Source organism: Eumetopias jubatus, unplaced genomic scaffold, assembly GCF_037043125.1.
Source record: "Eumetopias jubatus isolate StellerSeaLion01/CBP00866 unplaced genomic scaffold, mEumJub1_p1.0 scaffold_3, whole genome shotgun sequence".
NCBI lineage: Eukaryota > Metazoa > Chordata > Mammalia > Carnivora > Otariidae > Eumetopias > Eumetopias jubatus.
The window spans coordinates 133,249,830-133,479,121 of record NW_028274809.1 but is presented as its reverse complement, the minus strand read 5'-3'; the positions used below and the strand labels follow the sequence as shown (position 1 = coordinate 133,479,121).

General features: G+C 41.5%; 1 protein-coding gene, 1 long non-coding RNA gene, 1 other non-coding gene and 1 pseudogene across 6 annotated transcripts; 2 read left to right on the top strand and 2 right to left on the bottom strand.

Annotated features, from left to right (window-relative positions):
• Positions 1-22,916: 22,916 nt before the first annotated feature.
• On the bottom strand, positions 22,917-23,019 carry LOC114213210 (U6 spliceosomal RNA). The gene has a single exon (XR_003610170.1). It is a non-coding gene; the product is annotated as a U6 spliceosomal RNA (small nuclear RNA).
• A 31,689-nt stretch (positions 23,020-54,708) lies between these two features.
• WDFY2 (WD repeat and FYVE domain containing 2) lies at positions 54,709-219,922 on the top strand. Of its 4 annotated transcripts, none has more exons than XM_028104026.2 (12): positions 54,709-55,061; positions 124,545-124,612; positions 136,602-136,675; positions 171,403-171,457; positions 179,722-179,872; positions 186,327-186,439; positions 199,319-199,445; positions 210,135-210,240; positions 213,932-214,033; positions 214,878-215,008; positions 217,081-217,189; positions 218,242-219,922. In XM_028104026.2, the coding sequence occupies exons 1-12, from the start codon at positions 54,925-54,927 to the stop codon at positions 218,269-218,271; spliced, it is 1,203 nt and encodes a 400-aa protein (XP_027959827.1). In that variant the 5' UTR covers positions 54,709-54,924; the 3' UTR covers positions 218,272-219,922. The 4 variants fall into 4 exon arrangements, 3 of the variants coding, with proteins under 3 accessions (XP_027959827.1, XP_027959822.1, XP_087877936.1); XM_028104021.2 differs by having other exon boundaries at positions 213,902-214,033; XR_015767895.1 differs by lacking the exon at positions 218,242-219,922 and having other exon boundaries at positions 213,902-214,033; positions 214,878-215,409; positions 217,081-217,156.
• LOC148164753 (uncharacterized) lies at positions 90,698-94,124 on the bottom strand. Its single transcript, XR_015767937.1, has 3 exons — positions 93,903-94,124; positions 93,182-93,235; positions 90,698-91,749 (listed from the first exon to the last, which is right to left on the bottom strand). It is a non-coding gene; the product is annotated as an uncharacterized LOC148164753 (long non-coding RNA).
• Positions 190,394-195,180, top strand: LOC114212869 (ubiquitin-conjugating enzyme E2 variant 1 pseudogene; annotated as a pseudogene).
• Positions 219,923-229,292: the final 9,370 nt, after the last annotated feature.

Below are 229,292 nucleotides of genomic sequence, written 5' to 3'. Positions count from 1 at the left end.
CCACTCCTGCATAGGACTCTCTGCTCAGCAGGGAGTCTGCTTTTCCCTCCCACTCTCCCTCTGTACTCTCCCTCGCTCTCTTTCTCTCTCAAATAAATAAATAAAATCTTTTTTTAAAAAATGGAGTGCTTAGTCAATTTAACATAATTTTTTATCTGATTGGATTTTGGTCTACCATTTTGCTATTTGTTTTCTATTTGTCTTATCTGTTTTTGTTCCTCTGTTCCTCTTTTCTTACCTGCTTTGTGTTAATCAATTATTTGTAGCATTGCATTTTAATTCCTGTATTTATTTTTAGTTGTATCTCTTGGTATTATTTCTTTAGTGATTGCCCTAGGGATTACAATCTCTACTTTATCACAATTTACTTAGAGTTAATGTTGAATTAATGGTAAATTTGAAATACAGGAATCCTGTGACAATATGGTTCCACTTCACATTCACTCCTTGTGCTAGTGTTATATATATATATGTTACATCTGTATGTTTTATAAACCAAATAATACCAGATTCCAAGTTTCTGGTCTTTTATGCCTGATTCATGATGAGATTTTGAATTTCAAACAACACTCTCGACAGTTATAACTTGACCCAACAAGGTCAAAACCAATTTCTCATTGCACTAAAAAAATTCTGAAAAACATTTCTTGTCTTAATGCCATTATAAAAGTTAGTGATGGGGAAACCTGAGCAGCTTACTGAGGTTTATTCCTTGCCTCTGAAACAAACATTTGGAATATTTAAATTTCAAAGTTGAAAGAGTATTTAAAATCTTCTTGGCAGCACTCTCATTTTGTACCCAAAGAAGTGGCATCCAGATATGTAAAGGACTGATCTGAGATCACATGCATTCATTCATTTAGTAATTCACTGAAAAACTCACCATTCATTGTAAAAATGTTTATGAAGTGCTTACCATACACCTGTTAATGAAGATACAAAAATGAGTAAGAACTAAAAGGCATTGAATTGTACACTTAAAACTGGTGAGTGTTAAGGTGGGTAAATTATTCCTCAGATAAAGCTGTTAACAAATGAGTAAGATTCAGTCCTTTCCATCAAGGAGATCAGAGTGTAATGGAAGTGTAAGACACACATAGACAATTGTACAATACATATTGTAATTACAATACCACACATATTGTAATTACAATAACATGTGAACATGCTATAACAGACCTGTATGCTTAGCCACTTAACACTGGCACACCCTGGGGCTCAGGCTTGGACCTCTTCTATTTTCTTTCCACAACCACTCCCTTTATGATCTCATTCAGTGTCATGGCTTTAAATATCAGTTGTATGCTGATGACTCCAAAATTTCTATCTCCAGCAGATGTCTCTCCCAAATTCCAGACTCATACATCCGACTGACAAACTGCTATCTCTCCTTTAAAGGCTAATTAGCATCTCAAACTCAACATCCAAAACCAAATTCCTTATCTTCCCCCTCTAAATCTGCTCCTTCCACAACCTTCATCATCCCAATTCATTAACAGCTCCATCTTTCTAGTTGGCTCAGGCCAAAAAAACCTTGAAGTCATTTTTGACTTGTTTCTTTCTGTCATTTAATCCATCATGAAGTCCTGTTGGCTCTACAATCGACATAAATCCAGAATCTGACCACTTCCCACCACCTCCCATGCTGCAATCCTGCTCCAAACCACCATTTTCTCTTGTCTGGAGTATTGTCTTGTCCCCTAACAGTCCATATTCTATAAAACAGAAGAACCCTTAAAAATGTAACTCAAGTCAGTTCTCTGATCAAGTCCTCCAATGGTTTCCCATCTCCCTACTAGTTAAAGCCAAAGTCCTCACAGGGGCCTCAAAGACCCTATAACAATCTGGGCTCCCATCTCCACTCTCTTATCTTTCTTTCTAGTCTCCACTACTGTTCTTTCTGCTCACTTTGTTCCATGCACATGAGCTTCCTTGCTGTTCCTCAAATATTACTGGCAAGCTCTTCCTTCAGAGCCTCTGAACTTGCCATTCCCTCTACCTGGAGCTCTCTTCATCAGATATCCCCATTGCTCACTCCCTCCCCTGCTTCAAGTCTTTGCTCAGATGTCACCTCCTCCCTGAAGTCTCTCCTGATTACCCAATTTCAATTTGTAAACTTCTCACTGGTACCCTGGCACTTCCTACTGTTCTCTGGCTTTATTTTCTCCATAAACACTTATCTCCTTAAATATACCTCATAAACAATTTACTTATTTGGTTCATTTTCTGTTTATCCTCAATAGGCCAAAAGCCCTATGAAGGCTTGTCTGTGTTCATCACTGTTTTGCAGCATCTAGAACAGTGAGGTATTCAAGAAAACGTTTGCATGAGTGTATCAATGTGGCTAGTGCTGTGAGAGAAGGAGATGGATGAGTTTTCTTCTGTGACCAGGCCAGGTTTGTTTGCTTGTTTGTTGGTTGGTTGGTTTGTGGGAGGGCTATGATGGAGGAGAGGTTGCTAAATGTCAGCAGAAAGTTAACTGTGCAAGTGACAGTTGAACTTAGCTGTGAAGGATGATCAGGAATTTTCCAGACAGAGAAGATAGTGAAGGGCATTCCAGGTAGAAGGAGCAGCATGTGCAAGAGCAATATTTTACAAAAGCATGGCATGAGCGTAAAATGCCAATGAGTATGACATGAAGGCAGAGTGGAGCATGGAAAATGAATTGATGGGTCCAGAGAGGAGGCCTGGAGGGCTGATCAGAGCCAGTCATGAAAGAAGGAGCCAGATTAGACCTGGCTCTTTTAACTCCCTCTCCAGTGCCTTGTTCACTGCTTCGGAAAGACTCTTCAGCCTAAAACTTATTTTTCCTTTGGGGATTATAATTTGATACCTTTACCACCCATGTTCACTTTTGTAAATAAATTGTATTCATAACCCCAGAGTGTGAGATTTAAGACAGGTGATTCTAAGAGTATGTACATTTTAAAAAACAAAAAGCTGAAAGTGTTTGTATTTTGAGATAGATTATAGATTTTTTATTATATTCAAATCCAAAAGACTGAAATAATCAAAATTTCCAAAGAAGTGACAGCTGGTACCTGGTGCAAGTCTATTTTCGCCCTCAATTTAGAGTTCAAACTCTGTAGGAAAAAAATGCCAATGATCTAACACACAGAGGACTATGGAAATGGATGTAAAATTGCAGGGGGGAGTGAAAAACGTCCTCCACATTTTTTTGGCAGTTGACAACTGACACTGGTATTATATTAGCTATTATATATTTGAATTATTAAATTAAGCAATGAGGAGTAGGAAATTGTAGGTAGTGAACTGATCCTGGACTATAATATTGTTTTATTTTCAAAAGTGATATTTCTTATACTTCATGTTTTCTTAATTCCACTTGTAAGGCTGAAGATCTTGCACCTTTTTGTTAACTTTGTCAGGGTTAAATATTAAACATTAAAAATAAGCAATCAGCAGAACAATTATATTATTCATTCAACAACTATTTGACAGCCTATATAAAAAAGGAATGTAATTTGGTTTTGGATTCCACGCAACACAAAAGTAAGTTGTTATTTCTCTTTTCTTAGAATAACCATGAGGAATAACATTGATCTATAGTGTAGAGATTAACCGTTCAAATTAACTTGTAAACTTAGACTCTTATGTGGTTTAGATGAAACAGTTGTTGAGAATCCCCTAGAAGTCCTATGGAAAGCATATCATTTTCACTGACTTGTATGCACAACAACTGCCTAAAATTTTGTTAGAAGTCGTATCAGCCTATACTTAGCTCCAAACAGAGATATTTCTAAGATTCCTTACATCCGAGGGAACTCAGCCTGCATCCAGCACTTGAGAGCCTGATACTACCACAAGACCCATTTTCTCTGTATAAACGTATATATTCATAGCATTTTTAAATTGCATTCCTTGCAATATGTAGCAAGAGCCACACAGATGTTGTCACTCTGACCTAGCAATTCTACTCCTGGGAATTTATCCAAAGGAACTAATTCCACAGAAGCAAAAATCTAGATGCACAAAGATTTTTTTATTACAGGGCCATCTATAACAGCCAAAATCGGGAAGCAATCCAAGTTTCTACAAGCAGAAAGTGATGTTAAAAAAGTGTAGTGCATCAACAAGATGTCATATTACCTGATCATTAAAAGTCAGAACCATGAAGAGACTGCAGAAATGACAAAAATATTTTTGATAAACCTTGAATTAAAAGGTAGTATTTTAAAAATGGCATTTGCATTGTGATGATAAAGTGTAAAAAGAGATGAACATGCAGAGGACCAGAAGATAAAATGGACAAAGGAAAATAAGTCTCTCAAGATAGAAGAATTTGGAGTTTGTTTTACTTCTTATAAACATTTTTCAAGTTTTGTTTTACATCAACTTTTCTTTTTTTTTTTTTTTTAAGATTTTCTTTTTAAGTCATCTCTACACCCAAGGTGGGGCTTGAACTCACCACCCCGAGATCCCCTGTCGAGTGCTGTACCGATGACTAAGCCAGCCAGGCGTCCCTGCATCAACTTTTCAACTGGAGATTATGTCATGCAGAATCAACTCACACCATAAGGATATGTCCACATAGAGCATAAATAAAAGCGGGGTGTTTACAGAATTTCTGGACCCACTTGTGCTCTCTGTGAGCCTCCAACTATCGTCATCTCTGTAACTATAGTAATCTCCACCCCCAATGTGACTGTATTGGAGATAAGGCCTTTGAGGAGGTGATTAAGGTGAAATGAGGTCATGAGGGTGGAGCCCTGATCCCATAGAACTGGGTTCTAAGAAGAGGAAGAGGCACCAGAGGTCTCTCTCCCGCCTCCCCCCCCCACCATGTGAAGACATGGTAGGAAGGCAGCCATTTGCAGGCCAGGAAGAGGGCTCTCACTGGAACTGGCTGCGTTGGCACCCTGATCTCAGACTCACAGCCTCCAGAACTGTGAGAAATAAATGTCTGTGCCTGAAGCCACCCGGTCTATGGTATCTTGTTATGGCAGCCCAAGTAGACCAAGACACTAACCTCCAAGAACCATGTGGGTTCTGTGGGCACAGCATTCCAGGCAGACAACGTGGGCCCCAGGAACACAAGGTGCCCCTGCCCTGACTGCCAAATGTCCAGCTTTGGGGACAGGTCCAGAATCAGTAATAGTAATATAAGTTCTGTCAGCTGTGGCAGCTCTTCATACGCAAAGTATACTCAGAAATCAGGTGCTTTCATATGTAAACCTGACAGCACACCCGCATACCAATGGATGCATGCACTCATCCAAGAGCTAGTTCTTGAACACCAGCTGTGTGTCTGTTGAGCACATCAGTGCGGGGGCTATAGCAATAATCAGAACAGGCAAAGTCCCTGTCCTCAGAGAGCTGATCTTCTACTGGGGAACACAGGCGAGCAACGAAATGGGTAAGCAAAATGTATGATACACTAGATGATAAGCTAAGGAGGAAAATAAGGCAGCCAAGAAGGCAACCTTCAATAGAGAGGCTAGGGGAAGTCTCGCAAAGAAGGTGCCAGTGGAATAAAGACCTGGAGGAGGTGAGGGAGGGAGCCATGTGTATATCAGCAAAAGAACCTTCCAGAATGACAGAAAGGCAAAGGGCCTGAGATGTGCTGGAAAATCACCAAGAAGGGCGGTAGGGCAAAGAAGAGAAGACATGAGGGGAGAGAGATGAGGGGTGATAGAGGTCACCATCACGCAGAGCTCCTGGAACATTCTATTGACTTCACCTTCTCCACTTAGCAGAGTCAGGGGCTCTTTACATTGTTACCAAGTCTCTCTGGCTGCTGGGTGGGCAGCATTGCTATGGAGTAACACACTGGATACAGGCTGCAGGGGCTTTCCAGGGCTGCCCTCACCAATCACCACAAACTGGTGGCTTAAAACAAGACAAATGTATTCTTCCATGTTTCTGGAAGCTGGAAGTCTGAAATCAAGGCATCTGCAGGGTTGGTTTCTTCTGGAGCCTCTGAGGGAGAATCTGTCCCATGCTTCTGTCAGCTTCTGGTGGCTGCAGCAATCCTTAGCATTCCTTGACTTGGAGCTACATCATTCTAATCTGCTTCTGGCTTCACGTGGTCTTTTTCCGTGTGTGTGTGTGTGTGTGTGTGTGTGTGTGTGTGTGTGTGTGTGTCTGCCTGTCTGAACCTCTCTCTCCTTTTTCTTATGAAGATGCCAGTTGTTGGATTTAGGGCCCACTTTAATGCAGTATGACCTCATCTTAACTAATTACATCTACAAAGACCCTATTTCCATTGGCAGATGAACATGAATTTGGGGGATAGTATACAACTCACTATGCATACCTATCACTAGAATACCACGTTTAGGCTTATGATCTGAAGAAATGAGGCTTGTTTTTTTAGGTACGTTCCTGCAGTTTATAGGAAGGAAAACACCATGTGAAATGAGAGTTGATCCCTTGGCAAGATGGAATTGGCTGAAAACAAAGTATACATAAGAAGGCTAAAGTTTGGGGTGCCTGGGTGGCTCAGTTGGTTAAGCGTGTGCCTTCAGCTCAGGTCATGATCCTGGGGTCCTGGGATCGAGTCCCGCATCGGGCTCCCTGCCAAGCAGTCTGTTTCTCCCTCTACCTCTGCCCCTCCACTGCTCACTCACTCTCTTTGTCTCTCAAATAAATAAATAAAATTAAAAAAAAAAAGAAGAAGAAGGCCAAAGTCCAGGTCCGAGGGATTAATCTGCCGGGTTGTTTTTTCCCCCCAAAAGTAACAGCAAACTTATCTGAACACATACGTTTGAAAAGAAAACAAAAAGGCCTTTCCACAAAACTGCCTTCGGTAATGATGGTTTTAGCCCTGGCTCTGGGAAGTGAATGGCGAGGTAGTCTGGCAGGTCTGGGCTCGGGATCTCCAGTAGAAAGGCAGGGTAAAGGCTACCAAGCTTTGCCTGGTGACTTTTTTTTAAAAGATTTTAATTAATTAATTTATTTGTCAGAGACAGACGGAGAGAGAGCACAAGCAGGGGGAGCGGCAGGCGGAGGGAGAAGTAGGCTCCCCACTGAGCAGGGAGCCCGACACGGGGCTGGATCGCAAGACCCTGGGATCATGACCTGAGCCGAAGGCAGACGCTTAACCGACTGAGCCACCCAGGCACCCCTGCCTGGTGACTTCTTAAAAGAACTTGTTTGTGCTCTATGAAACAAAACTGTGGACTAATTCAACATCTACAAACAATAATCAAATTCTGAAACCGCCACATCGCTTCTCTAGACTCACCCATTGGCCACTCCTCTCCATGGAGCCCTCTGAGCCTGATTCACCAAAGTCCAGGAAGAAATCCCAGGAGAGAAGGTCAACAAGGACAGCAAGGTGCCCTGGCTTGTTTACCAGCCTGGTTGGCTGCCGCCAGCCACACTCCTCAGGTAGCACTGTCTTTTTTATATGGCTGTGTCCATCTCAGAATAAAGTCATGGACCCATTCTGGAGAAGATATTGAGCATGTGAGGCCACTTCACAACCATGAGCTAGTGATGTTTGGTGATCATAGGGATGCTCTCCACCCTTCTCTGTCTGTCTCCCTTTCTCTGCTCTCTCTCCGTCTCTTACACACACACTCTTTACTGCCTTGCCTCTTCAAAATGCCACCCCTCTACTTCTGGTCTAGCTGTTCTTGTTCTCCAGACCCTCTCCCCACACATACACATTTTACACTCAGGGCCTAGCCTTATGGAGGGCCTGCACCTCCATCCCTTCTACCCAAATGCTGCCCACCTGATATCCAACCATATTCCTGCCCCCTTCCTGTTCACTGTGGCATATAGAGCATTAGCTGGGTCACACAGGAGATCAAATTGTCCACCTACAACATAGCTCTGTGCTCAATCTGAGACATGTTGAGAGAGTGACCCCAGCAAGCCTCCATGAGCAACATCTGTAGAGAACAGTAGTACAGAAATCTTTGCTTCTTCTTTCCATAGACGAACCCTGTTCTCATGTCCATAGTTTTGGCATTCCAACACTAAGGCTAGACTGAGTGCAGAATAAGTGTGAAAGCCCAAATCTAAAGAAAAAAAATTTTGTGTGTAGCATTTCATTATGGTTCAGCCTCTTTTGCCTTTCTTTCTGGTTCCCTGCTTTTTCATTTAAATGATAGCACTTAAAAACACTATTGTATCCAAAAGAAAACAAAAACATTAATTTGAAAGAATACATGCACCCTTATGTTTGTTGCAACATAATTTACAATAGCCAAGGTACGAATGCAACCTAAGTGTCCATCGATAAATAAAAGGATAAGGAAGATGTGGTGTATGCATACAATGGAATATTATACAGCCACAAGAAAGGATGAGATCTTGCCTTTTGCAACAACGTGGGTGGACCTACAAGGCATTATACTAAGTGAAATAAGTCAGACTGAGAAAGACAAATATATGATTTCACTTGTATGTGGAATCTAAAAAAACAAAACAAATGAATAAGCAAACAAAATGCAGAATCAGACCTATAAATACAGAGAACAAACTGATGGTTGCAGAAGGGGAGGCGGGTGGGCATAGACAAAACAGGTGAAGGGGAGTGGGAGATCCAGGCTTCTAGCTATGGAATGAACACGTCATGGGGATAAAAGGTACAGCACACTAAGCACAGAGTCAATGGTATTATAATAGCATTGCATGGTGACAGATGGTAGCCACATTTGCGGCGAGCACAGCATGACAAATACAGAAGTGGAATCCCTCTGTTGTACACCAGAAACTAATGTAACATTGTGTGTCAGTTATACTCAAATAAGAAAAATTTTTTAAGAAGGCCATAAAAAAGAAACACTGTTGTACACCTTGCTCTTTAATCTCTCTTTACTGATGTGTATTTTACGTATCATATAATTCATCCATTTCTCGTGTACAATTCAATAATTTTTTTGGCAAGTTACCAAGTCGTGCAGCCATAACCTTGAATCAGTTTTTGAATGTCTCTATCACCCCAATAAGATCCCTCCTGCCCATTTGCAGTTAACCCTTTCCATCTCCACCCCCAACCCCTGGCAACTAATGATAAAAGAAATCTTGGTATTGTCATCATAGGCTAAATAGACTTGGGCAGTTTTCTTCCCAAGTGAGGAAGCGGCCATTTTCACAGTGACTGCCTTTGTGGTCTAAGCCCAGGGGCAGGTGTAATGGTGAAACTGAAGGTTGGGGGAGGAGAGAAGGAGGCTGTAGTGGCACATTGACCTTGCTGGGATATGTCAGCCTCCTGCCCCCAAACCACAGCATGCTAATAGCCTCCTAAACCAGCTCCGCTGAGAACAACTTTTTTTAAAAACCTAAAAACGAAATTCACAGTAAAAATGACTATGTGCCTCAGTCTTAAATTTACCGTAACTTTTAAAAAGTAAATTATATTTGTAAATCCTGGGTTCTTCTGACCCAAAAAGTTTTTGTAACTAAAAAACGTAAGTTGAGATAAAATAAGACATCACCATGCTCAGGTACACAGGGAGATGCCTGTCACTGACAATTTGGAGGTTTTGTTTTAAAGAAAGAAATATCAGAGTAATCCCAAGAAGCAAAAACCAAAGGGGCATCTGGCAGGCTCAGTCACTAGAGCACTCGTCTCTTGATCTCGGGGTCTTGAGTTCGAGCCCCATGTCAGGGGGAAGGGTAGCGTTTACTTTAAAAAAAATTTTTTTTAAAAACACAAAGAGGCATTTCTGCCTCCACTGTCCTCTGTGTTCCATTAGAGGAAGAACATAATAGATCCTCAATTAATATTTGCTTAAAGAATGAATCAGCAAATGAGGGCTATTATGTTCTAAGCACTATGCTAGAAACTGGGGATCAAAAATGACAAAGGCCTTGATGTCAAGAAATCTAAGTACACTGGAGAGGCAGGTATATAAACAAATAATTTCTCTGTAGTATGATAACCAATACAAGTAATTTCAAAGTATAGGGAGGGATAGCTCAGAATGGGCAGTAAATAGGGGGAAATGATTAGGGAAACTTCGCATATGCTCATATTCTTCAGGGAAGCAATAACAAAGGAGGGTATTCTAGGCAGAGGAAATACGGTATACAAAGGAAAGAAGTAGTTCAGTCCGACTAGAGCATAAAATCTATCAAGATATGTTTTCCCCTGCAGCCATGGGACACAGTGCAAAGATTAACGAAGTCTTGGGTGAGGTTAGATGTGGGAAGCGAGAAAAAGTTTGATGGTCAAGTTCAAGAGGGTTGGTGGGAAGCAAGCACTGAGCACAACGCAAATGGGCACAGTGCAAATGTCTAGAGGACAGACTAGAAGGTGTTAACTGCAGTATGCAGAACAATGGAGCAAATTTCTTGTACCAGTGTACAGTAGGATCTCAATGCTGAGAAGGTAGGAAAGTGGGAATGGTAGAAGTCATAGTTTGTTGTTTGCTTTTAAAGATTTATTTACTTATTTTAGAGAGCGAGTGGGGAGAGAGAGGCAGAGGGGAGAGAGAGACTCCCAAGCAGACTCCCTGCCCAGCACAGAGCCCGAGGTGGGGCTGGATCTCACCACCCTGAGATCATGACCAGAGTCGAAATCAAGAGTCAGATGCTTCACTGACTGAGCCACCCAGGCGCCCCTAGAAGTCATAGTTTTGATGGAATAAGATGGCACATGAAATTGTATGTGAATTCTGCAGTAGGTAGGTAGATGCCCCAGAAAGACGTAAAAGACTGTAAATGCTCTTCAAATAGTCAATATTCTGTGGAGAGGAGAAAGTAGATGGGTAAATGTGGACTTGGATGAATTTAAACAGAGTCCCCCAAACCAGAAGAAAAAAAAATACTTGAATTATAAGTCAGGTGTCTGGACTATTAGGGTGGGCTGGGTCAGGATAAATTAGCATCCTGTCAGATGAACACAGAGTGACCTTCGTGAATAAAGCACACTCCTCTCCCTCTTGAAGAAGTCAACTATAAGGGTAAGAAGAGTAGGAAGCACTGCCTCCTGCCACACCCTGGAAAATCTTTAGCTGACTCTGAATAGGGAGAGAGCGGCTTCTACTCCTAAACTGCTGCACGTTGTTCAGCACTATACAGCAGTCCTTTGGTTAGAAGGGATGTGGTCCGTACACTCCTATACATTTCTCAGTATTGGCCAGGATTCGGTACTATGTACAGTGGTTGAGAACTGCCCAGACCACAGCACCATGAATATGTGAATCATCGCTTTCCACTATCACAAGTCATGCAAAATGCTGGTCATTAAGCCATAACAGAAGGAAATACCTTTCTTGCAAGTGGAGACCAAGTCAGTATGACTTGGGTTAGGGTGCAGAGATTCAGAACTGGATGTGGGAGCATGACCCTTAGCGGTGGGGTACCAGAAAAAGGGAAACAAAAATCTCGGACTCCGGCAATAGTGAACTTGGGGAGAAAGGGATCAGGTTCAAAGTGGTAGATGGAGAGCCAGAACCAGATTAGAATGGAAGTGGAGACCAGGATGAGTCCCTGAGACTATAGAATGCAAAGAAAGGAGCCTGTTATTCAGACCTGTGGGCTGGTCCAAGCACAACTTTGAGACCTATTTAGAATGCCACTGATTGAAGTCCTCACCCCGACTCCTCCAGCAACAATAAAAGCTGGGAGTTTCTCACCACATATTTGAGGCTTGGAAAGCAAACTTTATATATATATATATATATATATATATATATATATATAGAGAGAGAGAGAGAGAGAGAGAGAGAGAGAGAGAGAGAGATTTTATTTATTTATTTGAGAGAGAGCACAAGCAGGGGGAGGGGCAGAGGAACAAGCAGACTCCCCACTGAGCAGGAAGCCCGATGAGATGCGGGGCTCCATCCCAGGACCCTGAGATCATGACCTGAGCTGAAGGCAGATGCTAAACCAACTGAGCCACTCAGATGCCCTCAAAACATTTTTCAAAAACCATTCTAAGAGATCTCACTAGAAAGATATGGAGAATGATATCAGAAACCTTTTAATTTATTTTGGGAAAAAACAGTACAAAACAAATTGTATATTTCTATACAATGTAGTTCTAATTCCAGAGAGTAACTTCATTGTCAACAAATCTTTGTGTGGTCTTTATAAGGTTCCAAGTTAATAAATCCCTCTGGCATGATCATTATCATACAGACCTGGCCAAGATATGTTTGAGTCAAGATCTAAGGTTTCCAGAGTAGTCAAATCAAATAAACAGTCCCCTTGCAAATTCTTTCATAAAGATTTTTAAAATTTATTTTGAAAAGGGTTTTGTTTCGTTTTGCTTTGCTTTTGGAGAGGGCAGATCTGGGTATGCCCCTCTCCATCTACGTAACACCAAAAGAACTTGCAGACAAGATAATTGCTTGGTTCCTTTGACTGTTGAGAGAACTAATCATGAACGGTTCTGCTTTTGTGTGGACATACACCCAAGAAAGGAAACACATCGAGGACCAGGGGGGAAGGCAACTCAATGGGTATATCAATGTCTCACTGAAGAAAAGAGAAGCAGGACTTCACTAGGAGGGTGAGGTACAGTGGTTCCGAGAGATGAAGGTATTTGCCTTATTTCAGCATTGCTAGAGCACACACCAGCAACGGTATTTCATTTCTGAAATTCCACCCGTTCTGGAATTCCAGCAAAGGTTCCCTCTGGATCATTGTGTGCTCCCAGACCCCACAGTGCTGACTGGGGAAGCATGCTGGACCCCAGATACCACCTTTTCTTTGCCTCATAGATTGTTTAGCAAACTATTCACAAAAGTAAAAAATTATAGGGTGCCTGGGTGGCTCAGATGGTTAAGCGTCTGCCTTCGGCTCAGGTCATGATCCCAGGGTCCTGGGATCGAGTCCCGCATCGGGCTCCCTGCTCCTTGGGAGCCTGCTTCTCCCTCTGCTTCTCTCTCTTTCTCTGTCTCTCATGAATAAATAAATAAAATCTTAAAAAAAAGTAAAAAATTATAAAATTCTATGAAAATTATTTTGAGCTCTGACTTAATGTATTCAAATATATACTTTTTTTTTTTTGCCATATATAGTATTCTTAAAAATGAAAACTCAAGGGGAAGCTTCAACTAGTTGATTCTTCGGCATTTTGAGAAGTCATGATTCAGGGGCCCCTAGGTGGCTCGGTTGGTTGAGTGTGTCTGCCTTTGGCTCAGGTCATGATCCCAGGGTCCTGGGATGGAGCCCCAAATTGAGCTCCCTGCTCAGTGGGAAACATGCTTCTCCCTTTCCCTCTGCCCTCCGCCCCCCTTCCTCCCACCCCGGCTCGTGGTCTCCCTCTCTCTCTCTCTCTCTCAAGTAGAGAAATAAAATCTTAAAAAAAGAAAAAAAGAAGTCATGATGCAGACAGAAGAGAAAGGCCCTTGCTCCACACCACTCACCCCAACACAGCCAAGGGCTGATCCCTGGCTGAGGGTTCCCGTGGTCACTCTTTTAGGCTCTAACTGAAGACAAGATGTGCTGCCCCGTGGAAAAGGGGCAACGCCATACTTTGGCACATCTGCCCTTTTAGAATGTTCCCCAAACATTAACAGCTGCAGCTGGGCCTGCCAAGGGAATGCTGTAGAGACACAAAAAGCCTTTCATTACAGTCCTCAATGCTATTCGTGATGTTCAGATTCTTCTGTTGTTACTGTTACTCTTGAAGGTTGCTTTTTGTTTGGAACACTGGTGAAAACTTGGGGCTATCTTTTCCTTAGATCAAAGTTATTCTGTGCACATGGACAGTGGTATATATGTACACTAAACATAGCTTTGGCACATACCGTCTTCCAGATGGATTGAGAATGCCTGAGATATTCAATAGAAACCCACATTTTTAATAAGTGACATACAGTGTCTTATATTTTAGTGTTATATCCTTCTGACTTCAAATCTTCCTCCTACTTTAAATGTGAAGATTTTCCTTAATCCTATTTCTTAATGAAAAAAAGAAACTATTAGGGAGATTAAAAGTTTAGGGTTTTTGAGTGTATGCTTCAGGGATATTGATTTATTCACTTTGGACCCTTTGGTGATATAAATGAAAAGGATATGAAGCCAACTTAGAAGTTAGCAGGGTTTTTTCTCCGTCTTAGGCTTCTGTGCAATTAATTAGGACAACAGGGAAGCCTTTCATGAAAGTAGTATCTTCAGGCTTACCTTCATGTTCTTTTATCTTAACATAACACGTTGGTTTGTAATTTCTTTTTTCCCCTTCAATCATGTAGGTTAGCAGCCAATCAAAAGGCAAAGAGAATTTCTAATATTAAGATTATAATGATTTTCACATGATAAATCACATTCCTAATTTTAAAATATAGCTTTAATTCGGGGGGAAAAATGTCACTATATAAGCTTCCCTCTTCAAACCACAGTTATTATTACAATCAATTTCTCTGAGTTTAATCTATCAATAAATATTATTGAGTCCCTGATGGGGTCTTAGCAGTATGCTACGTGTGATACTTCTTTTGCGCCTGATAGAAATCAGGGATCTGTCAACAAGGGTCTTGTTAACTAGTAGGAGAAATCAAGTGGACATGTGTGAAAGCATCCTTTCCCAAGCTAGCATTCAGGACTGCAGCAGATGCTGTGCTCTGCCCTTCTTCAGCCTTGTGACTCTCATTTCTCCCAAGGCTGGGAGCAATAGTGACCCACAGCCTTCAGCAAAGTCTTTCTCACAGAATTGCCCTCAGCCAAAGAACGCCATCACCGCAAGGTCATGTTCCCTCCCTGAAAGCAGCCTTCAGGGCACCTGGGTGGGTCAGTGTTAAGCGTCTGCCTTCAGCTCAGGTCATGATCCCAGGGTCCTGGGATCGAGCCCCACATCAGACTCCCTGCTCCGCGGGAGGCCTGCTTCTCCCTCTCCCATTCCCCCTGCTTGTGTTCCCTCTCTCTCTGTGTCTCTCTCTGTCAAATAAATAAAATCTTAAAAAAAAAAAAAAGAAAGAAAGCAGCCTTCATCCAAAGACTGGTTGATTAGAGAGAGGGTACTAAAGGCCCCAGGCCCTTGCCTTGAGTGAGGATCACTCAGAAGGACCATCACTACTCCACAACACCCTGTAGGATCACCTGAACGTGTTGCCGTTACATCAGTCCTTTCTCTGGCCAACGCTATGTCCCTCACTCCCCCGTAGGTAGTGGCTCCTGGGGAACTTGCCAGTACATTTCCCAATAGCTTTCCTGCATGCAAATCTGTCTCAGTCTGATTTCTGGGGGGACCAGCCACAAGCAGCATCAAACGCTGATATAACGAAATCAGGAGGCTCGGGTTTTGGTCTTGCTCCCACCACCATGAGGAGTCACCTCTCTGAGCATCCTTTGAAAGGAAGAGTTGCACTAGGTCTCCAAATTAACATATCTCTAAAAGTTTGAGATTACTGTCACAGTAAGCACTCAATCTTGACTGTTCTAAAAATTATAATATCAATTGAAAATACAGAACCAAAAATCAATAGCTAAGAATCACTTTCCTAATTCACTTGCTAATTTGTTTGGCAGTACAAAATAGATTCCCCCACAAGTATCCCCAAGTATCCCCAAGTATCCAGCAGATGATACTCCTACAAATCATTTTTTTAAAGATTTATTTGTTTATCTGAGAGAGAGCATGAGCAGGAGGAGGGGCAGAGGGAGAGGGAGGATCTCAAGCAGACCACACACTGAGCACAGAGCCCGTCACAGGGCTCCATCTCGGGACCTTGAGATCATCACCCAAGCTGAAACCAAGAGTCGGACGTTCAACTGGCTGGGCCACCCAGGCGCCCCTCTTGTCAACCATTTCTATGCTGAGTTTCATTCCACAGTTTTCACCCCTTCTCTTCTCTCTGTCCAGGTTTGCAGGAGCAGAGATAAGTCCACTCAAATATCTCATCTCCTTCTGGAACCAGATCAGTCATTGCAGAGAAGCTTGGTAGAACCCATCTACATCCATCACGTATTTCAGAAGCAAGCAATATTGTGTTAGTATTCTTAAATGGTGAGTTTAAGGAATTTTAAGGAAACGGGGACTCCTTTAAAACAATTTAATAAAGATAATATGGAAAGAATTATAGCCAATTTATTAAATTAAATATACCTACCTAATTAAGATATATGACTTCACTACTTAAAGTCCCAAGTCCTTTGTGTCTTGTTTAATCCTCTCAGATTGCTGTTTTGATGTAGATATTATTCAAGTCATTGCAGTACATGTGCTTCCATTAACTGTCCTTCCTGGTGAGTGCCTTAAGGAGAACTTAAACTCTCTCAAAAAGAGGCACAGCATCAGTTGCTGCCACGAGCTCCAGGACATTCTTGACCTTAGGACAAAGGTTTTTTTTATGAATTCACTTTGGCTCTCTATTTCCCCCTTCCTTTCCTGGCCCTTCCCTCCTGTGTACACTTTGCCCTGCATCTCCTATGATCATGACGGTCTTTGTGCCTGCATTTGACTTCTGTTCCTGTTAATGGCTCCAACTCTCTTCCTGTCTGCTGGCTTCACAGCTTGCCCGACGGCTGCCCCACTCACTCTTCCCTGTGCCCGTCTAGGCATTCAGGCTGCCTCCTCCTGGCGGCGGTGGGGGGGGGGCGGTATGGGGAGGTGTTCTGAGATAAGGCATGGTCTGGTGACTGTGGTGCGTGGGGAGTGGAGGTAAGATGTGGGATGGGGAAGGGTGGGGGGTGTGGGGAGATGTTATGAGATGAGGTGTGGTGGGGAGGTGAGGTAAGACGTGGGATGGGGAGGGATGGGGAGGTGTGAGGAGGTATGCTGAGATGTGGGGACGTGTCATGAGTTGAGGTGTGCTATGGTGAGATATGGGGAGGTATGCTGAGGTGTGGTAGGGTGTAGTGAGCTGTTTCTGTTTTTTTCTAAACTGACTCCATGCACAGTCAGAGGAACGATAACCTGCATGGGAAAATTTATCACTGGTCAAAAAGGCCTAGCTTTCTGGCAATACTGTCTGGTTACGGGTTGACCTTGGAAACCAAACACATTCTGTATGTAATTTGTCTCCCTAACATAGGAAAGTGGCCTGGATCACCTACCACCTGATGTGCGGACCGTCAGTAGCACTTTGCTCTTCTTCACTACTACCCAGGAGGTGTGTGCAGACTTTTCTTAAAAGCTTTTGGAGGGGATCTTTGGAAAAGGTTTTCTACCTCATGATCCCTTGAATAAAACTGCTACATGAAAAGAAAGTAAAGAACCACTTAAAAACTGACATCAAGCTCTACCTATCTCCCCAAGCTTATTTCCACCTCAGGTCTCCTCATTCACAATCACTACCTGCCTTACTCATTTTCTACTGCCCGATCCCCAATCCTACACACCCATATGATTTGTATGTCAAGGGGACAAAATTAGTTTTCAAGATGGTTTTTAATTTTTAAAAATTTTAAAAAGACTTAGTTTTTTTAGAGCAGTTTTAGGTTCACAGGAAAATGGGGGGGGGTACAGAGATTTCCCTTATATCCCCTGTCCCCACACACACCTAGGCTCTCCCATTATCAACATCCCTCACCAGAGTGGTACATTTGCTACAACTGATGAACCTATATTAACACATTATCACCCAAAGTCCATAGTTTACCTGAGGGTTCACTCTCGGTGTTGTATGTTATATATTCTATGGGTTTGGACAAATGTAGCCAACATAATAGTATCATTCAGAGTCTTTTCGCTGGCCTAAAAATCCTCTGTACTCTGCCTATTCATCCTTCCCCTCCCTCCTTCCCCCAGGCCCCAGCAACCACTGATCTCCATAGTTTGGCCTTTTCCACAATGTCAAGTACTTGGAATCATACAGAACGTAACCTTCTCAGATTGGCTTCTTGCACTTAGTGATGCGCACTTAAGATCTCTCCATGTCTTTTCATGACTTCACAGCTCATTTCTTTTTAGTACTGAATAACAGTCATTGTCTAGATGTAACACAGTTTATTTATTCACTCACCTACTGAAGGCCATCTTGGTTGCTTCCAAGCTTGGGCAATTATAAACAAAGCCACTGTAAATAGCCATGTTCAGGTTTTTGCATGGACATAAATCTGCAACTCCTTTTTTTTTTTTAAAGATTTTATTTATTTATTAGAGAGAGAGAAACAGCATGAGAGGGGAGAAGGCCAGAGGGAGAAACAGGCTCCCTGCCGAGCCGGGAGCCCGATGTGGGACTCAATCCCAGGACTCTGGGATCATGACCTGAGCCGAAGGCAGTCGCCTAACCAACTGAGCCACCCAGGCGCCCATCTGCAACTCCTTTGAGTAAGATACCAATAAGGCAGATTGCTGGATTGTATGGTAAGAGTATGTTATTTTTGTAAGAAACTGCCAAACTGTCTTCCAAAGTAATTGTACCTTTTTGTATTCCTGCCTGCGATGAATAAAAGCCCCTATTTCTCCACATCTTTGTCCACATTTGGTGTTAGTATTTTGGACTGTGGCCATTCTAACAGGTGTGTAGTGGTGTCTCACTATTTTACTTTGCATTATATTTAATTTTTAAATTATGTCTTCTTCCAGTTTCTCTATAGATATGTTTTATTTTGCAAAACAAAAATACTTTAAAGAATCTCTAACATGATTGAATAAAAGGTGGTGTTTGATGGTTGAAAGCCTGACTCAACACTGGAACAATAGATATTTATTAACTGTTGAACCATGAAACATCCATCCAGTACTTTGGCATCTGGACCTTAGGCTTTGTCTTCATTCCAGGGCCTGTATTGACCTAGGTAGCCTCCCTCTCAATATAGTTGACCTACAAGCACCTTAGCCTCACAGCTCAGATAAGGTTATCAAGCTAGTCAACTTTATGCTCAAATCTAGCTCTGTTCCTGCTGGGTGTATGACCTTAGGCAATTATCTCCCCTAGAGCCTTTAAAGTCTTATGGCTCCATAAAAAATTAAAATAAAGGAAAAAGCCTTATGGCTCCATTGCCTGAACCAATCCAGTCATAACTCCAGTCTGATCTTTGCCCCCGTGACCAGTCGATTGGCATATACAGTGCAAATTAGCACAACTATAAATTTACGACCTCCAACCACAGACAGATCCTCCACAATGCTGTGCAGTCATCCTACGGGTCTTTAAATCACCCCCTCCACCCTAAATTTCTAAATGATGCTTCCAAGCCTTTACCACTCTCCTCATGACCCCTTTCCACAAACCATCATTAGATGGGAACTCCCTCAATCTTTTACCCTCCCTCCACCCAACTAGAGACTTATTTTCATTTACACTGATCATTTCCTCCTTCCACCTCACTTGAGAGGGTATTCCAATACCTGATCAAGGCTACCCTGGATGCCATCCGTTTTTATTTTCTGGGATGCTTTCGTCTTCTCACTTACACATTCTATATTAGAACCTCAATCCTCTCTCTACTGCTCTCTTCCCTTAGTCTATAAAGCTTTTTTATCTTTAAAGAGAAAAAAAGGCCTCTATCTTCTACACCAACACTTTCTTTTTCATTCACAACCTTCTTCAAAGATTACTCTATGAAGCCATCACTGTTTCTTTACTACCCTCTGCATTCACTACTTTATCCACTTGCAGCTGGCTTCCATTCCCACCCGAATAGTGAAGCTACCTCAGCAGAAGGCCAGGGTGACATCCATATCACCCAACCCCTTATGGAATTCTTAGACTTTGATATACATGCTGTCTGTGTGTCGTTGACCATTGGCCACACCTCTTTCTTAAGTTCCTTCTTCTTTGGCACCTGTGACATCACACTCTGCTGGTTCCCCACCTACCTTTGATGATTTTTTTCTCAGTCTTCCGTCTCTAACTATTATATGCTTATATTCTCTTGGGGTCTGCCCTCACCTTTTCTCTTCATTTCATTCTCACTTTTATTTGGTGATCCCATCTAACTCATAGCTGCAAATTCACCCATAATCCGATGACTTCCTAAAATATTTGCCTAGATATCCCAGACATCCCAGAGCTCTTCTGAGCCCTAGGACAACAGCTCCCTTTTGCACATTTCCACTTGGTGGCCACACAGATGTATCAAATTCAACATGTCCTAATTTAAAGTCTTCATCTTCCCCCCTTCTCCCCCGACCCCATACTTGCCCCTTCTGGGTTCTTGTCTTATTGGGCGATACCACAGAAGCCAGAAATCCGAGTGTTGTTCTTAGCTCCTCATTCAAATCCTCTCTTTTCTTCTATTCTCAATTACTAAAATCCTATTCCAGTTGTTTCCTAAATCTCTTGAGCTTGTCTCTTTCTCTCCAGTCCCTCAACTACTGCTCCATCATCTCTAATCTGGACCCACGTACTTGACTCCTGCCTTATCCTTTCCAATCTATCCTTTGTGAAGCTTCTAGCAACTCCCTTTCCTTGATTTTTTTTTTTAATTAGCATAGTTCCCTTTCCTTGTTAAGGTAACTTTCTAAATAGCATATCAGTCCTCAGTGTAGAGGCTTTAAGTGAGAGGAATATGGCCAGAGGAGAGTAAAGTTATATAAATTAATTTTAATAACTATTTTAATTTATAATTTCTATGTTAAATTTGTAATTTTTAAAAAAGATTTTATTTATCTGACAGAGAGAGACACAGCGAGAGAGGGAACACAAGCAGGGGGAGTGGGAGAGGGAGAAGCAGGCTTCCTGCGGAGCAGGGAGCCCCATGTGGGACTCGATCCCAGGACCCTGGGATCATGACCTGAGCCGAAGGCAGACACTTAACCAATGAGCCACACAAGCACCCCTAAATTTATAATTTTTAAAAATTTTAACATTTTATTTATTTTTTAAGATTTTATTTATTTATTTGACAGAGAGAGAGCACAAGTAGGGAGAGTGGCAGAAGAAGATGACCCTGGGATCATGACCTGAGCCGAAGGCAGATGCTTAACCGACTGAGCCACCCAGGCGCCCCTATTGAAGTATAGTTGATACAATGCTACATTACTTTCAGGTGTATTAAGTTTATAATTGTGAAGTATCAGGACATTTACTAGAGGAATGTGCAGAACTTCCATTCTAGATCCTCTTTCTCAGAATCAGGCAAGGTAACATGGCATTCAAGAACTTGGTTTTTGTGGCTAAAATCAAAACCACAAGAAAGAACATGTGTTGGCAAAGTTGTGGAGAAAAAGGAACCCTTTTGCACTGTTGGTGGAAATGCAAACTGGTGTAGCCACTGTAGAAAACAGTATGGAGTTTCCTCAAAAAGTTAAAAATAGAGCTACCCTATGATCCAGTAATTGCATGACTGGGTATTTACCCAAAAAATACAAAAACACTAATTCAAAAGGATATATGCACCCCTCTGTTTATTGCAGCATTATTTATAATAGTCAAATTATGGAAGCAGCCCAAGTAACCATGGATAGATAAATGGATAAAGAAGATGGGATACACACACACACACACACACACACACACACACACACAATGAAATATGTGTGTGTATAAAAAAAGAATGAAATCTTGTCCTTTGCAATAGCATGGATGGAGCTAGAGAGTCTAATGCTAAGCGAAATAAGTCAGAGGCAGACAAATATTATACGATTTAACTCATATGTAGAATTTAAGAAACAAAACAAACTAGGGGCGCCTGGGTGGCTCAGTTGGTTAAGTGTCTGCCTCCGGCTCAGGTCATGATCCCAGGGTCCTGGGATTGAGTCCTGCATCGGGCTCCCTGCTCGCGGGAAGCCTGCTTCTCCCTCTCCCACTCCCCCTGCTTGTGTTCCCTCTCTCTCTGTGTCTCTCTCTGTCAATCTTTAAAAAAAAAAAGAAACAAAACAAACAAAGGACAAAAGAGAGAGAGAGGGAAACAAACCAAGGAACAGACTCTTAACTCTAGAGAACATATTGATGGTTACCAGAGGGGAGGTGGGTCGGGGGACAGGTGAAATAAGAAATGGGGATTAAGTAGTGTGCTTGGGATGAGCACTGGGTGATGTACGGAATTTACTTTATTGTACACCTGAAACTAATATAACACTATATATTAGCTATACCAGAATTAAAATTAAAAACTTAAAAAGAAAGAACTTGGTTTTTAATAGTTTCCAGTTGCCAGTTTGGTAAAATACACACTATATGAAATTTAGTGCTCAAATCAAATAATAAAAATATGTTTATTTCATTTATACAAAATTTTAAAGTTCTCCCCATATTATGGGGGGAAAAAAGGAATCAGTTTGTCAGTACTTTTCTTAAGATAATATCCAGTTCCCTCTCACTTCTAGATCTGATGTGAGAGAGCTGGCTTTATACTTGGAATGCTAGGAAATAGAGTGGAGGGCAGAGCAGCAGGTTTTATATTTATTTGATTCCTTCTCCCTGTTCCTCCCAATTCTTAGGTCTAGGGAGAGAAGGAAACTGGCAGCAGAAGTACCTATATACATATATATATGTATATATATGTGTATATATATACATATATATACACATATATATCTGCGACATTTTTTTTCTAGGTCCAATAACAATTTTATTCCTTAGGAACAAAGACATGCAGGAAAGAAACTGCAAAAGGACATGAGCACGAACAACAAAATGGCACAGGGGCGGGGCGGGGGGTGCCAGATGGATGGTATGTTCCACGGTGGAGCCTGTCAGGCCCTGGTTTCTCGGATTAACGTCTGCCCCATCCCCAAGCGCCCATTACACAGGTAGAGGGTGGAGGCAAGCTTCCTTACCCTGTTCAAAGGAGATAAACGTAACTGTCTATTCCCAGGGGCCTCTCAGGGCCACCAAAACCTCCCCATCAAGAGTGGAGGTAGTCGGGGCGCCTGGGTGGCTCAGTCGGTTAAGCATCTGCCTTGGGCTCAGGTGATGATCTCGGGGTCCTGGGATGGAGACCCGCATCGGGCTCCCTGCTCCGTGGGGAGCCTGCTTCTCCCTTTCTCTCTGCCACTCCCCCTGCTTGCTCTCTCGCTCTCTCTCTCTCTCTCTCTCTCTCTCTGTCTGCCAAATATATAAATAAAATCTTAAAAAAAAAAAGAATGGAGGTAGATAAGAGTGAGAGGGGCCTGGGGGTCACAGACATACACACACACACACACACACATAAACATATTTAATATAGAACGCTTCACGAATTTGTCACCCTTGCACAGGGGCCACGCTGATCTTCTCTGTATCACTCCAATCTTAGTATATGTGCTGCCAAAGCGAGCGCTATATATATTTCTCTTTTTTTTGATTGAGATATAACTGACATACATTATAGTATTTGTTTCAGATGTACAACATAATGACTCAATATTTGTATATATTAGGAGATGATCACCACAATAAGTCTAGTAAATATCCATCACCACACATAGTTACAAGTATTTTTTCTTGAATAGAGCTTTTAAGATCTACTCTCTTAGCAACTTTCACATATATGATACAGTACCATTAACTATAGTCACCATGCCTCTATTTTTATTCAGTATATTTTTAATACTTTTTGATATCTGATATGACGATTATCTCCTCTTTCCTTTTTTAAAGGCCATATTATCTTTAATTTTAACCCTACTCTTTTTAATTAATTTATTTATTTAGAGACAGTACACGAGCAGGGAGAGGGGCAGAGGGAGAAGGAGAAAGAAAGAGTCTCCAGTAGACTCCGTGCTGAGCTCAGAGCCTGAAACAGGGCTTGATCCCACAATCTCAAGATCATGACCTGAGCCAAAATCAAGAGTCAGACTCAACTGACTGAGCCACCCAGGCGCCCCAATCCCACTCCTGCTTTTCAAAATGTCTATTATTCTCACAAGCTTATGCCAAATAAAATTAAATCTTAGGTCGCTAAAGAGAAAAAGGATCAAGGAGGAGTGGATATTTAGAGTTTCTTTTTATTTCATTTTCCAAAAATAAGACTGAAAGGCATCTTGAAATTTTTGAATGGCTCACTGTAGAGATTAGGACGGACTCTGGAAGCCACAATTTCCTGACTTTGAATTCCAGCTCCACTGCTCACAAGCTGGGTAGGCTTGGATAAGTCTCTTAACCTCTCTGTGTCCTCAGCAGTAACACACTGGGATAATACTGTAATACCTACTACAGGCTTGTTGTGAAGATTGAACAAGTGAATACATAAATCTCTTGGACAGTGCCTGGCAGGTAGGAAGTTCTTAGTAAATGCTGACTCACAGTAATGCCTCCCCTAGCACCACGAGAACAGAAACTTCTGTTTCAGCCACTACCCCATCACCAACATCTAGAAAACAGCAATAAATGTTTGCAATTCAATTCACTGAAGTTCAACAAATATTCATGAATACTTATGACAGGCCTGACAGGTACCAGAGATCCAGGGATGAGTAAGAATTGGGCCCTGGCCTAGAGAAGTGAAGACAGACAGGATAGTGTTCTCTCTCCACTATTTCTTTGCATATGCTATTCCTCTGCCTGGAACAGCACTCCCCCCCCCCCCCCGCCTCCCTCCCCCGCCCCCACACATACCTCTTCCTCTGGGTAATTCTTACATTATTCACATCCTTAAAACTCTCAGCTGAGATACTACATTTCCACAGAAAAGCTTTCTGGACGTCCCAGTATGGGTGGGGCACCTTCCGCCTCCCTCCTCGTCTTAGCAGGTGATAATTTGTCTGTCTCCTCCCATTGACAAGACTGAGCAATCCGAGGTCGGGACAGTGCATCACAGCTCTGGGGCCTTAGCGCCCAGCCCAGTCTCTGCTACGTAGTCTGTGCATAATATGTGGTAAAGAAATGAAAGATGGTGAAAAAACTTGGTAATCTTTACAGGACAAGAGGAGTTTTGGGGTTTTTTTTTGAACAGCTGTGTCGGAGCTTTAAGAAGAAAGACATATACTATACTGCAAATTATTTTTAAGTGGCATAATAAGCCAAGCTTCATAAAAATCTCCTTTTCACCCTTCTTAGGTACTAAATTTTTTTTTCTAATTTTAACTTTTAAAAAATATTTTATTTATTTATTTGACAGAGAGAGACATAGCGAGAGCAGGAACACAAGCAGGGGAAGTGGGAGAGGGAGAAGCAGGGAGCCCGATGCGGGGCTCGATGCGGGGCTCGATCCCAGGACCCTGGGATCATGACCTGAGCCGAAGGCAGACGCTTAACCAACTGAGCCACCCAGGTGCCCTGGTCCTAAATTGTTTTGAAAGTTACATGAAAGGAAATATCTAAGTTAAGTGGTGAGAAGTGAAAATAAAATGTCATGGCTATGTCAGTGAGGTAACCATGCAACCAGTAACACTAGTCCAAGGAGCTGACAGACCACTGCAGGACTCGAGTCATTTGCACACAGCCGCAGTGATTTCCCTCCTTTATAACACTGTGCGGGAGAAAGATTCATCCCCCCAACCCCCTGACGGGTGTCAGAAGTCTTTTATACAATACCTTTTAAATGGTACATTAGAATGGCTCTGGTCGTTATGGAAAAACATTGGTCAAAGTAAGCAAGCGGTTTGGCTAACGTTGAGGGATTAAGTGCTAGGATAATCCCAACTGGGGTTTAGGGTTGCCTGAGACTTGGGTGGGTGGGCTTTCTCTGGACCATGTTACCATATCAACCTTATATTCCTCCAGTATGCAGGGCAGGGAGGCTATGGTACGAATGGGTAAAAATGGTTTTACAGACAGAAAAACTTTCCCATTGTCTTGCTGTGCTTCCTCGCCATCTGGTGATCTTTGGTGGGCTCCTCTGGGGGTGTCTCCCCCTGCAACCCCCTCTCACCCTATAGCCTCATCTCTGAAGGGCCAGGATCCGCTGGCTCTCTCCCCACCCAGTTGGGAAAACCTGTTAGATCTGGAGCCAGGGAGGCCATTACCATCAGAGTGAAAATGGCTCAGGGAGTTTCACATAGGATCCTGAGGAGGGCTGTTAGTATTTTAATAGATGAAATCTTAATCCAAGAAAATGAATTCCTGATTTTCAAAGTCTCAGGCATCCACAAGCAAGCTGTGGGAGGGGTTTTTGGGTCTTGCCCTCGGCAGCTGTCTACTCCACCTACTTAGATGGCTGATGTGTCTTAAATCTTAGTTTCTGTTAAAAAAAAAAAAAGAAAAAGAAAAAAGTTCTCTTCCTTCTTCCATAAAAATTTCCCTAGGGTTGTGGCCCCTAAAAAAAAATTACAATCACATGTGATGTCTTAAGGAAAACCACAAGTATGGAAACCTCGGGGGTAATCTTTCATCCAAATACTTCATACTATCTGGAACTATCAACAAATCAATCCAGTTCTAACCTCCCACTCCCCAAATCAGAGCAGAGGGAGAGGGCTTTTGAATCGCACAGTCTTCCCCCAGCTAAAATCATTCGGGGAGAAAACCAGCATGCAATCGCGTTCAGACAAGACTTCTCGGTGGTTGTTTAAGATTTCTGCATTAGCATCACGTTAGGCTTTCTCACCCCTTTCCAAATGGTTTACAATCACCCCTCCCTCCCCAGGGGTTTAGGAATGAATCATCAACTCTGCTTTTTTCAAGCACACTATTAAATTAGGCTACAGCCTGGAACCAAACATTTGTTCTTACAAACATTTCTTTCATGTCATCACTGTAACGGATACCAGCAGTCCAGTAGGGCCAGTCTTATCTCCCACAAGACAGCAGCAGGGACAGCCGGGCCCACACTTCTGCTGTCACGCACCATTTGGACAAACTTAAAAATCATTTTTTTGGGGGGGGGACGGGGAATTCAGGCTAAAATTAGAAAAGGTCAACTTAAATTTACAGGAAAATTCCTAATTTCTTGTCATTCATACCGAGAAGTTAAAAACAACTTCTTCCTCTGAATCTCCATCTTATGTAAGATGCCTTTAAAGGACAGCCACACGTTAAAATAAACAGTGTTTTTCAGATTCCATCTTCAAGAACTTCAAAATGCTTTCAGTCCATTTTTAATTTCCAGAAACACCCATTGTTGAATAGAAAAATATGTGATTATAATAATGGCTACTATTTAGTGATGTCTTATTATGAAAATCAGATCTTTACTGAAATCTGTAGGTGAGATGACATATATAAAAGCACCTAGCACAGTTCACGAATTCATTCCTTCATCCCACGGAGAGTGCCATCACTATGCTAGGGATTCGGATGCAGCAATAAACAAAACACACAGAAACCCCTGAGGTGGCTCTTATATCGCAGGGAGGGTGGGGTAAGACAGATTACAAACAAAATAAATCAGTAAATATAGAGAGAAATGCTAGAGAGAAATGAGGGCAGGAAAGGAAACTAGACAGCGGTGGGGATGGGGAAGACATTACAGTTTTAAGCAGGAGAGTCAGGGAAGGTGGCATTTGAGGAAGGTCTTAAAGGAGATGTGACTTTGAAGAAGAGGACTCCATGAGGAGGAAACCACAAGTGCAAAGGCCCTGAGGCAGGTGTTCCTGGCATGACTAAGGAACAGCACAGGGTCCTGTGAGGTCTGTGCTGAGTAAGTAAGGGAGAGGAGGTTACATCATAGAGATAGGGTGGGGAAGGGAGTGAGCGGATTATGCAAGGCCTTGTAGGGCATTGCAAAGACTTTGGCTTTTACTTCAAATGAACTGGGAAGCCATGTGAAGATGTTGAACAGAGAAATGACATGATCTAACTTAGTCTTTGAAAAAATGATTTTGGGGGTGCCTGGGTGGCTCAGTCTGTTAAGCACCTGCTCAGGTCATGATTCCAGGGCTCCCTGCTCAGCGGGGAGTCTGCTTCTCCTTCTCCTTCTGCCCCCCCGACTTGTGTGTGTGCTCTCTCTCTCAAATAAATAAAATCTTTAAAAACAATTAAAATTTAAAAAAGAAAAAAGAAAAATGATTTTGGTTGCTGTGTTGCAAATAGATTTAAGAAAGGCAAGACTAGAAGCAAGCAGAATAACTGGATACGTACTGGCTACTTCAGAAATATTTCTTTATTACAAATTGCCTTTTTACATGAAGTTCCCTCTTTTTTTACTTATTCTCCTTTAAAAAATTTTACTTATTTATTCCCTTCTTCTCCATGTTATTTGAGGTTGTACTGTATTCAAATTGGGAAGCAATACAAAGAGATTGCATTTCTTTGAAACATTGAAGGCATTTCAGACTTTTCACGGAATCAAATTGGTCTCATTTGATTTCTTTTCTTTTCCTTCATTCGGGCAAAGAGTTAAAGATGGCTTATTCTCTGTGAGCAGAAACAACTACAAATCAACAGAGGTAGAGGACAGTAGCCTTAATACTAATGGCTAACATTTTTTTGAGTGCTCTGCCTATGCTAGGCATCATGTTCAGGGTCCAACATGAATTAGCTCATATAGTCTTCTCGATGACTTGCTGAACCAAGTACTGTTATTTCCATTTTCCCAGGAGGAAAGAAGTTAAATAACCACGGGAGGTTACACAGCTGGCAAATGGCCAGGCCTGGACTGGAACCGAGGCCATGTGGCCCAGAACCTGTGCAGGTGACCGCCACATTATGTTACTATTATCTCTCAGCCATCCAGAGAAATGCCCACTCTAAGGATTGAGGAGGGAGGGGAGACCACAGGAGACTTTGTCCAGTAACAAACGCTGTGGAGTAACTCTGGTTTTACTGTGATTGATCTGAAGGAATGATGTGTTAAAAGAAGAAACTGGAACAAAAAGACCAAAAAAAAAAAAAAAAGTAGAAACCAAAGGATATTATATATCAGGGTTCACCCAACACTGTGTCAGGGATAGTATTTACTGTATTTACTGGCCAGAGTATCCTGATCCCCAGCAGTAAATACACTCTATTGCAGAATGAACAGCATGTTAGGTTTCTCTGCAGAATGAATAAAACACTCCTCTAATTCCTTTGTGCTGGTTAATGAACAAATGGCATTTCTGTTGATAAATCATCCTTTTGTGAGTTTGGTTTGCTTGAATCAGCTCCTCCCCCTCCCTCATTGCCTCCCATCCTCCTCCCCTTCCCCATTGCCTCCCATCCCCCCACCTCCTCCCCCATTGCCTCCCATCCCCCTACTCCTGGGGTCCACTATTCCTCCTACAACCCCTCCCCTACCCACAGCTTTATCAATCCTGGGGCTGCATTAGGACCACTCTACTCAAGGTGCCCGCCTGCACCAAAGAGCCAGCTCGCCCTCTTTACACACCCCGGTTCCAATGACTGTTCAGTTGTTTACAACACAATACAGATTTATTTGGGGAAAGCCTTTTAAGTTATTTTTGTACCATGATTTTGATTTATTTAAGCTTCTCTCATCTAATTGAAGAAGCTTGGTACATTTTGTGTTTGTCATTTGGTTTGTCATTTTGTACTCTGGATTGGTTGCACCTCAGGAATGCATGGTTTCTATCCTGTTTGCCATCTGAGGTCTGGGAAGCTGAGGTGGTAGACATTTATATCTAATGCCGTTAATGTGGCATGGATTCCAGATTTATCTCTTGCTGTAACTTCGTGAGAAAATGAACTCAGAGTTTAAATAAACTAGTAACTGACAATATTGGAAAAACACCAAAAAGTTTTTTCCGTTTCTTCTTTTTGTGACCAGACTCTTTATCAAGTCTTTGCCTTCTGTCTGACTCCTTAGGATGGCTCAGCTCATTGTTTTCCTCAGGTAAACATTTGATATATTTTGTATATATTACAGATATTTTTGTGTGTGTGTGTGTGTGTGTGTGTGTATTTTTATTTAAAAAATCCTGCTTCCTCCTCTTTAATAGAATATAGTAATTGCTTTCAGGGGGAAGGACATGCTGGCTAGAGAAGAGGGGTAAAAAAGAGATTTTGTTCTTTTGTTCTATGGTATGTAGCATATTCTACCTTTTGAAAACTGAACAGTGTTTGTGAATTATCTATTCAAGTACATGAATCGACTTACTTTTAAAATAAAACTACAGTATTTAAAAGAAATTCATTCTCTTCTATATAGAGTCAAAAACACTTTCATTTATGAAGAAGGCCTTATTTATTTATTTAAATTTTTTCTTTAAATTCAATTTTGTTAACATACAGTATATTTTTAGTTTCAGGGATAGAGTTCAGTGATTCATCAGTTGAATATAATACTCAGTGCTCATTCCTTCAAGTGCCCTCCTTACTGCCCATCACCCACCCCTCCCCTCCTCCCCTCCAGCAACCCTCAGTTTCTTTCCTAGAGTTAAGAGTCTCTTATGGTTTGCTAGGTCTTATATTTTTTTAAATAGAAAAATGAACTCCTCTGGATAAATATTGTTGTAGAAAAATATTCCTCAAAAATGACTGTTAAAGGCACTCCTCTCCAATAATTATAAAGTCATATGCAAGTAGAAATTATAATAATATATTCTTAAGCATAATTTTAAAGAAATCTTATAGCAATGCCATGTTTCCTCAGTTTATACCAGTACAGCAAAATACAGATACAATGGTAGATACCAAAAGGCATTTATTACTGAATAAGGACAAAGTACCATAATTAGTGGTGGCAAAATTCTAAAAACACTCCCATTAATGTGAAGAATAATACAAAGATGATGTGATCACCACCATTTTCTAATATCTGAGAAGACAAAATAATAAGTACATATATTGTCAAAGAGAAGCCAAATTTATCATTCATACATGATATTATCTACTTGAAAAAAATAGAAGAATCCATTAAATCTATTAGAACTAACGTCAGATGGATAGTTACAAAACATTTAAAAATCAGTAGGCTAGGTACTGGGACAACTGGATATCCACATACAAAAGAATGAAGTTGGACCCCTACCTCACACCATACACAAAACTTAACTGAAAATGGCTCATAGATCTAAAAATAGCAGCTAAAAGTACAAAACTCTTAGAAGAAAATGTAGAAGTAAATCTTCGTGTTCTTGGGTCAGGCAATGGTTTCTTAGATATAATACCCAAAGCACAAATAACAAAATAAAAAAATAGATAAATGAGACTTTGTCAAACTTTAAAACTTCTGTGCTTCAAAGGACACCACCAAGAAAGTGAAAAAAAAAAAAACAGAATGGAAGAAAATATCACAAATTATATATCTGATCTATCTGATATATCTGATATTCAGAATATATAAAGAACTCTTGCAAACTCAATGATAAAAAGATAAATAATTCCATTTAAAAATGGGCAAAAGAGTTAAGTAGACTTTTCTCCAAAGACAACATACAATTGGTCGAAAACCACATGAAAAGAAGCTTGTTGTGCTTCAACTACAATTGGATGTACTGCAATTGAATGTGGGCACTAACCACCTGAAGTTAGTGGACACCCCATAAGGTAAAGGGTACAATCCTAGCAAGACTGCCTGTACGACTTTACCTGCACTTTGGAGGTCCCAGGCCTTCCACACTTCTGATCAAGTAGCTATTACTCAGGTGTTTCCATGACTCCCTTAGACTGGATAATTCACTAGAATGACACACAGAACTCAGGAAGTTATACTCATGATACAATTTTATTATAAAAATTAGATTAGAATCAGCTAATGAAGAGACACATAGAGCTGGGAGGAGGGGAAATGGGGAGTGACTGCTGATGGGCATGGGGTTTCTATTCAGGATGACAAACGTTCTAAAGTAGATAGCAGTGATAGTTGCAAAACCCTGTGAAAATACTAAAACCCACTGAAATGTACACAATAGAAGTATGAATTTTATCATATGTGAATAATGTGTCAGTGAAGCTGTAATTTAAAATAAGTCAATAGCTGTGGGAGGGATGGGGTGGCTGGGTGAGGGACACTGGGGAGGGTATGTGCTATGGTGAGCACTGTGAATTGTGTAAGACTGATGAATCACAGACCTGTACCCGTGAAACAAATAATACATTATATGTTAATTTAAAAAAAGGGAAAAAATAAGTCAATAGTCTGGGTAAAAATTAAAATGTACAATGAAAAAAATATCCTATTTAACAATAACAACATTAAGAATGAACTTAACATGAAATATGCTAGGCTAAGAGAATCTACAAATCCTGACTGAGGGTCGCAATCAAAGACCTACATAAATGTAAGGATAAACTCTGTTTCTTGATGTTTTAATACTGTAAAGAGTAATGTCTTCCTGAATTCACATATAAATTTAGTAGTATCTCAATGAAAGCCCCAAAGGATTTGTTGGGGGGGCAGAAAGAGGAAAGGTGCCAAAATTAGTATAAAGAACATATGAAAGAATATACTATATGTAACACAGTATAAAAATATATGAAAGAAATATGTCAATGTAGGTTCATCATTTGCAATAAATGTACCACTGGTGGCGGATGCTGATAACGGGGAGGCTATGCATGGGGAGATGTGGGCAGGACCATACGGGAAATCTCTGTACTTTCCCCTTAATTTTGCTGTGAACCTAAAGCTGCCCTAGAAACTAAAGTTGAAAAAATATATAGAAGAATAAATATGTAAGAATAATGGACATTTTGAAAAAGAAGAGCAGTTAAACATTAAAGATAATATGGTCTTTAAAAAACATAAGGAGATAAGGGTCATATCAGATGTCAAAATACATTATAAAATGATACTGATTGAAAGTATAGTATTGGTATGGGACTCAGAGACAGAAGAACCAATCAGAATAAAAAGTCCGGAAGCAGATTTAAATTTAAGAATTTGTTATATATTAATAACAGCACTTCAATTGAAGAAAGGATGGATTATTTCATAAATGTTAGTATAATTGCCTAAACAATAGGAAAAAATAGTTAGATTCTTACCTCATAGTTGTAATCAAAAGTTTGGTAGGCTAAAGAGTTAAATGTAAACAAGTTTTTAATGAATCTATAAACTGGGAGAAAATAAAGTTTCTCTTGGATTATTTATATAATCTTGGGTACAGAATATTTCTCTTTAGTATTGTAACATAGGCAGAATTATAAATTAAAAAATTGATACATTTGACTACTTTTTAAAAAAAGGTTTTATTTACTTATTTGAGAGTGAGTGAGAGAGAGAGAGAGCACAAGTGGGGGGAGAGAGAGGGAGAAGAAGCAGACTCCCCATTGAGCAGGGAGCCTGAAGACTGGCTCCATCCCAAGACCCTGAGATCGCAATCGGAGCCGAAGGCAGACACTTAACCGAGTGAGCCACCCAGGTGCGCCAGTCTGTTTAACTACTCAAGGAAACCTTTATGCCCAGAAAATTAAATTTAAAATTAGGACAAACTTCAGAAAAACAAGTTGGAATATATGTAATTCTGTATATAGAATAGATGTGTATGTATGATAAATATACAGACAAGGCTCTTTTTAAGCATTTTTTACCTAATTTTATTACACATTTTTAAAATTCTAGTATAATTAACATAGAATGTTACATTAGTTTCGGGTGTACAATATAATGATTCAACAATTGTACATATTCCTCAGTGTGCATTGTGATAAATGTACTCTAAATCCTCTTCACCTATTTCACCCATTGGCCCCCACCTCCCCTCTGGTAAACCATCAGTTTGTTCTTTACATTTAAGAGTCTGTTTTCTGGTCTGCCTCTTTTTTCCTTTGTTTATTTTATTTGTTTCTTAAATTTCACATATGTGTGAAATCATATGATATTTGTCTTTCTCTGATTGACTTATTTCATTTAGCATAATACACTCTAGATCCACCCATGTTGTTGCAAATGGAAAGATTTCATTCTTTTTTATGGCTGAGTAATATTCCATCGTGTGTGTGTGTGTGTGTGTGTGTGTGTGTGTGTGTGTGTGCGCATGTGCACGTGTGTAAAGAAGATGTGTTATATATATATATACACACACATCCACATATATATAACACATCTTTATACATTCATCTATCAGTGGACACTTGGATTGCTTCCATATCTGGGCTATTGTAAATAATGTTGCAATAAACATAGGGGGTGCACATATCTTTTAGCATTAGTGTTTTTGTATTCTTTAGGCAAATACCTAGTAGTCGCACTGGATCACATGGTAGTTCTATTTTTAATTTTTTGAGGAACCTCCTTATTGTTCTCCACAGTGGCTGTATCAGTTTGCATTCCCACCAACAGGGCAAGAGGGTTCCTTTTTCTCCACATCCTCACCAACACTCATTCTTTCTTGTGTTTTTGATTTTAGCCATTCTGATGGCTGTGAGGTGATACCCCTTTGTAGTTTTGACTTTCATTTACCTGATGATGAGTGATGTTGAGCATCTTTTCATGTGTCTGTTGGCCATCTGTATGTCTTCTTTGGAGAAATGTCTGCTCATGTATAGATAGGCTCTTAAAATTCAGTAAGAGAAGTAATAGAACTCAATATTTTGCATTCAGAGGCAGTTCACAAAAGAATCAATTATATGTCCAATAAGTACTTTCAAAACTCAGGCTCACTAGAAATCAAAGAAATGCAACTAAAAACAAGATCCTACTTTTCATCTATCAGATGAAGAAAGATGAAAAAGAATGATATACTCAAGGTGACAAAAGTATAGGGAAAGGATATTTTCAACCACTCTTTGTGGGAAATCGATACATTTTAGCACAAAGTGTTTTCAAAAATTTTTAAAAATAAGCCCACTTCTTGATCCAGAAACCCCACCTCTAAGTATTTGTCCTGAGGAAATAACCAGTTATTTATACAAATATTTATTTACAAGAACGTCCATTGAGTCATTGTTTACAAAAGTTAAAAAACAAGGAAACAATATAAGTGTTTACTAGCAGGGTATAGATTTAAAAACTTACAGTATGCCCAAACTGTAAAATATTATGCATCTATTAAATAATATTTTAATGGGGTATCTATTGACATGGACAGTATTTATTACATATTGGTAAGCGAAAGTATAAAATGGCATGAATGTATCTTGTAAAAATTGTAAATGCTACATACACTATTTTGGCAAAGGTCTGGATGTAAATAAACCACCATGGTTTATCCTGTTGGCAGGAATATGGATAATTTTTCTTTTTCATGTACCCCATTTTCATTTTTCTATAATTACATAATAAAAAGATTTTCAACAGGGAATAACAAAATTCAAACATTGAAAGGGGAATAAATGTAGAAATTATCTTTAAGAAATACAAGTTTGTGGTGCCTGTGTGGCTCAGTCATTAAGCGTCTGCCTTTGGCTCCGGTCATGATCCCAGGGTCCTCGGATCAAGTCCCACATCAGGCTCCCTGCTCAGCGGGGAGTCTGCTGCTTCTTCTCCCTCTGCCTCTCCTTCCCCCACTTCGTGCTCTCTCTCTCTCTCAAATAAATAAATAAAATCTTTAAAAAAGTAAAATAAAATAAAAGAGAATCCTGGGGTGCCTGGGTGGCTCAGTGAATTAAGCATCCCACTCCTGATCTCAGCTCAGGTCTTTTTTTTTTTTAAGATTTTTATTTATTTATTTGACAGAGAGAGACACAGCGAGAGAGGGAACACAAGCAGGGGGAGCGGGAGAGGGAGAAGCAGGCTTCCCGCTGAGCAGGGAGCCCCATGCGGGGCTCAATCCCAGGACCCTGGGATCATGACCTGAGCCGAAGGCAGACGCTTAATGACTGAGCCACCCAGGTGCCCCTCAGCTCAGGTCTTGATCTCAGGGTTGTGAGTTCAAGCCCTGTGTTGGGCTCCACACTGGGCATGAGGCCTACTTAAAAAGAAAATTAATAATAAATAAATAAAAGAGAATCCTGAAGACAAATTTTCTTTGTGACTAAATCCCTGACTATAGATTAGACTACTTTGGTGCCATGTAAAATATCCTCTGAACTTCTCCAAACACTGAGCTATGGTTAACTAAGTGACAAGAGGAGAAAGGAGAGCCTGAATATTCTTTGTGAAATCCTGCCTGCACAGTGCTATTTTAAAAATCTTACTAATGGTCAAAAAGGATCTTGAAAACTGAAGGCTAAATAAATGATGATGACGGAAAATGAATGAGCAGAAAATCTATGGTCTGGGAATTTTTTATGTATGATAAATCAACTCAGCATCTAAGTCCTGTTTTCTAGATGGAGCCACATAACCCCTGCTGGGGAATTCTTAAGGAGTGCTGCCGGACAGACTATTTCGTTTTATTATTTACTCTTCATTTTTTTCCAAGAATACTCGGACTGAAATTTGGCTTCCTGTTGTTCTACTTCTTTAAGAAACAAAAGTAAATTCTAGCATAATGGGATCAAAACTTGGTTCTCTCTTATTGTAATGCATTCCAGAGATCAGTTATAATGAGCAAAGAGACTACTCCCTGTGATAGACAAAACATGTGGTGCCAAACAGACCTAAGGGAGGCTTTTCTCTTCCACAAATGTGGGTATGATATATGCAAAGTGCATAAAGCCAGCCCCAGGCGTGCCCAATAGTGTATTCTGTACCCCACTATGTTTGCCTTTTATGTTGTGCCTTAACCGACACAAAACGTAAGAAATTTGCATGATTTGGTTATTTATTATTATTTGACTATGCTATTAATGAAGCCTATCAGTGTTTTTGATTGGGTCCCCCAGGAAATAGATGCTGAGACTGAGATTATGTGCAGGAGGTATATTGGAGAATAATGCCTGTCAGAGAGTGAGGGAAGCAAGACAGAGGCTCACTGGCCCTTATGGGAAGCTCATGAAGTGGGCATATTGAGGCCAGGGGGCTGGGTCTTTGTATTGTGCCATCCCTCACCTCCCAAGGAGAGGGGACCTAAACTTGAGGGAGGCAGCTTCCTTCAGGCAAGTCCTCGGAAGGACTCAGTGGTAAGCCATCAGCAGCCAATACTTCAGGCACCTAGAGGTATGAGGGTTTCCAAACTGAAAGGGATTCTGGGCTGAGAGCTAGATTGAATATTTGTATGCCCCCCTCACCCCCAAATTCATATGTTAAACCCCTAATCCTGAATATGGAGGTGGGACATTGAGACGTTTGGGAGATAATCAGGGTTAGATTAGGTCATGAGGGTGGAGCCCCCGTGATGGTATTAGTGCCCTTATAAAAGGAGAAAGAGATACACAAGAACTCTCTCTCTCTCTCTCCCTCTCCCTCTCCCTCTCCCTCTCCCTCTCCCTCTCCCTCTCCCTCTCCCTCTCCCTCTCCCTCTCCCTCTCCCTCTCCCTCTCCCTCTCCCTCTCCCTCTCCCTCTCCCTCTCCCTCTCCCTCTCTCTCCCTCCCTCCCTCTCCCCCTCTCCCTTCTCCCCTCTCACCAGAACCTGGCCATGCTGGCAACCCTGATCTCAGACTTTTAACCTCCAGAACCATGAGAAAGAAATGCTTGTGTAAACCACATGGTAATTTACTTTGGCATACATACTGAACTTTCTGAGACATTGGGAGCTACAACAAACAGCTAGTAACTTCTATTAACATTGGGACATAGAGTAGTGTCCTACTCAGGGTAAATGCACAAAAGACAAATTAATAGTTGAAGGTAGAATTCTTAAGAAAGCAGTTCTTCATTTTTACCAAAAAATATTTATTAACTTCTTGAGTGGTAAAGTAGAAAAAATTGTTACTCTCTACCTCCTGCCCCATTATCAGTCCAAGTTATATTGTAAGTTATTCTGTTAATGAAGATGTGAATTTAGTGTCCAAGAGAAAAAGTTTAAATTATATTTGTTTCCCAAATTATATTTGTTTGCACTTTGTTCAGGACACTGAAAAGGCCACTTAGAGTCAGCCACTTATATTTCATCATAAAGAGGGAAAATCTTTGATTCAAACTTCATCTTGAAAAATGAAATGAAAATTGTGAAACAGCATTTATTTTTACTTTATATTTAACAAAATGTAGGCTATCATGATAACTACAGGCTGACTTTGAGCACTAAGAACAAATCCAGCATTGATTCAGAGTTTTTTTAAAGATTTTATTTATTTATATGAGACAGAGAGAATGAGAGAGAGAGAGAGAGCACATGAGAGGGGGGAGGGTCAGAGGGAGAAGCAGACTCCCTGCCGAGCAGGGAGCCCGATGCGGGACTCAATCCAGGGACTCCAGGATCATGACCTGAGCCGAAGGCGGTTGCTTAACCAACTGAGCCACCCAGGCGCCCTGATTCAGAATTTTTAACCTAGTTTTTTTCCAACAAAATTCTGTACTAGCACAAATGACATTCCTTCCTGTATATTTCATTTGTGCAGCACAAAAACAAAGAGCGACATTTGTTTGAGAGTTTCACTGATTTTACCAGGGTCTCTCAGTCCTTTAATTTGAACTCAAGGGAGTTGAACTCATCTTTGGAAAAATCTCTGCCGTCTTCATCCTTCGAGATATTTCTCTTTAGTTGTGGACCTCCGCCTTCAAACATGGTCTCACCAAGTCCAAAATAGAACTCTTGATTCTTTTCTTTTTTTTAAAGATTTTATTTATTTATTTGAGAAAGCGAGACAGAGAGAGAGCACATGAGAGGGGGGAGGGTCAGAGGGAGAAGCAGACTCCCTGCTGAGCAGGGAGCCCGATGCGGGACTCGATCCCGGGACTCCAGGATCATGACCTGAGCCGAAGGCAGTCGCTTAACCAACTGAGGCACCCAGGCGCCCAGAACTCTTGATTCTTGATCTTCCTTGGCGCCCCTCCCCCAACGCCATCTTCTCTCCTCTAGCCACTCAAGACAGCTATCCAGGAATTATCTTTGACTTCTCTTTTCTTCTTTCACATGCTACACCCGATCCCGATCCATTGGCAAGTCCATTAGCTCTATGCCCCCAAACGGACTACTTCTCACCACCTCCTCTGCTACCTTCCAGTGCCCGCTGCCACCAGCCCTTGCCTGGACTACCTCTGTAGCTTGCTAAATGGACCCCAGCTTCCATTCTTCAGTCCCTACAACCACTCTCCACAAAGCAGCCACAGTGATTCTTAAATGCGTATTTCTTTTTATGAGGTATTACATTTACGTGGTTCAAATTCAGCACACTATGAAAGAAGATATGCCCAGAGAAGTCTTGCACCCATTCCTGCATTCCTCAACCCCAACCCTCTATTGATAATCACTTCCATTGGTGTCTTTGTCTTTTTTTTTTTTATCTTTCTTGGGTTTTCAAAGCAAATACAAGCATCTACAAATATATCTCCCATCTTATTACACAAAAGGTAGCCTACCATATACACTGTTATAAATTGTTTTAAATCTTGCTTTCTTTCACTGACCAACATGTCCTAAAACTCTTTCCATATCGGTATATAGAGGCCTTCCTGGTTTGTTTCCACAGCTGCATGTCATGCCATCATTGTCAAACCAGGCCCCTTTTGCTGCACATCACAATTACATCCATTTGTTGCTCTTACAAATAATGCAACAATAAATAACCTCATGCATGTGTCATTTCATACATGTGGCGATGCATCTATGGGATAGAATCACAGAAATACAGTAGCAAGATATATATTTTTTAGACTATTTGCTAGTGTCCAAATGAAATTTTAGAGATAAATCTGATTGTCACTTCTGTTGCTTAAAGGCCTCCAAAAATTCCCCATCCTAATCAAAATAAAAACCACCAAGAACCACAAGTCCCTTCCCAATCTGTCCTTTGCCTACCTCTTCAATATCACGCACATCTTTCATTCTCTTGCCCTATGTGACTAAGTATACTGGACTTCTTTCATTAATCTTGAAAAATCCCATAGCTTTGCAAAATGAGCAATTTCACTTTGTAGATGATTTGCATTGTGTTTGTACTGTATTGTCAAATATGTATAAAAATGCAGTCATCAGCTGGAGACTTGACGAAGGAGTTGATCCTTGGAAGGGGAGAATCAATGCTCATGTTTAATGGAGATTTGAGTGGGTTTTATAAGCAGTCATTAGACAAGTAAACATTTCTAGGTTACAATGACTCTTACTCTCCTGCACACCTTCAAACTTCAGGAATTCAGATAATGAATGTTGAGATAAAGAGGATGCTCTTTCAGTAGCTGTGTGACCATGGATCCCAGACACGTGAAGGGGAAAGCCTAAACTCATAGAGAAATGCAACATGGCTGGGAAAGTTACAAATGCTATGTGTTCTGGTGCAGATTCTGCCATGAAATGAGCTGTGAGGCCATCAGCAAGCCATTCAACCTTTCCCTGTCTCATTTTATTTGTATGAAAAGGAAGAAAATGGAATTCATCATTATTATTCTCAACTCCCCAGGGATTCTTTTTATTAACCCCACCCCCTCATTTTCATAATATATTGAGAAATTTTGTCCACTAAAAATTATTTGTTAGTAATGTATTTATTACCTTATTTATAAAGTCTTACTTTTTAAATTATTTAAACATTTATTTATTTATATGTTACCATGTTCACAGTTCATTATTACCATGTTCATATTCATTATTAATTTATCAAGGATATATACAGCTTCCAATTTTCCTTAGCATTAAGTAATCAACTGACCTTGGTTGAGTTGATATAATACCACCTAAAGCAAAGAAACTTCATATTTTAATTTTCCTGGATGGCTTGACTTTGTTTAATCCCTAAGAATTATGAGGCTGCAGGATGGGAGTCTCTGGTCCCAGCTGACAATAAGTTTCCCTACAAGTCTGGGAGTCAGTAGTATGTATAGGATCGTCTGGTGCAGTGATTTTTTTTAGAAGGCACCTCACAGAGCCCTGGGGCTCAGCAGAGAGGCTCAGAGCAGAAACAAGGGTAGGGAAGGAGAAGGTAAAGCAGGAGGTCTTAGGGCCTCCAAACCTATTTTATCCAGAGTAGCCCCACTTTTTTCTGTTACATGTGGGGTTCTAAGACTTTGTTTGAAGAAAGGGTTTAAACTATTAAAAAATAATTTTGAAAAAAATCTGACAATTGACTGTATTGCATCAATGAGAATAATGAAGCCTAGAAAATGTAGATAAAAGTTGCCCAAGGTCAGAGCTAATTAATGGGCAAAATATTCATTCGGTCAATCCGCAGGTATTTATTGAACACTGTGGAAATAAAAATTATAAATATGAAATTTTGATTCAGTCTTGGTCTCAAAACAACCTGTGGGTCATCACGGTGTTTGATCAGAAGCATCAGAATGAGAGAATCTTATTTTCATAAACTGATGGAGACGTGACATCTCTGTACGTTACAACTACACATGTTATTGCATGTTACTCCTGCTGAGTAAGACAGTAAGACAGGAAGGGGCGGGCAGATCTGTGCATTCTGGCGACTGAAGGAGAGCAGTGAAGAAAGAGCCCTCTTAGGGGCGCCTGGGTGGCTCAGTCAGTTAAGCAACTGCCTTCGGCTCAGGTTATGGTCCCAGGGTCCTGGGATCGAGCCCTGCATTGGGCACTCTGCTCTGCAGGAGCCTACTTCCCCCTCTCCCGCCCCCTCGCTTGTGCTCTCTCTTTCCCTCTCTGTCAAATAAATAAATAAATTCTTAAAAAAAAAAAAAAAAAGCCCTCTTAGGAGACAGGCCAGGTAGGGTAAAGGTCTTATTTCAATTTGTATCTATGGGGGCTCTGTGCCTGATTGTCACGCTATTGCTCTCTTCGGTGTTTATACAGGAGGAGTCAAGAGCCCTGCCCCCGAAAGATTACCTGTAAGGTTTTTGTTTTATTTCCCAGATAAACATGTGATTACCACTAAGCTTGGAAGAAACCTGAGACTATAGAAAATGTGTTAATTTAATCTATAAAACACATTTGTAAAGGTCAGCTGGTTGAATATGTCCGACGTAAACGAATTCACTGGCCTTAGGATAACTTACCTGTGACTGGGTATCGGGTGTGTTCTCTTTTTAGTCCAAAAGCCACAGACGGTCTGGTTCTAGCTTTCTCCTTGCAGACTCTGAAATAAAGGGTGTCTTCAGTAGATTCGAATCCAAACATAACACAAAGCCTCATTCTTAGCACCGATAAAGAGCCAGGCATTCTTCCTGGCATTGAGGATACAGCAATGAACACGTGGGAAAAGTTTCCTGCGTCCTTGGACCAGAACAGGTTCTCTTGATGATTCCAGGTGGTCCAATGCTGTTTCTGCTACACTATGCAAAGTTGAGGATTCATTCTACTGTTTTGCAAATCCTTGTCATAACAGAGTATGCTTAGATCTCCTCCACATTATTTATTCATTTATTTAACAAATATTTATTGAGTGGCTTCTATTACCAGATTCTCTATGCTAAGTGCTGGGCATCCTGATATGAATCAGTTCTTTTTTTTTTTTTTTTTAAGATTCCATTCATTTGTCTGACACACAGAGAGAGAGAGAGAAAGAGAGCACAGACAGGGTGAGCGGGAGAGGGAGAAGCAGGCTCCCTGCTGAGCAGGGAGCTTGATGCTATGTGGGGCTTGATGCCAGGACCCCGGGAACACGACCGGAGCCAAAGGCAGATGCTTAGCCCACTGAGCCACCCAGGCGCCCCTGAATTGGTTCTGAAGGTGGTCACAGACCTATGGGAACTTAGACTCGTAAACAAATTTCAAAGCAGCATAATTAAGTACAACATCGGGAGAGGAACAAGGTACAGATTCACTACAAACAGCAACGGATTAACTCCCTCTGCATGATATCCAAACTTGGATTTGAAAGGTTAATAGAAGCTTCCCAGGCAGACCAAGGATGGCAAGAATGGGAATGGCATAGAGAAAGGTGCAGGGACAAGAGAACAGCATATCCGGAGAACTGTGTGCTGTTTGGAACCGAAGGAGTCTGAAGCACAAAGTAGAAAAGAGGCAGGAAATTGATAGAAACTGTATCTAATGGCCTCTGCCTTCTCTGTGAGTTAAGAGAGGCAGCAAATTTTGAGAATGAAGAAGGCAGAGGCTGGGGAGGGAGTGTGAAAAGAAGTTTAAAAGAGGTGCTGAATTGTTTATAAAATAGAACGGATTGGGGGGAAATCCCCCTCAGGCCCATTAAGAGGGGACTGTCTTGCTAGATCATAGTTCACCCATGTGGTTGGAATACCACGCAGCCAGGGGAAAAAAGGTATGTACTGATATGTACTGATTGGAAAAAATCTGTAAGATAAATCATTTAGTGAATAAAAAGCAAGAGGCAGAACTATGTGTACTAATTTAACTTTCGTGTAAAAAGGCAGTAGGAAACTTAGCAATATGTCCTTATATGCATAAAATATCTCTGGAAGAATGCACAAGAAAGCAATAGCTTTGGTTACCCATGGGGAGAGGATGGATGGGGAGGGTGCAGGGTGGTGGGGGGACACTTTGCACTGTATACTTTTTTATTGTTATGTTAATCACCATACATTACATTATTAGTTTGGATGTAGTGTTCCATGATTCATTGTTTGCGCATAACACCCAATGCTCCATGCAGAATGTGCCCTCTTTAATACCCATCACCAGGCTAACCCATCCCTCCACCCCCCTCCCCTCCAGAACCCTCAGTTTGTTTTTCTGCACTGTATACTTTTGAATTCTGAATCTCAGTAATGGATTATTTACTCAAAAATAAATTAAAAGTGAAATCCTTAAAATCATTTTAGAAAATAAGAAAAATTTCTGAGGGCCATGGAGATAAGACTAAATTTTGGCCTCAGGGCTGTGTCCCTCTGGAAACAGGCTTAGGCCTAACTTGGGGAACTGCAAAGGGAAATAATCATTTTCATTGTGGTTTCTATTCGGGCAAGGTGAGTTGGTTAAGTCATGGGAATCAGCTTGAAAGGATCTACAGAAGACCCTAACCAAGGCTGCTGGCCTGGCCTCTTGTACTCAGGGTCTCTAACCATAGCTCCTTCAGCATACTAGCAACATTGCTTTAATTACATCAAAGTAGCACCTCAAAAGGATTCCAATTCCTTTATTGCACTGGTTAGTGCAAAACCCTATTGGTACAAAGTAAGTTAAAACAGAACTCTGATCTTCAGGAGCTAGAAGTTAAAAGGACACTATTTATTACTTAATACATAAATAATGAACAAGACTGACTTTTGTGTGTGGATTGCCAAATCACGTTATCTTACAGACATACACTTTTTATTTTTTTATTTTTATTTTTAAAAAGATTTTACTTATTTATTTGACAGAGAGAGACACAGCGAGAGAGGGAACACAAGCAGGGGGAGTGGGAGAGGGAGAAGCAGGCTTCCAGCCGAGCAGGGAGTCCGATGCGGGGCTTGATCCCAGGACCCTGGGGTCATGACCTGAGCTGAAGGCAGACGCTTAACGACTGAGCCACCCAGGCGCCCCTGGACATACACTTTTTAAAAAAGATTTATTTATTTGAGAGAGAGAGAGCTAGCACATGAGTGGGGGGAGGGGCAAAGAGAGAGGGAAAAGGATAAGTAGACTCCCTGTTGAGCACGGAGCAACGCGGGGCTCAATCCCAAGATCCCAAGATCATGACCTGAGCTGAAATCAAGAGTCAGACAGTCGACTGATTGAGCCACCCAGACGCCCCTTACAGACATACCCTTTTATCTCTAACCAAATTATAAAGAAAAGTCCTGGTTATTCAGCAATAAGCCTGTGGAGTACTGTTTTCGTGCCAGACGATGTCAGGCAACGGTGATACAAGGATGGCCAAACCATAGTCCTTGGGGTCTGGGACCACACAAGGTAGTGAAGGAGAGAGACATAATGACCACTTTAGAATAAAATGCGGTATGTTCTACCAGAGAGGCCTGAATAGAATTCTGTGGGAGCCCAGAAGAAAGAGTGAGTAACACTGCCCGGAAGGAGTTAGGAAGGCCTTTGTCAAGCATAAAAGAGGCAAATGAGTTGAAGTTGAGGGAGGATGAGAAGGACATTTCAGGTGAAGAGAAAACAGTGTGCTGAGGCGGCAGCACTCAGAACAACACGATGTGCTCTTGGGACACTAAGCAGCATGATCTGAATACGGCGTCCGGTGCTTCTCAGGGAGTGGCAAGCATGAGGGCTGGAAAGGCAGGTTCGAACACGGTTATGAAGTGCCTTATGTGCCGGGCTAACAAGTTTAGACTTTGTCATGTCAGTAAAATACCTTGTTCTGAGTCGACATGCTGAGAGGTTGGTATTTTGCCATTAACATGTAACCCTCTTTCATTCAGGTCATCCTTCCGTTGGCTTCCAGATTCTCATTAGAGGTAGAATAAGAATGTGGAGGACAGGTTTGTGAACTTAGTGTTACCTTCCCCACTCTTCCTTTTTATCCTTTGACAGGATCAAAGTCTGTCACTTATTCTGTCATTTTCTTTGTGTCTTCTTAGGTCAACTATTTGGTAAGTGTTTACCCATGACCAGTACTGGGCTAAGGGCCTTATAGACATTATCTTGTTCAAGCCTCAAAATGGTCCTGTGAGGTCATGTTCTGGGCAGAGTTCCTGAAAGCAAATAGCAGGTAACTTAAACAGAAAACAAAGTAACTGGAAAGGTGTCAGGCAATTCACAGAATCTATAGGTAGAGGACCGGGTTCAGGGGGGAGCCAAGGGAAGAAGCAGAGCACAAAGTTGAGATCCTATTTTCAAGGAGGTGCCCCACCTCTGGATTCTTTTCTTTCCTTTCTTTCTTTCTTTTCTTTTTCTTTCCTTTCTTTCCTTCCTTCCTTCCTTCCTTCCTTCCTTCCTTCCTTCCTTCCTTCCTTTCTTCTTTCCTTCCTTCCTTCCTTCCTTCCTTCCTTCCTTCCTTCCTTCCTTCCTTCCTTCCTTCCTTTCTTTCTTTCTTCCTTTCTTTCTTTCTTTCTTTCTTTCTTTCTTTTTTTCTTTCTTTCTTTCTTTCTTTCTTGGCTCTGTGCCCAAAGTGAGGCTTGAACTCACACCCTGAGATCAAGAATTGCATACTCTACTGACTCAGCCAGCCAGGCACTCCCAGATCTCTGGAGTCTAATCTCAGCACAGAGAGCTCAGAGATCCTCAAACTGGCCACAGGGTCTTTGCATCACTATTCCCCAGTACAGAGAGATGAGTGAGCATCAGCTGGCCCTGCTCAGAGCACATGCTTATGTCCTGGATGCCACGGGGCTGGCAGAAGAACAGCTTCCCCTGTGTGTCTTCCCATTTACACTGAGATTCACTCAAATTAGGAAGGACACTGAAATACCGGACAGCAAAAACAAGTACAAGTGTCCACAGTGCATTTTGTAGATGAGGGAATAGACCTAGAGCAGGTAGGTTAGTTACCCAAGTAACCCAGCTAGTCAGTAAAGCCAGGATCAGAGCCCAGATCAGTTTGTCTGCAAAACCCACGCTGTTATGCAATCTACTGCATTGCCTTCTCTAAACCATTCCAGCTCTATTTCACAGCCCACACACCAGTCCGGGCGCCCATCACTTCGTTTGCATTACTGCCTCCTACCTGGTCTCCCTGATTTGTGTTTTCCCATCTCAGTTCTTCTCAACATAGTTGCTAAGATAATAGTTTTTGAGTACCATCTACATCATGTCAGCCTCTTGTTCAAAAACCTGTGACTCACCCCCTTCAAGAGCCTTTCCTGACTAATATCATTCCACCCCGATCACTCCCTCAGTAATCAGTCAAATAATGTTGCTGCAGTACCATCACAGATGTATAATTTATACTACACTCTCGTATACTTATTACTAGTCTCTGGCTGTTACATTTACATGTGACTTCACCGAGGTCAGAAAGCCGGTCTTCTGCTGCTTTTGTGACTGTACTGACAGACAGATACTAGCATCTAGTACAGTGAATGTCTCATCGTCTTTGAATCCCAGGGTCCTCCAGAATATTTGCATTGCCACCGTCAATGTTATTTTTGGCAGAGCACTTATCATTTGTGAACTAATTATTAGCTTCCCTGAAATTTTCCAGCTGCTTCTTACGTTTCTTGGCCACCCATACTGTGCCCTACCAAGACTGTGTGTTAAAAACAGTTGCTGATAATGATGATCATTTCATTTCCTTTTTTGGGAAATGTTTAATTCTTTACTCCACCCTCAGATACTGTAAGTTGAGGAAAGGTAAAAGGTGGTATTCTTTTTGTAGCGCTGTGAGGTGAAAGGAAAGAGCATCTAGAGCATGCTTTGCCCTTTTTGGTTAGGAATAATAAAAGGATCATAAACATGGAACATAACATGCAGTTAGGGACACTGGTTGACCAAGTTGCCAGCTTGAGGTTCCTATAGGAAAGCTTCTTGCCTGGTACCTGAATTGCCTCCATCATTAGAGGGCACCTTAAGCAACTAATAGTGCCCTGGACCCTCAAAGACCTCTAGATCCCTGTAAATCAGGACCAAGTGGGCCGAGAAAGTGAGTGACTCAGGCATTTCACTTTCTATTTCCTTTGCTCCTGGCTCCGGTTACTTTTTTTGAGGCTCTGTCTCTTTCTTGAGGTTAGACATCAGAGGAGGTCCCACCTTCACACAGAGCACATAACTTGGTGATCAGCAGATGGTGATCAATCTCCAGTAGAATTAACAAAACTCAGAATTTACTTAAAGGATATTCATATATGCTCTGGTCATTTTACAAATGTCAAGAGTAAGGATAAAAAAAGACAGGGTTTCTATACTCAAGGAGTTAACCATCTATCGGGGGAGACAAATCTATCAAGCAAATGATTGATGAACGATGAGTAAGGCAACATATTACGTTTGTACTGGGTATAAGAATGGTACACAGAAGGACCTAATCCACTGTTTGGGATGAGGGATCCTGAAAGACCTTACAGAGGATGAAATGCTTGGCCTGGAGTTGAGAGCAGAGTAAGAGTTTGCCAGATGGATGAAGTGGGGAAAGATCATTCCCGAAAGAGGGCAGAGAGCTAAACCATGGGATGAAAGGCTTAGAGAATTGTAAGTAGTTTGGATTCTGAAGGTGCTTATTCTGCATCCATTCTTTCCTTCCCTCCAAATTTCCCAACCAAGGGTTGAGTATTATTGTCAGCTCCAAGGATGGGTCTTGGTTGGTCTTAGCCATCAGCATAAACCATTCTTTTGTTATAGCTGGCTCTCAGAGGAGCATGACATCCAAGCCTAAGCAAATCAGCCATGGCACTCCTCAGGGATGTTAGCTCAGGGCTGGATATGTCCGATCAGAAAGAAGTCCAAAATTTTGACTTGATGGTTGGGGAAGAGATGCATTCATATGGAAGAAAAAGCATTTAAACCCAAGAGCTGCTGGTTTCTATTTTGTTACCTCAAGGAGAAGGAACCAGAAGATAAAGATGTCACATAGAACTAAGGGAATGGCAGAGAAATGGAGCCAATGACACGACCAAACTCTGACCAGTTAAGTGGATGCTGGTATTCCCTCCATTGTTTAAAAGATCAAGTAGAATTTCATGTTACTTGCAACTAAAACCATTCTACCTGATGCAGTGTTACTGGAGGTGAATTTTGAGGGGGTAGAAAGTGGGAAATGGATCGCAGAGGTAGGCGTGAGCCAGATGAATGAGTGTAGTTTCCAATTCTAGAGACATGGAAAACTCTCGAAGGTTTTAGGCTATGTTAGGGAATAACACGAGTTTTAGATTACTCTGGCAGCAATGAGAAGGATGGCTTGGAGAGAGCAAGGCTGGAGGCAGTGAGACCTGTGAGGAAGCTACACCGTAGTTTCCCTTTACTCAGCATTCTACTCGGGGATGCAGCTTCTAGCTTCTTTGTGCACCAACCTCAAAAGAGAATCAGCTTTTTCAATACACTTAATCTGTGAACATACGATATAGGATATAAATTCTTTAGGATTTCATACCCTGGAGGTAAAAATGTATTTCAGGAGCCCATGAAATTCTTCAGGGTTTTAATGTGGGAGAACAAAGTTTGGATTATACCATTTGGGCTATCATTAATATCTTGGCCTCTTTCTCTCTCTTTTTAGGACTTTGAATGTGCTCTCTACTGCCTCTGAACTCTTTTATTTATTTTATCAATACAGTCTTTTCTTCCTATTGCTTGAGTTTTTTTTGTTTTTGCTCCCTCCCACCTCCCGAAACAGAAAGGCAGTTGAAGAAAAAGACTAATGTTGATTTGGTTGGCACAAAAGCCCTTTTCCCATGGTATCTGTTGCTGTTAAGGAAAATTAAACTGATCCTAACTAATTTTACTCAAGGGGAGGTATCTTTGGTAACAAACACTTGTCCTGATCTCTTTGGCCTCCAGTATTAACTGCCAAGTAAACTGTATTGATAGGAGGACTATGGGTATATGACTCTTCTGTGATCCATTTCACCAGAACCTGTTCTGCAAAGACATTAAGATTCAATTAATCTTTCTACTCACTTGTCATTACTGAGCTCCCTCTTCATGCTTTGTACTGTGCTTGATATCAGGGCTAGTTCAACAGGAGAGGAAAGCTATTTCTGCTTAAAGACGGCTTATGGTTTAGATTCTGAGGATGGGAAATGCTTTTCTTACAACCATGTCAATGAGGCCTAAGCATATACTACAACAGTTGGTTTACATGTAAGATGGCTGCATTGTGTTGATCCTTGAAGCATATAAAACACTTTAAAAGGTGTCATCAGATAGCCAGAGAGTTTCAGATATAATTCTGCCAGGACTCCAGTGGCCACATTAGAAGTTTGGTCATTAACCATGACCTTCAGTCAAGGTCTTTGAGATAAAGATGATCTCATTCTTTGTTTGCAGAATCACTTACTTTCCTCAGGTGTATAATTTTAGGTGGAAAATGGAACCAAAAACAGGTACATGTAGAAAAATGTGGTCTCCCCCAAGAGTTGCCACAAAATGCAAAACATTCATTCCTTAGTAAAGTAATTGTAGTTATGTATGAGACCTAGAGACTGATTCCTTCCAACTGGATTAGTCATTTTGCCTAGATGGCAATATATTTCACCCCTCTTCCCATCTCAATATTTGGTAGGAGCAACACTCATTCCTCATAGGTCCCATTTAGTTCCTTCATACATTCTACTTAACATTATTTGATGCAGAAGATTTAGAGCAGAACTGACCACATCAGCAGAACCTGAGCATAGTCCTGACCTTTATTTTTTAAACCAAAATCTTCTCACACCAACTCCTCTTCACTACTTGCTCACTGTGCCCAGAGCCAGTAGCTGTCTGATGATGAAATCAAGATATAAGCCGCACGGAGCTCTGTCCTTGACTTCACAAAGGTTATATCCAGTACCTAGCTTACTCCCTGGAACACAGCAGGCGCTGATTTGCTGGAAGAAAGAATAAAGATAGTGTCCGTGGAATTGTGAGTAGGTCTGAATTTCCTGAAGCTAAACCAAGGATTCTGATAGATTTAAAACCTCTGACTGGTAAACTGAGGAGTTTAGGTTTTCATTTATGCTTTCAGTCAGCAAACATTTTTTGAGAGCTACCATGTTGGAGGAATGGTGGATTCACTTCTTGACAAAATGCACTTGGGATTCCTTGCTTTGCTTTTGGTTTTCTAAGGAGCAGACCTAATCAGTCACAGTCCTTGCCTCTCACTTGAGCTCAGTTCAGGGCCAGCCTCCGCGGGGCTGCGGTGGGGGGGGGGGGTGCGGGGGGGTGCTGAATATTATTAGTAAAGACAAAGCAAAGAAGGAACAGAAACCAGCTCTCTTCCTCCTTCTCTCTTTTCTTTCACTATGTCAACCTGCAGCTATTTCCCTAAGGCTGGTTTTCACTCCTACTTCATCCTACCCTGCCTTCCTAGATCCTCTGCAGAAAATTCCAGGAGAATTACTTTTCCTCTGAAATACAGATGAGCCTAACTGGTGGGAATGCAAAACAATACAGCCACTTGAGAAGACAGATTGGCAGTTTCTTATAAAAATAAACATACTCTTACCATACAATCCAGCAATTGGGCTCTTTGGTATTTACCCCAAGGAATTAGAAACTTATGCCCACACAAAAACCGGAACATGGATATTTATAGCAGTTTTATCTATAATTGCCAAAACTTGGAAGCATCCAAGATGGCCTTCAGTAGGTGAATGGATAAACAAACTATGATACATACAGACAATGGAATATTACTCAGCACTAAAAACAAATGAGCTATCAAGCCATGAAAAGGCATGGAGGAAACTTAAAAGCATATTGCTAAATGAAAGAAGCCAATCTGAAAAGCCTACATACCAACTATATGTACGAGCCACATTCATTCCTTATAGGCCTCATTTAATTGCTTCATACATTCTATTTAACACTATTTGATGCAGAAGATTTAGAGCAGTGTGATTCCAACTATATGACATTCTGGAAAAGGCAAAACTATGGGGACAATAAGAAGATCAGTGATTGCCAGGGGTTTGGGAATAGGCAGAGCACAGAGGATTTTTAGGGCAGTGAAGTTATTCTATATGCTATTATTATCATGGATACATGTCATTATACATTTGTCCAAAGGCATAGAATGTACACCACCAAGAGTGAACCCAAAGATAAATTGTGGACTTTGGGTGGTAAAGATGTATCAGTGTAGGTTCATTGACTGTAACAAATGTCCCACTCTGATGGGGGATGTAGATATGTGGAAGACTATGCCTACGTGGGGGCAGGGGCTATATGGAACTCTCTGTACTTTCCAATTTTACCGTGAACCTCAAATTGCTCTAAAAATATATTTAAAAATATGTAGATACAGATATATAGAGAAACCTTTTTTATTTTTTAAAGATTTTATTTATTTATTCATGAAAGACAGAGAGAGAGAGAGAGAGAGGCAGAGGGAGAAGCAGGCTCCCAAGGAGCAGGGAGCCCGATGCCGGACTCGATCCCAGGACCCTGGGATCATGACCTGAGCCGAAGGCAGACACCCAACCATCTGAGCCACCCAGGCGCCCTTACTTTGTACCTTTGTATACATGAAAACATATTGTTAACCCAAGCCTGCCCAGGCTAGAGAGAATGGAGAGGAAGATTAAGGGAAAAGTTTTGCAAAAGTCTTGGGCTTGCTTCTGGCACAGGTGAGTAGGGCAAAGAGCCACAGGCTGTGTTCTGTTACTTAATGGACCACACAAAAAAAGACATTGGTCTGATCAGAAACACACGATGTTACCAGTGGTAGAGCAAGCAGCCTGGCTAGTCCCTCATGCTGGGGAAGAAAAAAGGGAAGGGGAGATGGGCTCCATGGTTGGAGGCCCAGCCCTCTGTACCACTCATCACTTTTCCTGCACCCTTCCATTGGATCCCTGGGTCTGGGCTTCCCAGAAAAGACTAGAAACCAAGGGTCACCTGCTTTAGAATCACCTGAAAATTTATAAATATTCATATTCTCAGGCCAACCTCCCAGAAAACCAAATTTGGTCATTCAGGGATAAGGTCCAGGGATCTGCATTTTCAAAAAGTTCCCAAGGCATTCTAATGTGCATCTAGGCTTCAGAGCCACAAAACCTCGCTGCTGAGGGGCCCTTGTGCCTGTTGCCAGGAAGAGAAGGAATAATTGTATACGAGGCCTTTCTCTTGGATACCAATCATTCACCTGTTGGCTTTACCATACTGGTATTATCATCTGCCTGTTGTATATATTCTCCCAAGGATCATCCCATCCCAGAAGTTAGGGCAAGGTCCGGATTCCAGTCTTTCCATTATGCTCTAATGGAAAAAAGAGTTAAATTCCTACCTGCCTCTCCTTTTTTCTAGTCATTCATTTGACAAATACTTACAGCATGCCTCCTAATGTGCCGTCTTCTATTCTAGGGCCTGGGAATACAATGATGAACAGGCAGATAAGGTCCTTTCTCTCCTGGTGCTTCTCTTCTACAAAAGGGGGAACTAAGAAATAAATAAGAAACAAAGATTATTTTGGGCAGAAGAGAGGACTGGAAAACAAAACAGGGTGATGTGACAGTGAGTGTTATGAAAAGGTAGGGTACATGAGGGGTGGTAGGGTAATATTCTCTAAGGAGCTAACAGTGGGGTGAAGACTGAGTGGTGAGTAGAAAACATCTAGAGGTAAACACTGCAAGGGCCACCAGCAGGAAGAAGGTTGGTGTTTCTGAGATTTTTCCAAGTTGGGGCTTAGAGAGTACCGAACAGGAGGAGAGGTGAGGTTGGAGAAGCATTTTCTCTCAAGTGCAATGGCTAAGCCACTGACAAATTTTAAGCAGAGGAGTAACACGATCTGGCTTATATTTTAAAACAAAATCCTCTGGCCACTGTGATAAAAATGGATTGAGTAGGTTGGGGTTGGGCTGAAGGGGGGCAGGGTTCAAGAGAAGAAGCAAGGAAAGCAGGTTACACTGGTAGCAGAGGCCGAGCATATGGTGATTTGGAATGGGACAGAGGTGATATAAGTGGGAAAATTCAAGATCTACTTTGGAGGTAGAGCTGATAGGACTTGTTAATGGTTTGGATAAGAGTTGTGAGGAAAAGAGAAGAATCAAGGATGGCTCTTAGAAACTTAGTTTTGAACCACTGAGTGAATGATGCAGTAGACTTAAAGATACTGTTTGGGAATGTTTGGAACACCTATTAAACAGTTAAGTGACAAAGTAGAGTAGCATTAGATATATGAGTTTAGAGTTCAGTGGTGAGATCAGGGGTAGAGATAAGGAGAGTCAGGAGCCTAAGAATAGTATTTGACACCATTGGGGTAGGCTGAATAATGACCCCCCCAAATATGTCCATGTCCTAATCCCTGGAACCCTAAAGGACCTGTTGTTCATGAAAGCACTTAAAATATGTTTTTTGTAGGTCTCACACCATACCCAAGGTAGGTATTGTTATTTTCCACTTAATAGATGGGGAACCTGAAGCTCAGAGAAGTGGAATGCCTTGTTCCAGGTACCAGAACTGGAAAATACCTGTTTCACTTTCAAGTGCCTTACAGAATTTCTGCAAGGATGGGTAAAGAGTTGCACTGTGTGCTTTGAGACAGGTCCTTTGCAGCATACTGCCTTGGCTGCCAAAAACCTGCCCTAGAAATGCATTTCTATGAGGCCTGTCATTTCTTTGCCCAGCTCTGGCATATTATTTTTCTGACCTCCAGAGCCTTTGCCAGCCCAATCACACCTCATGGCCACTCCTCAGCTAGTTTGTTAGCTCTGGGGGGGCTTAATAGGGTCATCACATAATGAACAACCCCACATGCCAAGCCCTGTGCAAGGCACCTAACTTTCATTCAATAATCACAATAACTCTTTCCATTGTCTTTGGAGCGAGCTAGAAAGGCTGAATTACTGGGGAATGGAAAGAAGACAGGACCAGGAGCAAAGGGAGCCTGGGTTTAAGTTAAGGGTGGTGGGGGTGGGGGATGGGGGTGGCGCATAGCCTTAACTGGGAGCTAAAGTAACCTTGGGCTGGCAATTCAGTCCTTTAAGAAAACCAGAAAGATTACACTACAGATGATTTCGAAACTCCCTCGAAGATACTCGTATGAGAGATTCTCTTCTTTCCCCATCTCTAGGGCTCCACTATTATAGGCAGCAGTCGGAACCAAGGGTGTAGTGGCCGCCTGCCTGTTCAGCCCTGGGCTGCCCCTCAACTCCCTCCTTAGAGGTGAGTCCGGGCCGCGACTCAGCCCATTGCCCGGGACGCTGCCGGGCTCCGAAGTGGGCGATAGGTCATTCCAGGATAAGGAAGAGGAGGCTCTGAAACACTGCAACTCCCAGGAGCCCTTGGGGAGCCACTCGGCAGCCTGGGCATGGTGCATGCTGGGAGCAGTATGTCGCCTCCTGCCGCGGCAGGCTCATTGTTAAGGCCCCTCAGGACAGGTAACCCGTGCGCATGCCCAGTCACGTCCCAACTAGTTCGGCTTTTTTCCTTCCTGCAGGATTCTTCTCTTTCCGGCCTCGCCCAGGCGCGCTTTTCCCCGCCCCACCCCCCGCCCCCTTTTCAAGGATTTTGGAGGGGGCGGGACCTCTGGCAAGCGCGTTCCCAGGGGTGTTTACACGCGCGTTCATGGGAGATTAAAAAGGGAGAGGACCAAACATTGGATGTGGAAGGTGGCGAATCTAGGAGACAGCGGATAATGGAAGGCGCACGCGTTCCAGGGGCGGCGCTGCAAGGCGTCGGGAATCACGGAGGGGCGGGGCGGAAACGTGCCAGTGAGCTGACGCACGCGCATTGGGCCGCCAGCGCCCCGCCTCCTTCTTCAGGTTTCCTCTCCTCCTCCGCCACTCTTCCGGAAGTGCAGCCGCCCTCGCGCCCACCAGCGGCCACCCCCTGCGGCAGGCCCCGCCCCTCCCGGCTCCGCCCCCCAGCTCTCCGCCCCCTCCTCCGGTGGTGGCGCCGGCTTGCAGCCCGGGTCGTGGCGGTTTCGGTGCCCCAAGCCGGGAGCGCGGAGTCGTTCCCGGACCGGCGGCCAGGCTATGATCGCGGGTCCCCGGCGTCCCGCTCCGGTCACCCAGAGTCTCTGTCTCAGCTTGTGCCCATACCCGAGCGGTCTCCTCAGCCCGACCCCGCGGCGCGGTTGTCGGCGGCGCCCCCGGCGCGCCCCCTCCTCCCGATGGCGGCGGAGATCCAGCCCAAGCCGCTGACCCGCAAGCCCATCCTGCTGCAGCGGGTCGAGGGGTCCCAGGAGGTGGTGAATATGGCCGTGATCGTGCCCAAGGAGGAGGGCGTCATCAGCGTCTCGGAGGACAGGTACGGACCGCCGCCCCTCGGCCGCGAGGAGGGGCGGGACGGGCCGGCGGTCCCGGACCCCGCGTCCCGGGCTGTGCCTCCACGTCGGCGCAAGTGTAGACATACTCCCCCAAGTTTTTATTATAATGCGCATTCTGGTGGTGCTGGTGTCCAGCTGAGCTCTGCCGCCACTGCGTGGCTCTGGGAAGCGGAGACCAGACAGCGGCGTGCGCTCTGGCCTTGCCCGGGGCGGGTGGCGCAGACCGGGCCAGGGTGGCCCTAGGACTAACTGTGCGCCGGCCACTGGACCTTGGTCCAGCCCTAAGGACGGGAGGGGAGGAGGGTGGGGCCGGCCCGCCCTGCAGGTGTGTGCGTGGGGAGGATGCTCCGAGAGCCTTTGCTAGATAACTAAGGGTTTTTGAGTACTCTGGTACAGTTCTTAGGGCTCCAGACAGAAAGTAAATGCCACTCCCTTCTCCCAGACAGTCCCACCGAATCCAGATCTCCTGTACATCTTACACTGAACTCAATGAATATTGCAAGTTGTGAAAACAGTATAACTTTGGGCTTCTGCCCGAGAGGAGAGTGGCCTTCTCTTCTTTGCTCTCATTTTCTTATTTCTTCGACCTCAAGGGGAAGCGCCTAGAACTTGCAAGGGACCACTGCTGCAAATAGCTCTCGAGTTCCTTCCCTTTGCTTGCTTCCTTTCTTTTTGCTTAATTTTGCTTAATTTGCAGAAGTGGAGCCAGTTGTTCTGCCTTTAATAATTTCCCTTGTTTTTCAGACAATAGCATTTGCGCTTTAACTTAATTCATTTAATATGCAGAAGTTAAGCCGATGAAGGCGATTTCCATAGGAATGATGCTTGAATATGGTGATTATGGTATTTATCTAGAATTGTTGTTTCGATAATACCAACTAGCGTTCTAAAAAATGTAACACTATAGAGGTATATGACAAGGGGCTTTTACCTTAAAACAGTAGTTAGGTTTTCTTAATGTAAATTCAAATTATGCTGAGGTAGAGAATTTTTTTCTCTGTGACCAGTACAGTTGCAGGCAGGGGCAAAGCAGCAACGTGTTCATTACTGTCTTTATAGTCGTTTCAGCACTCTGTATGCAGTGTGGCCTCAAAAAAATTTGCCTGATAGGTCTATTCATATGATAGGTTCTTCAATATAACTAAGATGAGTATATTAATAATAACTGTTTGTCTACATCATACTCCCTACAAATGGCCAAAAGGTGCTCTATTCATTTCCTAGATCCAGTGGGGAAAATTGTAAACATAGGCCAGTGGCAAGCAGTCTACAGTGAACGGAAGAAATACGCTGCTGAAACGGAGTACATGGATTAAAAACCTTTTGAAATTCACAAAGAAGTTTATAAGTGTTTAGTTTTTTGATAGAGGCAAAATTCTATTAAGGAGATTGCTTCTGGACCTAGAAATTTGTTACAGATTTGTTTCTAAAGGGATATATTGATGTCACTTTCCCAGTCTATAACTGCTGTAAATGAAACTGCTCAACCTAACTGCTGTAGGAAATTCATAAATAAGTTTGTTGAGTCAAGTAAAAGAAGGAGAAAGGTGGTTAAACTTAAGCTCCTTTAATATTAGTTTTGAAACTTTTTGCTTTGGTTGATGGTTCGGGAGTAGAGATTAGTTTTCAGGGTTTTTTTTTGTTGTTGTCTTAAGAGTTCAGAGGGATTTTATTTATTTATTTATTTTTTAAAGATTTTATTTATTTATTTGACACAGAGAGAGACCGCGAGAGAGGGAGCACAAGCAGGGGGAGTGGGAGAGGGAGAAGCAGGCCTTCTGCCGAGCAGGGAGCCCGATGCGGGGCTCGATCCCAGGACCCTGGGATCATGACCTGAGCTGAAGGCAGATGCTTAACGACTGAACCACCCAGGCACCCCAAGAGTTCAGAGGGATTTTACAGGTTATTTGCTCTAACTGCTTCATTTTATGGATGAGAAAAGTTAGGCCAGAGAATTTACCTGCCCAAATTCATGTAGCAGGTGGTGAAGCTAGGCTTAGTTCCTGAGTCTCCTGATTCCCATTTTAGTGTGTTTATCTTGAAGGAAGCAGCTTAAGTTGATGCATTTCAAGGTGTTTGGAGAAGCTGAAGTAGCATATATGAAGGAAACTGAAAGATAAATCTCATTTGATTACAGGACAAAAATGTGATGTTTAGCTATAAAGTAGCTTAATTTTCACTTTTCTAGTTTACAATTTAACTAGAATTATTTTATTAAACTAGGAATTATTTTATTATAGAGTTACTGTTAAATAAATAAGGCCCACTCATAAGTCCAGAATTATTCTTTACGTATATTTTACTAATACTCAGATTGACAAATCTGTGTTTCCATGCTCACAGGTGATAATAACTTTGTTATTTAGAGCTCAGTTTTGATTATGGTTTTCCTTAAAAGAGAATTGATACGTATTCTTTCAAAATCCACTGTCAATGCCATTTGACATAATGCTAAAGATATGAAGATAGAATATTGATTTTCATCAATACGTACAAAGCCATTTCCATTAACTGCTTCAACTAGAAACTAATAGTTTTCATTCCTGAACTCTGAGGTTAAATCACAAATAACATCCTATCCTGTCTGGCAGTGTCCTGGAAGTTCTTTGGAAACCTGGTTTCCCTTTTTGACCTCTGAATCCGGATAGCCTTTATCTAACCTTAGAAAACACTTAACATTTTCTTTTTTAAACAGTATTGTAGATACTTATGGTCCATTCATCTTCTCCATAATTTCCCACGTGTGTCTTATTATTGTAGTATCTTTAGGGCCTAGCAAAGTGCCTGACGCATGGTGGGCCCCCAGACATTTGTTGTGTATCAGTGACTGATATATTTTTGTTGTCATTCCTGAAAGCATCTTAACTATTGTAGGTATTTAGTTGATATTTATTGATTGACTTTTATGACAACCTATTAAAGCCCTGTGTGGACAAATGCGCACTTTTGGGAGGAGTGGACTGGCTGGTCTTCAGGGTGCCTTAAAACATTCATTCCATCAACAAACATTTACGTTTCTGTTGTGTTCTGAGCACTTGAGCATACTACATTGGTGAAATGGCAAGATCCTTTCAAGATACAATTTAGTTGCGGGGGGGAGAGTTTTAGAAGATAATAAGACAAAACCACAACCTCCAAGATTTCGTATTGAAAAGAGAATTTTTGAATGGGGAAGAGTGACCGGATTCCATAGCCCTTATTGTCCCCTACATTTTATCTTCTTCTGGGGGATTCTTTCACTTGGATTACCATTTTCATCCTACTGCTGCTATCAGTAGAGGGTTGATAATATTCTAATCCTCAGGCCAAAGAGTCAATAAAAACCTTCACCCTCAGTTTATCTCAGCACAGTTCGGACAGCCTGGAACTTTGCTGGATACCAAGGAAGGAAATATAAGGGAACATAAGAAATATAAAAACAATCTGTTTTCAAAGTTCAGATTTCTGGTGCTATCATAATACAGAACTTGTTCTGGGAACTCCCTGGCCAGTTCTGAGATTGTCTTTGCTTTGCGTATAGCTAGATTCTGTCTCTAGGGGACATACCCACCTTTGGTACTTTGGGTTCCTCATGTCCTGGCTGCCTTCTGGACTGTCTTTTCTGAGTGGATGCTATCTTAACATTCCTTGCTTAGGAGCTTCATCCGAGACATCTTAGCTCGATTTTGATGAACATTGATATCTAGTCTGCAGCTTCACAGGGCCTCCCTTGTCTTGTGATGGCCTCTTCAGTGATGAAGGCCAGGAGAGACCTCTCTCCAGGTGGGACCCAGCCCCATCTAGATGTTCATGTTTATATATGCTTTATATGCATATTTTAACACGAGTCAACAATCTTGGCATTCATACAGAGAGTTTTAGTAACTGGGTAGTTACTAGGGGGCAGTTAAAGGCAATTGTTCCCTTCACCAGGAGTCTGTACCTTTGCAGTGGGTAAAGGGGGGGGGGGTCCGTTTTTATCTCAGTATAAGGAGATGTGCTGAAGACAGGTACAGACAGCATCCTCTGGGGTTACCGAAGAATCTCTGCTTGTGGTGGTTAGAGAAAAGGAGTGCTCCTACAGCTGGGTCTTGCAGGATGACTAGGAGTTATGTGAAAAAGTGAGGGTAAAGAGCATTGTAGGTAGAGGGGGAAAAGAAAACGCTCATTCATTGAGAAGCGCTGGAATGGACCGGTTAAGAGTATAGATTCAGGAGCCAGTCAGCATGAATTCAGAACTCAGCTCTGAGTGATTTGAAGAATCTGGAAAATCAGTGTCTCCAGAGGAGTGACTTTGAGTGAAACTTTCTAAAACCTCTAGGCACAAGAATTTGAAATTCTTTTCTGGACAAAAAGATCCAAGGCTGTGGTGGTGGGGTGTTGGGGAGGAGGCTCTGATGGGGGGGTGGGGTAGGGGAGGAACTGTTGGGGATGAGTGTAATGGAGAAGGGAGTGTGGGGGACCTACCACCTTATATTCTAATTTAATTCAGGACCAATTTATGCAGCATAGTTAGGGTTTCCTGTAATCCCTATGGGCAGACAGGACCCCACTCCCCCCGTGCCCCACAATGGTAAAAGAGTCAGATTTTTATCTCCAAATGAAGAGATCTGGTCCCTAGTGTCTAACACAAGGCAGTATATATTCATTGAATGAATTATGCAATGGCTGATCAGTCACCAGTTTGGAATGAATTGGGCCTGAGGAGGTGGTGAGTTTCCTGGAGCAATGATAGAGCAAAGATATTTGAGATGAGTCTGAGAGAAACTTAGTAGCTTGCTTTCAACCAGGGTAAAAATACAGCAGGGGATGGGGTTGGGAAGGGATCGGGACAAGAGAAGGGTTGGATTTTTTGTTGTTGTTGTTAATCTCTAAGGTGTTTTTTGTTTTTTCGGTTTTTTGGTTTGTTTTTGTTTTTTTAAATTCTGAACTACTCGATTCTAAGTGGTCATGACTACTTGACTATTTCTTGAAAAGACACGTTAAAATTTCATTTCATTTTCTAAATCCTCATGCTCTTGTTTGATTTACCATTGGTTCTTATCATTGTGAATTGCACTATCTCAGTTCTCTGAGAACCGTTATTTCACTAATATTTAGACCTTGGCTCAGTTCAGCTGAGTTCCTGGTAGTTTTATGCACCATGTATTTTATAACACTTGCATCAAAAAAATATTTTTGAAAACGCAAATCAGGGGTTTCCCACAGTGCAAGCATCATTCTGAAAGTTGAGGAGTTCTTAAGAGTGATGATATGAGGTCGTTAAAGTGGACAAAATTAGAACCCATCTAAACAAATTTTTGAGTGTGTCATGTCTCTATTTAATGGCATAAAATTAATAAACTTTCAACTATGCACTTGAGACTCATCACTTGGTGGTAATAATTGCTGGTTTCAAGGTCCCAAAATGGGAATTTCCCCCTTGTGATTGTTAAAAATTAGACCTTGATGCTGAAATTCAGAGCATGAGGCAGTCTTTATGCCAGCAAATCTGTCTGGAAACAGGCTGCTTCTGTGTCTCTAAAGGTCAGAATACAGATTGACTTTTTAAGAAAAGATCACTATGGGAAAGCTTGTTTAAGGAGGCTTACTGGAGGAGCCTTAGCTCCCAGTGACCCCAGAGCTCCTGATGGTTCTGAATTTCCTACTAATGTATGCACTTAAACCAGATTCTGTCCAGGACCTCAAAGATCTTAATCAGGGTACATTTCATCTGGATATTGCAGGACAATGGAAAATTCTGACCCTCCGAAAATGAGTGATTCTTGAATTGTGAAATCCTGACCAACAATCTTATATCTCACGTGTTAACTAAACTTAGTTTGAAAAGAAAAATAGATAAAAATCATAGGATGCTAGTAGCTGGACTAGGAGGCTTTAGAGGGCTGATCTTTTCCAAGCAAACCAAATCAAAGCTGTTAAAAAAGAAAATGCTACTTTGCCTTGCATAGCATCTTTCCCTGTCTCTGTTTTCATGTTGAATTTGGCTTTGAGAGGGGAAACATTTTCTATTTTTCGTTGAGAATCATTTTGATGTCATTAAATAAAGTTCACAGATTTGGGGAAATTAAAACACTGACGTTTAGAAATCAATAAGTAAATTGTGACTTAAGATTATTTCAAGTAGTGAGCTGTTGGTATCTGTAGCACTAGTCTAGATTATATACAATATATGCTTACCTGAAAGGAAAATGGCCATCAAGCCAAGCTTTTCTTCTTACCTACAGTATCAGAATAGAAGGAATTCAAAAGGAGATAACACTTGTTTATTTTTATTTCAATAGATCTTCCAAGGAGATGCTATAGTTAACCTTAAAAATTTCTTAACACAGAAAAAATAACTTTGCTTGTGCAACTTCAAGCAGTCTCATTACTTTTTTTTTCCTTTCTTTTTTTAAAGGGCGGGGGGCCTCCTCATCCAAATGTTGAATTTAGGCATCAGTAAAAATTAATTCAGGGGCACCCGGGTGGCTCAGTTGGTTAAGCGTTTGACTCTTGATCTCCGCTACGGTCTTGATCTCAGGGTCGTGAGTTCAAGCTCCACTTTAGGCATGGAGCCTACTTAAGAAAAAAAGAATTAAAAAAAAAATTAATTCAGAGGTGTAAGAAACTAGCAAATGAGACCAAAAAAGAAAACAAAGTCATCTGCTGGTTTCTCGGCAGGGTAGGCTGCTTTGTGCTCTCATGTGCCTTTAATTTAAAGATTCTTGGAGGAGAACTGGACCTGGGAGTCTGATCTCAGCTGTCCCCAGCATTGACCTTGGGCATTTCCTTGGGCACTTCATCACTCCAAGCCTCAGTTTCTCCCATCTGGCCAAGGAGCGTGTAGGGTTTCCTAGCTGTGACTCTGGCAGTGTGGCATGCCCACATGGTGACTAGACAGGTGTAAACTGTCTGCAACCGCATCACCCTCAAACCTTGAGCCGAGGGAGGTGTGCAGAGGGGGCAAAGTGGCATGTCTCTGTGAGGCAGCTCCAAATGAACGATGCTTTCCAGAGCCTTTGGAGGGCAGCGCTTATTTCTTCCTGGATGAAATATTAAAGAGGCGTTTGTTTTGTATTGCTGCCTAATACTCAGTTGAACTGGATTCACTACATTCCTACTTCTGGATGAATCCTTTAGTTTCAAATAACTGAACAGTTTAGCTCTGGGTGGTTTGCTGGTCCCTGTGTCAGGGACTGAGTGGTCTAAAGTAATGCTTTTGACACTTTTTAGACCACCTATCATAGTGAGAAATATATTTAGCATTACTGCCCAAGACTGTTAGACTCTCACACATACTCAGGTATATAACTGAAGCCAAAGTTTTGTAGAATGGTAACCTTTAAATGTGACATGCTTGCAACAACAGAAGTTCTATTGTTGTCTGTATGGTTGTGACTCATGCAAGTGATTTTATGAACCAGAGTGGATTGAGAACGGCAGTGGGAAATACAGAGCTTTAGAGAAACTGTCCAAGGTTTGTACCCTCTTTATGTCTGTGAGAGAAAGTTTTGGAACCCTTCCAGCCCGGAGCCAGAGAGAGCTCAGAGAAGACCAGGAGCACAGCAGACTGAGCAGCTGTTTGAGGGGCTGCAGTTTGGCTTCCTGTGATGTGTTCATTTATTACTGACTTTTAGGACTCAGAAATGGTGCTTCTCATCCAAATTATGAATGTCAGCTGCTCACCTTCCTGTGAGAAAAAGCTTTTCTTTTTAGCTGGTCTTTTTCGCTTTTTACCTATAATGTGGAGCTATTTGGGGATTCTATGCTTTTTGCATTTGTTATTTTTCTTTTTAAGTTTTATTTTTTTAAGCAATCTCTAAACCCAACATGGGGCTCAGACTCATCGTCCTGAGATCGAGAGCCGCAGGCTCTACTGACTGAGCCAGCCAGGAGCCCCTGTTAATACATTTTTTATCTTTTCCTCAATTTCTGAGGATCCATTTGTATTTTAAGTCACCGTAACAATCCCTCTGGAGTATGTTTACATTTTAAATAAAGATAATATAACCATAATAAGAAATAATCACTCCTAAACCTCATAACACAATGACTGTTAGTGTTTTATATACATTTCCTTCTGAAAGTTTTGCTAATGCAGCTTTCAAAAATAGGACTGTAATCACTACTTTTATTATTCTTGCCCCCACTTAAAAGTGTACCACAGCTATCTTGTCTTTAGCCATCATTTTTAGTGGCTGTATATTTTTCTTTTACTTCAGTTTGCACTCATATTTATGTAATGCTTGCGCTGTATGTACTTGGCCCTTTATGAGCAAGACATCCTGCTCTCAAGGTACTGATAATCTAAATGTTAGGATGAAAACTGTTAAGCATATAGGTATTTTTTCCCCCCAGATTTTTGGATTATTTCTTTAGGAAAAAGCAGAAGAAGTTTGCCAGATTGCTTTCCAAAATGCTTGCGCCACTTTATAATATTAGTTTATAGTATTAGAATATTAGTTTTACCACATCTGACCAGCCGTGGATATTATTTAAAAAATCTTTATATTTTACATGGTAGTTTCTTCTGCCAGGGTGGCATTACTCTGGCACTTTACTCTGTCAGTGTGCCACATCCCAGACTTGCCCCGTGAAAGCTGGTGGCCAGGAGATGTGTGTGGTTGCTGGCCACGGTGTGCTCCTTTGCAGGCTTCTTCCTCTTTCCGTTTGCCATGTTGTCCTGAAACGGTGTGTCCATTGTCCCCACTGGTCTCTTGGCCCTTGCTTCATTGATGTTTAATTTGTATGTTTTGGTTGGCTTGTGAATATATTTTTTTAAGATTTTATCTATTTATTTGTTTTAGAGAGAGAGTGTGGGAGATGGGCAGAGAGAGAGGGAGAGAGAGAATCTCAAGTGGATTCCGTGCTGAGCGTGGAGCGTGACACGGGGCTTGATCTCACGACTCTGAGATCACGTTCCAAGCTGAAACCAAGAGTCAGACGCCCAATCGACTGAGCCACCTAGGCGCCCCTGAATATTTTTTATTGACTTGTTTACTTATTATCTTTCCTTTTGTGAATTGTTTGTTCCTGTCCTTTGTCTGTTTCTCCACTGATGGCTCCTGGTTCTTCTGTACAATTTCTTGTGCATGTATTCCATAGATATAGTAAGGATATTAACCTTTTGTCTGTTGTATATCCAGATATATGCCTTATCCTCTGTTTATTTTTCACACAGAAAACATTTACTTTTGAATTGAACCATCTGTCCTTTCTTGCTAGTGAAGTTTCTTCTATCATTCCTAATTTGGGCAAGTAATTTTCTTTCCCCAGGGAGTCATTGTATATGCATGTTTTGTTTATCCTGGTTATATAATTTGGTGAAAAAGTAACCTCTTGATTTGTTTGGAATGTGTTTCGTTGGATGGTGTAAATTGAGGAGTGGAAAAGGTTTTTCTGAAATGTGCTGTTATTTCAACATCATTTATTGAATGGTCCTTATGCTTTCTTTTGTATATATTTGTGAAACTGCCTTTATCACAAAATTAAATTCTCATAATCAGCGGGGCCTACTGTGGGCTTCTTTTAATACTGGTTCTACACTTTCAGTTATTGTAACTAATGAGTTGTTCTTGACAGCATCCCATTATTTGTCTCTGATAATAGCCTAAGTCTCTCTGGCCAGGTTGGTGAGTTAATAGGACCGGCGTCATTTGGCTCCAGATGACTGGCTCTTTCCCAAATTTTAGGATTTCAGAGTTTCAGTTTCCACATCTGTAAATTGGGCATAACAAGTCCTCCTGGAGTTGTTGGGAGGTTTTGATGAGCTGACATTCCTGCAGCACTTGGCTCTGTACTGGGAGTGTAGATGGTGTTTGCTGAGTAAAGGGGAGTTGTATTTTTTATGATACCACTCATGCCTCTAAGTAGGTAAGCTTTTCCTGTTGCTAGGGTTCCATTAAGGCTTGACTATTTTAAGAGTCACCTTGGATACACAAAGGCAGGGCTATTGAATTTTTGTTTGTGTGTGTTCATAGAGTTCTGAGCCCTTGTTTCTCTTCTCTAGATATAGAAGGGTAATGTCACTCTGATTTTTTTTTACTGCCACTTCCCAGACTTGGCCCCCGAAAGCCAGTGGTCAGGAGATACATGTGGCCGCTGGCTGCTGTGTTCTCCTTCACAGGCTTCTTCCCCTTTCCATTTGTCATCGTCCTGAAACGGTGTGTCCCTTGTCCCCACTGGTCTCTTGGAGGTCAGGGGCTGTATCTTCCATGTATTCCATAGGGAATATTTTGAGGTAGGGTTGTATGTCTAACTGAGCTACTCTCAACTGGAAGCCTGGGCATTATAAGCCTGTAGCTAGTGGGTAGAGTTCACCGTTAGGCAGATGTTGACCCTATGCAATGTTTCTGTTAGTTTGAATTAGTAGCCGAGTCTTAAAAGTCTGGATTTCACATAAAAGTCCAGATTGCTGGCCTCTCTTGACAGATGGGGAAGATGTGGCTGTGCCAGGCCTCAAGCCCCTTCCTTTGGGCCCTTGCTCGGCCCACTGGCTAAGGTCATTTGGGCAAGGCCATGAGAGGGACACCCCTGCTGCCTACCGGTGGGGAAACTGCAGATGAGATGCAGCTTTCCTGTCTTAATCTGAAAGGCAGCACTTTCTCTTGTGTAGAGCCAGTAGTTCGAGCTTTTTGGGTATTTGGAAGAAGTAGAAGAAATGGAAAGATATCCAGAGAGCCCATATTTCTAAAAAATTAGGTGGGAGTGGAAGGAGGAAGCACATATGTTAAACATTAAGACAGCTTTTATAAGCCAGCCTGACGTTATACACAGTAAATACATAAAATAAAGGCAGGTATTGGTAAATTAGGCAGGGCATTTATCCCCTTAGCCCCTCTCTGGAGGCTTTGTGACAGGGTTGGGACCTGGGGCTCAAGTCAGGGAAAGTTGGGTTTGACACCTGGTGCTGCATCTGCCAGTTGTGTGATGACCTATGCAGCTGTAAAATGGGAATTAAAAAAATACCTACCCTTTGGGATATATTTTGAGTGTTCAGTGATGCTATGCTCCAAAGTGCTGCATCTAGCCATTCCTACAGGAATGTTACGGTTTGCCTCCCTTCCTGAAGGCTGTTTTTCTAATGCTTTTTATTTTTTTAAAGATTTTATTTATGAGAGAGAGAGAGAGAGAGCAGGTGCACAAGTGGGGCGGGGGGAGGGAGGAAGAGGGAGAAGCAGGCTTCCCGCTGAGCAGGGAGCCTGATGCGGGGCTCGATCCCAGGACCCTGGGATCATGACCTGAGCCGAAGGCAGACGCTTAACTGACTGAGCCACCCAGGCGCCCCTGCTTTTCTAATTCTTTAATAACTGTCTTGTCCCTCTAACTCTTCCTTGTCCCTTATTGTCTTTGAATCAGTCCTTCTTTCCCTTTAGTTTTCTCCCCACGCTTTCCTTACATGCCATTGCTTCTGGAAAGAGGACTCAAATATCTGACACTAGTTCTGGAACCCTCTTTGATCCTCTTCTGAGCTGATATTTTTTTTTTTTTTAAGATTTTATTTATTTGTCGGAGAGAGAGAACGCACAATCGGGGTGTGGCAGGCAGAGAGAAGCAGGCTTCCCGCTGAGCCAGGAGCCCGAAGTAGGACTAATCCCATGACCCTGGGATTGTGACCTTTGCTGAAGGAAGATGCTTAAGCAACTGAGCCACTGAGGTGCCCCTGAATTGATTTTTTTCATAGTTTTGCATAATGTATGTGAAAATACTTCATATACTGTCAGGTCCTATACAGATGTTAAGGACTGTGACTCTAAATACAAAACATGAATGTATACTTTTTTTTTTAATCTTAAGATTTTATTTATTTGAGAGAGAGAGAGTGTGTGTGTGTGTGAGCAGGGGAAGGAACAGAGGGAGAGGGAGAGAGAATCCCAACTGGGAGCCCGACACAGGGCTTGCTCTCAGACCCGGAGATCATGATCTGAGCTGTGAAACCAAGAGTCGGATGCTTAACTAATGGAGCCACCTAGGTGCCCCAGATGTATACTTTTTTGAATCTAGAGAGTTTGTGTTTTCTTTATTTTCAATTTAAAAGTAGATAGATGTAATATTTTAAATACATTTAAATTCTAGTGTAAAAAAACTTGTAAAATTATAGTATTGCCTATTATTTTGTAGATCTGGATTAATATTTTTCTGGAGTCAGTTATCCCAGGACCCCGGAATCACGACCTTAGCCAAAGGCAGACGCCCAACCATCTGAGCCACCCAGAAGCCCCTCAGTTATCTTCAGTAGAAGAGAGGCTTCCCATGCTGTTAGAATTATAATAATCTGTTTTAGTGCTCCTTGGCGTTTCTGGCCCTTGGAAAATACTAGTGGTCTGATATGTCAGAGGTTGATTTTGTTTGCGGGAGAAGGGGTGTTGGGAAATCTCTAATTTATTATATTCTGATTTGAATGGCTTAATAAGTTCTCTTTATATCTCAAAGCTTAGATTGTTAAACAGTTTTGAAGAATGCGTAATTTTTCTCCAGAAGGTAAAATTGAATTAGAGAGGCTAGTTATGCTTAAACAGTAGTTAGCTGAATTCGCATGTCATTTGGATGGATTAAATTGGTTTGGAATTTGGTTGCACCGTGGAAAGTCTGTCAGATGTACACAACGTAGATCTTTGAGCTTTATCTGAACAGAGTAGGAAAAAAGCTGAGGAAAAAAGTTAACTCAGTCTGAAAAGGTTCACAGTAGTGCGGGGGGAGGAAGAGTCCCAGGGAAGGAGTCTTGAGGCTCCAGAGAGATGTGTGGGTTGTCTGTAGGTACATATATGTGGGTTGACCTTTTTCTCTGGTATGATCTTTACCCCACCCCTCGGGTTTTACTTTTTGTTTGTTTTCTTTTCAAAAATGCCCTGCCCCCACGCATGTATGGCCTCCTCCATTGTCAACATCACTTACCAGAATGGTACATTTTTACCAGGGATGAACTATACTGACACATCATTATCATCCAAAGTCCAGAGTTTCCCTAGGATTCACTCTTGGTGGTGTATATTCTGTGGACAAATGTATAATGACATCATTGTAATACCAAACAGAGTATTTTCAGGGCCCTAAATACCCTCTGTGCCCTGCTTGTTCCCTATCTCCCCCTTGCCCCCAAGCACTTACTCTTTTTATTGTCCGCGGTTTTGCTTTTTCCAGATTGACTTCTTTCATTTAGTAATATGCATTTAAGTTTCCTCCATGTCTTTTCATGTCTTGATGGCTCATTCTTTTTTAGCACTGAATAATAGTCCATTGTCTAGATGTAGCACAATTTATCCATTCACCTACTAAAGGACATCTTGGTTGCTTCCAAGCTCTGGCAGTTATCAGTACAACTGCTGTAAACATCGCTGTGCAGGTTTTTGTGTGGACACGTTTTCGTCTCCTTTGGGTAAATACCAAGGAGTACAATTGGTGGCGAATCGTATGGCACAGCATGTTTAGGTTTTTTTGTTTTTTTGTGTGTTTTTTTTGGGCTTTTAAAACTTTATTCACTTAAGCATGTTTAGTTTTATGAGAAACTGCCAAACTGTCTTCCAAAGTGGCTGTACCATTTTGCATTCTCCCCCGCCCCCCCGCCCCCCCCCCCCCCCCCCCGCAGTGAATTAGAGTACCTATTGCTCCACAAATCCTTACCAGCATTTGATGGTGTTAGTGTTCTGGATTTTGGCCATTCTGATAGACTTGTAGTGATATCTCATTGTTATTTTCATTTGCATTTCCCTGATAACATGAGGTGGAGTATCTGTTCATATGCTTATTTGCCATCTGTAGATCTTCTTAGGTGAAGTGTCAAGGTCTTTGCCCCGAGTTTTGTTTTGTTTTGTTTTTTTTAACTTGAATGGTTTGTTTTCTTCTTGTTGGGTTTTAAAAAAGTTCTTTGTAGATTTTGGATACAGTCCTTTTTTGATATGTCTTTTGTAAATATTTTCTCCCAGTCTGTGGCTTGTCTTCTAATTTTCTTGATATTGTTGTTCACTGAGCAGAAATTTTAGGTTTAAAGAAGTACAACTTACCAATTCTTTCTCTCTCTCTCTTTTTTAAGATTTTATTTATTTCAGAGAGAGAGAGAGAGCGAGTGCAAGCATGAGCAGGGGAGAGGGCAGAGAGAGAAGCATATCCCCACTGAGCGGGGAGCCCAATGTGGGGCTCGATCCCAGGAACTGATCCACCCAGGCGCCCTTATCAATTATTTCTATCATAGATTGTGTCTTTGGTGTTGTACCTAAAAAGATGATCACCAAGTCCAAGGTCATCAAAAATTTCTTTTATTTCATCTTCTAGGAGTTTGTATTGTAAGTTCCTGACATTTTGTTTGTGGAGGCATTCATTTCAAAAGGCATCCATCTTGAATAAACATGTTGCCAGTTTTATGACACAGCTTCTAGTAAGACAACCAGATAAGGAACTAGGCCATTCCCACACATGAAGGTCCTTGTTTCAAAAAGCTCTGGGTAGAGGGGGAGACGAACCATGAGAGACTATGGACTCTGAGAAACAAACTGAGGGTTCTAGAGGGGAGGGTGGGTGGGGGGATGGGTTAGCTTGGTGATGGGTATTAAAGAGGGCATGTACTGAATGGAGCACTGGGTGTTATACGCAAACAAGGAATCATGGAACACTACATCAAAAACTAATGATGTAATGTATGGTGATTAATATAACATTAAAAAATTTTTAAAAAAGACAATTAGAGATATTTGATTAAGGGCTATCCATTAGATCATAGCATTGTACCAAGGTTAATTTCCTAATTCTGCTAAATTAACTTTTGTTATGGAAGAGATTATCCTTTTTTAAAGGAAATACATCCTTATTTCAGAATAAAAAGGCATCATGTCTCCAATTCATTCTAAATTGGTTCAGAAAAAAAAATGATAGGCACATATATATGGCAAGAACAATGATATATATGTGATAAAATGTAAACATTCAGGGCATCTGAGAGAAGGGTATGTAGAATTATTTATACTATTGTTGCAGTTTTTTTGGTAAGTTTACTTATTTAAAAATAAAAAGAAAAAAAAGCTCTGGGTAACCTAGATAAGTGACTGCTGGAGAGACCCCACTTCTCCCTTTCAGTGCCGTAATTCTTGCTCTCATGTTTCAAGTTAGCCAATAAAGAGTGAACCCATGAAACCCTAGACACAACCCTTGGACCCTAGTAAAGGCAGAGCCCTGGGTCCATTCTCTCTGTCTTTCTCTACCTGTGACCTTGCTCTATGACCCCCAGGAGTGCTGTGTACTATCTAGAACTTGTGAGTAATAGATCTTGTTCCTCAAAGTTCTGTAATGGTTTCTTGATGAAATGCATTTTGCACTTGTACTAAGAACCCAAGAGCTGGTGCAGCCATAAATAGGGGCTGTAGCGGGGGAAGTGTGTGTGTCACTCACTACGAGTGGTATGTGTGTGCAGGCATTCCTAATGGAGGGTGCTACCATCAGTAGGCTCGGGACTGTCAGAACAGAGTTTTACAGTTTTGCATTTTATATTTAGGTCTATGATCCCTTTAGAGTTAACTTTTGTAAAGGGTGTAAGGTCTCTCTAGATTCATTCTTTTGCATGTGGATGCCAGTCTTCTGAGCCCATTTGTTAGAGACTGTCTTTGCTCCATTGTATTACCTTTGCTCCTTTGTCAAAGATCAGTTGTGTCATTTATGGGGGGGAGGGTCTGTGTGTGGGTTCTCCATTCGGTTCCATTCGGTTACATTGATCTTTTGTCTGTTCTTTCATCCATACCACATTGTCTTCTTACTGTAGCTTTGTAGTAAGTCCTGAAGTCTGGTAGCATTAATCCTCTAACTTTGTTCTCGTCTTTCAGTATTATGTTGGCTATTCCGGGTCCTTTGCTTCTCCTTACAAACTTTAGAATCAGTTTGTTAATATCCATAAAATAATTTGCTTGGATTTTGATTGGTCGCATTGAAAATGCACATCACATTGGGAAGAACTGATGACATCTTGACAATATTGAGTCTTCCTATCCATGAAGGTGGACTGTCTCCTCATTTATTTAGTTATTTTTTGATTTCATTCATCAGAATTTTGTAGTTTTCCTCCTATAGATCTTGTAATACATTTTGCTAGATTTATACCTAAGTATTTCATTTTGGGGAGTACTAGTATCAGTGGTACTGTGTTTTTAATTTCAAATTCCTCTTGTCCATTGCTGGTATATAATAAAGCAATTGACTTTTGTATATTAACCTTGGGTCCTCCTACCTTGCTCTACTTCTCTAGTCTTTAATAATTTAAAATTACTAAATGAATCTTTTAGGGTTGCATACATCTGGAGATATATATCAGTATCATTATTGAACCCAGAAGATCCATATACACTCTTAAGTTGTGGATTTGTTGATAAGTGAGCAAAATGTTAATTTATTTTTTAATTTATTTTTTATTTTTTTTTTTTTTAGAGAGAGAGAGAGAGAACGAGTAGGGGGTAGGTAAGGGTAGAGGCAAAGGGAGAGAGAATCTCAAGGAGGCTCCACACCTAGCACGGAGCCCAGTGTGGGGCTCTGTCTCATGACCCTGAGATCATGACATGAGCCGAAATCAAGAGTCAGACACTTACCTATTGAGCCACCCAGGTGCCCCCAAAAGGTTAATTTCTTGAGATTACTCTGAGTAGCTTCCAATGGTCCATTGGAACCAAGATGGTCCTTTTGTATGTTTGACTGTAATTGACATTTTTATATTTTGGCATAGGCCCTTGTTGATACTTTGGCATAGGACCACTAAATAAATACTGGGAAATTCCATTCTTGAGCCTTCAACTGAACTTGAGCTAGCTTGAAAACTTGAAGTATTGGACAGTTTTTACATAGCACGATATTAAGTTTGTCCTTTTGAGTATGTTGTCATAGTATTTTCAGGGCCCAGCGTTGCTTATTTCTACTTTTACAAAACTTGGTAATTTGTCTCTTTATTGCTTTTCTTGCCTAGTAGTCCATTTCCATATTGTGTGGAACAGTGAGGTTAAACTAGTGACAAGTCCTGGATGGATTTGCAGAGAGGTTAAACTGGTAACAAATCCTGGATGGATTTGCAGAGAGATTGGGATCAAAATGGTGAAATATTTAGTTATTTGAAATGTAATTTTGCTGGGAGATTGCCACAATTTGAGAATTAAATAATCATAGTACAAAAGAAACAAGATTTTTTTAAGGTTAAAAAAAAGGTTGCTTATTTGGGTAGTTCATTTCCCATGGGTACTAATTAATCCATACCATAACTGAAGTCCTGAATATTTGAACAAAAAATAGCAGGTAAAAACAGCTAAGTACTAGCAGTTACATTTAAACAATAACCAAACTTGGTTTTTAGGTGATAGTACATGCATGTGTGAAACTCCGAAGGCTCAGGGGCGCCTGGCTGGCTCAGTTGGTTAAGCGGCTGCCTTCAGCTCAGGTCATGATCCCAGGGTCCTGGGATCGAGTCCCGCATCGGGCTCTCCACTCCGCGGGAAGCCTGCTTCTCCCTCTCCCACTCTCCCTGCTTGTGTTCCTGCTCTGGCTATCTCTCTCTCTTTCTGTCAAATAAAGAAAGAAAGAAAGAAAGAAAGAAAAGAAAAGAAACTCAGAAGGCTCTACTGAGAAAAGTTAAGCTCTTTCCCACTTGGGGGTTTTATGATTTTGTGAAAGGAAAACTGATAGGATTTGCACATGCTCTGTCTGATACGTGGCCTGATAGGGATCTCTTTGGGCATTTTTGCTTTCGCAGCCGTAAACTTCACTTGGAGAACTACTCTGGGGATTAACAGTGCTGGCCTGTGGCCTCCGCTCTCCTCCTTGTGATCTCTCGATAGCTGCATTCCCTCAGCACCCTCTTCATGTGTTTATTAAAACACCTCCTTACACGCATTAAAATTATTTATCTGTTTACTTATGTCCTGCTCTGGGATCCTCAGCACTGTGTTTTTTCAAGGCCTCTGGCTCAGAACTTAGAACACAGTAGGCAGAATTGGAGCAATAGAGGTTTGTGTTGTGTGTTAGTTCACAGTGAGGGAGGGAATCTGGAAACCAGTTGTCTTCTAGTGATAGAGAATGGCACAGTCTCTTGGTACAGGGGGCTGAAACCAGCTCTGGAGTTCACTGGCAGAAGGCTCAAGCATCCTGCAGAATCTGACTGAGGACGGGGATGCATTTGGGCTCTAGGAATTAGAGCTAAAGACTGGAACATATGGAGAATCCGGAAGTCCTCCCTCTCTGTTGCTCATGGGTTTTTCTGTGTCTGCTTCATTCTTCTCTCTTGCTCACACTGGCTTTCTCTTTCTTACTTAGTCCACATGGCAGAACATGGCTGCCATCTGCTCCCAAAATGTACGTGTTCTACTGTAGGGAAGCAGGGAGATTGATGTCAGGCTTCCAGCCCTACTTCCAGAGTTCCTTGGGGACGGACTTACTGGTCCAGCCGTGGTCACCTATTCACTTGAGGATTATGACCACAAGTGGGTTGCTGTTGCAGGTTATGGCAATCACTGCTGCAGCCCGTGGAGGGGGAGGGGAAGGGCAAGTATCAGACGAGATGTAAGGTACACAATCGAGCAAGTGCCCATTTCTGGAACAGCGTGGGCATGAGACAACACTGTGCCCTTGTAGCTTGGTGTATTGTTGGTTATTGCTCTAGTAGCAGCAGAATAAGGAACACTGACTTCCTTTTCTCATGATCTTCATTGCCTTGTATTTTTTTCTTTGAAATCTTTTTTTTTCCAAAGATTTTATTTACTTTATTAATGAGAGACAGAGAGAGAGAGAGAGAGAGAGGCAGAGGGAGAAGCAGGCTCCCAAGGAGCACGGAGCCCGATGCAGGACTCAATCCCAGGACCCTGGGATCATGACCTGAGCCGAAGGCAGACGCTTAACCATCTGAGCCACCCAGGCGCCCTTTTCTTTGAAATCTGCTCATATAGCACTTGGAACCATTTTCTCCTCATCACTTCATTTGCTGATGTGACATGCTGACTGCTATTTTCTTGTGGTGAATGAAAGGTGGAGAATGGGTAGGTATTTCAGTACGAATGTTTCCTGAGCAAAAGCCATTATATAATTATATGACAAATTTTAGCACTAGTGAGTAGACCCCATATGGTAACCATATTTTCTAAACTCCAAAACACATGGCTAAAGAAAAGTTGTTTTTTTTTTTCCTGATGGATGAACTTATATATATATATATATTTCATTATATTTTTAACAAACTCAGATTTGAAAAATGACATTAAGCACATATGGGCACAGTATGTATTCCATTTCAGGGAGAAGGCTGGAAAGCCTCAAGAATATTAATAATAGTTAGTGATAGCTAACATTTATTGAGTACATACCATGTGCCAGGCACTGTGTTAAGTCCTTTATGTGCCTTTTCTTATTTAATCCTCAAGATGATTTTATGAAGCTAGTATTTTACTCTCATTTGAAAGATGAGGGAACAAATGCATCCAGGAAGAGGCAGGGTGAGGATGTGCAACCCTGGGTCGTTGGACGCCACAACCCTTCCATCCAGCCTCCCAGTGCCACGCCACCTTTCAGAGGCCTCTGTGGAGCGGGAGAAGGACCAGTCTCCATGGGTATCACAAAAGGCCGAATTCGGTTTTTCAGAGGCAAAGCTAGCAAATAAGCTAACTGGTCAACAAATTATAATGCAAATTAAGTAGAAAGAGAGTAGGCATCCTTTTACATCCTCATGATACCCTTCTTTACCTGCTCCAAGTGTTGGTCTTACAAAATCGTAGATGTGAAATCAATCACCCAATTAAAAAATGGACAAAGGATCAAAAAGAATGAAATCTTGCCATTTGCAATGACATGGATGGAGCTAGAGTGTATTATGCTAAGCGAAATAAGTCAGTCAGAGAAAGACAAGTACCATGTGATTTCACTCATAGGTGGAATTTAAGAAACAAAACAGATGAACCTGTGGGAAAAAAAAAGAGAGAGAGGCAAACCAGGAAACAGACTCAACTATAGAGAACAAACCGAGGGTTCCTGGAGCAGAGGTGGGCAGGGGGATGGTTTAAATGGGTAATGGTTATGGAGGGCACTTGTGATGAGCACGTGGTGTTGTATGTAAGTGATGAATCACTAAATTCTACACCTGAAACCAGTATTAAACTCTATGTTAACTAACTGAATTTAAATAAAAACTTGAAAAAAAATGGGCAAAGGACCTGAATAGACATTTTTCCAAAGAAGATACATGAGTGGCTCACAGATATATGAAAAGTTGCTCAGCATCACTAATCATCAGGGAAATGCAAATCAAAACTGTACTGAGATACTACCTCACACCTGTGAGAATGCCCATCATCAAAAAGACAAGAGATAACAAATGCTGGCAAGGATGTGGAGAAAAGGAAACCCTTACGCACTGTTGGTGGGACTGCAAACTGGTGCAGCCACTATAGAAAACAGTGTGGAGGTTCTTCAAAAAATTAAAAATAGAACTACCATATAATTCAGCCATTACACTCCTGGGAACATATCCAAAGGAAACAAAAATGCTATGTCATAGAGATAATCTGTGCCCCCATGTTCATTGCAATGTTATTTACAATAGCTAAGATATGGAAACAACCAAAGTGTTCACCAATGGATGAACAGATACAGAAGTTGTTTATATGTAATAGAACATTACTCAGCCATAAAAAGAAGGAAGTATGCCATATGCGACAACATGGAGAGGCTTTGGAGGTATCATGCTAAGTGAAATAAGTCAGACAGAGAAAGAAAATACTGTATGATCTCACTTACGTGTGGAATCCAGAAAAAAAAATCGAATTCGTAGAAAAAGGGATCAGGTTTGTGGTTATCAGAGGCAGGGGGTGGGGAGAGGGAGAATTGGAGGAAGGTGGTTATAAGACAAATAAGTCCTAGGGATGTGATGTTCAATGGGATGATGCCATATGGTATATTTGAAAGTAGTTAAGAGAGGAAATCTGAAGAGTTCCCATCACAAGGAAAAAAAAATTTTTTTTGGTGTCTATGTAAGATGATGGATGTTAACTAAACTTACCGTGGTAATCATTTCACTATAAAAAAAAAGATGTATTGACCTAAAATAAAATTATAGGTATGACTTTGAGCTATATCAGAAAGGGCTATGAATTTATTGATGAACAACAGGGACTTTGAATGAAGAAGGCCTTTTAGGCTGCATGGGGCCTTTATCAGTTAGGCTCAACCAAGTACAGGCTTCTGTTTCTCATACAACAAAACATCTGGAGATAGTTGGTCCTTATCTCTTCTTGAGCTGTCATCTCCAGCCGGCTTTCCTCCCTATAGTTCAAGATGGCTCTTTGGCTTTCCTCCCTTACGGTTCAAGATGGCTCTTTGGCTTTCAGCTTTGCATCTGGTCATAACTTTATCGCAAGACCACCTAACTGCAAGGGAGGATGGGGCGTTTGTTTGCAACACTTTAACAAAATTGGATGTTAGGGAGATGAATAACTAGTAAGACTGCTCATCTGAAGCCTTTGGCTAGGGGAACTACCCTATACTATTTTGACCAGTGTTGGCTTTAAGCTTGGGAATCGCTTTGTTTCCAAATGGGTTCCATTTCAATTTCGTAGCCTGTAAGACTGATGTCAGCTCTTCTACCCCCAACTCTCCTTTGTGCCTTTGCCTCTTGGAACGGATTCCCAGATTGGCCTGAGTACTGTAGTCTAAATCCTTATATCTGGGGACCTGTGTTCCTTAGGTTAATGAATGTAGGCCTGAGACTTTGATGATTAATGTGTATGAGCGCTTTGGCCACAGACCATCCTGAAGTTCATCAATTAATCTGGCAAATAGAAATATTAGAAAGCTGGCCAGTTCTTGACAGCCTTTTAGAACCACCTGAAATCATTCATTTGCTGTTCTCATTTAGATGCCAGATATTGAATTGCTGGAAGAATTTGTAAGTGTTCAACCATTGTGTGTTTTCTAAACTTGCAATGTGTTTTCTATTAATATTTATATTCAGAATATCTGGAGCAGAAATACCCTTGCGGAGGGTTTAAATTAGAGGTGTGTGGTAAGGGAGTGGTGCCTTCAGTGCTGCCCAGGTGTGCTTCTGGCTGGGGAAAGCTTTGTGTAGGTACTCATGGTGCCAGAAAAGGTTGGAAAGCCCTTCTCTAGGCACACTCATGGCTTTTATTTGTACTTACAACAACCAAGTCGTCAAACCTGGCCGCATTTTCTCACTGACAGTTTTGAGCAAGATATTGAAGAATCTTTTCTTTTTTTTTTTTTTTAAAGATTTTATTTATTTGAGAGAGAGAGACAGAGATAGCAAGAGAGAGCATGGGCTGGGAGGAGAGGGAGAAGCAAGCTTCCCGCGGAGCGGGGAGTCCGATGCGGGGCTCGATCCCAGGACCCCGGGATCACGACCTGAGCCGAAGGCAGACGCTTAACCGACTGAGCCACCCAGCGCCCCAAGAATGTTTTCTTTATATCGTAATATAAGTAATTTGCCTAAAATTTAAATTGGAGAGTTCTTGGACTGTTGTCAAGCAATGTCCTTGTTAGACATGGTAGAAAGAGCATGAGAGAAGGACTCATAGGGCCTAACTTAAAATCATGGTTCTCTCACTTAATCTTGATTTTTCTGAGGGTCAGCTTCCTAATGTATAAAACAGGGAGAATAACGCCACCTTCTTCATAAGATTGTGGTAAGAATAAAAGAAAATAATGGACATGAAAATACTTTGTAAAGCTCTGTTGGGGGTCAGAAAGTCCCACGGCCATAGGCACAAGGCATGCAACATGAATGAGGGAAGCAGCGTGCTTTGAGAATAATTAGTTGTGAGTAGGTCGGGCCCCCGTGTCAGCGGGACAAGAGGGTGTAGCGGGGGTTGTGGCAAAGTGGAGTGCTAGCCTAGTGAGAGAGGACAGCAGCTGCTCAGATCTAGCACCCATTGCCAGGTGGGAATGCAGGCCCAGTGTCTCCAGATATTTGGATTATCCAAGAAGTACTAGAAACCCAGATATTTATGTGACATCTTTTAAGTTTTAAAGTTAGTGCAGAAACTGTTTTTACAAACTCTACAGACCAAGCAAAATATTAACATGGGCTGGAGTCTGCCCATTGTGTTATAAATACTAACTTGGGGAATGATGCATGCCAATTTATAATACTTATGGACAAAGTTTCCAGTTAGAAAAGCATTTATGTTAGGGTTGCCTCCCTCATTTTGTCATTTTGTGCTCTCAGATATTTCTGCTTCAGATTCTCCGTTGAAAGTTTCTTCCCTGAGTATATTGAGGAACATCACTATAATCCTGCCTCTATCAAACAAAAACTCATGAGGAGAGACTCTCTTAGTAGTTAGGAATCAGGAGAAGTCTTGACTTTTAGTTATGAAACAGAGATACCCCTAAAGTGTAAGGAATGGGGAGTCTATTATGAGCCTACAGGAAACATCCTGGAACCCAAGGAGGGAGGGAATGTGGCCGAGCCTTATGAACATCAAGGTTTGGGAACAGGAGAGACTTGAGGACTCTGGAGCTGTGCTTTCCAATATGGTATCCATGAGCCCCATGTGACCATTTAAATTTAAATTTAAATGAATTAAAATAAAAAAAAAAAACCCGTTAGTGGCATTAGCTGCTTTTCAAATGCTCAGAAAGCACATGTGGCTGCCAGATTAGACAGTGCACATTATTGAATATTTCTGTCATTGCGGAAACTTCTGTGGAGCAGTGTGGACAGAGGAAACGGGCATGAAGTGGGAGGTCTAGTTAAAGGTTAAACTCAATGATGCTCGTGCCTGAACCGAAGCATGGGCAGTTGGGCACATTGAACGATTTCAGGCTTCCTGAGGAAGGTGAGTCCTGCCTGGGAAGGCAGCATTGCGTAGGGGTTAAGAGTGAAGATTGGTGTCAGATTTGAGTCTGCTCTACATTTCTTAGCTGTATGGTCTTAGACAAGTTCCTTAAGGCTCAGTTTTCTAGACTAAAAAAAATGGGGATTATGAAAGCCTTGGGAATGGATGCAATAACCCAGGGAAAGTAGGTAGAATCAGGAGGGGAGAAAGTGAGACGTGTGATCAATGAAAATGCTGGGGAAGCTTGCAATGAGGACTCTTAGTGCTAACCAAGTTTCTAAAGATGAGTAGATTCTGGATTTTTGGGTTGGTCATTGTCCATCCACATAAGGATAGCACACTGGATTGAGCGTATGGGCATTGGAGTCAGACTTGGGTTCAGGTCACCACATCTAGCTCTGATAATAAGCATAATTAACATACAAGCTCTCAATTTACCTGGATCTGTTTTCTTATGTGCCAAATGGGCGTGGTGATAGAATTTAGAATTTATTTCAAAAGGTTGTATTAAGGGATGTATTTCATATAGAGATTTAGTGAAGAGTCTGAAATAGAGTAAACATTCAATAGATGTTAGTTTTTGTTATTTAAGAACTTATCCTTGAAAAGTGAAAGTTCAGTATTGAATAATAGAGAATCACAGTGGATGTGGGTTGTACAAACATGAAGAATTTTCACCAACTATGTATTATTAAAACTAAAGGGCATCCTGTCAGAAATTTAGAATGTGAAGAAAATAATTTTGGTGTAAATGAAAAAGTGTTAACTTTTATGTACCCGGTCATTACTGTGGGACTCGTTACCCAGAGCCTTATTGAGAAATACATTTAATAAAGTTTAGAATACTTGAATGCGTGGATGGTAAATACACACTGGATGATTGAAAAGGGTGCTGTGCGTCTGAGAGCAGACATAAGGTGCTCATTGGGAACTAATAATTACATGCCTTACAGGGACCTGGGAAGAGGGCTTTCTCAGCATTTTATCATGATGAGTTGCTTCCAAGATGATTCTTTTTCCCCCCTGGTTACTCTCTGGGATTGGTCTTCTCTTTCATTCTAGCATAAACCTGTACTAGGCTCTTCTTACTTTAAATCAAAAAGCACAAAGCAAAGACGGCGAAAGGTGGTTTGGGTTGTAAAGAAAGCCAGAGAGACCTATCTGGATTAAATCCCAGCTCCCCCATTTACTAGGTGGGTGACTTCTCTCAGAGAGGATAAAGTCGTTTTTAAATGGGTCATGTTTGTGAGGTTTGAAGGACAGAAGGAGTCGTAGGTAAAGCTGTTGGCACATGGTAGCAGTTTTAGATGTGAGCAAATGCATTCATTCAGTTGATATCTCCAATTCAAAGTTTAGATTTTTTAATTTTAGCTTTTATCTTTTGGAGGGGGGTTGTGTCCCTACTCCTAAGTACAGTGTCAGGCACATTACAAACACAGAATAGCTGTGTGTTAAATTAATAATCCAGTAATTTATGTAACTGTATATATGGAGAAGAAATTGCCTAGGGGTAAACCTGTTCTTTCTGCTGCTTATTTACCGTCAGTGATGCACCCAGATCAGTATTATTATTATTAACTAGTTATTTGGGAAACAAGTACTCTATAAATGGTAGCTCTTATAATAATCCAGAAACTGGATTTTAAAGCAGAAAATTCACCTTTTATTATGGAGCTATTGTTTGGCCTTTTTTTTTTTTTAAACAAAATATATCTTGTCTGTATCAGTGATCCCACTGAACAAGAAGACCACAATAGGCTTATAAATGCAGTAACGTATTGAGAAGTGACTTGAACCTCTTGTTTTTAGAATCATTTTGATTAAAAAACGACGAACGTAATAAATGCTAGAACTCACACTGTGCCACTGTATTTTCAGTTTTTTTTAATAATGTTATCTACTTTATATGATAAAATTAAGAGATATTTGCTGGTGTTGTCACTCTTAATTTATGATTCACAGTACCTACCTGCATGGCAAAATAATAACTTTTCACCATTTAATCCTAGAGGTTGTTAGTTTCTTTCCCATTGAACAGACAAGATAATTTATCTTGCTCTGATACTCTGCGGCAGACAGTATCCCTGCAGCGCCAGCGATCACTTAGTTACAGCGATCAGTTACAGCGATCACATGTAACTGAAAACCGGAAAATAAGCAAGAGGAACCTGTAGCAGCCAAAATGTGGCGTAAAAACTCAGCTCTCTAATTTGTACACTTTCCTCCTAGAAATACCCTTCAGACACCTACTTATATATGGATATTATACTGAAGTATACTTAGTGAAATGTCATATTTCATTGGCTTGAAGTTCCAGTTTTTTTACCTTTAAATATTTCTGATGTCAGGGTTAGAGGCTTTCAGCAACAATCGTAACTTGCCCAGGATTTGATGAGTTGGCGGGGGTGGCTGGTAGATTTGCCTGGACTTGTTCACGTGGCAGAAAGGCTGCATCAAGAGAGCGCGCCAGCCCAAGCACTTTCCCAGCTTCTGTTTGAGTCACATTTGCTAATGTCCCATTAGCCAAAGCAAGTTACAGGGCCTTGCCCAGAGTCAGTACTGGAGAAATACTCTGCCTCTTGTTGAGAGGAGCAGTCAAGTCACATTGTGAAAGTCTAGATGTGCTGGGATGGGAGGGATTTCTGAGGACATTTTGGCAAATGATCTTCCATGATATTAAAATGAGTATCATAATTTAATTAGTGTTTTTTTCTTTCTTAGTCATACATAAAATTGTGTATTTTATGACCAATGCCATCTTAGAGCGGATGAGATACGGCATATGTATTGGGTTACTGGGTTTTTTAATTAAAACAATACATATTCAATGTAAGAATTTAAAATAATACAGAAGACTAAGAGTTAAAGTGCTTCCCAGCCCCATTCCCCCACATCTCAGACCCTGGAAGAATCCTGCACAAGAACAATTTGGCATATACTTGGGGTAGGCTGAATAGAGGCCCCCCAAGCACGGGGACTTCCATGTGAGAGGGCCTTTGCAGATGTGATTAAGTTAAGGATCTTGAGATGGGGAGATTATCCTGGATTGTTGGGGGTGGGCCCAGTGTAACCATAAAGATCTTTAAAAGAGGATGAGAGTCAGAGGAGAAGCAGTGTGAAGATGAAGGCAGAGATTGGCGAGATGGGGTCACAAGACAAGGAATACCAGCAGCCTCTAGAAGCTGGAAGAGGCAGGAATAGATTCTCCCCTGGGGCCTCCAGAAGGAACCAGCTCTGCTGAGACCATGGTTTTAGCTCCTTAACTAAGACTCATTTTGGACTTTCAACCTCCAGAACTGTAAGAGAATACGACTGCATTGTTATAAGCCATTAAGTTTCTAGTCATTTGTTACAGCTATAAATGGAAATAATATATTTGTTTATTTAATTTCTTGCTTTTAAAGAATACATGGATATTGACTAGGAATTCAAGTAGAATCAAAGTATAAAGTAAAATCCCCTATTTTTGATCAGCTCTTCCCATGTTCTCTGGAGTACCACTGTTAACAGTTTCTTATGCATTTCTTCCGAAATAGTCACATTCAGGGCGCCTAGGTGGCTCAGTCGGTTAAGCACCCGCCTTTGGCTCAGGTCATGATCCCCAAGTCCTGGGATCGAGCCCCATGTTGGGCTCCCTGCTCAGCAGGGAGTCTGCTTCTCCCTCTACCTCTCCCCCCTGCTCACGCTCTCTCTCTCTCTCTCTCAAATAAATAAATAAAATCTTTTTTTAAAAAAGAAATTGTCACATCCATTCTCTCATTTTGTACAACTATGATCATATCAGGTATGTGTATTTTGTTCAACAGCTCGCTTATTTAATGAAATGTATTCTTGGATATTTTCTTATCAGAATAAAGTGATTTATTTCATTCAGTACCTTCATTTATTTTACATACCCTTCTAGGGAACATTTAGGTTGTTTTCACATGTTTTTGGATGTTGTTTGCTTCTGTTTCTCTTTCTTTTCCTCTGCTACAAACAATGCTGAATGAAGCAGCTTCTGCAAATGTCATTGGCTATCATCTACAGATATAATTTAAGCAATTGAATTACTACCTTAATGAATGTCAGCATGTGTGTGCGCGCGTGCATGCATGCTGGAGTGAGTGGGGGGAAGCTCTCTCTACCCATTCAACTCTTGGCCTATAATATTTTAACTCTTTTTTAGAGTTCTGTATATGAAATATACAGAAAAGCACACAACCCATAAATGTATAGTTAAGTGCAGTATTGAAAAGAAATCCATGTCAAGACATTTAATACTGTTGGCCCCTCAGAAGACCTTTTGTGTCCTTTGCTGACTACAATCCCCAAGAGGTAAACAGTATTCTGACTTTTCATTTGCCACTATGTAGTTTGGCTAGAACGTTAACAAACTTGATCATCTGGCCCTCAAAATATTAGGACTGTGAAAAGAGCTAATTAGGGTATTCTTAATAATAAATCGAGAATTGACAGTTTACCTTAGAAAAATTACAGGAAGTGGATATAAGAACTAAAAACAAAGTGAGAATTTGGGACATTTAGTGTTAGAAAAAGCAATCTCTGTGCAAGACTGTAGTTCCTGGGATATTTATAATTAAGGCATAAAAAATGTTTTAAGAACATAGGAAAATATTTTAGGAAGAGTATCATAAAGGTGGTGAAAAGAAACAGTGGTATTTGAAAAGACATCTGTCTGTTACCTTGAAAATTCACTCAGGGAGATTGCCTCAGTGTGCTGAGATGTCGAGTACATGCATCCATTCATTATATGGTGCATTAGGTAACCCCATCTTCATTTTTAAAAGCTAAATTGATTCTAAGGGAAGTTGATTTAGAGCAAGCCCTGAAGGTCTAGTTCTTAGTCTCTTCTCTTGCCGACTCCCCAAAGGAGTTCTTTCTGATCAGTGCTGATTAGTCAAAGATGGGACTGAAAACTAGGCACATATCGTTCTTGTCTTTTTTGACTTATACCCAAGCCCAGAGGGTAGCACTAAAAATGGCAAATATGAGTTCCTACTAGATTTGGCCAGGTTCTGTGGTTGGGTAGTGAATACATGAAGATGGATATGTGTAGATAGAAAGGATATCTCTCACCTCAAGCAGGTGATAGCTGTGAATATCTTCTGAGTTGGATTTAGAGTTGTATCATCTTTGCTGTTTTGCCCCCAGACATAATTTGGCTTTCTTTGGCCTAAGAGCCAACTATCTAATTCTTTCCATTGGTAATTTGTATATGGATATAAGGTCTCAGGGGTTTGGGAAGTAAGAAAAAAGCAAAGTTTAGGGAAGAATAATGAGTTTATCATTTGGTTGCCACTTTGTGTGTTGCACACAATAATGGGAGCAGTGCGGGGTTTGGTGGCTTGGTTAACACAAGTAATGCTTTCACACTGCCCTCTATTTGAAAACAGAAATAGGAAATCACGTATCTTTCTCAATAAAAAGAGCAAATTTGGTACAGCCTTGAGTGAATATCTCTAAAGGAGCTAAGTAAAGTGATTCATTAAAAAGCTCTGCTAAATACTCATTTGTTTAGGAAATACACTTTTCCCCCCTCAAATAAATGTGCATAAGTATTATGTATTTATTGTATGAAATTGGTAGAGAAAATTCTTTTAATTAGAACCCAGGTGATGAATATTTGCCTCAGTTTCATTCCCATTTCTAATTTGTATGATTCCTTGATATCATCAAACTCTATTTTTGCAAATATGAAAAATAAGGCAACTAAGCCTTCTTTGAATCCAGTAACATCATTTATCTTGCTTGGTAAGGACTGGTGTGAATTTACTTGTAGGCTTCCTCTATAATGTCAAAAAAATATGAAGTATAATGTAGAAAGTATAAAGTATAAGGTCAGATTTACTGTTAATGGACAACAATCATGGCAAACATGTAGGTTGTTCTCCGGATTCTCAGATTATATTTTGTGTGTATTTGATTGTTTTTAGACTATAGATATTGATGCTATTTTAGCTCTGCCCTTTGCAAGTATCATTGTCATTTTCGGAACTGATAGCTGATGCGTGGCTTTGCTTTTGGGCATCCATCTAGCATTGAGGGGAAAAGCAACAAAGAAGAATCTGGTTAACACATCCTTTCTTCTGTTGGTGAGCACCTGTCCATTTTTTTCCCCCTAGATTCATGGTTTTATTTCTAGGTGGTGTGGGTAAGTAAACAAAAACCAAAGTTATTACGGTTAATTTAAAATTATACCTATTCTGATACCTTGAATTCAGCATATGTTGGTGATTAGGAATGCTGATCTTCCAAAGTAGTTATGCAGTTAAGTGTGGTTATATAAGCGCCAACTAGGCAGGGTTTTTGCATTGTTCACTACAGTATCCTCAGTGCTTAGAGTAGTACTGCATAGTAGATGCTCAGAAAGTATTGAATATAGGATGGGAGAATATATTGGCTGTAAAACCTATTGCTGATGCCTCATATTACCAATCTGCATATATTTGAAAAATGCATATAGTAGTTCAAAACCTCATATTTTATCATTACAATTTGAATGATGGTCATTATAGTTTGCTGTTTTGTGATTTTTTTAAAAAAGAATCTTTTCAGTGAATCTATTTCATCATAAAGATTTTGGGGTACTATTGTTGCCTTAATATACAGCATTCTTGAGTGAATAATGATCTCTTTCACCTGTAAAGCATTTTTATACTTTACAGATTTTTCATGCTTTATCATTTGGTCCTTACTGCAGTACTATGAAAAGTTAAGGGGTTCCTGACACTGCTGATTATTTGCCCAGTTGTCTACTTTATTCTTTCTGGCTCGTTGAACCCCGATTTTGTTCAGGTGTGCACCCCTGCCTCACATAACTTAGGACTAAATCCCAAGTAGTCTAAGCCTGTTACAGTAAGTTCATTCCTTTTGCCAGGCACTAGTTTAGGAATGGGCATGTGACTCCATTCTGGCTAGTGATCTAAGAGGGGATGTCTGCTGGGGGTAACGGTACATGTGGGAAAAGTTCCCTCCCCCTTTGAAAGGGACACACAGGAAAGAAACATCCCTTGCTTTTCTGCCACTTTTGGTCATGACTGGATTTGACCACCTGGAGCTGCTGCGGCAGTCTTGTGACTACAGGGAAAGGTAGCCTAAAATTAAGTTGGATGCTGACTATAGTGGGAGAAAAAGACGGAAAGAACCAGCTACCAAATTAGCCAGCCCTGGAGCTACCGCACTGCTGACTTCTTGTTACCAGAGAATAAGTTTTTCTTATTCTGGCTGAAGGCATGCTAACTGATAATTGGTATCATTATTGCCATTTTACAGGCAAGGAAGTGGAGACTTGGAGCTCTAAAATGGAATGATCGTCACCAGAGGGTGAACTCGCTTTGGAAGCCAGGAGAATTAAAACACATTCTAATTCCTTGCCTGGTGGTCTTCCTGTTCCCCAATGTAGCTTCTCTATAAACAGCCCTGCCTCCCTACTTGGGAGGGAACTGTATTACCAATTTAGATATTTGTGTCTGAAATACATTCTAGACAGTTCCTAATTATTTGGTGATTAATTACCTATAACAAATACTGCTTCAAAATTCTTACTGATACGGTTACCAACTTTTCTTAATTTGGCTGACCTAAATGAGAACTTTATTTACAAATTAACAACTTGAAGAGAAGTTCTTTTACAACTAAAGTAATTTTAAAAATTGTTTTGTGAGTATACATTTCAAAAAGTTTGTTGAACTCTGCCTAGTGTGTGGATGTATATTTCAAGAATTGTGTTAAGTGTTGAGAAGTGGAATGGGTTCATTTATAAAGGAATTAAAATGGCAACTGACCAACATATTGGATTGAATGGGAGAAGGGGCTACATGTCTGACTTCAGAAGCTGTACTGACATTGGCTAATATGAAAGCTTTTGGTTGACCATATACATGATGTTCTTTGCACTGCCATTCTTTGTTGACATTCTGTCTGCTTTCCACCCGCTTTTCTTTTCATCATCCTTCCCCCCTTACAGGTAGAGGGTAAAGAGACTGTGACCAGTAGTATGTGGCACATTGCTTCTTATTACAGAGGCAGATCAGGACAGTGTTTCAATCTGAGTAAGGGAGTTTATTTATAGTTGAAGAATTCAATTAAAAAATATTCAATGCCACATAAAAGATACTTGCTGGGGGAGGGTTAGGTATTTTTTGAAAGACCATTATTCTTGGTGGAGGCAGTGGTGGCTGATAGGAGGGAGCAGCAAAGAGGACTGAGCTAGTGCTCAGTCTCCGAGAGAGGATTGCAGTCTATGGCCCCCACCTCCTGTTTGCCCAGTTGAAGAGACTGCTGCATTCTAGAGAGGAGAGGACTGCTGTGGGGGGGTAGAATCTGTCTTCCCTCAGCCCTTTGCTGCTTCAGGCTGAGAGAGCTGGCTAGCTGAAGCGAGAGGACTAGAAGAGAACGAACGCTTTGAGACTGTTCTTCCTGGTGGCAGAGTGGTTAAATAATTCCTTCAGCTTGTTCTTTTCCTCCCTAATCTAGGGAAATACATGGTGGGGCTTCCACTGGGTACCTACTGGGATATTTTCTTAGTTCTTAATTTCATTTAAAACTAAAAGTGAGCCCAAGTTTTTGGGGATTAATGGCAAAATAAAAATTCAGTCTTGTATAATTATTAAGAATTCCTCCAATGCTGTGATTTTTTTTTTTTTCCTTCAAGATCTCTTTTGTCCCTAAGACTTTACTTCACAACTAAAATGAGCTGTGTGGTGTCCTGATAAGGGTGATTGAACACCAGGATTTGTGCAGGTGACACCATATGTTGCTGATTACTGACTTCTCCTTAGGGTGCACTTGGATTTCTACTTGAAGTGCTTGATGATTTGATTTCTCCTCTGTAAATTAATGATTCTGTGAATGGAGAACTTGCCCTTCAAACCAGCATAACTTTTGTTCAAAGGACCATCTCAAGCCGCGAAAATGGAAAGAACGCTTAAAAATCTGTATGAAGATGTTGGGTGAATCATGACATGGAGTTTAGATATTATATTCTGCTGCAATTAACAAAAGACAGGAAATTACTGTCTCAGACCAGTTAAAGGGTTTTTTTTCCCTCTTGTAATGAGAAATACAGAGGTGGGCGTTCCAGGATTCGTCAGAACCATCAAAGACCCCTTCAGCCCCTTTAGTGATCTTGTCGATTTGAAATCTCAAGATGGCTGCTCTCCAGCCAGCATTGCATCTGCCTCCCAGGCTGGAAGAAAGGGGAGGGCAGATGGCAAAAGGCAGATACCAGCTGCTCCTGTTCTCTTTCAAGGAGCTTCCTGGTAGCTCTGTTCTGTGACTTCCGCTTACATCTCATTAACCAGAACTGTGTCATACTGCCCCCCTTAGCTGTATGCAAGGCTGGGAAACATGGGACGTGTTGTCACTCTGAACACAACTGAAATTCTGACGGAAAGTATTTTGGAAAGAGTGTTGTGTCTGTTTCTAAACTAATGGGACTTGGGAGGAATTATAATAAAGGGATATTTATTGAAAACTTAACAGCATACTGGATGTTGCGCTGGTTGCTTTGGGGGCATTATCTTATTTAAGCCTTAGCATTCAGAGAGACATATCATGTACACATTTAGTGTAAAGAATAAAGTAAGTTCAGGGTGGATTTAAAGAGCCAAAAAAGCAGGATTAATTGTATTCTTTGTGGAAATGTTCTCACAGTCAACCTATTAAGCTTGGAATGAATTTAAAGGACTTTATCTTGAAACCCAGATATTATAATGGGAAATTTTGACAAATTTAAACATATTAATTTAAAAAAATCTGTGTGTTGGTACCCAGCATTCATAAATGAAGACTTGTAGAAAATACTTACAACATAGATTTCAGAGTCTTAATATTTGTAAGAGATAAAAAGCATCTATAAATAAATAATAACATAACTTTATTTAAAAATATGAATAGGCATACATTTCTCTGAAGAAAATATACAGATAGTCAAAAAAAGCTAGAAAAAAATAGTAAGAGCAATATAAGTTAAACACTAAAACACCATTTTTTGTAATTCCCACTTCACAAATATTTTTAAAAATTATATAATCAGTTTTGTAAGATCTAGGGAGAAAAGGCACTTTTCATATATTATTGGTAGTCCTGTTGGATTGATACCATCATTTTTTTTTCTTAAGTAGGCTCCATGCCCGACATGGGGCTTGAACTCATGACCCCAAGATCAAGAGTTGCATGCTCTACCAACTAAGCCGGCCAGGCACCCTGATACCATCATTTTGGAGAGCAGTTTGGCAGTACTGTCAAAATGCAAAATGTCTATACCCTTTGACTCAGCAGGTCCATTTCTTGGGATAAATTTTACAGAAATATTAGCATGATTTTACAAGGATGTTTATTTTAGAATTGCAATTAGGTAAAAATGTGGAATGAGCCAAAATATCAATCAGTTAGGACATGGTTAAATAAATTATGTTGTAGCCGCACAATGGAATTATTAACTGGCAAGCTGTCCATGGACTATTAAGTAGGCAAGTTGCAAAGTAATATGTATATTATTTTTGTGACACCGCTCTTAAAAAAGTGAATCTGTTTATGGACATAAAAGAATTGGGGTAAGAGATGTGATGATTTTTCACTTTTTATACATAGATATTATTTGAATCTCAGGCAGGGGCAAATCGTGTGTGTGTGTGTGTGTGTTTTGCGAGAATGATTTGCCTTTTTTAAAAGTTGCTAACAACTGTTTTAAAGCAGAATTTTAAAAAGTAAAGGGATAAATACATTTTTGATTCTATAAAAAGGCGAAATAAAATGCAGATAGTGATTTTTATGACTTGTTTCCTGGGAGTGGTAGAGGAGGAAATGATGTGTAAGAAGAAAACAATCTACAATCTAAATGACAGACTATTAGGAGAAAATGTTTTTTCAACTACCTCCTGTGAGTCAGGATAGGCTAGATTATAATAACAGCCTCCAAATTTCGGGGGCTTATATCACAAAGATTTATTTGTCACTCCTGGTTCATGACTATTGAGCGTTGTCTGTGAGCTTCCCTAACAGAGCTCGTGGTCTGAGAGGCTCCACCGACTTGAGCATCGCCGCTCACCATGACGAGGAAGGGGCTTAGCGGAGCCTGCACTGGCTTTTAAAGACTCCTTCCCAGAAGTGACACACATCACTTCCACTTATTCTTTATTAATTAAAGCAAGCCCCATGGTCATGCTTGAATTTAAGGAGGCCAGGAAGTGTCATTCTAATGTGCTTGGAAGGAGGAGAATCTGAGTACTTGTGAGCACCTTAATGGCTATCACAGCCCTTCAAAGGGGGACTGTGAGATGAGCTTCTAGAACAGTGCCTGGCACATAGTTCTGGTGTTGCAAGGGTTTTTGTTTTTATAGATAGTTTATACTCAGGTGAATTTCTTAAGAAATATGTATGAACTGGCTTGCATATTGATTGAATCAGGCATTTGTTGAGTTCATGTCATTGTATCAGACCTGTGGAAGTTAAAGAGATTTGTCTGGGGGCGCCTGGGTGGCTCAGTTGGTTGGGCAACTGCCTTTGGCTCAGGTCATGATCCTGGAGTCCCGGGATCGAGTCCCGCATCGGGCTCCCTGCTCGGCGAGGAGTCTGCTTCTCCCTCTGCCCCTCTTCCCTCTCGTGCTATCTCTCATTCTCTCTCTCAAATAAATAAATAAAATCTTTAAAAGATTTGTCTGTATGTAGATATTTTTAAGGTAAGATTTTATGAAAATGTTTCTTAAATATTTGGAAAATTCCCTCCCCCCAAATTGTTTATTCTAACTGTATCTATAAAGAAAGTATTTATTATAAAGGAAATTTCTGTGGGGCTTTTGGTATATTTTTATAAAATTCTAACGTAGTGAGGCCTTAATCTATTTAATAAGAAATTCCTATTTATGGTAGCTATCAGGGATGTATTCTCTTTTATTTATTTTATTTTTATTTTTTATTTAAACAATTTTTTAAAGATACTTGAACTCACGACCCCAAGATCAAGAGTTGCATGCTCTACCAACTAAGCCGGCCAGGCACCCTGATACCATCACTTTGGAGAGCAGTTTGGCAGTACCTGTCAAAATGCAAAATGTCCATACCCTTTGACTCAGCAGGTCCATTTCTTGGGATAAATTTTACAGAAATATTAGCATGATTTTACAAGGATGTTTGAGAGAGAGAGAGAGTGCAAAGTGAGAGAGAGAGAGCACGAGCCAGGGAGAAGGCCAGAGGGAGAGGGAGAAGCAGGCTCCCTACCGAGCAGGGAGCCTGACACAGGGCTCAATCCCAGGCCCCTGGGATCATGACCTAAGCCGAACGCCCAGACGTTTAACTGAATGAGCCACCCAGGCACCCCTTATTTTGATTTTTTAAAGATTTTATTTGAGAGAGAGAGGGAGAGAGAGTGTGAGAGCATGAGTGGCGAGAAGGGCAGAAGGAGAGGGAGAAGCAGTCTCCCTGCTGAACTTGAACCCAGGACCCTGAAATGATGTCCTGAGCCAAAGGCAGATGCTTAACCAACTGAGCCACGCAGGCGCCCCCCAGGGATGTGTTTTATAGCAGTAACTCTTTAGCTATGTTTGTTTGGGTTTGGCTGACAGGGAAGGTACATTCCATCAACAGAAAGGAAATCTTTTTAGATGGTGTTCTGTGCACCTGAAGTCCAAGTACAGAGTTCTTTACTATTGTGATACCCCGTCGTTTAGTATAGTGCGAATAGTCTGAAGTTGTCCTCTTCTGGGCATGATGGAGTTTCTCCTCCCTCTGATCTTCCTTCCCTTTCCCCCCAGTCATTTTCTTCTTACTTCCCTGAAGGACTCAGCTCTTTTCCATCCTGTCTTCTCATGCATTAGCAAACGTTTCATGTCCTTAGATTGCTTGGGATGGATGAAGACAGACAAACCTTTCTCCTAGGATCTGGCGGGAGGTAGAAAAATCTCTCCTGCCACTGTAATAAAAATGGTGGGTTGACTCTCCAGAAATTTCAAGAAATGTGTCCATAGCCTGATTTATTTGAGAAGTTGGCTAACTTTCTAGGTCTTAAATTTCCAAGCTAACATGTTTGATTTACTGGTTGTCTTTTTCTTCTCTAGTTGTTAAATAGAAAAAGCTCTTAAGTCTTTGTACTACTTAAAGAAGGTTGATTAGAAAGGATGAAGCTGTCCATGTGTTTCTACTTCTCTTAGTTTCACCTGCCGTTTATTCATTCAGCAGCCTTGGACTGACTGTAGAAATCAAACTCTTATGAAGAGAGCGATCACACCTTAGCTGATGTAGAAATATACTTTAATGCCAAAATTTGGGATGCCTCTCAAGTACAAGTGATAAGCACTCTACATATTCAGCAGTATTTTGTCTCATGACCCTGGGTCACCTGGGTTTGGTGCTACATTTTGGCAGCACTTCCTTAAGAGTATCAGTAAAAAGAGCCTATGAAAGATAACATTGTTTTGAGCACTGGCTGTGTGCTAGCACCATGTTATTTCGCATTACCTCATTATTAGAAGTTTGCTTTAGGCTAACGGATGGCTTGTCTCTGACTCTGTGGTATTGATAATAAACTAAGAATTGACAGTATGGTGCTTCAATAGTTAATCTGTCTCTGTTTCCAGCTTTTTTTTTTTTAAAGATTTTATTTTATTATAATTATTTTTAAAGACTTTATCTGATACACAGAGAGAGGGGGAGAGAGCACGTGCACTGGCAGGAGGAGTGACAGGTAAAGGGAGATGGAGAAGCACACTCCCCGCTGAGCAGAGAGCTGACATGGAGCTTAATCCCAGGACCCTGAGACCATGACCTGAGCAGAAGGCAGATGCTTAACGACTGAGCCGCCCAGGCGCCCCTCTGCTACCAGCTTCTGAGCTTCTTGAGGGCAGGGACTGTATCTTGTTCTGCTGTGTATCACAGTGGGATTCCACAATGTGTGTCATTAAAGTTAGGTATATGAATGCCTGTGTAGGTGGATGGATGGATTAATAAGCGGAGTCAGTCCAGATGTACCACCTGGTCTCTACCCTGGAGAGCTTCATGATTTACAAATAATGAGTGGATCTTGAAATCATCAGTAGATGTCTGAAGGGTTTCCTGTGGTAGAGTATATGCGGCCTGTTTACCTCGTATAAAGTGAACGTACCTGTTGCTGTTGCTCCTGACCTACCCCAAACCTTTACTGTTAGTATACAGCGTCAGCCTGTGACTAATCCCCGTTCTCCCAGAATGTTGCTGGAATGTCCCTGGACACAGAACATCACAGTTGGAGAAGATGTGAGGCTTGCCAGAGCCAAACAATAAAGGCCTAGGGTGCCTCCTCCCTCCCTGTCGCCATTGTGAGTGCTGGGAGAGGATGTGTTGAAGAGGGAGTAAGCAGTGCCACATACCTTTCATCAAGCAGCCGTCCCAAGATGGCTGGAGCTTATCCACCTCTGGTGAGGCTAGAGAAGGGAACAAAATAGCTGATGCCTTTTGCCTCTTGAAAAATGTACCGTAAGGGTGAGCGGTGGAGCTCAACGTAGGAAAAAAAAATGGTGCCTCACTTTCTTTCTTTGGCTTTTTTTTCTCTCTCAGCTATGTCTGTTGGGTCATTCCTCACAAGACGTACTTCTTCCACCTTCCCCAACAGGCAAATAAAGAGGAACTCCAGAGGGTGTTTAGTGGAGGTTCTCCCCCTGACCCTTCCACAGTTAGATAATGGGACTGAGGGCCGTCACGTAGGATTGGGGACTATTTCCCTCACTCTGCCTCATGTTGTGGGCAGTCAGAAATAAGGGTGAGAAGAAACAGTAGTTACTTATGGGACACACAGGCAGAGAGAATGATTCCTGATTTTTGAATCATTTGGGCTGATTCTCCTTACAAGCCCCTTCCCAATATGGAAGTGGATGGGGGGAGCAGCTTAAATATAGTGTAATCCAGTAAAATTAGTCTGATGCAACAGTTTGAATGGTTTTTAGGGAAATGGTCCTTTTTAAACATGTGAAGTGCTCTGATTCTTATGCTTCCTTTTCCTTCAGGGTCCTCACTAAAGTGGCATCTGGGGGAGGGGGAGAGGGCTGGGTGCGGGGGTGGGGTGGTAGGGGTGGATGGGATCTGGAAACCCACCTGGTGACCTCCAGATCCCTTTTGGCTCTGCCATGAAGCAGCTGCTCTGGCCCACTGCCCGGCCTGGAGATGGCTGAGGGATGACGCCCCTCCCTGGAGTCTGCTGCTGAAAGCTCTCGCAGGTCGAACTCCTGTTTTGCTTATCATGCTCCGTCATGCCTGGTAGTGCTCCTGGCAGGCTCCACTTCCCTTTGGCTCTTGCGGCCATGCTTCCCCTCTGGGCCGCTGCCATATCCTTCAGCCAGCTCTTGGCCTAGTGAACTGGTCCCCTGCAGGCTTTGTAGTGGCGTCACCTCGCCCCTTACCAGGCACTCCCATGACCCCCCGCCCACCCCACCCCATCTGCATCTGCTCACTTCTGTCTCACCCTATTCAGGCAGGATTTTCTGGGTCTCGTGGAAACAAAACAAAAATCAGGGCCACGGAGGTAAAAGATCACTCCAGCCATTGTTCTCTCTGACTTTGCTGTAGCGCCGTTGACTTTGATGGAATTGACCGGACCCAATTGGTGTGGTGTGGCCTGCGAGGCAGTCTTTTCCCAGAATCCTAAATGGGAAGCATGGCAGAGGCCTTCTTTCTTCTTTCACCCTGTGAGTACACCTTTCAAGAGGGGAGGTTGGGACGCACTTACCTCACCCACTTCCTCTCCTGACTCTGGCTCTCTTTTCTCATTTCCCTCTGGGCCAGGCCCTGCGCCCTTTTCCTCGTCCTATTAGGTTAGAACATCCCTTCCATTTAACACATGGTGATCTAGTGTGTTTACTAAAGTTGAAGTGATTTAGAAAAATATATTTTCTCTATATAAGGCATGGGATTCCTGCTGCAAAATCATGTCTGTCTCCTCTCGTCCCTTCCTCCCTTCTTGCGTTTGGCAGACAGACACCTTCGATAGATTGAGGGCTAGTCATGTTCACTTACAGGTACACTGATAGCCCCACAATACTCTCTTGGTTAAATCGGTGAGAATTAAGGGACCTTGTTTACCTGGGAAACAGCAGACTTTAAAGCAATCAAGACTATTTTGAACTGAATATATCTTTTGGACTTTGTATCTTAAACAGAGTTAGAAATAATCAAGTGGCAGCTACCTCAACTCTGAGTAAGTTTTAAAGAACACAGTGTGATGGCTGGCCAGATTGGTCCTTTTGGGTTTCCTCAGGCCAAAATGACAGCTGCCATCTGGAAAAATTCAGAGAGGACTAGACTGGTTCCGGAGCGGCCACATGGTACTAGTGACTCAAAAATCTGGGTGGAGCCTGGAAAACCAAACCAAAACAGAACTTCAGTAGTATGATGTTGATGAAACTATCCCCGTGGGATTTTCTGTTTGTAAATCAATAAAAACCACACTTCCTTCCATCCTTTTTTCTTAATTTTGTTTTTATCTTTTTGCTCTGTTGAACTTCATGTAGAACATTGGAGGGGTGGGTATGTGTGTGTGTGTGTGTGTGTGTGTGAGAGAGAGAGAGAGAGAGAGAGAGACAGAGACAGGGAGGGAGGGAGGAGGGAAGGATGGGGATGTTTTGCTTCATATTAAATATTGCATTTTAGGTTTGTAAAATTGCACTGAAATTGGAGGTTATTCTTTTCCCTCTTCACAAAGGTACCGGATTAACTCAGAGCACATTTGTGTTGTGATTCACTCCAGGAGGCAATATGCCGACAGTGCGGAGCTTTGCATCCTAAAGATAATACTTGAATTTTAAAAGGATGTTTAAGTGGAGCCCTTGACTTTCTTCTCTGTTTTGAGACCCTTCTTTAGGTAGTTTCTTTGTTTTTATTATTGTTCTTTATTCCAGTCTTGTGAATCTGCCCAAAGATTTATAAGCCCACTCACATTTCCTTGCAGCCAGTGTCTCTTGTGGCGGCCCACTGGTGGGTGAATGACTGTTCTTTTGTGCAGCAACACACATTTATGGCGTTCTGTAGACCGCTGGCTCTTTCTCTAGTTACATTATCTGTCTCCAATACATCACGAACAGTTTACAAGTTTCAAATTCTGAACCTGGTAGAGGGCAGACTCCCTCTGTAAAATGAAAGTTAACCAGGAGAGATTTTACAATAACACTCATTCAGTTTGCTCAGTTATTAAACATTTACTTACTTTCTGCCTGGCACTCTGCTGGGTTGTGAGCATAAAATCACAGGACACCCCGTTTTGTTCTCCAAAAGCTCGCAGTCTGCTCAGGGAGGCGGGGAAGTAAACAGTTACAGTAGAGAAGTTAAAGTAGAGAAGTCTGATCAGATAATTTATAGTCTAAACTGGGACTCTTTTAAAAAAGTAAAAGTAAGGCGCCTGGGTGGCTCAGTCATTAAGTACCTGCCTTCGGCTCAAATCGTGGTCCCAAGGTGCTAGGATTGGCCACCCGCATCGGGCTCCTTGCTTGGTGGGAGGTCTGCTTCTCCCTCTGCAGTTCGTACCTGCTGCTTGTGCTCGCTTTCTCTCTCTCTCAAAATACATAAAATCTTAAAAAAAAAATAAAAGTAAAGGTAAACTTAAAAACAAAGACGGTTAAGATGAGGGGCGCCTGGCTGGCTCAGTCTGTAAAGCACGCGATTCTTGATCTCAGGGTCATGAGTTCAAGCCCCACATTGGGCGTGGAGTCTACCAACCTGACCCCCCCAAGCCCCCAAAACAACAACAACAACAACAAAAAACCCCATTAAGATGGTAAATTTCATGTAATGCGTTTTTTCCTACAATTAAAAAAAAAAAGCGCAAGTAGGTGCTATTACTCTGTAGGCCAGAACAACAGACATAAGCCAGGGCAGACTGGCCAAAACAGATAATGGACAACCTACCAAGCACTCTAGTAGGAGGATGAAAGGGAGAAGAAGGAGCGGGGAGAATGACAGGACTGTGAAAGAACACCAAGCCTTACTTTCCTCATCTCTAAAATGGACATGGTCATAGCACCTAATTCATAGGAGTTGTTAAACAGGATTCAGTGAATTAATTCAAGCTCCTGGGACTGCCTAAGAGTGCAGTAGTTTTTAAAATCTCTTTGAGATAGGGAAACCGAAGGGACCCCATGAAAGAAAAAGCTGTTTTTTCCCCCCTTTGCTGCTTTTCCTGCTTCTCTTCTTGCTGGGACCTGCACCCCCACCTTACACATGCCTTCATGTATGTCCACCTTATAAAGGTTAAGGAGTTAATGATTTCTTTGGAGTCTTCCGGCCCAACAGAGACCATCTAAGGAGTATCTGGATGAGGTCATCATGAATGTTTTTCAAGACCCTGACTCCAGGCACCTTGATGCTAAGACCCCTGGCCCCAGGGTATAAGTGACTTATGGAGGCCACCTGAGCACGAGGTCCCTGTTTGACCAGTTCCTGGATGCCTGAGAGGACGCGTGCCCTGGACCACCATCCTCAATAAAAATTCCAGACCCTAAGTATACAGTTGAAGCACGTGCTCCTCTTCCTTTCTGAGTCTCCCAAATGCTCTGTCTGTATCTGCTCTCTCGAGGTGTTCATATCTGCTCTCACTTCCTTTCGGCTCGCATTTGATTTCCATCCTGTGCAAAGCCGAGGACCCTCCTGGCTAGTCCTGCGGGACCTGCTCTGGGTCCTTGGACCTGGCCTCCCTTCCTCAGCTTCAGCCATTTTTATCAGTCCCCTGTGATTTTCCTTGGTTGTAGATGTGCGTACATTTTCGTGTGTTTTTTACAGAGGACAAACCTCTTGACAGATGTCAACATGTAGGAATGTGTATCGTGAACATTTGGAAACTGCCTTATTTCCAGCTTTTTCCCATTCCCTCTAGAAATCCTGGATATTCTGTTGTTCCTGTCCTCCCAATCTTGTGGTCATTTCCGTCTTTCCACAATAGGCAGTTATGACAGGCAGCTCTTTTTTAAGGGATGGATCCTTTTTTTATCCATTGAAGTTCTTCACTGTCTCATCCCCTCCCCCAAGCTTCTAAAATAGAGGGCCAGGCTAAAGAGACATAATTAAATGGCTCTGTTCCCCCTGCCCCCCAATACTCCTTTTAAGAGCTGCCTTTGAAGTGATCGAACCCTGTTTTGAGATAATGTGATAAAGGATGAGAGATTAGAGAAAGGATCAGGTTGGGGGAAACCACTGTGTGGTACAGTTTGAGTCATTGAATCAGAGGTTTCTCCAGGCATACGCTTTTCTTGGGCTAGTTGTGGACAGATGACTGGATTCTGATAGGTTGAATTTGCTAAAAGCAGGAGTTCAGATTTCATCAGAGACACTCTAACCCTGTGTCTCAGGCCTTGCGTGATTATTTATAGTTCGGCTCCCCAGAACTCTTGTACTTTTGTGGACTCCTGATTTGCTTTTCCCAGTTCCTTTCATCCCTGGGAGTGGCAAGAATCTTGTGTGTTGGGTCTTCATGTGCCCGCAAGAGGCCACTTTCACTCTGCTAGTTTCACTTTAATTCATCATGGGTTTGGAAAATGTGAGTTGAGTTCCTGACTCTGTCTCAGGCACTATTCTAGGCAGGGGATAATATTAGTAAACAACACGAAGATCTCTGGTGCTGTAGAGCTTACATTCTGGGGTGAGAAATAAACAGTAATCACAATAGATAAGTAAAGAGTGTGTTAGAGGGTGAATAAGCAGCCTGGAAAAAACACAGAGCAGGGTAAAAGGGCTGAGAATGCAGATATGGGTTGGGGGGAGGTGAAGTTCCCACTTTTTGCAAAGGAATGGCCAGGGCAGCGCTCACTGAGGGTGCTAAGTCCTCCCTGAGAAGGCGATATTTGAACCAAGATCGGAAGGGTGAGGGGCTAGCCATGGGCCTCCCTGGCACGGGGAGCAGCCAGGGCAGAGGCCCTATGGCAGGAACATCCTGATGGTCAGTGGGGAGACCATTGTGGCTGGGAGGAGAGTGCTCAGAGTCAAGGTCAGGGGGATGGTCACAGAAGAAAGCACTGGAGACCATTGTGAAGATGTTGGCATTTCCTCTGGCAAAATGGAGGGGTTGCTGCAGAGTTTTGATTAGAGGTGTGCTAAGAGTTCACTTATTTTAATGGGATCTTGTGTGAGACTCGACCAGGGGCAGGGTAGGGGAGATTGGGAACAGCAGCTGGAGGACCAGTTAGGAGGCCAGCCCATTGCAACAGGAATGGTGGCTTTGACCAGAAAGGACTCTGGTGGCAGAGGTAGTGAGAGGTGGTAGGGTCCTGGATATATAGACTTTGATCATTCAAACTTGACTTGGGGGTTTCTGGTCAGGTATATTCTGGTGGTGCAGCACTAGCCACAAACATTCCTCATATTGGTGTGATGGTTTCCTCCTCTGTTAAGGTCACATGTATCTAGCACTTGTTTGTGTTTATGTTTGAGGTGCAAAATTCAGGTTTCTTGGGTTTCGTCTTATTTCAAAGCTGGAATGAACATAGCTGTTTTTTAGTCTCGGTTATATAATAAAGAGGAAAAATGTATCTGTTTTTCTTAAAAGTAATAATCTTTAAAACAACAAATAGATATTTTAATATACAGAGCCAGAATTGTTCCACCCAAGCCCATGGCAACCACCATTACAGTTCAGCTCCTATTCTTAATAAGAGTCAGTTAAAATATTCCTCCATCTGGAGGGTTTCAGAGGTTCAGTACAAAAATGGAAATCATTTATAGAATAAGTATCTCCGGACTTGAGAGCTAAGCAGAAATATTACTGAGGCCAACTAAAATCCTGTGGAATTCAGCCAAGATTAGCCAGCTCAGAGTGCAGCCAGCCCTGGCTGACGGCAGAATGCTGACAGGGCAGGGATGAGCCAGGACTTCTAAGAGGAAACTGGTATCTGCGGAGGGAATTTTCACCTGATGTAGTATTTCATACTTCACACTCCAGTGCGGTACTTCTGTTTGATTGTTTTAATATTGTCATACATTGTTCATGTTGTTATGAGTAAGCCCAGGGAAGAATTTGTGGTGAAATAGAATAGAAACCATGGTTGGGGGGGCCAAGAGCCCCCCGGCCACCACCAGGCCTGTTGCCATACCAGTGACCTTGCAGTGAGGATCTGAGGGAGGAGAGATGCTGCAGGGGAGCTAATACTTGAGAATGTCACTGGAAATCTCCAACTCTTCGGTGGGTGAGGGTGTGAGGCCCAAGTGTGTCTTTAGAACAGAAATTCTTTGGCAGTAGGACCTACATCTTTTCTTAATTTTTGTTAGTACTTGTGGCAGTACTAACTTGCGCAGGAGAGGGAACACCGGGTTTGGAGTGGGACTGGTTTGGTTCAGATGTCAGCTTCCCGTGCTGTTATCTGTGAGGCTCCAGGCAGCCTCCACAAGCCTCAGTTTACTTCTGTGTACGGCAGTTTTTCATGTATATTTGCTAGAGGTCTTGGAAGGATCATCCCAACAAACACAATAGTACAGGAAGCATCATCTCCCGTGCAAGGCTCATTAAATAGCTCCTTCCTCTTTTTCCACCAGTGGCTCAAACGATTCATTTTTGACTGACGATTAACATCGTAGATGTTTATAGCTTATTTAATTTTGTATAATGAATTGCATATTATATTTCATAATTCATGTGAATGATGGGCAGAGCCTCAAACTGCCTAACAAAACAAGCCTAACAAAAATTATTTCAGTGAATTTTTTGTCTGCAGATTTAGTGAATTTGATGTTTACAAATTCTTCAGTGCCTCTTGTCACATTAGGAAAGACAACAACAATAACCAAAGGGGCAGAGCTTCATTTCTGTTCCTTGTGGATGGAGAGGAGGAAGGGGAGGAGCGAGTAGGGCACGTGACGTAGCCGCAGTTGCCTCCTGTGTTTGACTGAACGGAATTCTCTTACTTGAGGATTCGGAATAGCCAAAAAGGGCTTTGGAAGCTGATTGACCAGCATTTAACAAATAGGATTACAGCTAAAGATTGAGCAGCAGGATACATTCTTGCAGGGTTTAGACATCTTCCAAAGACATCTTTATGTGCTCAGTGGAACATTTTCGTTTATAGCTGGGATCCGTTTTGATCCCAGTTTTAAACTGTACACTTCCAGTTTCCTTGTGTAGGAAATGAAGAGTTGGCTTCGATTATTTCTCAGGTGTCCTTCAGTTTTGAAACTGAAATCGTGAGATCCAAATTTTCAGTGTTAAACTGTGGAGAAGCGGTCTTGAAAGATGCATATGAAATTAATGGATTGAACTCTACACGTGGGAAGTCCCTCACACTGTTCCATCCACCTCATCATGTGGGGAAGGTTTACAGGAGGAAGTTGCTGAAGCACGCCCAGTGGATAGTTTCGGTTTCTCCTGGTCTGCTTTGGTTTCTAAACATTCATTTTCTCTACAGTAGACTTAGGGCACAGATGGTTACTGGTGTTAATTAAATATCTAAAAGGATTTGAGTCCCTCGGAAATTGATGCATTATAACCATGAATTTGTCTTAATATTATCTTTATGGAACATGGCACATGAAAAGAGAATTTCGCTATTGGCGAAAAATGGATTTTGGTTTCCTGATTTAATGTGATTTTAGGAAAGGCTCTCGAAGGATTAAAGTTTCAAGTTCTTCACTGCAACATGCTCTGTTTATCGATTTTAATTTTCTTGTATTTATCTATGAAGGCTGTAATCAGTAAAGGGAACTGTTCTAGAAAGCATTACACCCTACGTGGGGGATAATCATTAACGACAGACATCATAAGCTTTTTGTATAGAACTATTATGCATGTGGTGGAGAATTAGAAAACTCCTACTTGTGACAAATCAATTCAATAGAAGTCTAATCGAAAAACAAGAAGAAAAGTCCCTGTGTCATTGTGGCTGAGAGGTCATCGAGTCCCTTCCTTCAGTGGCACTTCTCTTTTAGTTCTTTTGAAATATGTACTTTTTCCCCCCAGTTTGTACAAGGATTTACATTCTGATAAAAAAATATGGAAAGTCCAAAAAAATGTAGGAAGCAGGAGGTAAGAAACCACCCGTGATCTACCATGTTGGAGGAACCACTATTAACAGATTTCTGTTAGCTCTTTTTTTTCCTCGAATTTTAGTATAGTTTTATGTATACAATCTTATAAACCTTGTATTTGCCTAACATGATGTCCCCAGCACACCGAAGAGGGTGATTGGGTGGAAAAATGAAGCCTCAGCCATGAAAGGTACATGGGAGCTCCTGAGTCAGCCTGGAACTGCCTGCCTTCTGGCCTTTTTGTTTAAAAAATAAATCACTGTGGTTGGAATTATGTTATTTGCAGCCGACATCATCCTAAACTGAGAAAACTGCCTTGATTTTATTCATTCTTCCCACGTACGATTCCTTACTTTTGCACACAATAAACATAGAGCCTGTCATCCATAGTGGACTATACGTGGCCTTTCTCTTCTCATATCACATACAATTGCTACTTTTTTTTTTTTTTTTTTTTAAGTAATCTCTACGTGCAAAGTAGGGCTTGAACTCACAGTCCCGGGATCGGGAGTCGTATGCTCTACCCACTGAGCTTTAAGGGGGAAAGGAAGGCGCCCCTTGGTTCCTTACTTTTGTAACATGTGAATGTAGAATAAATTTCTACAAGTGGAATTGCTGGGTCAAAATTATATGCTTTTTAAGGTTTTTGACCCCTGAGGATTTCCTTTATTTTCTTGTCAGCTCATCATAAGACTTCTAAGAACATTTTTTTATTTTAATGAGTTTCTGGTGTTTTAAACTGGTAGAGTTTCCTCTTTCTTTCTTCTTTTTTTTAAGTGTTTGGTTCGCCACAGTGCCTGCAATGTGTTCTTTCTTTCTTTATATACACCTCTTGGAGCAAATACTATATGCCTGGCACTTTTTGCAAACGTTGCCTCATTTAATAAACCCTGGGGGTGAGTGGTATTTCGCTCTTTTACCCAGTTTGTGAGTGTTCCTCTTTTGTAGGGGTGTTTAACCACTTAGTGTTCACTGAATGTTTGGTCTTACCCTGGCATCTTGTGTTAGGTTTTCAAAATTTTTATCCTTTCTGATTATTTCCCCTTTTCTAAGTCTTGTGTTGCTTTATTTTGTCATTTTCTTCTCTCTTAAAGCAGAAAAGCAGTTCTCTTTGTGACTTGGGAGTTACATGCCCAATTTTGTTCTGATTGTGAGTACATTTAAAATTTGAACTTATTTATTAACATTGGAACAGTATCTGTGGAGTTCCCATAAACGTGCTTGAGCACATTGATTCCTTCCTTCCTTCCTCCCTCCCTTCCTTCTTCCTTCCTCTTACTGCCTAAATTTTATTGAAATACTTAGAAATGTTTGTTCATATATTTTTTTTACGTTTTGCTCCCTTAAGCATCATTGCTGAATATTTCTGTCATTTTAACACCATTAGCATTGTTCTGTTAGCTCTATTGTTCACTGCTATTTCTTTCATACTTCTATATGTCTGTACTTTTTTTTAAAGATTTATTTGAGAGAGAGAGTGCACACGCAATTGGTGGGAAGGGCAGAGAGAGAAGGAGAGAAATCCTTAAGCAGATTCCCCACTGAGCACAGAGCCCTACGTGGGTTTCGATCCTAGGATCCTGAGATCATGACTTGAGCTGAAATCGAGACTTGGCCACTTATCTGACTGAACCACCCAGGCGTCCCTCTGTATGTCTCTACTTCTGTAGATCTTCTACTTTCTTGAGTTCTTTATTCTAATGTATTTTTTCATTTGCTTGTATGTCCTCCCTTCCTTAAGAATTTTCTTTCCAAGGGTGCCTGAGTGGCTCAGTTGAGCGTCTGACTCTTGATTTCTGCCCAGGTCATGATCTTAGGGTTGTGAGATGGAGCCCCAAGTTGGGCTCTGCACTCAGCAGGGAGCCTGCTTGGGATTCTCTCTCTCTTTCTTCCTCTGCCCACCCCCCCACCAAAAAAAACAAAAACCAAAAAACTTTTTTTTCCAGAAAGGGTATATGGAAAGTATATTTGTCTTATGTATTATATATTTTTATTTCTTATGTATTCTTAAATATTTCTTCTGCTTTATAATATTAATTTTAGTATTGATAGTTTAGCTAAATTTAGACTTCTTTGGCCACAGTCTTTTCCCTTCAGAGTACTGTAAATCTTATTTCACCGTCTTTTAGTTGTTAGTACAGCAAATGAGAAGCCCGATGTCCATTTCATTCATGTTCTTTTTTGTTGTTGTTAATCTTGGTGAAGATTCAGATGTCTATTTTTCTCCTAACATTCAGAAATTTTGGGATGTGTGGATCTTTTATGATGAATTCTGCCAAGCTCTGAATGAATAATTTGAGTCTGAAAAACTCATTTTCAAGTTCTGTTTTTTTTCCCCGTTATTTACTTAATTATTATTTCTTCTTTACACAATCATTATTTCTCCCCTGTTTCATTTTCTCTTTCAAAAATTTGATTATGCACACATTTGAGCTTCTGGATCTGTTATTCAAGAGCGATCTTTTCTTTCTTTCTTTCTTTCTTTTTTTAAGATTTTATTTATTTATTTAGCACACAATGTGAGCAGGGGGAGGGGCAAAAGGAGAGGGAGAGAGACTGTCAAGCTGACTCCGTGCTGAGCGCAGAGCCCACCGCAGGGCTTGATCCCACGACTGTGAGGTCATGACCTGAGTCGGCTACTTAACTGAGTGAGTGCCCCCAGGAGCTCTTTTTTTAGTGGTAATTCCCCATTTTTCCTTATTTCCCTGTGAGTTTTGGGAGATCTCATTGAACAGCCAGATCTTCGCAGGCCCACCTTTGTTTTCTGCGGTGGCCAGTCTGCATTTCACTGCCTGTTTTTTAGGCTTCCAGTTTCACCTTTTATCTTCAAGTACTATTCCCTGTTGCTCCTATTCACCTTTCATCCTGCGACCATTTGCATAGGTGGTTCACTGTTCTTGGAATCTTAGTGAGAACATACAGTTTAAGATTTGTAAACTGGTCTTGTTTCTCGCAGTCACCCTCATTATTCAGCTGATTCCACTTCTCTTAAAATATCTGAGTCTTTTCTCCTGTCTCCTTTGCTAGCTTCTCTGGTGGCTCATCTGCCAAGTGAGGTCTGGTCTGTTCAATATTGGTGACTGAAATATGCTTTGTCAGGGATTATGGAGGTCATTGTTCCGTTCTTTTCATTACAGGCAAAAAACGGGGAAAAGTTGGATTGATTGTACTTTCTCAGCAGCGGCTCAGAGTTCTAGTAGTCTGTGTGGGGTAGGGATGGAGCTGTGGGCAGCGGGAGACAGCTGCAGGGCAGAGTACCCCTTTTGTTGAGGAACAGTCTCTCTTTTGTGTTGTGTTGGCAGCTCTAAGCCGACTGGGGTGGTTTCCCTTCACCCTGAATAGCCGCCTGGCCTGGCACCCCGGCAGAAGCTCCAGCACAGTTCTTTGTCCCACGCCGGTCTTGCTTCCAGCCTCTGGTCCAGTTCACGAGCTGTCCATAGGATCTGAAGAGTGGACCCTGGTGGACTTGGGCCCTCTGTGTGGTGAAGTGCTTAAGAGGTTAAGCTTGAGTCGGATAGCCATTGTGTTCCAATTCTGGCTTTGCTACTTACTGGCTGTTCAACATTGGGCATCTTGTTTAACCCTCTGAACACCAGCTTCCTGGTGTATCTAATAATATTGAAATTTGTTAGCAGCTTAAGGCACTTTATCAGGCTTCCAGCTCCCAGTAGCCGGTGGATGGTAGAGTTCTGTTGTGAATGATGTCCCAGGGACTGGCTGCTGATTGGGCTCTCCCCTCATTATGCTCCTTTCCTAAGCCATCCTCTGCTGACTCTCTTCAAGGGTTCATGTTTGTGGATGAGGCTCTGAACTGGCCAGTTGGTAGTGAAGAATTTTCCTTATGGAGTTAGCTGGGTCATTTTCACAAAAAGTGATGAGGAAAGGGAGTCCTGTGTCTTACTGGTTCCAGGTGCTCACATGGAACACCATGGAAATAAAGAATTCTTTATTTTCTTTTTAAAGACTTATTTATTTATTTGAGAGAGAGGGAGAGAGTGCACATGCATGAGCAGGGGGAGGGGCAGAAGGAGAGGGAGAGAGGGAATCCTCAAGCAGACTCCCCGCTGAGCACAGAGCTCAGTGAGAGGCTGGATCCCAGGACCCCGAGATCATGACCTGAGCCAAAGTCCAGAGCCGGAGGCCTAACTGACTGAGCCACCCAGGCACCCCTCACATGTAATTCCTACAGTTTATTTTAATAAATGGTGTGAGGTGAAAGGGTCCGCTTTTTTGGAAACAAGTAATTAGGGCAGCACCTTTTATTGTGTAATTTATCTTTCCCCCATTATTCTTAATAACTTTTTAGTATGCTAATTAGTATATATGCTTGAGTCTGTTTCTGGGCTTTTATTTTTTTCCACTGGTCAGTCTATTTGATATCCTGTAGTGCTATGATATTTGAATCTTTCTTTCTTCAGTGGCAGGATTAGTTGTGAGGAGCCTGGGGTTTGGAGACAGGCTGCCAGGGTTTGAATTCTCCCTCCTTTAATTCCTAAGAGGTTTACTCAACCTCTCTGTACCTCAGTTTCATCATCTTGAAAACGGACATAGTGGTAGTGCCGATCTGTAGGACCTGTGTAAAGATTAAATCAAATAATTCTCATAAAGTAACTAAACCTGAACCTTGCTTAATGTTAAGTGCTCACTAAATGTTACTCATTATTATTACATCTCAAAATCTCTTCCCGTATATAACACAGATGTTTGTAGTTTTGAGTCCAGCTTTTAAAACTGGAGATCAAAAAACTGTAAAGATTCTCTTCTTCATGATCTTCTTTCCCCTTATTTCCAAGCAGAGATGTGGCTTTAATTCTATAAATAAAAACACCAAGAACTAATAGTGTAGTCTTGCAAAGTCCCGGAGGTGTGTTTTTGAGAAAGAGTGAATAAAAACCTGACTCTGGGCTCATGAGGCCTGGGACCCCATTTATACCCTCTTGGTATTTCTAGTACTAGTCCTGGTTTGTAATACCATACATACTCAGTGCATGCTTTCCCCAAAATGAAGGAGAAGTAATACTTTAGCCTTTTAAAAAACAGAGTTTTAAAAAATACTGAGAGGGGCACCTCTATGGCTCAGTTGGTTAAGCGTCTGGCTTCAGCTTAGGTCATGATCTCAGGGTACTGGGATCTGCATGCAGCGGGGAAGTCTGCTTGTCGCTCTCCCTCTGCCCCACCCCCTGCTCGTGCTCTCTCTCTCTCTCTCTCTTACATAAATAAAATCTTAAAAAAGAATGTAATAGGGACTCCTGGGTGGCTCAGTTGGTTAAGCAGCCGCCTTCAGCTCGGGTCATGATCCCAGGGTCCTGGGATGGAGCCCCGCGTTGGGCTCCTTGCTTGGTGGGGGGCCTGCTTCTCCCTCTCCCTCTGCTCCTGCTGCTTGTGTGTGCGCTCTCTCTCTGACAGATAAATAAATAAAATCTTAAAAAAAAAATAAACCGGGTTAGAGTCGATTAAACTTTTGCAAATTTACAATACCTGTTACCACCTTAAGAATGGAAAAGGCTGATTTTTCTCAAGGTGTTCAGTGCCAAGAAATAAATTTAGTAGAGCAAGGAGAACTTGTTGGCTAAAATGTTTTATGTATACTGATCAAAGTGATTGGATGTGTTCTGGTTGGATTAAGTGGATTTTGTCCACACTGACAGGGCTCAGAGTTGGAGGAGAAGCCTCATAAGGAAGCCCTCATTCTTTTCAATGGCATAAGAGGAGTTGGGAGAGATACTAGGACATGACCATGGTTTTCTGTGCCAGCGTGAGTTGCAACTCTGGGTAGCTGAGAGGATTTGACAGAACAGCACGCTGTTTGTCTCGTGTACCTCTAAGCCTGTTAGAAGTGAGTAAATCCAGACCTACCTGAAGCGCTGTGCAAGGGGCTGTAATGCCCATTGGCCATTTTCTTTGCTTCCTTGTCTTCTGTTATCTAAATAGTGAAAAATTTCACCAAGCTTCCTGCATTTCTCCATTGCTCAGTCCGCTACACTCTGAGCGGTCAGACAGCCTCAGAAATAAGATGGAGGCCAGAGAGACTGAGGCTTTAGAGTCAGGCTGCCTGGAGTACCTCCTGGTTCTTCCCTGCCTGGGGGCTGCAGGTGGGTGGGCGTGTGCACACTGCAGTTCCTCACTTCTAAAATGGAAATGAAAACAGGATCTCCCTCCTCGAACTTTTCTGAGGATTCAGTGAAGGAAAGCAAGTAAAGAACAATGTGTCTTATATAAAAAATGCGCATTAGGGTGACATCTTAGTCAGTTTGGGCTGCGGTAACAAGTTACCGAGGATTGAGTGGTTTTCTCATGGTCCTGGGGTCTGGAAGTCTGATCAGGGTGTCGGCATGGTCAGGTTCTTGGTGAGAGCCTTCTTCCAGGGTTATAGATAACTGTCTGTCTTCTCGTATCCTCACATGGCGGAGAGATGGTGATTCTTCTTAAAAGGGCACCATTCACGAGGCTTCCACCTTCAAGACCTAATTACCTCCCAAAGGCCCCACCTCCTAACACTATCACATCGGAGGTTAGGATTCCAACAGATGAATTTTGGGAAGGACGTAAACATTTAGTACGGAACAGTTGTTATTATTCTTTTACTACTACTGCTATTTCACTTCCTCAGCTAATAGAAGGAGAAATGGAAGCTTTACTCTAACCATACCACATCACTCTCCATTGCTCTTCTGGTGTCCCCATATCTGGGCAGACTTCTCAGACTTTGGGAGTGCCTGCATACACTTTAATCTGACTGGATGCTTATTGGAAGGGATGCCCACCAGAAGTTTTTTGATCTTTTTTACAATGTGCTGGATGCCTACCTTAGTCTTCCTTTGTGTATCAGGGAGCCCAACATGTTATTTGTTGAGCGATTGGTGATATTTCTTTAAAAATGCCAGCTTTTGCTCATTTTCAGGTTGCTGTGTTAGCTTCAACTGTCTTCTGTAGCTTACATTCATGCATACAAATTACTCATGGACCCTGATTTGTAAACATGCTTTAGACTCAAAAATTCCCCATTTTGCAGTTATCTAAGTTATCTTGGCCATGGTTAACTGGTTATTATCAAAGCAGACCTGTAGGCCATGAGCAGTGTAACTTGGGAAGTGCCATTCCTAGCAGAGAGGGCAAAGAGAGAATTGACCTTGACCCACTTAGGCAAGATGGAAAACAGCCAGTTCTTTGGCTTTGTGTTCTGTCTTTTTAATCACAGAAAGCGAAATCATTGCAGCAGTCACTCAGGCTCAGTTAATTGAAAGGACTCACAAGACTTCCCAAAGTATACTTACCTGGGGCTTTAGTAAAGACAATGGATACAACACAGCAGGAGAAAGAAAACACAAGGCAAACATCAAGGAGGTCTGGTACATCCCAGGTCCTTTCTCATTTGCTCACAGTACGTTTTGTCTTTGTATTTTGAGCCTTCGAGATACATGTGAGATAGTTTGGCCTGACAAATAGATCAGTGGAACAGGGTAGAGTCCACAAAGAGACCCACACACATACACGGTCAATCGATTTTTGACAAATTCAGTGGAGAAAGTATTATCTTCTCAACAAATGGTGCTAGAACAACTGGATGTGCACATATTAAAAAAAGGAACTTTGACCCATGCCCTGTACTTTTATAAAATGAACACAGAATAGATCATAGACTTAAATGTAAAACCCCAAACCACAAAGCTTCTAGAAGAAACATAGGACAAAATTTTTGTGATCAGAATCTGCATTTTACAAAATCCCCAGGTTATTCTTATGCACAGGAAAATTGGAAAAGGACCCCCTATAAGGTGTGTGTTGAAGGATGAGTACTAGTTATGCAGGTGAAAAAGGAGGATGGGGGAGAAACAAATGCTTCAGGAGAGGATCAGCATGTGCAGGGGGCGCAAGGGTATGAGGAGGGAGGGCATGGCTCTCACTGTGTAAGTTCATGCAAGAATTTTCACCACTGTGCGGCGAAATAAAAAGAAAAAAGACAATATAATGAGTTTTTTATAGCTTAAATTAAGTTTATTCAGATTTTCGAATTCTCAGATCATGTCCTTCTTCACTTTTTGTAAAATCAAAGTGCTAGCAAATTGTAGGGTTTTTTTGGTTTTAAATGTTTTTTCCTTGGCAAAATCAAAAGCTGACAACCCCGTGTTTAACTCACCACCCTTTTACTTTTAGTTTTAGTTTCTCTCCTGACCTATGAAATCCAACCAAGTTTGGCCATTACTCTTAGAGAACTAAGAATAGTTGGGTAGAGTATTGGGCTTCTGGGGCCAGAGGAGCAATAGGGTTCAGATTCTGGAGGACCTCGTAGACCGTGTGGGTGGACTTGATCCCCACATCTCGAAGGTTGAGCCCTAGTTGGATTTACATTTTAGAAAGTTGACTTAAGCGGCTGGTGAAGGGATCAGAGAAGAGTGAAATAGGAGGCAGGAGACCAGGTAGGAGGCTTTTTCCGATATCATTGTGAGTGTGACGAAGGCAATGTGATACAGCAGAGTGAGGACAGACTTCATTTACATCACGGAAGTGGAATTGACAGGAATTAACAATTTGTTGGACAGAAGAGGGAACTTTACATTATTTAAATTATTGTCTGACTTTAAGTTTTGGTGAATTTTGTATGCCCAAATAAGTATGAGTCAGCACCATTCTCAAACCTCTTAAATGGATTGATTTAAATGGCTATGGAGTGGAGTGATTGAGCATCTGTGCAGTGTAGTCCCTCAAAGACAAAGAGAAACTCATTAAAATGAGATCAGAGAGTTAATCCATCTTCACACTTAAGTACCCATTCATGAAAAGCTACGCTGTATGAGTCAGAAAATGCTGATTTCATTCATTTTATTACGTATGTAACTACTTGGGAGAATGCTAGTTAGTAAAAATATTGGGTACTGCTAAGCTTTTTGGACGTTTATTTTTGCAGGGATTAACTCAATACTGCTGCGTATTTGTAGAGCAATAATTTACATATCACGCTTGATTTACAGAATGGCTTCTGGTGAAGGGGCTCTGTGGTTTGTCAGCCTGAGCTCAAGATTCTTAGGAAATTTTTTTTTTTAAGATTTTATTTATTTATTTTTGACAGAGACACAGCAAGAGAGGGAACACAAGCAGGGGGAGTGGGAGAGAGAAGCAGACTCCCCACTGAGCAGGGAGCCTGATGTGGGGCTGGATCCCAGGACCCTGGGACCATGACCTGAGCCGAATGAAGGCAGACGCTTAACGACTGAGACACCCAGGCTCCCCATTCTTAGGAAATTCTTACGAATTTCAGAATCTTTTCGGAAGTTAATGAATTTTTAAAATAATTTTAGAAAATAATTTCGTTTCTACTGTTACTTTTATCTGACTTCTCCGACAAAAATACAAATGAGAGTTGACTAATAAATAGAAGGTTCTGTTTCTCTGGCTTCTCTGCATTTAATGAGTTAGCGTGTAAGCTTTTTTGTTGGTATGGCTTAAATTTCAGCATGTTTTCCAGGGGAGGTCCAAGATATAATGAATTATTTCTAGACTTTTATAGACTTTTCTTCAACCAACACCTAAAGAAATTTTGCTGTTGTAGGTTCATCTACACTGTTTTACACCGTGTACTTTGGTACATCAAGGAAATTCTATGGGAGCTTATGGGGGAGGTTCGATATGGAAGGAAAGTTAATGTGATTTTGATTTATGGGCTTTATTAACATTCATGAGTATATATTATGTATCTCAAAAACCCACAGGAAAGGAGGTGGATTATAGGAGGAGAGGATATCTGTATACTATGATTTTTCAACATAACATGAAATTTTTCAACCATTCATGCTCTTTATATCAAGCAAAATTATAGAGGGCTACTGTTCTGTGTTTATTTGACTTGGCAGAGTAAAGATGTAGTATCATTTTCTTTTTGACTTTCCCATTTTATACTTCCTATGTATTACTACAAAGCGTGTCCGATACATTTAAAATTTGTGAGAAGTATGATTAGTCTTAGTTACTAGATAAAATAGGCTAGATTGTAAGGGCTTCTATGGTTTTGTGATTCCACTCAGTACTTGTCTCTTGTCATAAGGGAGAGCAGATGGACGTTCAAAACAATGTAGATGATTTAATATGGAATCTGAATACGTTTATGCCATTTAATGTTTTCCAGTAGTGAGGAGAATTTAATCTCCTAATGAAATATATTTAAGGACTGCAGAAAATAGACATTTTCATCCACTCAGCTAACTTCAAAGCAGCCCATATGCTATTGTCTCCCTTATCATTTACATGTGCTACTATAATTTATGTATTGAGAATATTTAACATGAGAACTTTAAAAACGTTCTAGCAGGTTTATTCTGATACTTTGTATTGATTTCTTTTGGGCATATATGCCAGGTAATTTGCCTCAGCTGTTAACACCTTAAAAGCATGACTTTTTCTACGTTGTTCATTCATTTTAGAGACCCAGAAATTGTTTGTTATCCGTTCTCTAGAAATAAAAAGTGTTTCATTTGTGAACTATTTACTAATATCAACAAAGGATTCTGCAAGACCTAGTAAACCAATTCAGATTGCTAACTGGATGACAAAACTGTTGAGTACTACTTGAAATTAATATCCATTACTATTTTTCTATTCATAATTCCTCTGTATTCAAAGGAGGCTATGCCTTTCTGTTACATACAATTATATATACAGTTGTTATGAGTTAAGACCTCAAGAGTTTTTTTTAAAGATATTTTATTTTTTAAAATTTTTTAATTTTATTTTAGAGCATGCAAGAGCAAGCATGTAGGCAGGGGGAGGGGGGAGGGAGAGAAGCAGACCCCTGCTGAGCACAGAGGCTGACCAGGGACTCAGGAACCTGAGATCATGATCTGCGCCAAAACCAAGAGTCAGATGCTTAAATGCTTAACCGACTGAGCCACCCAGGCACCCCAACAGTAGGCTTTTCATGTTACTTCTTCCACCATCTTCCTCTGTAATTTTGATCGAATTGCTTAATTCCTCTAGACTCTGAGCACCTTCAGACATTCACTAGGAATGATGATATCTTTGCTTTACTCACCTTAGAGTGTTTTGTAAAGGATAAAGAGAAATAGAGGAGGGCAGGCAAATGGATGGATTTTATATTTTCTGCCCTACTTTCTTTAATTTCATTAGTGCAAGTTATTTCCCAAAATAATGTCTTGCCTAACTTGAGTCCATATTATTCATGGAGCATTTTCCGGTCACCACTGAAATGTAAGAGGTAGTGTTAAAAAACGTGTATGGCATGTTTCTTATGAGAACATGGACAACAAAGAAAAAGTAGTTATGATCTAATGATGCATGACTGGATTCCTATTTTCTTTAACAAGGCCCACATTCATTCTTAGAGAATATTTTCTTTGCCTGAAGTGCTAGGACATCAGGGAAATGGGAGCATAGCTGAGTTAATAGTTATAGTCTGATCAGTTATCTAGGAAAGGAAATGATAACTGACAGGTGCCTGGGTGGCTCAGTTAAGTGTCTGCCTTCGGCTCCAGTCATGATCTCGAGGTCCTGGGATTGGGCCCCACATTGGGCTACCTGCTCAGCAGGGACTCTGCTTCTACCTCTGCCTCCCTGCTTATGCTCTCTCTCTCTCAAGTAAATAAAAAATCTTAAAAAAAAAAAAGGAAAGGAAATGATAACTTTTGATCTGATCTGGGCTCATTTCCCGCCATCGATTATCTTCATCTTAGAACTGACATTTTTCAAAATTTCTGTAAGAGGCTGAGCCATTATCTCTCAACTCTTGCCTCTTACCCCTTCTCTATATTATTCCTTCCAAGTATACATATCTTAGAGCTTTTCATTCTAATCTTTTTCACTCTGACTTTTATATTTTTTAACTTTGAATATTTTCCATATCTTTGTCTTCATTGTCTTGTAGAGTGTTTTTCATTTATCTTTTAGTTTATAAATCCTCTCTTTGATTGTATCTAATCTGTTCCATTTGTCCACTGAAATTTTTATTTCAGTAAAATTATATTTTTCATTTTCAGAAGTTCTATTTGTTTTATTTTCAATCCACTTACTGTCTATTTATTTTCAACCTCTTTTATTCTTGAAACACATTAATTGTAGTTATTTTATATTCTATTTCTGATTTTAGTATCTGGAGTCGGTCGGTTCCTTTTTGCTCTTTAATTTTTGTTGGCTCTCACTCTGATACCTAGTTTCCAGGTGGGTTTTGTCATTTTTAAAAACTGGATCCACTCATTTCCCTTAGAACTTCATCTGGGGAATTTTTTAAGGTCTCCTTGAAGTTGAGTTGATCCATAAGACTGGGTTTGCTTTTGTTTCTTTGGTTGCCTGAGTACGTGATAAACCTAGGACCACTTAAAATTAGTTTCTCTGTTAGAGGGTTCTCAGATCACAAAAGCAGAATAACTACCAACGTAATCTTTTGAAAACATCCCCTTTCATTATGTAAACTTACCCACTTACACATGGTTCAGAAACTGTCCTTTATTCCTTTTTTTCATAGCATACCAAGTCTGATTTCTCCAAACCCTAGGTCCCAGTTGGATTTAGATTCTGGAGGGGAATCTGCTGTCCTACCCTGTTGGAATGGGCAGGTGAATTCCTTTTACACATTCTCAGCCAAGGATGCCCTTTGCTGGCCCTCTAATGGCTGCATCTTTGGCAACTCTAGGAAGGTTACACTTTCAGAGAGATAGAGAGCCTGTTTCTTTTTTAAAAACGAAAAAAGGTTTTTTAATGTGGTAAAATAGACCTAACAGAGTTTACCATTTGAACCATTTTTAGGGGTACAGTTCAGTGACATGAAGTACATTCGCACTGTTGTGCAACCATCCCTACTATCCATTTCCCAAATGGAAACTCCATACCCATTAAACAGTAACTCTCCATTTCCCCCTCCTCCCAGCTCTGCTTTGTTTTTTAAGATGTAACAAGATTCTTGGCCATTTTGCTACATGTGGCTGCCCTGGAAGGGAGCAGTTCATCTCTTTTCAGATTCAGAACAGTCGCAGCCACAGGCATCCTCCAAATCACTGCTCTTTCAGTTTACTGTTTCATTAAGTCCCTGTTGAGCATTTACCATGTGCCTGCCACTGTAGCAGGCTGTAGGGATATAGCAGTGAGGAGGATGACAACAGACACCCTCCCCTGCTGTGTACAGAGGCAAAAACAATACTTAAATCTACATCATTCCTCTAGCGATTCCATCCATATTCCTCCTAGTGGGTGATATTGATGACCATTCTCATATTGTTGAATTGCTCAGACTAACAGTTCAAGGCTGGTACTCCTGTTTCTTTTGCCTGTGAGGGGCTCTGGCTGAGAAGCAGATGGCACTGCTGATGCTAATATCCAACCCATCCAGCCTCTCTGATCTGGTGCATTCCTAGTGCTGCCCTATAGGTTACTCTTCACCATTGCACTGGGAATGTGTTCACTTTTTTTTTTCTCTTCTATTTCCTGTTCTTTTTCCTTTTATGTATCTATACGACCTTTTCCAAGCACCTTCTCTGGGCTAAGTACTGTATATATTTAAAGTAAAAGTATTTAGAGATGTTTTAAAAAATCAAAGGTAAAAGTATTCAAAAATAAAAATTTTTTTGAAGTTCTCAAGGAATTCATGGACTTGCCAACCAGCATTGACAGGCAATGTGACTGTCCTGACATTGGCAAGATGCAAAGTGATTCTGGAGCTTCATTCCGCCCAGGAGTCTGGTAGGCTTGCCAGGGAGTTATGCTAATACAAGAGAGCCGATCTGCAGGTAACAGCAGTGAGGGCTGAGAGGGAGGTTAGTCTGGGAATTCTAAAACCCACAGCTATGCAAAGACAGGAAGCTGTGCTTAAACATTAGCCACAAAGTTTAACCAAGAAAACAAAGCAAGGCTAGAATGCTAGGAAACTAATTGCAGACCCAGAGTAGTGCTTAATAGTAATGAAACCACACAGAATTAAGACCTTATGGGGGCTTCTTTCTCTTGAGGCCCTTACTATTGATTGACAGACAGTCATTCCATGTATTTTGTGTATGTTCGTAATTTCTCACCTGCCGTATGGGTCCATTTAACTTCATTTTGTAAATTTTAAAAAACAATAAAGAGACTGCCACTTGATTGTGATGCTTAAAATTCTAAATTGTGAAGGCTTATATGACCTTTGGTTTGAAAGAAAGGACCCAGCTGGTTAAAATACTGTCTGGTGTTGGCTGTAATAAGCATGCCTCTCTGTAGCACGTGACTGCAAATGACCAGAATGGCTGTTACTGTTTTTCAGGCAGGAATGCCATTAAAAGCTCCAGGTTTTGAAATATAAACCAGCCATGGCTATTCTTCAGCCACAGATTGCTAGGTTGCTACGGCTATGAGAAAGAAAATCCAGGTGTCTTGATTCAGTACCGTTGTTTAGGTCTGTTATAGTGGGTGGTTATGCTTGGCATCGAACTGCCTGGCGGGGTGGTCGAGAAGCTGGACAGCGCCCAGCTTGAGCTCCTCTGTCTCAAACCCCTGGTTGCCTTAATTCACTCCACACAGCAGTCTGTCTAGCTGTGGAGAAACCCCCCATACAGAGATGCACAGAGTTTTGTAGACGATTGGGTTTAGTTTATTCACTATATGTGATCTGAATGCATATAATGAGGATTGGGTAGTCGGTTTTTATTATAAATAATCAAAGGAAAATGGCTTTAAAAAAATCTTTTAGGTATGTTTTCCAAGAATTTCTGCAACATTATTTGCTTTAGAGGCATTTTTACCCCTTTATACAAGTCGCTGTAAAAACTACAAAAAGTTATTGACTGCCATCCCATTGCTTCAAGTTTTTCTGTTCGTCTGCCGATCGCTAGGGGCTGCCTCTGTTTGTATTGAGGTTGCAATGTGTGATGTATTAGAAAAGTATTCCCTGAAAATTCAGGGTCTTGAAAACAAAGTCAGCATCACTACTCTCCCCACCCCACCCCCTGCCCCCCCAAGTTACTTCAGCGGTGGCAAAAATAACAATTGTCCCCTGGGAAATGAAGCTCATTGCTATGGTAACTAATGAAGGTTGCATCATTCTAGGGCACATTTTTAAAAGCCTGAATTTCAACATGGGTAGACGCCTCGTCTTATTTTATTCAGTAGCTTAGCAACCTGTGGTATACTGTTTGTCACCACCCCCAATCTTCCCTCTTCTCTCAGAAAAGTGACCTATATAGATAGTTTTTTATTATGGGCACGTTTTCACTGTGAATTTGGTTCAGTTCTTAGGTATGTTTATAATGACCTTATTTTCTGGACCCAAAATGAGGACACGTGCTGTGTCTGAGAAGTGAAGGCTGTTTGTTCTACATCTTGGCGGCCCACACCCAAGTCATTGCAGATCTTCTGCATGCTGAACCCCCTTAACTGTTGGTGTTATTCTGGGGTTCGTCTTTGGTCTTCTTTGTTCTTCTTACTTACCAGTGGCTTAGCTACTGCTTATGTGTTGGTAACTTCACAAATCTTGATCTTCAGCTCAGGTCTCGAGACGCCCATAGACTCCCAAGTAGGCAGGCAGTTCACTTCTCAACAGTCCTAACTGGAGCAACCCCACACCCAGCAAGTTCAAGATCAAGTCAGCATTGCCTTCTACAAAACTCACTTCCTCGTGAATGGGACCACCATTCATGCAGCTCCCCACACCCAGTCAGCCCCCGAGTCCGGATGCTTCCACCACCTAAGTGCTCTAAAGTCTGACTTCGTCTCTTGCCCCGAGCCCCATCTTTTTTTGCCTGGTTTACCGGCTAACCAAACTGGTTGCTTCAGGGTAAGCAAGCTTCTTTCAGGCTTCCCCAAACAAACAAAAAAAATTGTGATTTTGTGACTGGCTGCTTGGCCTTCAGTGGCTCCCTGTTGTCCTCAGAGTAAAACCAAGCCTCATCAGCATGGCCTACAGAGCCCTGTGTGGCCTCCCGCCTGCTCCTTTGTCCAGCTGGTATCTCCTTACTCCCACCTTGCCCCTTCCTGCCCCCACGCCTCCTTGTGCTCCAGGAGCACACTTCCACCCCTGGCCCCCTCCCTCGGGTAGATGCTGCCCCCTCCTGTATTTCAGACACCGTCATCTCTGGCACGCTTTCCCTAACATCTAACCTAGGCTGCATTTCAGAGTTAGATGCCCCCCCCCCCCGCCCATGTTTCTTGAACAGCATGGGCTTCTCCTACCCAAGCTCTATGTGGCTGAGTTGTAATGCCCTGCCACCTGCCGCATGCAGTGGGTGGTGCGTTTTGGAGAACAGAGGTGGCGCTTGTTTGTGTTTGTGCTTCCAGTGCGTTTCCCATACTAGTGCCTAGTAGGTGTTTAGTAAATGTTTATGAATGGATCAGTGATCAACAGGTCAGTGATTGAATGTACGTAAATGCACTTGTGAGGCAATGGGGCAGAACCCCTAACTTTGAGATTTGAATGGTCTTGGAAAATCCAAGTTGTTCCAGTCCCTGCAGTTCATTGTCTCCATCTGTGTTAAGTGGACTCTCAAAGACTGCTAGAATTTAGAACAAAGGGTATATTTTTCCTGGATACGATGGGGGTGGGAGTGGACCTGGTCTGGTGCTTGGCCATATGTATGTGTGTGTGTCCGTGTGTCTGTGTGTCACACACACACAGTTCAGCAACCCTGGGTACTAAACTCTGTTGCCAGCTTGTGTGTATTTGGCACAGTACAAAACAAAAAAGTCAGGTACAGACTAAAATTTGGGGATCTCATGAAGGGAGCATTTGACTCCCTTGCTGGATTAAAAGTTTGATCACATTGGCTACTGGGGGGCTACTGGGGAGGGCTGCCTGGGAGGAGGTCACACCTATCCTGGTTAATAGTGGGGGCAGGCAGTGGATTCCATTCTTCGGAGGGAGTTGGAGTGGGATGGGAGGCAGGGTCAGAATGCCCTTCCATTTCTCATTTCTTTAGGGTACTGGTAGACACTGGAGCTACAGAATGAAGGATTTACAGTTCCCTCCCCATCACCCCCCAGAACAGTGTACAGATGTCTTGGTTTCAGATCAGCTTCTTTGCTGCCATTCTGCACAAGGTCTCTGCAGATGTGATCAGAGAATTTCCTGGCAGTGGACAGCTTGGGGGTGGGTGGCTGCAGGGAAGAACTTTTGACTGATCCTCTTGATCTGTTGGAAATGATGAGTACCACTTTTTGGACCTGGCATGGAGCTTGGCCCTGGGCAGACGCCGAGTATGAGAAAATGTGATTCCTTCTCTGATGGTATTTAGAACTCAGTCAAGGAGCCAACTCGTGCTGATCCTGGTGGAGTGTTGATAAATACTGTAATTCATCCAACATCTGTTTTCACCTTAAAAATGAAAAGAGAAAAACTCTTTTAGGTTTAAGGAATAATATTTAAGCCCAATATTTAAGAGTAATGTTTACCTGGGGAATTGTGTCCAATACAGAGGAAGGGGATGCTGTTTTCAGGATTCTTTTTTTTTTTTAAGATTTTATTTATTTATTTAAGACAGAGAGAATGAGAGAGAGAGAGAGAGAGCACATGAGAGGGGGGGAGGGTCAGAGGGAGAAGCAGACTCCGCGCCGAGCAGGGAGCCCGACGCGGGACTCAATCCCGAGACTCCAGGATCATGACCTGAGCCAAGGCAGTCGCCCAACCGACTGAGCCACCCAGGCACCCCGAGGATGCTGTTTTCAAAATAGCCCAGCTGCTAAACTGACTGAGGCCCCCCGGGGATATCTTGTCATATTATTTTTGCGACGAGAATTGCTTCTCTCTCCCAACTGTCCCAGTGTCTGTTTCTGCCTTTGGTGAGAGCTTGGGGGAGAGGGTTAGGTAGGGGAGAAAAAGACAGGACCTGGTAAGGTGGACGGTGCAAGGTGTGTGGCTCTGTCGGGGTCCTGTGAGCCCAGGGCTTTGTGTGGGGTGAATGCAATTTCTCTGCTTTTCAGGAGGGGCATGCATTTTTCTCCAATACACTGACCTCTACTGGCTTAACCATGACTCTTAATCACAGCTGGTTTTTTTCTTGAATTTTTTTCCAAGGAAAAAAGTTTTTCACTTACTATTAAAAACATTTTGTGTTGCTTTAAAAATATAATTTGCAAAAAATTAATATTTATAGGCTTTGTGTACTGGAATTTACATTCATCTAGGAAATTCCTAGCTGTCCACATTTTACTTTTGACCTCTAGGATGTAATGCCCCCCCCCTTTTTTTTAACTGTTAATATACCTCTGAAAATAAGGGAACAAATATTTTTATATAATTTTATTTTTAATTGTAAAATTTATCAATTGCTCTTAATACATGTTGTTATAAGGAAGGCATTATGTTTAGTGAAGAGAGTACAGAACTTAAAATAACTGCAGGTTATCGATCTGTTCAGACAAATTGTTTAAATTCTCTGGGCCTTCCTCTCACCTGTAAAGGATGATTTCTGTTTCATAGAGCTAGTGTAAGGAATATATGTATATGCAAAGTGTTTTGGGGGCTGTTGTTTCTGTAAAAAGGCTTGTCACTGTTATTAAAGTTAAAACTAATATTAACCCGCCACCCTTTTGACCTATACAGTTATTTTTAAAAAATCTTAAAACAGACTTGTATTAATTGTATTGTTATGTGCCTTTTTTCCTGGAATTTTTAGAATCCCTCTTACTTGAACGTTTATACATACGTACATACATACATCTATATACCCTTATAATTTATGCATCTGCAAGACCAGGAGCATCGATTGCACTAACATCATGGTAGTGTTACAGTCTGGGTGCTCCTGGCTTAGGTGCTCCCTTCAGCTCTAATCGTCACAGAAGAAGCTGGTCCACATCTATAGTTATTTTAAACTCAGTACGTTGGAAATGCAGCTGGCTCTGTTCTCCTGCCTTCCTCCCCCTCCCATAGTGGGAAGAGTTTCGTATAGTGTGGTGGTTGAGAGGAGCAGCCTTGGAGGCTAGACACTGCGTGGGTTCAGATGGTGGTTCTGTGTCACCTGGGGGCTCTCTGTGCTTCAGAGCCCTTATTGGTGACATGAGATTAATAATTGTTGGGATTGTCGGGAGGCCACGTTTGGAATTTTATGGGCAAAACAGTCCCCTGAAAAGCCCGACTTCTTTTTTGTTTGAGCATAGTAGTATCCATAGCAAACGACCTCTGCCAAGCGTCCTGTCTAGCTTGCGGTCTGTTGTCTTCTATTTATTGGCCTTTGTGCTCTGCCCCTCCCTTTCAGGTCACTGTAACATCTGCTAAGGAAGAAGAGGAGAATGAATCTAGCGTAGACAACCAGCAGTCTCTGCCGCCTTGGACTAACCTATTTTCATTCATCCAGCACATATTTACCATGTATTTGCCATGTGCCATACACTCGGGCAGCCTCTGGCTAGAAGAAAAGAATGTTCTTTGTCGTCATGCTGTTTTCTTATTTTTATTTTTCAGATAATAAACATATTTACCAGTGGGTAAATCAAATAACAGATTGTGGCCAGTGCAGTGAAGGAAGTAAATGGAGTAATAGATAATGCCATTCCCCCCCCACCCCCGAGTCAGCACTGCCTGAGCCTGCCACCCTTTTCCACGTGGATTACATACCTTTCCGACATTGCCTTACATGGATTCCAAACACTTCATAGCCCTTAGCATTCACAGTTGTAATGATGTTTACTTGTCTCCACATGGAGCTCCTGCACAATGCCTGGCACATAGCAGATACTTAGTACATGTGAAAGGAATCGATAAAGGAACAGGTGGATAATTTACAGGACATCTTTGTAAGTTGAGGAAAAAATCCCTTCCGTCAAGGATTCAAGTGTTCTGTATGTTGGCAAAACCAGAAAGTCTTTGGATCTTGAACTCTTCCAAGCTATGGTAGATTCATATGTTTTTTTAAAAAAATAGTGATAATAATGACAATAATAATAATTGTTGGCAATTACTGAGTGCTCGCTGTATAAGGGCGCCCAGGTGGCTCAGTCGGGGTTGAGCATCTGACTCTTGATTTTGACTTAGGTCATGACCTCAGGGTCATGAGATCGAGCCCCATGTCGGGCTCCACACTCATCGGGGAGTCTGCTTGAGATTCTCTCCCTCTCTCCCTCTGCCCCCCCCGCCATGCGCACGATCTCTCGTTCTCTCTCTAAAATAATAAATCTTTGAAAAAAAAAGAACCTTACGTTTAATCTTCACAACAACTTTCGGCCGCAGGTTCTAATTATAATTCTCCTTTTTCACTAACTAGGAACTCTTGGCTAACTCAAAGACACCTCTGATTTAAATGGTCAAAATTGAGCTCATGATTCTCACCCCACGTCCTGCCCTTTTCCATTCTTCCTCATCTCTGAATGACAGCACTATCACGTAGTTGGACAAACCCCAAACCTAAAGAAAGACGTTCCTTTCCTTCATCTTCTCTATCCATTAACATGTATTCAGATCCTGGTAACAAAATCCATCTAACAGTGATGGATTAGGAAATCATCTCACAAACAAGTCTCACGGTTATTCTAAAGGGTTGGTGGAACCAGGGGCATTATTGAGGCCAGGCCGTTTCTTCCTTCAACCCTATGGACCTCAGCATGTCCACTTCTGTCTCAAGCTTGTTGTCTCATGATTCAAGGTGGTTGCCTCAACTCCAGGCAGAGTCTGTATTGCTTGTTCTTCTTAAATGTTCATTGTGGTGAAATTCACATAACATACAGCGAACCACTTTAAAATGTACAATTCAGTGGCATTTAGTGCATGCACAGTGTGGTGTACCCACCAGCTATCTTTAGTTTCAAAACTTTGTCATCACCCCAGAAGAACACACCATTACCCACTGAGTAATTACTCCCCTTGTGCCCCCACCCTCATTCCCTGACAACCTCTGATCTTTCTGTCCCTATGGATTTGTCTAGTTTGGACATTTCATTTAAAAAAAAAAATCAAACTATATGTGACCTTTTTTGTCTGGCTGCTTTTACTTAGTGTAATGTTTTTGAGGTTCATACAAGTTTAAGATGTATCAATACTTCACTCCTTTTCATGGCTGATAGTATTATATATACACAATTTGTTTATCCATTCATCTGCTGATAGACATTTGGGTTGTTTATACCTATTGGCCATTGTGAATTGTGCTGTTATTTTTTCTTTTTTAAAAAATTTATTAATTTTTTAAGTTCCAGTGTAGTTAACATACAGTGTTATATTAGTTTCAGGTGCACAATGTAGTGATTCAACAATTCTGTATACTCAGTGCTCATCAGGACAAGTGTGCTCTTAATCCCCTTTACCTGTTTCACCCATCCCCCACCCACCTCCCCTCTGGCAACTACCAGTTTGTTTTCTATCTTTAAGAGTCTGTTATTTCTTGAATTCCACATATGAGTGAAATCTTACGGTATTTATCTCTGACTGACTGACTTCACCTAGCATTATCCTCTCAGTCCGTCCGTGTTGTTGCAAATGGCAAGAATCGGCTGTGCGGAGAAAATGGTATTTCTTTATTGTGTCTGTAGTTAGTCTAGTTTTTCTCTTTCTACTCCATACAGGAGGAGACCCACTGATTAGTTAGGGGGAAAAATCCAATACAATTTAAAACTTGGTCTAGTACAATGACTTAAATAGTGTGGGATAAAGATACTCAGTCTTTGTCTGCTTTTTACCCTGGATGATTTAAGTGTTTGGGGTGAGGGATGTGGCCTATATCATCTCCCACCAGTGGGGAACTGCTTATTTCCCTTGGTTTGATTTCTGCTACTTCCTTTGGCCTCTAGAAGAATGTTCCATTACCTTCTAGATGTGTTTGCCTTGCTCGCCTGTGCAGATGATGTCATGGCTAGTGTAACTCATGGTGGGGCCTTTCTGGTTGGTGAGAACTTAGTGGTGCTCCCTGACTGCTTCATTTTCTCTCTGGCTCCTTCTCTCTGGGCTCCTCTGGGTCTCTTCCATGTCTGTATCTGGGCCTGCTGGCCCGGAACTTCATCCACAGCCTTTGCTGCAGGATTTCCAGGTTCCATCTGGGCCCATTGGTCAGCCTTCTAGCTCAGAAATCTGAGTCTCAAAGTTTACGTTACCTGACCATGACTGGAAAAACCTTCTCTCAAGGCAATGACCTGGCCTGTGAGACTATGGATTTACTGTGTAACCCTTCTGTGTAAGATGCTTCCTTTTATCTCTTCACACTTCCTTTACTAGTAAAACCTAATAACTCCCCAGACAGATGAATGCTTCCAGCAGACTAAGGCAAAGGTCACAAACTTGGACACGCAAAACAACAAGAGTAGTAATTTTCAAACACTTTCACTGTTGCATGTGTGTATGTAGACATATGTGAGGATAATACTTCAAGAGTCATGTAATTCTAAGTGTACACAAGGCTTAAATTTAAGGAATATACAATCTATAAAGAGGCATAAGTGGTATGCATATATATATTTATATATAAGTAAATATAGTTGAGATCTATATGTATATAAAATATGTATAGTTAAGATGTATATAGTTAGGACGCCTGGGTGGCTCGGTCGTTGAGTGAGCTGCCTTCGGCTCAGGTCATGGTCCCAGGGTCCTGGGATCAAGCCCTGCATCAGGCTCCCTGCTCGACAGGAAGCCTGCTTCTCCCTCTCCCACTCCCCCTGCTTGTGTTCCCTCTCTCGCTGTCTCTCTCTCTCTCTCTCTCTCTGTCAAATAAATAAATAAAATCTTTAAAAAAAAAAGTTTAAAAAAAAAAGATGTATATAGTTAAAGTTAAAAGAGGTTTGGTTTCTGTCCATCAACATTTTCCCATGACTGAAAACGCTGTGATTTAACACACATATTTTTTCCTTTTGCAGGACCGTTCGTGTATGGCTAAAGAGAGACAGCGGACAATATTGGCCAAGCATATACCAAGTGATGCCTTGTAAGTATCTGGATCTTGGTCTTTAAAAATCAGGCATGGACCCCACCTCCCCTTCCTTTCCAGATTGCCTTCTCTGTATTTTCTTCTTGAGTAGGAATGTCTGAGGGTTGGGATTATCATTATAATGGAAAGTACCATATTCAATCATTTTAGCTCTCAGTATGTAAAATAAGAAAATTGTTCTGACATTGACTATATATTCATAGTTTCTGAATAAGATTAATGGAAGAAGGACTACAGCACACAGGCTCTCTGATTACAGCTGTCTCCCTCTTTTCCAACTTTTTGTTTAACTTTTTCTGGAGTACTTCCTTCAACATTTAAAATTTTGCCCGGCGATTACATTTGTGAAGTAAGTTTGTTCTTGCGTTATTGTTATGTTATGTCATTCAAATACAAGACAGTCAGCTTGATGATTTAGTTCTCACAAGGATTTCCTTAAGATTGAAACATTCTAATTGGAGGTCAATCTCATTTCCTCAAGCTCTTATATGAGAAATATGTCCTTGTACTGATAAATAGCTAATCTTTAAAATATATTTAAAAAAAATACGTATGACTGATTCTTAGATTGGTGTGCTGGCAGAAGTTCTCCTACAGGGAGAGAAGAGCTGGCTCCTCAAAATAGGAAATTTCATTTTAGTCTGGTGTTTTATTGTTAAAAATTAATGAAGGTTGGGCATCCTATTCCATGTTTATTTGAGTATAAGATAATTATTTAAATTCATTATTAGTTATATTAGTAAACATTTCCCTGACTCCCCTTCCTTCAAATCTTAATTAAAACTGATACCCTAGAAAAATCCCGTTGTTTGGGCCCGGGTACCCTCTGGCTTGCTGCAGTGTGCACCTCTTCCCTTGATATGAGTATCCTGATTTGGGAAGTACATGTACAGTGTACAACCGAAATAAATTCATGCTAAATTGTAGATGTGATTAAGTTTATGCCTCTGGCAACAGAATACTGTGATAACTTAAAGAGCAATTTTGCTTGTTGATGAACAAATGAATTATTAAGGATATAATGGCTTTCTGTGATTTTCAAATTATCTTTGAGGTTTTGCGTGTCTTTAGAATTTTATAGTAAATAAATGATAACCACGGAGCTGAACCAAGTGGTCAATCCTGCATTAGGGAAGAAGAAAATTCTTGTGATTCTTATATTGGCCCCTGACCTGTTGTGCCTCCAGCAGACGGCATTCAACAGCAAAAGGCCTAAGTGAACTTTCTCTTTAAGCTGTGGCAGTGATAAGGGCTCAGGTAAAAGAAAAGGGAAAGGAAATTCTCTGATGGACTGTTTTTCCTGATCTTTGAGTGATATAACCAGTCTTATCTGTGATCTCGCTTTTTCATCAACCTTAACACGATATCTAACTAGAGGAGGTGGGGAAGGTCGGGGTATCTGTCACTCCCATGCCCATGAAGACAGAGGAGAGTCAGATCTGAGCAGAATGATGAGAGCTCGGGGATGGTGAGCAAGGAATCTTCTTGAGATGAACACAAATAGGAACCTCATGGAGACACAGGATCCTAAACAATTGCTTCTCTGCCCCCTTCCCCATACACACATATCCACGAACATCAGAGAATGATGTTCTCTTTATTTGAATATCACTGAGAATACAAAGAAGCCTCTGGTTGCATTTTTATCATTTATGAAGCTGTATGAATAACTATAGGTTGCTGTAGCTCCTACACCAGGCAGAAGTGCTCAATACACAAATACTTATTGCAGACTTGAATCTGATAATAAAGAAGAGTGCCGAGAACATCATTGGACATTTTCCTAGTGATTGAACACAGTCTTTGAGAAGGAGTACCCTTGACTTATTTGCATATTTTGCCTGTGGCCTTCTACCAAAAGGAGTGAAAAAGGCATTACTTTGCTATTAAAATGTGTTTCGACCAGCTGCTTTAGGGTCACGTGAGAACTTACTAGAAATGCAGATACTGGGTTCCACGCTAGATCTACTGAATCAGAATCTGCATTTTTAATAAGATCCCTAGGTGATTTGAATGTACTTTAAAGTTTGAGAAGATTGTCTTCTGGCATTATAGGCAACACGCTGATCTATTTACACATATTCATATGAACACATAGAAAGCCTCATGCATATATAGTATTGATTTATAAATACATAGATTTAAGTATACATTATAAGTATACATTCTAGTGGATCAAACATTCATTGCGCACTTGCTGTATACAGGCCACTGAGCTAGTTGCCAGGGTTTGCAGATGAATAAGGTGCGTACGGTCAAGGTGATTTCCATAATCTTTCATTGTTGGATGCCTACCACTACCACAGAGACGTAAAAGAGCAGAAGGCTATGTTCTTCACATAGCCTTGGCTTTTATGTTCCTAGGAATTGAATGCATTCAGATAACATAGTAGCTGATCTTTGAGCAAGAGTCAGTTTTGTTTAACTTGAGAGAGGCAGGATCTTATTGCATAAGGAATTATGCTATATTTTTGGACAGTCAGAAAACCTGAAATAGCTTTGAATTTCCAAAGGATTGTTTTGCATTTCTTTCTATTGAAAGGTGTTTTGTTAAGAGATTACGTAGTCTTATCCTTAAATAACGGTTTTGTGGTATTAGTTAAAAATAAGTAGAAAGATGCAGTATATCTGGAGGCTATGACATGGACATCACAAGGCAGATGTGACCATATGATGCATTTATAGTGGTATATAATAAGTAGTACTCCAAATCCAGAAGAGAACATAAAGAAAATATCTTATACATGTAATATATGGCTTATTTGTTTATTTTGTTTATTAAAATACCTTTTAATATAATATTTGTCATGTTCACGGTAGGATAGTAATGTTTTGTAGCGTTGAGAAGAATTTGAAGTTTCATGGAGGGGAAGAGGCAGAAGGCATTAGATGAGAAGGAATGAATGGTGAAGGCTAAGTGTGATGGTTGGGAGTGAGCCTGAAAGGCGAGTCAGTGTGAGAAGGCTGCATGAATTTAGGGTGTGGTAGACAAGAGAAGGATAAGGAGCAGACACCTCATGATCAAAAACACACCTGCTTTGGGTGTGTGCCCTCTTACCCTGTGTTTTCTGAGAAGCTCCCGCTTCCCCTTTAGGAGGGAACCAGGAGAGGCCAGACTTGCCTGGTTAAGGCTATTGGCTCCTGAGCCAACCTGATTTTCCCAGAATTTAGAATTTGAAGTAGGAAGTGCTCGTTTCAGCCTCAGCTGGTCCCTTGAACTGGGAACATTTAACCTTAGAGCTGTGAGGTATTTTAAGTGCGTAAAGAAACAGTGAAAGCTGATTCACTTAAAAGGAAGTATGAGTCAGAGAGGAAGGACCGCTTGGCTCTAGAGGGAGAGAAACCTAAGCAGGTGATGCCTGGAGGTGTTTGTCCTCCTCCCCCCGAGCTCCAGAAGCCTGGCTCTGCTCCTGCCTTTGAATTCAAGAGATATGTCCATTAGTGCTTGCATTCACTCCAGTGGGTTTCTGTTCCTCCCAACTGCAAGTTTCTGACACGGCCTAGCCCTGATTGTATACCTCCCAATTCCTGTCTGTTCAGTTTCTCCAAGGTCTCTCTGATCTTTAAAGAGAAAAGACTGAGCCATGTCCCAATTGATGCCACTGTGATGTTGAGCTGAAAATAGTCTGGGATGAGTGAGGGCAAGTAAAGAAGAAAAGCAGAAAGAAATATTTATCCTGTTTAATTTCTTTGGACAGTTCATTCAACGAATTTCAGAAGTTTCTTCCATACTCGGGCGCCTGGGTGGCTCAGTCAGTTAAGTGACTGCCTTCGGCTCAGGTCATGATCCTGGGGTCCTGGGATCGAGTCCCACATTGGGCTCCCTGCTCAGCAGGGAGTCTGCTTCTCCCTCTGACCCTCCCCCCTCTTGTGCTCTCTCTCTTATTCTCTCTCTCTCAAATAAAATAAATAAGTTTCTTCCATACTCAACACTGTGCAGTGTCCCAAGGATATAGTGGTTAAGTAGGGCAGATGATTCCTGTCTTCATGGTGTGTACAGTCTGGTGGGGAAGGTGGACTTAAAATAAGCACCACTCATGCTGTGTGCTGAGTGTTATAGTGGGAAAGAAATAGGCATCATGGGAACATGGTCACAAAGGTTCCCTGAAAAAAGCCCCATTTAAAACCCTGCTGTCGGGGTGCCTGGGTGGCTCAGTTGTTAAGTGTCTGCCTTCGGCTCAGGTCGTGATCCCAGGGTCCTGGGATCAAGCCCCACGTCGGGCTCCCTGCTCAGTGGGAAGCCTGCTTCTCCCTCTCCCACTCCCCCTGCTTGTGTTCCCTCTCCTGCTGTCTCTTTCTCTGTGTCAAAATAAATAAATAAAATCTTAAAAAAAAAACCACCCTGTTGTCTATAGAGAATTTGGCGTGACTGATGACTTGTTTTGTAGTTTCCTATGTGCCAGTGTTTATGGATGAGTGAGAAATAAGAGCATTTCCCTATCAAATATTCTTTCAAAAAATCCTATCTTCTTGACGTATCTTATGTGATAGCTGCTTATTGCCTATGATAAGATCAAGTTACAGCGTACCCAACTGGGACCTGCTTGAGCTTGGAAACCAGGGAGGGTTCTTTCTGAGGGTATAGAGTTGAGGTTTCAGTTGTAGCCATAAATGATTATTTGTTCCAGGCTTCTAATAGATATCATTTCAACCACCACATTTGCATCTCTCTACAGAGGGAAAACACAAAACATGAAAAGCATAGGCATTCCCATTTTCATGGTTGAGTTATTTTAGATTTACTTTTTAAACTATGTTTGCCATTCATGGGGTCAAACAAAAAGGGATGGAGGAGAGAAATCTCAAGCAGAAGTCAGGGTGGCAGGTGTTTGAGATTTTACTTAGTGTATTAAAGTATTGGGTATCATGTATGGGCTTTTCCCCTTGGGCATGGAGAATAGGGTAAAGCAGCTTGGCTGCCAAAGATGTAGTGACTAGGAGGTTAAGAGGCCCAGAGCCTCAGGACTGAGGGTGTGCTGGACAATTGGAAAACCTCTGTGGGTTCTGTAGTTGGCCAGGGCAGGCAGGTGGAATTTACTTTGGCTCCTAAATGTTTATGAATTTGTCCCCAAAGCAAAACAGAAGACGGTTTTTCAAAGATAAGTACAAATCAGAGGGACACCTAACACAGCAATAAAATGACCTATTTTTTTCCAGCTCTCTGCCTTGGCGTGGTGAGCTGGCATTTGCCCAATCTGGAGCTGTGTGCTTGGGCCCCCTCAGTTTTCACACAAGTATGGCCACTTGACCATTTGCTCGGCTAACTTTTAATGTATAGAAGCTCTAGTCCTCACTGAGAAACATAATTCTGAACCGCTGCTTCCTGGTTTTTATCAAAAGCCTGGTTGAAAGAAAGACTACTTATGGAGGACAGTATGCAGGCTGTGGGGTCTGATGGCTCATCAGCACAGTTTTCCCACTTTGGGTTAGCCCTCTGTGGGAATGCCTGCCTTCATTGCGCCCTCCGCTCGTTCTGACGTGTGCATATATGCATAGATGCTTTATGGCTGTTTTTGAGGTAATTGTCTACCATAATGCTCCGCGCGCCTTTGAGGAAGCACTAAGGGGGCCGGAAGCCCTTTGCTTTCTTACCAGCCCGTGTGCTACATCACACTGGGGTGATCCAAATGGATCACAGGCTCTGAGAGCTGATCTCCGTAGCTGGGCAGGTGAAATCCAGTCATCTGGGCCCTGCGAATCTCTTCCATTGACTCCAGTGGCTGTTCAAATCTAGTTTTCTGTATGTATCATGAGGTGAAAAGGGTTGGGCGGGACAGCTCTAGGGACCTGGTTTACGGTCCTTATGGATAATGTAAAACATGGAACCTATGTTTGCCAACAGATCTTTATTCTCATTTTCTTTCTGTTCTTTTTTTTTCCTTTCTGTTCTTACACGTATTTTCCTTAGTCGTGACATTTTGCTTATTTCTATTGTTTGGTTTCGTTGTGTCTGCTTTTTAAGTCATTTCAAATTCTTTGTGAAATGAGGTAGGGAATGCATTAAATTATCTTAGTTAAGACAACTAGAGAGATGAAGTTTGGACATAGGCTTACTGTTTACATGCATTTCACCCCAAAATATGTATTTTTTAAGATTGGAGTTTTCAAAATAGCGTGTAGGTTGAAACCTGTGGGAAACTGGAATTGGATGTTCATTTTTGCTGCCAATTTGCTGAGTCATCCCAGGCAAATCCTTTACATTTTTCCCTGCTCTGGAAGCTGATGAATAAACTGTTCTTTTCCTTTGATCTCAGATTGGCAAAAATATTTTGGGTTATCAGTTATGTTAAATAAGTAATTTATAAAGTACTTTCAGGTCCTTGGTGCTTAGCAATATAGACTGTCGTTGCTGATCTGAACCCAAGGGGGATTCGGACAAGATTGACCGATTTGTGAGGCTACGGCTAGATTGGTTTCCCTTTCCTGTGGGTTGGAACTTTAGTTCTGCAGCAACAGATAACGTGAAATTGAGGATTTAGAAAATTAAAATGAGTAATATGTTCATACACTGTATACCTGAAATGGAAATGTGTCATTGTGTGTGTAAATCCTAAGTGTTGATTTTTCCATTGGTCAAAGGAGAACTTTGTATAATTTAAGACAATGGGTGGAGCTCGTTTGTGTGTTGTCCCACCTCTTCTACTGGGTTTGTTGGCGTTTTGGGGGAAATTCATGTGGATAGATTAGTGGTAGAAGGGTATTTAAAATAATGAATTTGACAGTTCTGTTTTTATAAGGTGGTGATTGTTTTGGTGACTTTTAGACAACATCTTTAACTCAATGGAGGGACTTTCGTGGTAGACTAGGGGATATGGGTATAATTGGGAAATGCTCATCTTATTATTTTATACCTTATTTCAAATAGCTCCTCGGTTCCTAGTTGTGAAGTATATTGTTCCTTTGTTGGTGTCTTTTTTGGTATAGGTTTTGTCATGGAACTATATGTAAAAGCAATTTACTGTTTTTACTGTCTACATTTTCAAAAATAATTATGTAATATGATCTTTTAATTCTGTATTTACTAAGAAGAAAATGTGCCCAAGGAACTTTTGATTTTTAATGAAAATGAAAACATGGATTATCCAAGGTAGAAATAATAGATATTAACTAATCTGAATAATTATATCATTTATTTAGCATACTCTTATTTGATTTTCATATGACAGAGTATTTTAAAATTTTATTGAACTAAATCTTAAACTTGTAGCTGTAACTTAAAACTTGTCTGGGAGAAAAAGTGACCACTGCTAATTCACTATAATTTTGCTGATGTTACTCAGACTAAATTAAAAGGAAGCAAGTGGTTAGTTTTAGTAGAGTGCGTAAAATATTTGATTGAAATGAAAAATGATTTTTAATGCTAGGCAATTGGAGTCCTATACTGTCTTGTGATAAACAGGATTGAATGAAATAGTGTCCATGAATTAAATCTTTATTGTGCAGTGGTGGGGTGCTCCTTGAAGTTTTTTAAAGATTTTATTTATTTGAGAGAGAGAGAGAGAGAGTGAGAACATGAGTGGAGGGGAGGGGCAAAAGGCAGAAGGAGAGGGAGACGCAGACTCCTCACTGAGCAGGGAACCCGATGCAGGGCTGTATCCTGGGACCCCAAGATAATGACCTGAGCCAAAGGCAAACCCGACTGAGCCACCCAGGTGCCCCTCCTTGAAGTCCTCATATTGTAGAATCCTCATATCCAACTTGATCAGGATTCCTTTAACACCTGAAGTTTTATTCATGGAAGTACCATTGTTTGCTTAGTTTTAAAGAGACCACTAGAACATCCCGTGAGGATTAGTGTGTCCTGCCAAGTGATGGAAAGCAGCAGTCAGTGTGATTGAAATCCACAGCTTCAATGAAACTTGTGTTTATTTGAGCAAAGTCCAACCAATAAACAAAAGACAGAAGATAAATCAGTCATAAAATGAAGAGGTTATAGGTGTAAATAACAGAAATTAGGTAACTTTCCCCCCAATAAGAGTATTTTGAGAATGCCTTCTCTTAACTATATATTTTTTTAAAAAGCAAGAACAATATATATTTATATATATTTATAGACCACTTAACGGATAGAAGTATTAGAAATACAAGTAGCCAATTTCTCTGTAATCCATTTAATTACTAACTCTGTTGAGGTTGATGTCAGTCTCTTGAGTTCCATTTGTCTGGGGCTTATATCTCTTGAGCTTTTCTCCCTTCAAATTATATGGTCATTAATATAACCACCCAGACTGGGGCTTCTCTTTATTTCAGTTTTCCCTAAACCTTAAGCTGAATACCTGCCTGAAAGTACAAAGATTTAATTAAAAAAAATGTTCAATATTATGAAAGTGTTTAATTTTTACGATAAGATTTAACAAGCCATCAAGTTCTAAAGTCCTGATACATACATAAGAGACTATTATTTTTCATTACTCATAGACCTGTGCAAATTTCTTTTCCATCTTATTTGTACCTTTTATTATCTTCCTAAAATTTTACCAGATAACTTCTTTTGGCTGTCCTCAGTCTGAAACAGAAAAGAGGGAATGGTAAGTCTTAATCAGATAGCATAGAAATGAATTCTTGTACTATTTTATTGAGGAATAGATTGTGAGCATTTTTTTCTTAGGTTTTAATAGACTATGTTGGGGAAAAAAATAGGAAGCTGATGATATAACATCAACAAGACCAGTAGCAAGGCCTTGAATTTCAGTTACTGGGTTTGTGTAGGAGCAGGCCCAGGCAAACTGCATACAGATGATACGCGTGGGAGGCCGTGGCAGATGGGGGTCGCCCCACAGAGCTTACCAGATGTGGTTATCCTCTCTCATGGGGAAAACAGTTAAAGGTGGGGGAAATAAATATATCTTCAGGTTTTGTATTAGGCTGTATTTATTTCATCTGGAGTTCAGGGATGCATTGTGAAGAAGGCCAGTGGAGGGGCTGTATTGTAATTTTATGGGTCTGGTCAGCCATTTCACTGAGCCCTTGGAGAAAGCCACTGTGAGGTGGGAGAATAGAAGTCCCTCAGCCACTTCATCCCCGACCTCAACCTTCAGCCATCAGATGGAGCAATTCTTTCTTTATCGACTTAGGAACCATTAGTTTTACATCATTTAAAGCTGAATTCTTATTTGTGAAACATCACGTTTTTGCAGCCTAGCTACAGATATTATGCTTAAATCATATTTTATTTGTTTCTTTCCTAACCCTTCCTGCTGAGGGACTCCTTTTTCCATTTGGCCAGAATTACCATTAATTTACTGTGTCTTTTTATCTTTCCACAGACAGTTTTGCCCCTTTGATATTTTCTTGCATGGATAGGAGCCCATTCTGTATGGGCCATAACACTAGTCTTTCAGAGCTTCCTTTTTTTTAATTTCTGTGAGTTGAAGGTAGAAGGATCTCTCTGTCAATCTGTCTACTCCCCCATTTCCCAAAAGGAAAGACATTTACTGTAACAACAGACATGGGCATCAATATTCTTTTTATTCCACTCCCTGTCTCCTTGGCCCTGCCAGGGCCTATGGGTAACCAACCCAGGGCCTATTCCTGTTAGAGTGTCACAGTTGGGAAATGGTTGGTTTGGGGAGCATCGTAAGGCTCACCTACCAAAAGTCTTTCCCTACACACACACACACACACACACACACACACACACACACACACACAGGTTACAATAATGCCCCCATGGAGGGGTGGTTTTGTCTTTGGGGGCACCTGGAAGCTAATGCTCTTTGGGTCTGGCATTCCCCTGTCTAGAACCATCTTGGGTTCAAGTATATGGGTTCTAGAACCACAGGATTTCTAAATTTCTTTTGTTTATGGGACTCTCTGGGAAAGATCTTTTCCTTTTGAATTCTGATGTTGTTTCTTAACTGTAAACATAAAGTGATTTGGACTATAATGGTGACATTGGGATGAGTCTTACAGTTCCTGTACATGGTTGGTGCCACAATCTATAAATTCCTTGATGACGGCTATAATCCCTTATCTATCATTATATCCCATGCCTGGAACATAGTAAGCATTCTATATTTTTGTTAAAAGAATAATAAGAAATTTAGTAAAGGGGAGAAGAAATCCAGAAATAAAGAAACAGCAATGTAGATGTCAAGGTAACCGATGCAGTGTTGTAAAAAAAAGTCATTTGAATCACATTCAGAGATCAGTGGGTTTTCACAACCAGATATGAACTTTGGAGGAAATCACACAGAAAAAACTTTTATATGGTCAGGCAGGCAGCAAAGTGATAAGGTTATTCTTGACTAGTTTATAGCTCTTTGGGCTGCAGTCAAGTTTTGCTTCATATGTTCATGCTTATATCTTAATATACACCTTTAGATATTTAAAACTTTTAACAGGAATAGCAAAATAATAAGATTAATATAGAAATAATCTTGTCACATGAACACAAAAACAGTGTCATTTCTCCATATACGTTTTTAGGTGGCTGTGTACTTTATGTAGTTGTAATCACAATATATTTTTTTCTTTTGCTCTTTTTAGCTAACATGATAATTTTCCATGAAATCATTAGATTTTAATTCTGAACGCATGTTACAGGCATCTTAACACCTGCCTAGAAATTGTGCCAACCTAGTTGGTGGGCCACAGGTGAGAAAGACTGACTTTCTTAGGGCAGAGCATTAAATATCATTTGACTACTTTTTGCAGCAGTGTACTTTTGGGAATCCAGCTTAATTTTGTGGCTGATCAGAGTGAAGATACTCTGCTGCACTGGTGGAAGTGGGGGGGGATTATTTTTTGTGTTTCCATTTTCTGAATATATCATGATTGAAAATTAGAAAAAAGTAAATACTTCATGCAGTTTGGAAGATCTTTTTTGTTGTTCATGGTCCTTTTATAGAGAACAAAAAAAATGTTACTAAGTGATCTGTTTATGAAGTGGCTCTGTTAGTAGAACTTGAAATTCTTCCATAGTTTAGAGGTAATCTAATTTTAGTATTTCAGAATAGGACTGTGTGTTTGAATGAAGTCTTTGAACCTTCTCCAACTTCTTTTTTCCTGCGTGACCTTGAGTAAGACATCTAATCATAACTGTGGAAAGTAGGAGTAAAGATATCTGAGGCTGATTATGATTATGATGATGAGCAGTTTGTCATCTACAGACAGGGCCACTGTGAAGGTGGAGGAGAAATTTAAAAACTGTGTTGAATGTGTTTTTAGAACAACAGTTTCAGTGTAGCATAAATTGCCAACAGGCCCCATTCTTGGGAGCCTGTGTAGATAGAGAGGGCAGGGACCCAGAAGCGGTCTGCTCAGCAAACACTTCTTGCCCACACTGGCTTCCAGGCATGCTTAGTTTACTTAGGCTCCGCTGTACTCAGGTAATAGCCAACATCACAGAACAGGGAGGCCGTACCTAGACTTGATTTCTTTCCTGTAGAGCCTGGCTCTGTGTCCATTTAGTTCCCCCTAAAACTGAGACAGATCCTCAGGCTTTTTCACTTAGCAGCCTTCAGTGCTGAGAGTAAAAGACCTCTGTTAGTCCACATGCCCCGAATCAATTCTGCATCAAAAAATAGATGTGTATACTAGTGTGTGTACGTGGGGGGAGGAGGGAATTATAAGATCTTTCTTTGTATTTTTTTCCTTAGTTGAGAAAAGGTAGGTTGTTTCTATTAAAGATGGGGTTTGAGTGGAGGAGATAGATGGGGGACAGAGGGATTAAACAGCACAAAATATTGTTAATCTAGTCAAGCAAATTTAGATTCCGTTCTGACAGAACAGCTGAGACCAAGCCCCTTGGAACTAGTCCAGTTTGAGAATATCTTACTTGTTATATTCTTTAAAAGGATAACTGAAAAACTAGGGGTTGGTTGTAAGATTACTGTTTTTATTTTTTGGTGAGTGGGCGTTAAATGAACTGTTTTTCAGGAAATAGTGGGGAAAAAATAGCCACACACTTTTAGCTAGTTAGTCACTCCTGAATCAATGAGAATCATCATTTTGTTAATTTCATCAACATGTTCATTTCTTTCAGCTCCATGTTCATGCATGTCTTTTAACCCGGAAACAAGAAGACTGTCCATAGGTCTAGACAATGGTACAATCTCAGTAAGTACACATAAATAAGATTTCCAGTTGAAATACTTCCCTTCCTGTGGAGTATGTATGTATGTATTGGGATGAGAATTATTTATTAGTTTTTTTCAAGTTAACAAATTAATTTTCTTGCTAAGTGAAGTGGAAATTGCAGGGCAGCAGATTATGGTGAAGTGTAGAGAGAGCTGGTATCAGTCTCAGTTTAAACATTGACAAGGTTCAGCTTGCCTTCCCATGGACCCAGTGGCTAGAAGAGGAGCTTTATGAGGCCCGTGAGTGGACTGCATGAATCTGTGTGTTAGTGAGAGCGAGGAGGGACACTCACGGTTGTGATCAGATGGTTAGTCATGGTGTCATGTGCTTCTTCAGACAAGTGACAGAACACAAGGGAAATGTCTTCTTAGACCTGCATGTCTAATCTCTGATCCTTGATGTTTTCCTCCGTTCCCTCTTCTCCTGCTCCTTCTTGTCCTAACTCCCTCTAGCTGTGAATAGAGTTCTGTAAATTGTATGAATTTGTAAAAAACAAACAAACAAACAAAAAACACAGACTCTACATTAGGCTGTAGGGTAGAGTCAGATAAATATTGGGCTCTTTTTTACTGTAGATCTCGAGGGAACTGAAGTGATTAGGGATTGGAGTTTCAGGTTTTACTACTTAATCTTTTTTTATATATTTAGTTTCAGCTACTTTATTAACCGAGTGTAACAAGACTGATCTGGTAAATTCTCCATTTTGGTAAATTATGCAGTATTGCCTTCAGTCCCGGCAAGAGAGGCCCGTGAATTAGAGGACCCTGTTCTGGGCACATTTACCCACAGGAAGAAGGACCTAAGAGGTTAAGGGGGTTTGCCCAGCCCTCACACCACCCACCCCCATGTTCTGAGTACCTGACTGGAATTTTCCTGACCCCAAAACCTTAGAGCCTGCATGTACTCTATTGTGGAACTTCGAGGAGTCTAGAAATTCTAAATTCGTTCCTGTACGCCCAGGTGGTTGAAGGTATATTTGTCAAGATTGGAGGAAGAGACCATATTTTATTTAATAGTTTAACTTGATATATAACTTTTAACTATTTAGACATACGGAATGTGGGTTTCCATCTGTAATCTTAACCTGAGTCTTACAAGGGGTCTGAAGAGGTGGGCTTGAAATTTTCCATTTGGTCTTTAGTCAAAACATTAATTTGGTGACCGTTATGGAAATTTTACCAATATTATTAAATATAAATTTGCCTGTTAATAAATATATATGGAATTTCTATAATGTCCAATGTAGTTGGGAGGTCTGTAAACTCTGTTCTGTAGGAGGACAGAAGAGAAGTGAATGATACAGATCTTCATCTGCTTTAAGGAGAGTTATATTTAAAAAGCAGGGTGTGGGGGGGATAAATTTATTTTTAAAAGATGAAGGGGGGGTAACTAGATTGTTCAGCGAACTGAAGTTCGTGGCAAAGGAAATCTAAAAAGATGAGATAAGATCTATATATTGTCTAACAGTTCATGGACTCGTATACGTAACACTCACTGTCCATGAAAAGACTTAAGTGTAAATATCATATGGGTGAGTCTTTGCATTTTTTAAAATCAGTGTAGATGGTTAATGGGTGCTGATAAATTTGGCTTTGAGGTAAAGAAAGGTGAACAAAGTAAGTTATGGAGAGTTCTGGCTATTTATCGTATGTAAGAGGAGAGACCATCTTAGCTATTATTCCTTTAGTAAATGAAACTGCCAGAGAAGCAGAACGTAAATCAAGGGGGTTAGCTTGGATGCTTCCGCAGGTGTATCAGTACAGTGTGGCTATACCAAGCCTTACCTTACCCTGATCTCCTAGAAAAGATTAAGGACCCAGCTCGTGTGACATAATTTCCTTAAAAGGACATGTTTTATATTGTCAAAGAGGATGAATGTATACACTGTCTCTTCTCATCTGAAGAACTGTAAAGAGCTGCGTTAGGAAAGGCGCATGGAAAGAAGGGCTTGTTTTAAGGTTCAGCGTTCTTATTGGGGTTAGAAACACACAGAGTCTCGGCTGTTTAATAGTTCACTTTCCAGACGTGACAAATCCTATGCAGAGACTGTTCATTCTCTGTTTCCTGAATATAGCAAATAAATTTTAAAAAGAAATAACTGGTTAACTTTTTTTTTTTGGTTAACTTATTTTAAAACAAAGAAAGGAGGAAATCAGAAAGTAAATCCTTGTTTCTCTTTATTCTACTGAATAAAAAAGATTCAAGAGGCAGTCACCTTCTGTAACTGAAATGAATTAGAGATGAAGTAGAGACGACCAGTACAGACCATGCTTTCAAAAACTTGTCAGCAAAAGGAAGGAGGGGGGGGTGAGCGCTGCAACAAGATGAGACATTAGACAAGCAGCAGGAGGGTCCTGAACGACTGGGAGAATTTAACTTTAGGGAAGAATGGGGAAACTGTTGAGATAGAGCGAAAGGCAGAGGCAGTTGTGAGATGCAGGAGAGGAATGACCTTTTCAATTTCTCATGAAGTAGCAGGTGAGATCACCTACTGAGAGAAGCTAGAATGGGTGAGGGTGTGTTTTCATGTCTGTATATTTTGCTCTTGCTAATCTTATAACCCCGATCCCCCTTCTGCCGTCTTGGTCTACAGAGTCCCAATTATCTCTCAGTGCCTTATTGCAATGTCATCTTGTCCCTTTTTGTGGTTTGGTTTGGTTTTGACGGAAGGTTCCTAAGCCCTACCAGTTGAAATGAATCACACACACTACTCAGTAGGTTAGCTATATTGTATTGCTCATTTAACTTGTTTTGTAAAAAAATTTTTTAGGTCTGTCTCCTCAGTTAAAGTGTTGAGTGTTGAGGACTTGGCCGGTTTTTTATTCATCTCTTCTCGCGGTGGATCTTAGTATGGTTCCTTGTACAAATTAGGGACTCAGTGAATAATTTGTTAAATAAGTTGACTAAAATACAAACGCTATTATTATTTAATATAGCTGGCTGTAATAAGTACCTGCTTGAATTCTGAGATAGTTTATTTGTATAATTCTGTTGCCATTCAAAATATTTGTCACAATGGAATACCTTCTGCAGGGGAAAACAGTATGCCAATAGTTTAATTCATCTTGAGCTTTCAGAAATGTCATCTGTTGTAATGTCAAAAGGAGTCACTCATACTGTGCAAACTGCTATTCATGCTGAAGAAGGACTTCGAAATTTTCTTTTTTTAATTGTTACTTATTTATTAAAGATTTATTTATTATTTATTTGAAAGAGAGCATGAGCAGAGGGAAGAGGCAGAGGGAGAGGGAGAAGCAGAGTCCCCACTGAGCGGGGATCCGGACGCGGTGCCCAATCCCAGGACCCCAGGATCATGACTTGAGCCAAAGGCAGATGCTTAACTGACTGAGCCACCCAGGCGCCCCAGGACTTTGAAATTTCCTATCACAATACCTCATGCATTCTAGCCAACCAACGAGTAAATCTAAATATCAACAGTGTGCAAAACAGTATGCTCAATTCTAACATGTGGCTCATGGTCTCAGAAAGCTTATTCAGTTGGGGGGGAAAGGGAGTGTGAAATTGTAAAATAAGTAACAAAGAGTAAAAAAAATAACAGCCCCAGCAGCAGTACACCAGTGAATGTGATGCTGATGAGACAGTGAGGTCAGGAGAGCGTGGGAGATAATGGCCCGGGTCAGCTCCGTGGAGACAGGCTGTGAGCTGGGTTTAGAAGATGGGCTAGGATTTTGTTGGCCGAAGATGGGAAGGTAAGGTATTTCAGGCAAGGTGAATGGCATAGGGGAAGAAAGCATGGTGGTAAGAGAGGGCAAGGAGTGTTTGGAGAGAAATGAACCAATTTGAGAAGTGGAATATAAAATATACAAGGTGGCTGGGGTCCTGGCTCAGGATGAGTAGTTAGCATATGAAGGAGCTGGATCCCCAACAGGGAACATCTCCCTCCACCACCACTGGAAGACTTTCTAAGGTATTCAGAGAGGATAATTGGTGAGGAAATGTCCACGCAGAAACGAAAGAACTTCCTTAAACTAATGTTTACCGAGTCTACTGAATAACGGCTTAGTCATAGAGATGTATAGATGCTAATCTTTATAAATATATAGATTTTCTGCTTCATCAAAACTGTTAGTGAGCCGAAGTTTTATTGAAATCTTGCCGGATAAATGCATACTCATTGAAGATTTATTTTTTTGAGCAAAGCCCCAAGATGATAAATCTCTGTTCTCTGAAGATTGTTTTCATATATGTGTTTATGGTAAATTTGGGATGAGAAGAAAAGATTGATCTATATAATGGTTAGCATTCAGGATAATGATTATTATATAAAAACAAACAATACTGACCATGTATGGATTTGTTGCGTTGTTTTCATAGTTCTTGCGGTGATTATGTTCCTGTAGTATATATTGCTGTTAGTTCACATAGTTGTCCAAGGGAATGAAAAAGGAAAGAGAGCTAAATACTTACTGAGCATGCACTGTGTCCTAGACACTCTGTTTCCTATACGTCACCTCATTCCAGCGTCACAGGAATTCTGTGATGTAGGTGGCATCACTCAACATTTCTCAGAGAAGGACACTAAGGCTTGGAGAGTTCATGTGCCTTCTCCAGCTTACTTAGCCAGGAAGTAGAGCTGGGAACTCTGGGTGCCTGTGAAGCTTGGGCTTTCTCCTCCCCCATGCTGCCATCCAGGAGCCACTTCTTTGTCCATAAAGATTTCCCGCTAAAGGCTTTCCATTCCCTGCCTGTTGTTCTTGCCCAATAGGCAATTATATTTCTATTTCCTGAGTATTCTTGGGCATGTTGCCTCATTTGTTTGTGGGACTGTCTCTTTCACTAGACTGTGAACTGCCTGAAGGCAGAGACCATGTCTGCTTCAGTCTGTATCCTAACAGAGTTCTTGGACCACTGAAGATGCTTTGTAAAACGTCGAGTGAGGGAAGAAAGGTGTTTCAATTTATGTCATCAGGATGCTAATGCCAAAGTCAGGCGTTTAGCCAGCAAAGGTAAATTGCTCTCCTCAGTTGACACATGTGAGCGATTCTTGTTTACATGACTAGTTTGGGCATATGGAAGAATTTGATGTCCATACTCTGCTTCTTGAAATCCATAAACAGAGGTTCACTAAGCAAACAACTAAGAAACCGAAGCAGAAATAGAACATGTTCCTGACACTTTGTGGGACCCAAAACGATGCTGTGAATAAGTCTCTCATTGCCTCTTTTTTCACTTAGACTAGAAATCCGTTGAACTTTTGGGATTGTTGAAGGAATATGCCTTTTCACATCATTTCCTATTATTTAGAGATTCCTGTTTTACAGATTAAATTAACAGCTTTACAAGAGCATTGCTCTGTGGTCCCCAGTAGTTATTCCTTAGGTGGTGTGTTCTGAAACTGCTTCATGTGATGGAATTCCCAGGGGTATATGCCTTGGCAGGATCTCATAGATGGCGAATGTGTATCATAGGTCACAGGAGTCACTCAGACAGAGTCTGGTTGCAGCAGGGAGGCAAAAAGTGTCCCCCTTCCAGAAGGCTGATAGCTTTAAGGGAGAGGTATGTAGTTTCTGTGAGAGAGGATATTACTTTTTCAAGTAAGAGGAGAAATTACCTTTTTGGAAATATAATCCCTAGCATCCACTAGAAGGAAACCAAAGAATCATCAGAGCTGTTTTTGTCATCTGAAACCAGGATCTTGAACTCCCTGAGTGTTTTATCCTATTCAGAAGGTCTGAGGAATTGTAATATCTTAGCAGTCCTCGTGTGTTACCACAAGAGCAAGATGAGGCATTACCAGTTGCAGCATATCAATACCTGGTATATTAATTTCCGTTCTAACAAAGTACTACAAACCGAGTGGCTTAAAACAACAGAATTTGTTTTCTCACAGTTCTAGAGACTAGTGTCCAAAATCAGGGTGTCGACAGGGCTCCTTCTGGAGGCTCTAGGAGAGAATCCTTCTTTGTTTTTTCCACGCTTCTGGTGGTTGCTGGGCATTCCTTGGCTCGTAGATGTGTCACTCCAACCCCTGCCTCTGTCTTCATGTCCCCTTCCTCTCTGGGTCTCTGTGTTTACACATGGCCTTCTTATAAGGACGCCAGTCATTGGATTGAGAGCTCACCCTAATCCAGTATGATCCCATTTTAACTAATTACATCTGTAAAGAACTTCGCTCCAAATAAGGTCACATTCTGAGGTTCTAGGTGGCCACGCATTTTGAGAAGACACTGTTCAACTCGGGATACTTGATAATATATGTACAGTATTTCCCTAACAGTGTTCTAACAGTTGATTAGGAAACAATTTGGTGAATATGCGGTATGATGCCTTCAGGAAGAGGTATCCAAGGATATTAAAAGAAGATGATTCAAAATCCCCTAGGGGGAGATAAGAAAATATTGCAATTGAAAGAGACCTTCATCCTTCTACAGCTAATGCCCGCCTCCCCTAGATTAAGTGATGTGTTGGTAGGTCACATGTTAAGATAGTGGTGGTAGAGCTAGGATTTCCCTGACCGTTAGTCAGATTTTCTTCCTATGATACCAAGTTAATTTTTTTCACACAGCTAAGACAGCCCAACCACAAGGAATTGCCCTAGGATGGTCACTAATGAATTGGAAGCTTGTGTTATTCCGTGCATCTAGCCATTGCTAAAAAGATTTTTTTTTAAAGGCAGTTTGAGCATTTAAAGTAACGAGATGTTTTAGATGACTTGTTTATTACTGTGTGTTGTAATGAGCCTATAGGGACTGAACCCAAATGGTGAGGTTATGTTCTACAGTGATGACAGGTAGCCTACGAATGAAATACTTCAGCTGCTACCCAAGCCGAGCACCCAGTTGTACCACTCCTGCTGGAGAGATCCCGGTGCATTCCAAGTTTTGTACTTAGAGAATAATTCTTTTTTTTCCTGCTTAGCAGTAAGGGTCCTGGGGTAGCTTAGCTAGCGTACTGGGACCCAACTGGGGTGCTGACGTGCTGCTTGCTTACTATGTATTCATATGGTATAATTCACTGAAGGTGGTTTTGTCAAAGGAAATACTTACTGTTTTTGTAGGAGTTATTATTTGTGTGGATCACAGACCTTCTTAGAATGTCTCAAGGACCAGCTTCTCTCCCCAGTTATGTCATTGTACATGTAATCCTGTTATCTTTTGTTCAGTACCTGCATATTCCCTAAAAACTCAGTCAAGTGGTAGTGAATGCAGATGCCAAGGGCATTCTTTGAGGCCCAAGATTATTTTGTGGCATCTCCATTGCAATTATGAATTTTTGACGGACTTCTCGGTCCCCCTTTTACACTGATTCTGTAGCATCCATATCTATAGAACACCCAGATTGCCCTGTATTTTAAATTGGGTGCTGAGGAAATCCAGTAGAGTACATGGTAGGTTGAAATCATTTATACACCGTCTCCGGAAGTCATCTGCCACAAAGGATGGCCTTATGAGGACATTGTGTTACTATTTCAGAAGGTGGCTCTCTTCTTATCTTGACTACATCAAGTAGTATATCTGTGTTCCAATTCCAATGGCTAGGAATTGATGAGTGTGTTATGTTCCAAGGAACATTCTCTTAGTCTTATACCTCAATAATCTCTCTCTCCTCCCTGGATCCTGCCCATTGGTTTTTGTTTTTTAAAGATTTTAGCTATTTATTTGAGAGATTGAGAATGAATAGCGGGAGAAGGAGCTCCCAGAACCCTCAGATCATGACCTGAGCCGAAGGCAGATGTTTAATGGACTGAGCCACCCAGGCGACCTGCCCTTGGTTTTTAAACACACTCGAGGTTTATGGGTTTTTAAAAAATATTTATTTATTCATTTATTTGAGAGAGAGAGAGAGAGAGCACAGAGCGAAGGGTCAAAGGGAGTGGGAGAGGGAGAACCCCAAACAGACCCCTCTGAGTGCAGAGCCCAATGCGGGGTTCGATCTTACAACCCTGAGATCATGACCTGAACCTAATCAAGACTCGGGCACTTAACTAACTGAGCCACCCAGGCACCCCTATTTTGTTTTTTGGGTTTTTTTTTTTTTTTTTTTTTAATGAGAACAAAGATATCACAGCTCTTCCCTACCCACCTGGTGTCCTGTCTCTCTTCTCTCCTTATAATCACACTTCTCACAAGAATTGTCGTAGTAGTGACTTTCTGCATTCCCCCATTCACCCTTTGCTACTTGGACCCCCGCAGTCTGGCTGCCAATGCCATCAGTCCATCCAGACGGCTCCGGTGCTGGTTACACAAAATCTCCCTGTGGGTCTGTGCAGCTGACATTTTTCAGTCGTCACCATGTTTGACCTCCTTGCAGCATTTAGCTCTGTTCTTTCTTCCTGGAATAGTTTCTTTATGCACTTCCACAACCCTGTACTCTCCTGGTTTTCCTCCTGCTTTCTGGCGGTTTTGTCTCTGTTTTCATCCTGGGGTGTCCGTTAGCCCGCTCCGGTTTGGTGTTGGAGCTTCTCCATATTTGCTCCTAGGCCCTCATCTCTCTGCTCTCTGGGCAGTCTTGCCTGTGTCATGGCTTCCTCTGTTACCCACATGACGTAACTCTTAGGTTTTGATCTCTTTTCAGACCTTTTTGCTGACATTCCCAGGCCTTCATATTTCCTATTGAATATCTCAAAGGAACCTCCAGTTCACTAGGTCCAAAATCAGACTCACACGCCTCCCCACATACTGGTCTTTCTCAGAGTGGCCTGTTTCTGTGAGTGAAACCACTGTGCACTTGGTTGCATGAGCCAGGGCTCTTCGGAGTCACCCTCCTTCCTCTTCGCTAGACTCTGCCCTGTCCATCACTTGCTGGTTTTTGCCTCCCAAGTACCTCTCAGCTTCCACTCCATTGTCATCGTCATCATCATCACCCTCAGCATCCTCATCACCCCTTACCACCACCACCATCACCCTGCTCATAGTCTCCTCCTTGGACCCTCAGTTGACTTCCTCACTGGTCATCCCATATCCATTCTGCCTCCTCCAGTCTCTTTTCCATATTGGAGCTAGAAGGATCTTTTCAAAATACACATTTGATTTTGTCCTATCCCCTGCCAGCCCTCTCCAGTGGCTTTCCCTTGCTCTTGGGCACAGGCCCAAAGTCTTCCCATGGCCCATGTGACCCTGCCGGGTCTGGTCCTTCCCTCCACAGCCTTTTTTTGCTCAGTGCCCTCCCTTCTGGAGTTTTAGCCTCAGCTACTTTCAGTCGCTTATGCTCACCAGCTTCCGAGCCTCTGCCTTGACTGAGCTTCCTTTCTCCTTACCTACTTAACTCTCATCCTTCAGATTTCAGTTTCATTTTCATCACCTTGGGAAGGTCTTCGTTGGTCTTTAAGCAGTTCCCATCCCTGGATTATGTGTTCATAGCACTGCGTGCCCGTCCTCTGTAGCGGCTGTCAGAGTTGTCATTTTATACTCATTGTGTGATTACTCGATTAATGTGAATATTCAGCATAAGCTCCACAAGGCAGTGACTGTGTCTGCTTGACTCTCTGTTATATCCTTGACACCCAGCGCAGTGCCCATGAATTGCAAGTGCTCTGTAAATATTCACAGACAAATTAATGAGTGAGTTAATTAGTATCGTCTGTTGCACGGACAGTACATAGAGGCTAAGACCACAGGCACTGGAATCAGACTGCCTGAGCTTAATCACAGCTGTCTTCACAAGTGGTGTCACCCTGGGCAAGTTGCTTGACTCTCTTTGCCTTAGTTTCCTTAACTGTAAAATGGGGATGATAATTATAACCATTTATAAGTTTGTTGTGAGGATTATCTGGCATAGTACACGTATAAAGCTCTGAGAACAGTGCCCACGCATGTCAAATGCTCCATAATATTAGCTCCTTTCCACATCATTGTCTTAGCAATACCCGCGTCTTCCATTGGTGGTCACCAGGAAGACGGTGAAAATCCATGTCTTGTGGATTTAGCAGACCAGTTCCAAGGGGAGGAAGTATCTTAATGGTGGCCTACTCCTTAGGATGGTTCAACTGAATTCTGGTCCTGTCTTTTTTTTTTTGAAGATTTTATTTATTTATTTAACCAAGAGAGACACAGTGAGAGAGGGAACACAAGCAGGGGGAGTGGGAGAGGGAGAAGCAGGCTTCCCGCGGAGCAGGGAGCCTGATGCGGGGCTCGATCCCAGGACCCTGGGATCATGACCTGAGCCGAAGGCAGCCGCTTAACAACTGAGCCACCCAGGTGCCCTGAGTCTTTTTTTTTTTTTTTTAAAGATTTTATTTATTTATTTGACAGAGACACAGTGAGAGAGGGAACACAAGCAGGAGTGGGAGAGGGAGAAGTAGGCTTCCCATGGAGCAGGGAGCCCGATGCGGGGCTCGATCCCAGGACCCTGGGATCATTACCTGAGCCGAAGGCAGATGCTTAACGACTGAGCCACCCAGGCGTCCTGGTCCTATCTTTTGATCTTTGCTGTGTCACCATAGTAATTCACCAGTGATTTGAAAAAACATGAACTGTCAAAGACTAATTTTTCTGCCAAAAATTTTCTCATCTAGGTTGTTGCCATTTTAACCTTCATCACTCATAGGAAAAGGTTGAACTCAGGTGTGCAGATTACTGAAGATGCTCTGAATGATATTTGGAGAAGATGTAGCAAATTTCTTATCACTAGAGACACCCTTACTCTAGTGGACTGTGAAGTGTGGGAGGTGGAAATGCTATCAGCCACTGGGGCTCTGTCACTCTCTATTTATTTAGGAGTCTGAGTTTTATAGACCCAACGTTCAGACAGCTGTCTGTGCCCCTACAAAGTTTTATAACACTAGGAATCAGTCTTGTTTCATAAATCTTTTCTTAACCATTTCCGTCCAGGCATATAAGAATATTCTCTGTGTGAACAAATATTTTGCTGATGTTCACGTGGAGCTAATCTTTTATATAAACTATAGAGCTGGACTACGGTTCTCATGTCACTGATATTTAGATGGCAAAGTTCAGAGCCCAGAGGGATTGATGTGGCATTTCCATGTCAATCACCTTTGAAGGCATTCCTCCCAAAGTACCTTGACGACGGCAGTCATGAAACCGACCCCCCAAAGAGCCATCTGACATTTATTCTTTTGCTATAAAGCCTGAGAACTCACTAGCACCAAAATGTGTGAAGGAAGCAGTTACTCTTTTATAGCCCTTCCTGTCGCTGGGTTGCCATCACCTGGTGCTACTGCATCTACAAAGTGATATGAGACAGTCTGGCTGCCTGCTTGCTGGCTCCAAGTTTATGGCAGCAGAGAGGAGAGCGGCATTTGATATGCCCTAGTCCCTGGGGTTCAGTGGGGGTTCAGTGCTGGGCTCTGTTTCTTTGTTTTACTGTAGAATGCTGCAGTGACTCAGGGTCGTGGTAACCCAGAGTTTTTGTTTCCAAAGTGGGTGCCCCTCCCTGTTTATTTACTGCTCTGCACCTTGAATGTAGGCTCCACAATCCACTCATCTCCAGTTTTGCCTCCTTCCAGATGGGGGAATAACCCTTCTCTCAGTTATCAGTGAATATTGCCTTTATAAATACTGGTTTAGCATCAGGAGGCAGCTATCAGTATAGACCTTCAGCTCACTGAAGCAAATTACAGGGTTGCAAAAAGACTGCTGACTGTATTGGCACAAAGAACAGTACAGCCTTTCCATCCTTAGCAATAACTCAGGTCCAGCTCGTTTCCTGGTTTGGAGAGAAGTCAAGATAGGGCAGCTTCTTCCTCCCCAATCTTGTCTATCATAAGAGAGAGGGGGGCTGGAAAAGTGCCTTTCAGCAGGTTGCATGGTATCATGGTTGGGTATGTGGTGTGGTGTTTTAAATTTAGTCAACCCTGAGTTCTCTCCAGATTTCTCCTACTGGCTCTTCCTTTTCTCTGGCAGAGCCCTTGATGTCAGTGCTGCCAGGCCTCTCCCTGGGGCTGTTTCTCTTTCTTTGTGATCGACTCCTGCAGCTTAGTTATCCCTACATCTACAGTTCTCGAGACCGGAGGACCATTCTGTCCTCCTGAGCCTGAACCCGGACTCTCGATGCTTCCTTGGCATTCCTACCTGGGAGTCTCCAGGACCCCTCTGGTTTAGCGTATTTTAACTGGAGAGCATTCCCTTTTCCCCAGCATGTGCTCTTCCTCCTCATCCCTTCAGTACACGGCATCACTGAACAGCCCCAACCAGAAATAGGAGGTAGAGTAGATCCACATCTCCCCTCCAGTGTCGCAGCAACCACTGTCCTGGCCCCCTGACTTCAGAACACTCTCCAGACTCTCCCTCACTGTCTGTTCCCACTGGTACTTTTAAAATTCCTATCTCTTGCACGGTTTGCCTGGGCTGCTACACGAAGCCCCAGATCGGTCCTACTATCTGTTGTCTCTAGTTCCCTCCAACCCTCTGCCATCAGATATTCAAAATTCTGGTGTAATCATGCCACTCCTCTTGTATAGACTCTCAACAGCTTCCAGAAGGATAAAATTCAGATCCCTCAATTCCTGCCCATTTCATCAGCCTCCTCTGTCACAACCCTCCTACCCAAATGTCAGACTTGTTTGGTTCACACATCAGTGCTCATGGACATGGAGTCCCCTTGCTCACAGCTTGCTTCCTTCCCCTCTAGAAGCTCCTTGCCTACCTTTAAGAATTGGCTTAAAGCCCCAAATCCATTCTTCTGGGAAGCCTGCCATACTCCAGGGCAGAGTGAAAAGGTCTTCTTAAGGGTTCTCATAGCACTTAGTTCAAATTTCTGCCTTAGTATTTATGTGATACTTACTAGTTTACATGTATGTTTCATTTATATGATCGTGTATGAAATAAGAGAGTATGTATAGTTCCTGAAAGGGTCTGGCAAATAGGAGACATTTCATAAGTGCAAATTTCCATGTTTTCTTGACCTCCATTAGCCTGAGCCACTTGAAGGCAGGAAACATATTATATGCATGGCTCCTTCCAGTGCCCAGTGGAGAGCCTTAGACAAATTGGAACCTCAGTAGTAGTGTTCAGGAGAATTAAAGCCAACCAATTTCATTTGCATTTCTGCCCAGAAGTTCTTTCTTCTTTCCCTTTCATGCTTACAGTCTAGTCAGCCTTCTAGAAGTTGTTTCCCATCAGCTCTTTGCTATGGAGGAGGCAATTGCACTCTCCTCCCGGCCTCTGTCAGGTAGGGCTACTCAGAGTTCCTGGTAAAGACCACCATCAACACACTTGGCCTTCACACATCAGCGGCAGATATCTGGGGAAGGCGTCCTGGTGGTTGAGGTGTGAACTTTGCTTCCAGAGAAACCTGCATCTCAATTCTGGCTCTCCCATCTTTTAGCTGGATAATGATGGGGAGGTGGTTAACCTTACATAAACTTTAATTTACTCGCTGTAGATTGGGCATGATAATATGTGCCTCTTGAGGATTTATGAGGATTACATGAGATAATTTATATAAAGGCCTTAATAAATGGTAATTATTGCTTTTATAGCAGAAATTCTGTTCATTTCAAGAAGAGATGAACTTTACTTTTTGATAAGGTTAATTTTATTTGAAATTAAAGACAATGATTTGTTACATAATTATTTGCCATCTGAGTTCAAAGATAATTTTTTTAAAGCAGAACTTATTTTTTAAAAAGATTTACTTATTTACTTATTTGAGAGAGAGAGAGGGAGAGAAAGAGAGCGTGTGGGGGGAGGGCAGAGGGAGAAGAGAAGCAGACTCCCTGCTGAGCATGGAGCCCAATGGGAGGATTCTGTCCATCTCACAACCCTGAGATCATGACCTGAGCTGAAATCAAGAGTCAGATGCTTAACTGACTGAGCCACCCAGGCGACCCTAAAGATAATTTTTTTTTAAAAGATTTTATTTATTTATTTCAGAGAGAGAGAGAATGAGAGACAGAAAGCACGAGGGGGAAGGGGGTCAGAGGGAGAAGCAGACTCCCCGCTGAGCAGGGAGCCCGATGCGGGACTCGATCCCGGGACTCCAGGATCATGACCTGAGCCGAAGGCAGTCGCTTAACCAACTGAGCCACCCAGGCGCCCTAAAGATAATTTTTTTAAATAATAATTTTAAACCGGTTTGTTTCTTGTGAGCACCTTTCTTGGGGGCTAGTAAAACTGGGTTTTATATGTAATTTTTGCTTACTCCTTGCTATCTACGTTTTTATTGGTTTGAATAATGTTCAGGCTGAAAATTTGTGAATTTAAATCCAGAAAAAGATAATTTAACACTTTTGTACAGAGACTACAATTAGAAATAGTTAACCATGTAAAGCAACACATCACGAGGTATATAAATTGAATCTTATGTCGTATACCTGAACCTAATGTTGTATGTCAGTTATATCTCAAGTTTTTAAAAGAGCAGTACATTATTTTGTTTTCCCATTGACCTAGGAAGTGAAACATTGATTAGTTCTGAGATTTGAGTCAAAAGTATATTTGGCATTGGGGTGACTGGGTGGCTCAAGCGGTTAAGCGTCTGACTCTTGGTTTCAGCTCAGGTCATGATCTCAGGGTCCTGAAATTGAGCCCTGCGTCCAGTTCCGCACTAGGTGTGGAGCCTCACACTCATCAGGGAGTCTGCCTGAGTTTCTCTCCCTCTCCCTCTGCCCCTCCCCACCTTGCGTGCATACCCAAGCCCTCCCTCTCTCTCTCTCTCTCTCTCTCAAATAATTAAATAAATAAATATTTAAAAAATATATATATTTGGCGTTGATTACAAAAAAGTAATAGCTTGGCAATTAGGCTCTCTTTCCTTTTTAAAAATTATTTGATAGAGGGGAGGGGGGTGGGGGGATGGGTTAGCCTGGTGATGGGTATTAAAGAGGGCACGTACTACATGGAGCACTGGGTGTTATACGCAAACAATGAATCATGGAACACTACATCAAAAACTAATGATGTAATGTATGGTGATTAACATAACATAATAAAACAACAACAACAACAAAAAATAGTTGAATGTCTGATAATTGTATGTATTTTCATTCACACCTTCTCTGGGTAGACATAGGTACTGAAGCCATTACTAAAAAATATACTTTGTAATACGTATAGCATATTACACATTATTATTTTCACATATTTCCAAAGTATATTAATAGTGAACTTAAAATAACATTTTACTTAAAGTAACTTAAAATTTCCTTAAAATAGCTTTTGATTCTTGTATTCAATTCTTTAAACAAACATCTGTTGAGTAGCTTCTATGTGCCAGTCAGGGTTCTGAGTGTTTGAGATCCATCAGTGACCACTCCCAGCCCCAATCCCTCTCCTTGTGTATGTTGCATTTAGTAAACAAAAAAATACAATAACTTCTGTATGTTACAAGGTGATAGATGCTATGGGAAAAACAGCAGAGTAAGGGGAATTGGGAATGTGAGGGCAGGGTAGAGGAGTCGAGTTGCAGTTTTCAAAAGGATGGACACGTTAAGCTTCATTGAGAAGGTGTAATTTGAGCAGAGGACTTGAAGGTTGGGGTAGTGAATCGTGCTGACATCTGGGAAAAGAAGTTTAAGACAGAGGCACTGACAGTGCAGAGGCCCTGAGGCTGGGTGCTTATAGTAGTACAATTAAATCTTGACTTGATATTTTTAAAAAAATGAATGTTTCTTCATTTATAAATATTTATTGATTTGTTCTCATATGTTTTTGGCAAAAATGCTGACATGTGGGAGACACACTGTGAAGAAAACAAAAACTCCATTCCTTTCAATTTAAAATCCGCAAGAAAAGGTAAAATAATGTGATCATAGATAGCTTTAATTGAATGCAGATTGTACAATGGCATGAAAGATCTGCAGTCTCTTGATTTTCAGCAAAGGAAAGACCCATTCTGCCTTATGAGTGATCATGTGAACGCAGACCATTCAACCTTGCTTAGAAGGGTAAGTTTGAAAAGGGATGGAGATCAGAGAAAGGGAACAGTTGGCTGGGAAAGGAGAAACAAGTGCAAAGTCTAGGTAGCAGGATGTGGCGCAGGCCCCCGTCAAGGACAAAGGTGGTTTACTTGGAAGCACATTGGAAAGGGCCTGGGTTCAAGAGGGATGGTAAGGATCTGATGACTAAATGTGTAGGAGAAATTGAGTGGAGAGAAGCAGTAGTTGGCAGAGATAACTCCCAGCCAGTGTAAGTCAGTTGCTGCCATTGACAGCCGGCATTTGCACGGTCCATGCCCGTGGTATACCAGTGAGTCCTGCTTCCAGGTGTCTGGCCTGGGTAATGGGGTAATGATGGAGGCATTAGTGGTGCTTTGCGCTTTACTTTCTTTCATGTTTGTTGTAATGTATTGTTATCTGGATTCTCTGAAGAATCAGGTGATTTCAGAATTTGCAGTGTAATGTTTTCCTTTGCGCATAGCAATTCAGTGAGACATTCGCCTGGGTTTCAGTATCTTTTTGAAGAGGCTCTTTGAGGTTTGTTTGAATCAAAAGATCAGTAGATAAAAAAATTAAAGAGACAGACCCATGTTTTAAGCCTGGGCTGTGCAACCAAGTGAGCCTGTGACCTTGACAAGTCCCTTAGTATCTGGGGACATCAGTTTATCGGAAGAGTGAGTCACCATGCTAGGCAATTTCTAAGACCCCTTTATAGACTCTAGAATTCCAGGAAAACCAAAACTTAGCAACCAAAGGTCCAAACTTGCAGCCGCTTTCATAAGTAGGAACAGTAGTCACAGCCTTTACTGTCCCGCTAACTTTCATGACATCAGCTATCAGCAATTTCCAATTTGAGCAGGCAGCTTTTTTGTTCAGAATAATTTTGTCAAAAGTTTTGAGCCCAGAAAATAAGTACTGGCAACTAGACATTATATCAACTGAGCTCTCATGTAATTTGCTGTTTAGTGTTACAGTAGAACTTTTGTTATATATAGCTGTTATTCAAAGTATGCAATCTCTTTCGCTCTCCGTGAAGGGTAATGAGGGCATAGGGTACTTTAGCAGCTTTCTTTGTGTAAATACATCAGTGTTCTGGCTTCAGGTTTTGGCCTTGAGCAGGATATTCCCCATTCATTGAATAACTTCCAAGAGCCTTTGTCCTTAAGATTGTGAATTTTGCCAGAGGCAGTCTTGAAAGTTGTTGCATTCAAACCTGTGTATCTTTTTTCTTTTACCTTCTCCCTGCCATCCTCTTGGGAGAGATATTATTGAAAAACCAACTGCATCTGGTTACTTGCATTTGGTGTTGGAAGACTCGGGGTAGGAAAGCAAAAAATGTGGACCATCCACTAAAGAAAGATGATGACAGGTAAACCATTAAACACCCAGGCAAACCTAGAGAGGAAGCAGCCAGCCCTGTGGTTTATGTATGGAAATACCTTGAAACTGCCTTGCATGTGTTTTGTGTGTAAACCTGAATTTGAACGAGAGTTTATGGAAAGAATTTGTAGACCTCAATTTTTTGTAGGTATTTTGAATCTAGAGAGGCTAAAAGCTGCTGTTATACAAACCTGTTATCTTTTCTCTTGCTTCCATGTATTGTGACATATGTCAGTCTTCTTAGAAATATGACTAGGGGTTTCTAACAGAGTTTGGAGCCAAGGCTGGGAGTTTTCAGCTGAAGTATTCCTTCCCCCCATTTTGTAAAATACATGTGGTCAGAAAAGATTAGGGTCGTTAGGCATTTGAGAGGAGGGGGAAAAGGCACCTTCCTTTCCAGTTCCTGGGTGGAGAGAATGGTACGTTGTTTGGTGGCCAGAGAAACCTCTTTTCATAGTTTATAGACAAACAAGAATAATTCTTTGAACTCTGTAGGGCACATTGGCAGAATATGCAAAGGAAGGTTAATCAAAACCAAAAGTCAGGTCAGTCACTGAACCAGTAGTTCTCAGAACCAGTAGTTCTCAAACCGTAGTCCACAAGGTCAGAGCTATTTTCATAATAATAGTAAGATGTTATGTGCCTTTTTTACTCTCATTTCCTAATAAGTGTACAGATTGAATGCAGAAGTAGATATGAAGATCCAGCTGGCTTCTATTCATGAGATGTGCAAAAAATGGGAAACAGTGCCACTCTTTTGACTTAATTTTTTGTTTTGTAAAATACAGATATTTAATAGCTATTTAATATAAATAGATTTATATGACTGTCATACATTTTATTATTTTAATGAATTAATATTTTAAAATTTTCTCAGTTTCAATTTCTAATATGATAAATATCAATAGATAAGACCCATGGAGTCCTTAATAATTTATAAGAGTAAAGGGAAGCAGAGAATTTGAGAACTGGCTAATTTAAACAGAAAGACAGTGAAGAGATACACATATTTCAGGTCACTGATTGCTGAAGTGTGGAAACAGTCATAAATAAGAACATAGGAATCTTCAAGGGTCTTTCTTAGCGTCATCCTAATGGGATTTCAGTTTTTTAGATCTTGTGTAGGAAGGAAAAATAAAAGCACATATTGAAAGCAAGTCCAGAGAGAGCGTGAGACCTATTGGTAGAAAGAGGCCAAATGAGAACCCCATGGGTAAGGTGGAGACTCCTTTGTCCTCACCCCATGGACTAGTGACCTCCTTCTTTTCATAGATGGGAAAGAACAGCTAGAAACCAGGGGAAGAGTGGGCCTCTTGACCTTTTGCCTTCTAAAAAAGGATTAGGAAATGAAGTTGTTCCCCCCCCTTTAAATATTTGAGCAGAAGTCACTACTTTCCTGGAATTTCTTTTCAAAATTCTAAATTTCTCAATAATGTTGAAACACTGCAATTTTTTAGTATAAAAATGGCCTTCAAAATAGGGTCGACTTCTGTAAAATTAGGTTTATTTTGTTTATGATTGTGGATTTTCTGTTTATTGTATGTTCCATCTGATTTCAGAAAGTTTTTGTGGAAGCTTGCAAGAGTATACATAATAAACTGAAAGTGATAGAATTTAGGAAACAAAACAGATGAACATATGGGAAGGGAAGGAAAAACAAAATAAGATGAAAACAGAGAGGAAGACAAACCATAAGAGACTCTTAACTCTAGGAAACAAACTGAAGGTTGCTGGAGGGGAGGTGGGTTGTGGGGATGGGGTAACTGGGTGATGGACATTAAGGAGGGCCCTTGATGGAATGAGCCCTGGGTGTTATATGCAACTGAGGAATCACTGAACTCTACCTCTGAAACTAATAATATGCTATATGTTAATTAAATTTAATTTAAATAAATCTTTTTTAAAAAACTAAAAGTGAAAGTGAAAATAAAAATTGGAATCAAGACAAGAGACCGTATCTGTGTGTGTGTGTGTGTGTGTGTGTGTGTGTGTGTGTGTGTGTATACCAAAATGTGGAGATAGCCATAAGTAAGAGACATAAAATGTTAGAGCATGTGTGTTTTACATGTTGTGGTCATATAAAGATGGACCAGATAAATATGTCATACACAGTGTCTGTCTCTGCTCAGCCTCTTCTATGAGGAAAGAATGGTCTGGTGTGGGCCCTCAAGAAAAGATGGAGGCAGCCATGTTTTATAGCTCATGACCCCATTTTCTCTGAGTATTAACTGATTGAACTGAGAGGGGACACTTGGCCTGAAGACTGGCCAGGGGATTTGTATGGACTGGCTTGGGTCCGATTCCTGCCTTAATTTTGCACCTGGAAGTACCAAGAGAGCAAGCCAGTGGGTGGAAAGTGAAGCTGAAAGGTCATGTTGTAGACAGGGGCTTGGAGAGGCCACATGCAGGCTCCAGTTACGAGGGAACAGAAACTGAGTTGTCAGAAGAGACTGTGTGGTTGAGAAGGATAAGAGATTGCACTTGGAGAAAAAAGACACAGAGATAGCAGGAGAGAAGTGCTGAGGCTGCAGGAGAGAGACACAGGGTGGGCAAGTGCAGCGTTGGTGGCCAGCAGGCTTCCCTTTATGGTCTCTGTCTCTTTGCCATAAATCCTCTCTTCTTTACTGGCTTGACTTCCTGGCAACCAAAAGAGCCTGGGTGGAACCTAGAGTAACACACATATGAAGATTATAAGGACTAGCACATTTTGTATGATTAAGACTTACTTTGATTCTGGACTACCTGATAGCCAAGGCAGAAAGGAGACATTGTTCATTCTGAAACCATACAATAAAAAAAAAGGTAGTTTTAAAGTTTTCGAACACTGAATTTAAAATCAATCACCTTCTTATGTATAGAGGTCCCTTAAGGATTAAAAACAGAATTATTGCATGATCCAGCCGTCCTTCTTATGAATATATACCCCAAAAGATTCAAAGCAGGACCTGCAAGAGAGATTTGCACACTCATGTTCATTGCAGCATTATTTACAATAGCCAAGAGATGACAGCAGCCCAGAAGTCCATTGAAAGGTGGATGGATAAAGAAAAGATGATACATACATACAATGAAATAGCATGTAGCCTTAGAAAAGGAGATTCTGTCACATGCTGCATTGATAAACCATGAGGACATTATGCTAAGTGAAATAATCCAATCACAAAAGGACAAAGACTGTATAATTCCAGTCGTATGAAATATCTAAAGTATCATAGAAACAAGAAACAAAATCAAAGAAACAAAAAGTAGAAAGGTGGTTACCAAGGAAGCGGGGTGGGGGGTGGGGTGAAGTTAGTGTTTAATGGATATCAAGTTTTAGTTTTGCAAGATGAAAAAGATTCTAGAGATATGTTTCACAACAATATGAATATACTTAACACTACTGAACTGTACACTTTAAAATGATTAAGATGGTAACTTTAATGTTATGTACTTTTTACTACAATAAAAAAAAATCAGTCACCTTCATGTATATTAACAACTGAGACCCTAAGTAATGTATTTCACAATTTTCTGAACATTTCTAAAGCAGATGCAAAAATGGATTTTATGTGGAAATATAAAATGAGAATTTTACCAATATTGGGCCTTCCAACAAGATTTCAGCTTTCAATCAATTTCTATCTTTTCTAATCCATGTTTAGTATTTAATCTTCAAAAGTTACTAAAATTCGTAAGCAACTTGCCTTTGGGGTTTCATAAACTTCATTGCCAGCAATATGGAAGACTAGAGATCTTTTTTTCCCTTCTTTTCTTTTCTTTCAATTTCAGGTGTACCATATAGGGATTTGGCATTTCAGTGCTCATCAAATAAGTGTGCTCTTTAATCCCCATCACCTATTTCACCCATCCCCCCCAACCCTCTCCCCTCTGGTAACCATCAGTTTGTTCTCTGTAGTTACAAGTCTGTTTTTTTGATTTGTCTCTTTTTCTTCCCCCCTCTGTTCGTTTGTTTTGTTTCTTGAATTCCACATGTGCATGAGATCATATGGTATTTGTCTATCTCTGAAGGGCTTATTTTGCTTAGCATTATACCCTGTAGATCCATCCATGTTACAAATGGCAAGATTTCATTCTTTTTTGTGGCTGTATAACATCCCATTGTATATATATACCACCTCTTCTTCATCCATTCAACTATTGATAAGACACTTGGGCTGCTTCCATAATTTGGCTAATATAAACAATGTTGCAACAAACATAGGGGTGCATTAGTATTTTCATATTCTTTGGGTAAATACCTAGTAGTGTGAACACTGGATCATATGGTAGTTCTCTTTTTAATTTTTTGAGGAATTTCCACACTGTGTCATCCACAGTGGCTGCACCAGTTTGCCTTCCCAAGTCAATTTCTCTTTCATGGAGGCAGATACAGAAAGAAACCTATGTTCCCAGTCAGGAATGTAGTACCTCTGTGTTCATGAAGCTTCTTACATACATGTCTCCTCTCTCCAGAAATAGCTTTGCATAGGCACATGCATGAGTACCTCAAAGCTGTCTTTGTGATACTTTTGCTGGGTAGTTGAGAAGCGGACATCATTTCTTCTTTCATTCTTACCACATTTGGGCTAAGTTAACAGTTCCTGTTTATATTTTGTATGATCTTGCTGGTCAGTTTGAGATCTATTTTTTCTAAGAGGAGAGGAAAACTTATACAGAGACTCTAATTCTGTTTTCTTCATAAAAATTAGATATATTAAGCATTAAATCAGTTTATATGCTCTCATACACAACAAACACAACAAAGAATCAGTAGCTAATAATCTAATTTTAGAATATATTTCTGTTCCCTAAAGTAGTGCTGTATTTTAAGAAATAAGAGATCATTGGCAAACGTTCAATTAAAGCAAGCAACTAAAAATTGATGTATATATTTTTTATGCATAAGGTACTGTGGTTCTGTTATTAGAATTCATTGGGATCTATTTCATTGCACCTTGATACTTAATAGGTGAGCAGGTGGGCCATGCTTAGAAGCTATATAGCATTCCTTTACTGTAAACTCATACTGAAGAGTTAGGGTCACCATGGGACTAGCAGAGGGGCCAAATTCATTGCCTTTTAACCTATTGATTGCTAGCTAATACATTCTTGTATTTGCAGTGGTTGAACATTACTTTGGGGAAAAAAGAGAGCGAGAAGAAGGAAGGAAGGGAGGGAGGAAATGGGTCAGGAAATGTGCAGGGCCCAGCATGGCGGCTGTTTCCTGACATGTATATGAAGTTTAGGTATCTCTGCGGGGTATATAGATGCTTTCATTTGTTCCAGCACCTGGGCCTCACTGTGCCCCGCCATGCCTGGTTCTCTGAGCGGAACCAGAAGCGACAACCCAGCACTGTGGATTATAGTCTGCTGTTCCAAGAATCCAGGACATCCCTGGGAACTTGGGATGTCTAGGAGTCTAAGGATGAGCAGAAAACAAAACCATACCTTTCATTTTAGGGAAAATACAATGTACTATCTGTTGACCTCTAATTTAGACTGACGAAAAGCTGAGTAACAACTTGACTCAGGTATGGTGACCTCTGTTACCAAACAAGAGCCATGGTATCTACTGGGCAGATAAATTTTTATAAACCAACAGAAAGTAATTACTGTTCTTGTGAAACATGCCACCCGGGGGGTGAGAATGGCATGTGTATACACAAGCGAGGGCCTTGATGTACGTTGTGTAATGACAGGGCATGCTCGCAACTTCTCTTTGCAGTACGATGTTGCCCAAATAAAGTAATATATTAAACTTCTGATTGATTCATTATGGAGGACCTGGTTTTCGTAGGAATTCAGAGGGACAAAGAGGAGTAGAAAAAGTGTGGACAAATGTACAAAGCAGCATAATAGCATTATTCCGTTTATATTCTTTACTCCACCCTCAGCCCAAAGCACGGGCTGTTAGTAACAGCCCATAACATTGGACCTTAACCAGTCTTACCATTTTTTTCCCCCTCTGTCCTTAATTTGATCTGAAACATGCCTTTTTCCTTTCCTTCTAAATCTTAGGAATAGAATGGTGCTTTATTTTGCCTTTGGAGTTACGACTGTGTTAAATGTCTCATTTAACCAAGTACCCTATCCGGTATTGATCGCCTCACTCTAACTGCCACAAATCAAGATTTTTAGTGGATCCATAGTGTGTCTCCAGGAACTGTGATATCACTATTTTTCAGTTTTCATCCGAAAGTAGCAACTATGAATCTTTTTTCACTCAGAGTCTACCAAGTAATGGAAAACAATCCCATTCCCGGAAGTTAACAACAGAACTCTTAAAAATGATCTCAAAAAGAACTATGTGAAATTTAGGCAAAGAAAATTATATACTAATGTACATAAAAAAAGACTTATAAGTCCCCGAATTTAGAGGTTTCATGCAATTCCAGTCAGAATTCTTAATGTGATTTTTCTTGTTATATAAAAAAATTATGATAATCATCGACCTACATTTATTTTATTTTATTTTTATTTAATTAATTAACATATAGTGTATTATTAGTTTCAAAGGTAGAGGTCAGTGATTCATCTGTTATAAATAACACCCAGTGCTCATTACATCATGTGCCCTCCTTAATGCTCATCACCCAGTTACCCCATCCCCCCACTCACCTATCCTCCAGGTACCCTCAGTTTGTTTCCTATGGTTAAGAGTCTCTTTTGGTTTGTCTCCCTCTCTGATTTCATCTTATTTTATTTTTCTCTCTCTTCCTCTGTGCTCCTCTGTTTCTTAAATTCCACATATGAGTGAGATCATATGATAATTTTCTTTCTCTGACTGACTTATTTCGCTTAGCATAATACCCTCTAGTTCCATCCATGTTGTTGCAAATTCCAAGATTTCGTTTTTTTTTTTTTTTTTTGATGGCTGAGTAATATTCCATTGTGTGTGTGTGTGTGTGTGTGTGTGTGTGTGTGTGTGTGTGTACCACATCTTCTTTATCCATTCATCTGTCGGTGTACATCTGGGCTCTTTCCATAGTTTGGCTATTGTGGACATTGCTGCTATAAACATTGGGGTGCAGGTGCCCCTTTGGATCACTATATTTGTATCTTTGGAGTAAATACCTAGTAATGCAATTGCTGGGTCATAGGGAGCTACATTTTTTTTAAGAAGAGAAATTAGACACATAGCCTGTGTGTTAACACACATTTGATACCTGCAGTAATTAAATGATTTTCATTTTGACACAAGAATAGAATAGGAGGTCAATAGAGCAGAGTTAGATAACTCCCAAACAGACCCAATTATATGTAAGAACATAGAATATGGGAAAGAAGACATCACACATCAGTCGTGGATGGGAAAAATTATTAAATAAATAGTGCCAAAGCAGTTGGCTTGCTTTTAAGAAAAACATTGATTTTAATCCTCATCTCATGTCTTATAAGTAGCTTTGAGGTACAAAGTAAAGCCTTAAAAAATGAAGGAAAAAGAAAACCTAGAAGTGACTAAAGTGGACATTTGTAAACAGTCTATCAGGAAGAATGTGTAAACTCAAAACAGTGCAAATCACAAAAGAAAATATGATATTTGCATAAAATTCCAAAACTTCTCGGTGTAAAAAACGCTACTTAACTGCATTTTAATATATTGTTGCTTAAAATATGACAGAGGAAAGATAATATGTTCAGTCGACAAGCATATACAAATAGATGAGAAAAGCACTAAAATCCTATAGACAGTGGAAAAGTCATAAAAGGAAATACTTAGGGCAAATAAACATTTTGATTTGTGAAATTTTTTTAAATTTTATTTTTGCCTGAGTAATACCAACTTTACTATATAGCTGTTGGCTGGCATTGAATAAAATGGTCTGTCTTGTACACTGATAGAGTTAATTGGCATTAACTATTTAGAAAAAGTATTGGTCATATGTAACTAGAACTCGAGAAGTATTTGTACCTTTATATCAATAACTCTACATTTCTAGAAAACCATCCAAAGAAAATCCAGCACTGGATGTTATATGCAAACAATGAATCATGGAACACTACATCAAAAACTAACGATGTACTGTATGGTGACTAACATAACATAATTTTTAAAAAATGAATAAATAAATAAGATTATTTGTAATAATAAATTTATTTTAACAATTGTTTTTATAATAATAAAAACATTGGTGTCTTAGAAATGCAACAGGGACTAATTAGATAAAATCTTATGTAGCCTTCCAGTGGAATATTATGTAGCCATTAAACGTGTATTTTCAAATAATATTTAATGACATTGGAAATGTTCATGTGACAATGTTAAGTTAAAGAGGAGAGCTACAAAACAGTATCAGTGGTACTACTATTCCAATTTAATGTGTTTTTATATATACAAGGGAAAAGATGGAAAAGCAAAATAATAAAAGTATTAATAGTAATTAGCACTATTTGGCAGAAGTATAGACTATTTAAATTTTCCTTCCTGATGATGTTCCATTTTAAAATTTATCATATTATACATGTTACTTTTATAGTAAGAATAATAAATGTATTATACATACTACTTTTATAGTCAGAATAATAAACATTTAAAATGAAGCACATTTCTAAAAAAAAAAAGCACATTTCTTTAGTACATCTATTTTTGAATGTGAAATTCAAGTAGGCAAGAAAAATGAAAATATAGGGGCACCTGGGTGGCTCAGCCGTTAAGCGTCTGCCTTTGGCTCAGGTCATGATCCCAGGGTCCTGGGATCGAGCCCCACATCAGGCTCCCTGCTCCGCAGAAAGCCTGCTTCTTCCTCTCCCACTCCCCCTGCTTGTGTTCCCTCTCTTGCTGTCTCTCTCTTTGTGTCAAATAAATAAATAAAATCTTTAAAAAAAAATGAAAATATAGAGTATTTGAAAACTATCATTGTTTCATTGAATAGATATACAAGTAGATCTAGAACTTTGGATAAAATACATTTTTTTCTTATATCTCCAGAACATTTACGAAATCATGAATGTATCTTGACTAAGAGAAAAATCTTAGTAAATTCTGAAAAGCAAAGATACTGTGTTTTCCGAATATAAACCAATAAAACTAGAAAGCAGCAACAAAAAGGTAGCCATAAATATAAGTGCTTGCTAATTAAACATTTTTTTCTAAGTAATTTCCTAATTGAAAGAGTAAATAAATATATATATATAATATATTACTGAAATACATAAAATAATATAGAAATCATTTTAAGGGAGAACCACTTTGTCTAAAAACCTATGGAATATAGTCAAATCTATATTAGAGAATTGTACCTTAAAATTTTACTTTAAAATAAAAAGTTGTTATACATGTGAATCTAAGCATTCAAATTAAGTTATACCAAAGTGATAAACCAAAAGAAGGTTGGGAGAGAGAATTATAAAAATGAATACTGAAATTAAAGATAGAGAAAAAGACAGTAAATAAAACCGAAAGTTGAGTTTTAGGAAGTACTGATAAAATAGATAAATTCCTTGGCACATCTCATTAAGGAAAACAAGAAATAAGTATATAATGTTAAGCATAAGGAAAGAGGTGTAACCACATTATATATATATATATATAGCCACTCATTTCTGCTATAATTCAGCTTGTTTTTAAAAATCACCACACCATGTAGAATTGCACAAAAAAGCCATAAATGGCTTAGGGGAAAATTAGTTTAGGAATGCAATACTTAAAAACTTTGTTAAACACACACGCACACACACACACATACGCACACACACAAACACACATACACACACACACAACTTAGTCTGTGATACATAAGAAATAAAGATGGAACACTCATAAAAATGTAGCACAGTTTTAGACATGCGAAATTAGGGAATACATAAACATTATGATAACTATGGCACTTTACCTTGAAAAAGGCCTGAAATTTGCTTGTGGAAGTGTGCCGCAGAAGGATTGCAGCTTGTGAGTTATTTTGAAATGGTAGGAGGAGGTAATCTGAAATCAGAAGGCCAGGTTTTAATACCAGATGGAGATAGGTGTGACTCCCAAGGGGTGGTACACTGAGGTAGCTGGTAGATGTTTGAGATCTGTGTGTCTCTGTTTTATGTATTCCTACCTAGCTTGGTTCACTTTTCTGTGTTCATCTAGTGTTTCTGGACAAAATCATGTAAAAGTAACATGAAATTTGAGCTATGCTCAAATTGTCCCCTAATTTACCAATCGTGTTGAAACAAATTCACATCTTCAGAATAACTCTTATAGCAGAACTGCCTTTATATGAAAGGCAGTTAAAAAGAATTAGCAGACAGTGTCATGTTAGTTCCATGGTAATATGTTTGAAAACTTTAAGGAAGTAGATGATTTTATAATAAAATATAAATTAATAAATTTGACCCAAAGAGAGTTAAGAAAGCTTTATGAGACTCATAACTATACGAGAAATTAGAAAAGTTGATATTTAAAAAAGAACCAGGCATTCAGTATTTTATAGCCAAATTCTAATTCTTTGATTAATGTTGTTCAATGTATTTCAGAAGTTTTTTTTTTTAAAGGAAGACTCCTTAATTCGTTTTACAAAAGTAGCATTTATTTATTTTACTTAGCTCTCATGGAGTACTTACTGTGTGCCAGGCACTGCTTTAAAACCTTTATAAATGTTAACCAAATCCTCACCACAGTCTTATGAGGCTATTACTGTTATGGAAATGGAAACTAAAGTGCAGAGATCTTGAGCAGCTGGTCCAAGATCATATAACTAGTATGTGTTTTAACCAGGATTTAAACCAGACACTTTGGCTCTGGTGCCCAAGCTCTTAACTCTTAACCACTGTGCTTTGCTATCTTTAAATGAAAACTTAAGGAAAATAGCTCCCTGGTTCCTCAGCAACTTTCTGAGTTGTATGAAGCACAGCACTTGCAAAGTCTAAGATCTGACTTCCCCAGTGGCTGTTAATAAGACTAGATAGTATAATCTTCCAGAAGGAGGGAGAAGCTAAGTTCCCATGGAGTTATGATCAAAATTTAAAGCAAGGGAGGAGAGAGCTGGCAGATAAATTCCTTCTCCATCCCTTCCTCCAGTGGATTCTTCCAAAGCCTGGCGTTTAAATTCAGTCTGTTAGAGACTTCCTGTATGCTAGAAAACTAACTGGGCTTCCTCATGAAACACAGGCCAGCTTGGTTATGTACAACCTAACTTTCTCTGCTTCTTTTTGCTTTTCCTTCATTCACACAGCTGATATTGCACCGTCAAATAAAGCAGCAGTACTTAAGTTTTGCCTCATGCTCTCCTTTTTAAGAAATCAAGCTTTGGTAGGATTTAAGGAGGAAATTCATAGAACAAGAAATGAATATGGCAAATAAACATATAAAAAGTGCTCTAGCTCATAAGCAGTTAGGGTAATGCATATTAAACCTTAGTGAGTTATATTTGTTTGCACATCAATTTGGCAGAAAACTGAAAAGATGAGTAATATCCAGCGCTGATTAGATATGGGGAAATAGGCCATTGCATGAATGTCAGAGATGGTAGGGAATTGAAATGCTGCATACTTCTGGAAAGTGAGATCTGACAGAGTTTATTAAAATGTTAAGTATTTATAATCTTTGAGCTAGCAATCTTTTCAACCTGTACATTAATTCATATGTTTATACATGCAGAGACATTTCATGCTGTATTGTTATAATAGTAAAAAATAGAATGTCCATTTAACAGAGAGTATGTGAGTACTAAAATATGGCATATTCATGTTTTGGAGTACAAGAGAGCCACCAGAAAGAATAAATTAGGATCATGTGTTTTGCCCAGGAAAGATAGCTCTGATATATTATAAATGAAAGTGGCAGGTTGTAGAGTAATGTCTATAGTGTGACCCTGTTTTTGTGCAACAAAACAAATGAAAACCCCTCTATGCGTTTACATATGTTGATATAAAGATAAAGGAGAAAGAACGATGTGAAACAAGACACAAGACTATTAACACTGGTTTCCTCAAAAGGAATGAGATAGAAGGTGGAGATAATTACTGACTTTTTATTTATATATACCAAACCGTTTGAGCTGTTACAGTGAACATTAAAAATGATTAGGTGTGGTGAGAAACCGGAATCTTTCCCACTAAAATCAAGTTTAAGGCAAGGATGACCCTCTCATCATTCCTTTTCAACATTGTACTGGAAGTTCTAGCTAATACAAAGATGAGAAAAGGAAAATAAAAGGTATCCTGATTGGGAAGAAAGAAAACTCTTTGTAGGTGACATGATTGTCTATGTAGAAAAATCTAAAAGAATTGACCAAAAATACCTCCTGGAACTAATAAACAGTTATATCAAGGCTGCAGGATACAAAGTTAATCTATAAAAGTCAGCTGTTTCTTGTATACCAGTAATGAACAAGCGGAATTTGAAATTAAAAACACAGTATCATTTACATTAGCACCCCCAAAAATGAAATACTTTGGTATATATGTAACAAAATATGTACAGATCTGTATGAAGTAAACTACAGAACTCTGATGAGTGAAATTTTTTAAAAACCTAAATAAATGGATAGAGATCCATGTTCATGGATAGAAAGACTCAATATTGTCAAGATGTCAGTTCTTTCAACTTGATCTATAAATTCAGTGCAGTCCCAATCCAAATCCCAACAAGTTATTTTATAGATCTCGACAAACTGATTCTAAAGTTTATGTGGAGAGAGAGAAGACCCAGAAGAGCCAACACAATATTGGAGAACAAAGTTGAAGGATTGACACTGTCCAATTTCAAGACTTACTGTAAAGCTATAGTAATCAAGATAGTGTGGTATGGGTGAAAAAATAGACAGGTAGATCAGTGGAGCAGAACAGAGAGCCCAGAAATAGAACCTCATAAATAAAGTCAACAGAAGGGCAAAAGAAATACAATGGAGAAAAAAATAGTCTTCTCAACAAATCGTGCTGGAACAACTGGATATCTACATGTAAAAAAAATAAATCTAGACAATACCTTACACCCTTCACAAAAATTAACTTGGAATAACTCACAGACCCTAAATGTAAAATGCAGAACTTATAAAACTCCTGGAAGATAACATAGGAGAAAATTTAGATGACTTTGGGTTTGTTGATGACATCTTAGATACTGTAGCATAGGTGTGATGAAAGCAAGAATTGGTAAACTGTGCTTCTTTAAAATGAAACATTTCTTCTCTGCAAAACACTGTAAAGGGAATAAAAAGACAAGCCACAGAATGGGAGAAAATATTTGCAGAAGATATATCTGATAAAAGGAGTTATCCAGAATATTTGAAGAACTCCTATATCTCAACAATAAGAGATTAAAAGTGAGCCAAAGACCTTAACAGACACCTCACCAAAGAAGATCTACAGATGGCAAGGAAGCATATGAAAAGATACTCCACATCCTATGTCATCAGAGAAATGCAAATTAAAATGAGATACCACCACATACTTATTAGAGTGGCCAGAATCCAGAACACTGACACCACCAAATGCTGTCAAGGATGTGGAGCAACAGGAACTCTCATACATTGCTAGTGGAAATGCACAGTGGTACAGCTACTTTGGTCATTCTTTTAAAACTAAATATACTTTTACCATATAGCCCAGCAATCCTTGCTTTTTTATCCAGAGGAGTTGAAAACTTGTGTTTCCACAAAAGCCTGCACATGGATGTTTATAGCAGCTTTATTGATAATTGACAAAAATTTGGAGGCAACCAAGATGTCCTTCCATACGTGAAAGGATAAACTGTGGTACATCCAGTCAGTGGAATAGTATTCAGTGCTAGAAAGAAGTGAGCTATCAAGCCATAACAAGACATGGAGGAAACTTAAGTGCATAGTACTAAGTAAAAGAAACCAATTTGAAATGGCTACAAACTCTGTGATTCCAACTATATGACAGTCTGGAAAGGGCGAATCTTTGGAGACAGTGAAAAGATCAGTGATGCCAGGGATTAGGTGGGAAGAGAAAGATGAATAGGCAGAGCACAGAGGATTTTTAGGGCATGACACTATAATATGGATACATGTCAATATGCATTTATCAAAGACCACAGAATTTGCAATACCAAGCATGAACCCTAAGGTAAACTATGGACTTTGGAAGGGGTGTAGGTTCATCAGTTGTAATAAATGTACCACTCTGGTGAGAGATTTCAATGGGGGAGGCTGTTTGGAGGGGAGCAGGGGGTATGTGAGGAATCTCTGTGCCTTCCTCTCAATTTTGCTGTGAATTTAAAAATGCTCTAAAAAATTAAGTATTCAAAAAAAGTTAGGATGATAGATATATGGACAGTTGAATGTAGAGAAGGGATGATAGAAAGATGGATTAAAAAACTGTTTAATGTGTACATCTTCGATCTACTGAGCTTTGATTGGTTAAACCTAACAAAATATTCCAGGCTACAGCCATACTTTCATGTTATATTGTGAATGTTAATAGATAAAAATCTTTTAAAAAGTCAATTTGAAAGTATCTATCAAATTTTATTTTATTTATTTTTTTAAATGATTTTATTTATTTATTTGACAGAAACACAGCAAGAGAGGGAACACAAGCAGGGGGAGTGGGAGAGGGAGAAACAGGCCTCCCGCGGAGCAGGGAGCCCGATGTGGGACTCGATCCCAGGACCCTGGGATCATGACCTGAGCCAAAGGCAGACGCTTAACGACTGAGCCACCCAGGTGCCCCTGAAAGGATCTATCAAATTTTAATGGTCAAATTTTAAATGGTCATCCCTCTGATCCAACAATTCTAGAACTTTATTTCATTGAAATATTGTTAGAGATGTAAAAAGATAAAATATATTGAATGTAGGATTTTTAAATATGGAAAACTGGAAATGTAAGCATTTATCAGTAGAAGACCATTACTGCACATTCTATGCGGTCATTAAAAAGAATGAAGTTGATAGGGTGGGGGGATGGGTTAGCCTGGTGATGGGTATTAAAGAGGGCACGTTCTGCATGGAGCACTGGGTGTTATACGCAAACAATGAACCATGAAACGCTACATCAAAAACTAATGATGTAATGTATGGTGATTAACATAACATAATAAAAAAATAAAAAATTTTAAAAAACACACACACACAAAAAGAATGAAGTTGATAAACATGTACTCATGTGAAATGATATACATGATTTGTTAACAGAAAAAAAGCCTTGTTAGAAAGTATTAACATTTTAAGTCAGAGAAAGACAAGTACCGTGTGATCTTATTTATAATGTGGAATTTAAGAAATAAAACAAACGAGCAAAGAATAAAAAAAAGACAAACCAAGAAACAGACTCTTAACTATAGAGAACACACTGTGATGGTTACCAGAGGGGAGGAAGTGGATGATGAGGATTAAGGAGTGCATTTGTGATGAGCACCGGGTGATGTGTAGAAGGATTGAATCACTATATTGTACACCGGAAACTAATATGACACTCTATGTTAACTATACTAGAATTAAAATTAAAAACAACTTAAAAAGTATTAATATTTTGTTTTATTATGTATATTATTCCAATAATACTTTTTATAATAGTTATCTTTGAGAAACAATATCACAAGGGACTTTTAAATGCCTGTCTCTCTTACGTTTCTTTAAAATAGCTTATTGTTTCTTTGATAAAAAAAATAAGAATAAAAAAGCCTGACAAAATCTCCCAAATTTTCTCCATGATTACATGTTTCTGTTTTCATAGGAAAAGCAAATAAACAAAAAAATTAAGTGTACCAGTGCAGTGAACTGGTAATTTTATTGTGTGTGTTAATTCTAATATGTTGATTCTAAATACAGATCTGCATCCAGTTGTTTCATTTTATACCTTGCCTTGTCCTGAAAGGAATTGAGTGACCTTTTGCCCATGCTAGAGAACAATTTCAGGATAATCAAAGTAATATATGAATTCTATGAACTCAGCAAACACTTGCCTAAATAATAACGGTCTTTAATAAATTTATTCATTGTGTATGTGAGGAAATTTGGGGCTCTCTGAAGTGGGAGGCTCAGGATCAAGCTACTCTTGCTTGGGATTGAGGGTGGTAGTGAGTCGAGGCCTAGATGCGTGCATAGCTTCCTTACCACACCATCAGCTTCTCATGGGAGAACGACTTTACTACTTTTAAAAATTGGTCTGCTCTCTTCCATTGTAAGTCTAACTCTTCAGAAATGAGAAGTGAGGGGCTCCTGGGTGGCTCAGTTGTTAAGCGTCTGCCTTCGGCTCAGGTCATGATCCCAGCATCCTGGGATCAAGCCCCGCATCGGGCTCCCTGCTCGGTGGGGAGCCTGCTTCTCCCTCTCCCACTCCCCCTGCTTGTATTCCCTCTCTTGCTGTGTCTCTGTCTGTCAAATAAATAAATAAAATCTTTAAAAAAGAAATGAGAAGTGAGCGTAGTGCTACTTCTTGAAGGAATACTGATAGGAATTTAAAAAGTGACAAGTTGAGTAATGTTTTTACTGAGAAAATCATGGGGAAGAAAATCCATTTTGTAGATAAGCTTCTTAAGGAGGGACAGGGTAGGAAAGTGAACACCCAGAGGAACTTTGTTACCTCCTATATTCTGTCACATCACCTCATACTTACCTTTGTGGTATCTATCACAAAAACAATAAAATAAGCATTTTCTTCTAAAATTTACACTGTATCAGCTCAGTAAATACCCAGATAGCAATTAAGGAGTTTACACATCTGTCCGCCCACACACCTTTCTTTAAGTCCTCAAGGAAAAATTCTGGAAGCCTCCAAATGTTTTGAAAAGACTCATTGTTCTGTTTCTAAGCTCAGATGAAGGCATCAATTTGTTATCTTTTGCAGCTTTCCTTGTTTGACAACTTACTATTTAAGAGTATATGGATATTTTGCATTTGAAAGAAGCTAAAGGACTCAAAACCTGGCTGGGGCTTATAAACACTTGACTGGCTTCTACATATAGGTCATTGTATATGTAGATGCTTAGGTGAAGAATGCACACACACTCACACACAAACTCACCCACTCATGTTTTCTGTGTCCTCACAAAGAGTATATACAATGCATTATATAGAAACTATTTTTGAGTAAATTTGACATTCAGATTAATCTCATGAGATTGGGAGATGCCCTTCACATTTCTGTTTGGTCAATACTTACTGATTACTTACTATCCAAGACACTGTGCCATGTACCATAGGGATTTAGGGATGAGTAAGATGCACCCTTGAGAAGCTTATTGTAAGGAGAAATAAGTTACTGATATTAGAAACAATCTTTTAAAATACCTAATTTGCTTCTCTAATAGAGGATTGCCATCCGTTTGCTCACTGGCCAAATTTTTAGCTGTAGCAAGTTAAATGAGGGTTATCTTCAAAATTGACAAGACAGTGTCAGGACACTGAGCTCGATCCAGTTTTCTTCTCACACATACTCAAACAAAAAACCAACCTCAGTGTTACAATATAAAAATTATAATTGCATATGATTGTTACTTTTAAAGATGTACAAAAATGCTGAGTTGATTGGCAAAATACTAATGTTGGATGTAATTCTGTCGTGATGTTTCTTTATGCAGTCTGGTTTTATTGAAACCTAATTATTCACTTAAAGACTTTCTTTTTGCTTGATATTTTTCTTCTCTTTTGCAGGAGTTTATTTTATCAGAAGATTATAACAAGATGACTCCTGTGAAAAACTATCAAGGTAGGAGTGAGACAGCAGTGTTTTTACCTAGATTTTGAGATGTTTCTTGAAGGTTTCACTTTTCAGTAGTGGGAGCAAAACAGAGCGATCCTTTCAGGTGAATACTATCCGAGTCTTTGAAGTAAGAAACAGGCCTAATGAGGTTGGGTGACTTGCCTGAGGTCCTGTAAAGTGCAGAACCAGACTGGGTCGTTGTGACCCCAGAACCTCTGACCTTTGTCCTTTGTCTCTCTGCCACACCACACAACCTCAAAGCAGTGCAGCAGATGCAGAGAAGTGGGGTCAGTGTTAGGAGTGAGCTACTTTACATGGGGCTCATTTCATTTTTGGTTAAATATCTTAAAAGGCCTAAAATGTCCGTGTTGTCTAAGGGAAAGGAATTAAGGTTTTCTTGCGTCTTCAACATTGGCAGTGTACCATAGATGGATCAGGAGCCATTTTCTGTAATGATTTATTTATCTAGACCAATGATGTTATAGGATCAGAACATTAGAGGTGGATATTTTAAGACTTAGAGGTTATTTCATCCACATTTCTTGACTTCATCCATCCTGCGTGATCATCCAGACTCTCCTGATACCTCCAGAGACATACTTAGCAACCCATCCCGATTTTTGTAAAATTCTAAGTATTAAGTTCTTTATTTCTAGATTTTGAGCCAAAATTCATTTCCCTCTGGATTTGTTCTTTAATTGTTTTCACATAACACTTAACCAAGTATTCATTGAGTACCTACTGAGTTCCAGTAACTGAGGATTATAATAGTAAACAAGACATTATAGTACCTGCCTATAAGCAGTTTATAATTACGTAGAAGTTACAAACAGATAACCAGGTCAATAAAATGTTATGTTATAAATACTAGAATGTTCCCCTTTTGGTTTTTGTTCAGCCTGTTGGAGCCACAGAAACTAAGTACAATCTCTCTTACAGATGACAGCTTTTCAGTGATTTTAAAACAGCCATGGAAGTTCCCACCCTGGTCTCTTCCTCGCCCCTTTTATCTCTTCTATTTTCTAGCCTAAATATTTTACATGACCTGAATTTTTGTTCTCAAAAAATTTTTTTTTAGTTGTCTTGGTCACAGATCTTGGGATATCATGTTCTACCTCTGGAGCCTTTTAAAAATGTGACACATTGTGCTAGGCAGCCACTAAGATGGCTCCTGATGATCCTTGTCTCCTGTTATTCATGCCTTTGAGTGTCAGCTCCCCTTGAGTGTAGACTGGACCTAAAATATGTCAAATGATGGATGTCACTTCTAAGATTAGGTTACAAAGAGACTAGTCCTTCTTGCTTGCCCTCTCCTGCTCTTGCTGGTTCTCATGGAAGCCAGCTGCCATCTTATGAGCTACTTTATGGAGATGCCTATGTGATGAGGAATTGAGGGAGGCCACATCAGTAGCTGGTAAGGAACTGAAGCCCTCCGGTAGCTCAGTAGCCTATGAGGAACTGTATCTAGTCAACATGAGAGACATGGAATTCTGCAGGTCTTCCGTCTGTCAGTCTTACAGATGAGACCATAGCCCCAGCACATGACCTCGGTTTCATCCTGTGAGACACCTTTCAGCAGAGGCACCAAGTTAAGCTGCACCAAGATTTCTCATCCACAGAAACTCTGAGATAATAGATGTTTACTGTGTTAAGCCATTAAGTTTTGGTGTAATTTGTTATACAGTAGATAACCAATGTACATATGTAATGTGATAACTACAAAATGGTATTTCCTTCCTCTTCTGGTCACTGTTCCATGAAGGGTGAACTTTTGACAGCCACTTTACACTGTGGGCTCATGTGGAGCAGTCAACTCAAACCCCTTAATGGTTCTCACTTAAGTTTTTATTGGGTACTGTACTTTTGAAGCTGTTGCCTTTTTTGGTGTGGGGGGTGTTTTGTTTTGTTTTTAGCCTAAATGCTGGACTACAGGTTATTCATCATCTCATTTTATTTGGTTCATCATCTCAGCTTATCAAGACATTTTGAAATCCCAGTTGTGATTAATTTTTTTTTTAATGCAATGCTAATAAGCCTATGAGAGAAACAAGAGGGAGAATCCCACGTACCAGAAGCAAGGAGAGAACTAAAACTCAAAGTGATATGCATACTACCTGACATTGCAGCTATCTTGGGGAGAAAAATAGAACTTCTAATAGCTAGAAGCTTTTGTATGAACATTGACTTAGGGACAGAAGATGAGACCTAGGGCCTGAGTGAGATGGGAAGTTGCAACTGATATTTACATATAAAGATGAAATGCATAAAGGGCTATATCACCATGAAAAGGAGAGGACTAAAACTCTCCACTTATTGGCCCAGAAGACCATAGCATAATTTATTCCTGATCTCAGATCTGGATAGAGGGAAGAATCTTCCAGATAAATGAAACTTGCAACCTAAAATTTTGGATTTGGAATACAAATTTAAATCATTCATGTAGTGCTACAAGCTCCAGCTTAAGAATTTAACATAAAAAATCGGTCCTGGGCCAGTGGTAGCCTCATGGTTCCTGCTAGAAGTAAATTCAAAAGCTCTCTTCAACAAGACAAGTCACACAAATATCCCACAGCAAAAACAAGCCCTGCTTAAGATGAATTCATAATAAAAATAAAATTATAAAAGTTAAAAGGAATCAATCCACTATGAGTAAATGGTAATAGATATCAGAAATGGAGGTGAAATAAAAATTTTTTCAGGCATAAAAAACTGAGAGAATTCATAGACCTGCACTAAAGGAAATGTTCAGGAAAGTCCTTCAGGAAGGAAGTAAATGACGCCAAAGGAAAAGAGGGATCTACGCAAAAGGATAAAGAGCACCAGGCGTGGTTACTATGAGATATTTTCTTATTATATAAATCTTATAAAAAGACAATTTGCTATTTAACTAAAAATAATAAAGTAGCACGAGGGTCATAACATGTAAAATTAAAATGTTTGGCATCAGTAATACAAAAGCCAAGACCCGGGGAGAAATGGAAATATACTATTGTAAGATGCTTATGCTACACATGAAGTGGAACAGAATCACTTGAAGGAAGATAATGATAAGTTAAAGATGTATACTTCTAGCCCTAAAGCAACCATAAAATAACAAATCAAAAAGTTACAACAAACAAGCCAACCAAGGAGATAAAATGGAATCATTAAAATCATTCTCAATGAACCCTTCTCCCCCCGCCAAAAAAAAAAAAGAAGAAGGAAAAGGAAAAAGAACACATGGGAAAATAGAAAACAAATAGCGAGGTGATAGATTTAAACCTACCAGTTATCAATAATCATATTAAGTGTATGTGGCCTAAGGCTCATTAAAAGCCAGAGGCCATCAGATTGAATGAAAAAAAGGAGACCCAAATGTAAACCACCTACAAGAAATGTACTTTAAATATAAAGACATAAAGCAGTTACAAATAAAAGGATAGCAAAAGATACACTGTGCAAACAGTAGTCAAAAGAAGGCTGGAGTGGCTATGTTAATAGTAGTCAAAGTAGACTTCAGAGAAAAGAATATTACCAGGGATAAAGGATTATATTACCAGAGATTATTTCGTAATGATTAAGGGGTCAGTCCATCAGGAGGGCATAACGATCCTAAATGTTTGTGCTCTTAATAAACATAGCTTTGAAATATGTGAAGCAAAACCTGATGAAACCTCAGGAAGAGAAATAGACACATCCTCAATTTTAGTCAGAAATTTTAGTATTCCTCTCTTAATAATTGATCGAATATATCAATAATTGACAATAAGTAGGCAGAAAATCAATAAGATATAAAAGGCCTGACCAGTACACAGCCAACTTGCTCTAATTGACATCTGTAGAACATTCCATCCAACTAAAGCAGAAGACACATTCTTTTCAACTTTACAAAGAACATTTATCAAGGTGGATCACATTCTGGGCCATAAAACGAGTCTCAGTAAATTTGGAAAAATTCAAGTCATGCAAGGTGTGTTCTCTGATCAAAATGGTATTGAAGCAGGAATCAGTAACAAATATCTCTGGAAAATCCCCAAATATTAGGAAGCTAAATAACCACGGGCCATCTAAGTAATCCATGGGTCAAAGAAGAAATCAAAATGGAAACAGCGTATCAAAATTTATGGTATGCTGCTAAAGCAGTACTTAACTAAACACCTATGTTAGAAGAGAAGAAAGGTCTCAAATCAGTGACCTTAGTTTCTACATCAAGAAACCAGAAAGAGGGGCACCCAGGTGGCTTGGTTTGTTGGGTCTGCCTTCGGCTCAGGTTGTGATCCTGGGGTCCTGGGATCGAACCCCCTCTCGGGCTCCCCACCCAGTGGGGAGTCTGTGTCTCCCTCTGCCCCTCCCCCATTCATGCTCTCTCTTTCAAATAAATAAATAAAATCTTAAAAAAAAAAAGAGGAACAAATGGAAACAAAGCCAAGCAGAAGAGAAGAGAGATCATAGCAGAAGTTCATGAAATAGAAAACAAAAAATAAATATCAGTGACACCAAAAACTGTTGTTTTTGTTTGATTTGAGAAGATGAATAAAAGCGATAAACCTCTAGCCAGACTTACCAGAAAGAAAAGAGAGAAGATGCAAGTTACCAATATCAGGAATAAGGGAAGTGATAGTATTAGAGATTGTAGAGATATTTAAGGATAATAAGGAGTATGATGAACAACTTTATGCCAATAAAATTTGACAACCTCAATGAAATGAACAAATCTTTGAAAGGTAAAAATTGCAAAAGTTCACTCAAGAAGAAATAGATAACCCTAATAACCCTGTATCTACTAAAGAAATTGACTTTATAATTAAAACCTTCCCACAAAGAAAACTCTAGGCCCAGATGGCTTTACTGGTGAATCTTATCAAATATTTAAGGAAGAAACAATACAAACTCTGCACAAACTCTTTCAGAAAAAGACTTTCCAACTGATTTTTGAAGTCAGCGTTACCTGACACTAAAACTAGGCAAAGACCGTACAAGAAAAGAAACATATAGGCCAGCCTTCCCCATGAAAACAGATGCAAAAAAATCTAAACAGTATTTTAGCAAATCAAATGCAGCAGCATATACAAAGGATAGTACATCACAACCAAGCAAGGATTATTCCAGGTTTATACCCAAAAAAGATGGAAGGAGGGATTCAAACATATTTGCATGCCATTGTGCATAACAACATTATTCACAATAGCCAAAAAGTGGAAATAACCTAAATGTCCATGAATGGATGCATGGTTAAACAAAACGTGGTGTAACAAAAAAATGAATTATTTTTTGGCCACAAAAAAGGAATGAAATATTGATACATGCTACAACATGGATGACCCTTGAAAACACGCTAAGTGAAAGAAACTAGACTCAAAGGACCATATGAATACATTTATATGAAATGTCAGGAATAGGGGAGGAGGGGCACCTGAGTGGCTCAGTTGTTTTAGCATCTGATTTTAAGTCAGGTCATGATCTCTGGGTCCTGGGGTCAGGCCCCACGTCGGGCTCCCCACTCAGCGGGGAATCTGCTTGTTCCTCTCCCTCTGCCCCTCCCTCCACTTGTGCTCGCACATGCTCTCTCTCTCTCTCTCTCTCTCTCAAATAAATAAATAAATAGTCTTAAAAAAAAAAAAAGAATAAGGGAATCCATTGAAACAGAAAGTAGTTAGTGGTTGCCCAGGGATAAGGGAAGAGGAGTTGGGGGTGTGGGTTTGTTTTGGGGTGATGGAAATGTTCTGTAAATAGTACATTTTTCCATGATGATTGTACAACATTGTGAATATACTAAAAACCACTGAATTATACACTCTAAAATGGTTTAAATGGTGATTTTTTATCTCAATAAACATTTTTTTAAAAACCAATCAGTGATACCAAAACCAAAGACACTATAAGAAAGGAAAACTACAGACCAGTAATTCTCATGAACTTAGATGTTAAAATCCTTAAAAAAAAAAAAAATTCTAGCAAATCCAACAATATATGGAAGGAGTTATATACCCATGACCAAGAAGATTTATTCCAGATTCCAAAATTCCAGATATGCAAAGCTGGTTTAACATTTGAAAATCAGTGTAATCCATCACATCAAAAGGCTAAAGAAGTAAAATGATATGATCATATCAATTAGTGCAGAAAAAGCATATGATAAACTCTGACACCCATTCGTGATAAAAACACTTAGCCAACTACAAATAGAGGCGAACTTCCTCACTCCATAAAGAAACATCTACAAAAACCTACAGCTAACATTGTACTTAATTGTGAGAAAGGAGATGCTTTCCCTCTATGATCATGAACAAGACAAGGATGTCTTCTCTCAGCCTTCCTATTCAAGAAGTATGGCCAGACTTCAAGCCCACATTTCTGAAGCTTAGTGATACCTTTAAAGGGTTTCTTTTTGAATGAAAGAATTCTGTCACATTAGAAAAGAGTATGTGCTCTGAGTTTTGGGGCTTGTTTCTTTGTTTTTTTCAGTAGGCCTAGGCAGCCTGACACAGAAAGAGAATCAACTTTGGCAGAGAGCCTAGGGTCTTAGTTCTCGTTTCGTCACTCATTGATTGTGCAGATTTGAGCAAGTCACTCAACCTTTGTGAGCCTCTGTCTCCTCCCCTCACATGATGGCAGCTCAGAGGGCTTAACCCCCCTTGTCTTCTGGACTGCTGTCTTCCCCTTGGACTTAAGAGAGTGATGGGAGAAAGGGACAAAGTGCTGGGGGCTACTTTCTTGCTGAAATAGATTTGAGAAACTTGAGCCATTAGAGAAGTTCATTTTTATTCCATCATTGGTGGAGCTTGAATTGGACATTTCGATGACAAGATCCTCAGGAGTTTCTCCCAAGAAGTCATATCTTTTAAGTTAAAGACAACATTTTGATCTTGAATGGTGGCTGATACTCTGACAGGCAGGTGTTTACTGTAGAGAAGTCATAGTATTATTGCTTCTGTAGCCCTTCTGTGGCCCTATAGATTCTCTATGCTTCAAATATCAGATTTTAAAATATCAGGCATTTGGTGGGATGGCTGTCCTGTGGTACTCATTGGTTTGGTAGCCAATGTAAAAGGGCCATCCTGCCAAGGCCAGGTTGTGTCTGTAAGATGAAGAAACCACCCACTTTTGCAGGGTCATTACAATGACTAACTGAAAGAATGTATTTAAGTACTTGGCACTTGTTAGACACTCAGAAATTGGCAGGCAATATTGTTATTGTCAGTAGAGCTGCATTGATCCATCTAGTCCATACTAACTTTATTTTCATGATCAAAATGAGAAACTGATGTTTTCTCTATCACGTCATCACTCTCGTGACGAGTCTGCTTTTGCCCACCAAACTGCCAGCTCCTGGGCACAGGGCCAGTGAGGTCCGGGTTCCAGGGTATCGATCTTTGTCTATTCCAGTCAACTCTCTTCAGTGGCCGTGGACCCCCTCTGCCTCACCCTCTGGAACTGTGTAAGAAGAAAGCAGATTTTTATGGATTTTATTCGGTAATTGAGAAGCCATGAGACCTTGGCCAAACTACTCGATTTCATTGTGCCCGAATTTACCCACATGTAAAATAGGGATATGGAGTAGATGACATGAACAATTTCTTCTAGCTATAAAATTGTGTGATGCGGTAATTCTGTGGATGGTGTTGCCTCTGTGTATGAGCAACCCTGGGAGATTTGCCCTCCTTATCACATGTATGTATACTTTGACATAAGGGTTATTTCATTCTTCTTTACATGGCACTTGGGAATAATTCTGCCCTCCTTTCTAGCATTTGATTTCTTAGAAAAAATTCATCTAGAACTTTGTTGTGGGTTTAATAAGCCATACTTCACCAAAAGGAGAACAATTATGCTCTTTACTTTTTTTAAGCTTGCATAAACTTATTATAAGATCATCATGCGTTCTATTGTTCTGTGGTCACATTGAGTCTGACATTCTCCAGTCCAGCAGCTCTATCATGTCTGAGAGAGGTGGCCCAGGCCCTTTGGTAATGGGGACTCTGGGTGGTGGTAAACTTGGATTTGGTACAGGCGGGAAAGAAATGGATAGTGGGAGGTAGGAGGAAATAGTGGACAGGTGGGAGGAAATGGATAGTTTTTAAAAAATTGTCTCATTTTTTTAAAAAACAGCTCAGGCGCGCCCCTCTTCCCCTGGTGAGAACCACTGTTCTAGACTGTGTGTGTAATGGCTGTCCATACTATGCAGCTTCCTCTGGGTTGGGGAGAAGAGAATGACGCATCTCTGTGGACCATGCTTTATCAATCTCCTTTATGATGCTTTATGGGTTATTTTCTTGTCTCTTGGCTTTTAGCACATCAGAGCAGAGTGACGATGATCCTGTTTGTCCTGGAGCTGGAGTGGGTGCTGAGCACGGGGCAGGACAAGCAGTTTGCCTGGCACTGCTCGGAGAGTGGGCAACGCCTGGGAGGTTACCGTACCAGTGCCGTGGCCTCGGGCCTGCAGTATCCTTTGCTGGACAAAAATCCCTTGGTGGGAACTTAGCTGTTGACTCCTTTCTTTCATGAAAAGTTTGGGTATGTGCAACTTGAAAGTTTTTTGTTTTATTTGCTGAGTTGCCCTGCTGATTAAGATTCTCATTGACTTGACCGATACACAAATGATGGAGGGTCCTCACGGAGGTGGATTAAAGTGAGGTGATTTCCCCCCAAATAACAGATCCTGCTGAGCAGGTTGTGGGGTGACTCTGACACAAGTCTGACATCCAGACAGGACACAGCCCAGATTTATGAGCCTCAGTGGTCAGAAAGAACTTGGGAACATGGAGATAATAAAACCATCAATGAAAGACAGCCTTTTATTTTTGTACCTGCGGAAGTAATTTACACACAGATATTGAGGTTGTGAAGAACCACCAGATTCCTATTTATTTTTTAAATATTTATGGAGAAGCTACTGTGCCAGGACCACTAGTAGGTTAGCTGGTATCTACACGGTAGTGGTACAAACTTTGTTCCAGGTGCAAGACCCTTCCAGGATATGTAGAGTGATACTAATTCTCATCTTCCAAGTCTCCAGGACCCATATGGCCAGTGTGAATACCCCCGAATGCTGGGTAGTCCTCCTGTCCGGCCCACTGGGCTGTAGCAAGCACAGGCTTGACAGATGTGAAGCCTGTGTGGGTGATGCCACCATGTAAGGAATAACGGGCCCTGAGCTTCTCGGTTTAAAAAGCAGAGAATCACTCTCCACCTTCCAATGAATGAGGGACTACATGGGAACAGATCACTTGTCAGCAAAAGTGGGAAGAAATAGTAAGGCTTGCTTTCAGATGTTCATCTTATATTTATAAAATGCCTATTCAGTGATTCTCAACAATCTGACAAAGTACTTTGCTGTCTCCTTGCAGACGTGCAGCAGTAGCTTTATGTGTGTGTGTGTTTGTTAGCTAATGTCGCTCCTATTTCTCTGTCTTGTTTTCCTCACTTGGAAGAGCAAGATGAAGAAACTAAGAATGGCCATCATGGAAGGTTGTAAAAATGGCAAGTTACCAAGCAGGCCAGAAACAAGGGTGATAAGGAATGGCAAGCAGGATCAACTTATCTTTGAGAACGTGGTACCACCTGTTAAGAAAAGAAACTCCAAAGTTTACTTTCTAAAAGCCAGTTGAGACAAGCCTAATGCCTGAAATACATGAACTCTCTTGTCAATAGATGACTGATTTCTTACAGTATTAGAATTGGAAAGACCCTTAGCCATCATCCGGGTCAACTCTTCGTTTTACAGATGAGCCAGCTGAAGCCCAGAAAGGGTCGCATGTCTTACCTGTAGCCACCCAGCTGGTATGTCAGAAGAGCACCAGAACCTGGGTCTTCTGCCTTGGACTGCTGTTTTCTCCCATCATACTGTGTTGTTACCCTTTTGAGACCAGAACTAATGGCATCAATAGAATTTGTTCGTAATATGCTGGCTTCTGTAGGACTTCAGCCAAGCCAAGGAATATAGAAAAAAGGCAGATCTTGCCTTTAAGAAGTTTACTTTTTAAACTCTCTGAAAATGAGAAACAGAACAAAATGCCCAGAACCGAAAGTCTCCTGACTGTGGTGGTCTCTGACCCTTCTCTTCAGGCATCTCCTAAAGTCACCTTCATTTTTCAACCATTTCCTTTGGCCACACACCATGTGGTTTACCAAGCAGAAAAAAATCATGTGATCAGATATCAGAAGTCTCTGTGTGTGTGTGTGTGTGTGTGTGTGTGTGTGTGTGTGTGTGTGTGTGTGTGTGAAAGGCTCTGGGTTCATTTCCCAGTGTAAATGACCATCTAGTCCAACCTTGCTGTTAAGGGGGAGGGGAACTGCAGTACTACAGGAAGGCTCTTCCAGAAGATTCCCTCACCTCTACAGCTCTGCCTCTCACAGTGCCTGCCCTTGGCTCCTGATTTAAGATTGGCCTTATATCCTTCTATCTCTGATATTTTTCCAGTGCTCCACACTGATGGAATAACTGGATCGCTTTTGCCAGAGGGAAACATGCAGGAAACATGCGACTTTCCCAAGGCTGGAGGGTTTTTTCTGGGAGCTGCCCGGTGCACAGATTGTTAACAGTGTTAACATACCCATACAATGTTGGGACTCACGTTAAAATCCAATTTTTAAACACATTTCTTCATGGGAACCCTCCACCCCACTTCTTTCCTCTTCTTTCTGCCACCTACCATACTTACAGGTTTCTTTTCTTAAGGAAGAAGATCTGCTGAAACCATATATATAAAATGTTTAGAATATCAGTACCCCCAATTTCTCTTCCTAGTGGATAGTGGTGGCGTACATAAGAAACTTCCACAGATGAACCACCTTTTCCCATCTCCACCTCACACTCATTCATCCACGTCAGCAAGTGATAGAAGTCAGGTTGAATTCAGCCTTTTTTCTCTTCCTTCTGACCTCATAGGGGAGAAGTACACATGCAGTGAAAATAACAAAAATTCAAGTAGAGAAATGAAGACAAAGACACTGACCTTTCAAAAATTGAATTACCAATTTCTGAATAACCTCAAAATCTTTGGTTGCTTTGGCTAAAGATCTGAAGCTTCAAGTATTAAGAGCTATAACACTAACAACAATAAGCAATTTAACAATAATTAGAATAAAAACCAAAGACCAAATCCTCAATTTTCACAGTGTAGAAACCAAGGCTTAGAAAGGTTAAGGGACTTTCTCAAGATCACATGACTAATGCCTGGCAGAACCAGGATTAGAATGTGGGTATTACAATCTTTTGGCTAGCCCTTTGAGCAACTAAATACAGTAGAGTGGAGGTATTTCCCAAAGGTCACATGGCAGGTTGATGTTAGGAAATAGAACTGTTTTCCTTCCCCGCTTCACTTACTAGTATTTAAATTTGTGAATAATTTAGCTTCACCTTTCAGTCTTGTCATTTGACCATGTTTCGATCACCTTTTTCATGCTTCCTCAGAAATAATTTAGATACTCTTCATTTTAAGATTTTATTCATGCTGGAGATAGTTCCAAGATGTCACCCTATATAGTACAAGGTCTTTTCACCAAGAAGTCTCTTAGATCTGTTCATATTCAGGGCAAGGGTACTGGAAAGCTGTAAGATTATCTTGATTTTTATATTTCCTCATATCATGCTTAATGCCAATCACTCTGGCTTTGAGGTTGTACTATAATTTTATTTCAGCTCTCTTTCAAATAGCTTTTGTTGCATTTATGTTTTTTTAAGAGAATACTACTATTTACTTGCCATCATAAAGACTGTTGGGTGTCAGAGTGCATTTGTTTTTTCATCAGTGTCCTTAAAATTAATCTACGTAAATGTAAGGTGATCTTATTCCATATCAATCTTAATATTGTTTTACATATATCTCCCTTGTTCTTGAGACTGGAAGAATTTGTGGTGCCTTGTTCTCCTTCACTTTTAAAAAAAATGCTTTATTATGAAAATTTTCAAAACATGCCCCAACTGGGAGAAGAGATTATAATGGACACTCACATACTCATCAGATCCAGCGTTGATTCTTTGATCTTTTTTGCTTTCTCTCTCTCCTTGCTGCAGTATTCAGAAACTAATTTTAGACCTTACGTCATCTCATCCTTACATACTTAATTGTGCATCACTAAAAAATACAGAATTTTTCAGTAACCACAATGCTATTATTACTCCTAAAAATTTATAACATCAGCCTGCCTTTGGTGGTCTAGCCTGAACCAGTTATTTTGTTAGGGTCGCAAAATGGCGATTTTGTAATCGTAGCATTTTTTCCACATGTGTTAGTTGGAATTCTTCTATAGAGTAGAATTTACCCTCATTACCTAGGGCTATTTGGTTACCCTGAGATACAATTAGTATGGGAAAAGCAACATAAGTTCTTAGTTATTTCTCTTTAATTGCTCATTTTCAGAGTAGAGATTCAGTGCCCTGGTTACCTCCAATAGGCATCTTTTTTTTTCTTTTTGAGCATTATTATAAACTCTTAAGGTTTTTTAAAAATAATATATCTGGTAGATTTCAATAATTCGCCTTTTTTGGATGCAAGTATTGTCCCGTCGTTGGCCAATAAGAGCCCCATCATATTGGCTCCGGTGTCTTTTGATACAACCCCACTTGCCTTTGAAGGGAGCTTCCCTGCTTTTTGGCACAACACATCTTAACCTCATCTTGTACCTTCCTGTACCAGTCCTGAATTAGCCGTTTCTTTTAGTGAGGAGTAGTATTCAGAGATAGCTAGGAAATATGTGTGTGTATATTTCTGAAAAGAAAATAAATCATCAATTCATATAATAAATTCACATTTAACATTTTAGGGTTTTTACTTCATTTTTGTACTTGATTCTTTCACCTTGGGCTGAAAATTATGGCTTCCCTAAAACATTAACATATTTGCTTTATCCTATGGTACATTTAAGGTGTTTCAAAATAATAATAGCAGTATTATAGCACCAAGACTATGGAATGAGATTTTAGCTTTCCTTGCAGTTCTCTTTGTCCTTAGAATATATTCGCCCAAGGATGTACAGTTGAAACGCCCTGTGTTAGAGGCACTTGAATAATTCTGTTAACTATGGTTATATGGTTAACTATGCTTATAACTATGGTGATCACCATAGTTATGGTTCACCGATTGTACTTTGTTGTCAATTTGGGGGATTTTTTCTTTTATTTTTATACATATTTTTAATATGTAAAATAATGACATGACTCCAGAATGGAAACTATGACAAGAGAAGTCTCACCATCAGCCCTGTCCCTTCAGCTTGTTTCTCCCTCCTCCGTAGGCATCCACTTGTGTGAGATCTTAACTTATCCTTCCAGAGCTTCCTTTTGTAAAATAAGCACCCACAGGGGTACACACACACACACACACACACACACACACACACACACACACACACACTTCTGTTGCCCTCTCTTTCTTATGCAAAGATAGTGTAGCTTATATACCTTGGCTTGGTTTCCCCACTTTATAATGTACCCTGGAAATTCCTCCATGTCAGTTTGCTTATGATATGGAGCTCTTTTTTCCCCTAATATTGCACAGGTATATCATAGTTAATTCAGTAGGTGCCCTTTTGATGGAATTTTTTTGTTGTCTTCACACTTTAGCTATTTAAAATAGCATGGAGCAAATAGCCTCAGGCATGCATTTTGTACTTTGGCCAGTGTATCTCTGGGATAGATCTCTAGAAGTAGGGTTGCTAAGTATTATCAACCTGGGAAGCTCACTAAAGACTCAGTGTCTTAGGTTTGTACTGGACACTGGTCACGTAGGCAGCCTGTCTCTGACATGTATCGAAATTCCAGACTAAGTAGGAAAGCAGGTATTTGGCATAAACCATATTCTGTGTACAGTTAAGGCCACTCTTGCCTGCTAAAGGTGGGACCCTCCGGAAATACAAGGTACGAGACACCAGGCCAGCCTTGTAAGCAGCCTTTTGAAAGCTAGCATTGAGGCCCATTTCACACATTTTCATTTTCACACACCATTTTCATTTTCATCTTCATTTCTTCTTGAACTATGTCTTCATATATTTTGCCCATGTTTCTATTAGGTTTGTGGTTGCTTTCTTCTTGATTGTTCTTTTTATGTTAGGGATTTGGGCCTTTTGTTACATAAGTTACAAATATTTTTTCCATTTTATCTTTTGGCTTTGCTGATGGTATTTGTTGTTGTTTATGTTTTTGAGTAGTAGCCTTTCCCACTCCAAGATTATAAAGGAACTCTCCCATCTAGAACTTACATTTGTAATTTTTTACATTTAGATCCTCAAGCCATTTGCAATTTATCCTGAGATAGAATGTGAAATACAGGTCCTGTTTTGTTTTTCCAAATGACTATGCAGTTTATGCCAACATCTTTTTTTTTTTTTTTAAACCCATCTCTTCCTTTCTCATTTGAAGAGCCACCCTCATCAGACACATACTACATTTCTGTATGCTTTGGGGTCTGCTTCTAGACTTGCCATTTTGTTCCATGGGTCTGTTTGTCTGTTTATGCACCAATACCGCACTTCTAATTACAGAGATTTTGTAACATGTTCTAATATCTGGTAGGGCTAACCTCCCCTATCACATACCACATTGCTCTTTTTTCAGAATATTCCTGGCTCTTCTTGTTTATTTATTTTTTATATGAACTTAAACTTCCCCAGCTCTGGGAAAAAACATATGTTGATATTTTTATAAGGATTATATTAACTTTGTAAATTCATGTTATAAAGAATGACATCATTATCATGTGAAGTCTTATTGTCCCATAATATTGCATCTTTTATTTTGTTGTGTCTCCTTTTGTATCTTTTAGCGTTATGTCCAAGCTTTCTTCATATGGGATTTGCACGTTTCTTGGTTTTATTTATTTATTTATTTATTGCTTGATTTATGTATGTAAATCCCTCTACTCAATTTTGAGAAACATCCTTAATGTTTACATGATAGATTTGATGTTGAAACCCGGCATGTGTTTATTGGTGACCAGTCAGGCCAAGTAACCATCCTCAAACTGGAGCAAGACAGCTGCACCCTGGTCACAACATTCAGAGGACATACAGGTGGGACTGCAAGCAGAATCTCCGTGTGCCGCTCTCACAGTGACATATCACTGGCCACATGTTCTGGCGTTTGGATGCCATGTTGTGAAAGTGACAGAGTCCAGTGTGCTCGGATACACGTGATACATTTAGCTGATTTCAGCATGGTTCAGTAAGATATAATGCCAAAAATTTTCTACAGTTTTCAGCGAACACAAAAAAGGAGGCAGTCTCGTTTGGAAGATGTTGGTAATTTGGTTCTATGTCATGTCGCACTGGAGAAAGCTAGTGTTGGCGTGTGTTGATGAGACATTGTTTGAGACCATGTGGCAACTGCACAGACCTCGAGAGGCCGAAAATACAGCTGCCTTAGTCTGTCCTTTCCATCCTTGGAGCGAGAAGATGGTGTGCAAGACAGACTCCCCCCACTTCTAACACAAGTGAAATAAATATGTTGTGGGTAGCTGGGCTACATAAAAAGGTACAGGTTCCTTTTTAACTTCCTCCTGGGTTCTTTTATTATTTAGGATCTGTTTGTTGGGGAGGGAATCAGGATCTGCTCAGGATCATGTAAGCAAGGTAATATAAAATAATCCATGCTTAGCCTTTGAAACACTTGAATAGATGGTAGTGATTCGTTTTTACTAGTATTTTGAATATGTGATGTTGACCCTGGGAAATGAGTCACTGCCTATTTTCATGGTTCTTAATGGGCTTTTTATGTCACCCACAGATTACCAACCTGTGATTTAGTACAGAACAAGGTTCATACTGAGTTTAGATGGCATATAAGAACACAAGTAGGTGGATAAGGATGTAAAATGGGATAGTACCTAGATCATGAGGGATTTCCTCAAGGGGAAAAAAGGAATGCAGTAAAGAGGAAGTTGAATCCAGAGGAAAAGAGTCATAAAAAATAATCTTAATTATCTGTGTTTTCTGGGAAGAGCAACACGTAGAAGCATCCCCTGTGGAAAGGACCCAGGTCCTTCCTAATTGGATTTCTCTTTTTAGCCACCCACACCCTGGCTGAGCCTCGCCAGGTGGGGACCCGGAACTCTCCCATGTCAGGAACCTTAAACTTCTGTGTTTCACTGCTGACTTCAGTCTCCTAATATTCTGCTTTTCTAAACCTTGCCTCCAGCTCTGTTTGCTCTTGCCCTTGTTGGCCAGTCTGTCCTTAGTCCCTCCGTGCCCCGTGTCTGTGCCCCATCCTCTCTTGCTTCCCAGAAGGCTGTCACTTCAGCCACGAGCCGCCCAGCACTCTCAGTTCAGGTGCCCTGGTGTTCCTGGAAGAACGTGTGCGCCATTCACAGTGTCGCCAGCCTGCCACGAGTCGCACCTGAGCCCCAGGCCACCATGACCACTGCAGATTCAGCATTCCAGTTCACCTGCCATTGTCGCCTCAGTCCCTCCACACAGTCCCTCCACACGTCCTCAGTACTCCCTGGGACTTCTCCAGAACTTCATTCTCCCTGAGCCCCTGCTCCCTCCCTGGACTCCTCCTTCAAGGAAAAATAGAGGTGATCAGATAGACGCTTCAGAAATGTTTTTCTTGAGGCCCCTGGGTGGCTCAGTTGGTTAAGCATCCGACTCTGTTTTGGCTCAGGTCATAATGTGGGATCGAGCCCCAGCTCCTCGCTCAGTGAGAAGTCTGCTTGAGATTCTCTCTTTCCCTCCCCTTCTGCCCCTCCTCCCCCCCATGCACATATGTTTGTGTGCTCTTTTTCTCTCTCTCTCAGATAAATAAATAAACCTTAAAAAAATTTTTTTTCTTGCCCGCCCTATATTGCTCCCCAACAAACACACTTCCTCTACCCCTTCCTCATCTCTCGCCCTCCTGCCTCACCAAGTCCTCTGGCCCAGGGCTGAGTCTCCGGGGGTCTCCACATCAAAAACTATTCCCTTTGTCTTCCTTTTGACTAACTCACTCTTCTCAGTGTATTAACATGCTTAAATGTCTTGGCTTTCTGTTCAATGAACAAAACTCTCTCAATCCTGTATCCTGTTGTAGCAGTTTTTGTCTTATTCTTTTAACAGCAGTGCTGCTTTTTTTCTTTTTTTAAATTATGGTAAAATGTACATAATCGAAAATTCACCATTTTAATCATTTTTAAGCATGCAGCTCAGTGGCATTAAGGACACTCATCACCACCCATCCATCCACACAGCATTTTCTGTCTTATAAAACTGCAACTCTGACCCCATTAAACACAACTCCCATACCCCTTCCCCCGGTCCCTGGCAACCACCATTCTACCTTCTGTCTCTACGAATTTGCCTGTTCTCGGTACCTCACAGAGTAGACTCCTATGGGATGCGTTGTTTTGTGACTGGCTTCTTTCACTTGGCATAATGTCCTCATGTTGTAGCAAACGGCAAGACTTCTTGAGAGAATATCATTTTCCGGCTTCTTCAAATTCTTCATGTCTCACTTGCCTTCCACCCACCTGCAGTTTGGCTTGTCTCTCGCTTGTCTGACACTGCTGTCCCCAAGGTGGCCAGTGACCTGCTGGTTGCTAAATCCAGTGGACATGTTTTAAACCATGTCATACTTAACATTTTGGCAGCATTTTACAACGTGGCCCTTGCTTCATGCTTGTAACAGCCCTCCCTTTGGCTTCTGTGACACATTCTCTCCCAGTTTTCTTCTGCTTCTCTGACTGCTCTTTCTCGTCTCCTTAGTGATCTTTTTTGTGAGTTCTGCCCTGGACCTTGGTCTCTTTACACTCATTGCTCTCCCTAGTTGATCTCAGCCACTACTCCCTGTCATGGAAATAAAAGGTTCAGTTATTTCCTCAAACTCTTCACCGCCCAGGGAGAGAGACAGGAGTGAAAGAGTGACATGGCGGCAGGGGCAGGGGAAGCCGGCATGGGGCACTTCCAGGAACACAGAATAGGCACTTAGCTCGAACAGGAAGGCCTTCCCAGCAGAGGCGGTGTTGACCTAAGGTATTTGAGAAGGAGTGAGTGTTGAGTTCATGAAAAAGAAGTGAGGCGAACACTCCAGGCAGAGAAAACCAGCATTGTCCAAGTCATGGAGATTTGCAAGAGTGTGCTCTCCTGGGAACTCTAGTAACTCCTTTTGGCTGGCACACTGAGTCTGAGGTGGCGGGCAGCCAGAAAGGAAGTGAGAGTCCGTTTGGATCACTGAGGCATGAGCCTGACGTCAATGAGAAACCGTAAAAGAGTTTTAAGCAAAGATGTTAACCTGGTCAGAATTTAAAAGATTGCTCTGGCAGCAGAATAGAGAGTATAATTGGAAAGCTAGTAGGAACTGCTCCTCAAAATGTGGCAGGAGTACATGGCAAAGCCAGGAGTGTATGGGCCCAAGGTGAAATTCACGTGCTGAGTTCGGCAGGCCTGGTGACCAGACTGGGTAGTTCCCAGACTTGGTTTAGGCAGAGGTGGCTTTCAGCCTGGCTCCTTAGTAGTCAGCCGTTCACTGTATGGCTGAGAGTTGTTCTCTGAGTTCTCTGTTGCTGCCTCAAGGCCAGAAAAGGGGTGAGTAGCTGCTGCTTACTGCTGTGTGGTGAGCCAGATGTGGCCCAAGGGTTTCTTGTCTTCTGGATCAGTTCTAATATAAAATGTCATCTTGGCATTATGCTTTATCTTTCTCAGAGTTTAAAGCATTCTTCTATGACTTTATCATGAAATATCTTTGAGGAAGACCAGATATGGCCCAGGAAAGTCACTAGCTAACATGAAGGCAAATGTAACAGGTCACATAATCAACTTACTGTTATTATCCGTAGACAGTAGTATTTACCCATCGCCAGTCTGGCTACAGCACAACTCATTCATTTGTAGCCAGAGCAGGGATGTCTAAGAGATTCCTTGATGATGCAAACATATTGTTGAGCTCTTCCTCTACAGTTGGCCCATCCTGGGCCCTGAGAGGTCCCAGACTCTGGGAAAAGGGGTTCTGTAAGGATTAATCTCCTTATTCCCTAACCCCAAAACAAAGACCTTAAGATGACCCCAGATCCATTCAAGAATGTTATTGGGGGTCTTATCAGTCCAGATCCACACTCAGAAGCAGACAGTCTGGTATGTAGACAGAGTCCTAACCATTCACCCATCGCTCTGTTATAGTACAGAAGGTCGTATAAAAATGTGGGTTAGAGATGGAATTGGCCTAATACCACAGGCCAACATAGCATTTACTAATCCGTGGGGACCTAGGAAACTAGTTTTATGTTCCTTTGCTCCCTCTGCTGGTTTTATTTCTGGAACTAAATGCCAAGTATCACAATTCTTTGCTATTTCTGCAGAAATCAGAAAATATTTCTACCAGAAAGTCACACTGACTTGAACAAAGGGAGGAAGAATCAGATTTTAACCATTGGAAATTCATAGTATCAGTAAAGTCATGTTTTTCTTTTACTTCTAAGGATTGTTTTGGTTAGTGTGAACATACTATAAACAGAAGGGATTGAACATAAGTTGCCAAAGCACACTACTTTTAACAAAAATTTAAATACGCTCTTGTTCATTAACTGTTAGGGGAATTAATTGAAAGTAACAGTATAACTGTAACTAACTAAAACAAGGAAAGGCATAGTTCAGTGCAAATACACAAGTTCAAATCATTAAGCTGAAAACTTGATTTTTGTTTACAGTGAAGGCTTTCACATCCAGTAGATGTAGATTTTTATCGAGTCAGCCACGTCGTTAGCCATCAGCATGATGAGTGCTGGGATATAGGGGTGAATCAGACAAACATAATGCTTGCCTATTGAGCTTCCAGTCATGGAATGCAGTCATTAAACCAATAAATAGAGGTAGTTCTTCAAAAGGTTATGAGCGCAGCAGTACTGTGACGCCCCAGTGCAGCTTAGAGGCTGCTGGGGGAGCAAGTAAGAAGAGGGCCTCCCTCTCCAGAGTGCTAAAGGGAGACTTCTGGGGAAGTGGTGTTTGAATGAAACCTTAAGGAGAAAGAGGAGTTACCCAGGTGGTGAGACCATTCTAGGCGCCAGGTGTGTGACACGGGTATGCGGCCTGGAGTGGGAAAGTGTGAGCAACCAAATGGAGTCCCGTGGGCGCTGTGAAGAGCCAGGGGCCAGGAGGGGAAGTTGAACTTCCAGGCGTTGTAAAGAACGTCGGACATTGTTCTCAGGCAGTGGGAAACCAGTGATGAAGTGTGAGCCGGGTGGTGGCCTGCTTTCCATTTTAACAAGTCACTGTGGCAGCCATGGCGGTGGATTGGGTGGGGACGAGAATGGATGTGCGGAGACCATTTTGAAGGAAGGCAGCTGCCTGAGTCCCACTTGTTTGGACTGGGTGGATGGCATGGGCATGGCGGGAAGAGGAGGGACTTCAGGACTTTTTAGGAGATGCGGAGTCAGCGGCACTTGGCCTTTGGGTGGGGGTGGCTCCCCGGTTTCTGGCTGGAGCCATTTGGGTGGATGGTGCTGCCATTTGCCGAAAGCAGGAGCACTGGAGGTTAGAGCGGTCTGGGAGGGAGATCACGGTGCTTGAAGAGACGCCCCTGGGGAGGTGGCAAGGAAACAGTGGCATGTCCGTTTGTGGCTCTCAGGAGGAAGGGGTAGCCTGCAGGTAGAGCACATTCAGCTTTACAGCAACACTCCTCACTTCAGCCTGCAGTTACTGCAAAATGCAGCAGCTGAAAGGTCAGAGATTTTATTCAAGAGGCCTTGTGTTTGGGGGACTCAGTCGCTCTCCTGTAGTCACAGGGAGCCCGCACTCCTTCACCTTGTAGGTGGGATGGCACGCCCCAGGCGAGGTGCCACATCACACCGGTAAAGACAGACCCAGCCATTTCCAGCCCTGACTTTGCAACACTTCACGTAGTCTCCCTAGCTTTTGCAAGATAGGTTGTAAAAGTCTCTTAAAAATGAGTTCACTCTGCATTTTTGTAACATGTATTAAATTTCTAAAACTTTTCCTACTCTTTGATCTAGTTTCATGTTTGGGAATCTCTTCTAACTAAATAGGAACATGAGCAAAGTTTTACAAATAAAAATATTCATCTTAGCAAAATTTATAATAGTTAAAAGTTGAGGAAAATGTGACAGTAAGTGAAATAAGGTATATCCATGTGTTGGGATATTATGCAACCATTAAAATTTTCATTTATGAGAAAATGTAATAGTATGGATAAATTTTATATTGCTAGAGACCTTTGTTTTTAAGAATACATTCGTGTTAGAAACGGCTCTATCAGTCCTATATTATGAAGGTCAAAGGCAGGGAGAAGCATATCATGAAATGAGGGGGAGCAGAAAGACGGAGGAATCTGAAGTGAAGTAAAATGAAATGGGAGAAAGGATGTTTGTGATTTGAAATATCATAAATTCAGAAACCCACACCCGCCGTAGCCCCTGGCTCGTGTTCTCCGACCTAAATATGGAGGGTGAGAAGGATGCCCTGGGTGTGGACTGCACAGTGGTGCAGAGCGTTGCTCTGGGATGCAGGCTCACTGACGGGGGTTGCCTTTCCGTGCTGCCAAAAGCATCTGTAGGAAGGACTGTTCAGAAGGCTGTCTGCTGAGGGCTGCTGGAACACTCTCCTTGGAGGGAAGAGGCCATTCCGTCAGCAGCTCTCCTCTCCACCCCTTTGTGCCCCCCTGTGATTTAGTGCACTGCCTTCCCACCGGCCCCCATCCCAAGGCTCTGCCGGACGCCTCTGTAGTGATGGCTTATTAATCTTCTTTATTGTCTCCCATTCCTCTCTGCCACCCAGTTCACAGGCCAGGTGCGTAGACATTTATTAAGCACCTACTGTGTACCAGGCACTGGGCACTGTGCTTGAATACAAAGATACAGAATGTAAAGTCTCCTGTGGGGACATACTTGTAATATGATAAAGTTCAATGCAGTGGGTGAGTGTGGGGATAGAAACGCACACAGAGGTGGAAACCTCACTTTGATTAAGAGTGTTGGGGAAGGATTCCTGCAGGAGACGGCGCCTGAGCTCCACCTTGAAGAAAGGAAAGGTTTCTTGGGTGATAAAAGGTAAGATGGGCACTCCAGGCAAAGGGAGTAGCCACGTGTTCCAAGAGAGAATACCACACTGAACACAGGATGCATGCCCTTCTTGTTCTCCGAACTAATGCCGTCATCTTCAGCTAAGTTTGTGTTGGGAGTAGAGTCTGAGTCTTACTTGATTTGATTGTATCCCCAGAGCTTAACCTGGTATCTGCCATATAGAAGATGCTCCATACATGCTGGATGCACTGATTTGAAATGAGTGCTACGGTTAACGATTTATACACCAACCTCCAAGAGACACCATTGCTAGGACATGTACATAGAGCTGGGATGGACCTCAAAAGTTAATTTTTTTTCTCCCCAGTCCCATCCTCCTCCCGTCTTGAAGCTTTTTCTTCCATCTTTTCCACTCTTACTGAAGCGTGGTGTAATACTCTTGAGTCCTCAGGGATGTTCACAATCTGATCCAGGACCAGTGGCATTTGGTGATAATGTCTCCTTCGTTTCCTTCCACGTGAGACAGCTCTTCAGGCTTCCTTTGTCTTTCATGACCTTGGCATTTTTGAGTACCAGCCAGAATGTCCTTCCATTTGCATTTGTTTGCCGTTTCCTCATGGTTAAATTCAGGTTATGCATTTTTTATAAGAATACCATGGATACACCAAAACAAATGATGTAATATATGGTGATTAACATAACAATAAAAAATTAAAAAAAAAAAGAATACCATGGAAGTGATGTTATGTCCTTCTCAGTGGATTGTGTCAAGAGGCACATGATACTGATTTATCCTGTTTCTGGTGATGTTAACGTTGATCATTTGGTTAAGGTAGTGTCTGCCAAGTTTCTCCACTTTAGTCACGCTTTGTAATTCATAAGTATTTTATGAGGAAATATTTTGAAACTGTATAAATACTGTTTCTCATCATATTTCTGTCCAGTAATTTTACTATGCATTGAGACTCCATTGATGACTCTTTCCAGAAACAGTTATGACTGTGGTGTTTGCCAGATTGTGCTTTTTCTAGTCATTATCTTTTCCACACTTTTTGGTTGGAATTTTATTATAAGGAAAAACTTTACTTCTCCCCCATATTTACTTATTTTTTCCATTGTTTATACCAATATGGGCTCATGAGTTCTTAATTATTTCTATGTGTGAGAATTCATTGCTATCATTTATTTATTTTCTTGCTCAAATTGTCCCTAATTTGACCAGTGGGACACTGGCTTCTTCACACTGGCTTCTGTGACCTTTTGACTGTCCCTTCACTTTTTTTTTTTTTTTTTAAGATTTTATTTATTTAGGCTTCCAGCAACAGCGACGCAAGGTGGCAGCCATCACGGGCTTGGACAATTTATGAAAACCGAATATACAGCCTTAAAATAGAATGTGGACCTAAATACCCAGAAGCACCCCCCTTTGTAAGATTTGTAACAAAAATTAATATGAATGGAGTTAATAGTTCTAACGGAGTGGTGGACCCAAGAGCCATATCAGTGCTAGCAAAATGGCAGAATTCATATAGCATCAAAGTTGTCCTGCAAGAGCTCCGGCGCCTAATGATGTCTAAAGAAAACATGAAACTCCCTCAGCCGCCTGAAGGACAGTGTTACAGCAATTAATCAAAAAGAGAAACCACAGGCCCTCCCCCCTCCCCCGCATTCAATTTAAGCAGTCATTTTCCACAGTAGTACATTTTCTAGATACGTCTTGTAGACCTCAAAGTACTGGAAAGGAAGCTCCCATTCAAAGGCAATTTATCTTAAGATACTGTAAATGATACTAATTTTTTGTCCATTTGAAATATATAAATTGTGCTATAAAAAAAAGATTTTATTTATTTATTTGAGGGAGCAAGCATGAGAGAGAGAGAGAGATCATGAGCAGAGGGGAGGGGCAGAGGGAGAAGCTGAGCAGGAAGCCTGATGGAGGGACTGGATCCCAAGAACCTGAGCCAAAGGTAGACGCTTAACTGACTGAGCCACCCAGGTGCCCCCTGTCCCTTCACTTTTTGATACAGCATGATGTTCCTGGCTCATCTTGTATACTCTGTGCCTCAGCCCTAGAATTAACCATTCATACGGACATTGTTTCTTTCATTAAAGAATAGATAGTATTTAGAAGTATATAGAAGCCAAAATCTGGGTGCTACGTGTGCTCATTCTTGGGGGGAGCTAGGAAATATATGTGTGTGCTCACATATCTGTAACTATTTCTGTGTCTTTTGTATTTGTGTGTGGGGGGGTGTATGTGTACACACACACACACACACACACACACACACACACACACACACACGAGTTCATACTGATACTTCCAATTCCAATCTAACACCAAAGAGTTTATTCTAACCTCCCCCCACACCTGTAACTCCTATGAACATAGTGAGAAACTCAGCTCTCATTATGCTCAATATATTTACTTGCTCAATCCTAAAATACACACAGAACAGCTTCAGAATTGCTAACCTACGTAACCCATATACAAACCTCCTAACTAAAGTACTATATTTGTGTACAAATCTTTATATTTTGCTTTAGACTATGTAATCAAATTACTGTTTTCCAAAGTGACTTTTGTCAGTTCTCCCCCTGCCTCCCTTCAGTGTGGTCGGATCATTCCTTTGTAATACAGTTAGGTTCACTTGTTTCTGTTTATATTCTATTTTGGGTCCACACCCTGCCCCCCACCAACACACTCCTTGTTAATTTTATTTACGAGTATGTGAAACATTAATATGGTTCCAAAACACAAAAAAATATACTCAGAAAAGTGCCACTCTGCTTCAGCCCTCCTCCATCGTTGTTCCCATGCACCTGCTGAAGGTAACAAATCTCATTCATTTCTTATTTACCCTTTTTTCTTAGATGAAAGATAGCACAATGTAGCTATTTTTCTGTGCTTTGCCTTTTTCACTTTACAGTGTGTCCTGGAAATCACTTGCTATCCCCTAAGTGATCTTGTTCATTGTTTCTTATAGCTGCAGAATACTGAGTGAATGTACCATAGTTCATGTACTCACTGTGAACTATGGTACACTGTCTTATAAGAGTGCCTTTTCCCCCATAGGCTTTCCAACAAAATATGTATCATGCTTTTCAATCTTCTAGGCCAAGAATTTTGATAATGGTTCATGCAAAGATGGTAGTAGTAGAGGTGGTGAAAAGTGCTTAGACTTAAGATACGATTTTGGAAAACAATTCAGAGTTTCCAGTGGATTGCTCTGGAGGCTGATGCAGTGGTTTTCCAACTGAGGTCCTCTCCAATTCTGTTTAGATAGTAGGCATCAGTATTAACAGTCTACACTAGTTACTTCTTTTTGCTTGCCTGATTTATGAAGTTTTTGGTGACTCTCACCTTCCTCTTGGGCCAGCCTTAAATTTTTTTTAAAGATTTATTTATTATTTTAGAGAGAAAGGACACACAAGAGAGGGAGGGGCAGAGGGAGAGGGAGAGAATCTCGAGCAGACTGCTTGCTGAGCGAGGAGCCCTACGTGGGGCTCCATCTCAAGGCCCTGAGGTCATGACTTGAGCCAAAATCAAGAGTTGGCCACTTAACCAACTGAGCCACCCAGACGCCCCTTGGGCCAGTCCCATTATATGTCCTAGTAAATTTATGGCATTATAATAGCTAATGCTAACTGCTCAAACAGATAATTTCTAACATTTCAGTGGCTTAATGCAGCAGTTTATTTTTTGCTCACATTACAATCCCGTGCGGGTGTGTTTGAATTACAGTTCTCTTCCATATGGTAATTCAGGGACTCTGGCTCCTTCTAGAATGTAGTTTCTCCATGCCCTGAGTCTTGGAGTCTTTGAGGAGTAAGTACGAAAAGAAAGTGAAAAAGGGACATCTTAACTGCCTTGGCCTGGAAGGAATGCAGATTACTTTCTGCTTTCAGTTGCTGAGAACTGGTCACACGCCCCCTAGATGCAGGAGGGCTGGTAAATGTGGTTCCTGCAGGACAGCAGCTTTCCAGGAAGCACTCCGTACATGGAGGGGGCGTAGGGATCGAGGTGGACGGTTAGCTAACTCTGCCACGGATATTTAACAAAGTAAGTCACTTGCGTACTGTGTGGGAATAAATAACTTGTGTTGCAGGATAGAACATTCTGAAGTATTACATTGTCAAATACTGAAGCATGGTTTAAAAAAAAAAAAAGTATAGAGTAGTTCCCCCGTAATCGGCGGGGGACAAGTTCCAGGACCTCCCAGTGGATGCCTGAAACTACAGATAGTACTGACCCTTAGGCATACTGTTTAAATATCCTGCAATACAAGTTATGTGAATGGGGTCTCTCTCCCTCTCAAAATACCTTATTGTACTGCACTCACCCTTCTTCTTGGGATGAAGTGAGATGATCGAGGGCCTACATGATGGGATGACATGAGGTGCATGATGTATGCACGCAGTGTTAGGCCACTGCTGGCCTTCTGAGGGTCCTGCAGAAGAAGGATCATCTGCTTCAGGACCGCAGGCGTCCACAGGGAAGTGAAATGGAACAAGGAGGGACTGCGGTAATCATGGAGTTTAAGAGCAGGGAAGGAAGAGTTGGTGTACAAAAGGAGGAACAGGATGTCACTTGGAAGGGTTAGTGAGTCTAGTAGAGGGGTTCCAAATAACAAGGATTGTGGATGAAAAAAAGATGTTTGTATTTTCATTCGTCCGCTCCTTCATTCATTTAAGAGTGTGCCGCTGGCCGTGTGCTCGGTGCTGTTAGGTGGTGGCAGGAGATGGACTGTATGTATATTGGGGGGGGCATGTTTACTTGTACATGGACAGGAGGATGTTGTGCAGGTATGGAGAGAAGCGATGAAGCATAAGCCAGAACAGTGGGACTTTTTCCCGCCTTTTTGATCTTAAAAAAAAAAAAAAACCCTGAGAATATTATGGAAAAGAAACTTTCCTAAAAGCTTTTAAAGTGCAGCACTTTATTAGAACGAATTGATCATCTAAATAAGAAAAAAATGTCAGATTTTAATAAACAAGATGCTATTTCGTGTTCTTTTCAGAATGTAATATTTTTCTTATAATATCTTTCTTAATCATGGAAAAATGAGTATTTCTCACATTCTTAAGTGTTTGTAGGCTTTGGGCTCATCTTAAATGGAAAAAGTTAATATTGTTCTCATCATGCAGGGGTTTGATTTATAAGGGGACTACCAGAGAGAAAGATCTGTCATAATATTTTATAGCCACACCCGTAGAGTAATGCGAATAACCAACATGTTTGCTCACGCCACAGTTTACAGAGCGGCCCTGTATAACTGATCCAGCCTGATTATCGCCACAACCGTATGAAGTAGGTAAGGGCCAGGTTGATACCATCATCAGTAGTAATAGCAGTTGTATGTCGATGTTCAGATGTAGCGCCATTAGCCCCATTTTATAGTCGAGGAAATTGACACTTAAGGATGTAAATGATGTGCCCAGAATCTGTACATTTAAAATCCCAAAGAGAAAATAAATTTTAAATTCTGATGTTGTGGTGTAATTGTATCTGTGTTCAAGAATAAAAAATCCAATTGAGCTTTCTAAAATTCCATTTACTAAAAAAAATAAAAAATAAAAAAAAAAATTCCATTTACTTTTGTCCGTTATTGTCAGGGTGGGAGGTAGGCAGAAGTTAAGAAAAAACGGTTAATATTTCCTAGTGTGATATTTTCCATTCTTTGAATTACGTCTCTTGTCGGACAATTAATTGCCTTTTTCTTTTCTTTTGGTTTTTATAGTAATTGATTTTATGGTACATTAAACGTGAGGGGGAAATGCTGAAAGGGTGGGACTTTTATTCCGGGAGCCAGTTTTTTTACTCTTCGGGAACTTACTTGTTTGTTCTATGAGCAAAAGAACACTAAATCCTAACTCCTTTGTGTTCACATTTATTAGTGAATAATACTGTCGCTTTGTGACTAATGTCCAGCTGTGTCTGTTCTCGCAGGTGGGGTGACTGCTCTCTGTTGGGACCCTGTCCAGCGAGTGTTGTTCTCGGGCAGCTCAGATCACTCTGTCATCATGTGGGACATCGGTGGGAGAAAAGGAACGGCCATCGAGCTCCAAGGACACAAGTAAGGCAGCTGGTGCTTTTATTAACAAACTCGGAGAAAAGATTCCCAGTGGAAAGCTAGAACAGGCATGTGGTCCAGTGTCTATGGCAGGATCTTAACATTGCAGGAACACAAACATTGCAGGAACACAAATAATGGCCACTTTGAATTATATCTGTGCATAGGTGTGTCTTATTTATACCTCATTTAATTCCACGGAGGATTTGAGAGTGCTTGCAAAAACCGTAAAATAAAATAATGGCAGCAAAGAAATAAAAAGTAAAAATGAGAACCAGAGAGACTTATGAGTAAAAATTTGAGAATGCGAAAAAAAAAGAGCTTAAAAATATAAGCCATGAAGGCCTATGGAATTTAAATAATTGAGTTCAAATGTGGCAAGATTCCTGGCAGCTTAAGGAAAAGGGGAGAGATAATAAGCTTACACTATATATTTTGTACTTGACCAGATATTTATTGAGGACTCGTCTTGATTCATATCAGGCTCTTCTTCCTTGACAGGCAGACTTCACAGGGCTGAGAGGAAGAGCAAAGAAAGCTTTGTGTTTCCTTGGAGCTGTTCTCAAACTTGCAGTGTGCAAAGAGTCACCAGGGAATTTGTCACAGTGTAGACTGCTGGACCCTGTCTTTGGAGATGCCAGTCACCGTGTGGAGCTGCAGGAGTCTGTCCTGTACCAAGCCTCCCAGGCGACTCTCTTGACGACCCTCAGACCACACTCTGACCTGTCCTCCCCTGTGCTGCCCGCCGGTCCTGGGGGCAAAGCCTGGTCGTGTTCAGAAAAGAACTGTAGATCTGCTTTCGAGCTCTAAAGCTAATCTGTATTGTTTTGAACTTGTCAAGTTTTCACAGAGATGTTAAGAGCAACTGTAGACAGCCACAGCAAACGTTAGTAAGGCTCCCACGAACTGACTGGTTCTAAGCAACATTAGCTCTTTTTGTAAATCTACCTGGTAAATATTCTTCTAAGTAGTTACATCTACAGTTGGATTATTAGATATGAACAGATTCAATTTTGGAGGGCCTCTGCACAAATAATTATCTTAGTGTTAGAATTTAGTCTTTGAGAAGTAGCTGTGAAGCCTTCTTTCCCACATTAGAAAATGGACCCGTTGTCTGGGGCCTTGTCTGGCTTGTGGGGCCACTCGGACCTTGTCCTCAGCTCATTAGAGGAATCGTTCCCTTGTATTTATCTCCGTGACAAGGGGACATGCATCAGTATTGTATAAAAGGAGTTGACATCATCCATGTAAATGAAGAAAAAGAGAAGCCAAACACAGTCCTGTTTAATAATACTCAGTTATTCTCCAATATGCCAAGTAATTCCTGCCACCTCAGGTCTTTCAGAGAAGTAAAAGGCCAGTTTTGAATGAATATCGGTAATATTTGTTGGGCTCATTCAGGTTAGCTCATAACTAGTTGTATTTTTGCACAGTGGTGAATAAAGCCTGCAGGCAGTCTTGCATGACCCATCCACAGGGTAGTAAAGTATAACGGTGCTCAACACCAGCAGCACTGCATGCTGAGTGCCCTCCTGCAAACTGTTGACCTGGGAAACTTGCACTTCTCGTTTGGTAAGAAAGGAAAAGCTGTAAAATTGAGATAGAGTCTCTCAGTCCCAGAAAAATGGAACCTGAGCTAATAGGTCTTCCGGTTTCTAAGGAATACAGACCCGGCCTTCTCGAAAATGAAAGAAACCATACTTGGGAGCCCATCCCAAGAATCCACACCCTTAGAACCTAGTGGGATGGCAGGCTGGTGAGATCAGGAGCCACCGGTCGGCGCTGGCTTTAAACAGGAATAATGGCAGAAGGCCTTTGCCTGGTTCTTTATTTAGCTCAAGCTGAGGAATAAAGGGAACTCTATGAGGGGCTCCTCGTCACTGGGCCTTAGCCTGAGAGGGGCTGCCTGGTGTCACATGTCTGGGGGAAATGAACTTCCTCAGCATCAGTTGGTGTCACCCTGTTAGAGTGGGTTTGAGTGCCTGAGGTGGAGACAGGGAGGACACTGGAGCTGCTGAAAGGAGGAAGATGGGACTCAAAAAGGGGGCGCAAGGGAGGGGCCAGGCCAGCGGGCAGGAAGGAGACCACGTTCACAGCCACCATTCCTTTGCCCTGAAAATTGGCCACGGGATTGGTGTTCAACGATTGTATTCCGTCAGAGGGCAGACACACAGACACCACAGTGCCATCTTGCAAGAACTCTGTGCATGTAGGAGGGAAGCCAGATTTCATCTTTGAGATGAGAATATCGAGTCCTCAAAGCCCCCAGCTGGTAGCCTAGTTCTGCCAAACCTTAGCTCAGTCCAACAGAGAAAGCTCCTTAGAGCCGCCTTTGTGTCTTGCACTGTGCTAGGTCCTGGGGGTACTGAAGCGAACATTGACTAACAGATGGTCCCCTCAGTGCTCCGTGATCTCTTTTGTCTTTCTACTTTAGAGGCCAAAGGGTTTCTTCTTGGGGCCCGTGGCTGTCCCTTGCTATCCCACAATTCCTCATTTTCCCGCCTTCCCCCCAGGGTGACAACAGGTGGTTAGAGTTCCAAATCGGGCACCGAAGTGGTGAGCTTGGGAACAGGGCAGAGCCTACCAGACCAAAGATGCCCAGAGGGGTGGGGAGACTGCCTTCCCCTCTGGTGGGAATATCCAAGCATGATGTAGAGGGACAGCTCCCAGGTCTTCTGTCCTAGGTTCTGTGGCTTCATTTCATCCTTCAGCAACAGAAATATGACAGTTTTGCAAGTAATTTGATTTGGTATATAAAAATCCCATCAAAGCAGAGAGAGTTTGAGCACTAGAGTAACTAAAATGTCTCCAAGTCCAAGGAGAAAAAAGCTAAGAAAGTATACTTCTATACAATATTATCTGCATTTGACACATTTTAGTGTTTTTATTCCCTGCAGCAAGTGGAACATGATTATGTGCTAGCTCTGTGAAAGGAGAGGCAAAGAAAAGGTTCTAGTTTTAGGGACCAGTTATGTTTCTGAAGTACCCATTACCAGTTGGATGGATATTATGGAAGCATAAACCTAGACATTTATTGTCCCATGCCCATGTCAAATCTAATAATGATACTCAGGCTTTTTAGATCCTTTTTTATTCTTAGATAACACCTATCATTTCATGACCAACTTTATGACCATACTTCTCCTTTCTAACAGTATTTTTCTTAGGCTTCTAAGACTTTGTGGCAATTTAATTTAATGGTAACTTGATTTAAAGCACAGGTAAAGATCTGAGCGGTTTCTTGAGATGGAACCTTCCACCAATACTGGGATTCCATAGGTGACATGGGATGTGGTCACTGCCCGGGCTGTTGGCACACAGGGCCTCTGTATTTTTCACAGTCCCAGCTCTTGGTTTTTCTCTTCTGACTCTTGGCATGTGTAAGACTTTTGTTACAAGCATCTTCGAAGCCTTTTGGTAAAGAAAGGGGCTATTTGTAAATAAATATCCATCGGGAGAATTTGGACCTTTCCCTCTTTATCAGGTAAATTGCGTGTAAAGTTAGGAAAGGAAGTAGAATTCTCACATTCATACTCTCCTGGGTTTGGGAAAGGAGAGCAAGGGTCAAGGAGAGCAAGCTTTTTCTCTTTGCAAATCTCATATATAGGAGCATTTCTCATTGTAGCACTAGAGAATTATTAGGATCCAGGGGAAGAGATGTCTTTTCCATTTCTAATTGAGCTAAATGCATAATAGATCAAAGAATTAGCAATGAGGGTTTTCATAGAGGGAAGAACCTTATCAAGGGGGAGGTGCCATACTGCATGGTCATTAATCGCTAGCCTCTGAGCCAGGCCAGGCTGTGTTTGAGCCAGCCCTTCTGCTAATGGCCATGTAGGCCTTGACAGGACTCTTCATCTCTCTGATCCTCAGTTTTCTTATCTCTAAAGTAAGGATAATATTGGAAGGAGAAACCCTCAAAGATTGTCAAAAACCATAAATGATAGAATGCCTGTAAAATAATCAGAAGAAGGACACCTGGGTGGCTCAGTCGGTTAAGCGACTGCCTTCAGCTCAGGTCATGATCCTTGGGTCCTGGGATCGAGCCCCACATCGGGCTCCCTGCTCAGTAGGGATTCTGCTTCTCCTCCCTCTGACCCTCCTCCCCACTTGTGCACTCTCTCTCTCTGTCTCAAGTAAATAAAATCTTTTAAAAAAAATCAGCACAAGGGTAAGGGCTAGTAAGTGCCGGTTGTTGAAATTATTCTTGATAACAGAAATTACAGTAATTTGAAAATCAAGCTTTTGGATAGGAGTCGTATTTCTCTCTGAATATAGCATTTTCAATGGAAATATTGCCACGTGTACTTACTCCCTCTATAATACATTCAGCAGCTGTTTACTGAGTTCCATCTATATACCAGACTTTGTAGTAGGCACTCTAGATACAAAGGGGACTGTGAAAACAGTCACGGACTAAATGGAACAGGCTGGATGCAGGAGAATGGGGTAAAGATGGGACAGTGTGCCAGTTTGACAAAAAAATGGAGGCTCCTGTGGAGGGAGTCACTCTTGATTTGGGTCTTAGGAGATGAATAGGTTCTCATAGTTCTCAGGATCAGGAGGTTACCCCAAACAGAGCTGCATGAACTCAGTACAGTGTTTTCAGGAAATGGCAAGGGGACAGAAGGGCAGTGGCTAATCTGAACTTCCACCGTAGCCAGTAAAACAACTGAATGTTGCTGATCTCGAATGAGTGCTCCTAGGCAGGATCCCTGAGGAGGGAAATCCTTCCAGGGTCCCTTTGGTGTGAGATCACCCCAGGTATCAGTTATCCGGGAGACCTCACGTGTGTGGATTACTCATGAGCCTTTTCTGGTCCTTGGAAGTTTGGGAGGCTTATGAATATGGGAGTTCTGAATCTAAGAGAGCGAGTGCTCTGGTAGCAGATGCTTAACTGATTAGATTTTCCCCAAGTCACCTAGGGCTTTTCATCAAAAAGATGAAAGCTGCTATACATTTAAGCTCCCCCCTACTCTTTAGGAGGCGGAAGAGGGCCTAAGTTGACGTTTGGGCAGATGTTAGCTTATGTCTGAAAATCGGTTTCTGTAAAAAGAAGAAAGGCTTCTCTACCCTTTTTCCCAAGCAAGCGTCAGACACAGGACCGGCCCACTGGGCATGCTACCTGTGCAGTCCCACAGGGCCCCAAGCTTGGGCTAATGTTGTGCTGTCACCATCTTGTCATTGTTAGTACATTTTTAGCAAGGGGCCTTGTATTTTCATTCATCATCAGGCCCCCCCAGATTATGTAGCTAAGCCTAATAAGACATATGTTCCCTCTAGGGCTGGTGAGAAAGGAAATGAGGCCTTCCCTAGTAAGTGTAGTCTTTGCAGATGGCAGATCCTGGTCGTTCTGAAAAGTGAGGGTTTTGTGCACCAGTGAGAGCATTTACCGTGCAATACATGAGCTCTCAGGTGTGAAATAATAACCAGTTTTGAAATGCTTTCTAGTATAAATGCTACACTGATGTCAGATGAAACATGAATGTAAGAAGGTATCTTTTATTCTTTATAACCCTTAATCTGTGAACCTGGAGATGTTCCCTCACCTCGTTTTTAGCTGCAAGGTGGTTACATTGTGAACCCTTAAATCAGGAAGTCCCTGAGCAGCTTTATTACAAAGCTTGGAATCCAGCATTCGTCACTGTGTTCCACTCTTCTGTGTTGGAATATTAACAGTATTGGAGTCCCATAAATTATGTATTTGTTGCTGAATGTTGCTGCCAGCTATGAGTAGCAAAGCATTTCCTTCTGTAGCTTATTTTGGGTTTACAAGATCACTGATGTGTATCAAGATGCTTTAACAAATGAAATGTAGTTCAAATCACAGGGTTACCAGTCGACTAGATAGATTTTCCTTCTTGCCCTTGAATGTCAGAAGGGTGGTGCTCCATACTTTAAGACGGGTGAAATAACAACCAAGAGAGTTGGAAAACAACAGACTCTCTTTTTAACGAATACCTGTCCAAGATTTTATATTAGTCATTAATTAATAAAGGAACTAGTAAGATGTTACAACCAGTTCAAAGGAAAATCCAAAGAGCAGACGTATGGGCAGGGGAGAACGGAAATGAATTTGTAGGTAGATTCACAAATGGCAGCCTCCATGGGAAGGGCGGGGGCATGGAGATTCGTTGCATCTTCACTGGAAAGATTCATTTGCCACAATACCTAAGGTTAACAGTTCCAGAGTTACAAAGTAGCACAGTTAAAGGTGCTGCGAGATGTAGGCCCCTATAGAATCAGATAACCCAGAGAAAGGTGTGCCTAATAACACCTGATCCTCCACTGAAGATGCCAGTACTTTCTTTTTGCCCATGTCATTCTTTCACAGTTTCCTCTCCTGTAATCATGATAATCTCAGAGATTATTCTTGATCACAGAAGAAGGTTGGCCTCCTAAGGTTTGGCCTAATTATTGACATCATGCTGTGAGAGTGTTAATTACCCATACGAGTCTTCTTGGTTTGCTTTGCAAGTATAGAGCCATAGAGTATTATTAAACAACTATCGAGCCCACAGAATTAACTTTTGCCTGGAACTGTTTATAAGGAGTCCTGAATTGGGCTTTTCAGAGCCTCTGTTATTTGCTATACCAAGACTAGGAAACCAAGCCCAATATTCTCAGCCATATGTCACCTGTAGTACTTACACCTTGGTTGAATTCCTTGAAGTTTCCAACATTTGCCAGGTTTCTGGCCTGGTGGTTTCCTTACCACCTGTAAGGCCAGGACCCTGCAAACCAGGTACTAGGGCCAGTTTTCTTAGGAGGGCTTTGTAGCCATTGCATAAGTTCAAGCGGCTAGTCATATCTGATTATGGCACCTGGGCGTAAGCTACCATATTAGAGAATGAACATCATTCTCTAATATGACATTCTAGGTAAGGACTAGGTTGGTTGCCCAACCATATCCTGTGGATAGATGCTAACTGAACCTATGAAATAATTATTTGCCATTAAAATTAGGGGATTCAGTAATACTTTTTGAATTCTGGGGGAATCATTGAAAACTGGACATTATTTTTAAATGTTTCTATTTAGCTTATAAAAGCGGAGTTTACAAGATTTTAGGTTAGAGATAGGATAACAAGTAGGAGAAAAAGCACCTTCCCGTATCCAGAATATAGAACATTAAAACAACATCAGCAGTATTCCAGACAAATAACCACAGTAAAATATCCCTCTTCAGTTCATCCAGTCTTGTGCAACTAGTTTTCGTTCTGCTAGTTCTTGGTTTAGCAGTCTGCATTCATGAAGCTGTCTGCATCCAGACTAAAAAGGGTCCAGAAATCCACGGAAATCCTGACTCAGTCCACTAGCACAGCTTAAAAATTACTTAAGCAATGTCAGCTCTGTAGCCTTTGCCCGAGTCTCTTCTTTTGAAATATCAATATTTTAAAATACCTGGTACATATAGTCCTTTTCCGTGAAACTCTGAGATTGTCCTTTCTGGCCTGTAGCTTATAGCAGAGCCCTCAGGCAAGCATCAAAGTAAAACAGAAATTGTCTATAGATTATGAAGACTTTAATGGTTAGTTTTTTTTTTTTACTGTGACAAATAGTAATCGTAATGCAGGAGAATAAAATTCTCTATTGAGATAGCCTACATAACTATCTCCTGAGAGTTTTGATCATAATTTCCCTGGAGGGGAAAGCATATTATAGACAATGAGAGCTCCAATAAACCTCCAGGGCCCTCCCATAAAATATGCAACTTCATAAATACATACATTAATAAAATTTTATCTAAACTGACTTGACCTAGGGAAGGCGGAGCATCTCTTCTGATCTGATAACTTGTCCCATGAAACTCTTAAAATAGCAACACAACAAACACATATAGTTATTTATAGCATCTCTCTTTTTATAAGGCAGAGGAGTACATCTTTACAATTCTCAAGGATCCCTCTAGGGAATCTCAAAGATAGTTGTAGGTGTAGGAAGTATCCTAAAGTTTTTATTTTATTTTTTCAAAATATAGGGTACAGCCTAGGAAGGCAAAATCATGAATTGTCAAAGATGTTTTTGGGTCTTTAACCAAGTCAACATAAAGCTCTGAAAATAATGTGGTGACACACAGAATCTTTGCTAGCAAGGCAGATTTTATAGAAGGTAAAGAATATCCTTTTGCATTGTAGTCAAAGGCATTAATCAGTAAGGCAAGGAAGCAAGCCATCAAAACTGAGGGAACTGTGCCAAGATTTTAATGCATTTTATAGCTCTTTTTTCAGACTTGAGTATTATAAACCAAAGCAAATAAAATTCACTTTCCAAGTTTTGTCCTTCATTTTTCTCTCTCATATTCTGGAACAAATTTATACTTTACTTTAGAAGAAGTGCCTTTCTCATCCATAGTCTCTCTCAAATGTACGGTGGAGTTTTCCAGAAGCTGCATGATGAGTGGTTATTAGAACAAATACAGAAAGAGATGAGTATCTATCTGGCTCTCTTCTATTAAGCCAGACATTAGAAAGACTTGCAGAAATGTTAAACAATGCCATTTTTGTCATCACAATCACCAAGTCTGTGTTATTTATATTAAAATAGAATGGATTCATCATTGCTATTTTCAAATGAATCGATATTTTTTTTAAATTTTTTATTTCAAATACAATAAATATTGGTAATTTCTTATTTAAACCAAAGCTCTTTGGTGTCTTCTCAAAATGGTTTTAAGAGTGTAAAGGGATCCTGAGATGAAAAAGTTTGAGAACCATTGCTTTAAGACACAACTACTCTGTTTTCTCTTTTAAAAGCAAAAGCCCATATACATAGTTGTATCTTGTTTCCATCATTGCCCCTGGCATAATCTCAACCACCCATTTTAATTATAATAATTAACCTAGAGAGTAACTAACTTATATTTCATAGAGAAAATTGGGAGGAGGGAGGATGTGGATAATTGAGAACTGTCACATACAAGCATTTTAGCAGACTAGCAAAGCTCATGAACACACACAACAGAAATTTCTACTGCAGTATACACCACTCTTATGTCTCCTTAAGGTGGCAAAAATGAACATGTTCATGGATGTGACTCACGTAAGTTATAGCCTCTCTATAACAAAAAATGAGAAGCAAACATATATAAACTTAATATTATACTTTGTAATCAAAGTTTCAGTATTCTGACCTATTTAGAAATTATCTAAGTGGGTATCCAATGATTATCAATTAGCTCTATGTATAGTAATCCGTTTCAAGTTACCCAAAGATCTTAGGGATTATCTTGATGTGCTATAAAACATAATTGCTATTTATATGAAAAGTTTATCAAAACAATTATTTAGTTGAGTTGAACACGAATTTATATTTTTCATATATAGCATTATATAGGCATAATATTAGGTTATTTGACTAGTTATCCTGTATATATTTAGAAGAAATCAACCAAGTAAAATAAGATGTACACTTGCTCATACTTAACACTGATGAATCAGAGAAAGACATAGCTGTGTTTTAAAATTTATCACACTCGTCTCACTTGCCAGAGTTCACCTCAATTCTGTGAACTTAGATGCTTAAAATGTTACTGAGTTAGTATTTTCTGTAAAAGGATTTTTAAGTCTAGTAAATTTTAAGCTTTAGGGGCTCAATTTTCTTTTTTCCGTTAAGTTTATGAAAATTCAATTTATATAAGCACTTGTTTATCTTTAATAGCCAAACAGAACAAGTTCTTATAATCTAAAAAGTACTATAATCTAAAAAAAAAAAGAAATTTTTTTTTTTTAATTAGAAAGAAGACTGTAATCTAAGTTGTTGATGCCCTCTGGCAATAGGCTAGCGCTCCAGACATGAGAGGGAAAGGCCTTACTGAACTGTAGTCGCAGACACACAGAGCTTTAACAGCTTCGGTCCCACAACTTCAGCCACAGGTCAGAAGGAAACACGAAAGCACACAAACACCAGTCCAGATTGCAAGGAACTGTTCTCCTCCCCAGTGGGCACAGAATTCTTAATTGATTTGAGCTCAAAATAGAAAAATATTCAAACAGGAACAACCAAGAAGCCCTATTCCCTGTTCCCTTACCCAGTGGAAAATAATGTCTGTAACCTTTTGTTAGCGATCACCACGTTGTCAGACCATAGAACTGGACACTCCATGGTGGCTCCCCCAAGAGGGAATACTTTGTCAGCCATGTATGAACTGGAAAGAAAAATAAAGCACAAAGTGAGTAGAGAGGGAATGAAAACTAGAGAAAATAGAGAGCAAAACTCAAGTCTGTTGCTGCTTTGGCTTCACCCTGGAAGCCAAGAAATGGCACCTGGGCGTAAGCTACCATGATGCACTCCACACCTCAACCAACACAATTTACCTGGCTCTGGCAGGTCAATGCAGTGGGATCCTTTTTAAAAAAAAAAAAAAAAAGTAAAATCATGACTTTTGAACAAATACAGCATGACCATGTACCACAGGTTTTATTTAATTAACCAATTAAGGAAGGAGTCAGTCCCATCTTACAAGGAGTTCAACAATCAGCTTTTCTCCTCAAGTGTCGGTAACTGACAAAGACCCTCTCTTCCTGAGGCCTCAGCATCTTAAGTAAACATTTTGATTCTGACTGATTTCTAAGATCTGTGCTCTGGGCTCAAGGGGGAGCATGCGCATTGATTGACTTTGCTAGGCGTCCTGCCTTTAGGGCTTTCGCCTTGCTCTCCAGACCTGTCACTAACCCAGGCTTTCTTTTGCAGTGATAAAGTCCAGGCCCTTTCCTATGTGCAGCACACGCGGCAACTCATCTCCTGTGGTGGTGACGGTGGGATCGTGGTCTGGAACATGGACGTGGAGAGGCAGGAGGTAGGTGTCATGGCAGGTCACAGGGCCACTCCGTGGCTGCTGGGCTGGACTCTGCAGTTCTGGCTGGGCTGAAAAACGCCTCAGCCTCCCCTCCTGCTCAGTTCTTATTTCTCCTATGATTAAACATGAAGTAAGACCTGTTATGTCAGAGAATAAAAGATTCTAGTAGAAAAAATTCCTTTTTTTTTTTTTACCCCTCCCAAATTGGCGTGTAATATTCATGTAATAGTGACTTCATAAAAATTTCGACCGAGACGAAGCTGTTTAGACTTTGAATCTGTTGCTCCATTCACAACCAAAGTTCAGGTGAGAAAAGAGGGAACCATCTGTTTTCAGACCATTGATCCCTTTAAGTGCCCTAGGAACACAGAAGACTCGGTCGCGTGTTTTATGTTAGCCAGGGAATGGTGGCTAATGTGTGAGAAATGGTGTTTGGTGAAGTAAGAGTCCTTAGCTTGATATTAGGAGAAATATCAGAAATAACTAATTTTTTATTTGTGCTTCTTTATAATCATGCTCTAAACAGTTCTCCAGATGCAAATATATACACTGTCATTTTTAAGAATACATTTTAAGTTTTCTCCTAGCATTGTGTTTTTATGAGTTTTATTTTTTCATCTTTTAAGCATCTTATCAATGGACATGTTTACTAAATATCCCCTTGACAAGAACTTTGAAGTTAGCCTTATTCTCATTTCCCTAGAATTATGCTGGGTGAACTTTCCCTTTGACGGTGTATATTCATCTAATGCATTTCCTTGCAGGATGCAAGAATTAGAAGAGCGACACTTTAAAAAGACAAAAGCAATTTCCCAACTTCTTTCCATGCCCTCACCCCAATCTCATTTCAAGAGAGTAGTTGCTATTATCTACCATGTAATGCCTTTCAAATGGCAGTAATTAAATGCTTAAGAAGATTAAAGCCTGACTTGCTCAAACCATAAATCCGTGGGAGTTCTATTAGTAACTAATTAAAATGATCATGACTGTTAGGAAGTGGGGAATTGTAGAATATTGCTTTTGAAAGTACCACTTGGCCCCTTCAGTATAAAGGCAGGGAAATTGGTACAGTGTGTGCTGGCCAGCCATGAGACTGCAGATCCTGCACAATAGCCTGCTCTGGGTGAGGGACGGTCACACCTCGTCTGTCCCCACTTCTTCCCAGGCCTAACTGACCAGACCAGCAGAGGGGGAGCCTCCAGGCTCTCTTCCCTGGGTGCACGCAGAATCCAGCCTTGATGGACAGAGGCCCAAAGGAAGATGATGTGCTTTCCAGAGATGAATCCAGTTGGTTGATGGGCAGTCCTTTGAGCCATCTTGCTTAAATTATGCCCTTTGACATGCAGATATAGGGACACTTGCAACTTGTTGACTATCTTGAATCTTTGGGTGATTTAGAGCCCAAATGAGTAGAGAGGGTCCCAGGCATTTTTTTTTTTCAAGTGTCGTATTTTATAAACCTAAATCCCCTGAGATGTATTTGTGGGGCTTCTGGGGGTCATGGCCAGTGCTGTGCAGTGCTTACCTCAAGAGGCCGGAGACATGTAATAAGGAAGCAGTCCCTGCACTGGTAGGCTTTCTGGAAGAAAAAAATATATGGGAGAAGACTTCAGAAAACTATTACATGGTATAAATGATGTGATTACAGTTGCTGTAGGATGGAACATTAGTGCTGGGCATTTAGGAAGGGGCGTTACCATTGTCAGCTAACGTTCTCAGCAGAGAGTTTGTGGAAGGACATAGGCGCTGAAAGATATGCTCTGAGGGGCACAGGGAACACCACAAGGAAAGACAAGGTGAAGGAGAGAAGTCGTGCCCTGTGTGCTGGTGCTCGTGAGCAGTAGAAGCAGTCAGAGACAGATGATAGCTTGGCTGTGGGGGTGGCTTGGGGGGGCAGATGGAAGGCGGAGTGGCTGAGCCCACATCTTGTAGGCTAAACGTGTGTTTCTACTGTTAATGAAATCCATTTTTGCAAAAACTGTATCCTTTTTTAGAAGTATGGATAAACATGTTCTTTGTAGAGAAGTTACAGAGTGCCCCTTAACAAATAGAAAACATGTCAGTTGCTCATAATAATACCACCACCCCAGGAATATCACTGGTAATATCCTTCCTTACAGTTTTCTCTGCAAAAACACATGCACAGGGTTTGTTTTTCGGGTTTTTTTTGGACAAAAAATGGAATCATACTACACATGCTGATTTTTTTTCCTCTTTTCCTGTTCCTTACTCCCGTTTCCCTCTTCATAGATACCCTCTACAATGTATTTGATATATGTCCTAACCCTGCATGTTTCCTTATAAAGGATATAGTAGTGTGTGTGACAATTTTTTGTAAATCCTCCTGATTTTCGTGCATCGTGTTTTGAAAAATCACAACATAGATAAGTCTTTTAGGGATAAAATGTTTTTCCTGAAAACTGTATTATACATTTTGTTAAATCAGTCTTTAAACTGATTAGAGCTTGAAAATTACAAAGCAAATCAAAGCTTACTTCTTAAGAACTCTTTGGTTTTAATAAAATAAATAACCAAGAAGTGGAACTCTTCAAATGTCACCTTCTTACTTTTCTTTTTTGAGACAATGTGTAGCTTTAGGTTCATTTCTGCTTATCGGTAGGAGAATAGGCTAAATCCCCAAGTCCTTTCTGTAACAGGGCTTCTTCAGAAAACGATTACATGAACAGAAAAAAGCTACAAGAAAAAATCTTGTAGAGAGAGGGGACAGGCCATTGTTTGCCACATTTCTCAAACTTGTTTGATCTCAGGCTTCTTTTATACTAAGTGTCCTATGAGTCAAATTGGAGTTCTCTGGAACTCACTTTTGAGAAACCCTGGGGTTGGATATGTTTTTCCAGGTTCCTTAGGTTCAGTGATATGTGGAAAGAGATCTGTCCCTCATCCAAATGATAAATGTACAGAGTTGAACATGGAACTCTAGAAACAGATACAGAATCACTGTATGCATAATCTGTAAAGATTTGCTAAAGAATAGCTTTAAGCTTAACATATCTTTTAAACCCATTTGACATCGTTTCGAGTACTCATGATGAAGTTGGGAAATAGTGAATAAAGGCAGAATAGTGTGTTCCATGAGGCAAGGCACAGAGTGTCCAGGCTTGCTGGGCCCTGCCATGAACGGAGGGTGGACAGGCAGCTTTCCTGGGCACCCACTGCGGTCAGGTTGTACCCTCCAGTGCACGTAGCTGGGCACATGTGGGATGTGCAGTTACACATAACTATGCATAGCCAGAGCAAATCTAATTGCATGTGATCCAAGAATATGAGATAAAGTCAACATATCTGACGGCCGTCAGAACTCTGTGCGAGTGACCTGGCCCCAGCCGCCCCTGAATGCCCCCAACCCCCCCCCACACACACACACACCTGGTGCGCTGCTTCTACTCCTCAGGCCTTTACACTTCCTCTTACTTAAGTAATTGATATTAATAATATTGTCTTGTTTAGTCTTCCCTCATAAATTATAAGCCCCATGACGGGAGAGATTCTTTTTATCATCACTACATCCCCAGGGCTCGAGATACCATAGGCATTCAGTAGATGTTTTTTAAATGGCTGAGAAATCACACCTCTGTTTCCTATAAACACGTCTTGATTCTGTAAGTTTCATCACTGTTAATGGCTCCTCACTGTGTCGCAGTGTGACCTGTTGTGTGCTTTATTTCACAAGACCCCTGAGTGGTTGGACAGTGATTCCTGCCAAAAGTGTGATCAGCCTTTCTTCTGGAACTTCAAGCAAATGTGGGACAGTAAGAAGATTGGCCTAAGACAGGTGGGTGATATGGATCCCTCATCAAAATGGAATAGAGTGGAGACAGCTTCACCTGTGAGCTTAGAACCAGCACCCCCCGGGCAGGGGTTGTGGCGGGGTGGGGCTGGGGGGGTGTCAGGCACTACCCTGGAGCCACTCTGAGAATGCACGTTAATTTATTCCCTTATCTACTGCAGCTCATTCCTGCTGGACTCAGTTTCTATAGTGACTTGTTCCAAGTAGTTAAGAGATATGATTTTAGAATTCTAGTGGCATGTACGGAAATACACCTTAAAATTAAAGGCATCATGCTTAGCTCATAGTGGGACCAAACCGTGGAATTATGTAAGAGGTATTTATTTCTTGTTCATAATTTCACTTTCTCTCCTGCCATCTTCGTTTTAGTCATTTATAAAGAGCTACTCGTAATAATACAGCATTTTCAGTCTGATTCATGGTTGGGTTTGGTCCTCCCCAAGGAAATCAGTGTTAGTCACCTAGTTGAGCATGGCCAAAGTGTAGACAGTAGATTGAACTGGATTGCAGTCACACTGTCCTTCATTCACCGGGTGGTCTTCTAGAGTTCATGCTAACCGTAGCTGGGAAGAACCTAGGATGGGCAGAGGCGGGGCTATGGTCGGGAGGTGGGGGTAGGGGGTGGGTGTGGTGACACAAACAGATGTGTTTCCAGCAGTTCTCCATTTGAACAAAGAGCCCAAAAAGAGAACGCAGCTGGTGTGTTCCTTCCGTTTCCTGGGCGCTCTTGTTTAGCATCCTCACCTGGATGCTGTTGGCCACGCCCGCACTGACGAGGCGGGGCCGAGTTGCGGGAGCCCTAGCAAGCCTGTGCTCTCTCCCCCTCCAGCACCACTGCCGCAAGTGTGGGAAGGCCGTCTGCGGCAAGTGCAGCTCCAAGCGCTCCTCTATCCCTCTGATGGGCTTCGAGTTTGAAGTGAGGGTCTGTGACAGCTGCCACGAGGCCATCACCGATGAAGAGTGAGTTCCAGCAGGGCTAAGGGGAGAAGGTGACCCGGCACCTCAGCCGTGACCACCAGTGCCCTCGTTCCTGCTGGTTTCGAATACAGACCGTGGCCCGGGCGCAGAGCCCTCCTTTCTGCCAAGACATCCGCGCTCTCTCGTGAGATAGGAAAAGAGAGTCCGCATCAAGAACTCATGTCTTCTGTGCTCTTCCCCACCCCAGGGGCAGGTGCCCTGCCAACAGGGGTTCTTCCAGCCAGCCCTGCCATCCCTTTATTTCCTTGAGAGTCGCTCTGGAGTGCAGGAACCCAGGCTTCATTTTCTAGCCCAAGCTGGTATTTTTACAGGAGCTGAATCAGCCCACGGGCTCCAGAGGCTGCATTTTCTCCGGAAGAGCTGAGCCACTTTTTACCTAAGAGGCCAGTACCACTAGTTGTCCAGCGACTCAGTCTTGCTTGGTGGTCTTGCCCGATAACCCAGGACCTTAGGTTACTACAATCAGTGTGCTTTTGGTGTGTGTGTGTGTGTGTGTGTGTGTGTGTGGAAGGGCACTTCTGTGTTCTCTCTTCAGTGCCGCTTATCGCAGACTGCCCCAGAGGGAAGCAGAATGCTCTGCGACAGGTTCCCCTTTTAATGAATGACAGCAGGGTTTCCTAGGAAACTCGTCTGCCCGATTCTCCCCCACCTACTCCCCCACCTTGAATACAGTAGAATCATTTTAAGTACTAGATGGGTGTCTTGAAACAGCATGTAAATAGAAACATATTTCAGATGCACCAGAGGAAGTCAGCATTTAAAGGAAAGTCGTGGCAATTAATACACCAAAGTATTCTCTTACGGGTAACCCTAATGTATGTGTTTTTTTCATTCTTCTTTATCCATATCAAATATAAATTAAGATGCCCTTGCATCAGTAAGCATTTATATTCACTGATTATTTTCCACTCATCATAGGTGATGAAGTTAGAGAGTTCTTTTCATTAAAGAGCTGCAAGAGACTTTAGAGATATTCTAAAGTAATTATTCATTTTATAGATAAAGACACAGACCCAGGAGCCTAAACAGCTGCACATTAAACCTAAATTTTGAATTCTAAATATTTTAAGTGATTATCTTAGGATACTAAAGACTGTTCCACAGACCTAGCTACAGGTAAAACTGTCTTCAGAGAGCCCACTGCTGAGGAGTGGGCGCTCTTGAAGCCTGATGACAGACCAGCCGTCTCCTTCCCCGTGTCCCTGTCCCCCTCCACATGTCATTGTTTCTTCTGCCTTTTCTGCGTTGCCTCTAGATCACCTAGGCAGTTGACAAGCCTTCTTGCTAAAACAATGCATAGATTAAAAAATACAAAACAAATAAAAATGTTTGTTTATAGATTGTTTTCCTTGTTGAAGTGTTAGAATACCATAGAAAAACGAAACCTGCAGTTACACCAGGAAAACGAGGAGAACGAATGAGTAACCCTTCAATTAGAATGGTATCTTAGGCTTTGTAACAGGTGTACTTTTTTTTTTTTAAATAGGCACAGGTAGACTATTATACCAGCAGGTCCTTCTGAGATCAGACCTAGCAAAAGCACTGAGGTGTTTAAGATTTGTCAGAGGCATAGATGAGATTCTCATAGGCTCTATCAGAGCAACAGGTAATCCATAAGACTTTGGGAAATGTCATCATCTCTTTCCCATTCTGGAGAAGATAAGAATCCTTTCACCTTTTAAAAAGCTGCCAGGGTGGCTCAGTCGGTTATGCGTCCAGGACTCTTGGTTTTGGCTCAGGCTATGATCTCACAGTTGGGGGATTGAGCCCCGAGTCGGGCTCCGAGCTCAGCGTAGAGTCTGCTTAAGATTCTCTCTCCCTCACCCTCTACCCCTCATTTGTGCACGCTCTGTCTCTCTCAAATAAATAAATCTTTTTTAAAAAATCATTAACAGGTTCCCAGGGAGTAAAGGTAGATATGAGGAGCAGTTTTAAAGTGAAGCACTTTGTCTTAGTCATTTGGCTGCACATTAGAGCTTCATGACACCTTAGATCTCTCCTTCATTCACGTGTCACCACTTTTCACTCTTGGAAACTTACTTTGCTCCTTCCAGACGTGCACCCACGGCAACCTTCCACGACAGCAAACATAACATTGTCCATGTGCATTTTGATGCAACCCGAGGATGGTTACTGACTTCTGGAACGGACAAGGTTATTAAGGTAGGGCGCCATCTTCTTTTAGAAGCTTTCCATCTTTCGTCCTATGTCAATATACAGGAGCCCCAAGACTGTGTGAGGTCTGCTCACAAGGTTACTCTCAGCAGTGAGCATTTTTGAGAACCTACCATGTGCAGGGCCCTGCCTGCACACACCAAGACCTGGCTCTTGGCTTCAGGGAACACGTCACCTGCTGGGAACGTACTCTGTCTTTTTGATGGTTAATAATAGGTCATGTATTCAGCAGCCAAAAGAGTGATACAGGCAAGAATTACCTTGAGAGCTCAGTAGAGGGAGATGGGGCTGTTGGAGATGGCTTCAGGAAGGAAGTGGGGTTTGAGCTGAGCATTGAGAGAAAGGAAGGACTCGAATAAGCCAGCACGTTATAAACAAGACCTTTTCCCCGTGAGATCAATTAATCCAGAAGCCTTCCAACAGGGCCTTCCTGAGGACTATGCTGAATTTATCTGGTGCCCCAGCAGAGGCCCTGGACGGGAGGGGCCACAGCTGTACCACGGGCTCATCCTGCACGCTGAGCACTGCCACCCCAGGCCACTCTGGTCCCTTCTTGGAGGTAGCAGCAGGATGTGGTGGTTAAAATAACCCCCTTCAAAGCCACTAGGCCCCTGGGACTTTGAGCAAGTTTAAAGTAAACTCTGGGAGCCTCGGTTCCTTTCTTTTTGAAAAATGGGACATCTTGGAAGACTTGTTTGGAAGACTGGATGAGAAAAGATCTGGAAGGGACACAGCACGTCCCAGGGGGCCCACTGGGGGCCTGATAGATGTTCGTTCCCTTGCCCCACAAGGGAACCTGATCTGTCAGATTCTGCGCTAGCCGGATGAAAATTCTCCACCATTTTATAGATGTAGAAATCATGTTAGTGTAGTACTTAGTTGCTTGGCAAAATACCATTTTATGGATGTAGAAATCATGTTAGTGTAGTACTTAGTTGCTTGGCAAATTAAAAAGTTCACTTGTATTCAATGACAAGGACTGTTGATCCTCAACGCAATGGAATTTCAGTTCATCCTGCATTTTCTGTTCCTTTCCGCAGTTATGGGATATGACCCCAGTCGTGTCCTGAGGACACCCCAGGCGCAGACAGATAGCATTTACTCAAGAAACGGTTGTTGGAATCCACTGTATTACTGGGGCTGTCAGCAGACGTGTGAGAGTCCGAGAGAAGCTCGCGAGCCGGGCTGAGTTGGCGTGGGAGCTAGTGAGTGGACACTGGCAAGGGGACTCTTTCAACTTGTTCATACAATAGAAAAGAAGATATTTTTTTAACAAATGGTTTATACACTCTGGCTGTGCTACATTGTTTTGAGCATACTGAAAACTCTGTGTGGGGCGTTTAATTTGTATGTGTTTCTCACTTCCTTTTCGTTGCTGCTCTGTGCGTTAGAGAGATGAGGAAGGCATCTGTTGGGGGATATTTTTGGTCGTTATAAAGTCCTTTCCATGTTTCCTTCACGTGGGCATGTATTCTGTGGTTGGCATCCCTTTCCCTCTCTCTGTGTCGCCTCCCCTCCGCTTCATGTTCGCTGGTGTATGTGTTTATATTGACACTCTTTATTCTCAGTGTTTCTGCTTTCACAGACCTCCTCTTCGACTGAGAGGTTCAGGAAACCATTCGTGTGGGTTTTCCGACTGACTTCTTGAATCACCTGAAAAGTAATCCGTTTGGAATGTCTAACTCATTCCTGTTCGGCTGAGTAGATACGACCTTGTGCTTCTGCCTCACTCAGTGTTCTGTCTTTGCTGTGAGAAAGCTGCTCCCGACCACTGTCGTCCCAGAAGCGATGATTGTAACTCAGAGCTCCGACTCTCAGTGCCTGGATCATTTCCCCTTCAGTTGGAGCCTTCTGAGCCTTTGGTGTTTTCGTGTGATTCACATAGCTCTTCCTTCCTTCCTTCCAGTATTCAAAACAAATGCAACAAAACAAAACAAAACAAAAACCCAAACCCCATGTCCTTCAGAAAAAAGTGTCTTTAAGATGTGTTTGTCCACGTGACATCACCTCTGAATTTGAATGTGCTCCTTCCTGCGAGATTGTATCCTGCTCTACTCCTCACCATCTGTATTTTCTTCCCCTTGAAAAACTAGATATTTAAAGATTTTTATCTTCATGTATTTTAGCAGAACACTTTGCACACCTTCATACTAAAACGGTGTGATCTGAGACATAAAAGGTACTGAGTCCTACAGCTCATACTGTGTTCCAGTTGGGAATGTTAAAAGAAAAAAAGAAAACAAGAAAGAAAAAAAAGAGGGCTTTAGAAAATGAACCCGAAGAAGTCTAATTTTAAGGGAATCCAATCAAACTTGATAAAGTGAAATATTCGTGTGTGTAGTGGCTCAACTCAGGATGTTGAGTCCTTTTTAGAAATCTTATCTTCACCCGTTGGCAGCCGGCGTGTGCCGTGAGCCTGCCCCGTTGTGTGCCCTTTACACGTCCCACCGCATTCACCCTCCCCTGTCAGGGGCGTCAGGGGACCACCGAGTCTCTTGAGGATCACCAGGTTCAATGAAGCCTTGCAGAGAATCAGGCCAGTTACTTGCCCTTCACTATCCAAGCCATCCACATTACCTTGCTCCCTTCTGATTTGACAGGTGTTTGGTGGTGGTGTTTGAAATGCTCCCTATTTTTTTCTTTCTCTTCCTTCCTTCCTTCCTTCCTTCCTTCCTTCCTTCTTCCCTTCCCTTCCCTTCCCTTCCCTTCCCCTCCCCTCCCCTTCCCCTCCCCTTCCCCTCCCCTTCCCCTCCCCTTCCCCTCCCCTTCCCCTCCCCTTCCCCTCCCCTTCCCTCCCCTTCCCCTCCCCTTCCCCTCCCCTTCCCTTCCCCTTCCCTTCCCCTTCCCTTCCCCTTCCCTTCTTCTTCCCTTCTTCTTCCTGGCGGGGGGAGCTGTTTTTTCCCTGTCATGACTATTAATTACTTTTCTTGCCAACCGGGAAGAGTACTATCCGCCATCCTCGGCTGCCATACTCCCATTCTCTGAAGACCTCTGAGCCGCGTGCTTCCGGGGCTGGGGCTTCTTCCTAGGGATGGCTCTGTTGCCACAGCCGTGGGAAGCAGGAGCAGTGGGTGTGCCCCGTGCAGCCCTGGCACATGGCGGCCGTCATCTGAGACATCCGACCAGCTCATGTGACCACACTCTAAGGTTGGACGCGTGTGTACACACACATGCACGCACGCATGCACGGAAGCAGTTACCACTTGTCACTTCACTGTCCCCTTCCCCACTACCCTTGCTTGCCATCAGTCGAAGCTGTTAGAATTAAGCTGAGTCTTGTCTGCATGATTGGGAGAGAGCTTTAAAAAGGGAATGAAATTTAAAATACTCAAATATCTATTTTATAGTTTACTACTGGAACTTGGAGCCACGTACTAAGTTGTACATAATAGAAAACCATGTGTTGGAAACGAGTAATAGAAATGAATCGCTCTATTTTCCCTTCCTGAATTTCAGAGCGTGGCCCATATGCAGAGAGGGAGGACAGTGTCAGGGAAGCGGTAGATCAGTGCCCAGCGAGGCTGATTGGCTCTGAGTTAGGTCCGGAGGAGCTTGCACCCCACTGGGGAGGCTGATTGTCCCTGCTGGGTCACGAGTGTCCACCGTGGTTACTCTGGGCTGCGACCCTGCACTTCACTGCAGCCGTCTCCCTCCCGGCATGGCTGATCCCCAGCCCGCAGAGCCACTCAGAGGTTGAAACCACTTGCCACCTCGTTGGTGATTAGAGTCACGATCAAAAACCACGGATAGATCATAGTATCCCCCTCTCTGCCCTTTTCTTTCTCCTTATATGTGTGGGTGCTTGAATTTGTTAAGAAGTATTTAGCAAACCAATGGTGTGTGTTTGTGATACTGTGAATTTTTGAGTTTTACAATGAGTGTCTCCACCCTTTTTTGTAACTCATGGAGAGAGAGATGCTGGTGTCGGGTGTCTTCCCAGCATTTTATGGGGTGGCAGCTTCGCTCGTTAGGAGTGAAAGCTGACGCCAGCACTTGTCTTTTCTCCTGTCATAGTTGTTGTTTAGCCCTCTTGGAATTGCACTTTACATATATTTTTGCTCTGTTACTTCAGCAGTTCTGGCAAGTAATGCCTAACATGGTCATGTCGGGAAAGTGGCAGGACTGCACATCTCATGCACAGACTTGTTCTGCATTTGGTAGGATAAAACCAATCACATGCTCTTGGTTTCTCCAAAGAAATGTTACTGGAACCTTTCATGGTCTGGGTTTGTGTCCACAGTAGCAAAGATGGTTTTAAATTAAGTACTTGGAATTGCATGTCTTTTTATATGAGGTAAATCAATGATGTATTTCTCATTTGATGGTTTCAGTTATTCAAGGAATCATAGAATCACAAAACTGGAAGGGATCTTCAGAGATCTAGAATGTTCCAAGCAGAAAACATTTGGTCATCCCAGGCAGTTGGATATAGCTTGAGGTGTCAACAAGAGAATCTAAAAGTTTTAAAGAATTTTCCAGGGACACTTGCTTTTGGACATTAACTACTAATGGCATGACTAGGAGGAATGACCTCTAGGCAGCTCTCAGGAACCAGACCTGATCCTCTTGTGGGTGAATCTGACACTTCTGTTGGCCCCAGCGCTGTTTCTGAGGGGGTGGGTACTATGCAGTGAGGCAATTCTTGCAGGTCTTGATCAGCATAAGCTCCTTCCTACACTCTTCCTCAAGGACCCCTCCCCAGCAATAAAATCCAGGTGGAAATCTGAGGGCATTGAAAATTCATCTCCCCTGTTTGTCTGAAGGCCGGCCTTGAGTGAGTGTGAGTCTACAGCCATTGCCTTTCTTAGGGAACATCACCTTTTCATGGTTTGAGATTCATTTTTAAAAAGCATAATTTATTTTTGCTTAACATTAATCCATTTTTAAAGCCTGGACATTGACTTTTAAGTAAAGGGATAGCTCTAAACTATGTACCAAAGTTACTGGACATAAATATTCATTAAATGAGATTCCTTTGATTTTGCTTTTTCATAGTTTAATCGTATATAAGTGATCTCGTTCACTAAGATACGTATTTTAAAGTAAAAGAAAGCACTTTGCCAAAACAGTCTTTTTCTCTCCTTTAAAATAATGGTAAGTTTTAACCGACAGTGGATATCTATTAAGTTGATTGGGAAACACAGAAATTAAGTCCATTTTAAACACAGAGTTCTCTTAGATGATCCTCCAGAGTGTAGCCCACTTCAGCCATTTGTGGAGTGCCCGCTGCAAGCCAGGCTCTGAACTAGGCCGTGGGGGACCGAGGCCCATTTCCTGGCCTGGGCAGAGGCCACTCAGGGGAGTGGATGGGTCATGTCAGTCCCATGGGGTCTGTTCTGTGATAGAAGTGTGCCGGGGGCCCACCCCCCAGCAGAAAGGACGCCTGAGCGGAGGGTTAAAGGTGCAGTTGGAGTGAGTCTAGTAGGGAAATGACGTGCAGGCTGCTGAGACAGAAACAGGCCTAAGATCTGGCATCAGCCTGGTGCACGGAGGCCACAAGTGGTTTGGAGTTGCCAGAGAGTATCAGGCGCTCGGCTGCAGTCCTGGGGTGTGGGGGGGGTGCTGTGGGGGGGCTATGCGGGGTTCCCCATGACCTCAGAGGGAGGCAGCACACGGAGCACCCTGAGGGCTTCATGAGTGAAGCAGCATTTGAGAGTCAGGTTTTCCTGCAGCTGACTGAGGCCAGTATCTAAGGTTTTTGTCTTTTTCCTTTAGAAAGACCTGGGATGGTTATCTTAAAATGACCCATGGCAGCTAATTTTTGAACTTTCTGGAGGCACAGCCCCGCCCCGGAGGCCATGAAGTGGAGCTGGTGGCCACCACATGTGTGGACTTGGCCTGGGAGAACATACAAGCTAATTCCCTTATGACACAGGTGGGCCAGGCTCAGCCTCTCCCCTTTGACAAAGCAAAGACCATGCCGGGTGATAGGAGACTGTTCTAGACAACTGCGGCATCACAGGCGTACACAGAGCCAAGCCCGTTGGTGTGTAAGCCTCCATTTCCCCGCCGGCCCGAATTGTTCTTGCAAGTCATGGGTCTTCTCAGTACAGTGTGGAAAACATGCTGAGTTCTCACCGTAGTGCCTCTCACCACCTGGAAGGGAACATTCCCACAGGTCAGAGGCCGTGAGCAGGGCTCAGGCAGCGCCCCCTCTGACACCTGGCTCTGCCCAGCAGTGGCGACCCAGCACCCCCCCACCCCCCCCAACGAGGCTTGGCACTTTCTGGTTCTTGCCATTCCATCCATTTGCCTTTTTCTTTCACTGGCCAAGTGTCCTATGTCCATAACTTAATTCAGGAATATCCGTGTTCACTTTTCAACTTCAGCTCAACTTCATAACCAAGAATTATATACATACCAACCCTCGGGGGTTTTAGTTTGTAATTTTGCCTTTAAACATGATGCTTTCCACTGAGAAGCCTATCTAGGCCTAACACACAAAAGCAGTCCCTAAGAATATGATCTGTCCAAAATTGGAGTGGGATTCCTCCTTTGTGTTTCGCACACCAGGGAATGTTGGAACACACAGTAGAGAGTCCCCTGTCAGAGACGGGGGCGGGTGGCTGAAGCCCGGAGGAGGGACTGGGTTGGATGCTCGTTCTGGAGACCCCTTCCAGTCCTGCGATCCTGTGTTTCCATGGATGTTTACTGTTGGACTAGTGGCTGACTTTACTCTGACAGGCGGGAGTATAGTGTTGGGAGGTCTTTGCCTTCTGTCATATCAAGGAAATTGCTCTCTGCATTTTTCCATCGAGATGTCTGGAAAAGATGATGAAGGTGGAAGTTGATCATGGTACCATCTCACCAAACAATAAGATACCTCAAAATGTTCCCCTTTGTGACTCAAAAACAGGAGCTGACTTTCTTGGGAGAGAAAGTGGCAGGGAACCGCAGGTTGGTTTAAAGGTTAGATTGAGAATCTGACCTTGATATTTTTTTTTCCTGGTTCTCTGGGCATTAGAAGAGGGTGAACTCTAATTCAAAAAGGGAAAATGGTTTGCAAAGTGTATTTCATTTACATGCACGTTTTTTTCCTCCCATTTGAATAGATGGCAGCCTTAGGTCCATAGCATCCATCCATACGAAGTATAGACCAAACACTTGTGTCACTGGTAACCACGGTACTCGTCCTATATTTGTGTTGGACGCCATTTGCCTTGCTTTTTAAATCACTTATTTTCATGTACTGTCATTTCGCAAAAGAAAATCTTTATATGAAAAGTACAGAAACTGTTATTAACTGGACAACAGGGAAGGTGCTCGCCCCCTGTTCGTGCCTGCCTACCTACCGCTGTCCCTAACCAGGGCAACGGACTCTTCCACGCTGCACGCTGTCCATCTGGGGCCCCTGTAGAACCTGGCTGCAGCAGGCATGTTACTTCATGGATATCTTTTTCTTTCTTTTTGAAATGAGATTCCCCAAGGGGTCAGGTTGAGGATGTCATGAGCCTGAAGCCGGAACAGATTTCTCAGATGCGGTTCTTGCAGAACCCTTCTGGCATCGCCATGTTCTCTGCCACTGGAGACTTTGACATTGACTTCCTGACTGAGCAGGTGGGACTGAGCAAGAATTTAACAATTTTAAAATGCCTGTGTCCGGTTCTACGTTCCAATGCTGCTGGATGTTGTGAATGTTTTTAAACTCTGCTCACGTTCTCACTGTGTTCCCTCTAACCGAACCATGCCTGTGGCCATTACCAATGTAAAAGACTCTCAATGCAAAGTTGCCTCCACGGTGTAAAATAAAATCTCTGTGGAAACCTTCCTGCAACTCTGGTCCCATCATTGTTGTCAAGCTGAAACACATACACCCCAACAGTCCTGCTTTGGTGTTACCTGGGTGCAGGAAGGTAAGTCTCTGGGCTGCTTCCACACCTGTCTAGACCCCAGGGAGAGCCGAAGTCTGGTGAGCCACCATTTGCCCCGGACTCTGTGCACAGCAAATGGGCTGTGGCCACATAGTCTTATTTATTTTCTTGATCTTTCACGTAAGTCTGCTCTAACCATAGTTAATAAACTTCCCAACTGAGGAGAAAGGACTTTAGGGCAAATACAGCTAGGAAAAGCCTCTCTGAAAACTCAGGAAGCCCATTTTACAGATAGGAAAACATGTGAGAAGAAAACAGTGGCTTGCACGGCATTGAACAACCAGTGAGTGGGGGAGTTGGGGTGCCCTTCAAACCATGGCCCCTGTGACTAGCAGCCCCTCCCCCCAGCCTCTTTGTGCCAACATAGCCCACCCCCAACACCCACCCAGAGGCCCCACTTTCTTCAGAAAAGGAGGGATGCAGTCAAATGGAGCCGATGCTCACTGCCCTTTCCGGGCAGACGCACCCAGGAAAACCCCTTCCTTGGGGCTCCTTGGCTGACAGCCTGGGTCTGAGCGCCTCTGAGGAACCGCCCACCTGGCTTTTCCTCCACTATGGATGATGAGTGAGGGTTGTTCCACTCTGAACACCAGGAATGTATGTAGATATTCCTAAATCTGTTTGTTGATTTTGCTACAACTTTGTCTGCAGTCATTAGGAGGTAAGGTGGTATAATTTAGAAGTTTTTTCGAACTAGCACTAGAATGCCAGGTGCATTATTGAAGCCACTCCTAATCTTAAGCAGATGTAATTTGTTCATGTAAATATGCACTATCCCATAATCATGCTGTGCGCCTAGGGCCACACAGGGGACACACGACAAAGGCAGCATGGGGCCCTCTCCTGGAGGACAGACGTGCACAGCCCATTCGCACATCTCCCGCCTCCCACCCTGCTTCCCTCAAACCAACAATGTGGGGTGATCTTGAACACGGAATTTTTAAGAAGACCACATTCTCAAAGGAGAGATTCATACAGGAGAAAAAAAAAACAAAAACAAAAAGCCTGCCACAGAAGATGAAGTTTGGCTTGTTCCCGGCCCCGGTCATCCTTATTTTAAAGTAAAAGTTCCGAGTCAACCAAGTCCCTCGGAGCTACAGTGGCATGTCTAGGAGGGAGCAGAAGTGACATCTGCTCAATGGCCCTTGGTCCATACCTTCTCTGGCCCCAAGCTGGCCTGGCTTGCTTACTCTGAGCCGCTCTCCCAGGATTTCCGTCAACTCCTCCTCTTCAGCCGGTGACGCTGTCCTAGCAAGAGGCAACTATGTGGAACCGGGGTCCCGATCTAACCGCGAGGGGAACGCAGCTGTGGGAAGGGCAGCTGCCTGACTGGCCTGTGCCTGTGGCCACCAGGGCCCCCACGGGCGTCAGGTGCCACCCCTGCCCGCAAGGGCCCACACGGGTGAGGGTCCTGATGTGCTACAGGAGGGAGACCAAGCAGGGAGGACAGGAGTCAAGCGGAGTGTGACCGACTCAGACCCTGTGCAAGGGGCCGAGGGAGGGTCTCCAGACAGGGGTGTGGTGGGGTGGGGCCTGCGGTGGGTGGGAGTGCGATGTGTTCAGCAACTGGCAGGTGGCTGCCAGGGGAGAGGCAACCACCCTCACTGCCCCCAGGTCACCAGAGCCTCATAACAGCTCAAGCGAGGGTGGTTGTCCATAATGGACCAAGATCCAGAGAGAAGACCCTGGCTTCGCCCGAGGTCAAGTGTTCTCTGGTGCCCTCTCCTCCCAGCCCACCTCCTCTCCCAGAGCTTGTCCCTCGGGACTCAGCCCAGCTAGAGAAGGAAACCTTAACAGATAAAGGCCGCCAGAAATAGAAAAGCAGAGTCACGGCTAACTCGCTTCCCAGGGCTGCTTTGGACAGATCCCGTTCCCCGGCGTTCGGTCAGCTTCCCAGATGACCCTTCACCTTCCGGGGGGATCACCTTTACCCAGGGCCCTCGGGGCCTGGCCTCGCCCAGGACTCTGATGACAGGCATCACAACCTGAGGACCTCTGTTCTCCAGGGACCCACTGAGTTCAGAAAGTTGGGGGGAAAGCGGGGTGTAAAATCAGGTGAGGCACTTTTTACAAAACCCACCCCAACAGGCAAAGGACACGTCTCACCAGCAAAGCCTGGGCACAGTCATGGGGGAAGGGGGACAATCCCACCCTACCCTGAGTTTCATGGAGGGAAGGGTCCACCTTGAGAGGCCCCCAGCCTGAGTTAGAAAAAGAGGGTTCACAGACAGACAGGAAGTCCCCTTGAAAGAATCTGTACGGAGGTGTGCGGGGTGGCAGGAGTGAGGCCAGGCACAGCACACTGTCCCTCTCCCCAACCCCACTGTGTCCCAGAGCACACCCTGTCCTTGAACCTGGTGTGGAACCCCCTACTGACAGCCTCACAGCCGTGAGAAGGAAGAACAGAGACATGGACAGAATTCTCAAGTGAAGAGATTGTGTGCTTGGCTTTTTTCTAATACCAATACCACTAATAAATAATACAAAGGAATGTGATCATACACTCCTCTCTCTTTCTCCTTCAAAACAGCATCCAGGGCGCCTGGGTGGCTCAGTCGGTTGGGCGACTGCCTTCGGCTCAGGTCATGATCGTGGAGTCCCGGGATCGAGCCCGGCATCGGGCTCCCTGCTCAGCGGGGAGTCTGCTTCTCCCTCTGACCCTCTTCCCTCTCGTGCTCTCTCTCTCTCTCATTCTCTCTCTCAAATAAATAAATAAAATCTTAAAAAAAAAAAAAGCAAAACATCTAGCCAAGCTGCTCGGGTTCCAGAGATTCTTCTAACAGAGCCCCTGAGGTGTCGCCCCTCGGCCTGGGTGGAAAGTCCTGCTCCCCCTGAGCCTGGGACTGTGTTGGGTCCTGTGTCCTCCAGGCTCTGGGACATGGACACCCATGCCAGCCCATCCCCCGAGAGCAAGATCCTCTGCGGAGTCCCTCGCCCCTCTGCATGCCAAGACACAGGGTCTCCTTCCAAAACTGGGAGGACCACACTGGAGGCCAAAGGGGATTAAACACTCAGATCCCTGCCTCCTGAGTTAGCGGTCTCACTCAAATGAATCTGGCCTCTCTGAGGATCCTGGCTGATGATTTCTTGGATTGCTGAAGTGTTTTCTTCTTTTCAGGGAGGAATATAGTAAGAAGGGGAAGAGCTTTACTTCCCTCTGCCAAGTCGCTCTGCCTCACCCTCCCACCCCATCCTGGCCCCAGGCTACACAGAGGTTCCTCACCTAGTGTCACCCCCGCCCCCGCCAGGCCCCAGGGCTGGCTGCAGGCCACACCCCCGTTTGCCCACAGACCTCGGGGAACACAGTGTCCCCGCAGTGAGCACACTGGGAAACAAAATCTCGTTCTCTTGTGAAGCCAACAAAAGAAAAAAAAAAAAAAACAGAGTAAACATTTGAGAACTGTAATGAGATCAGAGGATTTTAGAGATAGAAAGGATCATACAATCTGGGGGCCTTATTTTTTAAATTCAAACTAAACTTCTTTTTACAGAAGCAAAACTTACTTGTTTATTATGGAAGACTGAGGAAATACTGATGAGCAAAAAGAAGGCATCTGAAGCCTTCTGTTGTCCCACTCGTGGAGGACAAGATCCGCGTGCTCAGGCCCCTGCCCAACCCCCGTCAGGCCTCCCAAGTCCACAGATGGACGGGCTGCCCACACCCGAGGGGCTCTGCTGGTGCTCTGTGACCTGCGGGCGACAGATGGCAAACTGCAGATCCAGGTGGTGGGCTTGCGAGCACAGATTTGATAAGCACACAGGTTGACGCTGGAGTTGTCAGGACGACATTATTCCGGGAGGAATAACGGGGCTGAGGGCTCTCCACGGCCTGATGGCGCTCACGGGCAGGCAGAGCCACGCATGTCCCCCTTAGGAAGGGGAAAGAACCGAGAAGCCAGTCTCCCAGCACGCCTGGCCCGAGTCTCTCCTGGTATGTGTGCTTCCCTGAGAACATCCCCTTTGCATTTAGAACAGGATATGCAAAGCTTCCTCAGATCTGTGCATCAGAGGGCGAATCTGTGCCAAGTCTCCAAGCCAGGTCTCCGTGGGATGCTCCACAGCACCAACACACGCCTTTTTCTAGGGGGGGCGTGGGTGTAGCAAAAATCAGATCATAAGGCACGCACAGTTTTGGAACCGGATCTCTTCATTTAATGATATAGTGCAGACAATTTTCCTCTCCCACAGACATTTATCTACGGCAGAGTTTTCAGGTTTGA

Bases quoted from the DNA above. Each gene is read 5' to 3' on its own strand.
- WDFY2 (XM_028104021.2), top strand. From the start codon at position 54,925: ATGGCGGCGGAGATCCAGCCCAAGCCGCTGACCCGCAAGCCCATCCTG. The intron at 55,062-124,544 runs GTACGGACCGCC...TTCCTTTTGCAG, and splicing joins ATCAGCGTCTCGGAGGACAG to GACCGTTCGTGTATGGCTAA. The intron at 186,440-199,318 runs GTGGGACTGCAA...CTGTTCTCGCAG, and splicing joins AACATTCAGAGGACATACAG to GTGGGGTGACTGCTCTCTGT.